Here is a 288,358-nt window from a genome sequence, read left to right on the forward strand (position 1 = left end):
TATTCTACGTGTGTTTTTCTCCTTAGAATACGAGGTCGAGTTGGTGATGTTTGCTTGTTAGTGAAACATGTGACTGTCTTGAGCATGAAATGTTACGTAACGTTAGCGACAGCCCCGGACGGTGCACAAGTCCCGCCCAATCACCCCCCTCCACACCAATCCATATCCTAAGCTCCGCCCACGGTCTGCCGCATGTTCCAACATCAAAGTTGTTCGTATCACAGATATGCCAGTCATAACAAGGGAGAAAATCAGTAGTTGGTACGAAATACAGTTTTTCCGGTACCATTGTGAAAAGAATTAGAAATATGTTCATTGAATATGCAAATTGAAAAATCATCAATAAGAAAGAAAAATGAAAACGGTATCACACTGTCTTTTTTATTTCATGAGCTTTAATCTGCACTATATCAAAAAAATCAGATATTTGTTAACTGCAATGTGCGCAAATTTCCGTCACATCGCGTAGTGTAAGAAATTCTGTTGGGAAATATTAATTGGTAGTATCGCCAAGGATGCTGTCCTTTATCTCGATTGTCTAAAGTCAATGTTGTGCATAAACAAGGCATAGTCGATGTCTTGGTTTGTTTCTGATTACCTCATTAAGACTAAAGAATATAAGAGTGGGATAATGTAGAATGTCTGTTAGGTATCAGTTTTGACAGCAGTTGTCCACAACAGTCAAGATTAGGTACCTTGTGTATGATAACTTTATTGAGAGTGCATACCTATGTTTCATTTTGACAGTATTACACAAACTGCTAAGAAGTAGTAACAGCACAACACTGCTAGTAAAACAAAAAACGACGAACAAAAACACGACAGCGATGAGGACTACCAAAGATCATATTGATGCGCTCTGGGTTGGTGTGGCAGGGGGTAGGTGTAGAGGGGTGTAAATGGGCGGGGCTTGTGCAAATGTCCAGGGCTGTCGCTAACGTTTCCTGAAATGTTTGTATTACATTTTTCACCCTCTGGTCACAGAAATAATATGACAACAGAATCCCCCTATATTATCCCTTCCTTTCTGTGGTTATTAATTATAATTATTATTAACTGAAACACAAGAAAGGAATATATATATATATTTATTTATTTTGATTTGTAGGTAGCCAAAGATAAATATTAAATTATGTTTCAAATGAGCGCCAGACTCCCTACAAATTATTTCAAATGCTTTCGGCGAAATGTAATGCAAGCTACGTTCACTGACCTAGAATAAATCGTATCTTTGAAAGTACGCATTTTTTGACGAAATAAAATTAGTGAAGCTTTGCACTTTAGTTAATTGAATAACTTGAAATGATTCTTTCTGCTCCGGCTGTGGTGATATGTTACACAGAAAAATAAATTTAAATGCGCCGCGTAATGGCGGCCAATTGTTGCCAGTCAAAGATCACCGCTGCTCGCTTCGCAGAAACTGAAAAAAATGCTACATAACTTCTTGCAATTATTAATTCAGGAAGAATTGTTTGCATGGGTTCTTTAAGTAACACAATGCACTCACTTTTTGTAAATATATTTCCACAGAGCACAGAATACGCACTTGAATTATTCGCTACGTACGAGAACAAATAGAACAAAAGCTACCGCTTTACAATAGCAATCGTACCTTACATACAGCAGAAGAAATGATCTGACTCGAAGTGATTTTAAATATCTTTTTTCTCTTATATGTAATGACAACGATAATAATGTTACTTTGGAGAACGTTATGCACAACGATCTCATCTAATATAAATAATGTCTTTTTATAACACTGCAATCGATATACTCTTTCTTTGAAGCTAATTTAATACATATTCATAATTAATTTGTCGTTTATGTCCATATAATATTATTCAGAGTCCTTTTGTTATTTACTTCAAACATATCGGCTTGAATATTTCAAAAGCGACTCCATACCCCCTCCGCAGTCTAGGTCTCCACGACACGTCCGTCTGGTGGCGCTCGACTCGAAGGTATGCCGGTTCGATACCTGATGGCGGATGAAATTTTCGCTGTCAGTATTTGGCCTGCATGGGGAGGAGATGTGGTGACGTAAGGCTTCTGATCCTCAGACTTTGCGCCAGTGTCCTGGATGAAATTCCAAGCCTCTCCGAAGCGGGTCATGAAGTCGAACGGGGGACCCTAAGCTCGGCGACAAAAAATGGTTCAAATGGCTCTGAGCACTATGGGACTTAACATCTGTGCTCATCAGTCCCCTAGAACTTAGAACTACTTAAACCTAACTAACCTAAGGACATCACACACATCCATGTCCGAGTCAGGATTCGAACCTGCGACCGTAGCGGTCGCGCGGTTGCAGATTGTAGCGCCTAGAACCGCTCGGCCTCCCCGGCCGGCCCTGGCGACCACCATGGTGCTACTCGAGAGGATTGAACTAAGTGCTGGCACCGGGTTCATTATCATCATCATCATCATCATCATGTAACACAAACATTACACTACAATGAGGTGACAAAAGTCATGGGATACCTCCTAATATTGTGTCGGACATTCTTTTGCGCAGCATAGTGCAGGAAACTCGACGTGGCATGGACTCTCAATAGGTCGTTGGAAGTCCCCTGCGCATATTTTAAGCCATGCTGCCGCTATAGCCGCCCATAAATGCGAAAGTATTGCCGGTGCATGATTTTTCCCCAGAAATGTTCGACTGAACACACATCAGGCGATCTTAGTGGCCAAACCATTCGTCCGGATTGTCCAGAATGTTCTTCAAGCCAATCGCAAACAACTGTGGCTCATGGACATGCCGCATTATCTTCTATAAAAAGTCCGTCATCGTTTGGGAACATGATGTCCGCGAATGGCTGCAAATGATCTCGAAGTAGCCGAACATAACTGTGGTGTCACCGCCAGACACCACACTTGCTGGGTGGTAGCCTTTAAATCGGCCGCGGTCCGTTAGTATACGTCGGACCCGCGTGTCGCCACTGTCAGTGATTGCAGACCGAGCGCCGCCACACGGCAGGTCTAGAGACACTTCCTAGCACTCGCCCCAGTTGTACAACCGACTTTGCTAGCGATGGTTCACTGACAAAATACGCTCTCATTTGCCGAGACGATAGTTAGCCTAGCCTTCAGCTACGTCATTTGCTACGACCCAGCAAGGCGCCATGACCAGTTTATATTGAGATTATATAATGTATCAACAAGAGCGATGTTGACCAATTGTGGATTGAAGTTAAGTATTCTACCAGTTACTCTTGTTTGGCTAGTCTTATTTCTCTGACCTGTTCCAGACCTCACGCCAGCCTGCGTGAGCTTATAGCGTGCATTTCGGCATCCTCGCATAGTGACTTGGCTGTCTTGCCAAGTCACAACAATAACCATTTTGACTCAAGGATCGGTTCAGCTGGACCAGATTACTCAGTCCCTTCCATGTAAAAACAACCCACGCCGTTATGGCACTGCTTGCACAGCGCTTTGTTGACAGTAGGGATTCGCAGCAAACTCAAACCCTACCACAAGCTCTTACCAATTAAAATCGGGACCCGTCTGAGCAGGCCACAGTTTTCCACTCGCCTAGGGTCCAACTGATACGGTCCCGAGCCTAGGAGAGGCTCCGCAGGCGATGTTGCGCTGTTAGCAGGGTCATTTGTGTCAACTGTCTGCTGCCGTAGCCCATTAACGTCAAATTACGCCGCACTGTCCTAACGCATATAATTGTCGTACGTCCCACACTGATTTCTGTTGTTATTTCACGCTTATCTTTTAGCAGTGACAACTCTACGCAAACGCTGCTGCTCTTGGTCGATAAGAGAAGGCCGCCGGACACTGGGTTATCCATGGTGAGAGTTAATGCCTGAAATACGGTATTCTCGGCAACTCTTCTTGACACTGTGGATCTCGGGATATTAAATTCCCTAACGATTTCAGAAATACAATGTCCCATGCTTCTAGCTCCAACTACCACTCCGAGTTAAAAGTCTGTTCATTACCCTCGTGCGGCCGTAATCACGTCGGAAACCTTGTCGCACGTATCACGTGACTACAAATTATCAGCTCCGCCAATCCACTATACTTTTATACCTTGTGTACGAGATACTACCGCCACCTGTATACAGGGTGCTACAAAAAGGTACGGCCAAACTTTCAGGAAACATTCCTCACACACAAAGAAAGAAAATATGTTATGTTAACATGTGTCCGGAAACGCTTACTTTCCATGTTAGAGCTCATTTTATTACTTCTCTTCAAATCACATTAATCATGGAATGGAAACACACAGCAACAGAACGTACCAGCGTGACTTCAAACACTTTGTTGCAGGAAATGTTCAAACTGTCCTCCGTTAGCGACGATACATGCATCCAGGCTCCGTCGCATGGAATCCCAGATGCGCTGATGCAGCCCTGGAGAATGGCGTATTGTATCACAGCCGTCCACAATACGAGCAAGAAGAGTCTTTACATTTGGTACCGGGGTTGCGTAGACAAGAGCTTTCAAATGACCCCATAAATGAAAGTCAAGAGGGTTGAGGTCAGGAGAGCGTGGAGACCATGGAATTGGTCCGCCTCTACCAATCCATCGTCACCGAATCTGTTGTTGAGAAGCGTACGAACACTTCTACTGAAATGTGCAGGAGCTCCATCGTGCATGAACCACATGTTGTGTCGTACTTGTAAAGGCACATGTTCTAGCAGCACAGGTAGAGTATCCCGTATGAAATCATGATAACGTGCTCCATTGAGCGTAGGTGGAAGAACATGGGGCCCAATCAAGACATCACCAACAATGCCTGCCCAAACGTTCACAGAAAATCTGTGTTGATGACGTGATTGCACAATTGCGTGCGGATTCTCGTCAGCCCACACATGTTGATTGTGAAAATTTACAATGTGGCGGTGAATCGAGGAAGTACGGTACATACTGACGAAACTAAAATGAGCTCTAACATGGAAAAGAAGCGTTTCCGGACACATGTCCACGTAACATCTTTCCTTTATTTGTGTGTGAGGAATGTTTCCTGAAAGTTTGGCCGTACCTTTTTGTAACACCCTGTATGTGCATATCGCTATCCCATAAGTTTTATCACCTCAGTGAATAGATGCGTCCATTTAGACTAGTTGATAAAGTTGCTGAAAAGTTCAAAGAGAACGTGAGTTTGATTTCAAACACGTACCCGACTCATACGGTAACAGTTGGTGGTGACTTTAATTTACTCTCGATATGTTGGCGAAAATACATGTTTAATTCCGAAGGTATGCATAAAATATCATCCGAAATTGTTCTTAACGCAATTATTTCGAGCAGTTAGTTCATGACCCCACGCGAATAGTAAACAGTTGTGAAAACTGTGGTGTCACCGCCAGACACCACACTTGCTACGTGGTAGCCTTTAAATCGGCCGCGGTCCGCTGGTATACCTCGGACCCGCGTGTCGCCACTGTCAGTGACTGCAGACCGAGCGCCGCCACACAGCAGGTCTAGAGAGACGTCCTAGCACTCGCCCCAGTTGTACAGCCGACTTTGCTAGCGATGGTTCACTGACAAACACGCTCTCATTTGCCGAGACGATAGTTAGCATAGCCTTCAGCTACGTCATTTGCTACGACCTAGCAAGGCGCCATTACCAGTTTATATTGAGATTGTTATTAATGTACCGTCAAGAGCGATGTACACCAATTATGGATTAAAGTTAAGTATTCCAGCAGCAACGTACCTTATTGGCTATATTAATTACATTGTCCTGTTCCAGACCTCACGCCAGTCTGCGTGAGCGTGAACGCGTGCCTTTCGGCTTCCTCCAAACTCCGTGAATTGGCTCCTGCCAATTCACAACAAAAACACACTTGAGCTCTTAGTAACAAATAATCCTGAGTTAATAACGAGCATCAAAACCGATTCAGGGATTAGTGAACACAGAGTTTTCGTAGCGAGATTGAACATTGCAATCCCCAAATCGCCGAAAAATAAGCGAAAAATATACCTATTCAAAAAAGCAGATAAAAATTCACTTGACGCCTTCCTGAGAGACAATCTCCACTCATTCCAAATTAATAATATAAGTGTAGAGCAGATGTGGCTTAAATTCAAAGAAATAGCATCGGCAGAAATTGAGAGATTTATACCAAATAACAAACGACGGATCTGATCCTCCTTGGTACACAATACGGGTCAGAACACTGTTGCAGAAACAACGAAACAAACATGCCAAATTTAAACAGATACAAAATCCCCAAGATTGGCGATCTTTTACAGAAGCTGGAAATTTAGTGCGGACTTCAATACGAGATTCCTATAATAGTTTCCACAACTAATCTTTGTCTCGAAACCTGGCAGAAAATCCAAAGGGATTCGGGTCGTATTTGAAGTATGTTAGCGGCAGAAAACAATCAATGACTTCCCTGCGCGATAGTAATGAAGATGCAATCGAAGACAGTGCTGCCAAAGCAGAGTTACTAAGCACAGCCTTACGAAATGCCTTCACAAAAGAAGACGAAGTAAATATTCCAAAATTCGAATTGAGAACAGCTGCCAACATGAGTAACGTCGAAGTAAATATCGTGCAAGTAGTGAATCAACTTAAATCACTTAATAAAATCAAGTCTTTTGGTCCAGCCTGTATACCAATTAGGTTCTTTTCGGAGTGTGCTGATGTATTAGCTCCATACTTCACAATCATATACAACCGTTCGCTCGACGGAAGATCCGTACCCAAAGACTGGAAAGTTGCACAGGTCACATCAATATGCAAGAAAGCTAGTAGGAGTAATCCACTAAATTACAGATCCATATCGTTAACGTCGATATGCAGCAGGATTTTGGAACATATATTGTGTTCGAACATTATGAATTACCTCGAAGAAAACGGTCTATTGACACACAGTCAGCATGGGTTTAGAAAACATTGTTCCTGTGAAACACAACAAGCTTTTTATTCAGATGAAGTGTTGAGTGCTATTGACAAGGGATTTCCGATCGATTCGGTATTTCTGGATTCCCGGAAGGCTTTTGACACTGTACTACACAAGTGACTGATATTGAAATTGCGTGCTTATGGAATATCGTCTCTGTTGTGTGACTGGACTTGTCAGAGAGTTCACAGTTCATAGTAACTGACGGAAAGTCATCGAGTAAAACATAAGTGATTTCTGGCGTTTCACAAGGTCGTGTTACAGGCACTTTGCTGTTCCTTATCTATATAATCGATTTTGGAGACAATCTGAGCAGGCGTCTTCGGTTGTTTGTAGATGACGCTGTCGTTTATCGACTAATAAAATCATCAGAATATCAAAACAAACTGCAAAACGATTTAGAAAAGATATTTGAATGGTGCGAAAAGTGGCAGTTGTCCGTAAATAACGAAAAGTGTGAGGTCATCGACATGAGTGCTAAAAGGAACTCGTTGAACATCAGTTCCACGATGAATCAGTCTAATCTAAAAAAAGCCGTAAATTCAACTAAATACCTAGGTATTACAATTACGAACAACTTAAGTTGGAAGGAACACACAGAAAATGTTGTGGGGAAGGCTAACCAAAGACTGCGTTTTATTGGCAGGACACTTAGAAAATGTAACAGACCTACTAAGGAGGCTGCCTACACTACGCTTGTCCGTCCTCTTTTAGAATACTGCTGCGCGGTGTGGGATCCTTACCAGATAAGACTGACAGAGTAGACCGAAAAAGTTCACAGAAAGGCAGCACGTTTTATACTATCGCGAAATATGAGAGAGAGTGTCAGAGACAAATTACAGGATTTGGGCTGGAAATCATCAAAAGAAAGGTGTTTGTCGTTGCGACGGAATCTTCTCACGAATTTCCAATCACCAACTTTCTCCTCCGAATGCAAAAATATTTTGTTGACACCGACCTACATAGGGAGGAGGGATCACCACGATAAAATGAGGGAAATCAGAGCACGTACGGAAAGATATAGGTGTTCATTCTTTCCCCGCGCTATGCGAGATTGGAATAATAGAGAATTGTGAAGGTGGTTCGATGAACCCTCTGCCAGGCACTTGAATGTGATTTGCAGAGTATCCATGTAGATGTAGATGTAGATGTAGATGTACCCTCTACAAATACACATACGGCACAACTCTCATAAAAACAAGGAAGGGACCAAAATGCGCAGAGCAGAAACACCCTCTCTTTCCCGCGGCTGGACCCACCTCGTGGCTTACGAAATTTACAACCATTTAAAAATAATGAAAGAAAGGAGAGGCTGTAAATTACTAGCGAATTAAATTACGAACTCAAAGTATCTCCTGTATACAACCACACACATGTGAATAAGGTACATAGAAGGCAGGGGAACCTCTCACTGCGTAAAAATATATGGGTTCTGATTGTTGGAACTGAAGGCTGAAATTAGTCACGTAACTTTATACTATTCCGTAGACGTCTCTGCAGCTTCATACTTTTCCAATAACCAGCGTGCAGGCATTTTTACTTTGTGAACGGTTCCCCGAGCTTGCTCAATTGACAAGTTTCTGTACAGCGTACTCGTGGTCTTAGCTTTGTACAAGAGCTACTTTGATTTCATAATACAGTTTTCTACTATTTAACTATCTTATTTTAAAAAAAATGGTTCAAATGGCTCTGAGCACTATGGGACTCAACTGCTGTGGTCATAAGTCCCCTAGAACTTAGAACTACTCAAACCTAACTAACCTAAGGACAGCACACAACACCCAGCCATCACGAGGCAGAGAAAATCCCAGACCCCGCCGGGAATCGAACGCGGGAACCCGGGCGTGGGAAGCGAGAACGCTACCGCACGACCACGAGATGCGGGCATATCTTATTTTACTTTCTTTCTTTTTAATAGATGATGTCTTGCTAAGAAGGCAAAACCGCTTATGAGTTCAGGCTGAACGATATAATAAAAAAAATTTGCTATATAAGAAGGTTACGTCTTCCACTAAAATAGTTTTCCTAGCCTGTGTAAGTTCTTCATTTGTTGTCGTCAGGTGGAAAGACAATTTGCTAGTGACTAAGGAGTGTCGCAAAAGCGGAGACGAAGCGAGTGACGAAACTGTGTGCCTGTGTGTGTGTGTGTGTGTGTTGGCGTGTTGCCGGGGTGTGGTAAAGCGGGGCGTCCCGCAGGAAAAACGTCAGATATCGCGCAACACGGCACACGTGGCTTGCGCCATGTGTCACTTCCATAATTGTCTGCGGATGGTGTTTTCTCGTGCCAGCCATACATCACACATAATACGTGTCCCGGGGATAAAATTAGGCGCGAGGTGTGCACGACTGGATGCACCGCGCATTCAGTCCACATCCAGACGCAGCAGAGGACGCGCCTCAGCAAAGATGGTACGTGTCGCAGCGGACAGCCCCCCCCGTCTTCGCGCGTTGCCGCTTCCAGAAACCACGGTCGCCGACTGCTGCACTCTGTAGGGTATTGTTCGCAACTGCCAGCTTGCATCCGTCTGGTACAGACACAAAAAGACAAGTCCATCTGCAAGGACACTTTTGGCGGAATCTTTGTGAACTGTATGTCAGTTTGTAAGGGAACAACCTCCTATGTACGCGAGGAAGCGATTGAAATGGCTACTGCAGAAAAGAAATATTACGGAGGACAACAGTTCACATACCCATCTGGCCACTCGGATTTACGTTTCCTGTGGATGCCGTATATGGTTCGAGGCAAATACCGCGATGGTTCGTACGAAAAGGACACATTCCATTTCGCTCCTCACAGTCGGAATTTGTACTACTGCGCAATGACCTCGTCATCAACGGAACTATAATTTTCCTTCCTTTTTGTACAATACAACATAGTAAAAAATTCTAACGCAGATTCTCTTTGCTTTTTTTTTCCTAAACAGGATATTCAGTGAGTATTCTGTAAGGGTACAAGACTTCTTGTTTTATGAAATCATCTATGCAAATTGAAGTCCGCCACTTCGTTTTGTGTGATAGGGTTTTCACTATTAGACAGACTGATTAATGAGGAAGGTTTGTGCGTATAATTTATAAATATTTCGTGCAAACTGACAAAACTATCGTGAATTAAAGTCTCCCTCTGCGGTTTTCTCTCTGTATGGGAAGACTAATTTCAGGAAGTACTGTACGGATTTTGATACGGTTTTCACTAACAGACAGAGTCACGTGGCAGGCTTTGTATGTGATTTAGTACCACTGCAACAAACAGTCTGGCTGTAGACCGGTCGAAGCCGGTGCATGTCGTTAGTTATTCACAATTTAAGATCTAATTTTATTTCACATATACTCACATAGCTTACATATTATGTGTTTCATATGAGCGTATATTGCTAATAAGTTTTGTGCTATCCTTTGAGAGTGTTGTCCATACTGACGGTATATTTTTGTAATTTTTGTGAGTACAGGAAAAATACTTTGAAATTACGTTACCTACCTCATATGAAACAAAATCAGTGAAAATCATCAGCAAGGTGGAAACAAAAATTAACTGCAAGTACATATTCTATTAGGTTGGTGCATAAGTTCGTAGCCTTTTTTTCCTCGTACAAAGACTTGGCGCGCATACGCTAAAGATAATGTTAGGTGCTACTTTGTCGAAAACTGATATGTTATGCAATTGCCGGCCGCGGTGGTCTCGCGGTTCTAGGCGCTCAGTCCGGAACCGCGCGACTGCTACGGTCGCAGGTTCGAATCCTGCCTCGGGCATGGATGTGTGTGATGTCCTTAGGTTCGTTCGGTTTAAGTAGTTCTAAGTTCTAGGGGACTGATGACCTAAGATGTTAAGTCCCACAGTGCTCAGAGCCATTGTTATGCAATTGGTGGAACAGGGACTGTGCAGTGTACTATGAACTGCTCCCTGGAGGTGTAACCATCACTGCCGACATTTATTGTCAATAACTGAGTCGTTTTGCAGACGCAGTCCAAGAACAACCAAGAACAACGACGAGGAAGAGTGCGTGCATTGATGTTACTCCGCAATAACGCCCGCTCGCATTCTGATAGACTGACAAAAAAGACTACATAGGAGCTGAGTTAGGAAGTAGTTCCGCAGCCCCTTATTAACCTCATCTCGAGCCCTCAGATATTCATCTTTTCCGCTCTCTATCGAAAAACCTTCAAGGAATTCCCTTTCCGGATGCAAATGTGCTACGAACATGCCACGACGAGTTCTTCGCCTAAAAAGCTCGTCATTTCTACAGTCACGCACTCGAAAAATTACCCCGATTAACAGTAGACTTTTGTAAATAGTGAAGAAGAATATATTATTGATGACTAAAGTCTCTGTTATGTGTAGCTGTTGTGTTTATTAAACTAACGGAAAAACGCTACGAACTTATGCGCTAACATAATATTTTTGCAGAAACCAAGGCGGAATATGGTTTAGAAATATAAATAACGCATTCGTAAAACAAAAAGCCGCTTAATGTTGCGGTACGCTGTTTCAATATGTTATTTAAGTAAAACAGGAACGTGTCTACCATTCTGAGTGAAGCGCGATAACAGTCGACATTTAAGGATGCTCGCGAAATAGAAATCGGAAGCGCTTATAGTTGTAGTGAGTTCCTGTTAACATCTGGCCGAGAAAACACACGTATGAACCCAAAAATAATTAACAACGTGAGCAGTCTTGGATAAAAGTTGCGACAGTCTTCAGGTCCTTACTTTCGCTGCACTTGTCAATTATTCAAATGGCTCTAAGCACTATGGGACTTAATATCTGAGGTCATCAGTCCCCTAGACTACTTAAACCTAACTAACCTAAGGACATCACACACATGCATGCCCTGGGCAGGATTCGAACCTGCGACCGTAGCAGCAGCGCGGGTCAGGACTGAAGCGCCTAGAATCGCTCGGCCACAGCGGCCGGCGCCGCGCTTCTCAACTACTCCGTGTCTGCGTACGCAACGTGTGCGCCGTCTTCAACCGATGATGACCGACCGGTCTAACCTCTCACCTATAATTTTTAAGACACGTCACTCGACCTAATCATATCTTCACTGGATACCTGATAAATTCTGAATGACTTTGGATACATCCTAATAGTCTGCCGCTTCTTTGTTGCGAGTTTTTCATAAATGTTTTATCTCTGTTTCTGTTCCAGCGTTTGTCCGAATATTAGTAACTGTATCCCAGCATCTTATTCTGCCGGCTACATAATGATGGTGAAAATTTCTTTCACTACCAGGGTTCGAAGTGCCTATCGCCGTATCTAACGCAATCCCACTAACGTGCGCTACCGACTTTCGCCCCGGAGAATAGCATTTAATTTTTGTGTGGTGTTAATCGTCGTTTCTATGTGCCACTTCAGAAAGTTCGTTATACATTATTATGGCAGGGCAAGTAACTTTTTTATTGAATGCTGCACTACACTTCAGAGTGACACAGATACAGGCTACAGTTTTTGAACATAGTCTCAAATTTCCTTAAACATCGGTTGGAACGTTTTATGGAACTTTCAGCCGCTACGGTCGCAGGTTCGAATCCTGCCTCGGGCATGGATGTGTGTGATGTCCTTAGGTTCGTTCGCTTTAAGTAGTTCTAAGTTCTAGGGGACTGATGGCCTCAGATGTTAAGTTCCATAGTGCTCAGAGCCATTTGAACCATTTTTGAACTTTCAGCTGCTCGATGATTGAAATTCGTTCCTTAGTTGTGACAAAATCATTGGAGAATCTGCGTGAACGTCCTCATCTGTGGAAAATCTCTTCCTTCCGTCCACCTGCTTAGCTGGGTGGTAACGTGGTTACCTCCCGAGCAGCGGGCCCGGTTTCGATTCCCGGTCGGGTTGGAGGTTTCCTCAAGGACTGGGTGTTGTTTTGTCCTCATGATTATTTCATCCTCATCACCTGTGCTCAAGTCGCCCAATGTGGCTTCGACTGGAATAAGACTTGCACTTGGCGGGAGAACTTCCCCGGACGGAGCCTCCCTGCCAACGATGCCATACTCTCATCTCTGTCTCTTCCTCTCTCCCACCCAGATATCTGTGGTGGATGTTGGTGTTCTTTCTTTCCGACCAGCACCTACCACGTTGCGGCCTTTGTCGAATTACATACAGGGCTATTACAAATGATTGAAGCGATTTCATAAATTCACTGTAGCTCCATTCATTGACATATGGTCACGACACACTACAGATACGTAGAAAAACTCATAAAGTTTTGTTCGGCTGAAGCCGCACTTCAGGTTTCTGCCGCCAGAGCGCTCGAGAGCGCAGTGAGACAAAATGGCGACAGGAGCCGAGAAAGCGTATGTCGTGCTTGAAATGCACTCATATCAGTCAGTCATAACAGTGCAACGATACTTCAGGACGAAGTTCAACAAAGATCCACCAACTGCTAACTCCATTCGGCGATGGTATGCGCAATTTAAAGCTTCTGGATGCCTCTGTAAGGGGAAATCAACGGGTCGGCCTGCAGTGAGCGAAGAAACGGTTGAACGCGTGCGGGCGTTTCACGCGTAGCCAGCGGGAAATTGGCTCATGCTACAACTGGAAACCGACAGCGCCGACCTCATCTTTCAACAGGATGGTGCTCCACCGCACTTCAATCATGATGTTCGGCATTTCTTAAACAGGAGATTGGAAAACCGATGGATCGGTCGTGGTGGAGATCTTGATCAGCAATTCATGTCATGGCCTCCACGGTCTCCCGACTTAACCTCATGCGATTTCTTTCTGTGGGGTTATGTGAAAGATTCAGTGTTTAAACCTCCTCTACCAAGAAACGTGCCAGAACTGCGAGCTCGCATCAACGATGCTTTCGAACTCATTGATGGGGACATGCTGCGCCGAGTGTGGGAGGAACTTGATTTGATTATCGGCTTGATGTCTGCCGAATCACTAAAGGGGCACATATCGAACATTTGTGATTGCCTAAAAAAACTTTTTGAGTTTTTGTATGTATGTGCAAAGCATTGTGAAAATATCTCAAATAATAAAGTTATTGTAGAGGTGTGAAATCGCTTCAATCATTTGTAATAACCCTGTACGTCCGAAAGAACAGACACCATCTCGAGACTGCACCAATTATGAATCAAGACACAAAGGAATTAATGACATTTAGCTGTTAGTGGGCACTGATTTACATCAGTGGGTAAAGTGGAATATTTGTGACGCATCGGGATTCGATCCCGGGTCCTCCGCTCACGAGGCAGATACACTGACCACGAAGCCATTCGGACACAGTGGACATCGCAAGTGCACGGATTATTCTAGCAAGCGTCCCGTCAGGCCTAAATGCTCAACTTATCCACACACTAGTGACGTAGTGCCCCAGCCCATTACTCACTTTACTAGTAGGGTTTCGCCGATTTCTGTCCGTGTTGTGCGTCTGCACTGAAAGGATCATTGGACTGCCTCGCCTTTATTGTATATATGGTGTCTGTTCTTTCGAAGATGACTTACGGGAATCAGCGAAACGCCACGAGTAATGAGGCTGGTGGGAAGAGCACTACGTAGCAGTGTGTGGATAAGTTGACAATTCTGATCTGACGGGAGGCGTTCTAGGGTACTTGCACTTGCGATGACCACTATGTCCGAATTGCTTAGTGGTTCCGAGTATCTCCTTCTCTCGATTGTCGCGCAGGTGACAAAATGGTAGATATCGAAATAGACGACAGAGGGAAAGAGAAACAATTAAAATCGCTCAAAAGAGGAAAGGCCGCTGGACCTGATGGGATACCAGTTCCATTTTACACAGAGTACGCGAAGGAACTTGCCCCCTTCTTGCAGTGGTGTACCGTAGGTCTCTAGAAGAGCGTAGCGTTCCAAAGGATTGGAAAAGGGCACAGGTCATCCCCGTTTTCCAGAAGGGACGTCGAACAGATGTGCAGAACTATAGACCTATATATCTAACGTCGATCAGTTGTAGAATTTTGGAACACGTATTATGTTCGAGTATAATGACTTTTCTGGAGACTAGAAATCTACTCTGTAGGAATTAATGAACAAAGTAAGAGCACGTGGACTATCAGACCAATTGTGTGATTGGATTGAAGAGTTCCTAGGGACAAGAACGCAGCATGTCTTCCTCTATAGAGAGAAGTCTTCCGAAGTAAGAGCGATTTCAGGTGTGCCGCAGGGGAGTGTCGTAGGACCGTTGCTATTCACAATATACATAAATGACGTTGTGGATGACATCGGAAGTTCACTGAGGCTTTTTGCGGATGATGCTGTAGTATATCGAGAGGTTGTAACAATGGAATATTGTACTGAAATTGTAGCTACAATGTAGCAGGTCAGCGACTGGAAGCTGTTAATTCCCTAAATTATCTGGGAGTAGGCATTAGGAGTGACTTAAAATGGAATGACCATATAAAGTTGATCGTCGGTAAAGCAGATGCCAGACTGAGAGTCATTGGAAGAATCCTAAGGAAATGGAATCCGAAAACAAAGGAAGTAGGTTACAGTACACTTGTTCGTTCACTGCTTGAATATTGCTCACCAGTGTGGGATCCGTAGATGAGATAGATAATATCCAACACGGAGCAGCGCACTTCGTTACAGGATGATTTAGTAATCGCGAAAGCGTTACGGAGATGATAGGATAAATTGCAGTGGCAGACTCTGCAGGAGAGACGCTCAGTAGCTCGGTACGGGCTTTTGTTAAAGTTTCGAGAGCATACCTTCACCGAGGAGTCAAGCAGTATATTGCTCCCTCCTACGTATATCTCGCGAAGAGACCATGAGGATAAAATCAGAGATTAGAGCCCACACAGAGGCATACCGAGAATCTTTCTTTCCACGAACAATAGGAGACTGGAATAGAAAACCATTGATGTAAATTAATGCCCAATAGCAGCTAAATGTCATTCCTCTTTGTCTCAATTCTTATTATAATACTATTTAATAAGTTTATAGGATTATTCCTATACAATTTTACCGGAACAAGATATCTAGCATTAATACCTTCGTGTTTTGGTCAAATTGTTGACACTGTTTCACTACCACTGGACGAGGCATCGCATCTGGCCCACAAAGCACCAGAATTTCGCCGTGAATCTGTAACTCATACTCTCTTCTGACGATGTGCCACGTTTGTTGCACAATGGTCTTAGAATGGAGCGAACTGTCTAATTTACATGGTACTTTCTTAAGTCCATACGTAGCACTCATCTTTATAATTGTCATCTGTTTTTAACAAAGCAACTGTCTCGTTTTAAGAGCGATATTATGGGCTGTGCGCGGGAGCTCACCGTAACAACTGTCAATGAGATGGAAGTTTTACTATGGTTCACTTGTGCTTTCATCTGTCTGTATGAAACGCATGTGCAAAGTGCACGTGATGTACTACGCCTTACATTACTTAGAAGCAGTTTTTGACAGCTGTGAGGTGCTCACTGACCAGACAAATGCAGTAAACATCATATTCTCTGATATTGCTAATTTCAATATCCAGATACTCTCCACGCGGTCACGTAATACAGTGCACCTAACGTAGAAAATAACGTCTATTGGGTAATATGTGTCTCTATTTTCCCACTGACTTCGTATGGCCGACTCTTGTGTTACATTGCCCTGAGCCTGTAATAACGCTACTGTATTACGACGGGGCAAACGTGTATAGCGCGAGCCTTCGTTTTTGCAACGAAGATCTCTAATTTTAAGTCTTGTGGCGTCGGTAACCAAAACGTGAACAGTTCAGACGCCTGCATGCTTTAGTGAAATGTGAACGTCATTATTATTTAAGGTCACTTGGAGTCTATCACTCAACTTGCGAGTACACTACTATGAAATAGCTCTAAGCACTATGGGACTTAACATCTGAGGTTATCAGTCCCCTAGACTTATAACTACTTAAGCTAACTAACCAAAGGACATCACACACATCCTGCCCGAAGCAGGATTCGAGCCTGCGACCGTAGCAGCAGCGCGGTTCCAGACTGAAGTGCCTAGAACCGCTCGGCCACAGTGGCCGGCACACTACTATAAGATCAGTTTATTAAACAAGACATACCAACATCCCCCTTCCGACAGACTGAAATGACCTGTTAGCATAGCTTGCTGATACAACATTGTGAAGATATTTACGGCTTATGCCTAATTTGGCCAGAGGATATCTCACAGCTGGGAGAATCTGCTACTAACAAGGGAATGGTCAGACTTGTCATGTCGAAACCTGTGTTGCTTTTTTTACCACTGTGAGTTAACATTGTAAAAAGTCTGTATGCAGAATTGTAGCTGCTGACACGAACTGGAAGTCTGTAAACAATTTGATGAAGTAAGACATTATTGTCGCATGGTTTCCGCGCTTATAACTGCCTCTTGTACAACCCTGACCTCTCTCGCTACGTTATACCAACGAAATCTAGGGACAATGTGGTGTTAGCTAATCGCCGCTCTCTTGCCACAGCAGTGAGAGAGCTGATTCCCCCAGTGAAAGGGATCGTATGATAATTAAACATTCGTTGACAAATATGGCTGATATGTTATTTACAACATTCTTTCCAAATAGCTATGAAATAGACACAAATAAATATACGGTTTAGAACACGTCCAAATTTTATTTCTAGTAATTACCTCAAAAATGCGAAATATTGATACAATGTTCAAAACATAGGTTTTTTGTGCACCAAGAACATACAAGCAAAGATGACATATGACAGCCCTGCGAAACACAGACGTTGTTAGATGTCCGTAGACAAAACTGGGCTGGCGTTAGGAATGAATCAGGCCTAGTATCAGTATATTTCGAGGAGTGCCACGCATATTTAATCAAATTCTGAAACCGTGGGGAGGAAAATTGATAATGTACTACTGATTGCAGCTTGAGAATATTGTCATGGTGATACACAGGAAATTGCAGTGTTCTGCACACAATAATTTCCTCTGTTAGTTTTCTGTAAAATGCCTTCCACTGACGGAAAAATTCGGTGTCCAAAGGTTGAATTACGTTCGTCGTGTCTGGTGGAATCTGAAGTACCTCTTCTTCTTTGTCAGGGTGGGCTCGAACTACAGCTTTTAATGAATCAGACCTTTTGTGACCTGAATCTAGAAGGAGAAGAGATTTGTTCCCACAGAACGGAAGAAAAGCATGACGCATGAAAAGTGTAACGTTTTCATTTCCCATTTTTCCAGACTTCGATGCGTCTACCACAAGATTGTTTGCGTAGAACATTGTTCTTTTGACACGTGGTCCAAAACGTCCAGTTGGTTCTTGAAGACACACATAAAGGCTAGTTTAGGCAGCAATGAACCATCCAGACTAATTATGGGCATTATAATGTATGAATGGGTGAATGCAGTCGTGGACTGCGCAATCGCCTCAATATGTTTTTCCCCTTTGAATGTCAGTGTTCTTTTCGCACGCATTTCTTTTTGAAAACCTGACTGATCTGCATTGTACACGTACGATTCACTAAAACTAGCGATCTTATTTTTTGAATTCGTAAGAAAAGCTTCTATTATTTCGATTTGTGTCACTTCATTTTCCGACCTGTTTCTCGATACAAATTTTATTATTTTTACTGCCACAATTTTATGTGATCTTTTGAAGCGACTAATCGAACTTTGAGAAGCTGTAAATTCTTTAGCGCCTATCGCGTTGGCAATCTCTAACGCCGAATCACGCAAAGTTGTATCGCTGACATTAAATGACTGTTGTCTGGCATCGGTAAATAGCTCAAAAAGTCGCGCATTTATCTCCGTCGCAATTTCCAGTCGACTCTTACGTCGTCCACCGACTTCCTTTTCCCATCTAAACAATTCACGTTCAGAACGGCCAAACCGATACTTATTTTGAACAGTACTTACACATAGGCGTTTCTTACCACTTTCGCTCAACCAATACGTCACCGCTTTTTCTTTGTCTGATAAGGTAATTGTAGTTGCTGGTGTTACTTTCGGATGGTACGTGGCACTATCACTCGAAGAGTCTTCACCAGTGCTACTTTCGTCGGTGTCTTCGTCGTCTGTAGATTCACAGTCTGCAATATCGAGTGTTTCAGTTGTTTCTAGCCACATGTCTGCGCCATTTACATGCTCGTCTAGAAGTTTAACAACCATGTCGCACAACACATAGTCTTCACGCGTGTTTTCTGTTGATTGCTTCATTTGGCGTCTGTGGCATATCTCCATGGCAAGCAGCAAAACATTTACAGGGTTCACCATCGCCTGGGAGGGGAGATTGAATGTTCACCGTAAAGTGGCTTGCGGAGTATAGATGAACATGTACAGAACATTTTTCACATCTCTAACCAGTTTCAGGACGGTATGTTTCGAAATACGTACCAGAAATTAAAAGGACGCGCATGCCACAGAAACGAATATTCGTTTCCCCTTTCCACCAAAACCGTGAAGCGATATTCCTCTTTCGTGAACGCCGCGATAAGACGGCCGCACTTGCCGACCATGCGCACAACGCTCGCGACTCGCCATTTCCAGGGGTGACCAGCCGTCACTGCAAGCGCCAAGCAGGAAACACAGCCATGTTCGTGATTTTTTTTAGGTGACTTCCAGTTCATGTCAGCAGCTACAATTCTGCATACGGACCTTTTGCACAGTGAAATAATAGTGCTAAAAAAAGCAATACATGTTTCGGCATGACAAGTTTGACCATTCCCTTGTAAGTGATACACAAGGATTGTGCAAAAATATGGCAACACAACGAGAAGTGGATGCGTGAACATAAACGCTGATGCTAGCAAAGCCTGCAGGTTACGCTATTGTATTTGACCACAAACGACACCTATGCAATGGCCTCAATACATTGTAAGTGTCATTCATGATCAGAATAGTGTCCTGTGTTGTTGTGAGTGCCGGAGCTAAGTGATTTGCAAAGTTGGCCGACTTTTGGTGCTCGTACGGCTGGTACTTCCGTAAACAAGGGAGCCGATGTGTTCGTTGTTTCAAGAGGCACCGTATCGAAGATTTATACCGCATACAAGGAAAGCGGATAAAAGCATCATCCGCTAAGATACAACGCGAAAGAAAGTATGTGTTGAGTGATCGTGATGGACAGTCGTTGATGAGAATCGTGGTGGAAAATAAGACGACGATAGCTGCAAAAGTCGCTGCAGTGATGAATGTCGCACTCGCGAGCAGTGTTTGCACTAAAACTACACGAATGGAGCTCCATAAGCAGGAAATTGCAGGGCAAGCTGGATTCGACAACCAATCGGTGATGCAAATGTCCGTACCAGGGAAACGTGGTGTCGAAGCCATGAAATCTGGACTAGGGAACCATTAAAGAAAGTACTTTTAGACAGATGAGTGTCGTTTCACACTGTTTACAACTTCTGGCAGAGTTTACGCCACAAAAGTGAAACATGGCGGGGGTTCGGTGATGATTTAGGCAGCCATATCATTGTATTCCGTGGGTCCCATGGTTACTTTGCAAGACTGCATTATTGCCAAGTGTAACCTCCCCCTCACTTATCGACCTTAATGACAGTGAAAAATTAAACCGCGTGTACCTAATGGAAATTTGGGAAAAGCAATCGTCACCGAAGTCAATTTGTCGGTAAAGAGGGAGGAAAGGGTTACATCTAAATGAAAGGAAAAATGCAAATGAAACTGGTGGAAATTAATTTTGAAAAGGGGTAAAGTTAATAAAGAAAGTAAATGTGCGGCCGTTACGTTAACAATTAACTAGCGGTAATTAGATATTTGAGATTTGGGGGAGATTACGGTCGCCAGTCCTAAGGACAATTACTATAGTAACTGAAAAAGAAAGGTTATTACACATATAATTAGCACTAGAAGCGTGGCAACTGAAGGTTGACACGTGTAGTGTGAAAACTGAAAGTTTGTCAGAAGTAATGAATTTCGCTACACTCTGACTTAATTTAGCAAAAGAATTAATAAAACCTGAAAATCGAAAGTTAATTTAGTGAGTGAAGTTAATAGTGAGCTTTCTTTCTGAAGCACATCGAAATTCAGTAAGATACGGTTAGTCTTGGACTACCTCAACAATCATTTCAAAAGCTACTTGAATCTTCGCAATTTAGAAATAAGAGATTTAACTTTGAACTTGAATTAAATGATTCTGAACAATTAACAATAGTAAAATTTAGTACGTACCAAGCTGAGCTGCAGTCACAGGTAAGCTAAAACACGGTAACAAAACTCGCACTCTTAATTTGTGCTTGTGTAATCTAAATATTGTAGCCAGCTATGAATACCTTAACTGAACTTTGAAATTAAAGCAGTGAAATCGAATGATGCTGGCGTTTGAATTTCAACGACACTCGGGTTCATTCCGGAAAAGGAAGGGACCCTGCTTGGCAATGCAATTGGGACAATGAGCAACAAAGGATCATGCTAAGTTGCTGTAATTTTGTGATGCAACAATTTTAAAAGTTTGAAAAGCTGAGGTCTGCCATACAGTTCTAAAACTTTACGTGCTTCCAGTCTTCCTAGTTGGTTGATTGAAGGTTTGAAGCCGTCGATCGAGGAGGTGGCGACAGTCACTCATTGTCGGCCGTCGCTGTTGCAGAAGCTGGATGTTGGCGCGCCTTCTTCTCGACACGGTCACCAGACGAAACGGGCTGTTGATGTGCGCCAGCTATGCTTCCCGTCCGCGACACCGTGTCAGAAACTATTATCGCAAGTCGAGCGCAATTACATGCTGCCCAACCCCGAAAGCGTGGCAACTCGCGGGAGCTTCACACAACACACCTGCTCCACTGCACCACCCCAGCCAGACCCTCTCTGCTCGCGCTCCACGCGACAGAGTTATCACTACCAAAGATCCTAAACACTTTTGTTCTCCACACGACCTATCGATGTATTCGTTCGATAGCATAGTTTTCCCTACGCCAGACCCAGCGTATAAATACAAATAATATTCACAAAACAAACCAACATAAATGCATATATATATATATATATACAGTAAAACAATTACAATATATAAAGACACAGAAATGTCATATCTTCAGGTAACAAAATAATGAAAAAAAATTTTTAGTGCAATAGATGGAAATTGAAGGATATGCATTTCCGGCGTTACACAAGGATTAGATTATCATTTTGACCGATCAGGCCCATCCCATGGTACATTGTTTGTTCCGCAATTGCGATGCTATGTTTGAAGACAGGCACTGTGTGCCCACAGCACGCATCGTGCAGGATGAATTGTCACATCTCACCTTATTTCCAAAGATACCAGATCTGAATACTGTTGAGCTTTTGTGTCTGATCGTGATCCACATCCACCATCGTCACCTGAACTTCCATCGTTTGGCAGGAGCAACGGTATGTATTCTCTTGGAAGCCACAGAGTGTTTACCCATTCAGGGACAACTGGGAACTGTTTTGAACGTCAGCGAGATTCCTGAAGCGCATTAGGCATGATAACGTGTCGTGTTTGTGGTGGTTCCCAAATTTTTGTCCACCCCCTGTAAGTCGCAGTACATCAGTTGGAGAACACAGGTGCGTTTCATACATCCTGATAAAAGCACAAGTACACGTAGCGACGTAAGAGCGTCATGCACCAGCAGCTCACCAAAGAAGACTTCCATATCACGGATGGTTGTTACGGTGACCAGTTACACTTCCAATGTTATACAGTACTAGATGCGTGTCGTGGGGCTAAGCCATAAGAGGGCACCAGTAATCTTCCCATCGCATTCTTTAAGGATTTGATTCCGAAGATGAAGGAACCGCTTCGTGGCATTCGCTTCAGAACTGTTCCAGAGATCCGACAGGCAGTAAAACAATTATCAGCATGCCGTAATATTACACGCAACTGAGGAAGACGGCCCTATAAAAATTGAATATATACGCTGAGTTATTCCAATTTATTTCATAAGGTTCACTCTATTAGTACAGTTCGGGTAATTTCTGCTCCTTTTTAAGAAAAAACTAGTTTTAGACGCATCTCATTGCTTATGACGTCGTACCTTCTGATATATGTGTCGCACAATAGTATAATTTTACAAGGTACATTCAATGGTATTGTGGATACTGCCTGCAGAACATGTTGCGAGAACAGTTAGTAGTAAAGGAGTAATAAACTGGTACGTCGTGCCTGATGCTGAAGCCCTACTGTATGAAAAGCGAAAATGAAGAATGTGAAAATTCATTTCCTTTCATTACTTTGAGGCGAGTGCCTGCGAGAAATAGTTTCGAAAAGATTTGAAATTATATGTAAAGTTTGTTGGTAGTTGCTAAGCGCCGTCATTCTCAAATACTAGATAAATATAATCTAGGTAATTAGTGTGTCGTGAGCAGCATTGTGTCAAGGCATGTACGAGTACATAGTTTCTAACTCTAATATGTGACTTACTGTATTAAACTTACAACGTAACATTATACCTCTTAATGAGTAGGCTGTGTCAGAATTTGAAGTTCATAAATTCGGCCAGCGAAATTACGAAAATTAAATTTTTGTTGCTCCTGGAAGCTGTTATATAGGCAACGTACAATTATTTTTCGATGATGTTAGTGGTTTAGTAATATAGGTGTCGGATGCTTGCAACTCGTAAGAACAAACGAACAAATTACGGACAATGCTTCTTAACGGACGCTGTTTGAAACTCTACAATAAATCTTAACTCTTTAAGTTGCCGTTTCGTCGGTCGTCCGTTTCCGTATCGGTAGAATTCACCTTCGGTGACTTGGATATGGCCACGTTGCAGTCCAGAACACTTCCTTTCCTCCCCACTATTTTCAGCCTGCTACGTTAAACCACCGCAGCGTCAATGTCCACTTTCAATACTTTTAACATGTGCTCACGCTTTCGGGCGATCTTTTAAGAGACTTTGCGTCGAGCGCTTCAAAATGTTCAATGAAGGATTTTTAGATTTATTTTATTACAAGATTTTAGTACGGAGAAAATCTTCCACGCTACCTGCCACTGAAGTCTTGCAGAAAATAAAGGCGAAACGTGTATGGCACAAAAATTAGGTTTGATTCAGTTGCAGTCAGACGATGCAGAAAGTAAAAATTATCAGTATACCGTAATACTACACAACCCTTCTGTTTTGGCTGTCATCATTTATCATGAAGAATTATTTTATTACATTGTGGTCAAGTCGCTTCGACTGGATTTAGGTCGCCGTGGTAGGGAGGCAGTTATAGACCAGAAAAAAACCGTTTTCTATTATTTCCTTGCACGATGTTCAAAGCAACTGGAATCACTCAACAGAGGAAAGTCCACTGGACCTGACGGGATACCAATTCGATTCTACACAGAGTACGCGAAAGAACTTGCCCCCCTTCTAACAGCCGTGTCCTCAAGTCTCTAGAGGAACGGAAGGTTCCAAATGATTGGAAAAGAGCACAGGTAGTCCCAGTCTTCAAGAGGAGTCGTCGAGCAGATGCGCAAAACTATAGACCTATACCTCTGACGTCGATCTGTTGTAGAATTTTAGAACATGTTTTTTGCTCGAGTATCATGTCGTTTTTGGAAACCAGAATCTACTACGTAGGAATCAACATGGATTCCGGAAACAGCGATCTTGTGAGACCCAACTCGCTTTATTTGGTAATGAGACCCAGAAAATATTAGATACAGGCTCCCAGGTAGATGCTATTTTTCTTGACTTCCGGATGGCGTTCGATACAGTTCCGCACTGTCACCTGATAAACAAAGTAAGAGCCTACGGAATATCAGACCAGCTGTGTGGCTGGATTGAAGAGTTTTTAGCAAACAGAACACAGCATGTTGTTATGAATGGAGAGACGTCTACAGACGTTAAAGTAACTTCTGGCGTGCCACAGGGGAGTGTTATGGAACCATTGCTTTTCACAATATATATAAATGACCTAGTAGATAGTGTCGGAACTTCCATGCGGCTTTTCGCGGATTATGCTGTAATATACAGAGAAGTTGCAGCATTAGAAAATTGTAGCGAAATGCAGGATGATCTGCAGAGGATAGGCACTTGGTGCAGGGAGTGGCAACTGACCCTTAACATAGACAAATGTAATGTATTGCGAATACGTAGAAAGAAGGATCCTTTATTGTATGATTATATGATAGCGGAACAAACACTGGTAGCAGTTACTTCTGTAAAATATCTGGGAGTATGCGTGCGGAACGATTTGAAGTGGAATGATCATATAAAATTAATTGTTGGTAAGGCGGGTACCAGGTTGAGATTCATTGAGAGAGTCCTTAGAAAATGTAGTCCATCAACAAAGGAGGTGGCTTACAAAACACTCGTTCGACCTATACTTGAGTATTGCTCATCAGTGTGGGATCCGTACCAGATCGGGTTGACGGAGGAGATAGAGAAGATCCAAAGAAGAGCGGCGCGTTTCGTCACAGGGTTATTTGGTAACCGTAATAGCGTTACGGAGATATTTAGCAAACTCAAGCGGCAGACTCTGCAAGAGAGGCGCACTGCATCGCGGTGTAGCTTGCTCGCCAGGTTTCGAGAGGGTGCGTTTCTGGATGAGGTATCGAATATATTGCTTCCCCCTACTTATACCTCCCGAGGAGATCACGAATGTAAAATAAGAGAGATTAGAGCGCGCACGGAGGCTTTCAGACAGTCGTTTTTCCCGCGAACCATACGCGACTGGAACAGGAGAGGGAGGTAATGACAGTGGCACGTAAAGTGCCCTCCGCCACACACCGTTGGGTGGCTTGCGGAGTATAAATGTTGATGTAGATGTAGATGTACCTATCTTAACAACTTCATACCGTTCTCTCTTGTGCCACTAAGATAAGCTACACCTACATCTATACCCGCTAGCTACCTTGCGTTGTGTGGCGGAGAGAACTTTTTGTAGCGCCGCCAGTTTCAGCCTATCCTCCTCCCATTACGAATAGTTCGCGGGCAGAAACATCGCCGGTAAGCCTGCGTGTGCATTCGAATCTCTCTAGATTTTCGTCATGGTCTTTTCGCGAGAATACTTGTGAGGAACCCTTCTAGGAACATAATGTAATAATAAACCGAACGGCGATGTAAAACGCCTCTAATCCAGCGCCTGTCACCGGAGTTGGTTTATGCTTACTAAACGAACCTGTAACGAAACGCGCTCCTCTTCTTTGGATCGTCTCTATTTCCTCCTTGAGCCCTATCTGGTACGGATCGCATACTGACGAGCAATATTGAAGTGTTGCTCGAACGAGTGTTTTGTAAGCTCCTTCCTTTGTTGATTTCATGAGGCTTCTTCTAACGAATCTCTGTTCGGCGTCTGCCTTACTTGCGTTTAATCTTACGTGAGCTTTGCTTTTCAGATCGCTCCGCACGCATATCCCTAGATGTTTTAGGGAAGTAACTGCTTCCAGTGACCGTTCTATAATTGTGTAATCAAACGATAATGGGTCTCTCTACGTATTCGTAGTACATTACATTTGTTTTGTTTCTCTTAATTTATTGACTTCGGGATGTGCCCATACAACCATCTGAACAGTGGAATGTGAGTTATGGCGATACGAATGTGAGGACAGCACAACACCCAGTCCCTGAGCGCAGAAAATCTCCAGCCTAGCTGGGAGGCGAATGCGGGCCTTTTCGGTTAGCGATCCGCCGTGCTGACAGCGCAGCTACCTTAAGCCACACGTATTCGACGTTTAAATAGCGCATTCCTAACTAAATCAAATAAATCTGAACGTGACAAGAATAATAGTTTTTACGAATGGGTGGCACCACTGCGGGAGAGTACAAAAGAAACATGTTTAGATGCAGTGACACGAAACAATTCGCGTCCACGACGTGTAAAAGGTTTCTTTAAAAGCTGACCAATGAAAACTTCTATTTCTGTGTGAGATTTGTTGAGGATCAGTTCCCTCTCCCCCGCATCAAGCATCGATCTACCTGCGTTTCGCTACAATTTTCAAGCGTTGCGGCTTCTCTGTATACAACACCATCAACCGCGAAAAGCCTGGTGAAATTCCGACGTTACTTCAACGCCTGAGGACTTCTCTCCGTTCGGAATGACATACTGTGTTCTGTTTGCTAGAAATCTTCGATTCAGTCACACAGTTCATCTGACATTCCGCATCCGCAACGCTCTTATTTTGTTCACTAGGCGGCAGTGCGGAACTGTAATCCAACGCCCTCCTGATGATAGGGAACACGGCATTTACTAGGCGCCTGTATCTACTGTTGTTCCGGTAAAATAAAGCAATCTGTACCGTTTACCTCATAAGCTCATTGTACTGGCATAGTGAGGCAACCACTAACAACGGCGTCTTTGTAGTTGTTTCCTTTCTACTTATATAATAAAGTAATGTAAGTAAGACGTTGTGGAGCGCACTCGATCTAACAGCTGCGCCACGGACTGCGTAACATCCACCCCTCTAAGGCGGCACTGCACGTGGTCCCCCCACTCCTTGTTCCCTGGCAGCTCGCGCGACCAGTTACCCGTATTGGCCGCCGGTGAAGATATTTCAGTCCTGCAATGTGCTTTTGTGTTCAGCTGAGCGTGGAGAATGTTTGCGAAGCGTAATAAATCCTTCCTCTACTGCCGGCGAAAGACTGGTGCTACAGTTACGCATATTCTCCAGTGATAGGCCATACGAGTGGGCGCAAAGGTCCGACTCGTTGTCAGCATTTGGGGGGGGGGGGGGGGGGGAATCGGTGTGCCATGGTGGCTTAGTGGCTAATGCAACTGCCTAGTAAGTAAGAAACCTGGGTTCGATTCCTGGCCTTGGTACAAATTTTCACTCGCCACTTCAGTCTATATACATAAAATACATTTTCGTAGCTCGTTAACTCATTTGTAAGGCATCAGACGTTTGACACGTGGGAGTTCGATTCTTAAAAACATTTGGAGAGGAGGGGAGTAACCGGTGTTCGACTGAATTGCAAATAAAACAATTAAGTCTGATTTGTCTCAAAACTGCGGTTATTTCGTTACTTTCATGTCGTGCTGGTACCTACCAATCAACGTACAGCCCCAGTGCTATATGAAGGAGTAGTGCTAGCAAAGAAACTTATATAATCGGTATATAAATTAGACAAAAGTTTCTGACAGGACCTAAGCTGTTAGAACGAATCTAATGTTGTACCCTTAAAACTCACATGATACAAACATTGCCTGTGAACTGGAGGTGGCTGGTTCTATCCTTTATCCAGCACATATGTTTCACAACATCATTTCACTAGCAAACGAGTTCCCCAGTCACAGTGTTTACATCTACATGATTACTCTGCAATTGACAATAAAGGGCGTGTCACAGGATTCATCGAACCACCTTCAAGCTATTTCTCTACCGGTCCACTTTCGAGCAGCACGCGGGAAAAACGAGCACTTAAATCTTTCCGTAGGATCTCTGGTTTCTCTTACTTTATTATGATGATTATTTCTCCCTATGTAGGTGGGCGCCAACAAAATGTTTCCACACTCTGAGGACCGAGTTCGTGATTGAAATTTCATCCCGTCGTAGCAAATAAGGGTTCTGTTTTGCTAACAGCCACTCCCAATTCGTGTATCATATCCGTGGCACTCTCTCACTTATTTCCGCGATAATACAAAACGTGCTGCCGTTCTTTGAACTCTTTCGCTGTCCTTCGTCCGTCCTATCTGATACAGATCCCACACTGTACAGCATTACTCCAAAAGGGAGCGGACAAGCGCAGTGTAGACCTGTTACATTTTCTAAGTGTTCTGCCAATAAATCGCGGTCTTTCGTTTGCTTTCCCCACATTATCTATGCGATCGTTCCAATTTAAATGATTCGTAACTGTCATCGCTAGGTATTTTAGTGCAGTTTACAGCCTTTAGATTTGTGTTGTTTATCGTATAACTGACATTTAAAGGATTCTTTTTAGTGCTCATGTGGATGACTTCACACTTTTCGTGAATTAGAGTCAACTGCCTCTTTTTGTACCATACAGGTATCCTGTCTAAATCATTTTGCAATTCGTTCTGATCATATGAAGAATTTACATGACAGCATAATCTGAAAATAGTCAAAGAAGGCTGCTCTCATTGTCTCCTAAATCGTTTATGTAAATCAGAAACAACGGGGCGCCTGTAACCATTTCCTTGGGGAACGTCAGACATTACTTCTGTTTTACACGATGACTTTTCCGTCAGTTACTACTGTGACCTTTATGACGGGATATCACGAATCGAGTCACACAACTGAGACGATACTTCACAGGCATGCAATTTAATTAGAAGTCGCTAGTGGGGAACGATATCAAAAGCCTTCTGGATATCTAAAAATATGGAATGAATTAGACGTCCCCTGACGATAGCACTCATTACTTCGTGAGAATAAAGAGCTTGTTGTGTTTCAAGAGAACGATATTTTTTGAATCCATGATGGGTATTTGCCAATAAATCGTTTTCTACTTTATAACGTTCAAGCTCAGTATATGTTCCAAAATCCTTCTGCACATCGACGTTAGTGATAAGGGATGTAATTCAGCGGATTACTGCTGTTTCCTTTCTTGGGTATTGATGTGGTTTGTGCAACTTTCCAGCCATTGGGTACGGATCTTTTCTACGAGCGTGCAGTTTTGTGTGATTACTCAGTATGGAGCTATTCTATCAGCATACTCTGAAAGGAACTTGTATACAATCTGGACCTGAAGCCTTAACTTCCGTAGGTTTTTTAAGCTGCGTCGTTACACCGAGGATATCTACTTGTAAGTTACTCATGTCGGCAGTTGATCTTGCTCCGAATTCAGGAATATTTACTTCGTCGTCTTTCGTGAAGGAATTTCGGTAAACAGTGTGTAGTAACTCCGCTTTAGTGGCACCGTCTTCGGAGGTAGACATTATCGTTCAACAATCAGTTGGGAAAGTAACGGTTTTGGTAGTTGTGAATGTGACAAGACGGCCAGAGAAACATTACTAAATGCGTTCTCTGTTAATTACGTAGCTCTGATTTTTCTGATGATCACTTATAATGGAAATACAGGATGATACTACAAACTTCCACGGACCATGGACAAGGGTAGATTTATTAATGTCAGGTGAGGGATCGTAGTCCAGAAATTATCGAGTCGGAAGTTATAGCTGAAAATCGTTCTGGTACCTGTGATGGTGGCATACTTGTATGCGTAGAGTTGTTGGTAAGATTGTAAGGTAGACAACTAACGAAGGTGGTAGCATGGACTAAAACAAGAGAAAAAGACTAATAAACAGGGGCTCTAAAATTCATACCTTAAGAACTATGAGCTCTTCTTCATCTTAGCTACCATGAAACCTGTTCACACATGTAAGAGTTGCTTCATATAACTTTTTGGATAAATAGTTTTGAACGTTCATATACTTTGGAGCACAGCCAAGCTGACTACAATATGACCTTTTGCTTAATTTCTTCTATAAATACTTTCGAAAATGTTACAAAAAAAGAATTCGTAGCATTCGGATACTTTTGAGCACCAATGTGACTGCACGGTGATTGGCTGTTTCATTTTAATTGTCTGTAAAATATTAGCCGACAACTGGAGGAGACAGAAAAATAGAGAGAGAGGGAGAGAGAGAGAAAAAATGGTTCAAATGGCTCTGAGCACTATGGGACTTAACATCTGTGGTCATCAGTCCCCTAGAACTTAGAACTACTTAAACCTAACTAACCTAAGGACATCACACACATCCATGCCCGAGGCAGGATTCGAACCTGCGACCGTAACAGTCCCGCGGTTCCGGACTGAGCGCCTAGAACCGCTAGACCACCGCGGCCGTCGAGAGAGAGAGAGAGAGAGAGAGAGAGAGAGAGAGAGAGAGAGCTGTTACATAGCAAAACTGGGCTAGTTACACCATCTTGAATTTTAAAAATTCTTTATCATCTTGTATTTTTAAATTTCGGACCAATGTGACGTCACTCAAAAAAAGGGCACTGTCTGTGACGTCATCATGATGATGTCACAGGTGAGGGGATGTTGTTCGTGATGTCATGAGTGGATGACTGACCTGCTCAAGTGATGTAAATATAAACAGTGTACCGGAACACACATAGTCCTCCTACTGAGAAGATTGCTTACATATCACTCGTCTGGTCTCGGGCATCTTGTCACCCCCGTCTGGGGTTCGAGTCCTCCCTCGGGTATGGGTGTGTGTGTTGTCCATAGCGTAAGTTAGTTTAACCAGTTTGTAAGCTTAGGGACCGATGACCTAAGCAGTTTGATCCCATAGAATCTTACCACAAATCTACAAATTTACTCGTGTGGCTCATCCTAAAATATTAGACAAGTATGTGGGACACATACGAAAATGAAATGAGTATCACAGTAGAAACTGAACTGGCACACACTTGAAGCTGGACACTGTCCCGAGACGGCCTACTTGCAAAGTTTCGAGAACCAGCTTTTCCGTAGTGATCGTGACTTTAGATTGATTCCAGCGAGTAGGGAGCTATTAAACAATCATTCTTCCCGCCCTGTATACCGAAATGGAATGAGAAGAATATCTAACAACTGGTGCAGTGGGAAGAACCCTTTGCCATGAAACTCACAGTGTTTCAAAGAGTATGGACGCTAGGTGTGGAACCTCTTGGCGCTGCTATGATTTCACAAACTCCATGCTGACTATGCGACAGAATCACACGGACCTCCATTCCGACTTTGGCTTGGACAACGCGCAGCTAGGCACATCGTTTCATCGTGCTTCAGACTCAGCACTGCTTGTGTGAGCAGAAACATGACTGCAGTGGGGGTAACCATTTCTACAGAACGACCATTTCAAATAACGATACATTACTACCACTAAATAAAACGGGAGTCAGATGTAAAACCACATCAGAAATTCCATCAACTTGGTGCACTAATTATGAGTGACTGCATGAACTGATCTTCATATTAAATGCATGGAGTTTGGCAGGAGTTTACACAGTTTATCGACGTGAGCATTATTTAGTCATTTCATCACTAGTAGCTCTGAAGGAAGTTATCACCAACCCTCTCTTACGTCGACAGTTTACTAAACAAACTATCGTATGCGACGAATTTTTCTTTTATTTATTCTGGCAAGATAGGGCCTTTAGAGTCCTTCTTACATTCTGCATAGGTCACGCTGTGTTCATAACGAGACATGTGTAGTGAAAGGATTTACATACAACATGGAATGCAACCCTTAGAAATAACTGCAACTTAAGTATTGGAAAACAGTACTAAAATATTAGAAAAAAGCACAGTTTATATTAATTCATGGAAAATAGAACGACACGGAATTATTACCGCCAGAGAGATTTAAATTGAGGGTACTGGCAGAGACGGAGGAACGAGAACGAATACGATTATTGACGGGGCATTTGGGGAGGAAGGAGGAGAAGGGGAGAGTAATTTACGAAAGAAAAGTACAACTGGGAGAAGACAGAACCAGTCGTTTTAGTTTTTGACAGAGGGAAATTAGACACACGTGTTAATTTTTCAGAGAAATATTATAAGATTCACAAAAGAAGGTGTTTTAGCTATTTCCTGAATGCAACAGTACACTGAATTGTGCAGAAAGTACAGAGTAGCTCGTAACAAGAGGCAGACAGCACCAACGGAGAATGTATTTCTTTAAGGCTGAACACAGCTAGGGTACCAGATATCTGAGACATTGACTTGATCTCTCATCTTAAGAACTGGGGTTAATGCACAATGAGAGGACCATTTAGTTACGTAACCTGTCTGGCGGCAGATGTCTTAATGCCGTGTGAAGCACAAGCATGGTCAAAGAGACGGATACTGCAGATGTAATGCACACAAGCGCTCGTGGGTAATTTTAAGCGTCTGGAGAATTCACTACTCGTTCCGTGTTTGATTACATTGCAATAATGGAGGTTGAGCGGAATAAGTGATTGCGTAAGTGTGTGCTTTACATTATTTCAATATATATTACGAAAATTTTCAAGAGCATAGACGCAAGCAGAATTGTTCCCGGACGTGGCGACAGGACATTCTGGCTAGCTGAGATGCTCATTCGAAGTTGCGCCGAAGTTCTTTTCTGATGCGGTACTGGAATACGTTTGAGAAAAATGGGAGATAGTTGTCTGCGGAATTCACAAATAAATAATTTTCACTATTATTTACATACAGGGAGAACAGTAGTGGGTCAAAGACTGAGCGCTGTGGCACTCCTGAGAGAACACGATTCCAAGACGAGTTTTTATTCCCACAGACAGAAAGCGGCTGTCTGTTTTTCAAGTACTTCCGAAATGAAACGGTTCAAATGGCTCTGAGCACTATGAGGTCATCAGTCCCCTAGAAATTAGAACTACTTAAACCTTCAAGTTATTTCAAATCGCTTCAGCATACTATGGAAAAATTTTAAGTGCCGTATTCGTTTTTTTGAGCAGATTGTAAAAATTGGCGGTATCAAAGTTTCTGTGAAGTGTCAATGTTATCGCTTTAGGCTGAGCTATGGTGTATTTCACGTTGTCAGTTACGTGAATTCGTGCCGTTTTCGTTATATCGCGTTCACAAAAGCCAGTCTGGTATTTGGTTGGTTGATTGATTTGGGGGAAGGGGGGGAGGGGGGGACCAAACAGCAAAATCATCCGTCCCACCGGATGAGGGAAGGATGGGGAAGGAAGTGAGCCGTGCTCTTTCAAAGGAACCATCCCGGCATTTGCCCGAAGCGATTTAGGGAAATCACGGAAAATATAAATCAGAATGGCCGGCCGCGGGTTTGAAGCGTCGTCCTCCCGAATGCGAATCTAGAGTGCTAACCACGGCGCCACATCACTCGGAGTCTAGTATTTGTTAAATAAGTTAAATTTGCCTAAGTAGTCAGTGATTTTGTTGTGAACCCGTTCCAAGGTGTAGGTACGGAATAAAGTGTCTTCAACGGCACGACACTTCGATTCTGAAATATGAAGCAATCGGTTTCTTCACGCCAGTGCTTTTCTTGGCACTGTGCTACAGCAGGGGGCATCCCAGTGCCGTCATCCGACCTTGTGACACATTTATCCAGAGAGTTTATGGGGGCGCTTACAGTTTGACGTGGACTGCAAACCACAGTGCAATTCGGCATTTTATGCACTAACACATCATTTCCAGGCGGGAAAGAAGTGGAAAGTGGCAGAAATAGTCCGAGCTGAGGATTGAAACCCCAATTCTTTGTATTTGTGCAAGGACTGTAAATCTGATACATTCCCACTTCACCACCAAGATTAAGTTACAGAAGGTATTCCATTCGTGCTGTGTTAATGATTTCGCTCACTCCACCGGAGATGATATAACTAATGAGATAAGCTTTATTTCGTTGCATTCAAATGCCTCTTAATATAATATTCGTATATGTTAGTGTGTGTGTTCTTACCAGTATTTTTTTGGTTCTGTTTCAGGAAGAGTTACCTCCAGAACAAATCGCAGGTAAGTGCTCCACTGTTATTTATAGAAATTAATTAACTGTTCTGTGCGAGAGGTAACGCTGAGGAAAGTAATGAAAAACTTTTTATAATCTTGTCTCTCGAACTGCAAATTGAGTGTTAAACCACTACTCAAACGTCTTGTGGTTCATGTCTACACCAAGTAAGCTATTTGCGCTCCGAGCATCACAGGGAGTAACAGCTACCGCGTAGCACAGGTTCGAGGTTGTGGCAGCGGGGCAGACTGGAAACCGACACTATAACAACACCAAAAAGTAGCAGCACTGTCGTAAAAGAAGTCATTAAGCGAAATCGAGAGGTTGAGGACAAACGCGTACTCTTCGTTTTTATACAGGGCTATTACAAATGATTGAAGCGATTTCATAAATTCAATGTAGCTCCATTCATTGACATATGGTCACGACACACTACAGATACGTAGAAAAACTCATAAAGTTTTGTTCGGCTGAAGCCGCACTTCAGGTTTCTGCCGCCAGAGTGCTCGAGAGCGCAGTGAGACAAAATGGCGACACGAGCCGAGAAAGCGTAAGTCGTGCTTGAAATGCACTCACATCAGTCAGTCATAACAGTGCAACGACACTTCAGGACGAAGTTCAACAAAGATCCACCAACTGCTAACTCCATTCGGCGATGGTATGCGCAGTTTAAAGCTTCTGGATGCCTCTGTAAGGGGAAATCAACGGGTCGGCCTGCAGTGAGCGAAGAAACGGTTGAACGCGTGCGGGCAAGTTTCACACGTAGCCCGCGGAAGTCACGGAATGAAAGCAAGCAGGGAGCTAAACGTACCACAGCTGACGGTTTGGAAAATCTTACGGAAAAGGCTAAAGCAGAGGCCTTACCATTTACAGTTGCTAGAAGCACTGACACCCGATGACAAAGTCAAACGCTTTGAATTTTCGGAGCGGTTGCAACAGCTCATGGAAGAGGATGCGTTCAGTGCGAAACTTGTTTTCAGTGATGAAGCAACATTTTTTCTTAATGGTGAAGTGAACAGACACAATGTGCGAATCTGGGTGGTAGAGAATCCTCATGCATTCGTGCAGCAAATTCGCAATTCACCAAAAGTTAATGTGTTTTATGCAATATCACGGTTTAAAGTTTACGGCCCCTTTTTCTTCTGCGAAAAAAACGTTACAGGACACGTGTATCTGGACATGCTGGAAAATTGGCTCATGCCACAACTGGAGACCGACAGCGCCGACTTCATCTTTCAACAGGATGGTGCTCCACCGTACTTCCATCATGATGTTCGGCATTTCTTAAACAGGAGATTGGACAACCGATGGATCGCTCGTGGTGGAGATCATGATCAGCAATTCATGTCATGGCCTCCACGCTCTCCCAACTTAACCCCATGTGACTTCTTTCTGTGGGGTTATGTGAAAGATTCAGTGTTTAAACCTCCTCTACCAAGAAACGTGCCAGAACTGCGAGCTCGCATCAACGATGCTTTTGAACTCATTGATGGGGACATGCTGCGCCGAGTGTGGGAGGAACTTGATTATCGGCTTGATGTCTGCCGAATCACTAAAGGGGCACATATCGAACATTTGTGAATGCCTAAAAAAACTTTTTGAGTTTTTGAATTTTTGTATGTGTGTGCAAAGCATTGTGAAAATATCTCAAATAATAAAGTTACTGTAGAGCTGTGAAATCGCTTCACTCATTTGTAATAACGCTGTATATACTGTAAGCGACATTCAAATGCCTCCCACTTGGAGATGAGACAATCAATTCCTGTTTCGTCGGCTGCTGACGGATCTACAACCATCCCTAGTCTTGCACTTCCTCACCAGACCACAACCGACGTCCATGCGTGTCTTTCTTCAGGTCGCCAAAGGTGTGAAAGTCACACAGTGATTCGGACTGTACGGTGGGTACTGCAGTGTTTACCAACCAAATCACAGAAGCGCAGCCTTTGTCCGATCGACAATGCAGGGGCGCATGTTATCGCGCAACAGGATAATTCCGTCTGACATCTTTCCTCGGCGTTTTGATTTCCTGGTGGGTCTCAGTCTCTGCGAAGTGTCTTCACATCGCTCAGCTCGACGAGTAGAGAGCCCATGCAGTGCAAGAAGAATTTCATCATGGCGGCCCTACCGGGATTTGTGCGAAAGGCTTTGGGTTTCTTTGGCAGGGAAGGAGTGGGAAGTTTCCACTGTTGGTTTTTCCATTTTTCCTCGGACTATCATATTGCTGTTCTACGGAATCATCCTGTTGGACAATAACGCCCACCCCCACACTGCTTATTGGACAAATGCTTCACTTCAGCGATTTGGTTGAGAAAGACTGCGGTACCTTCCATACAGCCGGTATCTTTCACCGTGTGATTTTTACATTTCTGGCGATCTGAAGAAAAGCAAGTGTGGGCATCGGTTCTGGTTGGACGAGGAAGTGCACGATTGGTTGCGGTTGTGGATCCATTAGCAGCAGACCTCGTTCTACGGAACGGGAATTGATCATCTCGCCTCCCAGTCGGATCAACGCATGTGGTGATTACTTTTCACTGAAACCATTCTATGGTGCTGTTGTGGAGGGTGCTCGGTTTGCATTTGACCGCCCCCTTACATTAAATATAAAAACGAAGACTATGCGTTTGTCCTCAGCCTCTCGGTTTGAATTTGGAAGTGCAAGTGATTTCAAAGACGTTTGCTTTATTTTTGCAGAAAAAATTACGTTGCAACGTTTCTCTCAAAATCAGAAATGGCCAAAAGTGCCACAAAAGTTGTATGCCATTTCCATCAAATTTCAATCTCACAAGCAAAAGGCCGTACAATGAAGTTATTAGGGAGATTGTTAGGAATACAGTGCTGCCAACAGGACGTTACTGGAACTGTTCATTTGCACGTTAAAACTTTTAGACAATAATTATACAATAAATCCAAAGAATATGGAAGGAAGTGTTAGTGAAAACAGAAACACAATGATACCCTCGTGGCATTTAGACACACAGAGAAGACAATGATGAGTCAAAACATTATGACCACCTGCTTAACATACTGGTTCATCTTTGCAACACAATGCAGCTGCAGTTCTGCGCGAAGTTGATCCGAAAAATTCTACGTAGGTTTCCAGAGGAATGTGGCACCAGATGTCTGTGCAGTTGCGCGGTAGTTTGTGGGCGTGGAGTTGGCACTCAACAGCGTCCCAGATGTGTTCCATTGGGTTCCAATCAGTCGAATTTGGTGGTCAAGACATCAACGTGAGTTTACTTTCAAACCGCTACAGCACGATTCTGGCCTCATGACAAGGAAAGTTATCCTGCTAGAAGATGTCGTCACTGTCGGGGAAGATATCAGACACGAATGGATGCAGGTGGTTCGCAATAATGTTTACATAGTCATGGCGTCTCTGGCTGCTACTACAGGTCTCGTGGAAGTCAAGACGAATGTGCCCCGTAGCAGGTACCGCACGCACCAGATGTGCCCGTGGTGCAGTGCTTGTTTCGAGAAGCTGTTCACCTGGGTAGTGGCGTATGTCGACACGACCGTCGACCAGGTGTATTAAGAAATGTGAATCATCTGACCAGGTGAAACATTTCCATGGTCCAGGCTCAGTGATTATGTGCCCACTGTAAATGTGATTGGCGATGTCTTTGGGTTCAAATGGCTCTAAGCACTATGGGCCTTAACATCTGAGGTCATCATCCAAAAAAATGTTCAAATGTGTGTGAAATCTTATGGGACTTAACTGCTAAGGTCATCAGTCCCTAAGCTTACACACTACTTAACCTAAATTATCCTGAGGACAAACACACACACCCATGCCCGAGGGAGGACTCGAACCTCCGCCGGAACCAACCGCACAGTCCACGACTGCAGCGCCCTAGACCGCTTGGCTAATCCCGTGCGGCGGTCATCAGTCCCCTAGACTTAGAACTACTTAAACCTAACTAATCTAAGGACATCACACACGTCCATGCCCGAAGCAGGATTCGAACCTGCGACTGTAGCAGCAGCTCGGTTCCGGGCTGAAGCGCCTAGAACCGCTCGGCCACAGAGGCCGGCTGTTTTTGGGTCAACATGGGATATTTACTGCAGCATCCCACCTGCAACAGTGTGTGTGAACAGTATGCTCCAAAACAATTGAGCCTGCACTAGCTTTTCACTTTGTCGTCACATCTCCCAAAGATCGTCATCTACTCTGCTTTACAGATTGGGAAAACCTCCAATTTGTACTTTCTTTGATAAGGAGTGGAGGTCAACGCCTGACACCTAGTCGTGCTTTCGTCGTCCTTCAGTGACTTTCCGTGGATGCTCATGACCGTAGCACGAGAAAAACCTACCAGTTTCACCATTTCCGAGGCACGAGCCACAAAAATGTGCCGTTTATCAGAGTAGCTTATGTCAGTGGATTTCCCCATTTGCGGCAAGTATCGTCGCTACAATAATTCCCTGTCCATGTCTGCTCCGCTTATATAGGATGCCCGAAAAAAAAAGTCAAGCTTTAGGGACACATTCCTTCCATCAAAATAAAAAAAAAGTCTAGTAAAAATGGGTCCTAAAATGCATACCTTAAGAGCTAAGAATACTTGTTCATTTTCGATACTATGAAACAGATCTCTTCCACTACAAGGACTTCGCCTTACATATTTTGGGAGGAGAAAGTAGGGATTAACCCAAGAAAAAACCGTCTAGTAAGCAAGGGATCTGAAATTCATACTTTAAGAGCTGTGAGCACTTGTTTATCTTCGCTAATGTAAAGCACATCTCTTCTACCGGACAAGTACTCATAGCTATTGTAGAGCCCATGGTTACCAGACATTTTTTCTTGTTTTGGTTCATATTACTCCCCCCCCCCCCCCCACCACCACCACCACCAAAAAAAAGATATGTAGAGGAAAGAGCTTGAAGCAGAACAACTTTTGACACCGTACTCACAATGGCTTGTAATCAAATTGCTTGCTTATCGAATATTATCTCAGTTATGAGATTGGATGCGTGATTTCCTCTCAGAAAGGTCACAGTATGTAGAATTCGACGGAAAGTCGTCGAGTAAAACAGAAGTGATTTCTGACGTTCCCAAAGGAAGAGTTACAATCTCTCTGCCCTCTTTTATCTATATAAATGACTTAGGAGACAATCTGAACAGCCGTCTTACGTTGTTTGCAGATGATGCTGTCGTTTATCGTCTAGTAAAGTCATCAGAAGATCAAATTCCAGAAAGATTTAGAAAAGATATCTGTATGGTTCCGAAATTGGCAGTTGCTCCAAATAATGAAAACTGCGAGGTCATCCACGTGAGTGCTAGATGCAACAGATCTACTAAAGAGGCTGCTTACACTACGATTGTCCGTTCTCCTTTGGATACTGCTGCGCGGTGTGGAATCCTTACCAGATAGGAATAACGGAGTGCATCGACAAAGTTCAAAGAAGGGCAGCAAGTATTATATTATCGAAAAATAATGGAGAAGGTACGACGGACGTGATAAGGGGTTCGGGATGGACAAAGGGATCTTTTCACGAAATTTCAATCACCAATTTCCTCCTCCGAATACGAAAGTATTTTACTGACGCCAACTTACATAGGGAGGCGCGATCATGACAATAAAACAAGGGAAATCAGAGCTCACACGTAAATATAAAGGTGTTCGATTTTTCCGCGCGGTGTTCGTTAGTGGAATAATAGAGAATTATTCAGAAGATTGTTGGATGAACCCTCTGCCAGGCACTTCGGTGTGATTTGAGGAATATCCATGTAAATGTAGATATAGCTGTGTTTCATAGTATCGAACATGAACAAGTGCTCATAGTTCTTAAGGTAGAGTTCTTGTAAGTAAGTTCTTGTACAGACCTCGTTTACTGGACATTTTCTTCGTGTTTTGGTAGGAACCTGTCCCTAAAGCTTGTCAGTTATTTTTAAATACCCTGCATCCTTCACTTACCGCTTCGCGTATGTACCTCCAGGCAGCGGCCTTCACTCTCGCTGTGGGCAGTGGACATAACGTTTCGGTTCCTCAGTGCTTGTTTGGAAAAGATGCTGGAAATCATGAGAATAATGGAGGTCAGCTACTGAGATAGAGAAGCATGATTCGCTCTGTTGCCAGCTGCAAAAGGGAGTTGAACTGAACGCTTGAACAACAAAACGGCGGGTTCTCAGAGAACATAGTTAAGTTAGTGATAACTTCTTGTTGAAACCTTTATCGCTATAACAGTACCAAGTGAAAATGAGTGAGTCCATAAATAATAATCACAGCCATAGTAATAATAATATACTAATTGTTTATTATTTGTAACTACATAGATTTGCAGTCAAACCGCTGTTCTTCTTGGGAGAAGCAGAGTTTCTGTCCCTGTCCACATATCACTGCGTTGACGACACCTGCTCCCTGGTTCACCCCACAAAAATCCCGTGACCGTCTTTCTAAGGGCGCTAGGTGCGAATCATGTTTCCTCCTATCTTTTATTTAAATAAACGTTCCATCACAAATGGACACAAGATTAACAGCTAATTTAGGAATGCACTACTGGCCATCAAAATTGCTACACCACGCAAATGACGTGCTACAGACGCGAAATTTAACCGACAGGAAGAAGATGTTGTTGTTGTGGTCTTCAGTCCTGAGACTGGTTTGATGCAGCTCTCCATGCTACTCTATCCTGTGCAAGCTTCTTCATCTCCCAGTACCTACTGCAACCTACGTCCTTCTGAATCTGCTTAGTATATTCATCTCTTGGTCTCCCCCTACGATTTTTACCCTCCACGCTGCCCTCCAATACTAAATTGGTGATCCCTTGATGCCTCAGAACATGTCCTACAAACCGATCCCTTCTTCTGGTCAAGTTGTGCCACAAACTTCTCTTCTCCCCAACCCTATTCAATACTTCCTCATTAGTTATGTGATCTACCCATCTAATCTTCAGCATTCTTCTGTAGCACCACATTTCGAAAGCTTCTATTCTCTTCTTGTCCAAACTATTTACCGTCCATGTTTCACTTCCATACATGGCTACACTCCATACAAATACTTCCAGAAATGACTTCCTGACACTTAAATCTATACTCGATGTTAACAAATTCCTCTTCTTCAGAAACGCTTTCCTTGCCATTGCCAGTCTACATTTTATATCCTCTCTACTTCGACCATCATCAGTTATTTTGCTCCCCAAATAGCAAAACTCCTTTACTACTTTAAGTGTCTCATTTCCTAATCTAATACCCTCAACATCACCCGACTTAATTCGACTACGTTCCATTATCCTCGTTTTGCTTTTGTTGATATTCATCTTATATCCTCCCTTCAAGACACCATCCATTCCGTTCAACTGCTCTTCCAAGTCCTTTGCTGTCTCTGACAGAATTACAATGTCATCGGCGAACCTCAAAGATTTTATTTCTTCTGCATTGATTTTAATACCTACTCCGAATTTTTCTTCTGTTTCCTTTACTGCTTGCACAATATACAGATTGAATAACGTCGGGGAGAGGCTACAACCCTGTCTCACTCCCTTCCCAACCACTGCTTCCCTTTCATGTCCCACGACTCTTATAACTGCCATCTGGTTTCTCTGTATTTTACCCCTGCCACCTTTAGAATTTGAAAGAGAGTCTTCCAGTCAACATTGTCAAAAGCTATCTCTAAGTCTACAAATGCTAGAAACGTAGGTTTGCCTTTCCTTAATCTTTCTTCTAAGATAAGTCGTAAGGTCAGTATTGCCTCACGTGTTCCAGTATTTCTACGGAATCCAAACTGATCATCCCCGAGGTCGGCTTCTACTAGTTTCTCCATTCGTCTGTAAAGAATTCGTGTTAGTATTTTGCAGCTGTGGCTTATTAAAATGATTGTTCGGTAATTTTCACATCTGTCAACACCTGCTTCTTTGGGATTGGAATTATTATATTCTTCTTGAAGTCTGAGGGTATTTCGCCTGTTTCATACATCTTGCTTCCCAGATGGTAGAGTTTTGTCAGGACTGGCTCTCCCAAGGCCGTCAGTAGTTCTAATGGAATGTTGTCTACTCCCGAGGCCTTGTTTCGAGTCAGGTCTTTCAGTGCTCTGTCAAACTCTTCACGCAGTATCGTATCTCTTATTTCATCTTCATCTACATCCTCTTCCATTTCCATAACATTGTCCTCAAGTACATCGTCCTTGTATAGACCCTCTATATACTCCTTCCACCTTTCTGCTTTCCCTTCTTTGCTTAGAACTGGATTTCCATCTGAGCTCTTGATGTTCATACAAGTGGTTCTCTTATCTCCAAAGGTCTCTTTAATATTCCTGTAGGCAGTATCTATCTTACCCCTAGTCAGAGAAGCCTCTACATCCTTACATTTGTCCTCTGGCCATCCCTGCTTAGCCATTTTGCACTTCCTGTCCATCTCATTTTTGAGACGTTTGTATTCCTTTTTGCCTGCTTCATTTACTGCATTTTTATATTTTCTCCTTTCATCAATTAAATTCAATATTTCTTCTGTTACCCAAGGATTTCTACTAGCCTTCGTCTTTTTACCTACTTGATCCTCTGCTGCCTTCACTACTTCATCCCTCAAAGCTACCCATTCTTCTTCTACTGTATTTCTTTCCCCCATTCCAGTCAATTGTTCCCATATGCTCTCCCTGAAACTCTGTTCAACCTCTGGTTCTTTCAGTTTATCCAGGTCCCATCTCCTTAAATTCCCACCTTTTTGCAGTTTTTCAGTTTTAATCTACAGGTCATAACCAATAGATTGTGGTCTGAGTCCACATCTGCCCCTGGGAATGTCTTACAATTTAAAACCTGGTTCCTAAATCTCTGTCTTACCATTATATAATCTATCTGAAATCTTTTAGTATCTCCAGGGTTCCTCTTTCATTTCTTAGCCCCAATCCATACTCACCTACTACGTTTTCTTCTCTCCCTTTTCCTACACTCGAATTCCAGTCACCAATGACTATTAAATTTTCGTCTCCTTTCACTGTCTGAATAATTTCTTTTATTTCATCATACATTTCTTCAATTTCTTCGTCATCTGCAGAGCTAGTTGGCATATAAACTTGTACTACTGTAGTAGGTGTGGGCTTCGTATCTATCTTGGCCACAATAATGCGTTCACTATGCTGTTTGTAGTAGCTTACCTGCATTCCTATTTTTCTATTCATTATTAAACCTACTCCTGCATTACCCCTATTTGATTTTGTGTTTATAACCCTGTAGTCACCTGACCAGAAGTCTTGTTCCTCCTGCCACCGAACTTCACTAATTCCCACAATATCTAACTTTAACCTATCCATTTCCTTTTTTAAATTTTCTAACCTACCTTCCCGATTAAGGGATCTGACATTCCACGCTCCGAACCGTAGAACGCCAGTTTTCTTTCTGCTGATAACGACATCCTCTTGAGTAGTCCCCGCCCAGAGATTCGAATGGGGGACTATTTTACCTCCGGAATATTTTATGCAAGAGGACGCCATCATCATTTAATCATACAGTAAAGTTGCATGCCCTCGGGAAAAATTACGGCTGTAGTTTCCCCTTGCTTTCAGCCGTTCGCAGTACCAGCACAGCAAGGCCGTTTTGGTTATTGTTACAAGGCCAGATCAGTCAATCATCCGGACTGTTGCCCTTGCAACTACTGAAAAGGCTGCTGCCCCTCTTCAGGAACCACACGTTAGTCTGGCCTCTCAACAGATACCCCTCCGTTGTTGTTGCACCTACGGTACGGCTATCTGTATCGCTGAGGCACGCAAGCCTCCCCACCAACGGCAAGGTCCATGGTTCATGGGGGGGAGGGGGGGGGGAAGAAGATGCTGTGATATGCAAATGATTAGCTTTTCAGAGCATTCACACAAGGTGCTGACTTGAGGAACGTTTCCAACCGATTTCTCATACACAAACAGCAGTTGACCGGCGTTGCCTGGTGAAACGTTGTTGTTATGCCTCGTGTAAGGAGGAGGAATGCGTACCATCACGTTTCCGACTTTGATGAAGGGCGGATTGTTGCCTATCGCGATTGCGGTTTATCGTATCGCGACATTGCTGCTCGCGTTGGTCAAGATCCACTGACTGTTAGCAGAATATGGAATCGGTGGGTTCAGGAGGGTAATACGGAACGCCGTGCTGGATCCCAACGGCCTCGTATCATAAGCAGTCGAGATGACAGGCATCTTACGGGCATGGGTGTAACGGATCGTGCAGCCACGTCTCGATCCCTGAGTCAACAGATGGAAACGTTTGCAAGACAACAACCATCTGCACCAACAGTTCGACGACGTTTGCAGCAGCACGGACTATTAGCTCGGAGACCATGGCTGCGGTTACCCTTCACGCTTCATCACAGACAGGAGCGCCTGCGATGGTGTACTCGACGACGAACCTGGGTGCACGAATGGAAAAAAGTCATTTTTTCGGATGAATCTAGGTTCTGTTTACACCATCGTGATGGTCGCATCCGTGTTTGGCGACATCGCGGTGAACGGACATTGGAAGCGTGCATTCGTCATCGCCATACTGGCGTATCACCCGGTGAGATGGTATGGGGTGCCATTAGTTACACGTCTCGGTCACCTCTTGTTCGCATTGACGGCACTTTGACCAGTGGACCTTACATTTCAGACGTGTTACGACCCGTGGCTCTACCCTTCATTCGATCCCTACGTTTCAGGATGATAATACATGACCGCATGTTGCAGGTCCTGTACGGGCCTTTTTGGATACAGAAAATGTTCGACTGCTGCCCTGGCCAGCACATTCTCCAGATCTCTCACCAATTGAAAACGTCTGGTGAATGATGGCCGAGCAACTGGCTCGCCACAATACGCCAGTCACTGCTCTTGATGAACTGTGGTATCGTGTTGAAGCTGCATGGGCAGCTGTACCTCCACATGCCATCCAAGCTCTGTTTGACGCAGTGCCCAGGCGTATCAAGGCCGTTATTATGGCCAGAGGTGGTTGTTCTGGATATTGATTTCTCAGGATCTATGCGCCCAAATTGCGTGAAAATGTAATCACATTTCAGTTCTAGTATAATATATTTGTCCAATGAATACCAGTGTATCATCTGCATATCTTCTTGGTGTAGCAATTTTAATCGCCAGTAGTGTAATTTAGGAATAGAAACATTAAACAAAATAAATCTTTGTCATTTTATGCGCTCTAGCAATTCCGTCTCAAGTGTGTGCTCCTGGTGGTTTGCAGTGCTGAAGAAGGCGTTCGACGTGTTCGACCACCAGAAGACGGGCTCCATCGGCACGGACATGGTGCGCACCATCCTGGAGATGCTGGGGCTGCGCCTCAACGAGAAGCAGCTGCAGGAGATCATCGAGGAGGTGGACGCTGACGGTAGGAGCGCAGCTCGTGGCCAGACGGCCGCGTTGAGGGCTGGGGCGGGCACTCCTGTCACTTCATGCGCAGAGCTGACATGATCCGAAAGTACAGGATAGCCTGTGTCTGGAGATACGACCTGATCTTTTGACTTGGCACGCCTCACCAACGTCAAGGTCGTTGTCGGGATTAGGGCACTCTGCAGGCTGCTGAGAGCTCCGTACGTGGTTCCATTACTCTCTCATCGGTTCGTCGGTGTCCTGGAATCCAATTCCTGGATATTTCCCCCCCACACAGTGCGTTGGTGTTTGAATTGTTGCCAAGTACGCAATTAGTCTGGAGTTCCAGGTAACAGCTGATGGTTACATCGCGAATGCAGTGTTCGGGGTTTCGTGTAAGCTGTACGCTCTCCAGAACTGACATTACATTACAGAACGGCATTGTACAGGCATTTTTGTCCTCTGCGACTGACCGCTCCATGAGGCATCAGTAACTGTGCTCATACAGACATTTCTTAATTCCAGCTCCAGACTTCCGTAGCGCCACCTGAACTAAACGATACATTCCGCGATGAGACCACCTTACCCTATATTTACTAACTATACACAGTCACACTGAAACACCGAGTTCCAAGACTTGGCCAAATGCGATTAAAATTAGTCTTAAATTTTGTCATGTATAGCGTTGAGTATTTTAAGAGTCAGTGCTTTATTCATTCATTAAATGAGTCAAGATAGGTCCGACTTCTTAAACTTTAGCAGTGTACATGGCGTGGCTTCTTGTGTTTTGAGGTGACAGCGCAATCAGATTTCACTAACTTTTTTTTTTTAGTTATCTACAATGCCAGTTTATGTTTAATTATTTTAGCTTTTTCTGTTAGTGTACTTGCAGCAGTTACAAACTAACTTTGATGTGAATGTGTGTTACTATGGGTAGGAAATGGGGAAATTTTAATCAACAGCTCTTCCTTATAATGTGGCATACGCGTATATTCTCACAGTATCCCAGGAATTGAATTCTCTTCTCACCAACTCATCGTCATTGATGGCGAAACGGAACGGTGACATTAGCTGTCCCAACCGCTACGCGACTGAGAAAAACCACAGGTGCAGTAAGCTGATCTTCCTACATCACACAGTGTTTCAAATTTTACTTGCTCTAAAAAAGCCGTGAAGTTTCTGCTTGTTACGTTTCAGTCTGTCACGTCCACTTCTTTCCTAATGCTTTACATTCACAACGCAAGAAACTACGCTGGATTACATGAAAGAGAATTTCATCCCATTCCTCCTGGGCTGTTATTATTTAGTAAAGTACTGCACAGTGACACTATAAACATTCTCGTAATACATCAGACATTCATAACTTGCTTCAGGACTTCTGACGGAAATGTCCCGAAAGGAAATAAAGCGATGTGGCGTTTCTTTCCCGCTTCTACGTATATAAAAACGCAGGATCTGGCGACATGGATACAAGTGGGTACACAAACGTATTTCTGCTCGAAATATCAAAAGCAAATGTCTCTGGTACATAATGGATTCCTGGAAACTTTCCTTGCTGTTTCTGCGGTACATATCTCCAATGTTACTTCCTTTCAGAATCGGGAGACAACCACAAAACTCCAGGCAAATTTTTATCGGGGTCGGCACTGAAGTAGGAAGCGTCTGTTTTTTGCGATACCACAACTTGTAAGAGTTCGAATCGTGCCACTATATCTGAGATACGAGTAGGCTTCATGCAGCCTGTTAGTCCTTTCCTCTATTACATAGATTTCCGGTGATTCACGTTACTATCTTTCTTTCCATGTTTTTTGTCTCCAATTCCGTATCAGCTTACACTCATCTCGGCCAATCATTCAAAGCTCATCAAATTCTCCTCTCACGTCGTTCAGATGGAACGCCGATGTACATAATATGTATGTAACCCGGAAAGTACGTTGTATCAACTTCGTTATTTCTTTCTAAGCTCCAATCTTGATTCTTTGCTACACCTATATCTTCATATTCTGCAAATCTTGTGATCTGGTGGCTAACGTTGCTGCTTCTGGATCACGGGGTCCCGGGTTCGATTCCCGGCCGGGTTGGGGATTTTCTCTGCCCGGGGACTGGGTGTTTGTGTTCTCCTCGTCATCTCACCATCCTCATCATCATTCGTTACAATGGGTAGATTGTGACTTTGCAAAAAAATTGGACTGTATAAAAATTGTGACTTTGTGTGGGCGCTGATGACCGCGCAGTTGAGCGCCCCACAAACCGAACATCATCATCATCATCATCAGAGTGAGATTTTCATTCTGCAGCGGAGTGTGCGCTGATATGAAACTTCCTGGCAGATTAAAACTGAGTGCCCGACCGAGACTCGAACATGGGAAAGGTCCCATGTTCGAGTCTCGGTCCGGCACACAGTTTTAATCTGCCAGGAAGTTTTATCATCATCATCATCTGTCGGTGAATCAACAGACTCACAATTACAGTCGACAGCCGATGGAATCGGCTTCACATCTGCCATCCCTACCACCTTTAGGCTTCCCATCACCCCGTTTTTCCATGTCAGTCCTAGGTCTTTACACCCATCCCCGCGTTCCTACCGTCTTGATTCCTAACTGCTGGACACATGATGCCTCTTCAGACCGACTCACTCATTTTAACAGCCCCCAACTTCGTTTTAAAAGCGGAAAAGACACTCCGTGTAATTTCAAAGACCATCGAGGCAAATAATCTTTTCAATTATTTTAAGCTAAAGTTTTTTTCAGTTATGGTAGTATTTTACCATAAGTTGCTTGAAGGACGAAATATTGGCAAGCTACCCTCGCACGTCACAGGCGAGAGAACGAAGTAACAAAAACAAAATAACAAACGTCGAATAGAGCCAGTTGTGTAGCATTTGGCTTCGACATGTTCTTTTCGTTTAGTTTTCGAGACATTACCTTGTGTTCAACAGGGGAACGGATTTCGTCAACAGAAGTAACTCTGTACACAGCTTAACTGAAGACATTCCTCAGATCACACTTTAGACATCAAGCTGCAAACGATTTAACCTTCAAGTCATATTTCATTAAGTGCATAGGTTGTTGTGACCTGTCAACGACCAAATTCCATGAAATATCCTACGGGAGCACTTGCGCTGGTAACCCCGCACGGGCCCCTTAGGCAGGACGAACTTTTGGAACAGTCTGAGTTGTGTTGGACTGACCGCGATATCTTGAAAAGCAGCACGTCTCAAAATTTAAGTATCCTTACGACCCTGTTTAATTACACGATTGTATTCGCGTGTAATGTTAAAAGCGCTATAATGTACCACAGTTGCTCTTTCAACCCCATTCCACTATCGAGAACGCGACGGTCCGGTAAGTAAAGGCTGACAGACGAGGCTGTTACAGATTCCAGTTTCAGGTTCCCGACGCAATCGCGCAGGCGGCAACAAGGTGGCTAAATGACTCTGATATAGACCGCCTGGCCTTTTGTAAAAGTCTGTAATATCGTAAACTACTAGCAATTCAACAGATCTACGGTACTGCTTAGCAGAATAACCATCTGCAGCCCGACATTAAGCGATATGTCGCAGTGCTTCCACATCGGTAACACAGGTATGAAAGCGTCCTTTCGTCGAGTACAAAATGCCCACCATTGCTTTTTCTGTATGTCCACTTTACCAGCCTCTTGCAGTCGCAACTTGCGGGAGAACTCGACAATAAAACAGCAACACGTAAAAAATATTTTCAAATAAAATTAGAATGTCGTGTAATCTCTTCCGTTCCTTGCACCCTGATCCCTTCGTTAAGCAGGCTTGGTGGCTAGCAACCGCTACATGAGATGTGACAATTACGTTTCTATTTATTATCATTGAGACTTACAGGAATTTTTTGCCAAATTGACTGGCTTCTATATCAAGATTATTAATGAATTGCAGGGACGATAACGCAACTGGGATGGGACATCATGGTTATCAGCGCCCGTACAATTTCCCAACCTTTGCTCAGTCCAATTTCGCCACTTTCCTGGATGATGATGAAATGATGAGGACAACACAAACACCCACTCATCTCGAGGCAGGTGAAAATCCCTGACCCCGCCGGGAATCGAACCCGGGACCCCGTGCTCGGGAAGCGAGAACGCTACCGCGAGACCACGAGCGGCGGACATATAGGAAAAGAGAACCACTGTGTACAACTACACTATTCATGACAACTAGTGGAAACAGTGGGCAGTAAAACATCTAGGAGTAACCATCCAGCACGACCTTAAGTGGAATGACCTGATAAAACAAGCAGTAGGAAAAGTAGATGCCAGACTGAGATTCATAGGAAGAATCTGAAGGAAATGTAACTCATCCACGAAAGAAGTGGCTTACACGACGCTTGTTTAGACGATTCTTGAGTATTTTTCATCAATCTCAGATTCTTACCAAATAGGACTGACAGAGGAGATAGAGAAAATTCAGGGAAGAGCGACGCGTTTAGTTACGGGATCGCTTAGTCGGCACGGGAGCGTTGGGGAGATACTCAACAAACTCTCGAAGAAAACGATTTATTGATACATAGTATGCACGGATTCAGAAAATATCGTTCTTGCGAAACACAACTAGCTCATTATCCTCACGAAGTAATGAGTGCTATCGACACGGGATGTCAAATTGATTCCGTATTTTTAGATTTCCAGAAGATTCCTATTCTGGAGTACTGCTGTGCGGTGTGGGATCCGCATCAGGTGGGACTGACGGATGACATCGAAAAATTACAAAGAAGGTCTGCTCGTTTTGTATTATCGCGAAGCAGGAGAGATAGTGCCACAGACATGATACGCGAATTGGAGTGGTAATCATTAAAACAAAGGCGTTTTTCGTTGCGACGGGATCTTCTCATGAAATTTCAATCACCAGTTTTCTCCTCGGATTGCGAAAACATTCTGTTGGCACCCACCTACATAGAGATAAATGATCATCACGATAAAATAAGAGAAATCAGGGCTCGCACCGAAAAATTTAAGTGCTCATTTTCCCGCACGCCGTTCGAGATTGGAACGGTAGAGAGACAGATGAAGGCGGTTCATTGAACCTCTGCCGGACACTATTGTGAATAGCCGAGTAATCATGTAGATGTAGACTCCAGTTTTTTTGTAGATTTTCAACAATGCAGTCATTACAGAAACTTAATCTTATTCTGTTGCATAAAGAGCCAAGAACAGTGACTCTGTAAGCAGTCCAAGCATTTATGAGTTTAGCGTCGAAAGTGCCATCCATCGCCAATTGTCAGGTGTGTGGTCCAACAAAGAAAGTGTCTTTCATCTTGGCATCATTGATTTCGGGAAGAGCGTCTTTCAGCTGGTTGAAAGCCTCACCTGTTTAACGAGCTCCTTTGCAAAATTCTTCGTCTGGCATAACGTAATGTGAAGAGGAGGCAGTATGACTTTACGTAGCGCAACTAATAGTCTTTTCTTAAAATTTAATCAGAGGCTATTTCTTGACATGGTAATAGTTTTCGATAACAATTTGTCCATTATATTTGGACTGTTGAGCTCCGTGGCCGTGGATAATGATATTTCATTGTAAAAATACAGCAACCAGCCACTTTTTAATGCGTTTTATTTATGCCAATATGCATTTCGGGTTTGCACCCATCTTCAGCTGGCAAATTACATGGATCTTCAGTTACTACAGTGGTACAATCTCGACAGCAGTTTGGATGCTGCAGCAGGCCTGTCCAAAAGCAACGATTCCAATCATTTACTTCAATTTCGCGAGTTTAAAGTTACGCACTATCAGTTGTTCATTTTACTTACATTCTCCTCTCCTTGTTTTTTCTTGGCTTTTCTTCTTTCTTGCAACAACACAAACACTTTTTATCACATATTTTACACAGGCGCACTGCGTTATCTGCCATGTTGTCGACTGACAGTTTTTGTTTACATACAAATGGTTTATCTATGGACAGAGTTATATTTTTTTTTTCTCGAAAGTTTTGAGGTTATAAGATAAGCTACTGTTTTCTAAACATTGACTTGGGTGACAGACGTATTCTAAGTACAATGTATACAATTTTATTTATTTTTTTATTTTTAGTATTGAAGACAATAAAGTAACACAAGCTATCCATAACATTAAGCTATCCATAACATTAAAAATAATACCAAACCGTACAATCAATCAGGAATATGCAAACTTAACTGCAACTCTTGTCCAAAAACATACATAGGCCAAACAGGGAGAAACTTCAGCATACGGTTTCGAGAACACATGGATGCTCTTCGTTTAAAAAACTTAAATAAATCCACATTCGCCCAACATGTAGCAGAAGAAGAACATCAAGTAACAGACATATCCCATAACCTACAAGTTCTCCACCTAGCCAACAAAGGAAAAAGAATGAACCTCCTAGAAGAAATCGAAATTTATTCACATAAACATGCATCCCCTTCTGACATACTTAACGACCAAACAGAGCTACCAAACCGAATATTTCTGAAAAACTACCACACTCTACTTATCAAACCACTCACTAAGCACAATCAAGTAATAACATAATGTAATATAAACCTAACAAATGCATGTAATAGTATAAAACATAAAAATCTTAATTCTGTTATATTGTAAATGTATGAATTACTGAGTTGTATAAATGTGTTATGTTACTTTATTATCTTCAATACTAAAAAAAAAAAGAAAAAAAAAGAAAAATTGTATACATTGTACTTAGAATACGTCTGTCACCCAAGTCAATGTTTAGAAAACAGTACCTTATCTTATAACCTCAAAACTTTCGAGAAAAAAAAAATATAACTCTGTCCATAGGTAAACCATTTGTATGTAAACAAAAACTGTCAGTCGACAACATGGCGGATAACACAGTGCGCCTGTGTAAAATATGTGATAAAAAGTGTTTGTGTTGTTGCAAGAAAGAAGAAAAGCCAAGAAAAAACAAGGAGAGCAGAATGTAAGTAAAATGAACAACTGATAGTGCGTAACTTTAAACTCGCGAAATTGAAGTAAATGATTGGAATCGTTGCTTTTGGACAGGCCTGCTGCAGCATCCAAACTGCTGTCGAGATTGTACTACTGTAGTAACTGAAGATCCATGTAATTTGCCAGCTGAATATGGGTGCAAACCCGAAATGCATATTGGCATAAATAAAACGCATTAAAAAGTGGCTGGTTGCTGTATTTTTACAATGAAATATTATAGTTTTCGATGTCTCGGCTGCCTCGCAAACACATAAAACATTATTTTACTAAGGCAACCTCGATGTATATCCCTGAAACTAAAGATAGGCAGATATCAACTTCTACCAGGAGTTCAGAACTATAAAATTAACCATACCGAATACTGATTAATATGAGTAGTATTGCATTGCAAATAGCTAGGATCAAAGGCGTAGGCCCTGTCTCGTACTTCAGGATTCTCTAAGTTTTTTATCATGTCTATTCTTGTTCGTCATTTTGAAGTTAGAAAGCAACACAGGGTTTTTCATTAGTATTCAGGCCTTACGAAAGATGACTAAACGAAAACTACAAGATTGTTAAGGCTTTCGTGGCCACTTGTTGACAAACTGCCTATTGGCTTCTGTCTCGGGTTCTTCGGCCGACGGTCATCTAATGATTTTTTTCTGACGATTCGCCAGCACGAGTGGCTGGCATTGTCAAAGCTTCACCCTCCATTGCCGGTGGTGAACTGGAGGCGAGCTCGCGGCCGCAGACTATATGTACCTGGCGCGCCAACGTCCGAGGGCTTCTCCGCGGTCATTTCCGGTGCGGTTCTCCTCTTGCTACCTGCGACGGTCGTTCGCTGCAGTACGGGAAGCCAGGATCCGTTTACTTTAAGGCTTTCCTCTTGTTGAAACTGTTCGCGTGTTTTTGTATTTCTACAGCTTCTCTGAACAAGCGCGTGTGATAGTGCTTCTCTACAGCCAGAACTTCCGTGTCGGCGAATTTTATTACGTGGTCGGTCTCATTCAGTGCGTGCTCTGCCACGGCCGATTTCTCCACCTGCCCCAACCTAAACTGTCGCTTAAGCTCTTTGATCCTGGTGTTAATTGATCGTCCAGTCATTCCGACATAAACTTTTCCACATGTGCACGGTATATTCCCGACAAGACACTCTTTGATCTTCCTTGTCGGTTTGAAAATCGTCTTTGTGCCATGTTTGCGCAATATACGGCCGATTCTGTCCGTCACTCTGGGAATGTATGGCAGAAAGGCCGTACCCGACATTTCTTTTTCTGGTTCCTTACTTCGCCGAGTGTTTGGCTCTGTTACACTTCTAATGTAATTTGTGGAGTACCCATTGCTCCTCAGAACAGTTTCCAGGTGTTGCATTTCTCGTTTGAGGTGTTGCGGCTCACATATTCGTCCTGCTCTCGTTACGAGCGTACTAATCATGCCTCTTTTCTGGCTCGGGTGGTGGTTTGACAGTTTGTGCAGGTATCGGTCCGTGTGTGTCGGTTTTCGATACACGCTGTGTCCCAGGTTTTCGCCGTCCCTTGTGACCAGCACATCTAGAAATGGCAGTTTCTTGTCCTTTTCTACTTCCATGGTAAATGTTATGTTGGCATGGAGGCTGTTCAAGTGTCTTAGGAAGTCACAGTTCTGGCTGTAGAGGAGCACTATCACACGCGCTTGTTTAGAGAAGCTGTAGAAATACAAAAACACGCGAACAGTTTCAACAAGAAAGAGGAAAGCCTTAAGGTAAACGGATCCTGGCTTCCCGTACTGCAGCGAACGGCCGTCGCAGGTAGCAAGAGGAGAACCGCACCGGAAATGACCGCGGAGAAGCCCTCGGACGTTGGCGCGCCAGGTACATATAGGCTGCGGCCGCGAGCTCGCCTCCAGCCACTTCGAAGGCGATTCAAGGAAATTGCCAAGAAGTTCTATGAAAATACCGAGCTAGCAAGTAATCCACTGATTCGCGAGCTCGGACATAGGCCACACTGGTCACACACCACCAGGTTGCCCGACCTGTTGCGGCTTGACTAATCAAGCCCATCCACCAATCATCTCAAGGCTCCAGTGCTGAGCAACTTAGCCAATCACAAGACTTTTTCTAACAAGGACAAACCACATATTAGAAGGAACAATAGTAATAAACTATTATAGACTTCTCCAAACAAAGGTGTTGCGCGGAAGGAAACCCGCTGCAACTCCAAACTGAAGCACAAGCTCGGCTCCAGTTCACCACCGGCAATGCAGGGTGAAGCTTTGACAATGCCAGCCACTCGTGCTGGCAAAACGTCAGAAAAGTCATTAGATGAACGTCGGCCGAAGAACCCGAGACAGAAGCCAATAGGCAGTTTGAAAACTACAAGACTTACCGAAAATACATACGTGACAGTGGATAGACCATCTTTCCAAGTCTTTAATAGACAAATACTGTATACGAGCAACGTTTGTCACTCGGCAGCTGCCAATACTTCCGCGTACGCGCGATATTCGGAAACTAACGTCCGATCTGTCGCGAAATGGAAACCACTGCGAAAATCAAAAGTGTAGAATGAAACGCATGACAGTTACATCATGTGGGCTACATGACATCAGGCGAACTCTCACACCAGGCCTGCACCCTTGGTGGCAGACCCTATTTTGTAGGCATTTTTACGTGCTCACTGCGCTCTCGAAACTGAAAAAAGACACGTGCCGCGATCGACAGGCATACTAAAAGCACCGCCCGACAAATCTGTGCAATGCCTCATCTGTGGTTTCCACCTCACGCCCGATCGGACCTTACTTTCCGAACAGTTCTCGTATTTCATTGAAGCCTGGGATGGCGCGATGGCAGCCTCCTTTGTTAATGTGTTGACTGGGTTGCCTATCTGTAGGCGCGTCGATGCGACAGTGTGGGGTGGGTTATTTCTCTACGTATTCTGACACTCCTGTCCCTGGAGCAACTACTCAACGGCGCGTATTTCGATTACAACCTTGCAGGGATGCTCTATCCACTGGTAGGCCTCATTTTCCTTTGTATCTTCTAGTTTTCACGTAGTCATCTATTGAAACACCAGTTACAGGTAAGAATGACGCTGTAGATAACAAAAATGATGCGCATTGTGACAGCGTAAACAAAATTACAGTAGAGAAAGTGGTACAAATATGGAATACCACTTCGTTTTTCGTTTATGAATTTCTCAGTTTTTCGCATTAAGCAAACAAAATATCTTCAGCACATGCTTTGAGATATATTTTAATGTTTCCTATATTTTCGAATACATACTATATCAGCAGCATTTCTAAATTAGGCTTAGCACAAAGTTCGACGTTTTTGGCACTTCAGATTATGGGGTACAAATATGGATAGTCAATTGGTTTCAAATTTGTTAAAGGTAAAACAGATAATGGAAAATATAATAATTCATTGTAAAAACACAATAGAAAAACACGCGAAATATACCATACTCAGTTACTAAACTCCTTACTCTAAGTAATTTCACTTGCAAAAGCCACACACATATCGTCCTTAACCGTAACGTGCACATTCAGTGTGCGCCCACACTTCGCACATCAGACACATTACCCATTCTTGCCCTGCTTTGTCCCGCGAATATTTATCTGAGCAAAAGAGACAATTGCCATCTTCGTTAGTGGGTACACCGTCGTCCAGATCGCTACTGATGTCGGACGAATCATCTCTCACACTAGAAACATTATCTTCATGATCTGATGATTATTGGTTCGTAGGCTTTGCTGGACTCTGCTTCATTGTCACCGGTTTATTTGTTGCTGTTGTCGAAACTTCGAGAGTTCTCTTGTACGGAGATAAGACTGCTGAAGGATCCGCTTTTCTTTCTCTCATACCTGGCCGCTTTTTTATTTATGCAACGGGTAAGATTTTTCAAGGTGTAATTTCAGATGTGGCAGTAGATGTTCTTCCCACGACTTCAACATCAGCCTTTCCAGTTTTAGAGGCCGCACCTCCTGCATATGTTTCATTGACTGGACCATTGAGTAAATCTGTTATAATACCTTTATTGCTGGCAATGAAATCTGCATCCGTGAAGATATGAGGGTTTAACGAGTGTATTCTTGTTACCCTAAATCCATTCACTCCTATCTCTTCTATTTGGCACGTGAGGCCCGAATCAGTCTGGCGATGTACACGTTTGTTGCTGGACGTGCAGTTTTCCTCATCCACATGCGCACCTGCTCAGAATTACAGGATTCAAAAGGGCTCATGAAAGTTAAATCCAGCGGTTGCATCTTATACTACGCATGAGGAGTCACACACAAGGTGCTTGACGTGGTTTCATGTGCGGGGTTTATAACATATAGATTCTGGAGTGGCCCATTTTCTTTTTTCTAACATTTTTAACTGCTACTTGCACAGCAGTAACATTCCACTGCTTTCGAGCTCGTGAAGCGATTCCTAGATGTAAAACAGGTTGTGAAAGTACGGTACAAATATGGAATACTAGGGTAAGCTACTAATATTCCATATTAGTGACAGAACCGCCTTGAAATTCAGAAATGCAAATAAAATCGAAAATTAAGTTTAAATACGCAACAAATACACCATTCTACAGCTCCGTGTATTAGCTAAACGTCTCTTTACAAAATATATTAATATTTCATGTATTACGATAAGAATGAAAGTGAAAACCACCAAGCTGTAACAATTATTCCTCCTAGCGAATTCGTAGAAACAGCTTCACACTCTCACAAAGCCTGCCATCTATAACCCAAAACAGTCTACAGTTGCTAAACGTAGTTTTCAAGCAGCTAACCAAACTACAGCACTTAGAAGGCGAGAAATTTTCATATCCCATATTACTGCCCCAATTCCACATTTGCAATTCTTCCTCTAACCATATTCTCCAGCTCTATACATTTTTCAGCTTACAGCACCTAGTTATTGGTACTGGACCAAAATGGTGAATGAGTTTACGAAAGGCGGACAACATGTTAGTAGATTCCATCACTCCTAGCAGAATAAGATAATATCGCACAGCAGCAGCAGTAGTTAAAATTTAAATGGAAGGATTATATTAAATAATGTAGAGAGAGAGTGAGAGAGAGAGAGAGAGAGAGAACGCCGCTATATTTGTAATCAGCAATTTGTTTTTATCTAGAGCAGATATTCGGCTTTCGAATGTTTATAGAGTGCACAGATAAAAACCTAAAAATAACGATAGAATTTCATTTATTCGTGCGTAAATGCCCTTAGAATCATGAAATAGTAACGTATGAGCTTGTTGTGGCAACTGAGGAATGCGTCCTGAGTAATCACTGCTCAGCAAAGTACGAGGATCGTCCAATAAGTAATGCCCCACTTTTTTTTTTCTCTCTCAGAACATATTTACTGTTAAGAGTCAGAATTTTGTGACATACATCAACACGTCTTGTCCATGTCCTATTTTTTCTAGGTAGTCTCCATCACGTGCTATGGTCGTGCGCCAACGTTGTGGAAGAGAATGTATTCCCTGCTGGTGAGAGCTCTTGTCCTGTAGGCGTAGCTATGTTTTCACTGCATGACTCACACTCTCGTTATCTTCAAAGTGTGTGCCCCGTAGAGAATCTTCAAGCGACCCAAAGAGATGTACGTCCGTGGGTGCCAGGTCTGGACGATATGTTCCCGGGTTCTCAGACTTGTGTGTGGGCGTGCATTGTCGTGTTGGAGCAAGATTTCTGCTGGATTGTTGTCCGATCGGACACGTCGGAAACGGTTCTTTGTTTATTAAGAGTCTTCACGTTTGCCTCTGAATTGATGGTTGATCCTCCAGCATAAAATCCACGAAAATGACGACATCAAAATTCCTAAAGACTGTCACCATGACTTTTCCGGCAGAAGGGGTTGTGTTGAATTTGTGATTTTGTGGTGAATGAGGATGATGCCACTCCATGGACTTCCTTTTTGTTTCCGGTGCAAAGTGGTGCACCCAGCTTTCTTCCCCCGTAGCGGCCCGTGACAGAAAGGCCTCTCCGTCGGTCTCAAAAACCTTTAACGATTCAGACGAAATGGCCTTTCTTTGAATCTTGTGGTCCGCTGTGAGCATTCGTGGAATCCCTCGTGAGCACCTCTTTGAATATCCTAGAATTTCGATCACTGCTTCAATGCTGACTGACAACTGTAGAACCAATTGTCGAGTTGTGATGCGCCGGTCGGCACGAATAACGGCATCCGCACGATTCAGCATGTCTGGAGCAGTGGCTGTGGCAGGACGTTCCAAGAGTGGCTGATCACGAAGCTCCGTTTCTTCATTTACTTTACCCATTGCCCAACTGTACTCCTATCAACTGCAGCATCGCCATACACTGCGCACAAACGTTTACGGATGTTCAGCACGGTTTCTTTTTCTGCAAACAAGAATTGAATAACAGTACGATGCTTGTAACGTGAATCGTATGTGGACGCCATTTTGACGCTGCACTACGGCTCTGCCATCTGCCAGAACGGTTGAGAACTTCAAATGTGAAGCACTAACAAGGACTTTTGTCTATGTACCGGGTGATCAAAAAGCCAGTATAAATTTGAAAACTTAATAAGCCACGGAATAATGTAGATAGAGAGCTAAAAATTGAGACACATGCTTGGAATGACACAGCGTTTTATTAGAACAAGAAAAAGTATTGCTAGACGCGTGAAAGATCTCTTGCGCGCGTCGTTTGGTGGTGATCGTGTGCTCAGCCGCCACTTTCGTCTTGCTTGGCCTCCCAGGTCCCCAGACCTCAGTCCGTGCGATTATTGGCTTTGGGGTTACCTGAAGTCGCAAGTGTATCGTGATCGACCGACATCTCTAGGGATGCTGAAAGACAACATCCGACGCCAATGCCTCACCGTAACTCCGGACATGCTTTACACTGCTGTTCACAACATTATTCCTCCACTACAGCTATTGTTGAGGAATGATGGTGCACATATTGAACATTTCCTGTAAAGAACATCATCTTTGCTTCGTCTTACTTTGTCATGCTAATTATTGCTATTCTGATCAGATGAAGCGCCATCTGCCGCACTTTTTTTGACCTTTTGTATTTTTTTTTTATTCTAATAAAACCGCATGTCATTCCAAGCATGTGTATCAATTTGTAGCTCTATCTACATTATTCCGTGATTTATTCAGTTTTCAGATTTATACTGACTTTTTGATCAGCCGGTATATTAATGGTTTCTTTAAAAAAAATGTGGAGCATTACTTATTGAACGACCCTCATGCCATGAGTAAACTTTGCGTACTAGTTTGTTGTGTCTGGGTAAATTTTCATGATGAACGGAACAATCAATAGGAGCGACAGATCGGTCAGAGATAGTTTATAGCCAAAGGAAAGCCTCAGGTGCAAATTTTCTGCCTCGTACCAGTCAGTCACGATGTACATGATGTCAGCTGCCATATTCACGTGTGTTCCAGGTTCTGGGCAGCTGGAGTTCGACGAGTTCGTGCAGCTGGCGGCCAGGTTCCTGGTGGAGGAGGACGCAGAGGCGATGCAGCAGGAGCTCCGGGAGGCGTTCAGACTCTACGACAAGGAGGGTGAGCGTGCCGGATCTGTGCTCAGCAATACATTGCTCACTTTTTGTTTCCTACCCTGGCAAAGGAGGGCCGGCTGCAGTGCCACTGTTGTTTTCAGTTACAAGTAGAGCTGCGCTACACTACATAAATGACGTAGTAAATGGTAGGAGTACCGATAGTACTGGTAGCACTGGAAGGGAAAATGAATGTGTGGGAGATAAACTGATAACCGATGACTTCACTTTATTCTTTTGTTTGTTTCTTTATTTTGCAACATAACTAGAACTATATGTCGTTCAGTGTTAGTCCATTGCGTATGTTATATTCTTACAAAATATAAATTGCTTTTTGAAAGTAATGAGAATTAGTTGATAGCGTAACCTCTGTGCTTTTATGTAACCAAAGCAATTACTTGTGATGCAAGTGCAGTTTACATGCATACGAGTAAAAAAGCTACACAATTATTGTTGCTATTTTCTAATCGACGGAATATTCTTCATCATAATCAATGGCAAGTGGTTCCTATTCCTACTGACAGGTGTTGATGAGTAACACATACATGTTTTATATATGCTTGACGAAGTATTGAAGCAGTGATTGATATGTTTTATTTTTCCGCGTTTTTCTTTTAATTTCAACTTTTTGCAGAAAATTGCGTTTTGTAGTGCTGTGTGACAAATATGTATCTTTTTAAAAGTCTTTCTACAACAGCCCTCTGTTCCAAATTTCAAATCAACACTTTTCGAATAAACTCTAAATCAAACTGCACACAGGAAGCGGCTACTAGGGTAGCGGAGTACGTGTGGCGCGCACATAGGATGTTTTTAAGTTAGAGGACCCCTCCCTTGGGATGAAACACGATTTGCCTGTAAAATCGGCCACAGCGACCTCAGAGAATCTTGGTCCTCGCAGATCAGAGATAGAAAAGATTAATATGATTTTAGTGAACTGCAGGAGCATCCAAGGAAAGATCCCAGAATTTCTTTCGCTTATTGAAGGTTATAATGCACAGTTAGTATTGGGAACAGAAAGCTCTGTGCAGCCAGACGTCAATGACAATGAAATCCTAAGTTCAGACTGGAATGTTTATCGTAAGAATAGGTTAGTCGCCAATGGTGGCGTGTGTTTATTGCAGTAAAAAATTCGATAAAATCTAGCGAGGTTATCACGGTTTCCGAATGTGAATTAATCTGAGTGAAACTGAGTATCGAAGAACGGTAAAAAATGGTGATCGGATGCTTTTATAGACCACCTGGGACAGGATCTGTAGTTTTAGAGCGCTTCAGACAGAGCTTGAAGAACATCGTTAGCAATTTTCCTGATCTTGCCGTTGTAATAGGGGGTGACTTCGAATAGCCAGGTAGAGTGTTAGGCCATCAAAACTGTTGGCAGAGACAGGGAATCGTATGGCGTTGTTCTGGATGTCTTGTCCGAAAATTACCTTCAGCAGATAGTTGGAGAACCAACTCGTGAGGGTAACGTCTTAGACCTCCTGGCAACAAACAGACCTGAACTTATCGAATCAGTTAACGTAGAGGAGGGTATCAGTGATCATAAGGCTGCGACACCATCTATGACTACTGGTCCTACAAGGAATGTTAAGAAAGGTAGGAAGATATATTTGCTCAGAAATTGTCACAGGATAAAAATTTCAGAATATCTCAGCAGTCAGCATCAAATATTCGGTGGTGAGGACGAAGATGTGGAGAACAAATGGAAGAAATTCAAAGACATCGTTCAGTATGCCCTAGACAAGTATGTTCCGAGTAAGGTTTTAAGAGATGGGAAAGATCCTCCATGGTCTAATAGCCGTGTCAGAAAAGTGCTACGTAAACAAAGAGAAGTCCAGCTCAGATTCAAGAGAAGTAAAAACTAGCTAACAAAGAAAAGCTGAACGAAGCGAAAATGGGCGTAAGACGAGCAATGAGAGAAGCGCTCAATGATTTCGAAATCACGACGTTGTCAACCGACCTGTGCAAAAACCGTAAGAAATTCTGGTTCAAATGGCTCTGAGCACTATGGAACTTAACATCTATGGTCATCAGTCCCCTAGAACTTAGAACTACTCAAACCTAATTAACCTAAGGACATCAAACAGAGGGGTCTATCCTGTCATTGTGTCTACTCTACAGACACGAACGCAATAGGCACGATTCCTAATACTGCACTACTGGCCACTAAAATGCTACACAACAAAGATGACGTGCTACAGATTAGAAATATAACCGACAGGAAGGAGAAAGATGCTGTGATATGCAAATGATTAGCTTTTCAGAGCCTTCACACAAGGTTGGCGACGGTGGCGACACCTACAACGTGCTGACATGAGGAAAGTTTCCAACCGATTTCTCACACACAAACAGCAGTTGACCGGCGTTGCCTGGTGAAACGTTGTTATAATGCCTCGTGTAAGGAGGAGAAATGAGTACCATCACGTTTCCGACTTTGATAAAGGTCGCATTGTAGCCTATCGTATCGCAACATCGCTCCTCGCGTTGGTCGAGATCCAATGACTGTTAGCAGATTATGGAATCGGTGGGTTCAGGAGGGTAATACGGAACGCCGTGCTGGATCCCAATGGCCTCGTATCACTAACAGTCGAGATGACAGGCATCTTATCCGCATGGCTGTAACGGATCGTGCAGCCACGTCTCGATTCCCGAGTCAACAGATGGGGACGTTTGCAAGACAACAACTATCTGCACCAACAGTTCGACGACGTTTGCAGCAGCATGGACTATCCGCTCGGAGACCATGGCTGCGGTTACCCTTGACGCTGCATCACAGACAGGAGCGCCGGCGATGGTGTACTCGACGACGAACCTGGGTGCACGAATGGCAAAACGTCATTTTTTCGGATGAATCCAGGTTCTGTTTATAGCATCACGATGGTCGCATCCGTGTTTGACGACATCGCGGTGAACGCACATTGGATGCGTGTATTCGTCATCGCCATACTGGCGTATCACGCGGCGTGATGGTATGGGATGCCATTGGTTACATGTCTCGGTCACCTCTTGTTCGCATTGACGGCACTTTGAACAGTGGTCGCTACATTTCAGATGTGTTACGACCCGTGGCTCTACCCTTCATTCGATCCCTGCGAAACCCTAGATTTCAGCAGGATAATGCACGACCGGATGTTGCAGGTCCTGTACGGGCCTTTCTGGATACAGAAAATGTTCGACTGCTGCCCTGGCCACCACATTCTCCAGATCTCTCATCAATTGAAAACTACTGGTCAATGGTGGCCGAGCAACCGACTCGTCACAATACGCCAGTCACTACTCTTGATGAACTGTGGTATCGTGTTGAAGCTGCATGGGCAGCTGAACGTGTACACGCCATCCTAGCTCTGTTTGACTCAATGCCCAGGCGCATCAAAGCCGTAATTACGGCCAGAGGTGGTTGTTCTGGGTACTGATTTCTCAGGATCTATGCACCCAAGCTGCGTGAAAATGTAATCACATGTGAGTTCTAGTATAATATATTGTACAATGAATACCCGTTTCCCATGTGCATTTCTTCTTGGTGTAGAAATGTTAATGGCCAGTAGTGTAGATACAAAATTTCTGGAATTAAAATCGTTTAAGGGTAAAGATTCATAACTATTATAACAACAAAAAAGAAACATTGATACTAGTCCAGTGAGCAAACAATACATGCAGAAAACAGATGACAGAATTTCAGAGTATGAGATGTAAGAGCTGCTGAGAAAAAATTACGTGAAGTTAGCAATTTGACGATGGCGAGGTAGGTAGTTCCGACTCGCCATAAATCGGGGGATCGTGCGGGCCAGTCCACTCGCCGAATATCGTCTCGTTTTCAAAGTTCCCCACGTGTGCTGTTCGGAGCAGTCATGCATTGTCATCCATAAAAATGAAGTCAGATGCGGATGCACCCCTGAAACGACGCACATGTGGAGGACTAGTGGCTCTGAGCACTATGGGACTTAACAGCTATGGTCATCAGTCCCCTAGAACTTAGAACTACTTAAACCTAACTAACCTAAGGACAGCACACAACACCTAGTCATCACGAGGCAGAGAAAATCCCTGACCCCGCCGGGAATCGAACCCGGGAACCCGGGCGTGGGAAGCGAGAACGCTACCGCACGACCACGAGCTGCGGACTGGAGGACTAGTGTGTCCCAATAACCTCGACCACGCAGTGAGAGCAGACGTTCAAATATTTCGAGGTCAGGACGACGATGCACAATTATGCCGTTCCACGTCATGACACCCGAAGCAGCAAAACGATCTTGTTTGACAATGCTGCACTTACCCTCATACGTCGGGTGGTGGGAACACGTAATCCAGACAGGAATACAGTCAAACGTAAGTAACACACCCAGGAAAGTAGTATCACACGAAAGTTGTGAACAAATCAGTGGGGATTTACGGAAAATAAACGCGTGGTGTAATGGCCCGCAGTTATCTCTCAATATTAGTAAGTTCACCTAATGCGTATAACAAAGCGAAAATCTTCATTAGTGTACGAGTACAGAATAAATGCCCAGTCTTTGGAAGCGGTAACGTACGTCAAGTATCTGGGCGTGACTGTTCGAAATGATCTCAAATGGAATGATCAGATTACACAAGTAACGGGTAAGACGAACTCTAGATTGCGGTGTATTGGTAGAATTCTCAAGCGATGCTGTCCGTCAACAAAGGAAATTGCTTACAATACTTTAGTTCGTCCAGACTTGAGAGTATTGTTCCTCAGTATGGGACCCTTACCAGTTCGGTCTAATTCAAGAGATTGAGAAGGTCCAAAGAAGAGCGGCAAGATTCGTTACTGGTACGGTTTGGCCATCGCGAGAGCGTTACAAATCTCACAGAAAGTTTGAAGTGGGACACACTTGCAGATACACGACAAGCTAAACGGAAGGGGCTACTCACTAGATTCCAAAATCCTATCTTCGCCGAGGATTTAGAGCCATCAACTTTCATATCGCGCCATGACCACGATTCAAAGATTATTCAAAGGGAAATAAGAGCTCGCACTGAGGCGTTCAGGCAGTCGTTTCTCCCTCCCGCTTTCCGCGAGTGAAACAGAGGGGGAAATATGACTTTGGAGCGAATAGTGCCCTCCACACGGCTTGGTGGCTAGCGGAGGATATTTGATGTTGACCGGGCTTCTGTAATGTCCAGGGGACCATCGTGAATCGCCGTGACTTCAGTGTAATTGTTGTTTATGAATAAAAGTGTCATTTCTGCCCGTTTCATAGTCCATTTCTTTCAGTTACTCTCTGTACTATACTGTAGCAGTTCTTTTTGTGCATGGTCCAAGCTTCATCGAGCTATGTTACTTGGCAGTGACGCCTAATGCGAAAGTTACTTTCGTCGTCAAGTTATGAGCACCAGTCTAAATCTGATAAATATTAAGTACATAGGAGCTGATCGTAGAGGGAGAAAACGTGAGGGCGCCAATCGTTTCGACATTTTGCCCTAAAATCGAGTGAAACCGGTCAGACAACTTGATCCGATCCAGGAGACTAGAACTGTTCTCGATTTGTTGCTGTGACAATATGTTCCACACAAGAGGTATGTCATGCTAGTGTAGGAAAGTATCTGCACGCACGCTAGCATAGTTGATGACTGGTCATGTTCGAGGTATTACTCGATATGTGTGATGACATGGGATCACGCAGGAAAATGCAACATACAGTGAAGCCCCAAAAAAACTGGTATAGGCATGCGTATTCAAATACATACATATGTAAACAGGCAGAAAACGGTGCTGCGGTCGGCAACGTTTCTATAGGACAACAGGTTGTAAGTAGGCTGTTTATGTTTTCTTATTGGCAACGTTACGTAGCGCTCTGTATGAAAATCACTGGCTGTGCTGTGTGCAGTCTGTGGCTAGTTTGCATTGTTGTCTGCCATTGTAGTGTTGGGCAGTGGCAGCTGGATGTGAACAGCGCGTAGCGTTGCGCAGTTGGAGGTGAGCCGCCAGCAGTGGTGGATGTGGCAAATGAGATGGCGGAGTTTTGAAATTTCTAAGACTGGATGTAATGAACTGCTATATATATTATGACTATTGAGGTAAATACACTGTTTGTTCTCTATTAAAATCTTTCATTTGCTAACTATGCCTATCAGTAGTTAGTGCCTTCCGTAGTTTGAATCTTTTATTTAGCTGGCAGTAGTGGCGCTCGCTGTATTGCAGTAGTTCGAGTAACGAAGATTTTTGTGAGGTAAGTGTTTTGTGAAACGTATAGGTTAATGTTAGTCAGGGCCATTCTTTTGTAGGGATTTTTGAAAGTCAGATTGAGTTGCGCTAAAAATATTGTGTGTCACTTTAGTGAATGTTTGAGTACGTTCAGCTTGGCTCAGCTGTTTGAAAAGCAAATAATGTAAGAGGTTTATCAGCACAGTAATTCATAAATTGTTCTAAGGGGACGTTTCAAGGTGTCTAACGCAGTTGTTAGATCTGTTTTTGCTACTACAATGGCAGCTTATCAAGATTTAAGTCAGTTTGTACGTGGTGTTATAGTCGGCGCACGAGCGATGGGAGACAGCATGTACTATGCAGCGATGAAGTGGTGATTTTATCGTACGACCATTTCACGAGTGTACCGTGAATATCAGGAACCCGGTAAACCATCAAATTTCCGACATCGTTGCGGCCGGGGAAAGATCCTGCAAGAACGAGACCAACGACGACTGAAGAGAATCGTTCAACGTGATAGAAGTGTAACCCTTCCGCAAATAGTTGCAGATTTCAATGCTGGGCCATCGGCAAGTGTTGGCGTGCGAACCATTCAACGAAACATCATCGATGTTGGGTTTCGGAGCCGAAGGCCTAGTCATGTAACCTTGATGACGGCACAACACAAAGCTTTGTGCCTCGCCTGAGCCCGTCAACACCGACACTGGACTTCTGATGACTGGAAACATGTTACCTGGTCGGACGTACGGGATTCGACCGTCGATCAATGGAAACGTGTCGGCTCTTCAGGTGAATCACACTGTTGCTACTCTAGGTCGAGAGTCGTCTTTACAAACGCCGTCATCGAGGTTAACTGCGGCTCGAAACGTGCAGTGCGCCACGGACGCAGGTGGGTGGGAACAGATCATACTATGGCAGACATTCTCCTGCGCTTGCATGAGACATGTGGTAGTAATCGAATACACGCTGAAAGCTGCGAGTGACCTGCATTCCTTCGTGCTTGACGTCTTCCCCAACGCCGATGTCATCTTTCAGCAGGATAATTACCCGTGTCTCGGAGCCAGAATCGTGATACAATGGTTTGAGGATCGTTATAGTCAACTTACTTTGATGTCATGGCGAGGAAATTCGCCTGATGTAAAACGTATAGAACGCATCTAGTTTGCTATTGGGCTCCATTATTGCGTACACGAACCGGCGGCACGTTATTTACGCGAATTTCATGACCTGTGCGTAGACATCTAATGTCAAATACCTCCAAAAACCTACTAAAAACTGTCCGATCTCTAATACGCAGAATTAGTGACGTATTTCGTTCCAAAGACGGGCAAAAATGCTATTAAGCAGATGGTCATACTGTTTTGGCTCATCAGTGTATAAGTAGCGAGGAAATGTCTAAACACATGTTAAATTGGTCGCACTTAAAGTGGTACGGAGATAGAACACTGGCAATTAGTCGGAAAGTAAGTTTTAATAAAAATTTGCGCTCAAGATTGATTGTTATTTGAAACTGTCTAATCAAAAGTTGCTTGTTCCAAAAATTATTGTCATTTTAAGTGTACTGTTAAAAAAACTGTATTTCCCTAACCATTGGTTGAAATGCGATTATTTTCGCACGTTACACCTAGAACATAATGTGTAATTTCGTGTACAAGTTTCATGTTCATTAGCACAGTGTTTGCTGAATTACAGGAAACGGAATTAAAAAAGTTTAACGTTGTCGATGTAGGGCGTTCCAAGTCCCCTTCAGTCGCGTACTGGGCAGTGGTGCACTGATGACCTACCAGGCAATATACGTACATAGTAAGCCCTGCCTTCTGCTGATAATGCAGTTATCTATAATGAAGTATTATCAGATGAGGGCTGGACAAATATTTAGCAAGATCTTGATAAGATTTCAAAACACTGTAAACTTTGGAAATTCGCTTTAACTGCTCAAAACTGTAAATTTTTGCACATTACAAAAGGCAGGAAAGAGGTATCCTATGACTACAATATAAAGGAGTCACAACTGCAATCAGTCACCTCAAACACACTCCTGGGTGTAGTAATTTCTGGCGGTATAAAATGGAACCATTACATTGTCTCATTTACAGATAATGCAAGTGTCAGACTTCAGTATGTTGCTAACATATGGGAGAACTGTAGTAAGTATACAAAAAACACTGCTTATGCAATATTACATTATGTGTGGCTCATACCATACGGGACTAGCTGGGGCACTGAATCTATACGAAGAAGAGAATAGTGGCAGGTTTGTTTGATCCAGGGAAGAGCAGAAGCTTTGTTTGACCCACAGAAGAGTGGCAGGTTTGTTTGACCCAGTGAAGAGGTTGAGGTTTAAGGGACCAAACAGCAAGGTCATCAGTACCCAGTGAAGAGCAGAAGCTTTGTTTGACCCACAGAAGAGTGGCAGGTTTGTTTGACCCAGGGAAGAATAAAAGCTTGGTTTGACCCACGGAAGAGTGGCAGGTTTGTTTGACCCACGGAAGAGCAGAAGCTTTGTTTGACCCATAGAAGAGTGGCAGGTCTGTTTGACCCAGAGAAGATTAGAAGCTTTGTTTGACCCACAGAAGTGTCAGGTTTGGTTGACCCAGAGAGGAGTAGAAACTTCGTATGACCCACAGAAGAGTGGCAGGTTTGTTTGACCCATGGAAGAGTAGAAGCTTTGTTTGACCCATAGAAGAGTGGCAGGTTTGTTTGACCCACGGAAGAGCAGAAGCTTTGTTTGACCCATAGAAGAGTGGCAGGTTTGTTTGACCCACAGAAGAGCAGAAGCTTTGTTTGACCCATAGAAGAGTGGCGCCCGCATCTCGTGGTCGTGCGGTAGCATTCTCGCTTCCCATGCCTGGGTTCCCGGGTCGATTCCCGGCGGGGTCAGGGATTTTCTCTGCCTCGTGATGGCTGGGTGTTGTGTGCTGTCCTTAGGTTAGTTAGCTTTAAGTAGTTCTAAGTTCTAGGGGACTGATGACCATAGATGTTAAGTCCCATAGTGCTCAGAGCCTAGAAGAGTGGCAGGTCTGTTTGACACAGGGAAGATTAGAAGTTTTGTTTGACCCACAGAAGAGTCAGGTTTGTTTGACCCAGAGAAGAGTAGAATTTTTGTTTGACCCACAGAAGAGTGGCAGGTTTGTTTGACCCAGGGAAGAGTAGAAGCTTTGTTTTACCCATAGAAGAGTGGCAGGTTTGTTTGACCCACAGAAGAGCAGAAGCTTTGTTTGACCCATAGAAGAGTGGCAGGTTTGTTTGACCCATGGAAGAGTAGAAGCTTTGTTTGACCCACAAAAGAATGGTAGGTTTGTCTGATCCACAGAAGAGTGGTAGGTTTGTTGGACTCACAGAAGAGCATCACTGAAATTCTGAGAGCCCTGACCTGGTAAAACCTTCAAGATAGACGCCACCTCTCCTGTGAGAGCCTACCCACAGAGTTTCAAGAATCAGAATTAACTGGGAAATTTAGTAACACATTAAGGTGACAAAAGTCATGAGGTGCCTATTATTATCATATCGACCCTCCTTTCACTCAGGGTAGTGCAACTAGTCGGTGTGGCGTGGACTCAACAAGTGGTTGGAAGTCCCCTGCAGAAATACTGAGCGATGCTACAACTGTCCATAATTGCAAAAGTTTTGCTGGTGCAGGATTTTGTGTACGGACTGACTTCTCAATTAAGTCTCACAAATGTTCGATGGAACTCATTTCGGGCGATGTGGGTGGCCAAATCATTCGCTCGGATTGCCCAGAATGTTCCTCAATCCAATCGTGAACAATTGCGGCCCGGTGACATGATGCATTGTCGTCCGTAAAAATTGCATCGCTGTTTGGGAACATGACGTCAGTGAATGGCTGCAAACGGTCTTAAAGTAGCTTGAACATAGCCATTTGTAGTCAATGATAGGTTCAGTTGGACCGAAGAACCTAGTCCATTCCACATAAACAGAGCCCACACCATTATGAAGAAACCAGCTGCTTGCACAGTGCCTTGTTGACAACTAGGATCCATGGCTCCGTGGGGTGTGTGCCACGCCCGAACCCGGCCATTAGCTCTTACCAGATGAAATCGGGGCTCATCTTACCAGACGACGGTTTTTCAGTCGTGTAGGGTCCAACTGAAATACGGTTTTCCAGTCGTCTAGGGTCCAACTGATATAGTCACGAGCCCAGGAGAGCTTTGTTTGACCCATAGAAGAGTGGCAGGTCTGTTTGACCCAGGGAAGATTAGAAGCTTTGTTTGACCCACAGAAGTGTCAGGTTTGTTTGACCCAGGGAAGATTAGAAGCTTTGTTTGACCCACAGAAGAGTGTCAGGTTTGTTTGACCCACAGAGGGTGATGTCCCGATAGCAAAGGCACTCACGTCGGTCGACTGCAGCCACAGCCCACGGCTCCCTAACAAGAAATTTCGCCACATTGTCGCAGTGGATACGTTCGTCGTACGTCCCACATTCATTTCTACGGTTATTTCACGTAGTGTTGCTTGTCTGTTAGCACTGACAACTCGACGCAAACGCCACTGCTCTCGGTTGTTAAGTGAAGGTGGTCAGCCACTGTGTTGTCCCTGGTGAGAGGTAATGACAGAAATTTGGTATTCTCGTACACGCCCTTGACACCGTGGATCTCGGAATACCGAAATCCCTTACGATTTCCAAACTGGAATGTCCCACACGTCTAGCTCCAACTACCATTCTGCTTTCAAAGCATTGTAATTCCCGTCGGGCGGCCATAATCACGTCCGAAACCTTTTTACATGAATCACCTGAGTACAAATAGCAGCTCCTCCAATGCAGTGCCCTTTGATTCCTCGTGTACGCTATACCACGGCCATCTGTATGCGTGCATTCCATGACACTCGTCGCCTCAGTGTGTACCACAGTCCCCTACTTATCGCTTCCGTACGCGCCACACAAACAGACAATATCAGACTAATTACAGCGCGCACAGAGGGGTCTCCCCTGTCATTGTTTCTACACTACAGACACGAACGCAATAGGCGCGAATCCTAATACTAGTTACAATGGGAATTACCATGTGCCATGCACTTCCCTACAGTTTGCAGAGTGTGTTTGTAGGTGTACGTAAGTCTCTTTGAAAAGTTTCCGGGGGTGGTCATCTGACTGAATGCAAGCGTGCAGTTCATGGACCGTTTAACGGAGACGTGTTGCTGTGATCTTGTTGCACGCTCTTGCTGACATGTGTGTGCCGCAGCTATCACCGGCAGTGTGGAACAACTGCACCTGCCAACGCTCACCAGTAAATTACGTCCGTAAATGCAATGCAGTCAGCTGCAACAGTCCGGCATTCGCACGTCTCTCGCCGAGAATGTAAACTGCTCCACAGCATTAGAACCACAAAACATTCCTCCAAATAGGATATAAACCTTACGTTGCAAATGGAACAACGATATCCTTGGGTAACTGAATGTCTCTTCCCTCGTAAAAGATTTGTTTATTTGCTAGACATACATATTTCAGTGCAACATTTAAAATGATACCATTATTTAGAGCTTCACCATTTCCTACTCATAATATTTTACCAAATGGCTCCATTTACATTTGCATGATTATTACACATTTCAAAATTAAGTGGCTCGCAGAAGGTTCATCCAGCTGTCTTCAACTCTTTTCTCTACCGTTTCACTCTCGACTGGCGCGTGGCGAAAAAGAGCACCTAAATCTTTCCGTGCGAGATCTGATTTCTCTTATTTTATCATGATGATCATTTCTTCCTATGTAGGCGGGCGCCAGTAGAAAATTTCCGCAATCGGAGGACGACGTTGGTGACTAAAATTTCACGAGATCCTGCTGAAACGAAAAACGCATTTGTTTTAATGATTGCCACCGCAATTCACGAATCATGTCCATGGTACTCTCTCCTTATTCGCGACAGCACAAAGCGTGCTGCCCTGAGGATTCCACGTCGCACAGCAGTACTCCAGGAGACGGCGGACAAATGTAGAGTAAGCAGTCTCTTTACTAGACCTGTTGCACTTTCTAAGTCTTTTGCAAATAAATTTCAGTCTTTGATTTGCTTCACCCACAACATTATTTATCTCATGTTCCAAAAGTGGTTCAAAGGTTCAAATGGGTCTGAGCACTATGGGACTTAACAGCTGAGGTCATCAGTCCCCTAGAACTTAGAACTACTTAAACCTAACTAACCTAAGGACATCACACACATCCATGCCCGAGGCAGGATTCGAACCTGCGACCGTAGCGGTCACGCGATTCCAGCAGGAAGCGTCTAGATTCAGTCGGCCACACCGGCCGGCTGTAATGTTCCACTTTAAGTTATTCGTAATTGTAATCGCTAAGTATTTAGTCGAATTTACAGTATTTAGATTTGTGTGATTTATCGTGTAACCGAAATTTAGCGGATTTCTTTCTGTACCTATGTAGAGGGCTTCACACTTTTCATTACTTAGAGTCAATTGCCACATTTCGCACCATACAGATTGTGGTGTCACCGCCAGACACCACACTTGCTAGGTGGTAGCTTTTAAATCGGCCGCGGTCCGCTAGTATACGACGGACCCGCGTGTCGCCACTGTCAGTGATGGAAGACCGAGCGCCGCCACACGGCAGGTCTAGTGAGACGTACTAGCACTCGCCCCAGTTGTGCAGCCGACTTTGCTAGCGAAGCTACACTGACAAATACGCTCTCATTTGCCGAGACGATAGTTAGCATAGCCTTCAGCTACATTTGCTACGACCTACCAAGGCGCCGTATTCAATTGATATTGAGATTCTATTAATGTATCATCCAGAGCGATGTTCTACAAATGTGGATTAAAGTTAAGTATGCAAGAAGCTACGTACTTTTGTTTATAGCATTCATTACGTATCCTGTTTCAGACCTCACGCCAGCCTGCGTGAGTTTAAGCGCGTGCCTTTCGGCTTCGTCTCATTGTGTCTAGGCTGTCTTGTCTAGACACAACACAGATATCAAGTGTAAATCATTTAACAATTGGTTTTTATCACTTGATGACTTTACAAGGCGGTGAATGAAAGAATCATATGAAAAGAAGGCTGCTCTGTTTGACTCCAATGCCGTTTATGTATATCAGGAACAGCAGAAGGCCTATAACACTTCCTTGGGGAACGCCAGATATTATTTGTTTTACTATCCGCCAGTTACTACGAATTCTGACCTTTCCAACAGGAAGTCACGAATCCAGTCACACAACTGGGGCGATACTGCATAAGCTCGATTAGAAGACATTTGTGAGAAACAGTGTCGAAAGCATTCTGGAAATCTAAAAATATCGAATCAATGTGACATCGCCCATCGATAGCAGTCATTACTTCGCTAGGACAAAAACCTAGTTGTTTTTCTCGGAAACGATATTTTTCAAATCCGTGTTGGATATTTGACAATAAATGGTCTTCTTTGAGTTGATTCATAACGTTCGAGTAAATTATGTTCCAAAATCCTTCGGACCAACGTTAGTGATATGGGTCTGTAAGTCAGCGGATTACTCCTATTTTCTTTCTTGCGTATTAGTGTGACTCGTGCAACTTTCCAGTCTTCAGATAAGGATTCTTAGGGCGAGCGGTTGCATATGACCGCCACTGAGTATGGAGCTACTGTACGGGTAAGTATACTCTGAAAGGAACTGACTGGTATTCAATCTGGGCTGGACGCCTTGCTTTTGTTATGCGATTTAAGCAGCTTCGCTGCATCGAGGATATCTACTTCTAAGTTAGTCGTTGTTGGCAGTTGTTCTAGATTCTAATTCTGGAATATTTACTCTGTCTTCCTCTGTGAAGGAGTTTCGGAAGACCGTGTTAAGTAACTCTGCTTTAGTGGCACTGTCATCAATGACATCACCATTGTTATCGAGCAGTGTAGCTGTTGACTGCTTCTTGCTGCTAGTGTACTTTACATGTGACCAGGATCTCTTTGGGTTTTCTGCCAGATTTCGAGACAGAGTTTCGTTGCGGAAACTATTAAAAGCATCTCGCATTGAAATCCGCTCTACCAGGAAGTTTCGAGCTCCAATAAAGGATCACTAATATTGGAGATTTTGCTTTCTTTTAAATTTGGCTAAACGCTCACAAGATCCCAGTTCAACGTTACTTACCTAACGTCGTCCAGGGGTAACAAAGCTGATTCTCGGTATTTCTTATAACAACTGCTGTCATAACTACTCATCAAGAAATACAATCTTACGAAAAAGACTCAACACAATAAGACAAATATTAAATTTAGAAACAGTGTATACATCCTGAGGTGGCGTAACACATGGAGTCCCAAATACTGACACTATTCATTTGGTATATGGAAAAGAGAGGACGTAGCGACTCCCAACACACTTTACACACAGTTTGAAACCTTTTGTAACTTCTCCTCATTGTCAGCCCCCACAAAGTGATGAGAGGAAGGAAGTTTATCTCTCACTGCATTTTCGCTGTTCTTGCAGTAAAATTTTAGCGTTATGTATGAGGTTTTAATTTATTACTTCTTTACTATTAACTCTATCCGCAACAAAGTTTGCACTGCATCTACGTGTAAAATTATGTAATTGAACATTACGTAACACTGAATACGGGGAAAACTGACTTTTCTTGAAATATAGCAGTTTTATACGTCAGATCGATTCTCTAAACAATAAGATGGGGGGGAGAGAGATTATTAATAACTGGAAACTAATGTTTCATGTGAACATATTATTATTATTATTATCATCATACATTTGATGCATTTCATGATTATCAGTTTAGCGTTGTGACATTTGCCATGATCTTGTGGCTACGTTATAATGGCCCTAGATAATGCAAAAGAAAGGAAGCTGGCGTGGAAATGTCGACAGTAGGACGTAGCCCTTAATACTTAGAAAACTATTTTAGCAAAAGTAATAAAAGGAGCACTGAGTCCAACGAAGACTTATTGCAGAAGACTTGTTCTTGTAGTGTACACAAAATAATTTTACGCATAATTAGTTACGGAATACCGATCCACCTCCCTATTTGCGGTCACTAGAGCGTACTCCTGTGGTCGTGCCACAGTTCAGTGTTTCTAATGTAGTGGTGAAAGAAATGCTTGTCAGCAAAAAGTGAGAGGCAAGTGAAGAAAAAAATGTTGTATGGTACGCAGTTCTCCACCACGGGACTGTGCAGTAGGGACCGATGACCCTAGCAGTCTGGTCCCTTCATCCCACAAACCAACCAACTGTGCAGTAACATCTCTCCGCGAATTCCCGTTTCTTCCTAGTATGTCAAAGAGCAAGGAGTATTAAGCTCTGTGATCCCTTAGTCTTATTCGATAGATGATTTAAGCACAGCCTTTTTGTCCCTATGGCCATCAACAACTCTTAAACCACATTAGCACTCATTGCAGTCATGTACCACGAAGAATTCCTGTGGATACAAAATACTCACACTTGCTTAAGGAAAGGTATCGCTGCCAATAAAGATGGAAACTGTGAAAGTGTGATGGCAAACCCAAATCTCTCACTTACTAATGGCAGTAGCCTCAGCCATTAGGCTAGGTGAGTACTGCTCGAGGCCTCACTCAAACTTTCGCTGCCACTGATATCGCCACCTATGGTTTACGGTTTGAAAGCCGATATTCTCTCACTGTGTACGCACAAACAGCATCACAGGGTGAACGGAGTCGGTGCGGGCTGTTCACTATCCCGACACAAGGTATCGATATGAAATAAATTAGACGCAAAGAAATGAAATGAATGGCTCTATGGAGATGGAATCAGTGAAGACGAAGTGACACGAAGCGATCTCAGTAGAAATGGTTCAGGTATACTGAACCCCAGAACCTGCAGGGTAACGAACGTGTAGTGGTAACTGAAAATCCAGTTTCGAATTCCGGTCCTGCAAAAATATTCAACTGACACTATACACTATCTGATCAAAAGTATCCGGACACCACGATGTAATGCGGAATTGGCCACTAGATGTTACGAGAGCCTCGCCAGTACAAAGGGCGGCGGAGAATGCTGCAACTGCAGAACGGGTCGGTCACGAGGGCTCAGTGACTCCGAAAGCGTATTACTCATTAAAAGTCACCTGGGTAACAGATACATGTGACACCTGAACCCTTCTGAAGCGGCCCAGCTCGGCTGTTGGTGACGTGACTGTTAAGTGGAGACGTGAAAGAACAGCCAGAGGTAAAACAATACCAGTTTCAAATGGTTCAAATGGCTCTGAGCACTATGGGATTCAACTGCTGTGGTCATCAGTCCCCTAGAACTTACAACTACTTAACTACTTAAACCTAACTAACCTAAGGACATCACACACAGCCATGCCCGAGGCAGGATTCGAACCTGCGACCGTAACAGTCGCACGGTTCCGGACTGCGCGCCTAGAACCGCGAGACCACCGCGGCCGGCAACAATACCAGGCAGCCAGCCTGTACGGACAGGGACGGCCGAGCACTGCGGAGCATGGTTGTAAGAACCACGCGTGGAATACAGTGGAAGGAATCACTCATACTTCCAAATCGGTGTTACAATGGTTGAGCACGTCCCCCCAAGTCAACTTCTATGTAGGCAATGCAGAGCAATGCTTGAGGTGGCGTAAAGAGTGACGAGACTGGGCAGTGAGTGAATGGCTGGAAACGAACGATTTGGAGTGATGAATCACTCTATACCCTGTGGCAATCCCACGGAAGTTTTGGATTTGCCAAATGCCTGGAGAACGTTGCCTGCCATCTTGTGTGGTGCCTACAGTGCAATACTGTGGAAGTGGTATGCGGGTGGGTGTGTTCATCGTGCTTACGGTGTGGTCCCCTTACTATGTTCCAGAAAACGCTAAATGCAGAGAAATACCAACAAATTTTTCAGTATTGTTTACTGCATACAATAGGTGAACAGTTCTGGCAGGATGACTGTGTATACCAGCATGACAAAGCACTCTCTCTCAAAGCCACACTTAAGAGGCAATGATTTCTGTACAATAACGTTCCTAAAATGGTTTGTCCAGAGTCGCTACGGAAACCAATGAAACAGTTTTGGGATGAGCTGCAACGTCGAATTCGGTCAAGAATCCACCGTCCAATACAATTATCTTCTCCGGATTCGGCTTTTGAGGAGGGCTGTTATTCCATCACAGACATTCAGACACCTCATTGGAAGAGTGCAGAGTTCAGAACGTGATAAAGGAGAAATGTGAGGACACACCTACAAATGTCCACTGAGCTCTTTTGATTAGCTCAAACTACAGTATTTCGGAACATATGTACAAATTCCTTTTGTTCCTCTCGTCTGTGCCATTACGATGCTTCCCAGCCACAGTGGCTGAGTCTTCTTCATGAAAGTAACTAAGCGTTTAATTCTACTACATTTAATTAAATTCACAAACTATCTGTTAATCGCACTTCCAATGCGAACTGACTGTTTGCCATTCACCCCTATGATATTACCCATGGTTAACTTGCAGAGGAAACTAAATCTACTGTGGAGTCAACCAAGTGGTCATTTTCCCCAAAATGTTTTCTAAGAAGAGAAATTATATTCTGATAGGAAATCTAAACAATTCGGTTTCATTTCTTTGTTTACAGTTTACATTAAACCAATAATGAGTCTTCTGTTGGACCCTACTGAGATATGAAAACACATCAGCGTTGAATGAAATGTCACTGTGGCGCAGAAGACCTCTCAAAAAGAATAAAGTCGGTCTTAAATCTCACATATCAGTGGCACCCACTACATACAAAAATCGCTTTAGGATTAGACGACTCTGCGACAGTTATCACTTCAGTTATATGAATGCATGGTTTTACGACGATATGCACTGACAAAATTCTCTCGCGCTTCCAGCCGCGTCAAGTGGTGTAAAATCCACGACCTTTCGGCCGAATACATCTCGGCCTTTGTACAGTGGTGACTGTCTTTCAGTCGCTGCTACCGTCCTTATACAGCCGCACTGCCTTCTGTGACGTCATTGGTGGCCGCTCCAACGCTAGACCAAGGTTACTAAATAATAAGGTTGGGCAGTAAGCGCTCTGCTCTGTCATTGGCTGGCCTAGTGACGTCAGCGTGGAAGCAAGCGCTCACAAGCAGACGACACGGCATGCGCGTTTACGTCAAGTTTTTGGCGGAAGATTTTGTTTATACCAGAAATGAGATGTCTAAACTGCTTTTCTGCTGCTAAAATATTACAGTTAAAACTGATGGGTTATATTCTTTCGCAGCTTATGCCTCACACATCGGTAAAATGTCAGATCACAACCACACTGACACACACTTGAAATTCGAAACCTCGGCTCAAATAAATCAGAAACTATTCATTTAATCGCATTGAAATAAATTTACTTAACAGCTCGAAGTTGCACACACTTGTTTGTAAGAACTGCATTCCTTCTTTCTGAAGCCGCTATAGTATTCATCAAAGTAACTTTATCTGTGTCTGAAAAAAAAAACTGTCATCTGTACATATGCTCTTATTATGATGTTTCTTATTTGGTGACAGATTTTCCAGAGATTTCTTATGTAGTTCTCGTTTCTTATACCGTTTGGTTCTATCTTCTGTTGCGGGTGACACATTGACAGTCGCACTACTGCACGGCAAATTGCGCGAAGGAACTGCATCTGGCTTGAGCATTCTTTTTTGGGGCAAATTAAGGAATTCAGACTGTAAATCCCTTAAGTAATTTGTTCCTGCGAAATGGCGAGAACATATTCTTGCATGCGCAACATTTACACTGTCTTTCCTACAACATTTCGACAACCATAGTTTTTGTAATGTTTCATTACGCGGGAAACTGTGATACATTACGTCAGTTCCCTTTGTGCTCCAGTTGTAGGAAAAACAGCCCGTTACAGCACAGCCTGGCATTGTAAAAATTAATTTTCTCACTCACTTGTAGATTCTCCAATAAGAATTTCACAGGACGAACCATAAACTATAGAGCTGGCGAACACAATGTTGATTCCACTGTCCACTATCGCTAACTATTTCAGTTCCGAATCAAATATCAATTACAGCAAAAACCGTTAACACTATCGAATTCCGAATGTTTCCGCTGTTGACTGAGTACCTGAGAAGAAAGAACTCAATCAAAATACTCCTTCAAACACAAAACAACACAAGAAAAACAATCACACGCAATTCGAACTGTGTACTGTTTGGCACAGCTGCTTCCACCGTGACATCATGCGGACAACTGAGAAAACACGTTGCTTTCTGCGCATAGCTTTCTGCGCCCCCCTGCGCTAGACAAGGTGACGTTTCCGTCGCGCGCCCACAATAAAGACGGTCGCCTACAGCTCAGCACACGGCTTAGGATCCGGCCGTCGTTCGGTTGGAACGGGCGCTGAGGGCGCGCAACGAAAACATCACCTTGTATCACGTTGGAGCAGACACCTGTGGTGTCACAGAAGGCAGCGCGGTGATGTGAGGGCGGTAGCAGCAACCAAACAACAGTCACCACTTGACGATGGCCGAGGAGTACTCGGCCGAAAGCTCGTGGATTTTACACCACTTGACTCACCTGGAAGCCCGAGAATTTTATCAGCGTTTCAATTGTCTGATAGTTAATATTAAAATGATATTCATAAGATATGACGTGCTAGACATACGCTCACACAGCGAGAGGCGGAAAAGCGTAAAACACCCAGGAGTATTGTCGAATGTAATTGTTTTGGTGGTCCAGGTGCTATAGTGTGGGGGAGAGAAAATGTTGCATGGGAGTAGTTGAACACGATACACTGACCGGTCAACTTTTTAGTGACACTATACTCCTTCCTCATGTGCTTCTTTTAGGGTGTGGATACGGCCCTGATTACATTTTCATGGATGACAATCCGTGATCGCATCGAACTGCGCAGGTGGACGAGTTCTTAGAACGAGAAGGTATTCGGCGAATGGACTGGCCTGTCAATTCCCCCGACTTAAATCCCATCGAGCACGTGTGGGATGCGTTGGGGAGACATACTGCAGCGCGTCCGCATGCACGAATGATCATTCACCATAATGATCGAAGCAGACGAAACGCATTAAAATTTCTGCTGCGGCTGGGACTGGAACGCGGGTCTGCTTGCCTGGTAGGCAGAAACGCTAACCATTACACTACCACAGCACGACGGTCAACACTGCTGCCCGACGTATCTAAGCTGAGTGCCCTCCACAACACAAACTTCATTTTCCCTTATATATTGTCTCTACTGCCAGAGCTCTCTGATATTGGCAAACACCCCAGCATTGGACGTAATGGGTCGTCCTTGTAGCATTGGTGATCTTATAGATCTTATAATTACGTCCAATGCTGGGGTGCCTGCCAATATCAGAGAGCCCTGGCAGTAGTGACAATATATAAGGGAAAATGAATTGAAGTTTGTATTGTGGAGGGCACTCAAGTAGTTCGTGTAGCAACATTGACAGTTTTGCTGTGGTAGTGTAATGGTTAGCATTTCTGCCTAGCAAGCAAGACGACCCGCGTTCGAGTCCCAGCCGCAGCACAAATTTTAATTCATTTCGTCTCCTTCGCTCATTATCGTAGATAATACAAAGAGACTGAAATGTGTCAGGGAAACATTTAAATATAAGATCGTCCTTCAGTTGTCAACCGCGTTGGTGCAGGAATCGAACGCCCTACCGCAAGATATCTTCACCAACTTTGTGGTCAGCATGGGAACACGTCCGTGGTGATCACACACCCTACTGAAGACCATGTCCAACGGACGATCAAAAATCGCCCTGACTTCACTGTAATTATTGTCTTTGCATAAAAAACTGTCGTTGCTGTGGCCTAGCGGTTCTAGGCGCTTCAGTCCGGAACCGCGCTGCTGCTATCGTCGCATGTTCGAACCCTGCCTCGGGCATGGATGTGTGTGATGTCCTTACGTTAGACAGGTTTAAATAGTTCTAAGTCTAGGGGACTGGTGACCTCAGATATGAAGTGACATAGTGCATAGTGCCATTTGAACCATTTTAAAACTGTCGTTTCTGTTCGTCTCACTGCGTATTTCTTTCAGTTACATTCTGTATTATAGTGTAGCAATTCTTTCCATGTATGATCCAAGTTTTACTCAGCTCTGTAACTTGGCAGTGACAAACTATGCGAAACTTGCATTCGTCCTTAAGTTTTGCGCGGCAGTGTATTAGCAGCTGGGCACTTTACGTGTTTCCGGACAATCAAAGATGGTCACAGAACCTCAAGGTAGTGAGACGTATGTTACCGGCAAAGGGAAATTCCCAGCTATCGCCCTCCTGATGATAGACAAGAAGTCGAAAGACAGACTGTAATGTGAGATACCTCAACATGGATCTACGGTTATATCCAGGACACATCAATATTGCTGAAAGATTAGTTTGCTTATTACACGATATCTTAATCAATACGGGAGGAATACTTACCGATTCATTAGTAGATGGTAACGGTAGTCAACACAACGAGATGATTACGTTAATTTCTGAAAAGCAAGAACACGACAATTCAATTGACTATATATTGGCTATATATTACATACGCGGAACATTGAAAAAAGAAAACTTCCTCACCTATATCTATTACATCTTACTTTGAAGTATTCTCTCAAAATTAATTATTCCTGAATTAAGATACATCAAATGTTTGTGAATCTGTTTATGCTACAAGATGTAAGTATTTTTTGATTTGTGGTTTCCAGGAAATGAGTGATCCAACTAAAACTTTCCAGGCATTTTCCTTAAATTACACAGAATTCCTGTAGCTTTTTCGAAATCCATCACACGGCGTAGAGGCAGCCTCCCTCCGCCCATCAAACTGGTCGCGGAAAACAGATAAGTTCGAACTCCGTCTATCACCGCCCGGCGATGTCACGTTCCGCTAACACGACAGGTTTCACTGAGAAGGCATACGTGCTACCCGTAGGCGGTTTAAGTGTATTGCATAGCATGTGGAGCACGAGTTACGGGCCCCGCGCTTTCAATTTTTTCTGCGAAAATTAACCATTAGAACGCCTGAAATTAAAATATGAAACTGATTAGGATTGCGTGTGCTAGAGTGAACAGTATTTTTAAAGCACTGGATACAATAGATAACTGTCATAAAACTGATAATATTTTCGTGCGACTGAAGCACACATTCGACATATACAGGTTCGAATCCCGGTTCCGCACACATTGTTCTAGAATTTTAGCACATGTTTTTTGCTCGAGTATCATGTCGTTTTTGGAAACCCAGAATCTACTCTGTAGGAATCAACATGGATTCCGGAAACAGCGATCGTGTGAGACCCAACTCGCTTTATTTGTTCATGAGACCCAGAACATATTAGATACAGGCTCCCAGGTAGATGCTATTTTCCTTGATTTCCGGAGGGCTTTCGATACAGTTCCGCACTGTCGCCTGATAAACAAAGTAAGAGCCTACGGAATATCAGACCAGCTGTGTGGCTGGATTGAAGAGTTTTTAGCAGGCAGAACACAGCATGTTGTTATCAATGGGGAGACGTCTACAGACGTTAAGGTAACCTCTGGCGTGCCACAGGGGAGGGTTATGGGACCATTGCTTTTCACAATATATATGAATGACCTATTAGATAGTGTCGGAAGTTCCATGCGGCTTATCGCGGATGATGTTGTAGTATACAGAGAAGTTGCAGCACTAGAAAATTGCAGCGAAATGCAGGAAGATCTGCAGCGGATAGGCACTTGGTGCAGGGAGTGGCAACTGATCCTTAACATAGACAAATGTAATGTATTGCGAATACATAGAAAGAAGGATCCTTTATTGTATGATTATATGATAGCGGAACAAACACTGGTAGCACTTACTTCTGTAAAATATCTGGGAGTATGCGTGTGGAACGATTTGAAGTGGAATGATCATATAAAATTAATTGTTGAGATTCATTGAGAGAGTCCTTAGAAAATGTAGTGCATCAACAAAGGAGGTGGCTTACAAAACACTCGTTCGACCTATACTTGAGTATTGCTCATCAGTGTGGGATCCGTACCAGATCGGGTTGACGGAGGAGATAGAGAAGATCCAAAGAAGAGCGGCGCGTTTCGTCACAGGGTTATTTGGTAACCGTGATAGCGTTACGGCGATGTTTAGCAAACTCAAGTGGCAGACTCTGCAAGAGAGGCGCTCTGCATCGCGGTGTAGTTTGCTCGCCAGGTTTCGAGAGGGTGCGTTTGTGGATGAGGTATCGAATATATTGCTTCCCCCTACTTATACCTCCAGAGGAGATCACGAATGTAAAATTAGAGAGATTCGAGCGCGCACGGAGGCTTTAAGACAGTCGTTCTTCCCGTAATTCGGAATAACACAGGCACTGTAATATCGTATTGTGAATTATTAGTCACAACATTGTAATTTAGTTTAATTATAGCGGTATCTGTGTACTGACATTGTTGCGTCTGTCGTTCAACAGTGTACCAAGTATTTATAATCTTAATATTTGCGTAATTAATTTCTGACAGGACGAGCGTATTTCTGAATAATTTACTGACTTTCCTTAAAATATCACAGCATTTTTTTGTAGAATGTAAGTAACTTCTGACCTTGGCTTGTTCTGGCCTTTATATAAATTTCCCTTCTGCTATTACATGAAATTTTAATCCCTTTCGTTATCCATAGGCGTACTTGTCGTTTAATAGTCTTTCTGAATAACATTTTGAGAAAGCTACTTTCAAATAGTTACACAAATTTACCATGGAATATGCTGAAATTCACATCAGCACCTCTTTCTATATATACCTCCCCTTTAACTCATTCTTAAAATAATAAATGAAAAGCACCAGTTTGCTTTTGTTCTACAATATTATTTTTATTGCTAACCGGTTTTCGGCTTACAAGGCCATCTTCAGACATTTACTGAGTATTATCACCAAAGCAGGTAAATGTTAGCAGACAACATTGGAAGAGAAGTAACACATCTACAGTGAAGTATAAACATACAGTAAGTAACATCTTTGCAATAAAATAGTAAAAACTGAACAGTACATAAAACATTGTGTAAGTCCAACAACAAGTATACTCCCAGAACGTGACAGCCATTTGTTTCAATTAACCTTAACGATAATCTAGCTCACTTAGTTTTGGTTTGCGATACTGATTTACGTTTCGTTCACTGATTTTGAGTTCAGCCACGAAGGCCTTTACAATGTGTTGTCCCACTATGTTTAAACGCATTTGTGTAACGTTTCCACGGATGATTTAATGTTTAACACATTCAGATGCATGAGTGACCTCGTTTACTCCTACGTAAGGTCGCATTGTTACGTCTTCAGCGTCCATCACTGAGCGCACCGTATATTTTACTTTCCTACCTGGTGTGTCGTTACATTCTAGTGTACAGCATAGTCCTATGCAGCGTGTCGCGATATATTTTGTTGCATCCAGAAGCCTAAAATTTACAACTGTATAAAACGACGCGTTTTTCTTTTTAGTGAGCCATAGCAATTCATAATCAATTCGGCGATAGTCTACACCCACAACGGCAAGCAACTCTCAGTCATGTTGCCCTTAATTCGAGCGACAGTAAAAATGTGTAACGGTGCTTACCTGACTCTTCTACTTAATGAAAACAGATTATGGCACATGTTAGTGTGTGCTCAGCCTAAACAGATACTGGCTCAACAATTTATTTCAGTTTTACGATGGAAAGGCTTATGATTCACAAACAGCGATTGTTTCCTGCTATGTGAGCGGAGGTAAAAAAAAAAAAATCGACTATTACAGGTGGTTTTAGTGTCGTAAGTAGTGTTATTCAATTTGTTGCTCGCATAACAAAGATTCGAAAATGAGGTTAGTACTTAAATTAGCGAAATAGTATTTTATTAGACGTCACCTTCAAATGTTATATGGAAATAAAGTAATACGTTTAAGGGGCTCCGGAAAGGCTCAAAATCATGAAAAGTTTAATTTTTACTTTTTTGCGTTTTCTGAATCTGCAGATTATTACCTTTTAATAGATATATAATTTATTCAATTCCGAAGACTACAACTATTTTTAAATTTTTTTTTAAATGTGTTCTACATGGGCGTGACCCACTGCGGCGCTGTTAAACTGCTGTCAAATGGTGTTATTATTAACGTCCGTGTTCATCAGGTACATTTTAGTGATGTGAGATAAAGTATGTGTTGTGGCTAACCTGTGATGGTTCAATATATATCGCTGGTGTGATTGTCGATTGTTTCATCTTTATTTACTCTGTCGTTATCTCGAAAATATTCGTAATTAATTCTGTTTCTTGAGTCTCTGTTTTGTTGAAGTATAATGAGTAAAAGTAAAGTTATTAGAAATCCTCTGAAGGCTTTTAAGAAAAGAAGAAATGTTGGAAAGCCAAAGGTATGTGTTATTACTGTAAATAATAACATTCTAACATGGTACGAGCGATGCTTGCTTTAGACAAGGAACGCCTTCGGGCTGCAGACAGGGCTGTAAAGAGTCTAGAAATACAAGCAAGAGTCAACAGGAGGAGGAACAAGAGGAAGCTGGAGGAGGAGTTTGCAGAGGATGAAGATAATCCATCCTACGGACCTGGAATGCACTAAAAAGTTAATCCAGTCTTTGTCCCTCGATTCCCAAAACTTTTATTTTCTCATGCTAATTACATGTTTTCTAAGGATCTTCCAAACATATTTGTTTCAAACTTTCAGTAAATGTTACACAGTACCTTCTGCATAATTTAACACAGCCTTTTTCCAAAAAACTGTATATTTTTGAATATATAAATAAAAAATTGCAAACAAATTTTGTGAATTTTCATTACAATTGAAAAAAATCATCTTTAATAACTGAACTAAAATTTTGTAAAATCCCTGTGTTATGTTATAGCCCCTATTCCAATAAATAATCTGTAAAAATTTCAACTTCCTACCTCAAATACTTTGTGAGGAAAGATCTAATTTATAAGCGTTATTTTAACATTTCAAGTATAGGGCGTTCCGGAGACCCTTAAAAAGTAAATGCGCACATACAGGTGGACAGAGTCCCAGAAGTCGATGAGTGGCGGAGGACCCACTGTAGACGTTTTCGGTGCCGCCTGCACCTGCTGCCGTACATGTCTGCAGCCAATGTGACCACAGCCTCAAGACGTCTTTCTGCCGTTAGAATACTTTGACTTTGAGGACAGTAGCAGTCTAGGATTTTCACATTTAACGGCCGTATATAGTGCTATGTCCAATAAAAGTTCGCAGCAGGAACCTCTAATCAGATATGAATAGTTTCATGCGAACAAATGAGTGAGCATGCACGAGTTAACCTGTCTTTGTGATAAGAAATTAAGAGACGCTAAAAGCGACTGCTGTGCCTCCTTCGCTGAAATTAGTCTGTGCCCATGTAGTAGAGTGAAAAGAATCTAAATTTCTGCGTGTGTATGCTTGCCGTTCAGTCTCTTTCGGTTCGAAAGGGAATTCGATGTTCCAGCTGTACTCAGAAGCTTTAGGTGCCACTGTGATGGGGATACGCTATTCTTAGTTTGCCAATTATCAGACTTTAAAACTGTACGTGAGGTTCCTCAACAAAATGCATGAAACAATATGCAGAACCACAATCGGCAAATTTGGCGAAAACGATCTTCAGAATCACATTCTTGAGCTGCAAAATCGAATGACAACTGAATCACATTCTTGATTTCAGCAACATGTCCGGCAGTATTGTATCCAGCCACTTGCCAGGAACTTTAGAACATAGGCTGATACAATGGAGCAGATATTTTGTATTGCCAGAAGAAATATACACCTATAGGCTGTACGTATTTTGTTGCTTTTGGCGGAATGATGATGCATTTAACGTCTTTATCCGTAAATGAATCATTTAGTATTGTTGTGTCCTTGTGAGCACTCCAGTAATCACAAAGTATTATACACTTGTGATTATTTGTGACATTGTCAATAACAACATCGCCGAAAAAGGATTTTAAGTGGTCTTTTGACATTTTTCCACTTTTACTAGCCTCCAAATGTATGTTTGGTGTTTTCAGTAGCTACTGTTTTCAGTAGCCTTTTTAACTTTCGAACCCAAAGTTTTTTCCTGGAGACAGATATACAGTTTTTTTGCTAGGTGCCCACTCACGGAAAACCGAACATCTATTGTATAACTGTTAGTTGTATTGTGTTGGGATTGGACCAAGGCAACCGTTGATTTTTCCCCTTTTTCAGATAGTGTCGCACCTGAAATTAGTTTATAATTAAATCCAATTTGATCAACGTTCTAAATGCAGTGTGGCTGTACCTGGAAACCTGCAGTTTCCTGGTTTACTTCTTCGACAAAACGGGTCCTAGACTGGTGAATATCTTGCCCATCCTGTACATCTATGTGTTTCATGGAAGCTGTGATGTGCCTACGCCACAGTCTGTATTCTTTTTTGAGAAGTGTTATGAAAGTTTCAAAGTATTTAACGCCGTGTGCTGAATATCTCTTGCTTTTTGGATTGCCCAAAATTTCAGGTGCCAGTAATGGACATATTTTCCTTAATTTCTTGTCAGATTGGAGTAGAATATGTTCTTTAACTCCAGTTCTTTGATTCCCTTGTTTCTTCGAAACGAATGTTCATTACATTTTTTCTTTTCTCCATATCAACAAATATTACTTTGATGTTCACTGTGATTTTTATAGAAGAAAGTGTCTTCAATAGCGAGTTGTAGGTCGCAGCTTTACGTGGTGGTGTGTGACAATCATCACAAATACGTCCGCAACTCGTGGTCTTGCGGTAGCGTTCTCGCTTCCCGTGCACGGGGTCCCGGGTTCGATTCCCGGCCGGGTCAGGGGTTTTCTGTGCCTCGTGGTGACTCGGTGTTGTGTGTTCTTCATCATCATTGACGCGCAAAGTCGCCGAAGTGGCGTCAACTAAAAAGGACTTGCAATACGGTGGCCGAACTTCCCTGCACGGGGCCTCCCGGCCAACAATGCCATACGATCATCATCATCATAAATACGTTTAAGACGTTCTTCCTAAAATTTCTTTAAAATACTAACAGTCCTTGACTTCTTTTCTGGGGAAGGTTAACAGTCACCAGAACTGTTAGCTTCTCTTTGATGAGTACTGTTTCGGCCACTACCACTACAACCTTGAACACTATTGATCGCGTTATCGTCCGTAAAGCCATTTTCTTCATCCACTAACTTATCCTTTCCAACGCAATTTCAACTGAGTAGTCAAATTAATATTCATGTTTCTGAACAATTAGTTCCACCAAAAGCATTGTCAAAGTGTCAACAATATGATGGAAATCTTTTGTCCTACACCTACCGTTGGATAACAGCTTCTTAACTTGTATGCTACAAAATTTAAAATGTTCGAAACGCTAATGGTTTCGTTCATTTTTGCTGTATACGTATGACAATACTGACACTCGTATACTAAACATGTCAAGAACTTGCTGAGGTAAAAAAAAAAAAAAAAAAAAAAAAAAAAAAAAAAAAAAAAAAAAAAAAAAAAAAAAAAAAAAAAACAGTCAGCCCTCCTCCTCGAAGACTGCAAGTGCTTTTGTGTACAAACCAAGAGCAACACAATCAGACGCCGCCTAAGATGTGGTTAGGGGTGAGAGGTGCAGCTGTGTACAAATGTTTAAATACAAATTCCTACTCGAGTCGAGAAACGTACCCTGTTAGTAACGGCATGGCTACTATATTTCGCCGTTTAGTATTTCATAGTCCAGGTACATTTCCGTGAAACTGGTACACTGTAACGTGTCGGGATACCGCCTGCTCGGATATTCATCCGCCTTAGTCGCTTCCAACAGCGGGCTCTGAATATAATCGCACGCGCAGAGGAGGGGACACGGGTTTCCGTGCCAGGAACAAGACAACAGCTATATGCTGGCAGCAGCCGCACAGACCTGCGCTCTCATATTTATTTTAGGGGAATGTTTAAATAGACGAACAAAGAGCTCGTTCAGACTCACATTCTTGAGGGAGTCTACTTTCCGGGATGTTTTCGTCCCGCTTGTAGCAACGTTCCGAAGGTCGACACCGAAGCGACTGCCGTTACCCGAGATACGGCACAAGAACGGAAATGCGCATTTTGGTTGTTCTGATAGACGTTCTGCGACATGCCACTATCTCAGAATTATTTAGATCTTAGGGGAGACAGCCATGACAAAAGTATTCCATCTGGTGTGCAAGATGTAAGAGACAGGCGAAATAGCCCTGACTTTAAGAAGAATACAATAAGTCCAACATTCTCCTGTTATTCAGAAGCTATTCAGAGTGATCAACTTTGGCTGAAATGAATTGCAAATCAGAGAAATATTTTCAGTTTTACACTGATTTTTTATTTTGAGGGTCGTGGATGAAATATAAAGATGGATAGTCAAGGGATTTATCTTACTTACTTTCAGTACAGAGATTCGCAGAGCTGCTGCATAACTATTTATTTGATTTCATTTATTCATTTATTTATTTATTTGTCCTGATAACTTTAATGCCATCAGACCCTGTGTTACATCTAACCAGTCATTCTACATATTTTACTTTACAATCATTTTACTTTACAATCATTATAGCTAACACTTGGTTTAAGAATCATGATAGAAGGTTGTATACATGGAAGAACCCTGGAGATATTAAAAGGTATCAGATAGATTATATAATGGTAAGACAGAGATTTAGGAACCAGGTTTTAAATTGTAAGACATTTCCAGGGGCAGATGTGGACTCTGACCACAATCTATTGCTTATGACCTGTAGATTAAAACTGAAGAAACTGCAAAAAGGTGGGAATTTAAGGAGATGGGACCTGGATAAACTGAAAGAACCAGAGGTTGTACAGAGTTTTAGGGAGAGCATAAGGGAACAATTGACAGGAATGGGGGAAAGAAATACAGTAGAAGAAGAATGGGTAGCTTTAAGGAATGAAATAGTGAAGGCAGCAGAGGATCAAGTAGGTAAAAAGACCAGGGCTAATAGAAATCCTTGGGTAACAGAAGAAATATTGAATTTAATTTATGAAAGGAGAAAATATAAAAATGCAGTAAATGAAGCAGGCAAAAAGGAATACAAACGTCTGAAAAATGAGATCGACAGGAAGTGCAAAATGGCTAAGCAGGAATGGCTAGAGGACAAATGTAAGGATGTAGAGGCTTATCTCACTAGGGGTAAGATAGATACTGCCTACAGGAAAATTAAAGAGACCTTTGGAGATAAGAGAGCCACTTGTATGAACATCAAGAGCTCAGATGGAAACCCAGTTCTAAGCAAAGAAGGGAAAGCAGAAAGGTGGAACGAGTATATAGAGGGTCTATACAAGGGCGATGTACTTGAGGACAATATTTTGGAAATGGAAGAGGATGTAGATGAAGATGAAATGTGAGATACGATACTGCGTGAAGAGTTTGACAGAGCACTGAAAGACCTGAGTCGAAACAAGGCCCCCGGAATAGACAACATTCCATTGGAACTACTGACGGCCTTGGGAGAGCCAGTCCTGACAAAACTCTACCATCTGGTGAGCAAGATGTATGAAACAGGCGAAATACCCTCAGACTTCAAGAAGAATATAATAATTCCAATCCCAAAGAAAGCAGGTGTTGACAGATGTGAAAATTACCGAACAATCAGTTTAATAAGCCACAGCTGCAAAATACTAACACGAATCCTTTACAGACGAATGGAAAAACTAGTAGAAGCCGAACTCGGGGAAGATCAGTTTGGATTCCGTAGAAATACTGGAACACGTGAGGCAATACTGACCTTACGACTTATCTTAGAAGAAAGATTAAGGAAAGGCAAACCTACGTTTCTAGCATTTGTAGACTTAGAGAAAGCTTTTGACAATGTTGACTGGAATACTCTCTTTCAAATTCTAAAGGTGGCAGGGGTAAAATACAGGGAGCGAAAGGCTATTTACAATTTGTACAGAAACCAGATGGCAGTTATAAGAGTCGAGGGGCATGAAAGGGAAGCAGTGGTTGGGAAAGGAGTAAGACAGGGTTGTAGCCTCTCCCCGATGTTATTCAATCTGTATATTGAGCAAGCAGTAAAGGAAACAAAAGAAAAATTCGGAGTAGGTATTAAAATACATGGAGAAGAAGTAAAAACTTTGAGGTTTGCCGATGACATTGTAATTCTGTCAGAGACAGCAAAGGACTTGGAAGAGCAGTTGAACGGAATGGACAGTGTCTTGAAAGGAGGATATAAGATGAACATCAACAAAAGCAAAACGAGGATAATGGAATGTAGTCAAATTAAGTCGGGTGATGCTGAGGGAATTAGATTAGGAAATGAGACACTTAAAGTAGTAAAGGAGTTTTGCTATTTAGGGAGTAAAATAACTGATGATGGTCGAAGTAGAGAGGATATAAAATGTAGACTGGCAATGGCAAGGAAAGCGTTTCTCAAGAAGAGGAATTTCTTAACATCGAGTATAGATTTAAGTGTCAGGAAGTCGTTTCTGAAAGTATTTGTATGGAGTGTAGCCATGTATGGAAGTGAAACATGGACGATAACTAGTTTGGACAAGAAGAGAATAGAAGCTTTCGAAATGTGGTGCTACAGAAGAACGCTGAAGATAAGGTGGGTAGATCACGTAACTAATGAGGAGGTATTGAATAGGATTGGGGAGAAGAGAAGTTTGTGGCACAACTTGACTAGAAGAAGGGATCGGTTGGTAGGACATGTTTTGAGGCATCAAGGGATCACAAATTTAGCATTGGAGGGCAGTGTGGAGGGTAAAAATCGTAGAGGGAGACCAAGAGATGAATACACTAAGCAGATTCAGAAGGATGTAGGTTGCAGTAGATACTGGGAGATGAAGAAGCTTGCACAGGATAGAGTAGCATGGAGAGCTGCATCAAACCAGTCTCAGGACTGAAGACCACAACAACAACAACAATGAATGAAAAAGAATTGTTTTGGACAATTTCATTTTTCAAATGACGGAAGATAAACGATACTTAGTTTCTGTAGGTGTTTTATTAAGGCATGAAGTAATGAGTTAATGAGACAATTGATGCTGCTTATTTCTAGGATAACGAAGCAATTCTCAGAGTATCACGAGTGCTAACTACAGCTCCTTCTCTGAAAATACACGTTCACAGTGAACATTTGTTGTAAAATATTCTTCTCCTGCACCACTTCTCTCCCTAGTGATACTCGCTTTCGCTCAACCAAATTACAATGTGTGCACTGTAGGTAGATCTACTACTTCAAAATCACTTGACTACTGGGCTCCTTGCTTCTCAATTCATGGTGACAACCCTTTGTGTCTGATCACAGCAACGAATTATTAATTAATAATTAAAGAAAGGAGTTAAAGGTGCAGCAACTTCCCAAAAATAAGGCTATTTTCACAAAGACACGTCAATAAATGCATTTGGGGACATGAAAAAAAGCAAAATAGTATAGTTTGTTGCACGTTTTTGTGAGATTACTACATTTTGCACCTTTTCCCTTCTATTCCAAGCTTAAGCACCTCCACACAGCCCACCGTTTTTATCTTCGGTTTTAATACACAACATAGATTTTTTTCCCCTTTTTGAACAGGATTTTTATATTTCTTAATCATAACTCAATAGCCGAAAATAAATATTAATTAATTCATGGAAAACACCAGTAATTATTCATACTCGCCAACCTCAGAAACAACAGTCGACCTCAGTAACAATGGTCAACCTGCAACTGTGATAGCAAATAGAATTTAAGGAATGATGCTGCAACAGTTGAAACCTAAATTCAGTTGTGCTGGTATGAATTTAATGATTCCTATCTAACGGCTGTGTAATGTCTTTCTGGCCGTGTTAGTGTTTTACCGGAATGGACTTTTCACAACAAAATCATGGCGAAAGTTAAGAAGGAGAAGTTGTGTGCACTTTCAGAAGAATTGCCGACTCAGATTGTCGAAACCGATGGCATCGTTCTGGGATGTGCCTCCGCGAAGTAAACATTGCAATCGACGACAAGGATCAAAGATACAAAATAAACCAGCACATCCAGAGCAATAAACATTTAAAGAGCATCGAACTTCACAAGTTGAAAACTAAGGAAAATACTCTGACACACACCTTCGTTTCAGGATCTGAAAAGCAGAGGTCGTTGAATGAGTTTAGTGTGGATCTTACGATGGCATTAATCCAGTCAGGAATTTCAATCCACAGTGTAAATCATGCAAATCATTTCTTGAGATTTACTCACAAGTCAATATCAGATGAGAGCACTCTGAGATAAAGTTACATCAGCAACTTTATGAAAACGTTTTGGAGAAAATAAGAGAGGGTTCGGCAGACATGAAGTGCGGTTCGTTTTAGATGAAACTACTGATAAGATGAAAAGATACATTTTGAATTTGTTGATTTTGCCATTATCTGGTGAACTGGTAAAACGTAAGCTTTTTAAAATGTAGCAACTCGAGAAGACAAATGCCTGTACGATGTTCACATCAATAAACGACTCATCTATGACCCTATCGCCTGGGCGCATACAGTATGAAAAAATCAGTCTTGTGGTGGCTGATCAAGCACGCTAAATGTTTTCGGCTTTCCAACAACTGAAGGGCATGTAGCCCGACCTGAACCATGTGACATGTACTGCACATGCTCAGCACCGCGTTTGCGAAAGTATCAGGGAGAATTACTGCAGGGTAAGTGCATTCTGGGGTGTGCCTCCGCGAAATAAACGTTGCAATAGACGAAAAGCATCAAAGATGCAGAATCGGAATAAACCAGTACATCCAGAACATTTAAAGAACATTGAACTTCAAAAGTGCAAAACTATCTGAAGAAGTTTCTGGCAAAGGTCAAAGTCGTCAAGTTTTGTATCAAGCAGTGGCAGGAATCCACCTTCCACAGTTTGCTGTCATCGCAAGCTGGGTTACTTGGATAAGATGTGGAGTTTTCAAAAAAAATGGTTCAAATGGCTCTGAGCGCTATGGGACTTAACATCTATGGTCATCAGTTCCCTAGAACTTAGAACTACTTAAACCTAGCTAACCTAAGGACATCACACAACACCCAGTCATCACGAGGCAGAGAAAATCCCTGACCCCGCCGGGAATCGAACCCGGGAACCCGTGTGGAGTTTTCTCGTGCGAGAAGTTTGATAAAATCAAACACTTCACATGTCCCTTAGATTAAATGAACGCAGCAGCCATCAAGTCGGCGCAAGAATTAGTCAACAATAAAGACATAGGGATGGAACGTTTTGCAGTGTATGGCTACAAGTATTTGCCTGATGTGATTCAGAGTTTGGAAGAAGGAGGTATGGAGGAGGAAGAACAGTAGAAGAAGATGATGAATGTCAGGGACTTCCTTGACAGATTAGCAAAAGACAAATTCGTATTAAATTTGAATAATAATTCAGATGTGGAAACGTTCTCACCTTTGACTGAACTTCCTTTACCGATGCTCACAAGATATATTCCATTCGTTTCCGTAAATGCAGAAAGGAGTTTCTCCGCACATAGGCAGATATTGAGCTCAAAGCGCCAGCGACTCAAGTGTCAAAAACTTGGAAATGATGTGTGTAATGCATTATTACAGAACACTGTAAATCTGACAAAGAAAATTAATGTAGCTGGTTTAAACCCAGATAAAATAATTGCATAAGCACCCTGATGTATGTTCTTTCAGAACCTTTATACCCCCTTTTCTGCCCATAATTTGTACCTTAAAATCCTTTCACTATTAATAATATTACAGTGTAGGCCCTACAATGGTACTGTAATCATTACGTAGTAACTGCCGTGTTGCGCTGTCAATTGGTTCGTTTACTGTTACGAAGTGAATAATGAAGCAACTACTTTAATCTCTGAGAAAACATTTTCATGAGATATTTAAGCATATGTGATATATATGTTCAGTTTACTGTTATTGATGCATGGTACAAAGAAGAAAGCGTGTGTTGTGATGTAATAAAATAAAAGTGATGTTGTTATTCAATGGAAAAGTTGAAATTTCAGATTTCATTTACTGTTTTATCAATCACAATTGGTGTAAGAATCATAGATTGACCATTGTCATAAGATATTGCATTATGAAATGTGAATAGTCTTTACTTGCAGTTTCGCGTACCTTGAGGCAGTCACAGATTGATTACGAAATTGCATTATCGTCTTTCTAATTACTTCTTGATCGTAGATACGATCATACCCGGTTGTGAAGTTATTGTCATGACAAAACAATTTCCTAAGGGACCAGAAAGTTCATAAGGGGGCAAAAACAACTGTAACATCACTCAAAAGGGGAATTCAATATTAAAGATGATGCAAGAAGAGCGATAAAACAGTTTTTTTTTTCAATGTGACACGCGCATTGGACTGCTGATCTTGGTTTCTGTAATCTTAGCAAAACGCATAATTAAAATGAAAATAATACTGAGGAGATGATAGGAATGAGCACTGCTAAATGATCCAATATTTCCAGAACAAATATTTATTAAAACTAAAACATATATCGTACCTTATGCTTAGTAGAATAATGACGGTAGATTTTTATGTCCGTTTCATGTCCATTGAGCGCTTTTTTATATAGCCTTTGTCCTCTTGAGTCGCCTGTGCGTCGTCACGATAAATTATATCGGCTCTTCTTTTCACACTTCACTCAAACTTAGAGGGAACACGTTTTTATACATTTAGTAAAAATTAGATCAAACCGTCACAGATCTGCGTCCGTCTTACTTAAGAAATACAGTACAAGTGTTTAGCGCCTAAGGCTTCATTTGTTCTCCAGCGAACAAAGTAGAGAAGGATCGCATATCGATCCCTATTCTTCTCAGTTTATATTGCCGCTCAAAGAAAAATTACATTATTTAGGAAATTCCACCGTCACTATGCGACGCCTTATTATACATTAATCATTCTTTATAAACACGTATTCGGCTTCTGGCTGAAAGTGTTAACTATTTGCTGTTTTAATGAAGCCAAAAACAGCGAATATCACAGAGTCTAGTGGGTGGACTACATGAGGAAGATGTTTATACATTCGTTCCACAAGCCACAACCTCCAGCTCGTTGCGTTACATGCTAAATTAATTGTTGGTAAGTTATTTAATCAGTATTACGGTCTCTCGAAATAGTGATAATAGTAATGATCTTCTAAAAATAATATAATTTAGTGACCAAAACACAGTTCAGCGCTCGTGTTTTATCCCTCACAAAATTACATTTACCGACAGGGGCGTAATTATCCCTAGGGTGAGAACCACTGCTTTAGAAGGTAAAAACTATAGGAAGCCAAGTTTAGGATATATTCAACAAATACTCGAGAAAGCTGGATGTAAGTACTGCTCTGAGTTGAAGGGGTTCGCACAGGACAGGAAGTCGTGGCGTACAGTTTCAAACCAATCCGAAGACGGTTGACACTCCCCGTCCCAGAAAGAGACCTCTAGCTTGACAAGGAAATACACAAAGTTCCTGTAAACTATGATCGATCACGTCACGTTTCTGTACTTTGCGATGGATCATGCCACGAACGAAGTGTCTGGAACGAATGAAGACAGGTCATTAATGAGGACAAACTTACTTAGGGATAGCAGGTGTTAGTAATGAAGGAAATTTAGTTCGTGAGTCTCCTCTTGTCGTTTCCCAATCTCTCCACTTTTTTCCCCGCGGGCCATACTAGCCGGCTTCGCCGTCCCCGCCTGAGTGCGTTCGCTCCTTTGGTGCGGCCCCATTAGCATGACCTGTTGGCGGGCTGTTTTCGGACTGGTTGGCCACGACTTCCTGACGGTCCGGTGGTCAGGTTCCATTTATCGACGTCACCCACACGCTGCCCAAACAAGCGACTCAGTTCGGCCACCCCGGCCCCGAACTGCCTTCCTGCTTTCACACACACACACACACACACACACACACACACACACACACACACACACACTAGTCCACACGTCGTCACTCGACGCCGATCGATTCCTGAGACTTATGTCTATAAACTGCATTACTTTAGTCGCAGAACTGCAGTATTCATGTAAAGAGAGGATTTTGAGTGTTGTGATATAGGTCGTCATGTGGACGTGGAAGAAATGTATTACTACACTTGTTATCCTCCACACCCTGGCAGAAAAAGCAGACGGAGGCCTTGATTAACTGTATGAATCTACGAGAATCATAGTTAAATAAACGATGAGGTGTGGGAATCTCCTTTCTATGGATCCCAGCTCATGCAATATTGTCTATGCCAGTGATATGGTTGGTCAGCGGTCGAAGGTGGCTTGTGTTTCTGGCCCTGCAATGAACATCCGTCTACCGTCCTCCGATTTGAAGTTACTGAGGCAACAACTGGACAAGAAGGAATGTGCAGAAGATTGTCGCCTTCCAGTCTGTCATAGAGGTCAATATGCTGCGATCCAACCATTTTCGAAAATTTAAGGCGAGCTGGAAGCTGGTAACTACACTGAAATGAATTCGTACCAACCACGTTCCGACTGCTTCCCACCTACATCGCATAGGCATCAAGGATAATCCTTTCAGCGAGTTTCAGAAGAAAAAATAAAGATGTGGATGGAAGGAAAGAAGGAAGGAAGGGAGGTTAGGACTTAGGTCCCGTTGACATCGAGGTAATTAGAGACGGAGCACAAGCTCAGATTGTCTCAGAGATGGGGAAGGGAATCGTCCATGACCTTTCAATGCAACTGTCAACAACTTGCCGTTTTTCTGCAGTTTCTTTGATCCACAGCAGTAGCAAGTACTGCGAATCCTTGTGAAATTGAAAGTGTCCCTTCCACCAGGTGCTTCTACATTTTTGTGCCATGCAGATCCTCAAATATACTAATCTCTTTCTTTGTTTTCTATCAGATTGCAACGTGTGTATACATAAATTCTCCAATCTCCAGGTACATGCTTCCCAATATCGGTTGAGTTCTCTTTTTTATGTTCTATTTTCTTCAAGACTGATATGTCAAGACTCCATACCTACGAGTCTTGAACCAGTGTGGAAATTACAAGACAGTTGAAAATCATGATTCACATTATTTCTACTGTGATATACATATTTTTTTTTATTTTTACCGAGCTGTTGGAAGTACACACACACACACACACACACACACACACACACACACACGCACACACACACACACACAATGTGTGTGTGTGTCACATCTCTTCCTAAAACACTGCAGCGATTTCTACCAAATTTGGTACACATTTCCTTTATTGTCTGTCAATCCGTATCATAGTTCAGGAGATATGGCGTCATAAACGATAACTTACGTGAAAAACTGCCACATTATGTATTACATTTAAATTTATTTGCGTGAAATGAATGTTCACATGTGTGTAAAATCTTATGGGAATTAACTGCTAAGGTCATCAGTCCTTAAGCTTACATACTGCTTAACCTAAATTATCCTAAGGACAAACACACACATCCATGCCCGAAGGAGGACTCGAACCTCCGCCGGGACCAGCCGCACAGTCCATGACTGCAGCGCCTGAGGCCGCTCGGCTAATCGCGCGCGGCAATTATTTGCGTACTACTAACTCTATTCGCAATAAATTTCGCAGGCAGCATCCACATATGCAAGCTAAATGCACCTACAAAATCATATCACAGTATTCCAAAGTAGTTATGGAAATATGACACCATAAACAGTGACATACCTGAAAAACTTCCTGAATGTGAATGACACTTAAATTTATTACTTCCTTGGTACTAGAGCTATTCGTAACACGTTTTGCAGACAGTATACAAATATGTAACTTCCTGTCAGATTAAAACTGTGTGCTCGACCGAGACTCGAACTTAGGTCCTTTGCCTTTCGCGAGAAAGTGCTCTACCATCTCGGCTACCCAAGTCGTGCTTGGGTAGCTCAGATGGTAGAGCAATTGCCCGCGAAAGGCAAAGGTCGCGAGTTCGAGTCTCGGTCCGGCACACAGTTTTAATCTGCCAGGAAGTTTCATATCAGCGCACACTCCGCTGGAGAGCGAAAATCTCATTCTGGAGTATACAAATATGTCGCTGAATGTACGTAGACAAATATACTACTATGTAAATTGAAGATGGAGGGGAGAAAAGGAAAGAACAGGAACTATTGATGTCAAGCGCATCAGGACTTCATGTGCAATCAGCGCTGACGAGTGAAAATGTGCGCCACACCAGGATTCGAAGCCGGGGTCTTCTGGTTACGCAGTTGCGTTATCCGCTGTGCCCTCCTGACACAGTGTTTACCGTCGTTGCGCAGACCATCTCAGTGCGCCTTCCGGACGACCCACACACCCACTTAGCACCACACATCCGCAGTCGTCGTCAGTGTCCTACATTCTCGCTACTTTGAGATTCCCGCACGAGGGCGAACGTTACTGTGCATCCGCAATGAAAGTGGTGAAGTCACTGTCCATCGAGGCGATTCAGTTATATGAATACAATGGGTTCTGTTCTTTCGGACACGTACAGAAAAACAGTCCTCACGCATTCATATAGATATACACTCCTGGAAATTGAAATAAGAACACCGTGAATTCATTGTCCCAGGAAGGGGAAACTTTATTGACACATTCCTGGGGTCAGATACATCACATGATCACACTGACAGAACCACAGGCACATAGACGCAGGCAACAGAGCATGCACAATGTCGGCACTAGTACAGTGTATATCCACCTTTCGCAGCAATGCAGGCTGCTATTCTCCCATGGAGACGATCGTAGAGATGCTGGATGTAGTCCTGTGGAACGGCTTGCCATGCCATTTCCACCTGGCGCCTCAGTTGGACCAGCGTTCGTGCTGGACGTGCAGACCGCGTGAGACGACGCTTCATCCAGTCCCAAACATGCTCAATGGGGGACAGCCGGAGATCTTGCTGGCCAGGGTAGTTGACTTACACCTTCTAGAGCACGTTGGGTGGCACGGGATACATGCGGACGTGCATTGTCCTGTTGGAACAGCAAGTTCCCTTGCCGGTCTAGGAATGGTAGAATGATGGGTTCGATGACGGTTTGGATGTACCGTGCACTATTCAGTGTCCCCTCGACGATCACCAGTGGTGTACGGCCAGTGTAGGAGATCGCTCCCCACACCATGATGCCGGGTGTTGGCCCTGTGTGCCTCGGTCGTATGCAGTCCTGATTGTGGCGCTCACCTGCACGGCGCCAAACACGCATACGACCATCATTGGCACCAAGGCAGAAGCGACTCTCATCGCTAAAGACGACACGTCTCCATTCGTCCCTCCACTCACGCCTGTCGCGACACCACTGGAGGCGGGCTGCACGATGTTGGGGCGTGAGCGGAAGACGGCCTAACGGTGTGCGGGACCGTAGCCCAGCTTCATGGAGACGGTTGCGAATGGTCCTCGCCGATACCCCAGGAGCAACAGTGTCCCTAATTTGCTGGGAAGTGGCGGTGCGGTCCCCTACGGTACTGCGTAGGATCCTACGGTCTTGGCGTGCATCCGTGCGTCGCTGCGGTCCGGTCCCAGGTCGACGGGCACGTGCATCTTCCGCCGACCACTGGCGACAACATCGATGTACTGTGGAGACCTCACGCCCCAAGTGTTGAGCAATTCGGCGGTACGTCCACCCGGCCTCCCGCATGCCCACTATACGCCCTCGCTCAAAGTCCGTCAACTGCACATACGGTTCACGTCCACGCTGTCGTGGCATGCTACCAGTGTTAAAGACTGCGATGGAGCTCCGTATGCCACGGCAAACTGGCTGACACTGACGGTGGCGGTGCACAAATGCTGGGCAGTTAGCGCCATTCGACGGCCAACACCGCGGTTCCTGGTGTGTCCGCTGTGCCGTGCGTGTGATCATTGCTTGCACAGCCCTCTCGCAGTGTCCGGAGCAAGTATGGTGGGTCTGACACACCGGTGTCAATGTGTTCTTTTTTCCATTTCCAGGAGTGTAGATATATAATTCTACGACACATAGTTTAAGAGACATGACGTCATAAGCAATGAGATCCGTGAAAAATGTCGCATCACGCGTGAAGTTTAGCACTGAGACATTCCTACAGTCGAGTCAACTGAAGGAAATCCCTGGCAATTGGCAGCCCTTTTTACGGCTTTCAACTGCGAAGAGCAAACGACTGTAGGCGAAAGCAACTGGCGTATATAGAGCTATGAAGTGTGTAGACATGAGGCGATGCTGCGCATAGCGTACAGAAACTGTTCTGGATGTTACACTACAGAAACAATCCATTTTTAGTTTTCGATTGTAATAGAAAATTGGCAAAATAAGTACCCGGGCCATGCCAGGTTTGTCAACTAGTGGTTCAATGAACCCAAGCAAGCAAATTAAGTGTTCGTAGTAAAGCGGCCTAAAATGTAGCAGATATCTCGCCGAAAACTCAGCAAAACCAATATTTTACGTACTTACGTGTAGAATCTGTTAGGTGTAGAACACACTTTGTAGACTACAGTAAAGAAAGAAACAATCGTACGGCATTGTTCGCTGGATGACACCGAGGGCAGGTTCAGCAAATTAACCGAAAAAGGTTTTCCTCCCTCGCGTGCTGAGGTCCTTTTCTTCGCGGTGTGTGAGATCTGCGACGTAAGAGGGTCTGGTACAGGTGATTGTAACAAATGTGTGTATAGTGTGGTGTCAAACTTCTGTTGTATGATGAGGGGAGAGGCGAGAGTGTGAAATCTTCTTTAGGCACACAGCCTACTTCTCTCGAATGGCACCAAAGAGATTAGATTAGTTTAGATTTAGTTTTCGTTTCATGGACCCAAAAAATGAGATGATTCTCGTGAGTATGGAACATGTCAACAAGTATAGCATAAAACATTTGAATATAATACTTACTACCCTGATCATTTATCAGGAGATTGTCGAAATAGGTGAATACAATGCGGTAAACTGGAACTGCTCATATTTACAGAATTAACACACTGTCAGAATGAAACATTGTTATGAACTATTAATAAATTTATCATACACAAAATAGCTAATATTGGATGTTGTGACCAAGTGCTGTCAAAACTGAAATCTAACAGACATTTTTACTTAAGCTGGTTTAACAGTCTCTGTTAAGATATTCATCTATAGAGTAGAAGGAGTTTCCTAACAAAAAGTCTTTCAAACTCTGTTCAAACTCTCCTTTATCTGAAATCAAGTTTTTAATGGTTGCTGATAATTTATTGAAAATGTATGTTCCTGGATATTGGACCCCTTTCTTGGACCAAAGTAAGTGATTTTAGATCTTTATATAGATTGTTCTTGGCACTAAGCATTGAGCTATTGGTTGGAAATAGATATATATTACTTGCAACAAATTTCGTTAAGGAATAAATGTACTCAGAAGCAGTGGTTAGAATACAAAGTTCCTTGAACAGGTTTCTACAAGATGTTCTTGAATTTACACCACAAATCGTGCTTTTGCTTTTGCACCGTAAAAACTTTTGCTCAGTTTGATGAGTTACCCCAGAACATGATCCCTTACGACATATAACTGGATGAAAGTAAGCAATGTATTCAAGTTTTTTATATTTATGTCTCCTACATCTGACATCATTCTCACTGCAAATACAGACTTGTTTAGCCGCTTTACAATTCTAACATTAAAGTTGTTCCTAGATAAAAGATACGGTCTTCTTTTTGTCCCACATGACATGATATCTTTATTCCTTGTATAATCCACGGTTCACTTTTTGACTATTTGAGTTCCCTTTAGGGGAAAACAATTTTCAAAAGAGGAGGTAACTTTATTACTGAATGCTTTGTATTTTCCATTTGAATCAAAAGTATTGTAAACATCTATCCAGTTCACATCTTTGAACAATATCCTGAATTTCTCAATTTTTTACTTATTTATTAACTTCCTGTACTCATATTTAATAGATTTTTTATCGTGACATGTTTCAACATTTAACACAAGATGCTAAATGTCATAATCAGATAGCGCATTTACTGTTGGTTTTTTGATATGACTTTTTTCCCTAGATTTGTCTACAAAGATATTATCAATAGCAGTCTCACAGCATTTACATATCCTAGTTGCAAAGTCCACAGTAGGAACTAAATTAAATGATAGTGTTACTGACTGCAGTAATTGTTCACTGACAGAGCTTTTCAATAAATCCACATTAAAATCACCATCAACCACTATTTCCTTGTCTTTTTTTGAATATTCTTGAAATCACGACAGTTTCTTAGAAATGTGATAACTCTTCTTTTCTCCATATTTCTCTACAGAAGTAAGAAGCTAACTTGAATCCTGTAACTTTTAATGTATCTATGCCAGTGGTCACATGATGTTCAGAGAGGCAGATTGTAGCTGGTTTGCTAAACTCACAAACAAGCAACTCATTATGTTAACTCTTAGTCCTCGATATTCTAATGTAATAAGGATAACTCATTTGTCCACTGGCTGAATTACAACTGGATGAACGTAATTTTCCTGTAAATTTTTGAGTATCTCTGGTTTCAATCAGAGGCTGTCTGCATGAATTGTGCACATTGAAATTTACTTTCTGGCTGCTTGTTTTATCAATCTGAATATCATTTTCAGCCTGTCTCTGAACATCTTTTGTTTCTTCCAACCATACCCTAATAAAACCGCTGATCTGTCACTTGTAATCACTGGTACTTTACCACTTGTGGCAGTGCCCACCCTTAATTTATTTGCCGTTAGCCCACACAATTTTCCCTTCCCTTTCCTGTTGAGGTGAAGGCCATGCCTAGTACAGTACCACCTGCTGATAGAGTCAACAGGAACCACACTGTTACGAGACGCCGTACCTGATCCAAGCAGCCGTTCCATCTCTAAATTAACTCTCCTAACAGAAGAGTTTAAATATGGCCGGTACAGACAAGGCCAACACCAGTACGTCTCGTTGCTGAAGCTATCTTTACCAGGTCACTTTCAACTGAATAATTAGGATTCCTATCTACGCTGTTGCCCGCCCCACCCACCGTTGGGCTTAAACGTCTCCATACGACGGTTGGATCACTACCAAGTATCACCTGCTCACATTTCATGACGCTCTGCTGAAAGGTTTGGAAATTAATCCAGGATATTGCCCCATGGTTTGCGATAAAGAACTTCACACCACTATCTCTTCGCCCCTCGCCGGCCAAATTTTGGCGGAGAAAATGTCGTCCACCAGCCTGATTCGAACTGGCTACATCTGCGGTTAAGAGGCAACCTGCGTTAGCAATTTCTTCACTGCGGACGTGAGTAGAGAGTTGAATCGTCCACCATTTCTGAGCAGTCGAAGAGATTTATGAAATAATAACAGTGCCTCATTTCGCACATGAAGTCTGTCTAGCAAGTGACTTCACATACTTTAGCTGACCGGTATGTTATACCCTTTATAAATACACTGAAGAGTCAAAGAAACTGGTACACCGGCCTAATGTCGTGTAGGGCCGCCGCGAACAACTAGAAGTGCTTCAGTACTACGTGGCATGGACTGAACTAAAGTTTCAAGTAGTGCTGGAGGGAATTGACACTATGAATCCTGCAGGGCTGTCCATACATTTCGTAAGAGTACTAGGGGGTGGACATCTTTTCTGAATAGCACGTTGCAAGGCAACCCAGATACGCTCAATAATGTTCATTTCTGGGGAGGTTGGTGGCCAGCGGAAGTGTTTAAACTCAGAAGAGTGTTCCTGGGGCCACTCTGTTGCAATTCTGGACGTGTGGGGGTGTCGCATTGTCCTGCTGGAATCGCCCAAGTTCATCAGAATGGACAATGGACATTAATGGATACAGTTGATCAGAAAGGATGCTGACATACGACGTATCTAGACTTGCCAGGGGTCCCATATCATTCCAACTGCACACACCCCACACAGTCTCCATCAGCCTGAACGGTCCCCTGCTAACATGCAGGATCCATGGATTATGAGGTTGTCTCCACACCCCTACACGTCCATCCGCTCGATGCAATTTGACACGTGACTCGTCCAACTAGGCAACATGTTTCCAGTTATCAACAGTGCAATGTTGGTGTTGATGGGCCCAGACAAGGTGTAAAGCTTTGTGTCATACAGTCATCAAGAGTACACGAGTGGGCCTTCGGCTCCGTAAGCCCATATAGATGATGTTTCGTTGAACGGTTCGCACGCTGAAACTTGTTGATGGTCCAGCATTGAAACCTGCAGCAATTTGTGGAGGGGTTGTATTTTTGTCACGTTGACCGATTCTCTTCAGTCGTTGTTGGTTCCGTTCTTGCAGGATCTTTTTCCGGTAGCAGCAATATCGGTGGTTTGATGTTTTACCGAATTCCTTACCTTCTCTAGTGAAATGGTCGTACGGGAAAATCCCCACTTCATCGCTACCTCGGAGATGCTGTTCCGATCGCTCGAGCGCCGACTATAACATCACGTGCAGACTCACTTAAATCTTGATAACCTGCCATTGTAACAGCAGTAACCGATCTAACAACTGCGGCAGACATTTGTTGTCTTACACAGGCGTTCCCGACCGTAACGCAGTATTCTGCCTGTTTAAATACGTCTGTATGTCTATATTTGACTACGCATGCCTATGCCAGTTTCTGTGGCCCTTCAGTGTAACTGTAGTTGCGGTACGCACACGTACAGAGAGCACAATCGTCTTTTGACCTCCATAATGCTACTTTCTTCTACTTACACTGTCGATATACAATAAAATTAAGATTCACTAAGAACGTTATCCTAGGCCTAGAATCACAACTTCTGTGACTGTAATTCTTAAAAAGGAAATAAAATTATGTCTTCCAAAGTGCTGTGACAGATTTAATTTATGATCATCATGATTTTAGAACAGAACTGGGGAGCTCAGTTACGAAATAATACAATCGTGACCACTGGCACGTACGCCGAGTGCCATATCGCTGACAGTAACCACTTCTTCATCTGATTCTCAGAAACCAGTTTTTTTAACTGTTTTATTGATCTTCTTGATAGGTCTGCCAATGACCACAAATGGTTCAGTCGTGTGATCACCACGGGTTTTTGAGTGGACGCGAGACAAAGTGGCGAAGTGAGGATTGGCACACTGAGACATCTCCTCAACCGAAAAAAGTTAGAATGAGCACAGCAAAGACCAGAGCAATGCTGATTTTTTTGTTTGACAGTACGGCTATTGCGCATACAGAATTTGTCCGTCCAGGACACACTATCAACGAAGTGTTTTACAAAGACGTCCATGAAAGGGTCAGGAAAAGGGTGAATCGAGTGCAACAGGACATTGCAGACAAGTGGATGCTGCATAATGACAGCGCCCAAGGTCACACGGCCAACTCCATAACTGAACTTTTGACCTCAAAAAGCATTCCTATTTTTCCACTGTCCACCTATTCACCTGATCGAAGTTCTTGTGACTTCTTTGTTTTCCCGAAATTGTAAAATTCGTGATAGGACGTCACTTAGGGACTCTGGAGAACATTCAAAAGAATGTGACTGACCGGTTAAAGGACTATCATCAGAATCCTTTCAGCGCTGCTACCAAGACTGGTAACAACGACTCCGCCGGTGTATACAGGGTGTATCAGAGAGGATGGCGCAAACTTACACGGCTGAAAGTACACGATAATAGAAGCACAAATGTCCCAGTAACCATGGACTCTAAAACGCTTACCTTAACAGCTATGACATACTCTTGATTTTCAGTATTGTGAAACAATACTGCAAGCTCTTTGCTTTCCATATTTTGGGAAGTGGTAGTATGGACCAAAACAAGAAAAAAAAGTCGAGTAAACATTTTCTGTAAAACGCATACCTTAAGAGCTAAGAGCACATGTTCATCTTCGGCACTTTGGGATACAACTGGTCTGATGAAAAAGTGCTCAGAACTTTTAAGGTATGCATTTTAGATCACATGTTTAGTGGACATTTTTTTCTTGTTTTGGTCCATACTACCACTTCCCAAAGTATGGAAAGCAAAGAGCCTGCAGTAGAAAAGATTTGTTTCACAATATTGAAAATCGACAATATGTAATAGCCCTTAAGGTATGCGTTTTAGAGCCCATGGTTACAGGGAAATTTGTGCTTCTATTATCGTGTACTTTCAGCCGTGTAAGTTAGCGCCATCCTCTCTGATACACCCTGTAGATGGCAAAAGAAACTGCTTTGAAGGGAAGAATACTGTAGTTTCAAAAAAAAAAAAAAAAGATAGATAAACAATTAGTCTCATTACTTTTCTCACACATCGCTCACTATCAAGTTCGCTATCAAGTGGTTTGAGTGTGCATTCCTCACGTTTTATGCAAGCTGATTGCAGTTGGACAGAATGATGACGTTCTTATATATTAATTCAGGGCCGAACGTTGAAGTTTCCTACAAGGCCCAATGGCACCGACCGAGCGCCATGTCATCCTCAGACCACAGCCGTCACTGGATGCGGATATGGAGGGGCATGTGGTCAGCACACCGCTCTCCCGGCCGTTTGTCAGTTTCCGTGACCGGAGCCGCTACTGCCCAGTCAAGTAGCTCCTCAGTTTGCCTCACGAGGACTGAGTGCACCCCACTTTCCAACGGCGCTCGGCAGACCGGACGGTCACCCATCCAAGTGCTGGCCAAGCCCGACAGCGCAAACTCTGGTGATGTGATGGGAACCGGTGTCACCACCGTGGCAACGCCGTCGGTGCAAAATTTAAGGGCGAAAGTAATTTTTGTATGATGCGTCGCTGCCAAGTAACAAAGCTCAATGAAACTTGAGCGATAGACAGAAGCTAACTGAAAGAAATACGCAATGAGACGAACAGAAATTACACTTTGATTTAAAGATAATAATGACATTGAAGTCACCGCGATTCAAGGTGGTCCCATAACGCGGGACATGGTTCATAATAAGATGTGTGATCAACGCTTCCTCTGCAACGTTCTCCCATGCTGCTGGCCACAATGTTGGTAAGGAGATCTTGTGGTAGTGCATCTATTCGCCGACCATCATGGTTGGCAACTGCTGGATAGCTGGCGGTACATGCACACATGCTGCAATATGTATCCCACTGTACAGGATTTAAGGCGGGAGAACGAGCAGGCCAGTCAATGCGCCCAATATCCTCCAGTTCTGAGAGTTCCTCCACGTGCCGAGGTCGCCCATTGTCATTCACAGGAAATGAAGTCAGTTAAGAATGCACTCCTGAAGAGCCACATATGGAAATGGTGTAGCGCCACAATAACTTTGACCAATGTGATCAAAGATTTGAAGGTGAGTACGCCCCTGCAACACTATACCCTCCTGCCCCCCCCCCCACCCCCACCCCGTGCACACCACAAACCGCAACACTTGGACCAGTAAAACGATGATGCTCGAGACTATTCCTGGGTGTATTACATGTTCCAATCTCTCACCTGCCCATCATAACATCAAAAATGGATGATCGTACTGACCTCCAGACCTCTGAAGACGATACACTCACCTGTCAACAATATTCTGACACCGTACCTCTTCCCCACCTGGCTCTGACTTCATGTTTCTGGATGACAATGCAGACAGCATCACAATGCGCAGGCAGAGCACATTCGGTGAATGGACTGGCCTGCCCGTTCCCTCGACTTAAATCCCATCCAGCACGTGTGGGGGACGTACGTCCATATGGATCAACGACCATCCAGCCCTTGTCAATCGCCCTGGTCGAGGAATGCAACGGCCTACCACAGGAACTCTTAATCAACCCTGTGCCCAGCACGAAGAGCACAAGGCGGAGCATGCATTGTCGTCCGTGGCGACCAAACTCAGTGGCCCACCTTTTGTAATATCCAGGCCCCATATACATCCGTCCAAATAAACGAAAATGTCATGTAGAGTCATAAATGTCTGGATGGCGTGAATTCAAGCGTTACACTATTACTTCATTCAAAGACTTGTGGGTTGGTATGAAGTCTTAGAATGGTTCAAATGGCTCTGAGCACTATGGGACTTAACATCTGAGGTTATCAGTCCTCTAGACTTGAAACAACTTAAACCTAACTAACCTAAGGACATCACACACATCCATGCCCGAGGCAGAATTCTAACCTGCGACCATAGCAGCAGCGCGGTTCCGGACTGAAGCGCGTAGAACCGCTCGGCCACTCCTGCAGCCAAGTCTTCGAATGCAGCACCAATGTACTGATTGAATTCACGACATCCAGAGATTTATGGCTCTACACGACATTTTCCTTTATGTGGAGAGATGCATATGGAGCCTGACGATGGCATGGTGAAATGCTGAAACTGGTAGCCTTGAAAATAAAATAAAATAACATATTAACATACACGGCAGTGTGTCTGTTTTATTGACAATGACAGTTACTTAACCAGCCGGTGTCTCATGTCCATGATGGAACAGAGACTGATTTGAACAAGGTGGAACACATTTGAGACGCTCTCGGGAGGCAGCTGCGTGCCCACTAGACACCGACCCACAGTTTGTGAGGACTTGTGACCTTTGCGTGAGCATCTGGTGCCACATATATCAGGAAATCTTGCAAGAAAGTGTCCAGTCCATGCCAAGCAGAATCGCTGCTGTATTGCGTTCCAAAAGTGATCCAACTAGCTTTTATCGAAGGTGGCTGTAACGTTCTGTATCATCAGTGTAAATTACTAACCCAGCAGACGCAACTGCTAAGAAATTCGCGATTTAATGGATGAAAACAGGATGACGATTACGTGTTTGTTTATAAGCCTCAGAAAAACATTAAATATTTGTTATTTGTCGAGAAGATCTAACTAAGGGGGGGGGGGGTATTTTCACCATAGCTTGCACCAAGGTGAGCTCTGAAACGTCCCCTTTGAACAATTATACAAGACTGTGCTTAAACTGACACACGATATTTTTAGCGCAACGCAATCTGACTATCAAAGATCCCTGCAAAAGAATGGCCCTGAGTAACATTAAACTATACCTTTCAGAAATCACTTACCTCACAAAAATCTTCATTACTCGAACTACTGCAAAACAGCGAGCGCCACTACTGCCAGCTAAATAAAAGATTCAAACTACAGAAGGCACTAACTACTGATAGGCATAGTTAGCAAATGAAAGATTTTAGTAGAGAACAAACAATGTATTTACCTTAATAATCGTAATATATATAGCAGTTCATGCCATTCAGTATTACAAATCTCAAAACTCCGCCATCTCTCTCCCCACATCCACCACTGCTGGCGGCTCACCTCCAACTGCGCAACGCTACGCGCTGTTCACATCCAGCTGCCGCTGCCCAACACTACAATGGCAGACAACAATGCAAACTAGCCACAGACTGCACACAGCACAGCCAGTGATTTTCATATAGAGCGCTACGTAACGTTGCCAATAAGAAAACATAAACAGCCTACTTACAGCTCGTATGATTGAGGCGCACTGGAGCAGCAAGTAGCCCCGTCAGCTGCGTGGTCGTTTGACACGCTGCATCGCAAATGCCTACTTGCCCGCTTTTTCTGGCGGCTGTGGACAGCACGGAGGCACTTGTTTGTGACAGCAGCTTCCCCGACCCTCGTTAAAGCGCCAGGCAGGAAACGCTAAATGACTTGCGACGTCGCTGCCGACGGCCAGCAAGTAAGCGGCGCGGCACTTCCAGCTGTCAGCAGGAGACGTGTTGCGACCGCCGCGACTTGCGGCTCCCCTGGGGCAACAGGATGACGAACCGTGCTCCCACTTCTGTTTTACGTCTCGTATTTTGACAGGAAATAATTCGTCTTGTCATTTTATGACTAAAACGTCTATAAACGTCTTCTTGTACAAACAAAGAGTTATTTTAATCTTTTCAACGTCTTCTTCGCAGCAACAGGTATCTTGGCACCATTCGATATTTTATGAGGTCTCGCTGACATTTGCCCGTTTTCAACCTCACACGATTTTGATTTTCTTATACTGGGTGACCCAGCTGCCCCTGCCTATGGGTTTTATGCAACCCACAATGCCTTCAAATACCACATGCGAGATCTTCTTATTCTCTCAATTGCTAAGCCCAAACTGTTAGTCCTAGACAAAAATGAACAGGACCCTTTTCGAAGGAATTGTACCAGTAATGCCGTTAAAATTTTGAGCTGGCATACGTTTTCGCAGAAGACCACAGATTTCCAGTTATTAAAAAAAAATAACGCATTTGAAGGCCACTTTTGTACATTTTTTAATAATTCGAAAAAGTACAAAATTTAACTTCATTAAATTTTCTATAGAAAGTCCTGTTCATTTTTCTGTAGGACTACCTATTTACACAAGCTGGCAAGTGAATATGAAAATCTCTCTTGTGTTTTCAGAAGGCGTTGCAGTTTGCATAACACCCACCGGATAGGTGCAGCTGAATCATTGTGTATAATAACAACTTGTGGAAGAGCATACATGAAAGTCAGAAATCTCTACAATAGAAAATTAAGGAATTATAATAGAATTCTAAAATTAGAAGTCGTTTATGGGTCGGAAACCCTACTTTTATTTGGAAGCAAAATGGTATTAAAAGATTTGGAAAAGAAGGGAAGCAGAATTTTGCGAAAAATATTGTCTACTCAAGAACAAAGATTGCAATTGGGTTTTTGAGACAAAGTAAGGAAATACACTTATTCTGCCTTAAAATAACAACTGAGGCCAGGACAAGTCGTGCTACACTCTATGGACATCCAAAGAGAAGCAGGAAGACACTTTAACAAAGAAGGTTCGCGTATTATTCCAAAACAGGAAAACAGATAAAGAAAATGGAGTGAGGAGGCACAAGACAAAAAAGAACATAGAAGAAATGCGGACTGACCAGGAGACTACTCAACAGAAACAAATTCGAAGTAGAAGTCAAGAAATTCCAAGTTTTCCAGGAAGATAAAACAAGCAGAAAAACTACTGGAGTCAAATAACAGATGAGAGAAAAAGAGTTCACTCTGAGAAAATGGAAAAATTTTGGAAAAAGATGAAGGAAAGGAGACATAAGTTATCTTGACGTTGTCCATCGTTGGTTTGAAATGAAAAAGAATTCCCACTGCAGCTACAGTATGTTACAGTTTCACTTTAAGAAACACTAGAGCATTGTAGGTGTCTTTGTTTCAGTAAAGTGCAGATTACGGGTAGTTTGTGACCTTCAGTCATAGGCAACTGATATGCAACCCTTTGAGGCGTTACAAAGTTCAACCACATCTTCACATTACATATTTTATTGAACATCTTGTAAAACTTCGTTTTTAATCCGGAGTGACTACTGATATACCTAATTATATATTATTATAGAAAGAAAATCTCATTGTTCTTAATTAAATTTAATTTTAATCACAAAGGAGCGAAGAATATTGAAACAAAATCTACCCTACCGTCCTCTGTTAATACAGGGCTAATTGATGCAATAATCAGTTAATAACAACATGTAGTCGTATTCCCCCTATCTTCCACTAAGCCCCTGTGTTAACAGCATCCTGGCAATATATACCTTGATTCTCTCGGTTTAGTATGTTAGTTGCCTATTTGTTAGATAACTAGAACGATTCTTTTAGCGAGTTAGTTGCATGTTCCTTAGACAATTGGAACGAATCTTTTAGCGAAGTGTCACTTTACATTTGGCCGCGAAAGGCAAAGGTCCCGAGTTCGAGTCTCGGACGGGCACACAGTTTTAATCTGCCAGGAAGTTTCAAATCAGCGCACACTCCGCTGCAGAGTGAAAATCTCATTCTGGAAACATCCCCCAGGCTGTGGCTAAGCCATATCTCCGCAATATCCTTTCTTTCAGGAGTGCTAGTTCTGCAAGGTTCGCATGAGAGCTTCTGTAAAGTTTGGAAGGTAGGAGACGAGATACTGCCAGAAGTAAAGCTGTGAGGACCGGGCGTGAGTCGTGCTTCGGTAGCTCAGATGGTAGAGCACTTGCCCGCGAAAGGCAAAGGTCCCGAGTTCGAGTCTCGGTCGGGCACACAGTTTTAATCTGCCAGGAAGTTTCATATCAGCGCACACTCCGCTGCAGAGTGAAAATCTCATTCTGGAAACATCCCCCAGGCTGTGGCTAAGCCATATGTCCGCAATATCCTTTCTTTCAGGAGTGCTAGTTCTGCAAGGTTCGCATGAGAGCTTCTGTAAAGTTTGGAAGGTAGGAGACGAGATACTGGCAGAAGTAAAGCTGTGAGGACCGGGCGTGGGTCGTGCTTAGGTAGCTCAGATGGTAGAGCACTTGCCCGCGAAAGGCAAAGGTCCCGAGTTCGAGTCTCGGTCGGGCACACAGTTTTAATCTGCCAGGAAGTTTCATATCAGCGCACACTCCGCTGCAGAGTGAAAATCTCATTCTGGAAACATCCCCCAGGCTGTGGCTAAGCCATATCTCCGCAATATCCTTTCTTTCAGGAGTGCTAGTTCTGCAAGGTTCGCAGGAGAGCTTCTGTAAAGTTTGGAAGGAAGGAGAGGAGATACTGGCAGAAGTAAAGCTGTGAGGAGCGAGCGTGAGTCGTGCTTCGGTAGCTCAGTTGGTAGAGCACTTGCCCGCGAAAGGAAAAGATCCCGAGTTCGAGTCTCGGACGGGCACACAGTTTTAATCTGCCAGGAATTTTCAATTTTAGATTAGATAATAAACTTGCTTTGCTGCCAGTCCAACATTTTACGTTTTTGGGCCAAGACGAAAAATTTTTGGTCCTGCATTTAAACTTCTTTGTCAGCCACTAGCAGCTTTAATTATGAATAATAAACGTCATCTTCCTCTATTGTTGTAGGTGTGGACACCACTAATCTTCTGAAATACTGCTGAATTATTTATGACGAATTTCGTAGGGGAATGTATGTATTGTGATGGTGCGATTAAAACGCCTAACTCCTTAAAAACTTGATGACTGCGAGTGAACACAACAAATTATTCTTACTACTGTCTTTTGTGCAATCAATAATTTCTTTCTGCGGGAAGTGTTATCCCAGAAAATTATTTCTTAAGGTATTATTGAGCGGAAGTATGCAAAATATGTCAAGGGGTTGCTTCGTTTGTTTTTAAGACTAGCAATCATGCAAATAGCAAAGCTAGAAAACTATTTGTTTGAGCAGCTCAGCAACATGCTTCTTCCAGCTTACGTTTTCATCAAGACGTACACCCAACAATTTGGGGCATTCTATCTGGCGTACTGACTCCTGTTCATGTGGTACATCAGCATGGTATGACACTTTTCTTTACGAACTGAAAATAGTGTGTTTTCTGAAAATTTAGGAAGAGCCCATTATCAGAGAACCACTTCATTATTAAAGTGGTATTGGCAGCAAGAAAGTACCAATTCTTCTTGTTGAATGTTAAGTAGAAAGTCATTCGCATATGGAAGGAATAAGACTGCACCTAATATTTAAACTCTCTGTGGGTTTCTCTTCGTGATTTCTAACCCAGTCACAAAAATTTTCTCTCCTTCCAACATTGTCTGAATTGAAACTTTCTGGCAGATCAAAACTGTGTGCCGGACCAGTAATGGAACCCGGGACTGTTACCTTTCATGGGCAAGTGCTCTTGCCACTGAGGTTGACTCAGGATTCTTCCTTCACAGCTTTACTTCCGCCTGTAGCTCATCTCCTGTCTTACAGTTTTGTATAAATTATTCAGCACAACTTTTTGCATTCTATTTCTTAAGTATGATTTTTCCCCCCCATGAACCATGGACCTTGCCGTTGGTGGGGAGGCTTGCGTGTCTCAGCGATACAGATGGCCGTACCGTAGGTGCAACCACAACGGAGGGGTATCTGTTGAGAGGCCAGACAAACATGTGGTTCCTGAAGAGGGGCAGCAGCCTTTTCAGTAGTTGCAGGGGCAACAGTCTGGATGATTGACTGATCTGGCCTTGTAACATTAACCAAAACGGCCTTGCTGTGCTGGTACTGCGAACGGCTGAAAGCAAGGGGAAACTACAGCCGTAATTTTTCCCGAGGACATGCAGCTCTACTGTGTGATTAAATGATGATGGCGTCCTCTTGGGTAAAATATTCCGGAGGTAAAATAGTCCCCCATTCGGATCTCCGGGCGGGGACTACTCAGGAGGACGTCGTTATCAGGAGAAAGAAAACTGGCGTTCTACGGATCGGAGCGTGGAATGTCAGATCCCTTAATCGGGCAGGTAGGTTAGAAAATTTAAAAAGGGAAATGGATAGGTTAAAGTTAAATATAGTGGGAATTAGTGAAGTTCGGTGGCAGGAGGAACAAGACTTCTGGTCAGGTGAATACAGGGTTATAAATACAAAATCAAATAGGGGTAATGCAGGAGTAGGTTTAATAATGAATAAAAAAATAGGAGTGCGGGTTAGCTACTACAAACAGCATAGTGAACGCATTATTGTGGCCAAGATAGACACAAAGCCCATGCCCACTACAGTAGTACAAGTTTATATGCCAACTACCTCTGCAGATGATGAAGAAATAGGTGAAATGTATGACGAGATAAAAGAAATTATTCAGGTAGTGAAGGGAGACGACAATTTAATAGTCATGGGTGACTGGAATTCGTCAGTAGGAAAAGGGAGAGAAGGAAACATAGTAGGTGAATATGGATTGGGGGGAAGGAATGAAAGAGGAAGCCGCCTCGTAGAATTTTGCACAGAGCATAACTTAATCATAGCCAACACTTGGTTCAAGAATCATAAAAGAAGGTTGTATAGCTGGAAGAATCCTGGAGATACTAAAAGGTATCAGATAGATTACATAATGGTAAGACAGAGATTTAGGAACCAGGTTTTAAATTGTAAGACATTTCCTGGGGCAGATGTGGATTCTGACCACAATCTATTGGTTATGAACTGCAGATTGAAACTGAAGAAACTGCAAAAAGGTGGGATTTTAAGGAGATGGGACCTGGATAAACTGAAAGAACCAGAGGTTGTAGAGAGTTTCAGGGAGAGCATAAGGGAACAACTGACAGGAATGGGGGAAAGAAATACGGTAGAAGAAGAATGGGTAGCTCTGAGGGATGAAGTAGTGAAGGCAGCAGAGGATCAAGTAGGTAAAAAGACGAGGGCTAATAGAAATCCTTGGGTAACAGAAGAAATATTGAATTTAATTGATGAAAGGAGAAAATATAAAAATGCAGTAAATGAAGCAGGCAAAAAGGAATACAAACGTCTCAAAAATGGTATCGACAGGAAGTGCAAAATGGCTAAGCAGGGATGGCTAGAGGACAAATGTAAGGATGTAGAGGCTTGTCCCACTAGGGGTAAGATAGATACTGCCTACAGGAAAATTAAAGAGACCTTTGGAGAGAAGAGAACCACTTGTATGAATATCAAGAGCTCAGATGGCAACCCAGTTCTAAGCAAAGAAGGGAAAGCAGAAAGGTGGAAGGAGTATATAGTGGCTCTATACAAGGGCGACGTACTTGAGTACAATATTATGGAAATGGAAGAGGATGTAGATGAAGACGAAATGGGAGATAAGATACTGCGTGAAGAGTTTGACAGAGCACTGAAAGACCTGAGTCGAAACAAGGCCCCGGGAGTAGACAACATTCCATTTGAACTACTGATGGCCTCGGGAGAGCCAGTCATGACAAAACTCTACCATCTGGTGAGCACGATGTATGAGATAGGCGAAATACCCTCAGACTTCAAGAATAATGTAATAATTCCAATCCCAAAGAAAGCAGGTGTTGACAGATGTGAAATTTACCGAACTATCAGTTTAATAAGTCACAGCTGCAAAATACTAACGCGAATTCTTTACAGACGAATAGAAAAACTGGTAGAAGCCGACCTCGGGGAAGATCAGTTTGAATTCCGTAGAAATGTTGGAACATACTGACCTTACGACTTATCTTAGAAGAAAGATTAAGAAAAGGCAAACCTACGTTTCTAGCATTTGTAGACTTAGAGAAAGCTTTTGACAATGTTAACTGGAATACTCTCTTTCAAATTCTGAAGGTGGCAGGGGTAAAATACATGGAGCGCAAGGCTATTTACAGTTTGTACAGAAACCAGATGGCAGTTATAAGAGTCGAGGGGCATGAAAGGGAAGCTGTGGTTGGGAAAGGAGAAAGACAGGGTTGTAGCCTCTCCGCGATGTTATTCAATCTGTATATTGAGCAAGCAGTAAAGGAAACAAAAGAAAAATTCGGAGTAGGTATTAAAATTCATGGAGAAGAAGTAAAAATTTTGAGGTTCGCCGATGACATTGTAATTCTGTCAGAGACAGCAAAGGACTTGGAAGAGCAGTTGAACGGAATGGACAGTGTCTTGAAAGGAGGATATAAGATGAACATCAACAAAAGCAAAACGAGGATAATGGAATGTAGTCGAATTAAGTCGGGTGATGCTGAGGGAATTAGATTAGGAAATGAGACACTTAAAGTAGTAAAGGAGTTTTGCTATTTAGGGAGTAAAATAACCGATGATGGTCGAAGTAGAGAGGATATAAAATGTGGACTGGCAATGGCAAGGAAAGCGTTTCTCAAGAAGAGGAATTTGTTAACATCGAGTATAGATTTAAGTGTCAGGAAGTCGTTTCTGAAAGTATTTGTATGGAGTGTAGCCATGTATGGAAGTGAAACATGGACGATAACTAGTTTGGACAAGAAGAGAATAGAAGCTTTCGAAATGTGGTGCTACAGAAGAATGCTGAAGATAAGGTGGGTAGATCACGTAACTAATGAGGTGGTATTGAATAGGATTGGGGAGAAGAGAAGTTTGTGGCACAACTTGACTAGAAGAAGGGATCGGTTGGTAGGACATGTTTTGAGGCATCAAGGGATCACAAATTTAGCATTGGAGGGCAGTGTGGAGGGTAAAAATCGTAGAGGGAGACCAAGAGATGAATACTCTAAGCAGATTCAGAAGGATGTAGGTTGCAGTATATACTGGGAGATGAAGAAGCTTGCACAGAATAGAGTAGCATGGAGAGCTGCATCGAACCAGTCTCAGGACTGAAGACCACAACAACAACAAGTATGATTTAAACCAGTTGCATGGAGAGCCATCAATTCCAAAAAAATTAAATTTTTCTACGAGCATCATATGATATATGCAATGAAACATCTTGTAACGATCAAAAAAATTACCAACTGGCAATGCCTTAATATTGGTGTTATCCTTTCAAAGAGAAGAAGGTATCCCATCTACTTCTTGTCTTGAGCCAAACTCTTCATCTCAGAGCAGCAGTTATACCCCAGCCCTCAGTATTTGCTAGGTATGTTGCAGTCTGTATCTTCCCCCAGTTCTTTTGATCTCAGGAGCTGCTCTGGTACTACAGAAGTTATTTTCTGAGGTCTTAACACATACCACATCATCGTGTGCCTCTTCCAGCCAATCTTTTCCACATATTCCATTCCTAACCGATGCTGCAGAGATGTTACTATCACATCCAACTTTCTGCATTCTTCGTTTTCATTTCGTACTTCCCACTCCAATTTTAGCAATATACGCACCTTAGCGTGTGTTCCGAAGCAGCTCAGTGGTTAAATGGTACCCTACATCGTCGGTGAGTCCTAGGATTCTTATCTGTAACTTATCAATTCTTTCACCTCTGGCATACTTTAATAATATGATAAATGATTCAAAAATGGTTAAAATGGCTCTGAGCACTATGGGACTTAACAGCTGTGGTCATCAGTCCCCTAGAACTTAGAACTACTTAAACCTAACTAACCTAAGGACATCACACACATCCATGCACGAGGCAGGATTCGAACCTGCGACCGTAGGAGTACCGCGAATATGATAAATGTCGGCTCCACGCTTACTGTGGGTTGCCCTAAAGTGTATGATCAGTTTAATTGAGGGAGAAAGGATAAGGAATATCACATCTATGAGAAACACGTCGGGAAATTAGTGAAATGTTTATGGTGAAGACAAACATAAACTAAGTCGTGTAAATGAACCTATGAACCCCAGATACCATTTCGTGCCCCTGTAATATAGAATTAGGTTACACATATATACTGGATGTAACAAAGAGGTCTCGCCAAACTTTCAAGAAACATTCCTCGCACCTAGAGGAAGAAATATATGTGATTGTACATGAGTCCAGAAACGCTTTATTTCTATGATAGGGCTTAGTTTCCAGAATTCTTCAACACACTAATCATGGGAAACACACAGGAACTAAAGTATCAGCACGATATGTAACGCTTTCCTAAATTAAGTGTTCAAAATGCTCTCCGTTGGCAAGGATACATGTATCAGTCCGCCGTCGCATTGAATAACCGAAGTATTTATTTATCCTTGGAAAACTGCGTATTGCCGGCCGGAGTGGCCGAGCGGTTCTAGGCGCTACAGTCTGGAACCGCGTGACTGCTACGGTCGCAGGTTCAAATCCAGCCTCGAGCATGGATGTGTGTCATGTCCTTAGGTTAGTTAGGTTTAAGTAGTTCTAAGTTCTAGAAGACTGATGACCTAAGAAGGTAAGTCCCACAGTACAAAATTGTTGAGGCTTTCGTGGCCATTTGTTGACAAACTGCCTATTGGCTTCTGTCTCGGGTTCTTCTGCCGACGTTCATCTAATGATTTTTCTGACGTTTCGCCAGCACGAGTGGCTGGCATTGTCAAAGCTTCACCCTCCATTGCCGGTGGTGAACTGGAGGCGAGCTCGCGGCCGAAGACTATATGTACCTGGCGCGCCAACGTCCGAGGGCTTCTCCGCGGTCATTTCCGGTGCGGTTCTCCTCTTGCTACCTGCGACGGTCGTTCGCTGCAGTACGGGAAGCCAGGATCCGTTTACCTTAAGGCTTTCCTCCTTCTTGTTGAAACTGTTCGCGTGTTTTTTGATTTCCACAGCTTCTCTGAACAAGCGCGTGTGATAGTGCTTCTCTACAGCCAGAACTTCCGTGTCGGCGAATTTTATTACGTGGTCGGTCTCATTCAGTGCGTGCTCTGCCACGGCCGATTTCTCCACCTGCCCCAACCTGCAATGTCGCTTATGCTCTTTGATCCTGGTATTAATGGATCGTCCAGTCATTCCGACATACACTTTTCCGCATGTGCATGGTATGCGGTATATTCCCGACATTGCAAGTGGGTCTCTTTATCTCCTTCGCCGATCTAAGACACTCTCTGATCTTCCTTGTCGGTTTGAAAATCGTCTTTACGCCGTGTTTGCGCAGTATACGGCCGATTCTGTCCGTCACTCTGGGAATGTATGGCAGAAAGGCCGTACCCGACATTTCTTTTTCTGGTTCCTTACTTCGCCGAGTGTTTGGCTCTGTTACACTTCTAATGTAATTTGTGGAGTACCCATTGCTCCTCAGAACAGTTTCCAGTTGTTGCATTTCTCGTTTGAGGTGTTGAGGCTCACATATTCGTCCTGCTCTCTTTACGAGCGTACTAATCATGCCTCTTTTCTGGCTCGGGTGGTGGTTTGACAGTTTGTGCAGGTATCGGTCCGTGTGCGTCGGTTTTCGATACACGCTGTGTCCCAGGTTTTCGCCGTCCCTCGTGACCAGCACATCTAGAAACGGCACTTTATTGTGCTTTTCTACTTCCATGGTAAATGTTATGTTGGCATGGAGGCTGTTCAAGTGTCTCAGGAATTCACCGAGCTGTTCTTCACCATGGCACATCTAGAAACTGCCCATTGAGCCTGGGTGCAAGAAGAGGATCATAAAAGTCATCAACAATGCCGGCGCAAACAATGACAGGCAGTCTGTGTTGATAATGTGATTGCACAATTTCGTGAGTATTCTCTACAACACATACGCGCTGGTTGTGAAAATTTACAATATAATCAGTTGAAATGAAAGCTCATCCGTGAACAGCACACTTTCTCTAAAGTGAGGGTTGACGCACGGTCGACGTGTGCCCGTGCAGCAAAATCAGCTGCTGATACTGCCTCAACACGTTGTACATGGCATGGATACAACAGGTGCCCATTTAAAACTCTCCAGAGAGTCGTGTGGTCGACGTTACGTGTTGAGGCTAACTGTCTTACGCCGACAGTAGAGCTGTCGCAAACTGTGCAAAGAAGTTCCCCCTCCAGCTGAGTTGTAGCATCGCGTTTTAGTACCTGAATAGTGTAAATTCGCGTAGTCTCCTTCCGCCTCCGAGCAGTGTGTCAGCAGTGCACAAGTGGCAGCATTACTGCATTTACTAGGCAATTTCGTATTTTAATAACTGTTTAAATTTTGTGTCGATTTGTTTGCGCTCTCTGTAGATTACTTCAGACGTTCTTTGCACAACAGTTTTTAGCATGGATAGGGACTGCAACTGCTGTGTTCGGATGCAGGCTGAGTTGGCATCCCTTCGCTCCCAGCTTCAGGCAATGTTGGCTTCGGTCACACAGCTTGAGGCTGTTGCCAATGGGCATCACTGTGGGGGTCCGGATGGGGGTTTGTCGGGGACGGCCAGCTCGTCCCACGCATCCCCCGATCGGGCTACAGCTGTGGTTGCCCGGGATACTGCCCGCATTGAGGCTGATCCCTCATCTGTGGTAGAGTGGGAGGTCGTCCCAAGGTGTGGCAGGGGGCGAAAGACATTCCGGAGGGCTGAACGGAAGGCCTCTCCAGTTTGTCGGACTAACCGGTTTCAGCCTCTGTCTCAGGCTGATACTGATCTTCGGCCTGACATGGCTGCTTGTCCTGTTCCAGAGGTTGCCCCTCAGTCTGCAAGATCCGGGCAGTCGCAGAGGGTGGGCTTACTGGTAGTTGGGAGCTCCAACGTCAGGCGCGTAATGGGGCCCCTTAGGGATATGGTAGCAAGGGAGGGGAAGAAAACCAAAGTGCAGTCCGTGTGCATACCGGGGGGAGTCATTCCAGATGTGGAAAGGGTCCTTCCGGATGCCATGAAGGGTACAGGGTGCACCCATCTGCAGGTGGTCGCTCATGTCGGCACCAATGATGTGTGTCGCTATGGATCGAAGGAAATCCTCTCTCGCTTCCGGCGGCTATCTGATTTGGTGAAGACTGCCAGTCTCGCTAGCGGGATGAAAGCAGAGCTCACCATCTGCAGCATCGTCGACAGGACTGACTGCGGACCTTTGGTACAGAGCCGAGTGGAGGGTCTGAATCAGAGGCTGAGACGGTTCTGCGACCGTGTGGGCTGCAGATTCCTCGACTTGCGCCATAGGGTGGTGGGGTTTCGGGTTCCGCTGGATAGGTCAGGAGTCCACTACACGCAACAAGCGGCTACACGGGTAGCAGGGGTTGTGTGGCGTGGGCTGGGCGGTTTTTTAGGTTAGATGGCCTCGGGCAAGTACAGAAAGGGCAACAGCCTCAACGGGTGCGGGGCAAAGTCAGGACATGCGGGGACCAAGCAGCAATCGGTATTGTAATTGTAAACTGTCGAAGCTGCGTTGGTAAAGTACCGGAACTTCAAGCGCTGATAGAAAGCACTGAAGCTGAAATCGTTATAGGTACAGAAAGCTGGCTGAAGCCAGAGATAAATTCTGCCGAAATTTTTACAAAGGTACAGACGGTGTTTAGAAAGGATAGATTGCATGCAACCGGTGGTGGAGTGTTCGTCGCTGTTAGTAGTAGTTTATCCTGTAGTGAAGTAGAAGTGGATAGTTCCTGTGAATTATTATGGGTGGAGGTTACACTCAACAACCGAGCTAGGTTAATAATTGGCTCCTTTTACCGACCCCCCGACTCAGCAGCATTAGTGGCAGAACAACTGAGAGAAAATTTGGAATACATTTCACATAAATTTTCTCAGCATGTTATAGTCTTAGGTGGAGATTTTAATTTACCAGATATAGACTGGGACACTCAGATGTTTAGGACGGGTGGTAGGGACAGAGCATCGAGTGACATTATACTGAGTGCACTATCCGAAAATTACCTCGAGCAAATAAACAGAGAACCGACTCGTGGAGATAACATCTTGGACCTACTGATAACAAACAGACCCGAACTTTTCGACTCTGTAAGTGCAGAACAGGGAATCAGTGATCATAAGGCCGTTGCAGCATCCTTGAATATGGAAGTTAATAGGAATATAAAAAAGGGAGGAAGGTTTATCTGTTTAGCAAGAGTAATAGAAGGCAGATTTCAGACTACCTAACAGATCAAAACGAAAATTTCTGTTCCGACACTGACAATGTTGAGTGTTTATGGAAAAAGTTCAAGGCAATCGTAAAATGCGTTTTAGACAGGTACGTGCCGAGTGAAACTGTGAGGGACGGGAAAAACCCACCGTGGTACAACAACAAAGTTAGGAAACTACTGCGAAAGCAAAGAGAGCTTCACTCCAAGTTTAAACGCAGCCAAAACCTCTCAGACAAACAGAAGCTAAACGATGTCAAAGTTAGCGTAAGGAGGGCTATGCGTGAAGCGTTCAGTGAATTCGAAAGTATAATTCTATGTACCGCATATTCAGACACTCCGGAATGATGAAGGCATTGAAACAGAGGATGACACGCGTAAAGCTGAAATACTAAACATCTTTTTCCAAAGCTGTTTCACAGAGGAAGACCGCACTGCAGTTCCTTCTCTAAATCCTCGCACAAACGAAAAAATGGCTGACATCGAAATAAGTGTCCAAGGAATAGAAAAGCAACTGGAGTCACTCAACAGAGGAAAGTCCACTGGACCTGACGGGATACCAATTCGATTCTACACAGAGTACGCGAAAGAACTTGCCCCCCTTCTAACAGCCGTGTACCGCAAGTACCTAGAGGAACGGAAGGTTCCAAATGATTGGAAAAGAGCACAGGTAGTCCCAGTCTTCAAGAAGGGTCGTCGAGCAGATGCGCAAAACTATAGACCTATATCTCTGACGTCGATCTGTTGTAGAATTTTAGAACATGTTTTTTGCTCGAATATCATGTCGTTTTTGTAAACTCAGAATCTACTATGTAGAAATCAACATGGATTCCGGAAACAGCGATCGTGTGAGACCCAACTCGCTTTATTTGTTCATGAGACCCAGAAAATATTAGATACAGGCTACCAGGTAGATGCTATTTTCCTTGACTTCCGGAAGGCGTTCGATACAGTTCCGCACTGTCGCCTGATAAACAAAGTAAGAGCCTACGAAATATCACACCAGCTGTGTGGCTGGATTGAAGAGTTTTTAGCAAACAGAACACAGCATGTTGTTATCAACGGAGAGACGTCTACAGACGTTAAAATAACCTCTGGCGTGCCACAGGGGAGTGTTATGGGACCATTGCTTTTCACAATATATATAAATGACCTAGTAGATAGTGTCGGAAGTTCCATGCGGCTTTTCGCGGATGATGCTCTAGTATACAGAGAAGTTGCAGCATTAGAAAATTGTAGCGAAATGCAGGAAGATCTGCAGCGGATAGGCACTTGGTGCAGGGAGTGGCAACTGACCCTTAACATAGACAAATGTAATGTATTGCGAATACATAGAAAGAAGGATCCTTTATTGTATGATTATATGATAGCGGAACAAACACTGGTAGCAGTTACTTCTGTAAAATATCTGGGAGTATGTGTGCGGAACGATTTGAAGTAGAATGATCATATAAAATTAATTGTTGGTAAGGCGGGTACCAGGTTGAGATTCATTGGGAGAGTCCTTAGAAAATGTAGTCCATCAACAAAGGAGGTGGCTTACAAAACACTCGTTCGACCTATACTTGAGTATTGCTCATCAGTGTGGGATCCGTACCAGATCGGGTTGACGGAGGAGATAGATAAGATTCAAAGAAGAGCGGCGCGTTTCGTCACAGGGTTATTTGGTAACCGTGATAGCGTTACGGAGATGTTTAACAAAGTCAAGTGGCAGACTCTGCAAGAGAGGCGCTCTGCATCGCGGTGTAGCTTGCTCGCCAGGTTTCGAGAGGGTGCGTTTCTGGATGAGGTATCGAATATATTGCTTCCCCCTACTTATACCTCCCGAGGAGATCACGAATGTAAAATTAGAGAGATTAGAGCGCGCACAGAGGCTTTCAGACAGTCGTTCTTCCCGCGAACCATACGCGACTGGAACAGGAAAGGGAGGTAATGACAGTGGCACGTAAAGTGCCCTCCGCCACACACCGTTGGGTGGCTTGCGGAGTATAAATGTAGATGTAGATGTAGATCCTCGTTCACCTAGGCGCCCCCAGTCCCGATAAGTAGGCTTAAATGCCACTTGTTCCGTAAGACGACAATCAATTGCTTTAAGGGGCTCCGGAACGCCCTATACTTGCAATGTTAAAATAACGCTTATAAATTACATCTTTCCTCACAAAATATTTGAGGTAGGAAGTTGAACTTTTTACAGATTATTTATTGGAATATGGGCTACAACTTAACACAGGGATTTTACAGAATTTTAGTTCAGTTATTAAAGATGATTTTTTTTCAATTGTAATGAAAATTCACATTTTTTTGCAATTTTTATTTATATATTCAAAAATATAAAGTTTTTTGGAAAAAGGCTGTGTTAAATTATGCAGAAGGTACTGTGTAACATTTACTGAAAGTTTGAAACAAATATGTTTGGAAGATCCTTAGAAAACATGTAATTAGTATGAGAAAATAAAAGTTTTGGGAATCGAGCGACAAAGATTGGATTAACTTTTTAGTGCATTCCAGGTCCATAGGATGGATTATCTTCATCCTCTGCAAACTCCTCCTCCAGCTTCCTCTTGTTCCTCCTCCTGTTTACGCTTGCTTGTATTTCTAGACTATTTACAGCCCTGTCTGCAGCCCGAAGGCGTTCCTTGTCTAAAGCAAGCATCGCTCGTACCATGTTAGAACCTATCTTCATTCCCATATTTCTAAATACCTTGCACCTTACAATGTTGCCGTCATTGAAAGTCGCAACAGCATCATACACACCAAAGTGAAGTGTTTCTATTCCAACAAATACACTCTTGGGGATTCTCGACCATATAACACTATTTACACTTCCATTGGGTTTTTGAGTTTTTCCGTGAATACACTTTTTCAACAGTTCAGGTGCTGCTAAGTCTCTGAAAATAGGTTTTATCACCTCCATTATTGCATGAGGCAGACTATGCTTATGAGTGTACACTTCACCAGTTAGCAATCCTTTGTTATATTTACACCAACTGTCTTCTTCTTTGGGACACAAACTATGTTGGGGATTTTCATCGGTTGAAGAAGTATGAAAAAAAAAAGAGCCCAAACAGCCTCCTTCATTTCGTCGACACTTTGTGTATTTCTAATAACTTTACTTTTACTCATTATTATACTTCAACAAAACAGAGACTCAGGAAACAGAATTAATTACGAATATTTTCGAGATAACCACAGAGTAAATAAACATGAAACAATCGACAATCACACCAGCGATATATATTGAACCATCACAGGTTAGCCACAATACATACTTTATCTCACATCACTAAAATGTACCTGATGAACATGGACGTTAATAATAACACCATTTGACAGCAGTTTAACAGCGCCACAGTGGGTCACGCCCACGTAGAACACATTTCAAAATAAATTTAAAAATAGTTGTAGTCTTCGGAATTGAATAAATTATATATCTATTAAAAGGTAATAGTCTGCAGATTCAGAAAACGCAAAGAAGTAAAAATCGAACTTTACATGATTTTGAGCCTTTCCGGAGCCCCTTAAACGTTCTCTCGCCGGGGCACCGTCGCTCGAGAAATCTCTAGAAATTCAAACGCTGAGCGCCACGGCCATTACCATCTAGTAATCCGTAAACCAAATGCAACAGAGAACTCTTCCATTGCACTGTCCCGAAAACCAAGTCCGTGATGGACATCAAACAGTTGATGCTACATGCTTGCGTAGTCCGTGATAAACACTAAACACCTGATGCTATGTGTTTGATGCTAGTAGAGCAATGAAGTTAGGCCCACGTCACACAAGCAATGAAATGAGCCACGTGTCAACATTAACTTCGTTCGATTGTAAAAACAATGGCCGTGAAGCTAAGAATTGCAACTCACTGTACATTCAGACCAAACGTAATCAAGAGGGTATTTTGAAAATTTAATGTATGGAAACGTTTCTTGTAATGCTGATACGTTATGTTTCTGTGTTTCCCATAATTAGTGTTATTAAGAAGAGAACTAGGAAATAAGTTCTAACACAGAAATAAAGCGGTTGCTGATCCACATTCATATAACACATTTATTCTCATATGCCTGAGGAATGTTTTCTGAAAGTTTAGACAAAACTTTCTGTTACGCCCTACATACATTCGCGCCAGTTCTGCAGAGGAGTCCCTCACTCACCACTACCCCTCATTTCTTGTCTTATCACTACACATTTTGTGCTTCATGAACTGAAACGCAGACGATGTCTTATGTGGAACGGGAGAGATTCAAACTTGCATGTGCACTAATTATACTTTCCAAACAGAAGCACCACTAACTGACATATTCAAAAGTACATCACAAAATTTCCACTTCTGCACTGTGTGTAGGACCGAGACTCGAACTCGGGACCTTTGCCTTTCGCGGGCAAGTGCTCTACTAACTGAGCTACCCAAGCGCTACTCACGGCCCGTCCCCACAGCTTCAGTTCTGCCAGTACCTCGTCTCCTACATTCCAAACTTTACAGAAGCTCTCCTGCGAACCTTGTTTGACTAGCACTCCTGAAAGAAAGGACATTGCAGAGACATGGCTTAGCCACAGCCTGGGGGATGTTTCCAGAATGAGATTTTCACTCTGCAGCGGAGTGTGCGCTGATATGAATCTTCCTGGCATATTAAAACTATGTGCCGGACCGAGACTTGCCCGCGAAAGGCAAGGCCCCGAGTTCGACTCTCGGTCCGACACACAGTTTTAATCTGCCAGGAAGTTTCATATTAGCGCACACTCCGTTGCAGAGTGAAAATATTATTTTATTTCCACTTCTGTATCAAATTCACCGATGAAATACGCGAAATTATTTCTTGCTTCGGAGGCTGAACTTTAGCGATCGCATACCGTCGACCATACAGGGTTATTACAAATGATTGAAGCGATTTCACAGCTCTACAATAACTTGCAGCTTGCAGTTCTGGCACGTTTCTTGGTAGAGGAGGTTTAAATACTGAATCTTTCACATAACCCCACAGAAAGAAATCGCGTGGGGTTAAGTCGGGAGAGCGCGGAGGCCATGACATGAATTGCTGATCATGATCTCCACCACGACCGCTCCATCGGTTTTCCAATCTCCTGTTTAAGAAATGCCGAACATCATGATGGAAGTGCGGTGGAGCACCATCCTGTTAAAAGATGAAGTCGGCGCTGTCGGTCTCCAGTTGTGGCATGAGCCAATTTTCCGCAGGCTACGCGTGAAACTTGCCCGCACGCGTTCAACCTTTTTTTCGCTCACTGCAGACCGACCCGTTGATTTCCCCTTACAGAGGCATCCAGAAGCTTTAAACTGCGCATACCATCGCCGAATGGAGTTAGCAGTTGGTGGATCTTTGTTGAACTTCGTCCTGAAGTGTCGTTGCACTGTTATGACTGACTGATGTGAGTGCATTTCAAGCACGACATACTCTTTCTCGGCTCCTGTCGCTATTTTGTCTCACTGCGCTCTCGAGCGCTCTGACGGCAGAAACCTGACGTGCGGCTTCAGCCGGAGTTTTTCTACGTATCTGTAGTGTGTCGTGACCATATGAAGCATTCTAAACCGAACTTTTTTTCTTTTCTGCGCAGGCAACGGGTACATCACGACAGGTGTTCTGAGGGAGATCCTGCGGGAGCTGGACGACAAGATCACCGAGGAGGAGCTCGACATGATGATCGAGGAGATAGACTCGGACGGCTCCGGGACCGTAGACTTCGACGGTACGCTCAAACACCTCTCTGGCTCAAAAATAGCGGAGTACAACTCTGCGTAGCAAATAACTGTTACAGGTCTACCACGAATCAATAATCAGAGTTGTTACCGGCTGGTAATCTAATACCTCTCAATATCGGGGAAAAATGAAAAATCTGGAGTCAGGTCTTCTGGCTATTCTACGGACGTTTTTACGATGTATATATCTGATAACACCGAGATGTACGGGGTATTTCAAAAGGATCATCCGATTTCACAAGACACTATCGAAAGGCGGCAGTCCGTCCAATTTTCAAATTTTTCGCGGTTTTATAAATCCGTCTTTCTAATCAGATCGCTAGAGTATCTTTTCTCTGCCTGCGTTTTCTCATATTCTACATGCTACGGAGGAATACCACAAGGGGAACAGACAATGAATCTACATCTACATTTATATCCATACTCCACAAGCCACCTGACGGTGTGTGGCGGAGGGTACCTTGAGTACCACTATATGTTCTCCCTTCTATTCCAGCCTCGTATTGTTCAAGGAAAGAAAGATTGTCGGTATGTTGATTTTATCCTCATGGTCTCTTCGCGAGATATACGTAGGAGGGAGCAATATACTGCTTGACTCCTCGGTGAAGGTACGTTCTCGGAACTTCAACAAAAGCCCGTACCCAGCTACTGAGCGTCTCTCCTGCAGAGTCTTAGCGTCTCTCCTGCAGAGTCTTTCACTGGAGTTTATCTATCATCTCCGTAACGCTTTCGCGATTACTAAATGATCCTGCAACGAAGCGCACTGCTCTCCGTTGGATCTTCTCTATCTCTTCTATCAACCCTATCTGGTATGGATCCTACACCGCTGAGCAGTATTCAAGCAGTGGGTGAACAAGCGTACTGTAACCTACTTCCTTTGTTTTCGGATTGCATTTCCTTAGGATTCTTCCAATGAATCTCAGTCTGGCATCCACTTTACAGACGATGTACTTTATATGATCATCCTATTTTTTTCTATTTTAAATCATTCCTAATGCCTACTCCCAGATAATTTATGGAATCAACTGCTTCCAGTTGCTGACCTGCTATATTGTAGCTAAATGATAAAGGATCTTTCTTTCTATGTATTCGCAGCACATTACACTTGTCTACATTGAGATTCAATTATCATTCCCTGCACCATGCGTCAATTCGTTGCAGATCCTCCTGCATTTCAGTACAATTTTCCATTGTTACAACATCTCGATATACCACAGTACCATCCCCAAAGAGCCTCACTGAACTTCCGATGTTATCCACAAGGTCATTTATGTATATTGTGAATAGCAACGGTCCTACGACACTCCCCTGCGGCACACCTGAAATCAGTCTTACTTCGGAAGACTTCTCTCCATTGAGAATGACATGCTGCGTTCTGTTATCTAGGAACTCTTCAGTCCAATCACACAATTGGTCTGATAGTCCATATGCTCTTACTTTGTTCATTAAACGATTGTGGGGAACTGTATCGAACGCCTTGCGGAAGTAAAGAAACACGGCATCTACCTGCGAACCCGTGGCTACGATCCTCTGAGTCTCGTGGACGAATAGCGCGAGCTGGGTTTCACACAACCGCCTTTTTTGAAACCCATGCTGATTCCTACAGAGAAGATTTCTAGCTTCCAGAAAAGTCATTATAGTCGAACATAATACGTGTTCCAAAATTCTACAAGTGATCGACGTTAGAGATATAGGTCTATAGTTCTGCACATCTGTTCGACGTCCCTTCTTGGAAACGGGGATGACCCGTGCCCTTTTCCAACCCTTTGGATTGACTTCTAGAGAATTACGGCACATCGCAGAAAGAAGGGGGGCAAGTTCCTTCGCGTACTCTGTGTAAAATCGAACTGGTATCCCATCAGGTCCAGCGGCCTTTCCTCTTTTGAGCGATTTTAATTGTTTCTCTATCCCTCTGTTGTCTATTTCCATATCTACCATTTTGTCATCTGTGCGACAATCTAGAGAAGGAACTATAGTGCAGTCTTCCCCTGTGAAACAGCGTTTGAAAAAGACATTTAGTATTTCGTCCTTTAGTCTGTCATCCTCTGTTTCAGTACCATTTTGGTCACAGAGTGTCTGGACATTTTGTTTTGACGTAAGACCAAAATTTCTTAGGATTTTCTGCCAAATCAGTACATAGAACTTTACTTTCGAATTCATTGAACGCCTCTCGCATAGCCCTCCTCACACTACATTTCGCTTCAGGTAATTTTTGTTTGTCTGCAAGGCTTTGGCTACGTTTATGTTTGCTGTGAAGCAGTTTTCTAACTCGGTTGTTGTACCACAGTCGCTCTTTTCCATTTCTTACGATCTGGCTTGGCACATAATCATCTAATGCATACTGTCCGATGGTTTTGAACTTTGTCCACTGATCCTCAACACTATCTGTACTTGAGACAAAACTTTTGTGTTGAGCCGTCAAGTACTCTGTAATCTGCTTTTTGTCACTTTTGCTAAACAGAAAAATCTTCCTACCTTTTTTAATATTTCTACTTACGGCTGAAATCATCGATGCAGTAACCGCTTTATGATCGCTGATTCCCTGTTCTGCGAACTTTTTCAAATAGTTCGGGTCTGTTTGTCACCAGAAGGTCTAATATGTTATCGCCACGGGTCGGTTCTCTGTTTAACTGCTCAAGGTAGTTTTCAGATAAAGCACTTAAAAAAATTTCACTGGATTCTTTGTCACTGCCACCCGTCATAAACGTTTGGGTCTCCCAGACTATATCCGGCAAATTAAAATCTCCACCCAGAACTATAAAATGGTCGAGAAATCTACTGGAAATATTTTCCAAATTTTCCTTCAGGTGCTCTGCCACAACAGCTGCTGAGTCAGGGGGCTACAGAGACATCCAATTACCATGTCTGAGCCTGCTTTAACCGTGACCTTCACCCAAATTATTTCACATTTCGGATCTCCGTCAATTTCCTTCGATACTATTGCACTTCTTATCGCTATAAACACCCCTTCACTGTCCAGCCTGTCTCTGCGGTATAAATTCCAATCTGAGTTTAGGATTTCATTACTGTTTACATATGGTTTCAGCCAACTTTCTGTCCCTAGTACTATGTGGGCATTGTGACCTTTTATTAATGAGAGCAATTCTGAAACCTTTCTATAGAAGCTCCTGCAGTTTACTATTAGCACATTAATATTGTTATTCCCTGTTGCGTTTTGCCTACTAGTACCTCGTCGCGTGTCAGGAGGCGTCTTGTCGGGCCTAGGGAGGGATTTCTCTAACCTAAAAAACCCACATGTGCACTCCACACGTACTCCGCTACCCTTGTAGCCGCTTCCGGCGTGTAGTGCACGCCTGACCTATTCAGGGGGACCCTACATTTCTCCACCCGAGAAATTTGCACACCAGATTTCCGCAGAATCGTCTGAGCCTCTGGTTTAAGCCTTCCACTCGGCTCCAAACCAGAGGACCACGATCGGTTCTGGGAACGATACTACAAATTGTTAGCTCAGATTCCACCCCGCGAGCGAGGCTTTCCGCCTTCACTAACTCCGCCAACCGCCTGTACGAACTGAGGATGACCTCTGAACCCCGACGGCAGGAGTCATTGGTGCCATGAATGTGTTTCATTCTCAGTTTTACAGCAAACTATGCACCTGTAGTCACTTACACTAAACATGAACAATCGCTGGATCGAACGAATGTTGGCTTAATTAAAAACGCCTGCCACTGGATGAATTCAGGTGGTAATTCTTGACTGAACTTTGCAGTGGGAGCTCGAGGAACACGGTTGGATGTACTTTCGAAGGCGGCTCGGATAGCGCCGCTCAGTCGTGATGGGGTCTGGAGGATACGAGCGTTTTTAAACGTGTGGCGACGTGCTCGTATTATCCAGACCCCATCGCCGAAGATGCCGTGTTCGAATTTTGGACGGTAAATCGAGCGTAAAGTTTTGAGGTGAAAAAACTAAATATTGTCTCTCCTATCTTCTGAGATCGACAGGAAGTGCAAAATGGCTAAGCAGGGATGGATAGAGGACAAATGTAAGGATGTAGACGCTTATCTCACTAGGGGTAAGATAGATACAACCCACAGGAAAATTAAAGAGACCTTTGGAGATAAGAGAACCACTTGTATGAACATCAAGAGTTCAGATGGAAACCCAGTTCTAAGCACAGAAGGGAAAGCAGAAAGGTGGAAGGAGTATATAGAGGGTCTATACAAGGGCGATGTACTTGAGGACAATATTTTGGAAATGGAAGAGGATGTAGATGAAGATGAAATGGGAGATACGATACTGCGTGAAGAGTTTGACAGGGCACTGAAAGACCTGAGTCGAAACAAGGCCCCCGGAGTAGACAACATTCCATTGGAACTACTGACGGCCTTGGGAGAGCCAGTCCTGACAAAACTCTACCATCTGGTGAGCAAGATGTATCAAACAGGCGAAATACCCTCAGACTTCAAGAAGAATATAATAATTCCAATCCCAAAGAAAGCAGGTGTGGACAGATGTGAAAATTACCGAACAATCAGTTTAATAAGCCACATCTGCAAAATACTAACACGAATTCTTTACAGACGAATGGAAAAACTAGTAGAAGCCGACTTCGGGGAAGATCAGTTTGGATTCCGTAGAAATACTGGAACACGTGAGGCAATACTGACCCTACGACTTATCTTAGAAGAAAGATTAAGGAAAGGCAAACCTACGTTTATAGCATATGTAGACTTAGAGAAAGCTTTTGGCAATGTTGACTGGAATACTCTCTTTCAAATTCTAAAGGTGGCAGGGGTAAAATACTGACAGCGAAAGGCTATTTACAATTTGTACAGAAACCAGATGGCAGTTATAAGAGTCGAGGGACATGAAAGGGAAGCAGTGGTTGGGAAGGGAGTGAGACAGGGTTGTAGGTATTAAAGTAGGTATTAAAATCCATGGAGAAGAAATAAAAACTTTGAGGTTTTGGAAAAGCACTTGAACGGAATGGATGGTGTCTTGAAGGGAGGATATAAGATGAACATCAACAAAAGCAAAACGAGGATAATGGAATGTAGTCGAATTAAGTCGGGTGCTGTTGAGGGTATTATTTTACGAAATGAGACACTTAAAGTAGTAAAGGAGTTTTGCTATTTGGGGAGCAAAATAAATGATGATGGTCGAAGTAGAGAGGATATAAAATGTAGACTGGCAATGGCAAGGAAAGCGTTTCTGAAGAAGAGAAATTTGTTAACATCGAGTATAGATTTAAGTGTCAGGAAGTCATTTCTGAAATTATTTGTATGGAGTGTAGCCATGTATGGAAGTGAAACATGGACGGTAAATAGTTTGGACAAGAAGAGAATAGAAGCTTTCGAAATGTGGTGCTACAGAAGAATGCTGAAGATAACATGGGTGGACCACATAACTAATGAGGAAGTATTGAATAGGATTGGGGAGAAGAGAAGTTTGTGGCACAACTTGACTAGAAGAAGGGATCGGTTGGTAGGACATGTTCTGAGGCATCAAGAGATCACCAGTTTAGTATTGGAGGGCAGCGTGTAGGGTAAAAATCGTAGGGGGAGACCAAGAGATGAATACACTAAGCAGATTCAAAAGGATGTAGGTTGCAGTAGGTACTGGGAGATGAAGAAGCTTGCACAGGATAGAGTAGCATGGAGAGCTGCATCAAACCAGTCTCAGGACTGAAGACCACAACAACAACAACATCTTCTGACTGGAGGACGAACCTGCTACAACCGGCTAATTTATCTTGGTGAGCGATTAGTTTAGCCTCCCTCCAAGTTTCTTCGATCTATGTGTGTGGAGCAAGGCAGTTTGGATTTTGGACAGAAGTTACAGGAACGCTGACGAGTCAGGTCGCAGCAGAATGTCGGTGCTGCGTGGCCACGAGGGCTGCTTCTGGGCGCGGCTGAACGGCGGTTTTGGACGGGACTTAGTTCAGGTTTGAATCAGGATTCTCGAAAGCGATTAACCTCAGTTATATTTTCTGTTGTCTTTTTTTTAAGATTCAGTTGGAACCGAGCTTGTTCTTTCAACAGCCACGGTCAAATTCATGCCCCGTGCGCCTAGATGACTTTCGTGGTTCTTTTTGGAGCCACACGATCCCATCTTTACAGGAAAATGCTGAATCTTACTTTCAAGAATTCTGTGAGTTTGAATCTTTGTGTGTGAGCAACTATGCGTTCCCTTTTCGTTCCTTAGTAAACGCAATCCTTGCTGAATAATTATGATCAACAAGTTATTACAGATTGCCTGTAATGAACCATAGAGTTAGGATTTTATATGTGTTCTACTTTAAAAACAGTTCAGGAATACTTTTCACCTTTGTCAATAAATCTTTTCATGCAGTTATTTGGTTCGTAAAATTTCATTGCAATGTGCATGCAAACAACCTTGGATGCTCCTGTGATAACTAACCTCAGGTGCCACGTAACAGAGAGTTACTAAGAAATACTCAGGAAAGTGTAAAGCCAGACCGATCGGCCTCAAGTTCATTTGTTAGATTTCCATGGCGCGTCTTTGTTTTCTTGGGACAGTAACAAGGGCTACAATTTCACTTAATATTTATGGCACTTGTAACGATTTGGTACTCAGGGGTAGGTAGACAACGTTAAACACTGTATTTGTTTTATAAGAAGCTCGAGACTATGAAAAGTCCCTGTCATAGGACGGAAGTTCGACCCACCAAGGAATTCACTGCCCGTTTTTACTTATGCAGTAAACAACAGGGGCGGCTTTTAATAACTTCTACATCAGTAAGTACAGAAACTTAAGGTGCAACTTTACTTATGCGTAGAAACAAAAAAAATAACCTTAGCTCAAGTTGTAAGTTTGTGGTTCAGGTTGTTTCAGACAGAAGTCTCCCTGGGACAGCTAGCTCGTTCCCTCAATCATTACCCCATGTGCGCGGAGTGCGAGGCGGTGTTGTGGAGCAAAAACCCCATAAAGTTATCCGTTTCAGCAGGTTCCTATGTCTCCCCTTTCATCAACTTTGGTGCATATGGCACACCATACAGAAGCAGTAGTGAATGCAGTAACTGCAGACATCTACGCAAAAGTATGGGACGAGTTTGACTACCGTCTGGATGTTTGTCGTTCGCCCAGTAGAAGAAACGTTTGTCTAACGTAAATAAAACTTTCATCCTAAACGTAAATGAAAAAAAGTTCCACAAGCTTGTATGTGCATGCATGTGAAATATCTACCGTTGTAAAATCGGATGGTTCTCTTGGAAATGAAAACTTCGTAGTCCTATGGCCCAAGTTAAAAACATTTACAACTTACTATCTTTCTTCATGCGGATGATACAGTCTTGTGAAATTGCATGAATATTTTTTTTAAACACCGTGTGCTATTTAACCCATGTACTTCCCCCACGTCTATCCTTCTGCGCTTAACTGAGATTTCCTGCCCATACATAACTGTCAGCCACGTAAAGAACTGAGTAGATTGCTTTTGTCTGAAACAAAGTGTCATATCTAAGCTGCATCTATTACTGGACTCGGCAGATGGTGATGTACAAACCATGCTATGCACCAGAATAGGAGGGAGAAGGACAGATTTGCTGAGCATGTAGCAGAAGGTATAAGGGAAGACCACGAGGATACAAACCAAAATCCCTGTGATTACCAGAGTGGCAGGGGGACAGCTTCAGGGTTAGAGCCAAGTCTTGAGAGTCAATAGAACAGAAATGGACCATAACACATGTAGCAGTTTCCAGAAAAGCAAAATTAGTTTTTCATCACAACGTTAAGTAGCTGTAAAACAAGGTGTATGTGCTTCTTGTATGCCTTGTGGAACATTCTGAAGTGATGTTCTCTGCCTCTCTGAGCATCATTCAACTACAGGGATAGAAAAGTGATATAGAGTAGCATCATTTTCGTGTAGAGTGAACGTGGGAAAGGAGGAATTGCAAATATGCGAAAGTGGGACACGAAGTAAAAAATATTGATGTAAGCTGTTTTTGTGTCTATCTGAACCTAGAACCTGTGTATGTGAGCTGTTATTGAAGAATACTCATCTTTTGATTGGAGCAGACTACAGGTCCTCTCCAGGAAACTTTCAGCCATTTATGAGAAATCATTACTGATCTACCTGTCAGACAAGAGGAAACAGTGCGTAATTTACGGACATACAGACGACAGAAACTCAAATTATCTGCTGATACCAGTAAATTCAAAGGTACCGGTATTCAGATATTAACGTGTGGACTTTTGAAAGTGTCGTGTGCCGTTAGTTGCGAATCTGAACGTAGAGCGCGTGCATATCGACATTCGCGGACTATTTAGATTCCTCCAGGCTAGGAACCTTTTAAATAGACCATCATCCACCACCATCTTAATCCTTGAATATAGAGTGAAAGTAAAATATAAGAGTGTTGTACTTATTTCATTTAGCTAATACTAATCAGTGAAGGTTTTACGGAACCAAAGCTATTCAGCAGTAAGTCAGCACCATCTAGCGGAAAGCGTAGGCATTAACTAACACGCTAACAGAAGTGAACGTTTACGTGTTTTACGGACTGCTTAATATGAACTTTTGTGACTCTTTGACGTTCCCACTCCCTCCGAAAGGTGGCGCAGCCTGTCTTAATCATAAAAGGGAAAATTATTAAATAAAAGCGATATTTACAAGACTCGCAGTAATAGCAAAACACAAGGCCCACACCTCATCGGAGAGTCGTCGCTGTCACGTCGGGAAGTAAAGCCGGAAAACCTACCGACGATACGTATCTACAGGGTGTTTCAAAAATGACCGGTATATTTGAAACGGCAATAAAAACTAAACGAGCAGCGATAGAAATACACCGTTTGTTGCAATATGCTTGGGACAACAGTACATTTTCAGGCGGACAAACTTTCGAAATTACAGTAGTTACAATTTTCAACAACAGATGGCGCTGCAAGTGATGTGAAAGATATAGAAGACAACGCAGTCTGTGGGTGCGCCATTCTGTACGTCGTCTTTCTGCTGTAAGCGTGTGCTGTTCACAACGTGCAAGTGTGCTGTAGACAACATGGTTTATTCCTTAGAACAGAGGATTTTTCTGGTGTTGCAATTCCACCGCCTAGAACACAGTGTTGTTGCAACAAGACGAAGTTTTCAACGGAGGTTTAATGTAACCAAAGGACCGAAAAGCGATACAATAAAGGCTCTGTTTGAAAAATTTCAACGGACTGGGAATGTGACGGATGAACGTGCTGGAAAGGTAGGGCGACCGCGTACGGCAACCACAGAGGGCAACGTGCAGCTAGTGCAGCAGGTGATCCGACAGCGGCCTCGGGTTTCCGTTCGCCGTGTTGCAGCTGCGGTCCAAATGACGCCAACGTCCACGTATCGTCTCGTGCGCCAGAGTTTACACCTCTATCCGTAGAAAATTCAAACGCGGCAACCCCTCAGTGCCGCTACTATTGCCGCACGAGAGACATTCGCTAACGATATAGTGCACAGGATTGATGACGGCGATATGCATGTGGGCAGCATTTGGTTTACTGACGAAGCTTATTTTTACCTGGACGGCTTCGTCAATAAACAGAACTGGCGCATATGGGGAACCGAAAAGCCCCATGTTGCAGTCCCATCGTCCCTGCATCCTCAAAAAGTACTGGTCTGGGCCGCCATTTCTTCCAAAGGAATCATTGGCCCATTTTTCAGATCCGAAACGATTACTGCATCACGCTATCTGGACATTCTTCGTGAATTTGTGGCGGTACAAACTGCCTTAGACGACACTGCGAACACCTCGTGGTTTATGCAAGATGGTGCCCGGCCACATCGCACGGCCGACGTCTTTAATTTCCTGAATGAATATTTCGATGATCGTGTGATTGCTTTGGGCTATCCGAAACATACAGGAGGCGGCGTGGATTGGCCTCCCTATTCGCCAGACATGAACCCCTGTGACTTCTTTCTGTGGGGACACTTGAAAGACCAGGTGTACCGCCAGAATCCAGAAACAATTGAACAGCTGAAGCAGTACATCTCATCTGCAGGTGAATCTATTCCGCCAGACACGTTGTCAAAGGTTTCGGGTAATTTCATTCAGAGACTACGCCATATTATTGCTACGCATGGTGGGTATGTGGAAAATATCGTACTATAGAGTTTCCCAGACCGCAGCGCCATCTGTTGTTGAAAATTGTAACTACTGTAATTTCGAAAGTTTGTCTGCCTGAAAATGTACTGTTGTTCCAAGCATATTGCAACAAACGGTGTATTTCTATCGCTGCTCGTTTAGTTTTTATTGCCGTTTCAAATATACCGGTCATTTTTGAAACACCCTGTATGAGCAGACGTCGACGAGGAGCACCTAAAAAGGGAACCGCAAGAGAGTTGAGGATGCTTCAAAGTCCTTTAAGAAAGTTAGTTGAGTCACTTTACAAAGCCACTTAAATAATTCACTCATGTCAGTCACTTACGTCACGTAAATAAGTCCGTTTAGTAAGTCGCCTAAGTAAGTCATTTAAGTGATTCACTTAAGCAAGTCTCTTAAGAAAGTCACTTCAGTAAGACACGTAAGTTTGTGACTTCCCTTTGTGATACTCTCTGAAATAGCATATCTATCCGAAATACCTTCTAATTTTACAAGCTGGCTCTAAGAACTTGATATCTATGAATTTGACGAGTCTTATTTTTGACAAAGTAATGTTGTGCATGCACTGTTGATACAATGTGCAGTGTGAGCTTTGGTAAGTGTGTGTTCTGAACTTGTGCCTGTCTCGTTGCAGAGTTCATGGAGGTGATGACGGGTGGCGATGACTAGAGAAGGCGGTCTCCTAGAACACAGGATCTTCGCTGCTGGCTCTTCCCCAGAGGACAACATCAACCACTGCAAGTCCTCTGTTGGCCTGTCTGTGTACATCAACAACAAAAAAAAATCGTTAATAAATGTTTACAGGAACAAGCATTTATCGAATTCTTATTTACTGAATATGCAAACACTATTTCGAATTTAACTAACCATATTTCACAAATTAGGCTACTATAGAACCCACATCTCAAATTACAAATGTTAACGTGAAGAGTTACGTCTCAATAATAATAGAGCTTCTTGTGATATTCTTCTTCTTTGCGCTGGTGCAGGTGGTTTGTCGTTGGTGTTCTCCGACTTTACACTTTAGCTATGAAATACAGCACAGTTAAATGGAATAACAGCTACAAACGTCTATAACTATTTAATGCATGTCAGTACAGCAATAATAATTACAGAGAATTTAAAAGAAAGTTAAAAAATAACTTTACCAAGTTATAAGGGCTCTGATGACTCCCTTTGGTCATACACACAACATTAACTGATAATCTACTTCACGTCACGCGTTCTGAAGCAAGCATGTAGTTACCGAGCGGAACGCTTAAGAAATGCGTAAACTGAGTCCTGGAACGGTTTCTGGAAAAGGAGGCTTACACGCAAGGTCTCAGACGACTCCATAGAACGCTATCAGTGTCAGGTACGTAGGTATAGATGACGAAGATCAAAACACTGTATCGTCATGACCAATACGAGCCATCCTATGGTTTGGAAGACGTTAACTAAAAAAAAAAAAAAAATATGCGAACCTCCATACCATAACGTGGGATTGGTCAGTCTTACTGAAAATCTTCTAGACTTGTGATGACAGAACAACAGTTCTAAATTTTTAACAGGCAGAATGGCTTCCGTACGGAGCCCGCCATTTTCGCTTAAGGCACGGAACTTCCACTTGAGCGTGGCCCTTCAATGGTGTTGCGCAGTGTATACACGGCTGGCGGCCCGCCATCATAGTGTCAGCCCTGCTTCTTCCTCTGTCCTACTTTCCAAACTTCGCAGAAGCTGTTCTGCATATTTTGCTGGACAAACACTCCTGAAAAAAATATATTCGCAGGCTGCAAACTCCTGGCAGATTAAAACTGTTTGCGGGGGCGGAACTTCAACTTGCACGGGTACCACTACAGCAAATTATGCAAGACAGCTTCTGTAAAATTCGGAAAACAGGAGGAAGGCAGCGGCAGAATTGAAATTGTGAAGACTTTTCTTGAGTCGTGCTTGGATAGCGCCAAAATATGAAAAAGAAGAATTTGTGTATGTCACTGTTATACACTGAAGAGTCAAAGAAACTGGTAGACCTGCCTAATGTCGTGTAGGGCCCCCGCGTTGCACGCAGAAGAGCTGCAACACGACGTGGCATGGACTCGACTAGTGTCTGAAGTAGTGCTGGAGGAAACTGTCACAACGAATCCCACAGGGCTATCCATAAATGTGTAAGAGTATGAGGGGATGATCTCTTCTGAACTGCGCGTTGCAAGGCATCCCAGATATGCTCAATAGTGTTCATGTCTGGGTAGTTTGGTGGCCAGCGGAAGTGTTTAAACTCGAAGAGTGTTGTCATGGAGCCACTCTGTAGTAATTCTCTTCGTGTCGCGTGTTGCATTGTCCTGCTGGAATTGTCCAAGTCCGTCTGAATGCACAATGGACAAGAATGGATGCAGGTCATCACGCAGGATGCCTACGTTCTTGCCACCTGTCAGGGTCGTATCTAGACGTATCAGGGGTCCCATATCACTCCAACTGCATACGCTCCACACCATTACAGAGCCTCCACAAGTTTGAACAGCCCCTGTTGACATGCAGGGTCCATGGATTCATAAGGTTGTCTCTATACCCGTACACGTCCGTCTGCTCTATACAATTTGAAACGAGACTCGTCCGACCAGGCAACGTCTTTCCAGTCATGAACAGTCCAATGTCGGTGTTGACGGGCCCAGGCGAGGCGTAAAGCTTTGTGTCATCCAGTTATCAAGGATACAAGAGTGGCCCTTCGGTTCCGAAAGCCCATATCGACGGTGTTTCGTTTAATGGCTCGCACGCTGGCACTTGTTGATGGCCTAGCATTCACAAATCTACAGCAGTTTGCGGAAGGGTTGCACTTCTGCCGAGTTGAACGATTCTCTTCAGTCGTCTTTGGTCCCGTTCTTGCAGGATCTTTTTCCAACCGCAGAGATCAGAGATTTGATGTTTTACCGGATTCCTTATATTCCCACTTCATCGCTCCCTCGTAGATGCTGTGCCCCATCGTTCGCGCGCCGACTATTAACACGACGTTCAAACTCATTTAAATCTTGATAACCGGCCATTGTAGCGCAGTAACCGATCTAACAACTGCCCCAGACAATAGTTGGTTGGTTTAAGGATTAAAGGGACCAAACTGCAGAGGTCATCGGTCCCTTTTTCCAAAATACTAAAAACACCCACAGAGAATAAAAAATGTTCAACAGAATAGGAGACAGACGACACAGAACAAAAGAAACACAGACAAGGACCAGACAAAACGAAACAAAATCACACAGAGAGTGACGGTGGTTGGCCGACCATAGAGAAAAAAAAAAAAAAAGAGGAAAAGCCAACCACCAAGAACACATTAAGCACTCAGGTCAAAATCAGAGGCCAAAAGCCAGAATCAACACTAAAAAAAAAAACTCAGATTAAACGATAAAAACCCCCTGCCCGGATAAAACGCAAAACTAAGTCCACCATGGCAGAGTCATCTAGTAAAAGGGCATGGAGCGTATCCGGCAGAGCAAATGTCTGCCTGAGCACAGTTAAAAGCGGAGAAGTTAATAAAATGTGCACCACCGTCAAAACCGCCCCACAGCGACAGAGAGGCGGGTTCTCACGACGCAATAAATAACTGTGAGACAGTCGCGTGTGGCCAATGCGGAGCCGACAAAGAACAACTGAATCTCTGCGAGTGGCTCGCATGGATGACTGTCACACACGCGTCGTCGCCTTGAGAGACCGGAGTTTGTTTGGCGTGGGCAGATTGCGCCATTCAGTGTCCCAAAGCGAGAGAACTTCGCGGCGGAAGACTGCCCGCAAATCAGTCTCCGGGAGGCCAATGTCCAGGGTGGGTTCACTGGTGGCCTGTTTGGCCAGGCGGTCAACACGTTCATTGCCCGGGATACCGACGTGACCGGGGGTCCACACAAAGACCACAGAGCGGCCGCAACGGGCAAGAGTATACAGGGACTCAAGGATAGCCATCACCAGACGAGAACGAGGGAAACACTGGTCGAGAGCTCGTAAACCGCTCAGGGAATCGCTACAGATAACGAAGGACTCACCTGAGCAGGAGCGGATATACTCTAGGGCTCGAAAGATGGCGACCAGCTCAGCAGTGTAAACGCTGCAGCCAGCCGCCAAGGAACGTTGTTCGGAATGGTCCGCTAGAGTTAGCGCATACCCGACACGACCAGCAACCATCGAACCGTCGGTGTAAACAATTCCAGAGCCCTGGTACGTGGCCAGGATGGAATAAGGCGACTTATGTAGACGTTGCCGACAGTAGCGCCGTTTTGTGCGTGTTTACATATCTCTGTATTTGAATACGCTTGCCCATACAAATTTCTTTGGCGCTTCAGTAAAACCACAGTGAAAATCAGATTAAGATTTGCGCAGATGTCTTTAGTATACCCGTCGATCGCGTCATGTCACACTTAACAGTTCGCGTATAACACTGAGCACCTAAAGAAGTCTAGAACAACAGACTCTCCCGCCAAGGGTGAAGTGCGTGTTGTCGTTAGCGTTCTGTACGCTGAGGGAAACCAGCTGACAGCAGGCAGCTTACGTAACGTAACTGTCGTGTTTGACAGTAAAGTGCGGCAACGGTGCAGGAATTCTGAAGCAGGACGTAGGGACGCTGATCATGTAGGTGGTCAGAAAAGGAAGCGACTGTTAACTGAGAATCTTTGAAGTTAAAATCTTCTGGGTTACTAGGCGGCGTCATATTTCCACTAAAATGATCGACGTTTCGACCCCTATGCTGGGATCTTCCTCAGGATCTTGTGGTGTCCACTACTGCTAGAACACTGTCAAAGACGAGTGTCTCGTCCTCTTATAAAGGGGATTTTTCTCGCGTTCGTGCTGGAGAAGTGACGCGACACTCGTCTTTGACAGTGTTCTAGTAGTAGTCGACACCGTAAGATCCTGAGGAAGATCCCAATAAAAGGGTCGAAACGTCGATCATTTTAGTAGAAATATGACGCGGCGTAATAATCCAGAAGATTTTAACTCCAATAACAACGGCCATGAAAGCCTGCAGAATTACATAATTGAGGATCTTGTTTAGGGAGTAGCTCTAGTCTTGTGAGAAAATCGTCTGCGAAGGCCAATTCAGTACAAATGAAGAAGAATCCAGTCGTAAGGCATTACACTTCCTCACGACAATGCTCAGCCACAAGCTGCAGCTGCTACAAAGACGCTCCTGCACCGTTTTTAATGAGAAATATTTGGCCACCCACCACATAGCTCTGGCTCGACTCCCTGTGATTTTCAGCTCTTTACTCAAATGATCCGCTGGCTATGAGGACAGAATTTTGGCAGAGACAACGCGCTGCAGACAAGCGTAGAGAATTGGAGGTAAGCACTAGTGGCTCCTATGACGAGGGTATTGGAAAGTTCGTACACCGCTATGATAACTGTCAATGTCGGGGCGGCGACTATGTACACAAGTTGCTGGAAGGTGTAGCCAAATGTTGCAAATAAAACATTTTTTATTCCCACTATCGTTTCCATTTCGCGGTCGATCGGATATTGAAAAAAAGTAGCTCTCATATTATTAGGCAGCTAGCCGCTACGAATATACAGGGTGTTTCAAAAAATGACCGGTATATTTGAAACGGCAATAAAAACTAAACCAGCAGCGATAGAAATACACCGTTTGTTGCAATATGCTTGGGACAACAGTACATTTTCAGGTAAACAAACTTTCGAAATTACAGTAGTTACAATCTTCAACAACAGATGGCGCTGCGGTCTGGGAAACTCTATAGTACGATATTTTCCACATATCCACCATGCGTAGCAATAATATGGCGTAGTCTCTGAATGAAATTACCCGAAACCTTTGACAACGTGTCTGGCGGAATGGCTTCACATGCAGATGAGATGTACTGCTTCAGCTGTTCAATTGTTTCTGGATTCTGGCGGTACACCTGGTCTTTCAAGTGTCCCCACAGAAAGAAGTCACAGGGGTTCATGTCTGGCGAATAGGGAGGCCAATCCACGCCGCATCCTGTATGTTTCGGATAGCCCAAAGCAATCACACGATCATCGAAATATTCATTCAGGAAATTAAAGACGTCGGCCGTGCGATGTGGCCGGGCACCATCTTGTATAAACCACGAGGTGTTCGCAGTGTCGTCTAAGGCAGTTTGTACCGCCACAAATTCACGAAGAATGTCCAGATAGCGTGATGCAGTAATCGTTTCAGATCTGAAAAATGGGCCAATGATTGCTTTGGAAGAAATGGCGGCCCAGACAAGTACTTTTTGAGGGTGCAGGAACGATGGGACTGCAACATGGGGCTTTTCGGTTCCCCATATGCGCCAGTTCTGTTTATTGACGAAGCCGTCCAGGTAAAAATAAGCTTCGTCAGTAAACCAAATGCTGCCCACATGCATATCGCCGTCATTAATCCTGTGCACTATATCGTTAGCGAATGTCCCTCGTGTAGCAATGGTAGCGGCGCTGAGGGGTTGCCGCGTTTGAATTTTGTACGGATAGAGGTGTAAACTCTGGCGCATGAGACGATACGTGGACGTTGGCGTCATTTGGACCGTAGCTGCAATACGGCGAACGCAAACCCGAGGCCGCTGTCGGATCACCTGCTGTACTAGCTGCGCGTTGCCCTCTGTGGTTGTCGTACGCGGTCGCCCTACCTTTCCAGCACGTTCATCCGTCACGTTCCCAGTCCGTTGAAATTTTGCAAACAGATCCTTTATTGTATCGCTTTTCGGTCCTTTGGTTACATTAAACCTCCGTTGAAAACTTCGTCTTGTTGCAACAACACTGTGTTCTAGGCGGTGGAATTCCAACACCAGAAAAATCCTCTGTTCTAAGGAATAAATCATGTTGTCTACAGCACACTTGCACGTTGTGAACAGCACACGCTTACAGCAGAAAGACGACGTACAGAATGGCGCACCCACAGACTGCGTTGTCTTCTATATCACTTGCAGCGCCATCTGTTGTTGAAAATTGTAACTACTGTAATTTCGAAAGTTTGTCCGCCTGAAAATGTACTGTTGTCCCAAGCATATTGCAACAAACGGTGTATTTCTATCGCTGCTCGTTTAGTTTTTATTGCCGTTTCAAATATACCGGTCATTTTTGAAACACCCTGTACCAGCAGGCACGCCTGGGGCGCCTGGCTGTTGGTCTCAAATTCCGTACACTACTTCTACAATACTTTGCGTCTCTTACATTAACAATATTGGTGTGTCCACACAAACAATACCTATGCCTAGCTCCCTTCCGTCATATTTCAGAAACAATTTTCCTACAAAGACTCATGGATAATTCATAAGAAATTTGCTAAAAACCTTTACAGTGCAATGTAAAACAGCCTTTATGATCTGTTATGATTAACTATACTACTGTTTTAATGAAGTTGTCCATTGAATTTGTAACCTTCCCGTATAAATAAAAAATATAAAATAATGATATGTAACCAACCCAAACAGAAAATAAAAATAATTAAATTTGGATATTTAACTTCTGACATATGAAAACTGATAAATCTTAACCCACGAAAAACTGATAAATTTTCACGTAAGCAGCGCTACGCCATGGCGCTGGATCTGTCCGTGAGAAATAAACTGAAAAATTGCTCCCTCGTGATGGTGTCGCCGGATAACGCTGTCTATATACCTGCTCGTAAATGGCACAGCTTACTGCAATGCTGGCCTATCTACTACTACTGAACAACATTTGTCTGAGATTTGCATTATTAGAAAAACTGACTTTACTTAGTGACACAGCTGCACAGCTGGTCGTTTGATTACTAAAGAATACATGACGGATCTGACAAAAATTCTGGAATATTTTAATTTAGATAAATGACTGGATCGGGACTGGTAATGTCTTAAGGGGAAATTATACTTTTATAGCTGACTGGCAAAAAGAATTATATTCCGAAAATTGTTGACGTTATTGATAAAGATCTACAATCCGTTACACGGGAAAACTGAGTATATTACAAATCTGGGTCAACTGGTGCTGACGAATCACAAAAGAAAAGATTGAAACAAATTCATATTAACATCTCAGACGAGTGACTTAACTACGCGCATGCCAATAAAAATTATAAAATTTATCTTACATGTTTGACTTCATTACACTGTTGATTTTTCATTATATTAACAATTATTCATTTGTTCATCATCTTCAGCTCATTTCATGGTATCATTTAGCTCTGCGGCTGATCACAATTATTATTCAGTTCCATAGAATAAAATTTTACAATTTGTTCTGTACTGTGACTCTAACAACTACAGCAGTTCAGACTCTCTCGCAGATTGTTGAAAGCTCTGAAAAATATCTGACTGGGATGTTCATATGAAAAGAACGAAGTTTGTTTAACAACCGTCTGTCAAACTCTCGGGGGTAGGTAACGAGAGATGTCGGGAAAAAATGACGGTACCATAATCACAGCCGTTACAGAACTTTTTATTCCGTATCGGCATTAATGAAGACCATTGTCCTTTTAGCGGCTTCTTGTACAAAGAGAGATTTGCTGATAGCTTACTCTGCAGTACGATCAACCATTCGCTCCCGCACTACACAGTTTCTTTAACAACTCGTACAAACAGTCTGATGGGACATGAAACTGATTGTGTGGCTGAGTATAACTGCACATACTCAGAACAAGCTCTTTTCCTCTAACAGCAAGCACTTCACACATCCAACTTTCCTACTATTCATAATTTTTACTTCTCCGTTCTTTGCAAATAATCCTTGAAAGGCGCGATCTTCCGCATTATCCAATAGTCTCGTAAGAGTATAGTTGTCACCTACAAGTTAGCGCTTTGCAGCCTTCTGTTTGCAAATAAAAATAGGAAGATTGAAGAATGACAACATAGACGTCATAGTGCTCGCTAATGATGATGTGGGCTCCTGGCAACTGTATAGTATTTGGAATAGGGAGACGTCGGAGCAGTGATGTCAGATGAAAATGGATGTGTGATCGATGTGGAGGAAGAAACTGATAGTTAAAACGTAGAAATTAGGACATGGGTGTGATTTCAGTTACAAGGGACGTGTCTGTGGGTTGGGCCCTCGCGTCGGAGACGTAATGTAAGCGTTATAGTTGATAGGATGGTTAGATTTCTTGTTTATTTCACGGTCTGGGGCCGGAACAGGGTTAAAAATGGGCCAATAAAATTCTGTAGAGTGTTTGGAGATAGGCAGTGTATCAGATCCCTACAAGAGAATGGCCCTGACTAACAATAACATGTACCTTTCATGAATCACTTACCTCACAAAAATCTTCATTACTCGAACTACTGCAATACAGCGAGCGCCAATACAGCCAGCTAAATAAAAAATTCAAACTACTGAAGTCACTAACTGCTGATAGGCATAGTTAGCAAATGAAAGATTTTGATAAAGAACAAACAATGTTTCCAGAATGAGATTTTCACTCTGCAGCGGAGTGTGCGCTGATATGAAACTTACTGGCAGATTAAAACTGTGTGCCCGACCGAGACTCGAACTCGGGACCTTCGCCTTTCGCGGGCAAGAGCTCTACCACCTGAGCTACCGAAGCACGACTCACGTCCGGTACTCACAGCTTTACTTCCGCCAGTACCTCGTCTCCTACCTTCCAAACTTTACAGAAGCTCTCCTGCGAACCTTGCAGAACTAGCACTCCTGAAAGAAAGGATAGTTCTGCAAGGTTCGCAGGAGAGCTTCTGTAAAGTTTGGAAGGTAGGAGACGAGGTACTGGCAGAAGTAAAGCTGTGAGTACAGGACGTGAGTCGTGCTTCGGTAGCTCAGATGGTAGAGCTCTTGCCCGCGAAAGGCAAAGGTCCCGAGTCCGAGTCTCGGTCGGGCACACAGTTTTAATCTGCCAGGAAGTTTCAACAAACAATGTATTTACCTGAATAATGTTCAAAAGTCATTTTATATATATATATATATATATATCAGTTCATGAAAACCAGTCTTACAAATTTACTGTCTCTGATGGACACACGTCCATATCATCCGCTCTCAAAACTCCGCCATCTCTCTCCCCACATCCATCACTGCCGGCGGCTCACCTCCTACTGCGCAACGTTACGCGCTGTTAACAGCCAACTGCTCAACACCACAATAGCGAACATTACAACAATGCCAACCAGCCACAGACTGCACACAGCACAGCCAGTGATTCTGATACAGAGCGCTACGTGGCATTACCAACATAAAAACCTAAACAGCCTACTTACATAGTTTTTTTATAACACTTAGTCAATAGGTACTGGAAGTTTCAGGCATCTACGTAAGACAGTTAGTCAGTGAATAGATTCCAAGGAAGGAGCAGTCTGTCAAAATGTAATTTACTGATCTTCACAAAGAACTGTAGGAAGAACTGTAGTAAAATCTACATGACAACTAATGTTATTAATTGTATATCAAAATGTTCAGGGAGAAACAGTTCCTATAGTTCGATGATTTTCATCCGACTAAGACATCACGTCGTTTAGTGAGAGGCGAGTAAAAGTTATGAAAATTGTACGTATTTTTCCAGGGGGTCTCGGACAAATGGCATTAATCCAGTCGAACTTAATGTTGGACCACCTCGTCCATCACATATTCTGTGTGAGTCTTTCGTGACATCGCCGGCCGAGGTGGCCGAGCGGTTCTATGTGCTACAGTCTGGAACCGCGCTGTTGGTACGGTAGCAGGTTCGAATCCTGCCTCGGGGATGGATGTGTGTGATGTCCTTAGGTTAGTTAGGTTTAAGTAGTTCTAAGTTCTAGGGGACTGATGACCTCAGATGTTAAGTTCAAAAAATGTTGAAATGTGTCTGAAATCTTACGGGACTTAACTGCTAACGTCATCAGTCCCTTAGGTTACACACTACTTCACTACTCAACTTAAATTATCGTAAGGACAAACACACACACACATGCCCGAGGGAGGACTCGAACCGCCGCCGGGACTAGCCGCGCAGTCCATGACTGCAGCGTCTTAGACCGCTCGGCAGAAGTTAAGTCCCATAGTGCTCAGAGCCATTTGAACCTTTTTTTCTCGTGACATCCCACTCAGCATGTATAGCAAGCACTGCAGGTGGCCCTATCTCCTCTACCAGTAGCAGCACCGAACTGACTGACTTGTAAAGAGTTGTCTTCTGTGTGTACTACAAACGACTACAATTCCGGCTACTAGCAGGTGGTCATAATAACGCTACTGGACAGAGTAGCACTCCTAGCGAAGCACAACGGGATATTTCTGCGGCGACAGAAGCCATCGAATTAGCATAGCCACCGGGACGTCTGTCAAGTTATGCTAATAAGCGGCGCCGCAGCCGCAGAGGACTTAGCGGCGTCCCGGCCTGCCGGGGCACGCGCCTCGCCTGGCCGCGGCATTATAAATAAACCCGCGGCCGCGGGTCGCCAGAGACAGTGGAAACGCGCTGTAAAGGCCCGCCGCCAGCTATATTTTGATACGCGGGGCATTTTCCCGCCACGGAGAATAGCGGGTGCCGCCGCTATAGCCCATTTCACGGCGTCGTTGCGCGGGTAAATATAGCGGAGCGCCGGCCGTCTGGGAGTCCGCGGAGAGCAGTCCGTACCCGGCCGGCAGCGCAGCACCTCAGCTCAGCTCAGCTCAGCACACCTCAGCAGCCATGGTAGGCGGGCTGCGCTCCTCCGCTCCACTGCTGCTGCGCGCCGCCCTACCACCGCCCACTCACACCCGTCAGCTCGCCGCCTCGCTACCCACAGCACGCCGCGCACGTTCCGGGCCCGTCTGTCAGCTGTCTGCTCACACTACCGCCCTACGCTGCACCCGTCTGTCAACTGTCTGCTCACACGAGCGCCCTACGCTGCACCCGTCTGTCAACTGTCTGCTCACACGAGCGCCCTACGCTGCACCCGTCTGTCAACTGTCTGCTCACACGAGCGCCCTACGCTGCACCCGTCTGTCAACTGTCTGCTCACACTAGCGCCCTATGCTGCACCCGTCTGTCAACTGTCTGCTCACACGAGCGCCCTACGCTGCACCCGTCTGTCAACTGTCTGCTCACACTAGCACCCTACGCTGCCGCGGTCTGTCAGCGAGCTCTCTCTCGATACAAGTCAGCGTACTCCGTCACTACTGCTGAACCTCGCTCGTCGGCATGTCACCCTCTCTGCCCTAAGTAGGCTACCCGTTTGTTCTGGGAATACAGAATGTAAACGTTAACTGTTTACCATATGCACAGTGGTGTAGGGGAAGTCGAGGCAAACAATTTGATATAGGACACTTGTAGTTCACCACAGATGTAGAAAATCCCAAACTGGTCTACAAAGCCCATCTAAGCTACAAAAATTCAAATGGCTCTGAGCACTATGGGACTTAACGTCTATGGTCATCAGTCCCCTAGAACTTAGAACTACTTAAACCTTACTAACCTAAGGACATCACACCTAAGCTACAGATTATGAACATTCTCTCGTTATCTTACGCCACAAGCTTAACCCATTAGCGCCGGAATTAATTTTTTCGTGATTTGTTTTTAAAAATGGTTCAAATGGTTCTGAGCACTATGCGACTTAACTTCTGAGGTCATCAGTCGCCTAGAACTTAGAACTAATTAAACCTAACTAACGTAAGGACATCACAGACATCCATGCCCGAGGCAGGATTCGAACCTGCGACCGTAGCGGTCACACGGTTCCAGACTGAAGCGCCTTTAACCGCACGGCCACACCGACCGGCATTTGTTTTTAGAAAATTGCGTTATTATGTCTGTAAAAGGCATAAATTACACATCAGAGTTGTTTTGACAAAAGTCATTACCGCCAATAGTGACATATTTGACGTTGCCATATGGCAACGCTAGGCACTTTCACTACCTAAATTTATACGGATTACAACTTCAACTAAAATAAGTTGGTTATTGAAATTTCTTATTACATATACAAGTTTTGTGCAAATTTGTTATTCAGTCTTCATCATACATCTGATACTTTATAACGCAGTACAATTCATAATCAAAAGTCAAATCTTGAACTCGGCATTATTTTACGTGAAATGGAATAAAACAGTCAATACACAATCCCACATTACACTTTGAACACATTGTTCTCACAATAGATTTACAGTCCTTGTGTGCGCACCTTTTCTTCTTCTTTCCTTCTGTGTGCTGGACGAGGTGGTCAGTCTTACCAAACCTAACTGAATCTGATATGCGCCTGTCGGAACATGCCCTTGATGTAGATGGTCTCCCGGTTCCTTTTGGTAAAGCTTGGTGTCTCTGCAAGTACATTGTTGCTACTTCTCTCTTGAAATCAAGCTGATAAATAGTTTGGTTTCTTGCTTTTTTATACAAAATCCAACTGTTTTGTATGGCGACATCTAAAATCCATGTAAAGAGACACCAGTACCATTTCTTGCTTCTTATTGCAATGCAACAGTATGCTAGATTCTGATCCATCTGATCAATACCTCCCATATATGTATTATATTTGGCTACAAGTTTTGGTCTGGGAATCGTTACATTTCGCTTTTTTAGTTCCGAGAATCTCTTGACTTGGCCAACTTCTTGTGCACCACATGAAGAAGAGATCATTGTGACAAGTAAGTTGTGCAGCCACCGCACATACAATAATCCATCACGCTTCTGTATTCGGATCTGGGGGCTCAACCAACACATCACCTTCAATACCGTCATTATAAAAAATCTCCAGCGCCTCAGCCAGCGAGAAACCTCTTCTAAAACAAGAAAGAGAAAATTCGTCCTTTTACTGAGCACAAGCGCCTAGCGTTGCCATATGGCAACACCGAGGTTCAAACGGCCTAAAGGAACGTAATTTATTTCACAGCAAGCACTAACCTCCGAAGAATATATATTTGAGTATTTGAAGCACAACTGTACTAAAAAACCAAATTATATATCATAAGTTACTGTGTAAAACATACTTACTCGAACTTATACTCCATTTTTCTTCGTCATTCAGCAAACGACGACTTCCAACACTGCTTACGCCGCAGAATTTAAATGTATTGTTAAAAACGTTGCATTGTAGTGATCGTTACAGTCTTGCGGAACGGAATCCAGTGCTGCCAACACTCTCGCTTCGTTGATGTCGTGGAATCAACGATTTTAAAAAAGTCTTACAAACATTGCCATATGGCAACGCACGGCGCTAATGGGTTAATCAGTCAGAATAGGGAAGACGGTTATTGCTGGAACAACCGGTTTCCGCTCATACCGGTTTTTTTCGTCTCAAATGTAACCTGTTAAACCTGGTCAAAGGTATAACTGATTTTTGTTTTCGTTTTCACTGCTGTTACTTGCGGTGATTGGCGCAGATTTCTAACAAAGATTGAAAAATTCTGATGACAGTTTAGGAGAAGCAGATCTGGATCGACATGTGGCAGAAATTGACGTTAATGCCTCCAGCAAACACGGCACAGGTCAAGTAGAGAGCGCCAGAGGTCACAAGTTGATGGCTTTCTTGCATCATTGCTTTTGGCCGGTGCTTGCCTGAAGCAAGCACGGACATTTTCTTCCTGTGTGATATCGCAAGTTTGTTGTGCCTCCTCCCATTTTTAATCTTTTTAAGCAAATGGAGCATTTCACTTCATTGTTACCGCACTTCGTAAAATACTTTCGAATCAGGGACGGTGCCATTCTGCAATACAACCTGTGTGCGAGTACGACAGCGAGAAACTACCGTACAGACTGCACGTGCATGAACGCCGTCTAATATGTCACCACACACGCCAACAGGAACTCTGTTTGCAGTGCTGACCGATTCTTGTGTCTTTTATGTTTGTTTCATGTTTCTGTGGGAATTGTTATTAAAATAACACTGATCGCTTTTCCTGTTTTCTATAATACCGCAACACTTCAAAGCAATGCAAATTTTACCGATAAACATTTCTTGTTAGCAAAAACCAAACATTTTAGCATTGCTGCAATAGCAAATTAATATGCCGGTTTCGTTACCCAGTTATTAGCAAAAAATGAGAAAAACCTCTTATAACCGTGAGTAAAAAATACCGGTTAGTCGGAACTGAAAGCCTGGTATAGGTTTTAACCATCAGATTTTTCCCTTCTCTAGGTCACATTAGCGTTAGTAATTTAAACTTTCCCATGATGGCAACGAAGAAAAAAGATTCGTTTGTGAAAATTATGCAAAAACTAATCACGTTTGCAATTCGATCTGAATTTGCAACATTGTAGCGAGAAGGCCAGAGAAACAAAATGATTTAACTGTTAACTTGACTGTGTTAAAATTTTGTCAAGGAAAAGAAATAAACTTCAAACGGTTATGACTGATTAAACCGAAGCCGTAAGAGGGCGAGCGCAAGTGTCTTGTACCAATTTGCTCGTCTCGACTTCTCCAACACCACTGTGGTTCATTGTAAACAGTTATCTTTTACACTCTGTAGAAGTTCCACAGCTATAACTTCATCATCATCATTATGACTGTCATCATCTACAGGTTCCAGCCTGGGTACAACTTAACCCTCTCCATCTTTTCCTGCCCTCCAGTCACGTATCCATCTCAACATTGTCCCAGTCTTCTTTCTTTATCACACATTCCTTCACTCCAAGGATCCATCTGTCCGTCAGCCTTTCGACCTTCCCCTGGGTCTCTTGCCTTCAATTCTCGTCTTGTGAGCTTGTCTCCTACCAGCTCACATTCTTTTATCATGCTCATACCATCTTAACGTTGTCTTTTCTATGATCTCTTACATCTGTTTCTCTTTCATCATTTCTGTCATCGCCTCATTCCTTACTCCATCCATTCTACCATCTTATACTGCATTTTTGAAATTTCATCTCGCAATCCTGTATTCTCCTCACCTTTCGTTTCCTCAAATGGTTCAAATGGCTCTGAGCACTATGGGACTCAACATCTTAGGTCATAAGTCCCCTAGAACATAGAACTACTTAAACCTAACTAACCTAAGGACATCACACACACCGATGCCCGAGGCAGGATTCGAACCTGCGACCGTGGCAGTCCCGCGGTTCCGGACTGCAGCGCCATTCGTTTCTTCCATTACCCACGTTTCTGACGCGTACTTGAGTATTGCAACAGAATATGCTACAAGCTGATTCTTGGAAAGAAGAAAACAGCGATAAGCCACTGCAAATAATCGTATTCATTTACACAAATAGCGCCGTTACTCGATTCGAACTGACAAGTTCATCTTAAAACGGCTCTTCAGGCTCATATTGCATCTGTGGTTGTTTACAATAGTTTTTGGCTGTTTTATCCTCCGTGCGGAGAAAGGATGAAAAGAACAGGCAGTAACTGCTGTAAACAACCACAGGGATGACAGTGTCCTACACAAAAAACCATATGAGAAATTTAACTGTAATTGTACCTAATAACAAGCCCTTTCTCATATCGTTTTTTTTTTTTTGGAGTAGGGCACCATCACTCCAAGGATCTCCCGCTTCAAGGGGTAAAAAGCAGACAACAAGTAATGTAAACGGACACAACTGTAATATAACCCTGAAGAGCCGTCTGGTGATGAATCTGTGTTTCAAAGCCGGTGATGAGGCCATTTGTGTAAATAAATAACGTTATTAGCAGTGGCTGGTGTCTGTTTCCTTCTTTTGAAGAGTCATACTTTGCACACACTAACGGTCTCAAAATGTCAGTTTTCGGGACAACTACACCACTCTCTTTTAGTGCGAAAAGTGGAGAAGTTTTGGTACGTTGACGTTTTTCACTGTTATACAATCATTTAGTTTCAATAGACAATTAAGCAGCAAGTTCTGAACAGAATTGTCCACACTCTATTGAAGTGTGGTGGAATTTCCTCCGATTGCAATTACATCGTTGCTTTGGACTCGAAAGTGCACCATTGACTTTCACAAACCATTAGTCTTACTATCTGAGGTCTCCGAACACGTCCGATGGCCTGACGCAAACCTTCATTATGACAGCACCTCCATTGTACTTTACAAGCTCTAGAGATGGTATCAAAAATGGTTCAAATGGCTCTGAGCACTATGGGACTCAACTGCTGTGGTCATAAGTCCCCTAGAACTTAGAACTACTTAAACCTAACTAACCTAAGGACAGCACACAACACCCAGCCATCACGAGGCAGAGAAAATCCCTGACCCCGCCGGGAATCGAACCCGGGAACCCGGGCGTGGGAAGCGAGAACGCTACCGCACGACCACGAGATGCGGGCCAGAGATGGTATCCCACACGTTTTCTGGTGCTTAGAGATGATGGCATACTGAGGCTTTATGTCTGCATTTTAGAATGTTTAGATATCTCAGCTGATAAGAATACGGTCTACCCCAGATAAGGACATGTATTCGAATTTCAAGGAAGCAAACAAGTCTCCACGCTACGCCATGCTGTGCTGCGATTCTAAAGGCAGTAAGACTACATTGCAAAAACAGACATAATGTCTTTTGGGATAACAGCAATCAGTGATTTTATAATGTTAATCCGTCTTGATCGCAAAAAATTTTTTTTTTTTATTATTCATATGACCGGTTTCGGTTCATTCAGAACCATCTTCAGATCTGATATTTCAGTTACAGGAGTAACCCGTCCAAATCCAGCAACTTTCACATGCTACGTCACATGTTGCTGGATTTGGACGGGTTACTCCTCTAACTGAAATATCAGATCTGAAGATGGTTCTGAATGAACCGAAACCGGTCATATGAATAATTAAAAAAAAATTTGCAATCAAGACGGATTTTAAGTAACAGTAAGACTACAGCTGAATGTCCTCTGGACGTCACATCATTAGGGGTTAGGCACAAGCTCAGACTGATTGACGAGAGTTTCGAGGTTAAACTTGTTTTAGGAACCATAATGATACTCGCTTCTAGTGGCTTTAGAGGAACTATATAAAACCTGTATCAAACCGGAATGTAAACCCTGTTGCTAACGAATCCAGTCTTTTAGCCGCAGTATCGCTTGGCTCCGTTGTTACTTTACCTGGTCCAACACAACCTCTTATTCACAACGAATTTTCACTCTGCAGCCGAGTTGGTGATATGGGCCGGGCAAGTGTCCAGAGGCACATTTACAAATGAGCATTTGCCCGGGAATTTCCCCAGAGCAATTTTAAGTGCCCGAAATCTGAGGATTTATAAAATAAGTACTTTTTAAACTTTTTACTAAAAGAATACAAAATTTACCAGTTAAAATACGGAATGGGACGATACTCCCGGTATTAGAAGTTACTAATTGTTTCCATTTAAACATATGTATGTCATTTATTGCCTTTATTACTAAAAACGAAAGGAAAGAAGAGAGAAGCACGTATTGTTTTTTTTTAAATTTTTTACTAACATTCCATCTTGTACCAAGAAAGGGCGCGTGTTATTGATAGCTGCTTGTCATTTACCAGTCCTACTCTTCAACTCTCTCTCTCTTTCTCTCTCTTTCGCACGTGCGCTCACACACACACACACACACACACACGCGCGCGCACACACACACACACACACACATACACACCGCGTTGAACAGCCATGTAGTCATAAGCTGGTATAAATAAAAATTGTCCTTAGGTCATCGCTTTGTGGCTGGTCCCGGCGGAGGTTCGAGTCCTCCCTCGGGCATGGATGTGTGTGTTTGTCCTTAGGATAATTTAGGTTAAGTAGTGTGTAAGCTTAGGGACTGATGACCTTAGCAGTTAAGTCCCATAAGATTTCACACACATTTTCATCGCTTTGTAATGTTGCACACTTCATAACCCGTATCAAATCTCTGAATGTTGCTGAAGAACGATTATTGATAACAAAATTATTACGGAATATATTAAACTGCTGGCATTTCTTTGTTGATAATAAATGTATTCTTAAGCGTTAAACTGTTTTCATTGGAGAAAAAAAGGCTTCACTGTTAGATGGAGTGACATATGAGCAGACTATAGTTTTCTATTCTGCTCCTTTCTTTATCTATTTTCGTATGACTGCGCTGCTGTGAAGATAAAATGAGAGCACTAACATAAAAGAGATTTCATAACAAAGAATCGATGCCGAAAGACACTGGAATCGTTTGATTCCGATACTAGTCGACTCCTAGAGAATCGCCGATTCTTGGACTCGTGTAATCGGAATCAGCGCATGACTCATCCCTCATTATAATCATTATGGTTAAACTTTTGCCGGCCGAAGTGGCCGAGCGGTTAAAGGCGCTACAGTCTGGAACCGCACGACGGCTACGGTCGCAGGTTCGAATCCTCGAATCCTGCCTCGGGCATGGATGTGTGTGATGTCCTTAGGTTAGTTAGGTTTAAGTAGTTCCAAGTTCTAGGGGACTTATGACCACAGCAGTTGAGTCCCATAGTGCTCAGAGCCATTTGAACCATTTTTTGATAGACTTTTTTTTATTCTAATATTTTTGCAGTAGCATAGTATAAGTAAAAATACTACCTACTGGCTACTTACTTAATATGAACTATACTTTATTTCAAGAATTACTTTTAAACCTGAGATTCGTTTTCTTTTTTTAAAATAGCCCTACTACTTCAAAAACTGACCTGACTAAAAATGTATAATTACGTTTACAGCCGTGTTTATTTCCCCCTCTTCTTTAACTCTCAAGCATCTTTTCCATTCTGGTTGCCCAACCACTACAGAAGCAGTGTTGAAAAACACCTTTTCCAATGCAAAATATCAGATTAAAAGTTTTTGTAAGTGCAGCTTATCAATTAATCTTTAAAAATGCATAAATTCTCAGGTATTTATGAATTATGGGCACTTGACCAGGCATTTATCCTGGGCATTTGCTCTAACTTATAAATGCCCAGGTATTTGCATCACTAAGCGGAGAGTGTGCTGATTTCAATCTTCATGCCAGCTTAAAACTGTATGGCAGAGTGGGACTCGAACTTGGGAGACGTGTCGTATGCAGAAGAACTTCTGTGAAGTTTGTAAGGTGGGAGAAGTGGTACCGGCCCAGGTGAAGCATGAGGGCGGGTCGTGAATCGTGATTGAGAAGCTCAGTTGGTTGACTACATCCTCACGAAAGTAAAAAATCCCAGTTTCGAATACCGGTTCTGCACACACTGTCAGGAAGTTCATAACAATATTATGGCAAGCGTAGAGTACTATTCACCTACAATGTACGAGGCCTAAACTAATAGTTTACATGTCAAAGAAATTACGAAAATGAAAGACGAGGAAGTTTACTCACAACTGTAACATATCGCATTCAAACTAGAAAATAAAATGGGAAACTTACAGAACAATTAGTAATTTATGTAGTGTGGGATATATCTCACATCTTTGTTTCCAAATTTTGCATACGTTTGAGAATATTGTATTCAATTAAAACATGGTGATTTGACCCGCCGCGATCTCATATACGTAAGGTCCGGTTAATGCTGTACATTTCGTATCGTTATTTCTGCAAGTAAAATTACACTCTGACCAACAACAACAAAAAAAAAAAAGTCTGTTACGCTTGAAACTGATTTGACTCGAAACCATCTATGAAGTCATAGCGACTTATAGTTCTAGGTTTCGTAGGAAAAAAGGTTAAATTCGTTGATTTTTCTACACTGTGAACCGCTGTGAAATCATATTGAGAACTGGCCCAGTGCATATCCGTATGGTGACGTTGAGTGGAAAAAAGTATAACGCACACATTAAACGAATAAAGTTTAGTAGCATTTAACAACACTAGCTTCGAGCTTTATATGATGTTGGTACGACGAGCGATGTTACTTCAAGAAAATAAAGGATTCTCACAATCAGCCTGACTTCATTCATTCTATAAGACTTGTCTCTTACGTATCTCGACACCACACAGATATTCGTCAAGTTTTATTCGTCAGATGTTGTGAAACAACGACAGTAATCTTCTCTCGCGTTCCGTTATGTTAGTTGACAAGCTGTACCACTTAATGCGACAGGTTTCACAACACTCTCATACCACGCCTTGAAAATGACAGCCCAGCTTCCGAAAAGAGTTGTATAGTCCGTCAGACATCCCTACAGTCTCCCAGATTTGCATAGGATCTACATTTAGAATAGTTTAATTTGCATCTAATGAATGCATGTATTCTGCCTCCAGAAAAAAATCGCTGTTCAGAATACTTAGGTAAAATAGCGACTAACATTTTGTGTCAGTTTGTAATTAGATTGTTTACGTGAAACATTTTCACAGGGCTCCTTGCTTAATCGCTCCTGGGTAGTCTTTAGTGCAGCATCTTTCGTCAGCGATCCTTGATCAGTACCTACATTTGATTACAGTGCTACTTGAACTCAGGTATTGCACGATGTTCTTAAGGCCAAGGCCAACTTGACGCGGGATTGGTTTTGCCGATCAGGGTTTCTTTTGATTACTAACTCAAAAAAATGATTCAAATAGCTCTGAGCACTATGGGACTTAACATCTCAGGTCATCAGTCCCCTAGAACTTAGAACTACTTAAACCTAAATAACCTAAGGACATCACACACATCCATGCCCGAGGCAGGATTCGAACCTGCGACCGTAGCGGTCACGCGGTTCCAGACTGAAGCGCCTAGAACCGCTCGGCCACCAGCGGCCAGCATTACTAACTCACCTCACCAGGTACCTCCTTGTGATTTCTAGTGAGGCCACCTTCCAATACACGATACGGCATCTCTCTCCCCTCCCTCCCTCCCTCCCCTCTCTCTCTCTCTCTCTCTCTCTCTCTCTCTCTCTCTCTCTCTCTCTCTCTCTCTGTGTGTGTGTGTGTGTGTGTGTGTGTGTGTGTGTGTGTGTGTGTGTTTATATGTGTGTGTGTGTGTGTGTGTGCGTGTGTGTGTGTGTTAAGTTACTTTCTGGTATACAGAAAATGAAATTTTGCATATATTACAATGTTTTAAAGCATCGTATTTACGTTTAACGTGTTTCATAACTTTTCAGTTTCAACACTGTACTGACATGCAACCAGCAACTTGATTACATTCTTTAAGTCGTTTATTAACGATTCTTTCAACAATTGCAGTATTTATATTAGGCGACTTGTTTCAAGCCTTACAGGTTTATTTTCAAGCCTGTCCTACTGAGATTGCAGTAAGAATGCCTGATCTTCACAATAAACATGAAAGTGGCAACACACGCTTTATAAATTGTTTGCAGAATGAATGAGACGATCCACGCGTGCCTCTTACCAAGTAAAAATCAAGTTAATTCTGTAAATAATGTATAAAGCACCTGTTGACATTTTTATGTTTATTATTATGGTGAGGCACTGTGAGTGCACCCACAGCAGGTCAGGCTTGAAAATGAACCTCTAAGGTTCGAAACTAGTCGCCTAATATAAATACTGCAACTGGTGACAGAATCGTTAACAAGCACTTTATGGTGTTACAAAATCTTTACCATACACTAAAGAATATTCGAGGGGCAAATTACGTTTGAATCGACTTTCCAGTAAGATGGTTCTTCTGTCTGTACAAGAGAGCGATCAATTACACTGACTACATTATTCAGGCCTGTCTCATAATTTTACCTAGGTTTATTACTGTTAAGAAGCAGTGTGTGGTCATTATAAATGCAAGGACTACTAGGATGCAAGTTGACCTTGAGACGGCCGTTTTATTGGGCTGAAATCGGTCTTCTTCTTCTTGTTTCTCCAGGCCTTTATCCCGTTTCTTAATGTGGCCGGCATGTTAATTGTTGGATTTGCCAATGTTAGTGGTACAAAGATCTGGATGTCCCTCCTGCCTCCAGCGCTATTCCCCCCCCCCCCCCCCCGGGACAGATTTTGTCTACATGTTCGCGGATCGTCTAACTGAGGCAGTATGTGGGCATCAGCCCAGTGTTCACCTACTCGGACGTGTGAAACCGCCTAAAATCCACATCCAGACTGGCCGGCACACCGGCCCTCGACGTTACTTCGTGTGGATTCGACACGGGCCTTGCGTGCATCCCCGGACCCCGGAATCGTCGTGCTACCACGCACGGTTATCCGGGTTGGTCAGGGTTGAAATCGATCACGCAGAAAAATAAATGTGATCATATGGTGAAATCCATAAATAAAAACTAACGATTGTAGCACTCACAGCAGGCTCCATACAATTACAAAGTCGTACTTCGTAAATTGCTAAAAACCATTCAACAGCAAAGATCGCATGAAACATTTTTTTTTTAGCACTCACAGCAGGCTCCATACAATTACAAAGTCGTACTTCGTAAATTGCTAAAAACCATTCAACAGCAAAGATCGCATGAAACATTTTTTTTTATTTAAGACTACCGGTTTCAACAGGCTAAGCTGCCATCTTCAAGTCTTAAAATAGTTTTGATGTAAAATACCTTCATTTTACGCTAACCTCATGCACAAGATGTCAAGTGAATAAAAATAGCACATTATAAAATGTTTGTCAACGCCAAAATATTTAAAAACTTAAAGCACCTTGTGCAACAGGCTATGTCCATATACATATTGCTCACAGTTGCTTGCTGCATCATACAAACACCGTACACAATAGCACATCTATTTACATATGCTGGACATATACTAAATAGTGCGAATCCGCTTTAAAATCTGTTGTGTAACTTGTCTGAAAAAATATTTTATGTGATGTTGGCTGTTGAAGGGTTTTTAACAATTAAACAGATCGCCTTTAGTGCTTTCAAAATGAGAAAATTCGAAGTACTTCCTAAAAATGTTACTGTATTTTGTATCGCAATTGTCTTACAACATCTATTGAGCAAATCTATCAGATATATAGTCCTGTCTTGGTACAAGAGACTCCATACTGTTTTCTAATGCACAGCAATATTAATGTATAGATCTGAAAAAAGTAACTGAAATTGGCATATTTTCGGTGATAAATGCAAAGAATCATAAAAGAAGACGTTTGATACTATGATTCGAAAGCGCCTACTGAATCCCACGAATAGTAAGACGTGAAGGGAACAGTTGGTATGTTGAGTGGGTCGTGACAGATACGTAGTAGCAGTTCCTGCAACTCTATTTTATAACGACATTTCGCCGGCGACTGCGTGTCTGAGATTACTCTTCTGTCCATGTGCCACAGAACTCGCGACGGAGATTAAGAATTACAGCTGTTTATGTGGTGTGAAACGCTTGTCTTCTTCTACAGCTGACGGTTGAATACGCCAGTATCTTTAAACAAATACGTTAATTGTCTGCCGGTTTTATACAGGAAATCGTAATGTGTTTCTCAGTTTATGAACATGTTATTCCCAACTACAGTGTTGCACATACCTAAATCCTCGCTACTAGTGGTAGTTTAGGAAAGTTCTGTAACACAGTACGGAACTGACCTAGCAGTGTACTTTTTTCGTGCTTCCACTTCACGTTAGAGTTTCATGACACATATGTAGCTTTCTGAAACTGTCTGTTGACGACGCAATAGTGTACAAGGAAGTGACATCCCTTAGAAGATTGTTATTAAATGCTCAGCATTTGGTGCTTCACAGTAATGCTCATAAATATACAAATAGACCCGATAACTTTTGACTAGGCGATCGGTGGCAATCTTTAAGTTTCTAGGAATTTCTATACGATATAATGCAACAGCAATGGTAAACCTACATTTAAATAACGTAAATGATCACGTAATCAAGTGGCGAGTTAGTTTCGTTACGTTACACTGAATAAATGAGTTAGTAAACTGCGGTTAATTCCACTTGTGGAATTATGAGGAGAAAGTAATGAAATTAAATCTACTGTCGAACCCAAAAGTAATAAAACTATACCCATGTACTCGCCGTGTAGCTTCACTCAGACATGCAAGAACCAGGATAAATAAAATTAAATAAACATCATTCTCTGGCATTAGAGTTGCGACAAGAACATACTGTTAATGTAGTTTCATAATATGTATGCATGCAACGAAAAATATACTGTTACTCGAAACTCACTGACGCACAGAACCCATTAAATTCGCTTAACATTGTAAAAAAAAAAACACCAAACACATGCACACGAGCTGTCAAATTCGAATACTGCGCTAGCTGCTGTTCTCAGCCAATCAGAATAAAGCTCAGTTACGATAGGTTCTCGCGCAGGCGCTATAACGGCGGGTTACAAATAGTTCATTTGTTACAATTACTGATTTTTTTTACGTGAGAAAGCAGAACCTGCGAAACTTGGCACATACAATGAATGAATGGGAGCAAGCGTGATTACTATTCGATGAAATAGTAGCAAAAATTGTAGGGCGGGATGTGCAGCATACACTACATTTAAATGTTGGTATTGTTATAATGGTGCGTAGACTAATTACAAAATTACGACTGGAACAACATTTTGTTTTAAAGAGAAAACAATACATTCCTTTTGTAGCTAACAGGCTGATTGCATTTAAAGTCTTTTTAAAAAGTACGCGTTGGCTGCACCTTACCTTGTTGCAGGATTCCGACATTGAGTGGTGACGATGACACGCGATTTCACCATTCTACGGTGAAAACAAGGTCTCCAGGTCCGTTTTGCATCTGCTTCAGATAATGTTAAACTTCTGCACTGCAACAGCCATCGATATTGGCTTGATGTCGTGTTATTTCAGTTCCCGAGAGTGCACAATTTCAAATACAAGACACTGACATATTCGTCTATACAATGTCTCCTGCGTGGCAACTGCGAAACGGTTACAGTTCTATGATTTATATGACATTATTCAACTGTAATTCGTATCAAAGGACAGTCCTCGAAATGTCCAAACCTGATATCGTAGTCACAAGCTGTTTCACCAGTGACCACCGATTTTCGTCCATAGCACACGCGAAACCTGTCTTAGTTCATTTACGCATAAAGCAGAGTGCAATTCATAGTTGGTATTAATCACTGCCCCTCTGCAGTTCACACGATACGCTGCGCATATTGATTCAAATGTTTTATCCGTGTATATATCCATGGAAACCACCACACCAACCATGTCGTACTTCAACAATCAGTGTTGCTCTTCGTCGCCGTTCTACTACTCGATTGTTCAGTTTCGATAATCGATAACGGGCTCTCTTACAGCAGAGATATATTCACCCCGTTTACATCGGGCTCCCAAAATCGGATTTCGTAAGCCGATTTCCCAATACCGGTTTTAGTTGAGCATGTAAACACCAAGAATCGATTTTGGAAATCCGCTTCTAGTCGCCGGTTTCCCAATTCGGCAATGGATTTTCGCCTCCATGAAAACGCAACCGGTTTTGAAACGTGATTGGTTTGTCAAGTTACGTGTTGTTTTCAGAATGTTCGGTAAGTAAGGACTTATTGTATAGTGAAAGACAAGCAGAAATATTAGACTGAGCATGAAGCTGTGCAGCTGTAACATTTAAGTGAAGAGAAATAACGATTGTGTTGACTGAATCAGAAAATGGATCATTTGTTTTCCAGACGCCATATTTAACTGTGCTAGCAAACGTTCTTATAATTTTTTAATGTACTGACGTTAATTACTTAACATATTGAATAAAACAAAATGATAAAAGGAAAAAAAAATATTTACACCGTTTAGGCTCCCTCGAGCTATAACTTTTTAACAAATAAGGAAAGGAAAAAAGATATTTTTATTGATCCAGTGATAGGGAAAGCAGATGATTATGTCAGATACTTCACGCATGTAATCTGCCCACGAAAGATATTGTTTAGAAGACCCTTGTTCGATTAATTCATGAGTATTATTTGTCAGTTTGGACCCTGGCCAAGTTGGATTTGCACAAAGAAGAGCTGTTCTCTTCTTCAATTTTGTTTAGTCAGCATGACAGAATCACAGAAATGCCAGTTAATCTGCAGACGTTACAAGGAATACGCTATGTATCGCCAAGGCCCCACACTCACAATAACCCGAGTGCCCACGTTACAAAATCAGTCACCAAACGTACCACTTCCTGCAATATGCTTTTCACGTATTGACCACGACGATGTAATTAGAGAAATTCTGGGCACAAAGATTGGTTAGATGATTTCCGAAACATCCTCTCGCAATTACGTGTAGTTCTAATCAACTTTGTCCCTGACGGCAACGGCAATGTAAAAGAATCGCCGCCGCCCTAGTTGTTGCTCTATGTATGCGATCACGACGCCCATGTACGTATTGTATGTGGCTGTTAAGTAAATCGGGCCTGCCAGTGTGGCCGAGCGGTTCTAGGCGCTTCAGTCTGGAACCGCTCGACCGCTACGGTCGCAGGTTCGAATCATGCCTCGGGCAAGGATGCGTGTGATGTCCTTAGGTTAGTTAGGTTTAAGTAGTTCTAAGTTCTAGGGGACTGATGACCTCACATGTTAAGTCCGATAGTGCTCAGAGCCATTTGAACCATTTGTAAGTAAATCGTACTTACGATTATTTGTCGGACCCATTGTTCAGATCACTTGGTAGAGGGCAATCGTATCAAATATTTAAGTTTGCTTGGCACGTTGATTAATATATAGATGTCTATTAATAATTAAGATTAAATATCACTGAATTTTTATTCTCTATTTGAAATAGTTTTTCAATGATTAATTGCTTATTAAACAAACCTAGAACAGAAATTTGGCACATTCTTGCAAAGCCACTTCTTTCTCTTCAAATCAACATACCCATATCTTTTTATATAAGGCTTTGAGCCTTGCATCGCTATGTGAAAGTATTAACAATTTTCTTTTACTTTTTTAAAATGTCCTCTTTCGACATTAGCTGTCTCTGCATCCCCTGCTCCTCTCTGATGGCTGTTTTTATAACCGTCGCCTTCGCCCTGGTTCATAGCATCATACTCTATACTCACCCCATCAAAAATGAAAAAAACAAAAAAGCATTAGAATCTTATTTATAATATTATCATATACATTCGTACTCATTCCCAATACATTAACAATACAGAAAAGAGAAAAATGCAAATAAAAAATTACGACGTGACCGCTACGTCTGTCAAGACAAAGAGTTACTGACCATCGGCGGGGAGGAGGGGGGAGGGGAGATAGGATGTACACTGGTAGGCTAAGCACCCGCCGCCACATACCTCCCTGCGCCATCTGAAATACACAGATTTAGATGTAGACATGTGGAATAATGCGTTAATGTGTTGCCATTATACACGGGCCAAAAATGTTATGAAGCTTCGACTACGTTATCGATAGGCCATATTTGCTTATTTCAGTGCGTAGCACGTGACTTGAACGCGATTGGCGGAGCCTATGACAAATCAAAGACCGTGGCACAAAATTACCTGGAAGTTCGTGCACACAACACACAGCACTTCGGTGTCTTATTAACTTACGTAAGTTCTCTAGATGACGGAGGCAGAAGTCTCATAAATATCTAGCAGGAAGTACAATATAATAAATGTGTCTCTTTACAGCTATTTTATTTTCATTTGATATTAATAATAGTCACTGTCACGCTTAACCGAAAATGTTCGCATTTGAAGCCGTGAGCCTGTTTCAACTAACATGGATCATATATCTGTGGATATCCAGGGTACTTTCCCCAGAACAGGCTTCTGACGGCCCAACAGAACCGACCGACCGCCGTGTCATCCTCAGATGATGAGCGTCACTTCATGTGGATATGGGGGGGTGCATGTGGTCAGCACGTCGCTTTGCCGGCCGTTGTCAGTTTTCGTGACCGGAGCCGCTACTTCTGAGTCGTGTAGCTTCTCAGCTGGGCTGAATGCACCTCGCTTGCCAACAGCGCTCGGTAGCTCCAGACGTTCACCTATCCAGGTGCTAGCCGAACCTGACAGCGTTTAACTTCTGTGACCTGGCGGGAAGTCGTTACCACTGCGCGAAGGGCGTTGGCTAGGTATCTTGGAAAAGCACATATTGAATCAATGCCACTGTTAGGGAGATTGGAAACATTTACTTAGACAAGAGGCTCATACCTCATTCCCACTTGTTCTCAGTCTAAATTCTACAACGCCTGACAAAAAAGTGAAGCACACAGAAGGGGAGGAAAATCGAAACGGAACTTCACAGGTTGAGAGGTGGTGTCATGATATTTCAGTGATTAGAAATTCGAGACAAATTTACAAAAAAGTTGGGAGTTTGAACCCACTTATCAGCATGACGTTGCATTCTTTCTAACCTGAATACTTGCATTGATTCAATTGCTAAGAGTGTCATAAAGCCGTTGTACTCTCTCCTGAGGCGCGCCGGCCAACAGTTATTCTAACTGCTCCTTGATATCCCAGATCCTGCACTAGGACGCAGTTGATGTTCAAGCCAGTCCCACTGATGTTCCATCTGGGAGATATCTTGGGATCTTCCTGCACAGCATCACGCGGACAGCTTATGGCAGGGGCGGGCAAACGTTGCACGCGGCTCATGAGCACACAGCGCTGCACGTGTGCTGCTCGCGTGCAGGCGTCGGCCGGGGCTGTGGCGACAGCCTGCAGGTTGCGGCAGTGTAGTGCCAGGCTTAAGCTGCGGACATTGAAGCGAAGCGACCACTACGTAGTGAACGTTGTATTTCAATAACCGGAAAATGCAGAGTGAATCAAGGAAACGGAGAATTGGAGATTTGATATCTTTTAAAAAGGAATGGGAGAATCATTGAAAATTGGAAATGTATAATATGTGACAGTATTCTCGCTGGTGAGCGGAAGTTTAATATTGAACGCCATTATAATAAATTTCAGTATGTTGCCGCTCTTAGTGCAATAAAAGAGGAATTTCTCAAGCGATTTGGGGATATATCTTACTTACCCCAAGGTTTTGAATAGTTCTCGAGAGAATCTGGTTTCTGTAGATGATATTCATCTCAGTTTGCAAATGGAATTAATAGATCTACAGTGTAATTCTCGTCTGAGAGACAAGTTCCTTTTGGCAAGACGTGTAATAGATTTTTATCACGACTTTCCACAGAAAGAGTTTCCTCGTCTCCATTGTGAAGCCATGAAGATAGTCAATGTTGGGCTCGACATACTTTTGTGAGAGATTTTTTTCCTGTTATGAAAATTAATAAGTCTCGGTTAAGAGCAAACATCAGTAATGAAAATTTACGTAACTGTTTGCGTTTGTCTGTATGTAGAAATTTTGGGCCAGACATTAAACGTATTGTAAACTCCACCTGTGATAATTAAATAAAACGTATCGTAGGTAATAGGTACTCTTTCAAACCACGATTACTTTCAAGCACTCCTACTAACCTTATTCCTTCATTTAATAAAGCAGGCCAGGAAACAAAACGCATTACAGGGGAAGAAGCGGAGAGAAGGTATGGTGGGGAGGGCTGAGAAGCAGGTGGCCAGCTTGCCCCTGTGTGCGCGCAGAACACCTGTTAACTGCACACGTGCATGTGCACCGCACACGTGCAGAATTCCTGCCCGCCCCTGGCTTATGGAGACACGTGCCATGTGAGGACGATATTGTTTTGTTGAATAATGGCACCATGAGAGTGTCGCGTGAGAAGTAACTCGTGAGAACTCCGGGAGTCGCTGACGTAACGTTGGTTCCCTCACTCACCACCGGCCTCGACCTGAGCTCACATCCGATGGCTCCCCACACCACAACGCCAGGGGTACCACCACTGTGCATCTCCAAAAGTTGGAAGAATGGGGCCTCTCCCGAGGTCGCCGACATACTAGCCAACGATGGCCACCCGGGGTACTGCAGACATTCGTCGCAGTCTATGCTTCATGGTCACAGCACCACTCCAAACGCAGTCATATAAAAGTTTTGCATCACCTCGGTCCCGAGAAGTCCGGAACCTGCACAGAAAATTAGAACAGAGATCAACATAAACCTCATTTCCGCCCTTTTTATTGCTCATGAAAACCACGCATGTTGTACCACCATCCTGGTGCTGGTCCAGACTGCTGTACACACCGGTACCTCTAATACCCAGCAGCACGTCATCTTGCATTGATGCATGCTTGTATTCGTCGTGGCATACTACCCACAAGTTCGTCAAGACCCTGTTGGTCCAGATTGTCCCACTCCTCAACGGCGATTCGGCGTAGATCCCTCTGAGTGGTTGGCGGGTCACGTCGTACATAAACAACCATTTTCAATCTATCCCAGGCATGTTCGATAGGGTTCATGTCTGGAGAAGATGCTGGCCACTCTAGTCGAGCGATGTCGTGATCCTGAAGGAAGTCATTCATAAGATGTGCACGATGGTGCCGCGAATTGTCGTCCATGAAGACGAATGCCATGCCAGTATGCTGCCGATATGGTTGCACAATAGGCCGGAGGATGGCATTCACGTATCGCACAGCCGTTACGGCGCCTTCCATAACCACGAGCGGCGTACGTCGGCGCCACATAATGGCACCCCAAAACAGCAGGGAACCTGCACCCGCCGGCCGGGGTGACCGAGCGGTTCTAGGCGTTTCAGTCTGGAACCGCGCGTCCGCTGCGGTCCCAGGTTCGAATCCTGCCTCGGGCATGGGTGTGTGTGATGTCCTTAGGTTACTTAGGCTTAAGTAGTTCTAAGTTCTAGGGGACTGATGACCTCAGAAGTTAAGTCCCATAGTACTCAGAGCCATTTGAACCATTTTAACCTCCACCTTGCTGCACTCACTGGACAGTTGTCTAAGGCGTCAGCCTGACCGCGTTGCCTCCAAACACGTTTCCGACAATTGTCTGGTTGAAGGCATGCGTCACAGTCATTGGAGAAGAGAACGTGATGCCAATCCTTAGTGGTCCATTCGGCATGGTGTTGGGCCCATCTGTACCGCGCGGCATGGTGTCGTGGTTGCAAAGATGGACCTCGCCATGGACGTCGGGAGTGAAGTTGGGCATCATGCAGCCAATTGCGCACAGTTTGAGTCGTAACACGACGTCCTGTGGCTGCACGAAAAGCATTATTCAACGTGGTGGCGTTGCTGTCAGGGTTCCTCCGAGCCATAATGCGTACGTAGCGGTCATCCACTGCAGTAGCCCTTGGGCGGCCTGAGCGAGGCACGTCATCGACAGTTCCTGTCTCTCTGTCTCTCCTCCATGTGTTGACAACATTGTTGCAGATTTCTCGAAAGCACAACAGCAAACAGCAGGCAGGCAACGGCTCTGCTAGGTTTCTATTTGGAAATAAAATTTCCAAACTGTAATAAAACTGTTGCATACCACATGGTGAAATGTGGTAATGCTTAATGATAAACTGTGGAATGGAGAGAGTAACTATTCCTATGAAATTATATTTCAGGACAACTATTTTAGAGTGAAGCATGTTTTCAAAAAACCATAACAAAACTTGGCATGAAATTCACACATAACATGGCTCTAAACAATACTACGCTTAAAAAAGGGAACAATGACTTAAAAAGTATGAAATGTTAACAGAGAATTCCTATAAAAACCATAATCAGTTAATATGTTAACCCATGACTGAGGAAAGTGGGGTGATCTTTCTCTCAACCCTGAGCCCAGAGCAAGTGAAGAAAGTTAACTAGTTGCCAACAGTCGTTTCTACCTTTCTTCAAATTGAGTGCACAGTGCTGCAGTCGTACCTCAAACTTCTTCTCTTCAAAAGAGAAAAAAATAATGCATTGCTTTCGCTTTCCGATGTATACATCTTTTTCATCCTTGTTGTGCTTCACAGTAAATCTTTGTTCATCTAACAGATACAATCCCGTCAACACGGCACTACAGAATACGTCCATCACCTGCCACACTAAGAATGTATCAAACTGCGCAAAGACTATTGTGGCACAACGAGATCAAAGATATATATATATATATATATATATATATAAGGCTCACCGGCCATTTGACGATCTTCTTCTGTGCGGATGGACAAACAGTGTCCGAACTCTTCCGGGAATCGGCAAAAAGCCGCGAGTAATGAGTGTATTGGGCAGGGACACTATGAATATAATGCGGGACAGTCAGTTGAGAATGTGGGTCTGACGGAAGCCGTGCCAGAGATAAGTCCTTCCAGTCACACAATCCTCTGTGTCCTCGGTGGCTCAGATGGATAGAGCGTCTGCCCTGTAAGCAGGAGATCCCGGATTCGAGTCCCGGTCGGGGCACACATTTTCAAATGTCCCCGTTGACATATATCAACGCCTGTATGCAGCTAGGGGTATTCATTTCATTGTAATTTCAGATCAAAGATTGTTTAAGAGTAACATAACTTGCTCTCTCTCTCTCTCTCTGACATGCACATCGGTAACATATAAAGTGCAATATGACATGTCCACCTTATTAATAGTTGCTTTCAGAATCTGACGCGTCGTTCCCGTAGAAAACATGCAACCTAAATTTAAACGATAACAACTCGCTGAGAAGGATTCAAGTGGTACGTTATCCATCCCTCTAACAATGAATGGAACGAAACGGAAGCTGTGATAGATGTCACAGTAAAAAGATGCACTGGCCCACTCCCTTTCGAGTTGTTCACACAAGTAAATAGGGCCGTTTTTGTCAGAAGCACTGACAATATGTTGCAGAATCTGTGAACAAACGTCGCTGCTTACGTATTTGAAGGAAATCAGAATCTACAGTACTGGCCATTGAAATTGCTACACCAAGAAGAAATGCAGATGATAAACGGGTATTCATTGGACAAATATAATATACTAGAACTGACATGTGATTACATTTTCACACAATTTGGATGCACAGATCCCGAGAAATCAGTACCCAGAACAACCACCTCTGGCCGTAATAACGGTCTTCATACGCCTGGGCATTGATTCAGAGCTTGGATGGCGTGTACAAGTACAGCTGCCCATGCAGTTTCAACACGATACCACAGTTCACCAAGAGTAGTGACTGGCGTATTTTGTCGAGCCAGTTGCTCGGCCACCATTGACCAGACGTCTTCAGTTGGTGAGAGATCTAGAGAATGTGCTGGCCAGGGCAGCAGTCGAAAATTTTCTGTATCCAGAAAGGCCCGTACAGGACCTGCAACACGCGGTCGTGCATTATCCTGCTGAAATGTAGGGTTTCGCAGGGATCGAATGAAGGGTAGAGCCACGGGTCGTAACACATCTGAAATGTAACGTCCACTGTTCACAGTGCTGTCAATGCGAACAAGAAGTGACCGAGACGTGTAACTAATGGCACCCCGTACCATCACGCCGGATGATAGGCCAGTATGGTGATGACGAATACACGCTTCCAATGTGCGTTCACCGCGATGTCGCCAAATGCGGATGGGACCATCATGATTCTGTAGACAGAACCTGGATTCATCCGAAAAAATGACGTTTTGCCATTCGTGCACCCAGGTTCGTCGTTGAGTACACTGTCGCAGGCGCTCCTGTCTGTGATGCAGCGTCAAGGGTAACCGCAGCCATGGTCTACATCTACTACATCTACATCCATACTCCGCAAGCCACTTGACGGTGTGTGGCGGAGGGTACCTTGAGTACCTCTATCGGTTCTCCCTTCTATTCCAGTCTCGTATTGTTCGTGGGAAGAAGGATTGTGGGTATGCCTCTGTGTGGGCTCTAATCTCTCTGATTTTATCCTCATGGTCTCTTCGCGAGATATACGTAGGAGGGAGCAATATACTGCTTGACTCTTCGGTGAAGGTATGTTGTCGAAACTTTGACAAAAGCCCGTACCGAGCTACTGAGCGTCTCTCCTGCAGAGTCTTCCACTGGAGTTTATCTATCATCTCCGTAACGCTTTCGCGATTACTAAATGATCCTGTAACGAAGCGCGCTGCTCTCCGTTGGATCTTCTCTATCTCATCTATCAACCCTATCTGGTACGGATCCCACACTGCTGAGCAATATTCAAGCAGTGGGCGAACAAGCGTACTGTAACCTACTTCCTTTGTTTTCGGATTGCATTTCCTTAGGATTCTTCCAATGAATCTCAGTCTGGCATCTGCTTTACCGACGATCAACATTATATGATCATTCCATTTTAAATCACTCCTAATGCGTACTGCCAGATAATTTATGGTATTAACTGCTTCCAGTTGCTGACCTGCTATTTTGTAGCTAAATGATGAAGGATCTATCTTTCTGTGTATTCGCAGCACATTACACTTGTCTACATTGAGATTCAATTGCCATTCCCTGCACCATGCGTCAATTCGCTGTAGATCCTCCGAGCTGATAGTCCGTGCTGCTGCAAACCTCGTCGAACTGTTCGTACAGATGGTTGTTGTGTTGCAAAAGTCCCCATCTGTTGACTCAGGGATCGACACGTGGCTGCACGATCCGTTACAGCCATGCGGATAAGATACCTGGCATCTCGACTGCTAGTGATACGAGGCCGTTGGGATCCAGTACGGCGTTCCGTATTACCCTCCTGAACCCACCGATTCGATATTCTGCTATCAGTCATTGGATCTCGACCAACGCGAGAAGCAATGTCGCGATGCGATAAAGCGCAATCGCGCGATAGGCTACAATCGGACTTTTATCAAAGTCGGAAACATGATGGTACGCATTTCTCCTCCTTACACGAGGCATCACAACAACGTTTCATCAGGCAAGGCCGGTCAACTGCTGTTTGTGTATGAGAAATCGCTTGGAAACTTTTGTCATGTCAGCACGTTGTAGGTGTCACCACCGGCGCCAATGTTGTGTGAAAGCTCTGAAAAGCTAATCATTTGCATATGACACCATCTTCTTCCTGTCGGTTAAATTTCGCGGCTGTAGCACGTCATCTTCGTGGTGTAGCAATTTTAATGGCCAGTAGTGTACATATTTCTTGGCTCCGTCAGTCTAACTCGTAGCAGGCAGGTGGAGTTGTCTGGAAAAGATTTTTCCGAGGGTACTTCCACTTCCTCCTAGTAATTCGAGGATTCAGTTTGTGGTGTCACCGGCAGACACCACACTTGCTAGGTGGTAGCTTTAAATCGGCCGCGGTCCATTAGTACATGTCGGACCCGCGTGTCGCCACTGTCAGTAATTGCAGACCGAGCGCCACCACACGGCAGGTCTAGAGAGACGTACTAGGACTCGTCCCAGTTGTACGGACGACTTTGCTAGCGACTACACTGACGAAGCCTTTCTCTCATTTGCCGAGAGATAGTTAGACTAGCCTTCAGCTAAATCCATGGCTACGACCTAGCAAGGCGCCATTAACCATTTCTAGAGAGAGTCTCACTTGTATCATCAAGAATGCTGTATACAAATGATGGATTAAAGTTAAGTATTCCAGCAGCTACGTACTTTTCTTTATAGCATTCATTAGGTATCCTGTTTCAGACTTAACGCCAGCCGGTGTGTGTAAACGCGTGCCTTTCGGTTACCCGTCACTGTGGACTGGCTGTCTTGTCAGTCCACTACACAGTCTCTTCAGCTTCCTTCATAATGGTTACAACAGTGGCTGCCGTGGCTTCTGACAGTGGTGTGTGAGGCGCCGTCTGCTACCCTGCGCGGTGCTAATAGTTAACACGAGGCCACACACCCAGGGATCGGTGTCTCTCCACATCGGACGCCAGACGTGCCTCTCGGCAGTGCCAGCCAGTGGGCCGACCTTTCTGTCGGGACAGCACCTGTCGCGTCGCTCGGAGGGTGCCCGCCGCGCCAACTGTGCTGGCACACACTGCGCCCCTTCAATCTGTGTCTGCTCGTGCCGTCGGGCAGAGCTGAAATAGGAACGGTTCGTCGAAAGAGCTCTTAAAGATCAGATGACAATGCGTACGAGCTACGACGGCAACTACACGAGTAGCCGAGCAAGGTGTTACAGACATCAAGCGCTGGTGTGTAACAGAAACTACGAGGGATCAAATACTGTTATTGTAGTCACGATGTAGGTGTCCCTAAAATGTCTACTTACCAACGTCAGAATAACACCTCTGTGCACTAACTGAACTGTAAGATGTTTACCATGAAGCACCAGTCCGATATTGAAATGATAACACTTTCATTCCATTCGGTACTAACTCTCCCCGATGTTATTCAGTCTGTATATTGAGCAAGCACTAAAAAAAAATCGGAGTAGGTATTAAAATCCATGGAGAAGAAATAAAAACATTGAGGTTCGCCGATGACATTGTAATTCTGTCAGAGACAGCAAAGGACCTGGAAGAGCAGTTGAACGCAATGGACAGTGTCTTGAAAGCAGGATATAAGATGAACATCAACAACAGCAAAACAAGGATAATGGAATGTAGTCGAATTAAGTCTGGTGATGCTGAGGGAATTAGAAATGAGACACTTAAGATAGTAAAGGAGTTTTGCTATTAGGGGAGAAAAATAACTGGTGATGGTCGAAGTAGAGAGGATATAAAATGTAGACTGTCAATGGCAAGGAAAGCGTTTCTGAAGAAGAGGAATTTCTTAACCTCGAGTATAGATTTAAGTATCACGAAGTCGTTTCTGAAAGTATTTGTATGGAGTGTAGCCATGTATGGAAGTGAAACATGGACGATAAATAGTTTGGACAAGAAGAGAATAGAAGCTTTCGAAATGTGGTGCTACAGAAGAATGCTGAAGATTAGATGGGTAGATCACGTAACTAATGAGGAGGTATTGAACAGAATAGGGGAGAAGAGGACTTTGTGGCACAACTTGACAAGAAGAAGGGATCGGTTGGTAGGGCATGTTCTGAGGCACCAAAGGATCACAAATTTAGCATTGGAGGGCAGCGTGGAGGGTAAAAATCATAGAGGGAGACCAAGACAAGAATACCCTAAGCAGTTTCAGATGGATGTAGGTTGCAGTAAGTACTGGGAGATGAAGAAGCTTGCACAGGATAGAGTAGCATGGAGAGCTGCATGAAACCAGTCTTAGGACTGAAGACCACAACAACAACTAATGTCCACTACAAGACGAAGTAAACGTTCCAGAATTCGAATCGAGAACAGCTGCCAGCATGAGTAACGTAGAAGTAAATATCTTCGGAGTAGTGAAGCAACGTAAATCACTTAATAAATGCAAGTCTTCTGGTCCAGACTGCATACCAATTAGGTTCCTTTCGGAGTATGCTGATGCATCAGCTCCGTACTTAACAATCATATACAACCGTTCGCTCGACGAATTATCCGTACCCAAAGACTGGAAAGTTGCACAGGTCACAACAATATTCAAGAAAGGTAGTAGGAGTAATCCACTAAACTACAGGCCCATATCGTTAACGTCGATATGCAGCAGTATTTTAAAACATATATTGTGTTCAAACATTATGAATTACCTCGAAGAAAACGGTCTATCGACACGCAGTCAACGAGGGTTTAGAAAACATCGTTCCTGTGAAACACAACTAGCTCTTTATTCACATTAAGTGTTGAGTGCTATTGACAAGGGATTTCAGATCGATTCCGTATTTCCGGATTTCCGGAAGGCTTTTGACTCTGTACCACACAAGCTGCTCGTAGTGAAATTGCGTGCTTATGGAATATCGTCTCACTTATGTGACTGCATTTGTCATTTCCTGTCAGAGAGGTCACAGTTCGCAGTAATTGACGGAAAGTCATCGAGTAAAACAGAAGTGATTTCTGGTGTTCCCCGAGGTAGTGGTATAGGCCCTTTGCTGTTCCTTATCTATATTAAGGATTTTGGAGACAATCTGAGCAGTCGACTTCGGTTGTTTGAAGATGAACCTGTCGTTTATCGACTAATAAAGTCATCAGAAGACCAAAACAAACTGCAAAACGACTTAGAAGGAATATCGGAATGGTGCGAAAAGTGGCAGTTGACCCTAAATAACGAAAAGTGTGAGGTCATTCACATGAGTGCTAAAAGGAACGCGTTAAAATTCGGTTACACGATAAATCAGTCTAATCTACAAACCGTAAATTGAACTAAATACCTAGGTATTACAATTACGAACAACTTAAGTTGGAAGGAACACACAGAAAATGTTGTGGGGAAGGCTAACCAAAGACTGCGTTTTATTGGCAGGACACTTGGAAAATGTAACAGACCTACTACTAAGGGGACTACCTACACTACGCTTGTCCGTCCTCTTTTAGAATATTGTTGCGCGTTGTGGGATCCTTACCAGATAGGACTGACGGAGTACATCGAAAAAGTTCAAAGAAAGACAGCACGTTTTGTATTATCGCGAAATACGGGAGAGAGTGTCACAGAAATGATACAGGATTTGGGCTGGAAATCGTTGAAAGAAAGGCGATTCTCATTGCGACGGAATCTTTTCACGAAATTCCAATCACCAACTTTCTCCTCCGAATGCGAAAATATTTTGTTGACACCGGCCTACATAGGGAGGAACGATCACTACAATAAAATAAGGGAAATCAGATCTCGTACGGAAAGATTTAGGTGTTCATTCTTTCCGCGCGCTATACGAGATTGGAATAATAGAGAATTGTGAAAGTGGTTCGATGGACCCACTGCCAGGCACTTAAATGTCGTTCGCAGAGTATCCATGGAGATGTAGATGTAGTAAAATCAGTAAGAGGTTTCACCCCCAAGGACACAAATACACTCTTTTCTTCGTTGTGACATGGAAGCGAACAGTCACCGAATATCATCTACAGGATTTTTCTAGGGACGGTCTGAAGCAGACGCTGTATCTGTTCACGCAGGTTGCTGGTTTTACCATTCTTGCCGCTTAGTCTGAATTCATTCTTCCTGTTCTTTCCGTGAAATTGCACAGGAGACAGGAGTTTTACTCTCTTGTTTTCCAAAGAGCGCAACCGTACAACTATCATTAACTAACGATTAATCAACTGTCACTGAATTGATCAAGTCTGATGAAACCATACAAATGATAAGTACACAACTCGTAGTGGATAAATAATGGACACTCATGCGCCGTGGAAAATGGATCATTAGTAGTTCGAGCAGTCGAGGCAGTTTTGTACTGCAATACAGATTCGTCAGAAGTGAAAGTTAGTAACCCTGGAAGGAGAAAACATGTCTCTTTCTTTAGTAATAACATAAATCATTTCAATAACAATGGTAATCAAACTGCTGGTTTTTTTACAGATTATGCCTGAGAAAGACTCAAAAGCAAGTTTACGGTCCTCATGTTTTGAAATGTACCTCATACTATCAAGTTTGAAACCAAGCAGATCTTGTAGCAAGTGAAACATTTCAGTCGTACGCTTTTGGGCTTCCTCTTCCCCATTCATGAATACATTAGTAAATAAATAGTCGTACATACAGTGGGTTGTACGGGAAATATGTTTTCCTGATGAGTTCTAACTTTCAGGAAACATTCCTCACACACAAAGAAAGAAAATATGTTATGTGGACATGTGTCCGGAAACGCTTAATTTCCATGTTAGAGCTCATTTTATTACTTCTCTTCAAATCACATTAATCATGGAATGGAAACACACAGCAACAGAACGTACCAGCGTGACTTCAAACACTTTGTTACAGAAAATGTTCAAAATGTCCTCCGTTAGCGAGGATGCATGCATCCACCCTCCGTCGCACGGAACCCCTGATGCGCTGATGCAGCCCTCGAGAATGGCGTATTGTATCACAGCCGTCCACAATACGAGCACGAAGAGTCTCTACATTTGGTACCGGGGTTGCGTAGACAAGAGCTTTCAAATGCCCCCATAAATGAAAGTCTAGAGGGTTGAGGTCAGGAGAGCGTGGAGGCCACGGAATTGGTCCGCCTCTACCAATCCATCGGTCACCGAATCTGTTGTTGAGAAGCGTACGAACACTTCGACTGAAATGTGCAGGAGCTCCATCGTGCATGAACCACATGTTGGGTCGTACTTGTAAAAGCACATGTTCTAGCAGCACAGGTAGAGTATTCCGTATGAAATCATGATAACGTGCTCCATTGAGCGTAGGTGGAAGAACATGGGGCCCAATCAAGACATCACCACCAATGCCTGCCCAAACTGTAGAGTAAAGAGTCGCATGTCAACACAAGCACCGAAGTCAACATTACCTTCCTTCAATTGGGCCAACTGGCGGTGAATCGAGGAAGTACAGTACATACTGACGAAACTAAAATGAGCTCTAACATGGAAATTAAGCGTTTCCGGACACATGTCCACATAACATCTTTTCTTTATTTGTGTGTGAGGAATGTTTCCTGAAAGTTTGGCCGTACCTTTTTGTAACACTCTGTATACATTCTGTACTAATTATAAACATTTGGAAGACGAAATAATAGTAATCCTGAAGTATCTATTTGGCTATATTCGAAAACATGATAGCAAAGACAGCCCTTAATCAATTCCAAAGTAGTTAATGGTTTGGTCAGAAATATTGTTTGCGCAACTATATATGTTAATTTCATGATTTAAAAAAATAATTCAGCCTAGCTCTTGCAGTAGAAAAAAAAATGTTCAAATGTGTGTGAAATCTTATGGGACTTAACTGCTAAGGTCATCAGACCCTAAGCTTACACATTACTTAACCTAAAGTATCCTAAGGACAAACACACACACTCATGCCCGAGGGAGGACTCGAACCTCCGCCGGGACCAGCCGCACAGTCCATGACTGCAGCGCCTAAGACCGCTCGGCTAATCCCGCGTGGCCTTGCAGTAGAAGAAACTGTTAAAGAGAACCAATTATTGGTGTATTGAGTTAATTTAATGAGTTACGTTTTAATTGTAATTTCTGTAAATTTAACTTCGAACTATGTGTAAGTTCAGTAACTATTATTGTGAGGATATATAAGGTCCCAGTTTTTGGTCACGAGACAGTCAGTCCACTACTGAATTTCATACGAGGAACCTGTGTTGTAGACTTGGCCACTGTTTCTATGTTTCGATACAGTGTATCGATACGTGGAACTGTTTCAGTGTTTCGGAACGGCTGTGGTTCACTGTTTCGAAACAGTGGTGTTTCATTTCGCCCCTGTCTCGGATAACCGGACCAGATTCGATCTCGAGCCAGACACAGAAACTGTATCGTTGTTTCAAAATAAGGCTGTTTCAGTCCACCTGTGCTTGGAACGGACTAATTGTATCGAAACAGTGATGTTTCATTCCACTCTGTGTCGGACGAGATTCGGGCTCGGCACAGGTACTGAAACACAACATACCACTTCGTGAAACACTTTCAAGAGTGTCGAAATCTTTTCGACAGGCAATAGCATGAAGCTTAAGATATCCGAAAATAAAGCTTCGTTTCTAGCTGACTGTCCTATTGCGAAATGGCGTAACATCTGCTTTATAAACACTAACCAAACAATAAAACAACGCATACTATTCACATTCAAAATAATAAATATGTGAAAATCATCAGTTAAATTACACTTTTTTTAACATACCCTTCTCTGTTCATGTACAGTAATCATATTAAGAAACACAAGTAAACCTACAACATTTTGAATAAAGAAGGCGTAGAGTGATAGTTATTAGACACATACATAAATTTGATGTAGGTATCATTGCAAGCAATCTGTTTGACATATAACTTATAGTGTAATGGTGAACGGGAAGGGCTGGGGAGCATGGTGAATTTATAGTAACGGTTCGAAACAACTTGAAAGATAAAATTTTTTTCTGTTATATTTTGTTATTTATTCGAATTATCTGTGAGTCTATAGTCAATGTGCCTATTATACACAATGATTCCCTTCGTGTGCATGGAAATTAGCAGGATGGGTGTATTACCCGTACTAACGGAATGTGGGAATCCCAGTAGCACGTCCGTAGTTTCTGCAGTTATGCTCCCACCTCCAGTTCCGTTCGTGGTGGTTCTTCTGTCTTCAGCTATGGCTGTCCCCTCAGCCAATTGAAAAGTATGAAAGTCACAAGACACGAAAGCAGCCCATTTGCTTCAGGAAATACGAAACTGCCAAGACGCCTAAGTGATAGTTTCATACTTTCTGCAATATGATTAGCGCTCTCGCTCCTCATTTGTGTTTATATGGACATACTTATACAGTAGACATTCAAGATGATAAAATGTGTAGGTTTATTAGATTACTAAACACAAACTGTTTCACTGTTTCGAAACAGCGTATCGAAACATTACATTGTACTGTTTCATTTGTTTCGAAACAGTTACGTGTTTCAGTTTGCCCATCTCTACTGTGTTGGTTAGAACGACAACAATACATCGACTTAACAGTGAAATAAGAGTTACACCAGTAGGCCGTGTGTAAAAACAATGACATTGTCTGTTTCCATACGTGCCTGATTATTCTTCAAGAACTGTGATGTTTTTACTGCTCAGTGATGTTCAGCAGGAAACTATTGTAGCAGTATGTGGATGTTCGGCTGCTAACTATTGATCAGGCATATGGGAAGTTAGAACAATAGTGTTCTGGCCATATATAACTGTGTATTATTGGGGAATTGTGAAAAGTGAAAGTAAAAGACTGTGAAACGCAGCTATGCATCTGTCGGATACATCATTTACAGTAGACAGTAGACAGTAGTTAAGAAAGACAAGTCTTCCGGTCCAGATGGTATACCAATCAGGTTCCTTTCAGAGTATGCAGACAAAACAGCCCCCTTCTTAGCAACCATATACAACCGCTCACTTGACGAAAGGTCTGTTTCTAAAGACTGGAAAGTAGCACAGGTCACACCAATACTCAAGAAAGGAAATAGGAGTAACCCGTTGAATTACAGACCCATATCACTGAGCTCAATTTGCAGTAGGATTTTGGAGCATATACTGTACTCGAACATTATGGATCACCTTGAAGAACATGACTTATTGCTACATAAGCAACACGGGTTCAGAAAATATCGTTCTTGAGCAACACAGCTAGTTCTTTATTCCCATCAAGTAATGAACGCTGTCGACAAGGGATCTCAGATGGATATCCCTAGATTTCCAGAAGGCTTTTCCTACCGTTCCTCACAAGCGACTATTAATCAAATTGTGTGCATATGGAGCATCGTCTCAGTTGTGTGACTGGATTCCTGATTTCCTATCAGAGAGGTCAAAGTTCGTAGTGATAGACGGTTAATCATCGAGCAGAACAGAAGTGATATCTGGAGTTCCGCAAGGTGGTGTCATAGGCCCTCTGCTGCTCCTGATTTATATAAATGATCTAGGTGATACTCTGAGCAGGCCCCTTACATTGTTTGCAGATGACGCTATAATTTACCGTCTAGTAAAATCATCAATTCCAATTACAAAATTATCTAGAGAAAATTTCTGTATGGTGCGAAAAGTGGCAATTGGCACTAAACAAAAAAAAGTGCGAGGTCATCCACATGGGTACTAAAAGAAATCCGACAAATTTTGGGTATACGATAAATCGCACAAATCTAAGAGCTGTTAATTCGACTAAATACCCAGGAATTACAATTACGAGCAACCTATATTGGAAGGACCACATAGATAATATTGTGTGGAAGGCGAAACAAAGACTGCGCTTTTTTGGCAGAACACTTAGTAGATGCGACAAACCCACTAAAGCTTTCTCTTCCGAATACAAAAATATTTTGTTGACACCCACCTACGTAGGGAGAAATGATCATCATAATAAAATAAGAGAAATGAGAGCTGGAACGGGAAGATTTAGTTGTTCCTTTTTCCCACGCGCCATTCGAAAGTGGAATGGTAGAGATGGTTCAAATGGCTCTAAGCACTATGGGACTTAGCATCTGAGCTCATCAGTCCCTTAGACTTACAACTACTTAAACCTAACTAAGGACATCACACACATCCATGCTCGAGGCAGGATTCGAACCTGCGACCGTAGCAGCAGCGCGGTGCCGGACTGAAGCGCCTAGAACCGCTCGGCCACAGCGGCCAGCGGATGGTAAAGAAGTAGAATGAAAATGGTTCGATGAACCCTCTGCCAGGCATTTAAGTGTGAATTACAGAGTAACTATGTAGCTGTAGATGTACTGCACGTCCACCGCCCCCCCCCCCTGACACCGAGGACAGTCAACGAAGAAACAAAGTAGGCGAACTGCTACAACACATTCTGCGAGATGACGCAACGTCTGTGGTGGAATGGCAGTCTGTTCTTCCTCAAGAACCGAAACCATTGAAGGTGGTGACAATGTGCTCTGGGATCTGGAGTGAAGTCCACGTTCTCAACTGAAAGGTGTTCCACAGGTTTCAGATCGTGACCCAGGGCAGGCCAGTCTATTTCAGGAATGTTATTGTCGACAATCCTTTGCCTCACAAAGGCTACCTTCTGACACATTTTTTTCTCATACTGATACAGTCATCATCTCTGGCCTGTTCTCCTAGTGTACAAAGTACAGAATGCTGTAAAATGTGTTCACCACGAAACACACCCCCTTATAGCGAAACACCACCTCCTCCGTATTTCTCTGTTGCCACTACACATGATGGCGGACAACGTTCTCCATGCATTAGCCAAATCAAAACCCTTCCATCGTATTGCCACTGGCTATAGCGTGATTCGCCGTTCGAAACGCCCCTACAAATATATAGTCATCCTGTGTCGTCGCTCTTTACACGACCTAAAGCAAAGTCGGCCACGGCGTGCAAAACTTCACACGTGCACACCGAGGCTCAGTCTTACTCGGCACTACACAGTGTGTTTCGGCTTTGGTCGGCCTTTCTCGGTGTAGCGCTACATTTCTCTTAGCAGTGCGATGCGACACTTTCTTCCAGCATTTGGCGAGGCCTATTTTGCTCGTCACGGTTTTCTTCACTTTCGCAGAATCGTAGTGTAAGTCTTGTTTATCTTTTGCCATTTGCTCGTGGCTGAAGTAAGTTCACAGGTCCAGCAACTGTTAGCGAAAAAGGAGGCAGTCTAGTGGTCTAACATCGCAGTCCTTTCAAAATGTATGGGAATCACAGCGGAGAAGAATGAGGACTTCTAGTGTTTATTACGGGTACGTAGTCGCATAATCGTCGGTGTAATGACACATTCCGAGGCAGAGACATACAATACCTTAAAGGCTGCGCCAAAGATTAAATTGAGAGGCATGTAGGTTATAATCTTTGTAATGTTCACATTGGATTCTCTTTTGTTTCATACTCCAAGAAGGAGCTAAGGGACACTTTTCGTTTGTTGCCTCGTGGAGGATGGACGTAATTTTTGGTGTCTGCGGAAAGGCAGCCATATTGTTAGTAATTATGGTTTGTGCGACGAGCAGAGCAAGTCTTATTGTCTTGTGAATAAAAAATAGTGAGAAGTATCGAAGTGTGACGAAAATTATTTAAAGCAACGTAGCATTGTATTCCTTGGTTTCCACCGTCTTCGTGAAGTGAACCGATGCCGACATAGGAAGATACACACGGTCAACAAAGAGAAGAACTTCGATGGCGACTGATGAATTAATATTGTGGCAGAAGGACTAATTCTACGTCTAAGGTGAGAACTCTGATTAAATCAACAATGACGTAGAATTCACAATGTAATTAATCGGAATGGTAAATTATATTACAGGCATATTTCACGCAGGACTGTATTTGTCCGCATTCAAGCCGGTCAATACAATCCGTAAAAAAGCCCTTCAAAGATTCTTAAGTTACAGTTCCATGTCCGTTATTTTTCCTCTTTTCAAAAAACCAATAAATTTAATTTTTTTTATTTATTTCGCCACAACGGCTGCCGGAAACTTGCTGTGAAACGGTATTACAACAACGTGTAGAAAGAATTTAAAGATTTAGTTCGCGATGAAACAGATAAAAATTGTAACAATCGACCAACGGTTTGTACTGGATTCATTGTTTCTTACATCAAGAGGAACTTTTTGTTAAATATGAAAGCATGGAACACGTGATGGAATTGTTGGTGCGAATAGTAAATTTTGCGAAGTCGAAAACGTTATTACTACGTCATTTGCCGCAGTTTTTGAAGGAACTAAGACGAAGACTATGGAGGTATTCTATATTACTGCAATGTACATTGGTTAAGTCGGACGATATGCCTGGAGTGAGTTTTCGATTTTTACTGTGGGGTATTAATACTGCGTGTTTCAGTTTTTATATGTCTATGTTTCTCCAAGTATGGACGGGATATTCCACACTGTTCTCAAATCTGTGCGTAATTAGTTGGGTTAGCAGATGCCGCGAAATAAAGTTACGTTTCTCGCTTATGTGACGAGGTCTACTACTGTTTTTTAATCGAAGCAACGCCCTACCGTTCTACCCTATCTTTTAGTAGAGGACTGCCCATGTAGCTTAAAAACTATATGAGCTACACTTTGATTACATCTACATCTGTAACTACATTAACAGTTTTAAGACTGTTATCATCTCTGATTTACTTGAAACGAATACACGTACGGACCTATTAGTGTCAGTATGGTGTCCAAGCCACAGCGTGATATATCCTGCCTACATCCAGGTTGATGATGATGATGACAGTGATGTTGATGCTGCTGTTGGTGATTGCAGCAGCGAAGCGCTGTGGTCGACGATGATGTCCTTGGACATTATGCTGTACATATGTGCACTTACAACACTACGTCATCACATTCCACTAACAATGGTCTAGGGCAGATGGCTGAGTGGCTAGGGACAGATCGTAAGGTTATAAAACGATTTACGTAAGTCTCCCGGAGAGACTGATATCCTTTAATATCTACAATGAACCGCTTCTCTATCTTGCAGATGCACGAGAGCAAACTGGTAAGGTTGTTGTATACGCATATGACCTTTTCGATGGCATGAAACAGATCTGAAATCACTTCTCAAGTATAATAACATTTTTGATACACAATTTCATTTTGTATAAGAACTTTCTTCAACGGTGCACGGATACACAACGGCAACCGTCAAATGAGACTCGTGAAGTGGCGAGCACATGACAAATTGGAAGAGATTCCATCCATTTGATCTGCATTAAAATCATTAACGCTGCTCTTTGTTAAACATTATAGCATAGCGAAGCGGAAACGTCGCGGAATACTTCCCTAAGAACAAATAGCGGCTGCTTCCAAGATTCAGATAACAGCGATTCCACATGACATGTTTACTAGTCATAGAAGTATAAACTCAAATGTCATTAATAATTTTGTAGTTCCAGCTGGTAGAGGATGTGTTCCATAATATCACAATCACATTGTATTGACGCTTTCCTATCGAGATAGATCAACCATTTAGTGAATTGCACAGAGTTCTCTTCAAAATGGTTGCTACATTCTCATCAGCGCTGCCCCATCTTTTACCTATTACACACCTTTACATGGCGCAACTCCACTATACATTCTCCAACTTCCATTTTTCAGATGTTAATGACGCACTTTGATGTCCTGGAGAATCACCTAACAGATTGAGAGAGCTCGGTGAGGGCTGCCATTTTCTTGAGGGCCATCTGGGAAAATCCCCCAATCACTATTGTTTACTGCCGGCCGTTGTGGCCGAGTGGTTCTAGGCGCTTCAGTCTGGAACCGCGCGACCGCCACGGTTGCAGGTTCGAATCCTGTCTCGGGCATGGATGTGTGTGATGTCCTTAGGTTAGTTAGGTTTAAGTAGTTCTAAGTTCTAGGGGACTGATGACCTCAGATGTTAAGTCCCATAGTGCTCAGAGCCATTTGAACCAAGCCACTAGTGTTTACTGACAAAGAGGAGTATCATACAATCCGAAATGGATGGAAACATGGCTGCAGTCTAGTAGAAAAGAAACCGTTAAAGCTTACAGAAGAATCATGTGAAATTACTTTAACAATTGAAATTTGTATTGGAACAGTCATTGGTATTTACAGTTGTTGCCACAAGACTCGGGAATGATACATTACTTTTGTTGACACATACGTCAGTTAGAGTACATAGACTTGCAACACTTCCAGCACTAACGTTAAATATATCAGTAGGAGAAACAATAAGGAGCGTGACAGAATCGCAGCGTTTAAGCAATTGCGGGGCTGGAAAATGTGGTAGCGGTTCCTATCATAGAAAAATGAAGGAAATACTGATGAAAAGCTCTCGTGTTTCCAGCCGGATACAGTGTTAAGATACAGCGACGTTTCGATGAGTGTCGTGTTCATCATCGGTATCATACTCATCACTTTGATTCACGATAAGTAGGACACTCGTCGAAACGTCGCGGAATCTCAACACTGCCACCTGGTTGAAAATTCGTAAGCTTTTTACCAGTAGTATACTTGGGAAAAGTCTACATCACACAGCGGCCATATTATAAACTTTATAGCACGAGCTAATTTACGACTGAAAGAACTTTCAAAGTAAAACATTAACGTGGAATAAGAGGCGGCCACAGTTTTTGTCACATCTATGACGATGTTCACTCTTTATAAAAATATTAGAGATCTTGACTAAACATTATTACAAAAGTGAAAGAAATGAATCACTCTGAGTATTTACTAGCGTTCATGGATATTAGCGTTACTGTAATGTTCGTTTCACGACTTTATGTGAGTGGTAGCGGTTACATGTGTTTCTAAAAGTACTTTTTCACTTTTGTTTCAGGAGGATCTCCCACCAGAACAGATCCAACGTAAGTACCAACACTTGATGTTAAGCAGAAAATTATAAGCTTTATAAATGTGATTCCCTATCTGCATTGCTGGAACACTCTTTCACAGAATGATAAATATCAGAAGTAATGATTCAAAAATCACCTTTGTAATAATTATTTTAAATGGCAATTTAATACTGTCTGCTTCCCAGGCAGAGAATCAAATCTGATTTATTTTTAACTTACCTCATCCAGTTTTGGTTCTAACATGTCAATGTTCCACTCTTATCGAAGAAGCCGTCCGAGAACCCAACACGGCTCTTATTTATAGCTTCAGTCTGCTAGTGCCTATGTCTCAGTTTTACAAACTTTTTAGTGAAAGTAATTCATCGTAGTTACACGTGATATTTATCTGACTCTTCTTGTCTTCCTTTCGAGCACTGATGAAGTTTTAAATAATTGTATGTAACAAATGATCCTTAAGAAATGTGGTCACAAGCAGTGAAATGTTACTTAGTAATTGCCCGAGAGAAACAGGGAATTAAAAAGTGTGTAGCTGACAGTTACTGCCTTTCTTGAGTATATTTCTGCATTGTCTGAGTGTTGAAAATACTGCTACACTTAAGAACAAATGAGAAACGTAGTTTACTGTACCACAGACCTTGCCGCTCCTGTCAGCGGTTTTTGAGTCTCCCAGTAGACGCAAGTACGAAAAATTATCTCTGATACCTGTTTGTCATACTCCAATCTCTCTGTGACAGTATAAATTTGCTCTTCTACTGCTTCATTCAGCGACAAGGTGTCGTAGTAGATGTTTCATTAACTTGTCTCCTCGTGTGGTAGTGGTTTCCGATCAGCTTCTTTCTTCTCTTGTTGTTTCTGGTACTCCACCTCGTAGCATTTATTTTTCTCCTTAGTTTTTAACATGTCTCGTTGTCATAATATTTTAGGTGTTTCTATTTCTTTTTATCTTTTAACTTGGTCCACGTTTCACTTCCATGTAATACCTTTTTACAGATGACTACTTCTTGGCTTTTTTTTCACAACTTCGAGACAATATTTCATACCAGCTAATCTCTTTTGCCGAAGAACGCTTTCGTTCTCTCTATGTCCACCTAACTCACATAGCTTTCTTGAGTTGATCGTCCTATATAATCTTGCTTCTTAGCTAGAAGTCTATTTTTCAGTTCTACGACTGTATCTTTCCACACTTTGATTCGTGACAAGTCACTTACAGTTTTTAATTACCTTCTTCTTAGCCTTCTTTATCCTTGGCGCACCTCCTCTGCCGTTTGTTTCATGCAGCAGACCTTCTTAGTTACTCCACTTGTTCGTCTTGTGAGCTGCAGTGTCCGCGAACCTGCCCATTGGTATCTGTTACTTTTAATTTCTCTTCTGAAATATGCTTTCAGTTTCTTTGTTGTCTTTTCGACTTTCACAAAAAATCAATACTAATAAGCAACAACTCTGCGTGACATTTGTATTAACACTATCTTGGCTCTCTTGATCTTCGCCTGTTCTCATTACCACTTGGTTTCTGTGCGTACTGTGGAATGTCACCTATTACTACACTTCATTCTCATTGAACTTGAGGTTCCGAAAATGTTATCCCAACCCACGTTACAGAAAGGCGTCTGTAGGCCCACAAATATAGTAAAAGTGCTCCCAGGTTTCTTTATTTTTCCTTCCGTTAGCGCAAAGTCAGAATATCCGATCTCGTAGGTATTCGTTTTCTGAAACCAAAGTAATCTAGTCTCTGTATGCTGATCTTTTCATAGATGGTTGAGGGACCTCGGTTGTTCAGTACAGAACGTCAAATCAAACGCCTTTCAGCCGTCCAATTTCCAAACTGTTACTTTATTGGGCTACGAATTTCGGCGATTTATTACGCCATCTTCAGACCCCCTGACCGACGAGTAGGAAGATTCCCACCTCGGTTCCGGTAAAAATAGGGGTCAGCATTCAAAGCTGGTCTCTGTAGATTTTTGATACAGTGATCACTTCAGACACCAGTCTTTGAATGCTGGGTCCTATTCTCACTGGGACCGAGGATGGATTCATCATACACGTCGGTCAGGGGGCCTGAAGATGGCGTAATATATCGCCGAAACTGGTAGCCCAATAAAGTAACAGTATGGAAATTTGACGGCTGAAATGTGTTTGATTTGACATTCTTATAAATAGATATCAAGTGAGTCTTAATTTTTTTCCCCATGATCTTCTGCATATTACGCTGGTCAGCACCCTACAAGATTTAGTCGACCGAGATTTCGTCTTTAGTTTGGTGACGATGCGTGCATCGTAATCTGATGGTAAATCACGTGTTTTGCAGACTTCCGACGGCAGACCAAACAGCTTGGTCCTGTACCTCTCATTGCATTAGAGTATAGACTCGAGAATGGTTCAGTTTCACAATATGGTATCCTGTGTTTTGCAGTGCTGAAGAAGGCCTTCGATGCCTTCGACCAGCAGAAGAAGGGCTCCATCGGCACGGACATGGTGCGGACCATCCTGGAGATGTTGGGCCTCAAGCTGGACGAGAAGCAGCTCCAGGACATCATCGACGAGGTGGACGCAGACGGTGCGCGCCCGCAACTCTTCCTCCTCTTGTTGCGTAGTCTATAGGCACAAAAGAAATACATATTTAGAAACTTCATTTCCATATCGTATTATACACTAGTAGTAGTAGATGTAACATGTTTCGGAACGATAAGGTAAACAAACTTTTTTTAATGTGATCATTTGCATAGTCTTAGTTTTCAGTATTCACAGCAGAATTTATACGTATTCAATGCAGTTTAACTGAAAATGTTTGCCGAAGTGGTGCAGAAGAAATTAAATACAGAAATGTAGTTAGGTCTGGCTATTGCAAGGCGTGGAAACGTACACCTGTCAACAACAAGTTTTACTGTGACGTTTGTTCTGTCTGTTGGCAGTATTAAGTTAGTGTCATGTTTCATTTGAGTTAGACTGAAAACGAACAGCGCAGTACACAGCTTTTAAACATATTGTAGGGACAAGATCAGTTTGGGAACAAGAGATGCGATTCTGGCACTGAGACTCGTTATCGAAAAGCAAATTCCAGAAAAATAAACCAACTTTCATTGCCTTTGTAGACATGGAAAAAGCATCTGATAACGTTATCTGGCAAGAGATGTTCAGAGTGCCGAGGAAAAGTGGAATAAAAACAGCCGTGTGATACTCAGTTTCTATAAGAATGAGATAGCAGTGATTAGGAACTGTCACCAGGAACAAGAAGCAAATATTCGATAAATAGTACAATTCTCAAGGCTGTCAATTCAACTAAGTACCTGCGTGTTAAAATCACGAACAACTTCAGTTGGAAAGACCACATAGGTAATATTGTGGGGAAGGCGAGCCAAAGGTTGCGTTTCATTGGGAGAACACTTAGAAGATGCAAAAAGTCCACTAAAGAGACAGCTTACACTACACTCGTTCGTCCCCTGTTAGAATATTGCTGCGCGGTGTGGGATCCTTACCAGGTGGGATTGACGGAGGACATCGGAAGGGTGCAAAAAAGGGCAGCTCGTTTTGTAATAGGGGAGAGAGTGTGGCAGATATGATACGCGAGTTGGGATGGAAGTCATTAAAGCAAAGACGTTTTTCGTCGCGGCGAGATCTATTTACGAAATTTCAGTCACCAACTTTCTCTTCCGAATGCGAAAATATAATGTTGAGCCCAACCTACATAGGTAGGAATGATCATCAAAATAAAATAAGAGGAATCAGAGCTGGAACAGAAAGGTTTAGGTGTTCGTTTTTACCGCGCGCTGTTCGGGAGTGGAATGGTAGAGAGATAGTATGATTGTGATTCGATGAACCCTCTGCCAAGCACTTAAATGTGAATTGCAGAGTATTCATGTAGATGTAGATGTAGATGAGTACAGCGCCGTACCCCTGCAAAGAAGGGGATCTCGTCCCGGATCGCAGGCATACTCACTAACTGTGCTCGTCGGGGGCACTGCATGACCGCCATCCATCAGTGAACGAAAGATTCCATTCATCAAGAGTCCATGTTTCCCACTCACAGCACCATTCCAAACGCAGTCGTTTGCACTGTGTTGGCGGCGGGCTACGCATGTGACGATAATTCCCTAGTTTGGCTGCTGAAGTCTCTGGTCAGTGGTGCCAGATGACACAGAATGTTTCAGGGAGCCCATTACTTGTTCTGGGATAGAAAGCACAGATGTGAAGCGGTTAAGATATTTGGTGCACAATGTGTGGTGGTCAGACGTCGACCTGAACCTTGACGACAAGTACACCTGCCCTCTCGCCGCCACCCAGTCCAACATCGGCCCACTGCCACATCCCAATGTCCCACAAATCTGGATATTCCACGATTCGATCATCAGGCCAACTGGAGACCCGTAACGAAGCTCCTTTCAACGTCTATCAGGTGCCGCTAACTCTGTCTCAAACGAGTCACACGCCACATATGTGTCTTTCACTGTGATCACTCAACATTTGAAGTTGTTAACGCCCCTTGTATTTGTTACTCTACCAGGCATGGAAGCAACACTAAACACAAACAACACTAATGCACTGTGGCATCGTCCTACCTGTCACTGATGACTACAATTCTAATCACAATCTCTGATGCGAATGACATCCGACCACGTCGTCTGGGTACTTAATTTGTCTTATTGTCAGGCAGCAGTGAATATGTCAATGAGTTCTTGCAGCTAGAAACATAAAAACTGAAATTAAATTCATAATATTCTTATTTCCTCTATCTCTAGGTGGTTTACCACCATTTCTTGCATTCCTACCAAAATGAATTGTAATACAATCATTAATAGAAAACAACATAACAACTATTATAACTATTATTATTACACTTTATTATTACATACGTATTAGATTCTCAGCCTTAGTTACGTCATATACCGAAAATTCATGATCTATAAAGATAAAGTCTCAAAAATCAAGAATTATTCTTCCTATAACCGTAATAATTCCAACAATAGGATTGATTTCAACATCAACGTTAATCTCATTGTACTAAGGACTTAAGTTAATTAAACTAACAACCTTCAAAGTTATAACTGAAAGCATAATCTTTTAGCCCTTAGTAAAAATTTACACCTCTAGAATTGCAGTCTAGAATCATAATTGAATATAAGACCAGAATATGGTAAGAAAAAAAATATCTCATAAATAGATTTACAGTCTACCACCTAAAATTCAGCCATCTTACCGCAAAAATGATTATTCTCAACAAACCATAAGGACATTGGTGCTTTATATTTTCTACTTGGAGCATGAGCAGGAATAGTAGGAACATCAATAAGAATACTTATTCGTGCTCAACTTGGTCAACCAGGATCTCTAATTGAAGATGACCAGATTTATAATGTTACTATTACAGCCCACGCACTTGTAATAATTTTCTTCGTAGTAATACCTATTATAATTGGTGGATTTGGTAATTGACTTGTACAATTAATAATTGGTGCACCAGATATAGCATTCCCACGAATAAGTAATATATGTTTTTGATTACTGCCACCTTCATTAACCCTTCTTCTTACATCTTCTACAGGGTGTTAGAAGAAGGTACGGCCAAACTTTCAGGAAACATTTCTCACACACAAAGAAACAAAATATGTTATGTGGACATGTGTCTGGAAACGCTTACTTTCCATGTTAGAGCTCATTTTATTACTTCTCTAGCAAATCACATTAATCATAGAATGGAAACACACAGCAACAGAACGTACCAGCGTGACTTCAAACACTTTGTTACAGAAAATGTTCACAATGTTCTCCGTTAGCGAGGATACATGCATCCACCCTCCGTCGCACGGAATCCCTGATGCGCTGATGCAGCCCTCGAGAATGGCGTATTGTATCACAGCCGTCCACCATACGAGCACGAAGAGTCTCTACATTTGGTACCGGGGTTGCGTAGACAAGAGCTTTCAAATGCCCCCATAAATGAAAGTCAAGAGGGTTGAGGTCAGGAGAGCGTGGTGGCCATGGAATTGGTCCGCGTCTACCAATCCATCGGTCACCGAATCTGTTGTTGAGAAGCGTACGAACACTTCGACTGAAATGTGCAGGAGCTCCATCGCGCATGAACCACATGTTGTGTCGTACTTGTAAAGGCACATGTTGTAGCAGCACAGGTAGAGTATTCCGTATGAAATCGTGATAACGTGCTCCATTGAGCGTAGGTGGAAGAACATGGCGCCCAATCAAGACATCACCAACAATGCCTGCCCAAACGTTCACACAAAATCTGTGTTGATGACGTGATTGCACAATTGCGTGAGGATTGTCGTCAGCCCACACATGTTGATTGTGAAAATTTACAATTTGATCACGTTGGAATGAAGCCTCATCCGTAAAGAGAACATTTGCACTGAAATGAGGATTGATACATTGTCGGATGAACCATTCGCAGAAGTGTACCCGTGGAGGCCAATCAGCTGCTGATAGTGGCTGCACACGCTGTACGTGGTACGGAAACAACTGGTTCTCCCGTAGCACTCTCCATACAGTGACGTGGTCACCGTTACCTTGTACAGCAGCAACTTCTCTGACGCTGACATTAAGGGTTAACGTCAACTGCACGAAGAATTGCCTCGTCCATTGCAGGTGTCCTCGTCATTCTAGGTCTTCCCCAGTCGCGAGTCATAGGCTGGAATGTTCCGTGCTGCCTAAGACGCCGGTCAATTGCTTCGAACGTCTTCCTGTCGGGACACCTTCGTTCTGGAAATCTGTCTCGATACAAACGTACCGCGCCACGGCTATTTCCCCGTGCTAATCCATACATCAAATGGGCATCTGCCAACTCCGCATTTGTAAACATTGCACTGACTGCAAAACCACGTTCGTGATGAACACTAACCTGTTGATGCTACGTACTGATGTGCTTGATGCTAGTACTGTAGAGCAATGACTCGCATGTCACCACAAGCACCGAAGTCAACATTACCTTCCTTCAATTGGGCCAACTGGCGGTGAATCGAGGAAGTACAGTGCATACTGACGAAACTAAAATGAGCTCTAACATGGAACTTAAGCGTTTCCGGACACATGTCCACATAACATCTTTTCTTTATTTGTGTGTGAGGAATGTTTCCTGAAAGTTTTTCCGTACCTTTTTGTAACACCCTGTATAGTAGATCTAGCCATTAGGTTCAAGTTTGCTGAAATCTTAATACGTTGGACGGTAATTCGGTTTTGAAGATTCATAATTTGCGCTTTTCCTTCTCCGTTACCTGAACACTTACACTTATTCGACTTGCAGGCTCTGGGCAGCTGGAGTTCGACGAGTTCGTGCAGCTGGCGGCCAGATTCCTGGTGGAGGAGGACGCCGAGGCGATGCAGCAGGAGCTCCGGGAGGCGTTCAGGCTCTACGACAAGGAGGGTGAGGCGACGCAACCTCTGGTTACCCACTGCGAATACAGCATCCGAAAACCAACTTCTTCACCTCCGTTGTCGACACACACACACTTACTTTTTATACATTCACAAGGAACACTCTTATTACGGGATCTGCAACGCCACTTAGCAAACTATGTGCAGCTTGCTGTTCAAATATTTCATTGTGCCAACTCTGCTGACGTCCGTTTTTGGGTGTTTGTCATAAATAACACAGACTCATTCTTGGGATTTGTCGTTAATAATATGAATTTGAAACCGAAAAAGAAGACAATCGAAGCTTTTGAAGTGTAGTGAAACAGAAGGGTACTGAAAATTAAAGGCACTGGTGAGATAAGAAATGAAGATGTTTTCCGTAAAATACACAAGGAAAGGACTTGTGGAAAACACTGACTCTACGGAGGGACATAATGACAGAACATGTGCTAATACATAAGAGAATAACTTTCATACTCCTGGAATTGTACCACGAAATAATTGAGAACATTCGATGTAAGTGCTACTCTGAAATGAGAGGAGGTTGGCACAGCAATCCCACTCCCCTCCAAATTCTCTCTCCCCTCCCCCTTCTCTCTCCCCTCCCCCCCCCCCCCAATCTTCCCGTTCTCTCCAAAAGGACTCCTCTAAAGGAGCTGCAACATTCACGCAGCGAACATTAGATAGTAGAATCACTTTCACTTCGATGATACTTTCTAAACTTAATATATTTTGCACAGGTGATACCTGGTGCCCCACAGCTCGTATGTATTTGAGGAAAGTTCTTTTTTAAGAAATAACAAGAGCTACTCATGAAATAAACCTTTATTTACTGCCACTTAGACCAGCCGACGTGCATCGTGTATCATAAAATTATCTGTTTGACCCTCAATGCTATCGTTCTTACTCTGGTGTCAGAGAAAAGAAATTAAGAAACATGCTGAATCACTGATACTGTCGTCAACAATGCAATTCTGGTCCTGCGGTAGCGTTCTCGCTTTCGGCGCACGGGGTCGGGGGTCGATTCCCGGCGGGGTCAGGGATTTTTTCTGCCACGTGATGACTGGGTGTTGCGTGTTCTCCATCATTATTTCATCATCACTGACTCGCAAGTCGCCGAAGTGGCGTCAACTAAAAACAAGTTGCAATACAGCGGCCGCACTTCCCCGCCTGGGGCATCCCGGCCAAAAATGCCATACGATCATTTCATTTCATTAATAAACTAAAATGAATTAATATTGTTAAATAACTTCCGTACAGTGTCCACACTTAGGTTCTGTCCTCTTGGTAGGGACACTTCATTTGGTCAAGAGTACATCCCGCAAAGAAGGATGGTACCTGTATATAAACGGTCTTCTTCTTCTTCCTAGCGCCTTCCAGTTGAAACGGGGTCGGTTTTTTGGATCACATCATGCCATTTCTTACGATCTAAATTTTCCCGTGGATTTAGGGTTCTTGATCGTAGAGCTGAGTTTATAGTGTCTAGCCACCTAAATTCATGTCTCTTACTGTTGTATGACAGGTTGAGCTGATGACTGAACTGAACACGACCCGTACGATGTGTCCATACTAACGAAGTATCCATTCTTGCATCTTCCCATTGATTCGAGACACTCAAACTAGTTGTCGAATCGTTGTGTTGTTGATATGGTCGACCAGAGAAATGTCTAAGATCTTCTCAGTATCAGCCGGCCAGAGTGGCCGAGCGGTTCTAGGCTCTACAGTCTGAACCACGCAACCGCTACGGCGGGTTCGAATCCTGCCTCGAGCATGGATGGGTGTGATGTCCTTAGGTTGGTTAGGTTTAAGTAGTTCTAAGTTCTAGGGGACTGATGACCTCAGAAGTGAAGTCCCATAGTGGTCAGCGCCATTTGAACCATTTGTTTCTCAGTATCAGCATTTTCATAACACAGAGTGAGTCTCAGGACTCCCAGGGGCGGGCCAACATTTGATACCATATAATGCAACTGCTCTCAACATTCTTTCATTTTCTTATCTTTGGTTTTAGGCCTACTGGGATCTTATTATCACAAAGAACATCAGTAAGTCTCTGAATCGCATTCTATTAGCTGTGATTCCGCACTCACATAGTCGTTACTCAGTGATCGAGATCGTCGGTACTGGAATGTATTCACCTTGGTGAGAGAATTGCCATTAATTTGCGTAATTCGAGGAGAATTTAAACGGATGTCAAATCGATGCATCTTTCGACTTGAGTTTGAAGATCCTTCCAGGTATTCGCCTCAAGCATCATACCTTCAGCGTATAGCATTGTCACGATACATACTTCTGTAGGCTGCTCGTTAAGATATCCACTGCGGTAACATGAGCGGTGGAGACATAGTTGAGCCGTGATGATCGCTAATAGTAACAGGGCAGCTGTCAGTCAGCTCTGTTAGTGAATTTGAATAGCAATTTAAGCCAGTGTATGTAAGTTTCAGGAACTTAATGATCGCGAAAAGCATACCATATCATCTGAAGTGATAGGCGATCGAATGCCTTCCCAAGGTCAAGAAAGGCAAACTGTAGTGACCTCCTTTTCTCAAGAAATTTCTCCATCAGCTGACAAAAATTACTTGTATCGTGCTACATCCCTGCTCAAACCCACATTGATTTATTGAGAACTGGTCCATATTTCGCAGTCTGTTGACAAGGATATGTTCAAATATCATAATAGTGTGGGAGAGGAGCAGAAATGGACGGTAGTTGGTTCATACAGCAGGGCCACCTTTGCCTTTAAAAGTAGGTACTCTGATACTGAATGACAAATCGGTGGGTATGTGTTACACAATAAGAAAAGTATTCAAATTAGGAATTGTGTACATATGTCTTGAGGCTATATTCATCCAGTATTTTAGAACGAGAGCATATAGCGGCTTGAAAAATACTTTTACACATAATCTGTAACATTTCCGAAATTTTTATTTTGCTGGCACTCCCCCGTCCCCCACCCCCCACACGTACACATACATACAAAATAATGGAAAAGAAAAGAAATTTATCAATTACTGGACTTTCGCTTTTCATGTACTAGAACTTCAGTACCAAGCGTGACATCTTAATCTGTTAATTCTTCATTACTATTTCAGTTCATAATAGTTTTGTAGACAGTATCTACATATACCACTGAATTTTCCTGCACTGTTATATCATTGTGCGACACATACTTCAGGGGGTAGGACGTCATATACGTTGATATGGGTGGAAAACTAGCTTTTGTTAAAATGGAACGCAAATCGCTCGGACGTTACTCGTCCAGTGTGTGACAATGAACAAACTTCAAACGTAACTGAAACCTTTTCTAAACTTTCCTGTTAATTTATGGGCGGATAACCCGAAGCTAATTAAAGCCAACATAATTACGGTTCTGTGTCTTTAAACGTAAGGGCTTTACATACCTAACCTCAAATACTTAACACATTACGTCATTTGTAAAGCAATCAGGCGCTAGAAATTGTTTTGTACATGGGTGTTAGATTCTTTCGATTCTTTAAATAATCGATTCTCTTTATTCTTCATACTTTAAAGATTCTTTAAAGAATTTGATTCTTTAAAGAATCGAGGGTTGGCTGCATATATCTGGGTACAATACCGTTGATCTGTTAATAGTGAATTAACGAAGTAAACTTTTCGAGTAACGGATTAACTTTAAATTAACTTTTAAAAACGTTAACGGACCGTGTAACTTCTTTTAAGTTTCTTTGAGACCGTTATTCGACAATTAGGTACCTGCTATTTATGGCATGACGCCGCACCGCCCGTGGAAACCATGCTCTGACAAGTGCGGTTCATGTAGGTGTGTGGCTAGCCAGGTTGCGCGAGACAGATGTAAGCAATCGAGTGCAAGCGAGAATGACTAGGTAAAGGCTGTTTGTTGTTGTTTCTTTTCCGAGTTCGCCTTAAGTATGGTCCGCGCAGGGTACGCTAGTCAATGTGCAGTGACCAATTTTCGTCCAAAACGCTAGACAAGATCATTCGTTTCTTCGGAAACCTTTTCTTGTCTGAAACCTTTCGGCCAGTCAGCGATGAAAGAATCGAAGTGTTTACCCTGCTGTCTTTCTCAAACGATTTTGCAGAAACTATTCGATAAAAAAATTAACTTTTGCTTTACTTATAGCTTTACACGTCTGGTTCATGATCATGTGTCCATCATTTTGTTAATGGTCATTGTTATTGTGATATTTATGTAAAAGTAATAGAGTGTGCGAAATTCGAACAAGTTAGCAAAAAATATAGGTCGCTAAGATTTTTCCTTTGGTGCATTTACATAATATGTTGCAGCGTATGAAATTCAGCTAACATATTGAATTTTTCTTTAGACTTGGGTTGAGGTCTCTATCCGTCACCAATCTCGAGAAAACTGATCTGACATAGCACATTCATTTGGGATCGCGCCGCGCCAGTGATAAAGCCAGAGTGAATTATCCACAACATTCCTTACATTTCATACACGGTTTGAGATATCGAAATGAGATTTTGGTAAATGATAGCACGCAAAAAGAAGAGTACTTCGCCATTTCGTTATCACGCAAAACTTCATTATCTACCGTGTTATTCCACTAACTACAGACTTTTTCGATTAAAGAATGCAATTTTTTTAGGGTCAGCGATAGATGGTGAAATAAGAAATGCTATAGGTTTTGGAATAACATAAGAGAAGACATAACACGTTTATTTTGTACCGAGAATGTGCTTTTTTATAAGCTATTGACTTTATTTTTCCTCAGTTCCTCACTTAACAAACTTAAAATAAATCTCTTTTTCAGAATTCTTTTGCAATTTTGTTTACAAGTTGGGAGAACAAGTACTTTTCGATTATAAACTTGTGCTTGCCTAAAAAATCAGCAGTCAGAGCTCACATTTCGAGCTTCAACAATTTGAAACAATACATACAAAAAGCAGATGAACAGCGGTATGTCCAGTTTGAAGAAACAGTGAGGGTAGGCTCCAGCCGAGGAAAGCCAAAACAGAAAATCAATCTTGGGGATTCAGATATCGACTGCAGATCCAGTAGAAGCAGTTACAAAAATAAGACAGTCTGCAGAATCTTTTGGCATTGCAGAAATTGGCACTGCTGTGTCTCAAGACAGTATCGACCAATGCAAAGTAAACTTTTTGTTGCGAACAAGTCATCAAATCAAAGTCGTCTGAGAATCTGACAAAAACTTAAAACCTCAGTGAAAGTTCAAGGTCGAGGAGAACTTTGGGAGGACACACTGTTGATGGGCAAATTTGATAAGAGCAACATCTTATTAAGTAGACACCTTTTCACTGAAATTCAAATTAAGCTACCTGCGGTATTTCTTGTGGAACAGGTTTCAGCAAATTTGTTTATTAAATATAATAGCACAACACCATCGGATGTTGCAGTGGAACGACTGTTTTTTCGTGGGCAAAGACATTCTTGTCTCCTAAACGAGCCTCGCTCTCGGATGCAAAGTTTAACATGTTGATATTCATGAATGGAAATATGCACCTTATGTCAGATATTATCTGATGCTCCTGTACAGTAATTTGTGTCTCCCATGATTTGACATTGGCAACTAAATAATTATAAAACTAAATGATTAAATCGTTCAACTGTTCTTTTTTAGTTATGTCGATATTCTACCTAAACTTCCACTACCAAGATATTTTTATTTAAGTAACAGTATTGCATTTGGTTCACTTGCTCATCTCACTACATTCACAACATAAAGTTTACTATTACAAGTTAACGACTGACGTTAACTTCTGATAAATCTCTTGTAAAGTCGGCTCCCATCGTCGGAGGTTCGAGTCCTCCCTCGGGCTTGGGTTTGTGTGTTGTCCTTAGCGTACGTTAGTTTAAGTTCTATTAAGTAGTGTTTAAGCTTAGGGATCGATAAGACCTTACCACAAATTTCCAAAGTTTTTTTCTTCTAAAGCAACGCTTTAACGTTTACCAAAGTTAACTTTTTTAGTGACGGACTACTGATTAACGAAGATCACTTTTTGAATAACGTTACCCAGCTGTGGTTGGGGGTTGCTGGCACCTTTAAGAACAGACTTACTAACACCTACATTTATGTTCGATAGTAACAAATTTATTTTTCCCAGAAATTTTTTGTTGCTAATACCCATCTGTCTTTTATATCCTTTCTATTCTCGTCACTTATTCCGCTGACTCCTGTAATATTCATTATACTAATAAGGGTATGAAACACGCTGACATTTATCTCAAATGTAATGATAATCAAAACGTTACCTGTAACTTGTTAGATGTGCCACTTTTACTTCGCTCTATGTTATCTCGAGATGATTGTGTGTAGCGAAGAGTACTTCCGATTGCAGTATCACTTACCCCTTCCAAGTTCCATCGATGACTTTTGCGAGTTAAGTATACCTGGAAGTAAGCTCCCGTGTGAACACGGAATCCTCTCGTTCCACCATAATGGTCATTTCGAGAGGTATCTGTGTCAGGGAACAGTGTAACTTTTGATACTTCTAGGGACTATTGTAACAGAAAAATCTCTCGCAGTGCACAACGTCTTTCTTGCAAACTTAACACTGGCGTTTGACGCTTTCGTCGTTACTAAACGAACCTTTCACTTAACTCGTCGTCCGCCCCCGGTAGCCGAATGGTCAGCGTGACGGATTGCCAATCCTCTCGGCCCGGGTTCGATTCCCGGCTGGGTCGGGGAATTTTCTCCGCCCAGGGACCGGGTGTCGTGCTGTCCTCATCATCATCATCTCATCCTCATCGACTGCGGGTCGCCGAAGTGGCGTCAAATTGAAAGACTGGCATCCGGCGAACGGTCTGCGCGACGGGGGGGCCCTAGCCATACGATTAAATAAATAAACTTAATTCGTCTCTCTTCGTTAGGTCTTATCTATCTCCTGCCCTAATTCTAACTAGGAAGGCTACCGGACCATCGGGATTCCCCTTGATAATATTCTCTGAGGGGCATAAAGTAGTGTGACAAATACGTCGAGATATAAGTAGCTGTTCTCAGAAAATGTACTAGACTTCTACGAATGTGAACATGCGGAAAATATTTTGTTCCAGGTAACGGGTACATCACGACTGGCGTCCTGAGGGAGATCCTGCGAGAGCTGGACGACAAGATCACGGAGGAAGAGCTAGACATGATGATCGAGGAAATCGACTCAGACGGCTCCGGGACCGTCGACTTTGATGGTAGGCGAGATGCACCGTATATCGACCCGTAGAAAGTATCGATGTTATGTTGAAATATTGTAGATATCAAAAACAGATAATATATTGTCGTTATATAGACAATATCTATGCATTTTCCCAAGATATTTGGTTTTCATAACTCTGTTTTCTGTATAGTTACACTAGGTGTTGGAAATGAGTAATCATTGTTCTCACACATTCTGTCAAACGTCGTTGTCGTACTCTTCAGTTCGACGACTGGTCCGATGTAATTCTTCACGTTAGTCTTGCCTATTCAAGTCTACATATCTTAGCATAGCTAATCCATTTCAATCTATTTACTGTAGTTTACAATCCTTACCGCCCCCCTCCCTTTCCTCACAACCCTCCATTACCAAAGCAACAGGTTTTAGTTGCCAACCTATCCGTTCTTTTAGACAAGTTCTGCGAATTGTCGTCTCTCTGATATCTGTTGATACAGGTTAATCGTATTGTAATTACTTCTTCCTTCCCTTCTCCCTGCACGCACTAGGCATTTGCCTGTTACGCCCTCTTGACTTAAATTATTGATGTTTCTATCTTTTCCTCGATTTTCGTAATAGCCTTCTATCCAGTGGGTAATAATTCATCATTGACTTTGATATTCTGTCTTCTTCGATTCTTGTGAGACGGTTCTTCCAGTTATTCCTGTACTCCTTACTCTGCTCGTCTAAGCTTTTCGCTCACAGTGCAGACTTGATGTCTGTTTTTCTTTTCCTACCCACTACTGTGCAATGAGCTACTCTTCTTAGGAATCGCATCTCCAGTGCTTGTATTCTTTGTTCATTTCTTTTTGTTACGCTCCATGACTCACTACCATATGTCTCGGTTGATACTGACATCGTTTTGTAGAACCTGAGTAGAGTTTCCTTTCTCACTTTTGTTCTGAGTGTTCTGCAGATTATTAGGTTAATGTGATTAAATACGGTTTCCTTATGACCTTTAAACAAATTTCTTGGCGCACCTGTCATAGACCAAATTTAGATAATAACTATTTCCTGTTTCGAACTTAACTACTTTTTTTTTTAAAAGTAGGATTCAGTCATTTTGATACAGCAGTAAGCCAATACATCGAAAGTATCGATAGTTTATATGCTATATAGCATCATCATGGAAATCTTACACCCGATTTACTGAACAGACGACACATCGATGTCTCCGTCACTAGGTGCACGTTATGTTCTAGCTCTCCTACCTATCGCCGGCCCCTGTTACCGAGCGGTTCTAGGCGCTTCAGTCTGGAACCGCGCGACCGCTACGATCGCAGTATCGAATCCCGCCTTGGGCATGGATGTGTGTGATGTCCTTAGGTTAGTTAGGTTTACGTAGTCCTAAGTTCTAGAGGACTGATGACCTCAGAAGTTAAGTCCAATAATGCTCAGAGCCATTTTTTTCTCCTATGTATCCAGTCTTCCGCTAGTCTGCTGGAGTGCTTCTGCTGACCCCAGATTTTTCGCAATCTTCGCCTGGGATCTGTTCAGCTCCTTTTATACCATACACAAATACAACTAGCGACAATACTTGTGATATGTTGGGACCAGATTTATCAGTGCCACTGCTCGCCTGGCAGAATCGCGCGTGACTGAATTTTTCTTCTTGCAATTCTGACTGAAGTTATTCTGTGTCGCAAGGCTCTCAGAATTTTGCAGTTCGATGAAACAACAAAGTATAGGGAATGACTTGGAAAGTAGAGGCAAAAGCTGCCAGGAGGTGAAGCAATCCCGACTCTAAACGTTTTTGACGTGTCCAGGGACAAATCCATGGTGGAAATTACTATGAAGTGCCTCCAATTTTAAAAACAGTGTAACTGTGACCTTAGGAATCTTTTAAGACCGTACGTTTAAACAAACTGATCGCTGCCACAGGTACTGAAATGTGATGTGTGCGTCGTTGTGTTACATTTGCATACAATGCAAGACGTCCAGAGCTAAGTGCAGGTGTGGGACAAGTACTTAGCTGTAGAAACATCGATCACCGTGCAGGTGCGTGCCGTTTCTCCCTCATTATTGCCTAACGTATTGTTTAACAATATCAACTGATAAATTTGCTAGTTGGATAAATTGTGCTCAAGAACCATGTGACCTGACATCTTCTCTTTCTTCAGTATAAGCCGAATTGTCTGAAATCACCTGTGACGTCTCACAACAGTTACTGGCATCCTTTCGAAGAAATATTAACACCTCATTGCACCAGCTGGCACGTAAAATCATGAGAATACAAGTGACTGTAATAGAGGTGGGATTGTTGGATGAGTACAGCACATGCTTCCGTAGTCTTATGTTACGAATTTCAACTAATCCCAATAACATTACTTCATGTTGTATAAAGTTCTACACATTCTTACCAAAAGTATCAGGACACCTGTTAGTGAACATTAATATGAGCTGCATCCAGGCTTTGCCTTCATGTCGGCTTCAACTCTTTTGGGATACCTTCAGCGAGGTGTGTGAATATCTGTGGAGGAATTCCAGCCCATTCTTCCGCAAGAGGCGAAACCAGAGATGACAGTGATATTGGATGCTGGTGTCTGTATCGAAGTCAACTTTCTGATCCCAAAGGTGTTCCACTGGACTCAAGTAGGGACTCTGGACAGAGCAGTCCAATTCAGGAATTTTATTGCAATGAAAACCCTGCTTCACAGATGCTGCTTTACCAAAGAATGTATTGTCTAGCTGGCCATCGTCTCTGAACTGTTCCTCAACTGTACCCGGTGCACAATGCTGTAAAATGTTTTCACATCCTGCCGCATTTAGCTTTTCATTAAGCGGAATAAGCGGACCTCACCCTAACCACGAAAACCGTCCGCACTCCGTAACACCACCTCCTCTATAGTTCGCTGTTGGCACCACACATGATGGCAGGTGACGTTCTCCAGCCACTCGTCAAATTCGTACTCTTCCGTAGGACTGACAGAAGGTACAGCGTGATCCACCACTCCAAATCGCTCGTTGTGTGTCATCCACCCTCCAGTGGACTCTCTCTTTACTCCACCTCAAGCGCCGTTTTCCATTCTCTGCGGAAGTATGTGGCTCGTGAGAAGCGTTGTACAAAATTCGTTTTAACTCCCTACATACTGCCACTGTGCTAGCTGCTTTACTGGTAGCACTTTGGAACTCATGAGTAATTTCTTTTGCTGATTCATGCGATTTTTTTCCTACCACCATCCACAATCGCCGACGGTCTCTGTCCCCCAGCACTGGATGTCCCCCTGGTCTTGGTATACCTGTGGTTGCTGTCTTGAGTTTCCACTTCACAGTCACAGGCGACATGGGCCGCTTTCGAAGGGTTGAAATGTCCGTGATGAATTTCTTACCCAGCTTACATCCAATGACTAGTCCAGGTTCTAAGTCGCTGAGCTCTGCTGATTGACCCTCTCCTATGTTATTTCTTCTCTACTGACAACACAATACTCTCTGCCTTCTTTGATACTAACGGGTCCTCTTCTCGTGACATATGGTGGTCAATTCCGCATTACGTGGAGACGTCCAGATACACTACTGGCCGTTAAAATTGCTTCACCAAAAAGAAATGCAGATGATAAACGGGTATTCATTGGACAAATATATTATACTAGAACTGAGGTGTGATCACATTTTCACGCAATTTGGGTGCATAGATCCTGAGAAATCAGTACCCAGAACAACCACCTCTGGCCGTAATAACGGCCTTGATACGCCTGGGCATTGAGTCAAACAGAGCTTGGATGGCGTGTACCAGTACAGCTGCCCATGCAGCTTCAACACGATACCACAGTTCATCAAGAGTGGTGACTGGCGTATTGTGACGAGCCAGTTGCTCGGCCACCATTGACCAGATGTTTTCAGTTGGTGTGAGGTCTGGAGAATGTGCTGGCCAGAGCAGCAGTAGAACATTTTCTGTATCCAGAAAGGCCCGTACAGGACCTGCAACATGCGGTCGTGCATTATCCTGCTGAAATGTAGAGTTTCGCAGGGATCTAATGAAGAGTAGAGGCACGGGTCGTAACACATCTGAAATGTAACGTCCATTGTTCAATGCGAACAAGAGGTGACCGAGACGTGTAACCAATGGCACCCCATACCTTCACGCCGGGTGATACGCCAGTATGGCGATGACGAATACACGCTTCCAATGTGCGTTCACCGCGATGTCGCCAAACACGGGTGCTACCATCATGATGCTGTAAACGGATCCTGGATTCATCCGAAAAAAATGACGTTCTGCCATTCGTGCACCCAGGTTCGTCGTTGAGTACACCATCGCAGGCGCTCCTGTCTGTGATGCAGCGTCAAGGGTAACCGCAGCCATGGTCTCCGAGCCGATAGCCCATGCTGCTGCAAACGTCGTCGAACTGTTCGTGCAGATGGTTGTTGTCTTGCAAACGTCCCCATCTGTTGACTCAGGGATCGAGACGTGGCTGCACGATCCGTTACAGCCATGCGGATAAGATGCCTGTCATCTCGACTGCTAGTGATACGAGGCCGTTGGGATCCAGCACGGCGTTCCGTATTACCCTCCTGAACCCACCGATTCCATATTCCTCATGTCAGCACGTTATAGGTGTCGCCACCGGCGCCAACCTTGTGTGAATGTTCTGAAAAGCTAATCATTTGCATATCGCAGAATCTTCTTCCTGTCAGTTAAATTTCGCGTCTGTAGCACTTCATCTTCGTGGTGTAGCAATTTTAATGGGCAGTAGTGTACTTTTCACCACGTTAGTGTATAAGCATCGATTCACAATAGTTATGAATGAAACACAAGGAGACACGCTATGCTTTGCAGTTATGGGTGCATAATGAGGACGAGTCTGATTTTTTTCTTGCGTCATCAGTGGTCTGATCCTTTTGTCCATATTGAGCTAATTATATTACGCGCCCACGATAGTATGGCACTCAGCGCCGCATGGTCGCAGGCGGAAACAAGCAGTGGCGTTACAGTAAACAAGCAGACCTGTGTCTGAGGATAAAGCATCGCACTGTGAGAGATTTCACGACAGTTGTGCAGATGCTACCAAGTGTTTCAGCGTTTCACGTGAAATATCACGATAAAAACTCACGGTAAGCAGACCGAAGGGTCCTTAATCTCAGTTGCAATCATATTGTGTCGACTAATATGTCTATGGCGGTATTGGGAGTTGTTACAGTCAAGGGAACAATCCAGTCATCAACAACACTTTGCAATGCCTTCACAGGGACATCGATGGTGTGAGTTCTTGCAATGCCCTGCACAGAATATCTAGTATTTTTTGTTACTTATTAGTTTTCTGAAAAAATGTTGCAGTATATTACCACTCTCTGACAGAAATAATGATTTGCTGGTAAATGACTGGTTCAATAACGCGTGTTGGCCTAGATGCACACCATATTCTTTTTTGCACACTATGCAGATATGGACTGAATTTAGTGAATACTGCAATTAAAACTCCTTAAAAATTCGCCTTCATGCAGTATGGTATGTCGTACATGTACTTCCAGCCTGCTCTTTCGAGAGTGCCTTACTGTTGATATTTTGTCGAGAATTTTTATTCAGTTATTTTAATGGCTCAAATGGCTCTGAGCACTATGGGACTTAACATCTATGGTCATCAGTCCCCTAGAACGTAGAACTACTTAAACCTAACTAACCTAAGGACATAACACACATCCATGCCCGAGGCAGGATTCGAACCTGCGACCGGAGCGGCCACGCGGTTCCAGACTGAAGCGCCCAGACCGCACGGCCAAAGCGGCCGGCAGTTATTTTAATGGTTTTCAAAAGGATCCACTAAGCAGAAATGGTATACATTCTTGCATTCATTGTGACATGACAAGTAACAGCCTCTGGATTTCATTTTGAGGAATTTCTTCTTACTCCTGAAACACATGCAGTATCAGTTCATGTAGGTTCCTGTTGCAGTTAAAAATCTACCTCTTCCCATCACATCCCACACATGCTTCACGGTTGATAAATCAGTACACCTGGTAGGCCAGTCAAGAGTCCATATACTCTAGGATTTTGTGGTGCGATGTGCTTAGTGCGGTCTTGCATTGCTGTTGTTGTTGTTGTTGTGATCTTCAGTCCTGAGACTGGTTTGATGCAGCTCTCCATGCTACTCTATCCTGTGCAAGCTTCTTCGTCTCCCAGTACCTACTGCAGCCTACATCCTTCTGAATTTGCTTAGTGTATTTATCTCTTGGTCTCCCTCTACGATTTTTACCCTCCACGCTGCCCTCCAGTACCAAATCGGTGATCCCTTGATGCGTCACAACATGTCCTACCAACCGCTCCCTTCTTCTAGTCAAGTTGTGCCACAAACTCCTCTTCTCCCCAATTCTATTCAATACCTCCTCCTTGGGTAACAGAAGAAATATTGAATTTAATTGATGAAAGGAGAAAATATAAAAATGCAGTAAATGAAGCAGGCAAAAAGGAATACAAACGTCTCAAAAATGAGCTGGACAGGAAGTGCAGAATGGCTAAGCAGGGATGGTTAGAGGACAAATGTAAGGATGTAGAGGCTTATCTCACTATGGGTAAGATAGATACTGCCTACAGGAAAATTAAAGAGACCTTTGGAGATAAGAGAACCACTTGTATGAACATCAAGAGCTCAGATGGAAACCCAGTTCTAAGCAAAGAAGGGCAAGCAGAAAGGTGGAAGGAGTATGTGGAAGGTCTATACAAGGGCGATGTACTTGAGGACAATATTATGGAAATGGAAGAGGATGTAGATGAAGATGAAATGGGAGATACGATACTGCGTGAAGAGTTTGACAGAGCACTGAAAGACCTGAGTCGAAACAAGGCCCCCGGAGTAAACAACATTCCAGTAGAACTACTGACGGCCTTGGGAGAGCCAGTCGTGACGAAACTCTACCATCTGGTGAGCAAGATGTATGAAACAGGCGAAATACCCTCAGACTTCAAGAAGAATATAATCATTCCAATCCCAAAGAAAGCAGGTGTTGACAGATGTGAAAATTACCGAACAATCAGTTTAATATGCCACAGCTGCAAAATACTAACACGAATTCTTTACAGACGAATGGAAAAACTAGTAGAAGCCGATCTCGGGGAAGATCAGTTTGGATTCCGTAGAAATACTGGAACACGTGAGGCAATACTGACCTTACGACTTATCTTAGAAGAAAGATTAAGGAAAGGCAAAACTACGTTTCTAGCTTTTGTAGACTTAGAGAAAGCTTTTGACAATGTTGACTGGAATACTCTCTTTCAAATTCTAAAGGTGGTAGGGGTAAAATACAGGGAGCGAAAGGCTATTTACAATTTGTACAGAAGCCAGATGGCAGTTATAAGAGTCGAGGGGCATGAGAGGGAAGCAGCGGTTGGGAAGGGAGTGAGACAGGGTTGTAGCCTCTCCCCAATGTTATTCAATCTGTATATTGAGCAAGCAGTAAAGGAAACAAAAGAAAAATTTGGAGTAGGTATTAAAATCCATGGAGAAGAAATAAAAACTTTGAGGTTCGCCGATGACATTGTAATTCTGTCAGAGACAGCAAAGGACTTGGAAGAGCAGTTGAACGGAATGGATGGTGTCTTGAAGGGAGGATATAAGATGAACATCAACAAAAGCAAAACGAGGATAATGGAATGTAGTCGAATTAAGTCGGGTGATGCTGAGGGAATTAGATTAGGAAATGAGACACTTAAAGTAGTAAAGGAGTTTTGCTATTTGGGGAGCAAAATAACTGATGATGATAGAAGTAGAGAGCATATAAAATGTAGACTGGCAATGGCAAGGAAAGCGTTTCTGAAGAAGAGGAATTTGTTAACATCGAGTATAGATTTAAGTGTCAGGAAGTCATTTCTGAAAGTATTTGTATGGAGTGTAGCCATGTATGGAAGTGAAACATGGACGGTAAATAGTTTGGACAAGAAGAGAATAGAAGCTTTTGAAATGTGGTGCTACAGAAGAATGCTGAAGATCAGATGGGTAGATCACATAACTAATGAGGAAGTATTGAATAGGATTGGGGAGAAGAGAAGTTTGTGGCACAACTTGACCAGAAGAAGGGATCGGTTGGTAGGACATGTTCTGAGGCATCAAGGGATCACCAATTTAGTATTGGAGGGCAGCGTGGAGGGTAAAAATCGTAGGGGGAGACCAAGAGATGAATACACTAAGCAGATTCAGAAGGATGTAGGTTGCAGTAGGTACTGGGAGATGAAGAAGCTTGCACAGGATGGAGTAGCATGGAGAGCTGCATCAAACCAGTCTCAGGACTGAAGCCAACAACAACAACAACAACAACCTCCTCATTAGTTATGTGATCTACCCATCTAATCTTCAGCATTCTTCTGTAGCACCACATTTCGAAAGCTTCTATTCTCTTCTTGATTAAACTATTTATCGTCTTTCAGAAACGACTTCCTGACAATTAAATCAATACTCGATGTTAACAAATTTCTCTCCTTCAGAAACGCTTTCCTTGCCATTCCTAGTCTACATTTTATATCCTCTCTACTTCGACCATCATCAGTTATTTTGCTCCCCAAATAGCAAAACTCCCCTACTACTTTAGGTGTCTCATTTCCTAATCTAATTCCCTCAGCATCACCCGATTTTATTCCACTACATTCCATTGTCCTCGTTTTGTTTTTGTTGATGTTCATCTTATACCCTCCTTTCAAGACACTGTCCATACCGTTCAACTGCTCTTCCAAGTCCCTTGCTGTCTCCGACAGAATTACAATGTCATCGGCAAACCTCAAAGTTTTTATTCCTTCTCCATGGATTTTAATACCTACTCCGAACTTTTCTTTTGTTTCCTTTACTACTTGCTCAATATACAGATTGAATAGCATCGGGGAGAGGCTACAACCCTGTCTCACTCCCTTCCCAACCACTGCTTCCCTTTCATGTCCCTCGACTCTTGTAACTGCCATCTGGTTTCTGTACAAATTGTAAATAGCCTTTCGCTCCCTGTATTTCACCCCTGCCACCTTTAGAATTTGAAAGATAGTATTCCAGTCAACATTGTCAAAAGCTTTCTCTAAGTCTACAAATGCTAGAAACGTAGGTTTGCCTTTCCTTAATCTAGCTTCTAAGATAAGTCGTAGGGTCAGTATTGCCTAACGTGTTCCAACATTTCTACGGAATCCAAACTGATCTTCCACGAGGACAGCTTCTACCAGTTTTCCCATTCGTCTGTAAAGAATTCGCGTTAGTATTTTGCAGCTGTGACTTATCCTGGTGAAAATATGACATTGTCTACCCTGGTAATGAACTATACTATAGCAGGACTTACCATTCTTGCCACGTAGCGGTGAGTATTCAGGCTTCCTTCTATAGTTACCAAATCAGCCCTTCTGTCATATCAAACAGCTCCCCACACACATGATTCCAAGAGTTAAGGCCATCTACGTATACGCTGGCGTCGATCTGACTGCCACAAACAGAATCGAGGCTCTTCCCTGAACACCACGGAATGTCACTCAATGTCCCAGTTGACACTGAATCTACACCATTTGCATGTGGTATGGGAGTCAATAAAGAAGCCACACGGCAATTCTAGATCTCAATCTAGCATCCATTAATCTCTTCCAGAGGGTACGTGATGAAACTTAGTGTGCAACCTCCGCTCGCATTTCAGCTGTTGTCATCCGTCTATTCGTCTAAGCAGTCGAAAATCCTATGATCTATTGTGGCGCAGTCCTCCTCGAAAGACCCTCCCTTCTCTCATTGCCGAACGCTGGCCTGATTCCATGTCGTTGCTGGTCGTTCTGAAGTCATAGCACTACAGTCAACGATCTACGTGATCTGTCAGTGTGATACTCCTATGTCCCGTATGTCAATGGTCTGAATTTTCCGAAGGTATGAAAGATGATAAGGCTTCTTGTGGTCGTGTGTGTTGTTATCTTCACCTGAAAAGTTCCAGCAACGTTAGATACACCTAATAGCCAGCATGAACTCACTTAATTCTTCATGAGCAAAATGGCTTACTTTTCTGAACCGAAAATTTTCAAAGAGAGCACACATAAGGATGGCGTTTTAATTAGTATATCCCACAGGCATGGAAATACCGGAGTATCAGTTTGGCATCATGTGGTCTAGGAACTCATGGTGTAACAGAGTCCATTTCCATCAGAGTAATAATTAAGAATTCCCGTCAGCAACTGGGCCCATGTTATCATATGTCTTGTTTATAATGCTCGAGTGATAAATAAAAGTACGTTTCCTTGCTGGTAGTGAAACGTCTCCTTTGAACAATTTATACAAGACTGTGCTTAAACTGACACACAATATTTTTAGCGCAACGCAATCTGACTTTCAAAAATCCCTACAAAAGAATGGCCCTGACTAACTTTAACCTATACCTTTCACAAATCACTTACCTCACAAAAATCTTCATTACTCGAACTACTGCAATACAGCGAGCGCCACTACTGCCAGCTAAATAAAAGATTCAAACTACGGAAGGCACTAACTACTGATAGGCATAGTTAGCAAATGAAAGATTTTAATAGAGAACAAACAATGTATTTACCTTAATAGTCATCAAAAGTCATAATATACATAGCAGTTCATGACATCCAGTCTTATAAATTTCAAAACTCCGCCATCTCTCTCCCCACATCCACCACTGCTGGCGGCTCACCTCCAACTGCGCAACGCTACGCGCTGTTCACATCCAGCTGCCGCTGCCCAACACTACAATGGCAGACAACAATGCAAACCAGCCACAGACTGCACACCAACTGCGCAACGCTACGCGTTGTTCACATCCAGCTGCCGCTGCCCAACACTACAATGGCAGACAACAATGCAAACCAGCCACAGACTGCACACAGCACAGCCAGTGATTTTCGTACAGAGCGCCACGTAACGTTGCCAATAAGAAAACATAAACAGCCTACTTACAGTAGTAACATCCAACAGTGTTCGACCTAGCCCCTACACACTGTGTAGCTGTTTGCCACTTGCTCCACTGTGCAGAACAGGTGTTTTATTTATTTATTTATTTTATTATTGTTCCGTGGGACCAAATTAAGGAGAAGTCTCCATGGTCATGGAACGAGTCAATACATGAAATTATAACACGATAGTAGAAACAGATAAAATGAAATACAAGAAACGTATTCAGGCGACAATTCGTAAGTTTAAATAAAGAAAATCGACAATGTAACACTGTAATTTGCTTAATTTTTCAGCTCTTCCAGGAGCTTCTCGGCAGAATAGAAGGAGTGAGCCATGAGGAAACCCTTCAGTTTAGACTTAAAAGCGTTTGGGCTACTGCTAAGATTTTTGAGTTCTTGTGGTAGCTTATTGAAAATGTATGCAGCAGAATAGTGCACTCCTTTCTGAACAAGAGTCAAGGAAGTGCATTCCACATGCAGATTTGATTCCAGGAGTTGACCTGTGTGTGCCGCGTGTCTGTGTTACAGCTGTCTATGCAGTCACTGTACCCACTTTTCATGTGGCTGTGTTGCAGAACGTATGTAGGTGCTGTACCTACCTAGATGTGTGGTTGTGTTTCAGAGGTAATGTAGCTGTTACACTTATCTTGACATGTGACTGTGTTGCAGGGTTTATGTAGGTGCTGTACTCATCTTATCGTGTGTCTGTATAGTAGTGTGTGTACCTGGTGCCACATGTGTATGATGCAGAGTTTTCATGCACGTGTTGTACAGAACCTGCCAAGCGCGAATGTTGCAAAGTTTACGTCGGTGCTATACCTTCCTTGCGTGTACCTGCGTTGCAGAGGGCATGCAGGTTCTGTACTTACCTTGAAATGCAACCATGTTGCATAGTTCATGTAGGGTTATATTCTCTGTGCCACTTTTCCGGGTTCCGTGTGTATATCGGTGCTGCACTTTACGTTACTTTGCGCTTGTATTGCGTAAATTTGTGTCAGACCTTACATACTTTGCCGTGTAGCTGTGTCGCAGAATTTATTTAGGGCTGTACTCCTCGATACACTCTGCAACACAGGCACACACAAGGCAAGTACAGTGCCGACGTGTGTACCTGTGTTGCAGAGTTTATGTCACCGCTGTACTTACCTCCCCATGCATCTTCGTTGCAGAGTTTTATCTCACTGCTTTACTCTGAGTTGCAGAGCTAACGCCAGTGCTGTGTTTACTTTCGCTGTGTTGCAGAGTTCATGGAGGTGATGACGGGCGAGTAGGCGCCGCGTCGCCCCCGCGCCGCGCTGCCTCCGCGCCGCGCCGCCCCCGCGCCGCGCCGCCGCCCCCGCCGCCCGCCTCCCCCCGCCCCCGCTCAGCTCCCACGGCTGTCTCTACATTCCCGGATGGGCTTCGCCTCTCCGCTTTCTCATCTCGTCGGCGAGCACGTCGGAACCGAGTGCGCAACGGCACTCCACAACAAGCGTTCTAGTTTTGGTAATAACGGTAAAAAACCACACTCGTTGCCACACGAAAATTTTGTCCATCTTTGTTTACGCATAGCAGTAAGTGTACCCTGTGAGTGTGCAACAACAACATAAATGTATCGAGCTGTATCTATGAAATATCTGTGTGGCAACACATTCTGAGAAAGCAGTGCTGTGACCACCAGCTTTGTAATACAAAGAAATTGTCAATAAAATATTTTATCGTCACACAATTCACGACTACATATTTGGTTTCTTACTAAAAATTGGACGTAACTATAAATATTAAAAGCGATATAGTAGTCATGCCACGAAATCCCAACATGTAAAAGTAACATACACCGCCTATTCAAAAAGAGGGGACATATTTGAAATATTTACTGCTTCCAAACTACAGAATTTCTCTAAGCACATCCGATGATACCTGAATGACACCTGTAAGGTATTACTATCTTTACGACGTTTCTCAACGAGTCATATACGTTATCTCGCATTTCTAGCTGCTTCTCTCACACAAATAATGGTGAAAATTGAGAAACTGAGGGTTACCACCAGCCCAAGCCCTTCCTAACCATTTAGAAAAAACGGAGCTGAAAAATTATTACTTTAATTACTTAAATAATTTAATTACAAGTATGCAAATTTCTTTAAGTAGCCAGATAAATAGCACTCTATGTCGTGCATGAAGCAACTTGATTAATTCAGGATTGGAAATCAGAGTAAGTGGGTAAGATCAAAACCACAGAATTTGTCTTTCACGTAGATTATTTATTGTATCTAAGTATTTGGTTGCACATCCTAATACGCATAACTGGTGCCTGACTAGTAATATTTAAGCAAGAATTACGTGAGAATGTATCAGAGCACAATTTAACTACAGCAAGAAGAAACACAGAAAACGGGGGTGGGAGACAATGATACTATCATCTCCTTTGCATTCATACCATAAAAATATCTCTGTGGGATTCGCATTACGGTTCTACTCATGCACTGTTCTGGACAGAGGGTTAACCAATGCACGAGGTTATGCGATAATTATTCAACATACTAACTGCGTCTGCTGCTTGCAAACGGCCGAACTAGAGCACGTGGTGCATTCCGAATCAAACTGTTGTGCTGCTTTGTAGAAAGCACACGAAAGAACAGATATTCTTGCAGAAATTATAGCTCATTAAAAAAGCAAACTGTTAAAATAAAGCCTATTGCGGTGCCATGGTGGACCAGAAGGGTCATTGATTACCAAACACGTGGCACAAAATCGACACACAAAGACAAAAGCAACTTCCACAAAATATAAGATTAAAAATCATACTCGCTTCGACACAGTACTACAATCACGTACGGTTAAAGTGATCCTAACCAGCTTTTACTAATCAGATTCACCGTTTGAAATTCTACTTCATCGTTGTTCAAAATGAACAAAGTAACTTCCACACTTTTAACTCAAACACCCAAAAATCGCCTATTTGAAGCAATATAATTATGGTACATTCGGAAAAATAATTCGCTTCACACGCTTCAGTTAAGCTGAAGTTCTTAAGTATTTCAGCAGTTGAACATAACGAAGTCCTAACTCAACCTGCCTCGTATCACCTGAAACCCCCCTTAAGAGCTACGATCCGTACTCACCAAGCGTTCACCGAAGAGTGCCCCTTTCTCTTTCCAGATTACCTAGCTCCCCGTGCAGCGGAAGCTACCAGAGGAGTAGCCCTCCGTCACCAACCTCACACACAAAAACAGCCTTCGACTAAGATGGGTAGACCTCTGTGTTCAGGTACTGGAAACCTAAGTTGGCCATCCTGTGCTCTCCTTCGAACGAGAAGCAACATCGTCTGCTCCCAGCAGACGATGACCAACTCAGCGTTTCCCACAAAACAAAACCGAAACCCCACATTAAAACATACATACAATATTAAATAGGCCTTATTTGAGTGCTCAGTCTTTCCGGAAGAGTTCATGCATTGAGCTAAAATCAGGTAGTCGTATGAAACGACTTCACAGAGACGTTTCACACCATTCCAGGACGATGGATTGGAAGGAGGAGGATCAGAAGATGAACTTATCGGCGGTGTCCTCCCAGGTCTCCAGACCTGACACACTGTGACTTTTATCTGTGGGGATTTGTAAAAGACTGCCTTTGTATCTCCCCCCCCCCCCCCCCCAATACCTGACACTCTTGAGAGTCAGCGACGTCGCATTGTTGACGCCGTGCACTCCATAGCGAGAGACTAGCTGCTTCGTATGTGGCAGGAAATGATCCACCATTTTGATTTGTCGTCTAATACTCGGTGCTTACATTGAATACCATCTCACTAGAGGTAAGATAGATACTGCCTACAGAAACATTAAAGAGACCTTTGGAGAAAAGAGAACCACTTGTATGAGTATTAAGAGCTCAGATGGAAACCCAGTTCTAAGCAAAGAAGGGAAAGCAGAAAGGTGGAAGGAGTATATAGAGGGTCTATACAAGGGCGATGTACTTGAGGACAATATTATGGAAATGGACGAGGATGCAGATGAAGATGAAATGGGAGATATGATACTGCGTGAAGAGTTTGACAGAGCACAGAAAGACCTGAGTCGAAACAAGGCCTCGGGAGTAGACAACATTCCATTAGAACTACTGACGGCCATGGGAGAGCCAGTCCTGACAAAACTCTACAATCTGGGGAGCAAGATGTATGAGACAGGCGAAATACCCTCAGACTTCAAGAAGAATATAGTAATTCCAATTCCAAAGAAAGCAAGTGTTGACAGATGTGAAAATTACCGAACTATCAGTTTAATAAGTCACGGCTGCAAAATATTAACGCGAATTCTTTACAGACGAATGGAAAAACTAGAAGAAGCCGACCTAGGGGAGGATCAGTTTGGATTCCGTAGAAATATTGGAACACGTGAGGCAACACTGACCCTACGACTTATCTTAGAAGCTAGATTAAGGAAAGGCCAACCTACGTTTGTAGGATTTGTAGACTTAGAGAAAGCTTTTGACAATGTTGATTGGAATACTCTCTTTCAAATTCTGAAGTTGGCAGGGGTGAAATACAGGGGGCCAAAGGCCATTTACAATTTGTACAGAAACCAGATGGCAGTTATAAGAGTCGAGGGGCATGAAAGGGAAGTAGTGGTTGGGAAGGGAGAGAGACAGGGTTGTAGCCTCAAGCCAATGTTATTCAATCTGTATACTGAGCAAGCAGTGAAGGAAAGAAAAGAAAAATTCGGAGTAGGTATTAAAATCCATGGAGAAGAAATAAAAACTTTAAGATTCGCCGATGACATTGTAAGTCTGTCAGAGACAGCAAATGACTTAGAAGATCACTTGAACGGAACGGATAGTGTCTTGAAAGGAGGGTATAAGATGAACATCAACAAAAGCAAAACGAGGACAACGGAATGTAGTCGAATTAAGTCGGGTGATGCTGAGGGAATTAGATTAGGAAATGAGACACTTAAAGTAGTAAATTAGTTTTGCTATTTGGGGAGCAAAATAACTGATGATGGTCGGAGTAGAGAGGATATAAAATGTAGACTGGCAATGGCAAGGAAAGCGTTTCTGTAGAAGAGAAATTTGTTAACTTCGTTTGTAGATTTAAGTGTCAGGAAGTCGTTTCTGAAAGTATTTGTATGGAGTGTAGCCATGTATGGAAGTGAAACATGGACGATAAATAGTTTAGGCAAGAGAGTAGAAGCTTTCGAAATGAGGTGCTAAAGAAAAATGCTGAAGGTTAGATGGTTAGATCAAATAACTAATGAGGAGGTATTGAATAGAATTGGGGAGAAGAGAAGTGTGTGGCACAACTTGACAAGAAGAAGGGATCGGTTGGTAGGATATGTTCTGAGGCATCAAGGGATCACCAATTTAGTATTGGAGGGCAGCATGGAGGGTAAAAATCGTAGAGGGAGACCAAGAGACGAATACACCAAGCAGATTCAGAAGGATGTAGGTTGCAGTAGGTACTGGGAGATGAAGAAGCTTGCACAGGATAGAGTAGCATGGAGAGCTGCATCAAACCAGTCTCAGGACTGAAGACCACAACAACTAACAACATTGAATACATAAAAGTTTGGAAATTTCTTTTTCCAGGAACGTTGGAATTGTGTTTCTGTCTTTTATAGTCTGGAAGCAATGTTTGAAATCTGTTCCTTCTTTTTGAATAGTCTTGTATTAGCAGTGAATCATAGAATCCGCTACAGTCACAAAAATTATTTATGTCTATAAAGGAAAGCACTGCCCGGTGTTGGAAAAACCGCCATGATGCGGATCCATGTGTTGCGCGTCCATGGCGTTGGATCATTGTCCACCACAGCGTGAAGCTTTCTGGAAGACTTAAGATTGAAGAGGATATTCTATTGCGTGTCATGCCCCAGGGATGCACTACTTTAACATATTTTAACTTTAGTTGTGTATCCTTTGTGGACTCACATTTAAATGTGCACCTGAAGAAGGGATATATGTCCTAAAATGGAATAGTGCTTTCCTTTCCAGAAATAGATAATTTTTGTACATGTACCGGAATTTGTCAGTGACAATGAACAACAGTTGTGGATGTCCCGTGAAGAGAAACGTGTGGAAGAATCAGCTGGAAGATCAGTCTCGACAAACAAGGGTACAAAGATATTGTTGTAGAACTTAAAACTGAATCTTCTTCGGTCCTATTAAATACAGCAAATTTTCGTGACCGAAAGAATGTTCTATTTCTGTTGATTCAGACGGTCACGTGTGGGTAAGACGACGAGTGACTGGGGTTGGAGGTTAACAAACAAGTGGGAACTTTCCATTCACAAATTACTTAAGTCTAAGGCGAAACTGCCGTGAATGTTGTCACGTTTGTAGTGTAGAAATCACAGTGGACCTCTTTTTAACAGGGTGCATTTTATTTATCGATTGCATAGCTTCGGTTGAAAAAATTCGCCATTTGTTGTGGAACATCGTGGAATGTTGCCGCTTCAGCCCCTTTAGTTTCGTGAAGTTTCGATAGTGGCCGTGCTATACATAGCCATAGCCATGTGCAACGGAGTTGCGTTCCGAGTGGAGAGCTGTCACCGATTTTCTTTTAGCAGAAAACCAGAGCATCGCAGATATTCATAGGCGCTTGTGGAATCTCTACGGAGACCTGGTGGTGAACAAAAGCACGGTGAGCCGTTGGGCGAGGCGTCTGTAATCTTCGCAAGACATTCGCGCAAACCTGCTCGAGCTCCGCGTGTCGACCGGCAGGACACAGCCGTCACTCATTAAATGCTGGTACGAGTGGACGCTCTCATTCGAGGAAATCGATGGGTCACACTCCAGTCAAGCACCTCGCTGTGCAACTGGTCCTCCCTGTTGGTAGTGGCGACACACTCGTCCACAAGTTGGGGTATTCAAAGGTGTGTGCCCGCTGCCTCCCTCGCCGCCTAACAGAAGATCACAAAGAGCAACGAAGGACCATCGGCGCGGAGTTACTTGCGCGTTGCGAGGCTGATAGTGGACAATTTCTTGTCGAAAAACGTCACAGGCGATGAAACATCACTTCGAACCGGAAATAAAATGGCAGTCCATGGAGTGTGTAACGTCACCTCTCGTCCAACGATAAAGTCCAAAGTCGTACTGTAACCTCCCCCCCCCCCCCCCCCAGTCATCGACCTTAATGACAGTGAAAAATTAAACCGCGTGTACCTAATGGAAATTTGGGAAAAGCAATCGTCACCGAAGTTAATCTGTCGGTAAAGAGGGAGGAAAGGGTTACATCTAAATGAAAGGAAAAATGCTAATGAAACAGGTGGAAATTAATTTTGAAAAGGGGTAAAGTTAATAAAGAAAGTAAATGTGCGGCCGTTACGTTAACGATTAACTAGCGGTAATTAGATATTTGAGATTTGGGGGCAATTACAGTCGCCAGTCCTAAGGACAATTACTATAGTAACTGAAAAAGAAAGGTTATTACACATATAATTAGCACTAGAAGCGTGGCAACTGAAGGTTGACACGTGTAGTGTGAAAACTGAAAGTTTGTCAGAAGTAATAAATTTCGCTACACCCTGACTTAATGTAGTAAAAAAATTAATAAAACCGGAAAATCGAAAGTTAATTTAGTGACTGAAGTTAATAGTGAGCTTTCTTTCTGAAGCACATCGAAATTCAGTAAAATACGGTTAGTCTTGGACTACCTCAACAATCATTTCAAAAGCTACTTGAATCTACGCAATTTAGAAATAAGGGATTTAACTTTGAACTTGAATTAAATGATTCTGAACAATTAACAGTAGTAAAATTTAGTACGTACCAAGCTCAGCTGCAGTCACAGGTATGCTAAAATACGGTAACAAAACTCGCACTCTTAATTCGTGCTTGTGTAATCTAAATATTGTGGCCAGCTATGAATGCCTTAACTGAACTTTGAAATTAAAGCAGTGAAATCGAATGATGCTGGCGTTTGAATTTCAGCGACACTCGGGTTCATTCCGGAAAAGGAAGGGACCCTGCTTGGTAATGCAATTGGGACAATGAGCAACAAACGTTCATGCTAAGTTGCTGTAATTCTGTGATGCAACAATTTTAAAAGTTTGAAAAGCTGAGGTCTGCCATACATTTCTAAAAAACTTTACGTGCTTCCAGTCTTCCTTGTTGGTTGATTGAAGGTTTGAAGCCGTCGATCGAGGAGGTGGCGACAGTCACTCATTGTCGGGCGTCGCTGTTGCAGAAGCTGGATGTTGGCGCGCCTTCTTCTCGACACGGTCACCAGGCCAAACGGGCTCTTGATGTGCGCCAGCTAAAGCTTCCCGTCCGCGACACCGTGTCAGAAACTATCATCGCAAGTCGAGCGGAATTACATGCTGCCAAACCCCGAAAACGCGGCAACTCGCGGGAGCGTCACACAACACACCTGCTCCACCGCACTACTCCAGCCAGACTCTCTCTGCCCGCGCTCCATGCGGCAGAGTTAACACTGCCAAAGATCCTACACACTTTGATTCTTCACACGACCTATCGATGTATTCGTTCGATAGCATAGTTTTCCCTACGCCAGACCCAGCGTGTAAATACAAATAATATTCACAAAACAAACCAACATAAATGCATATATATATATATATATGTATATATATATATATATATATATATAAACAGTAAAACAATTACAATATATTAAGAGACAGAAATGTCATATCTTCAGGTGAGAAAATAAGGAAAAAAAATTATAGTACAATAGATGGAAATAGGAGGATATGCATTTCCGGCGTTACAGTACCCTCAGCGGGTAAAGTCGTGACGAAAGTCTTCTGGGTCGATCAAGGGGTTAATCCGTTTGATGTCCTCCCTCACGGTGCAACGGTCAACTGAGGGGTGTACCGATCTACCGTCAGGAAACTGAAGGAACGGCTTCGGCGTGCTCATCGCCACAAAAATGCAAATGAACTTCTTTTCCATGGCAACGTAAGTCCCTCGCACAAGTCTGCACACCCGAGATGAGCTCTTAAAACTTCGTTGCACTGCTCGTCCTTATGCACCCTACAGTCCGCATCTCGCGCATCCCGACTTCCATCTGTCTGTCCCAAAGAAGAGTGCTCTCCGCAGGGGGTCAGTACGTGGATGTTGGGGAGGTTATTGATGCAGCAAGACGTAGAATGGTGCCGTGGTGGTTGAGTCGTGCCATACAGGCCTCACCAGTTAGTTGGCGTAAGGCTGTCGCAATGAACGGAGATTATGTCGAAAAATAGACTTTTGCAGCCGAAAGCGTGGGGAGTAACATGGTCTATTGCAGTACTGAATAAAACCAAACTGCTTTCAGAAAAAAAAAAATGTGTCGTGTTACTTACTGAACGCCCCTCATAGCTTAAAATTTTGGGTTTCAGTCTATGGTCCAGCGTATCCTTCAAATGTTGAGTGATCATCTTAGCTCAAATGTTTTTTGGTATTTTATCCACTCTTAAATGTTGTGTCATATAATTCATGTGTGAACGCTAAATTCATCATTGCCGGCCTCTCAAACAAACATATTTATTATCAATACACCATCACCAAATAGTCTCACTAAGCGTCGATGCACCAGTGGGAACTATTAATTACGTTCTGCCTCATTCAGTTCACAATCCGTGAAGTAATTCTAGCTGTGTAACGAAGATTCGCAATTTTTGTCAGCAGACACTTGCCGTTATATCTCACGACCAAACCTACTTCGGGCGAAAATTCAACAGATAATTAAGTGTAATCACAAGAACATAACGAACTAAACAAGTAGAATCTTGCTTGCAATCTTTTTTCTGGGTCGTTCTTTAACGATCTGAGAGTACAGGACACAAAGTAACCTGCCGTTTGCTACTTCGCATTCACGACGATTACTATCTTGAGAAATATTGCAGGAACCGTAAGAAATTGTCGCTAGAAAATTATCGAACGCACTACACAGTTGTTGAAAAGTGTGCAGCAGGATCACGTGGTACTGGGTCTTCTTGTAGTGAGACGAGACCGTTGTTCGTCACGGTCTGTTTCTAGAGAGCAAGCAAGCAAGAGAGTATGCAAGTAAGTCGCTATAACAGTCTTCTGTCAGTCGGCAGTGAACATATCTATCGGTAGTCATGCCTGGAGGTCTCCGCCAGCGGTCACCTCCTCGGAAACCAACACTGCAGTATCACACTGGTCGAACCTACCCACTGCCGAGCCTAACTTATCCGGAGTTATCAAACAGGCCACACTGTACCGATACTAGAGTAGCCATTTGGAGAAATGATTCTCACCGTGTTGAACGAATCGCAGTAGAAGATACTCCCGCCTCACCTTTACCGCCACTACGTACATTTTACCCTCGTACATGGGTAGTCTATAGAAAATCTAACGGGTGAACGCTTCCGGTCTGTCCAGGGACGTCTCCATGGCCCAGATGCCAACGTCCCAAACAACTGCCCTAGCATTTAAACTTTTATTAGGACAATAAATCTAATTTTGAATCAGTAGAAAGTAACTCGAAAATGATTGTCGAAGAGTCGCACGATATTAATGAGTCTTTGTGCAAAAATTATAAAACCAGCCGTGCCGGATGGATATGAACCCATGCAACATAATTCCCATAATAAAGAGAAATTACTGGACGGTATCTGATTGCTAGGTTGGCAGTGGACATTGGGGGCGATGTCTTCTGTATGTATTTAAGTGTAAGACTAAAAAGTGGTATGAAATGGGACAAACACGTCAAATCAGTGTTTAGGAAGTCGAACTGAGGACTTTAATTTGGCCCGCATCTCGTGGTCGTGTGGTAGCGTTATCGCTTCCCACGCCCGGGTTCCCGGGTTCGAATCCCGGCGGGGTCAGGGATTTTCTCTGCCTCGTGATGGCTGGGTGTTGTGTGCTGTCCTTAGGTTAGTTAGGTTTAATTAGTTCTAAGTTCTAGGCGACTGATGACCTCAGCAGTTGAGTCGCATAGTGCTCAGAGCCATTTGAACTTTAATTTGCCACGCGCGGCTTTCCCCGTCGGAGGTTCGAGGAGTCTTCCCTCGGGCATGGGCGTGTGTGCTGCCCTTAGCGTAAGTTAGTTTAAGTTAGACTAAGTAGTGCGTAAACCTAGGGACCCACGACCTCAGCAGTTTGGTCCCACAGGAACTTACCACAAATTTCGAAAATTACTTAAATTTTTTGGGAGAGTTCTCGAAAAGTGCGGTGCATCTGTGAAATAACTCTCTTGCAAAATGCTAGTGCGATAAATTCTAGAGGACTGATCCAGCGTTTGGAAATAGGTGTCGATGGAACGTAGAGACGCACTGAGAGGATCGTAATGGGTAGTACTGGCTACACGAAAGTGTAACAGAGGTGGTGGCTGGATTTCAATGGGAATCTTTGGAAAGAGCAAAATGTATGAATGGTTCTCACAGAATCATGTTAGGTAAATTTAGAGATCCTGTTTACGAGAAAGACTGTGTGACCATTCTGCTGTCACCGTCGTACAACCCACATAGGCATCGTAAGAGTAAGGGAGAACATTAGGGCGTGTACAGAGGCATACAGACAGTCCTTTTCCATCGATCGATATGCGAAGGTAATGTAACGTAAAATCGCTGACGCTGGTACGAAGTACTCACCGCCACGCACTGTAGGGGAAGTATATGTAGGTCTACATGCAGCTTTAATCTAAATCCAAAAGGTTTACAGCGCTGCACTGACATTTACTGTCCACATACACTGCCGGAAAAAAATGCAGTACCCTCATGGACTATATTCAGTGACACCATGGTACGATACTTTTATGTGCATACTGAAGGATTTCAGTGTTAGCGACGCGTTTGTCACAGTCCTCGGTGGCTGTCAAATAACGCTCAGGTCTGTCTGTACACCCTTTGTTTTGGCTCTGCAAGCAGTAACTGTGCTGAGTTCAGAAGTGAACAGTGTTTGCCACATTCCTGTTAAACAGCTCTAGCCATTTGGTAGGGGTCACATTGTGGGCCTGCAGGAAGCTGGATGGACACACTAATGGATTACAGTAGATGTTGTGCTGTGTAGACCATGTTCTGGACGTCCGTGTAGTGCAGACACACGTCACGTTCGACGCATTGTACAGGGCTATTACAAATGATTGAAGCGATTTCATAAATTCACTGTACCTCCATTCATTGACATATGGTCACGACACACTACAGATACGTAGAAAAACTCATAAAGTTTTGTTCGGCTGAAGCCGCACTTCAGGTTTCTGCCGCCAGAGCGCTCGAGAGCGCAGTGAGACAAAATGGCGAGAGGAGCCGAGAAAGCGTAGGTCGTGCTTGAAATGCACTCACATCAGTCAGTCATAACACTGCAACGACACTTCAGGACGAAGTTCAACAAAGATCCACCAACTGCTAACTCCATTCGGCGATGGTATGCGCAGTTTAAAGCTTCTGGATGCCTCTGTAAGGGGAAATCAACGGGTCGGCCTGCAGTGAGCGAAGAAACGATTGAACGCGTGCGGGCAAGTTTCACGCGTAGCCCGCGGAAGTCGACGAATAAAGCAAGCAGGGAGCTAAACGTGCCACAGCCGACGGTTTGGAAAATCTTACGGAAAAGGCTAAAGGAGAAGCCTTACCGTTTACAATTGCTACAAGCCCTGACACCCGATGACAAAGTCAAACGCTTTGAATTTTCGGCTCATGGAAGAGGATCCGTTCAGTGCGAAACTTGTTTTCAGTGCTGAAGCAACATTTTTTCTTAATGGTGAAGTGAACAGACACAATGTGCGAATCTGGGCGGTAGAGAATCCTCACGCATTCGTGCAGCAAATTCGCAATTCACCAAAAGTTAACGTGTTTTGTGCAATCTCACGGTTTAAAGTTTACGGCCCCTTTTTCTTCTTGGAAAAAAACGTTACAGGACACGTGTATCTGGACATGCTGGAAAATTGGCTCATGCCACAACTGGAGACCGACAGCGCCGACTTCATCTTTCAACAGGATGGTGGTCCACCGCACTTCCATCACGATATTCGGCATTTCTTAAACAGGAGATTGGAAAACCGATGGATCGGTCGTGGTGGAGATCATGATCAGCAATTCATGTCATGGCCTCCACGCTCTCCCGACTTAACCCCATGCGATTTCTTTCTGTGGGGTTATGTGAAAGATTCAGTGTTTAAACCTCCTCTACCAAGAAACGTGCCAGAACTGCGAGCTCGCATCAACGATGCTTTCGAACTCATTCATGGGGACATGCTGCGCCGAGTGTGGGAGGAACTTGATTATCGGCTTGATGTCTGCTGAATCACTAAAGGGGCACATATCGAACATTTGTGAATGCCTAAAAAAACTTTTTGAGTTTTTGTATGTGTGTGTGTGCAAAGCATTGTGAAAATATCTCAAATAATAAAGTTATTGTAGAGCTGTGAAATCGCTTCAATCATTTGTAATAACCCTGTATAAGCAACGGTGGCCGAAGAAGTATCATTCAGGGCTGCCTCTTGACACAATGGCGCCACTAAGCATGGACGCCTCAGTGTCGTGAGGAAGTTCGCTGGAGAGTGGAACGGCGCTCTGTTGTGTTCGGTGACAGGAGTGGCTTCTGTCCATTTGTGAGTGATGGGTGTGCGCGTGTGCGGCGAGTTAACCTATTCAAGCCCACTGCTAGAATACTGCTCAACAGTGTGGGATCCGTACCAGATAGGGTTGATAGAAGATATAGAGAAGATCCAACGGAGAGCAGCGCGCTTCGTTACAGGATCATTTTGTAATCGCGAAAGCGTTACGGAGATGATAGGTAAACTCCAGTGGAAGACTCTGCAGGAGAGACCCTCAGTAGCTCGGTACGGGCTTTTGTTAAAGTTTCGAGAACATACCTTCACCGAAGAGTCAAGCAGTATATTGCTCCCTCCTACGTATATATCGCGAAGAGACCATGAAGATAAAATCAGAGAGATTAGAGCCCACACTGAGGCATACCGACAATCCTTCTTTCCACGAACAATACGAGACTGGAATAGAAGGGAGAACCGACAGAGGTACTCAAGGTACCCTCCGCCACACACCGTCAGGTGGCTTGCGGAGTATGGATGTAGATGTAGATGTAGATTCCTGAGTGCATTCACCCACAACGCGCGAACTCCGCTCCTGCTTCAGGGGGTGGGGCGGGGAGGGAAGGGGGGTTTCAGTTGCAATCCACAGTCCCGCCTGATGTTTCAGCGAGGTAAAGTGTCTGCTACATTACACAGACTGATACCCCTGTGGTACTGCCATTCCTTCGGCAGGAAGGAGATGTGCTTTTTCAGCAGGAGAAAGCAACGTGCTCTTCGTGGTGCGCAACTGCCTGGCCAACTAGATGATCAGAGCTGTCACCAATTGAACACGTATGGGACACGAAGAAGAGGGAACTCACTTTGTAACACTACCGCCCTGTCGGACGTGCGTTAGCTCAATAAAGCCTGTACTGTAATAAGTTCACGGGCTTAACCTTGTAAACAAGGATTTAGTACATAAGTTGACCGCGTGTACCTAATGGAAGCAATTCGGACTTATTCAGTCAGTAACTACAGTGATGCGTCAAGCAAATGTAAAGTACAATTATGCGTTCGCATGGACAAGAAGTACACACAGTAGATATTGCCAATGATTAATAATACGGTCGCCAGCCTAATTAGGCATTGAGTGAGTTTCTCCTTGTATAAGTGTGTGCATGTACAAGCATAACAACACGTAGAACTGCTGCGTTATATGGCAGAGTTTGGCATAGGAAAAATCTACTGAGCTAAAGTTTTCTTCTTTTGTACTAATTTGGATGAGTTAAACTTACACAACACCACACAGCAATGATTACTACGAGCTGCTCTTTGTATATTGATCAGAATGAAATCGGGCATAGATTACCCTAGAATCAGCAATTTTGAAAACACACATACAATGTCACTATTAAAATTGGAAAAAACACTAATATACTTAGGTTTAATATAGAAATTAATTTTACTGTTCAATTCTGATCAGTACACTTCAAAATGTGCAAGAATAGGGAAGAGAATGGGGGGGGGGGGGCTGAAACTGTTACGGTCGTTATGCTGAAACTAGTAAGTCCTGAAGGTACATTAACACTCAAAATTATCAACCTATGGACTACTATTCTTTTGTCACGCTTCTGGAGTAATTGACTAACATTCTTTCAGTCTCAAATGAATTAAATAACATTGCTAGCTCAATTCAAAATTTATCTTTCAATTTGATCCCACTGATATTCTTTACTAACATTTACATTTGCACTCCTAACTTTCAAACTGCTTTATAGCATAGATCGATCTGCAAATAATTTAATACTAACTGTAAACTTTCAGTTCGGGATACTCGGGTTGCACAATATGCGGTAAGGACCCTGTCTAGGTCAATGATAAGGATAAATGATGGCTAAGGCAATTCTGGTAAAAGTCACGTTATTATTGAACAGTTAGAACAGTTTCAACACCGGTCCACACAGATACACTTCTAAAGATGAAATAAATGTTTGACCTGTGCACGTAGTTGCGGCGGATGGCGGGCAGCGAGATAGCGGGCAGCACAGCACACATACAAGCACGGCTAAGGCTCTCACAGTATCGGCACTTTCATTCTTCTTAGCGTCGTAATCTTTCCAGTTTTGTGCCTGAGAATATAGCCATACCAAGTAGTCGTCGGTATCGGACCATCCGAGGCTCAATGGAATCCACTTTTCCTAGATAGCCTCCTCGGTACAGTACTTGTTCCTCTGACCGATGCCCAACTCCGACTGTAAGACTGAGCCCGTTGTGCCGAACCGCGCCAGTGTGCGTTTTCCCGCGCTCGCCTGCATCCACCTTTTCCCGCTCCCCTACAGGTAGGGTATTCACCACAGGTTTTCTACTACACATATTCTAATGCATTACCTACGTATGGACCAAGTGTTTAAATTACAATTTACACATTATACAATAGTTTTAACATTAAATACACTTTCCTTTGGTTATCAAAGTGCTTAAACTCTAACATAAGTAATGACATTCATTTCAAAAGTTGTGTACAGTTTCTTTAACATGACACGAAAAGAAAAAAATTCTAAAATAATATTTACATTATTTCACATAAATTCAGAAAGAAACATTTATCTAAATGCATAAAGAAAAAAATTATTATAGGTACATTATTGTTACAACTTGTTCTCTACGACCTGCAAGAACCATTGCCACATTGCAACAAAACGGACAAGATGCTCATGACAGTCTATCGCAGACTGCCATTCGGTACCTTTATGTTCGTTTACTTGCGAGAACTCACGCCTCCTTTGCCACCACCACCAGTGACGGTTGAAGGGGGGGGGGGGCGATACACGGCATAATATATTGATGAACTGTTCGGGTAACCTTTACTGTGATAACTGTGTTTCACTTCCTTTGAATTTGTTACCATATTCTCCTGCAATGATGAACTACCTCTCATATCACTTGTTAATGAAATGGTCTTGTCCCTGAGGATGTTGCGTTTTTTCCCGGCAATGTTTATACAGGAGACGAGTGTGATAGTGACTCTGTGAATTCATTTCTATCCATATAAAAGGCGTTTCTGTAAGAGTGTGCAAATATGTAACACGACACAGAGGACACTCCACTGAAAAATTTGAAAAAGGGTCGGAGAAGCCAGCTTAAGGAGATAATAGGAATAAAATCACATTACAGTGTACTTTTTTATTTTCATTAGTTACAGTTAACTGCAAATACCATCACTGATAAAATGATCGTGCTATTTGTATTGTATTTTACAAAATGTGCTGAAACCGACGCCAGCAACCTCAGTGCAAGCATGGCAATGTCGAACAAGATTCTGACTCACCCTGACAAATACGCCTGGTATCTTTCGAATGACATCATAGGCAGCTACAATTCTGGCAACTAATTCCACCTCTGTATCCACTGCGGTCTCATATAGCCAAGTGATTTTAGATGTTGTTGTTGTTGTAGTCTTCAGTCCTGAGACTGGTTTGATGCAGCTCTCCATGCTACTCTATTCTGTGCAAGCTGCTTCATCTCCCAGTACCTACTGCAACCTACATCCTTCTGAATCTGATTAGTGTATTCATCTCTTGCTCTCCCTATACGATTTTTACCCTCCACGCTGCCCTCCAATAGTAAATTGGTGATCCCTTGATGCCTCAGAACATGTCCTACCAACCGATCCCTTCTTCTGGTCAAGTTGTGCCACAAACTTCTCTTCTCCCCAATCCTATTCAATGCTTCCTCATTAGTATGTGATCTACCCATCTAATCTTCAGCATTCTTCTGTAGCACCACATTTCGAAAGCTTCTATTCTCTTCTTGTCCAAACTATTTACTGTCCATGTTTCACTTCCATACAGGGCTACACTCCATACAAATACTTTCAGAAATGACTTCCTGACACTTAAATCTATACTCGATGTTAACAAATTTCTCTTCTTCAGAAACGCTTTCCTTGTCATTGACAGTCTACATTTTATATCCTCTCTACTTCGACCATCATCAGTTATTTTGCTCCCCAAATAGCAAAACTCCTTTACTACTTTAAGTGTCTCATTTCCTAATCTAATTCCCTCAGCAACACCTGACTTAATTCGACTACATTCCATTATCCTCGTTTTGTTTTTGTTGATGTTCATCTTATATCCTCCCTTCAAGACACCATCCATTCCGTTCAACTGCTCTTCCAAGTCCTTTGCTGTCTCTGACAGAATTACAATGTCATCGGCGAACCTCAAAGTTTTTATTTTTTCTCCATGGATTTTAATACCTACTCCGAATTTTTCTTTTGTTTCCTTTACTGCTTGCTCAATATACAGATTGAATAGCATCGGGGAGAGGCTACAACCCTGTCTTACTCCTTTCCCAACCACTGCTTCCCTTTCATGGCCCTCGACTCTTACAACTGCCATCTGGTTTCTGTACAAATTGTAAATAGCCTTTTGCTCCCTGTATTTTACCCCTGCCACCTTTAGAATTTCAAAGAGAGTGTTCCAGTCAACATTGTCAAAAGCTTTCTCTAAGTCTACAAATGCTTGAAACGTAGGTTTGCCTTTCCTTAATCTTTCTTCTAAGATAAGTCGTAAGGTCAGTATTGCCTCACGTGTTCCAGTATTTCTACGGAATCCAAACTGATCTTCCCCGAGGCCGGCTTCTACTAGTTTTTTCCATTCGTCTGTAAAGAATTCGTGTTAGTATTTTGCAGCTGTGGCTTATTATACTGATTGTTCGGTAATTTTCACATCTGTCAACACCTGCTTTCTTTGGGATTGGAATTATTATATTCTTCTTGAAGTCTGAGGGTATTTCGCCTGTTTCATACATCTTGCTCACCAGATGGTAGAGTTTTGTCACGACTGGCTCTCCCAAGGCCGTCAGTAGTTCCAATGGAATGGTGTCTACTCCGGGGGCCTTGTTTCGGCTCAGGTCCTTCAGTGCTCTGTCAAACTCTTCACGCAGTATCGTAACTCCCAATTCATCTTTATCTACATCCTCTTACATTTCCATAATATTGTCCTCAAGTACATCGCCCTTGTATAGACCGTCTATATACTCCTTCCACCTTTTTGCTTTCCCTTCTTTGCTTAGAACTGGGTTTCCATCTGAGCTCTTGATGTTCATACAAGTGGTCCTCTTATCTCCAAAGGTCTCTTTAATTTTTCTGTAGGCAGTATCTATCTTACCCCTAGTGAGACAAGCCTCTACATCCTTACATTTGTCCTCTAGCCATTCCTGCTTAGCCATTTTGCACTTCCTGTCGATCTCATTTTTGAGACGTTTGTATTCCTTTTTGCCTGCTTCGTTTACTGCATTTTTATATTTTCTCCTTTCATCAATTAAATTCAATATTTCTTCTGTTACCCAAGGATTTCTACTAGCCCTCGTCTTTTTACGTACTTGATCCTCTGCTGCCTTCACTACTTCATCCCTCAAAGCTACCCATTCTTCTTCTACTGTATTTCTTTCCCCCATTCCTGTCAATTGTTCCCTTATGCTCTCGCTGAAACTCTGTACAACCTCTGGTTTAGTCAGTTTATCCAGGTCCCATCTCTTTAAATTCCCACCTTTTTGCAGTTTCTTCAGTTTTAATCTATAGGTCATAACCAATAGATTGTGGTCAGAGTCCACATCTGCACCTGGAAACGTCTTACAATTTAAAACCTGGTTCCTAAATCTCTGTCTTACCATTATATAATCTATCTGATACTTTTTAGTATCTCCAGGGTTCTTCCACGTATACAACCTTCTTTTATGATTCTTAAACCAAGTGTTAGCTATGATTAAGTTGTGCTCTGTGCAAAATTCTACCAGGCGGCTTCCTCTTTCATTTCTTAGCCCCAATCCATATTCACCTACTACGTTTCCTTCTCTCCCTTCTCCTACACTCTAATTTCAGTCACCCATGACTATTAAATTTTCGTCTCCCTTCACTATCTGAATAATTACTTTTATATCATCATACATTTCTTCAATTTCTTCGTCATCTGCAGAGCTAGTTGGCATATAAACTTGTACTACTGTAGTAGGCGTGGGCTTCGTATCTATCTTGGCCACAATAATGCGTTCACTATGCTGATAGTAGTAGCTTACCCGCATTCCTATTTTCCTATTCATTATTAAACCTACTGCTGCATTACCCCTATTTGACTTTGTGACTACCTCTCATATCACTTGTTAATGAAATGGTCTTGTCCCTGAGGATGTTGCGTTTTTTCCCGGCAATGTTTTTACAAGAGACGAGTGTGATAGTGACTCTGTGAATTCATTTCTATCCATATAAAAGGCGTTTCTGTAAGAGAATGTAACAAGACATAGAGGACACTCGACTGAAAATTTGAAAAAGGGTCGGAGAAGCCAGCTTAAGGAGATAATAGGAATAAAATCACATTACAGTGTACATTTTTATTTTCATTAGTTACAGTTAACTGCAAATACCATCACTGATACAATGATCGTGCCATTTGTATTGTATTTTACTAAATGTGCTGAAACCGACGCCACCAACCTCAGTGCAAGCATGGCAATGTCGAACAAGATTATGACTCACCCTGACAAATACGCCTGGTCTCTTTCGAATCACATCACAGGCAGCTACAATTCTGGCAACTAATTCCACCTCTGTATCCACTGCGGTCTCATGTAGCCAACTGATTTTAGAAGTTCCTGTAGGAAATAATCAAGAGTCTTCATGTCAGGTGACCTCACAGACCATGGAATAGGACGTCCTCTTCGCATCAAGCGACGAGGAAATACAGCACTGAGATCGTTGCGGACATCCACATTGAAGGGAGGCGGTGCACAGTCGTGTTGTAGCCACACCCTCTTGCGAACAGCCAAGGGTACATCGTCCAACATCTCAGGTAGAACTCCTTGCATGGATCTCAAGTGCAGGCGGCTACTGAGGCGTCCAGGTAGATGATATGGCCCAATGTTGTCACCTACAGTCCTGGCCCAGATGTTCACACCAAAACCTACTTGATGGTGTGACCCTACTGCAGCATGAGGGTCTTCCTCATCCCACACGTGGCTGTTCCTGGCGTTAGAGATACAATCACGATCAAATAAGACCTCGTCGGTAAACAGCACGATTTGCAGAAAATGTGTTTGATCGATCCATTGTTGGAGCAACCACAAACCCTTGATGCAAAGTCAGTCACAAGCATTGCGAGGACTCGTTGTGGGTGATACAGGTTTAATTGTTGTTCGTGGAGTACTCGACACACGCTAGTATGTGCAGCGCCCATTTCACGTGCAATTCGACCAGTACTGGCAGTGGGGTCCGCTGCAACACGCTCCAGAGCCTCCTCTTCAAAGTCGGGTGGCCCTCATGTTGCCAGCCCCTCTGTTTCTTCTTGCAATGAACCAGTCTGCCCCATTCATCGATCGAGAGAAATCGTGACGGCAGGAAATCGTTTCCTGTACGGCCTTTCAGCAGCGAGAGCGTTGCAACGTACTTCCCCATACACGAGGTGCATGTCAGTGAGTATTGCGAAGCTGTACCGGTACTGCTGCATCGTATTGTGCTGTACGTCTCTGAACAGCACTGACTATCGAATGAGTCTGTCGTTGATTTGTAGCACGTTCTGTCATCGGAAAATGTAAACACGATGCAACAGATCCACTTTATGGACAAGTAAAGAAAAGACAACGTGCACCGTCACTTCCCAGTAATCAGGCTCGTCTTCCTTGTTTTCTTGTAGGAAATTAAGAATGAATATGTAAATAAACAGCACCGCATGTTGCGGGCTTTCAAATAGATGAAATGAGGGTGTGGTGGCCCTCAACTACGTACCCTCTCACTCAGAGTTGAAATATTAAAAGTTTTGGCTGGTTTTGTTGTCTAGGGGTTGGGATACGTACTTTCCGCACTACAAGCAAAATATTACAGAGTGTACAGTATACAATATTAATATACACATGAATCTAATGGTCGAAGGTTCTTATCGCTTGGCAATTGCGAATTTTGAATGTATGTAACGCCGGAAATGCATATCCTCCTATTTCCATGTGCAGCACTATAAATTTTGAAAGTTCCTAGCAGATTAAAACTGTGAGCCCGACCGAGACTCGAACTCGGGACCTTTGCAAAGGTCTCGGTCGGGCACACAGTTTTAATCTGCCAGGAAGTTTCATATCAGCGCACACTTCGCTGCGGAGTGAAAATCTCATTCTGGAGACTATAAATTTTTTTTCCTTATTTTGTTACCTGAAGATATCACATTTCTGTGTCTTTATATATTGTAATTGTTTTACTGTATATATATATATATATATATATATATATATATATATATATATATATATATATATGCATTTATGTTGGTTTGTTTTCTGAATATTATTTCTATTTATACGCTGGGTCTGGCTGGGGTGGTGCAGTGGAGCAGGTGTGTTGTGTGACGATCCCGCGGGTTGCCGCGCTTTCGGGGTGGGGCAGCATGTAATTGCGCTCGACTTGCTATGATAGTTTCTGACACGGTGTCGCGGACAGGAAGCATTAGCTGGCGCGCATCAAGAGCCCGTTTCGCCTGGTGACCGTGTCGAGAAGAAGCCGCGCCAACATCCAACTTCTGCAACAGCGACGGCCGAAAATTGACTGTCGCCATCTCCTCGATCGACGGCTTCAAACCTTCAATCAACCGACAAGGAAGACTGGAAGCACGTAAAGTTTTAGAGCTGTATGGCAGACCTCAGCTTTTCAAACTGTTCCATTTTCATAACTAAACCAACAGCAACGTAGCATGAACCTTTGTTGCTCATTGTCCCAATTGCATTACCAAGCAGGGTCCCTTCCTTTTCCGGAATGAACCCGAGGGTCATTGAAATTCAAACGCCAGCATCATTCGATTTCACTGCTTTAATTTCAAAGTTCAGTTAAGGTATTCATAGCTGGCTACAATATTTAGATTACACAGTCACAAATTAAGAGTGCGAGTTTTGTTACCGTGTTTTAGCTTACCTGTGACTGCAGCTCAGCTTGGTACGTACTAAATTTTACTATTGTTAATTGTTCAGAATCATTTAATTCAAGATCAAAGTTAAATCTCTTATTTATAAATTGCGTAGATTCAAGTAGCTTTTGAAATGATTGTTGAGGTAGTCCAAGACTAACCATATTTTACTGAATTTCGATGTGCTTCAGAAAGAAAGCTCACTATTAACTTCAGTCACTAAATTAACTTTCAATTATCCGGTTTTATTAATTCTTTTGCTAAATTAAGTCAGAGTGTAGCGAAATTTATTACTTCTGACAAACTTTCAGTTTTCACACTACACGTGTCAACCTTCAGTTGCCACGCTTCTAGTACTAATTATATGTGTAATAACCTTTCCTTTTCAGTTACTATAGTAATTGTCCATAGGACTGGCCACCGTAATTTCCCCCAAATCTCAAATATCTAATTACCGCTAGTTAATTGTTAACGTAACGGCCGCACATTTACTTTCTTTATTAACTTTACCCCTTTTCAAAATTAATTTCCACCAGTTTCATTTCCATTTTTCCTTTCATTTAGATGTAACCCTTTCCTCCCTCTTTACCGACAGATTAACTTCGGTGAAGATTGCTTTTCCCAAATTTCCATTAGGTACACGCGGTTTAATTTTTCACTGTCATTAAGGTCGGTAAGTGAGGGGGAGGTTACATGTACAGTAGAAATTTATAAATGAAAGATTGCAATTAAATAAAATCTGCAGGTACTATTTTCAACGAGTTTAAATGATGAGTACGATAGCAGAAGTACCTTTAAGAATACCGTTTATTACCGCAAACACTTATTGGTTTCGATGGTCCAGCAATTAAACAAAATATAAGTCGAATAGCAGGGAAACAATAGATTCCTACTTCACGTAACTAGTTATGAACAACAACATAGCTCACGAGATATTCACTTCTAAACGCATACTACGTCTTCACTGCAGAACCATGGAAATCTCACAGATGCACAAGTCGGCACTATGAACAATTTCTGTCTCCTGCGACCATCTACAGACTGTTCCACTCTCCAAGTCCTTCCCACGACCGTACGTCCATCTCGCCGTACTGTCCAGGACCCTTTTCTGTCCGCTCCTGTACTGTCTCACTTCGGTAGTCGCCTGCTGTAGTAACGAGCGCTGTGATTGGCTAGAACGATCCCGCCATTTCTTCAGGCCAACGCACACTCTCAAACATATTGAAACACATAGGAAATACTGGATTTACATTTAAATAACTTGTCCGCAGCTCGTGGTCGTGCGGTAGCGTTCTCGCTTCCCACGCCCGGGTTCCCGGGTTCGATTCCCGGCGGGGTCAGGGATTTTCTCTGCCTCGTGATGACTGGGTGTTGTGTGCTGTCCTTAGGTTAGTTAGGTTTAAGTAGTTCTAAGTTCTAGGGGACTGATGACCATAGCTGTTAAGTCCCATAGTGCTCAGAGCCATTTAAATAACTTGAAATTAAATAAATACCCCTACAGCTGGGCCATAAACACGCTCTAACACACATTATTAAATACATAAACACATAAAATAAAAATATATCAAAGGAATAGAAACAAAAGGTAGGCCAGTAGCCTAATGCCTCTGTGCTTTCTAAAACACAGTAAGTAACGCAACAATTTCTTCATGAATAGTAAATATCGAATATAAGCGAAGATAGATGAATAAACATATTTACAAGCATGCGGCTACCGTTTTTTCGTGTAATTGTGGAGTACTTATGCGCTGACGCGATCGATAGTTATTGGTCACTTTGACCTCCAGTAACTCATGTACTATTAAAGTTACATGCCTGTAATTTATACCAATTTAGATTTACATTAACAGCTGTCTAAAGACAGGTCGATCGACAAAATCGGATGAAGCCTTAAGATTTTAGAAATTCGTTGCAGGGTATTTCTTGTATGATTTATCACCAGATACTAAACTTCAAGCTAATAAAGTAATTGAAAATCTGATTACACCATCAGAATCGTCATGCAAATAATGGTAATGTTCATGTTTCTTTTTGAGGTATCATGATTCATCTGTTGTTGTTGTTGTGGTCTTCAGTCCTGAGACTGGTTTGATGCAGAGTGTGCAAAAATGTAACAAGACATAGAGGACGCTCCACTGAAAAATTTGAAAAAGGGTCGGAGAAGCCAGTTTAAGCAGATAATGGGAATAAAATCACATTACAGTGTACTTTTTTATTTTCATTAGTTACAGTTAACTGCAAATACCATCACTGATACAATGATCGTACCATTTGTATTGTATTTTACAAAATGTGCTCAGACTGACGCCACCAACCTCAGTGGAAGCATGGCAATGTCGAACAAGATTCTGACTCACCCTGACAAATACGCCTGGTCTCTTTCGAATCACATCACAGGCAGCTACAATTCTGGCAACTAATTCCACCTCTGTATCCACTGCGGTCTCATATAGCCAAGTGATTTTAGATGTTGTTGTTGTTGTGCTCTTCAGTCCTGAGACTGGTTTGATGCAGCTCTCCATGCTACTCTATCCTGTGCAAGCTTCTTCATCTCCCAGTACCTACTGCAACCTACATCCTTCTGAATCTGCTTAGTGTATTCATCTCTTGGTCTCCCCCTACGATTTTTACCCTCCACGCTGCCCTCCAATACTAAATTGGTGATGCCTTGATGCCTCAGAACATGTCCTACCAACCGATCCCTTCTTCTGGTCAAGTTGTGCCACAAACTTCTCTTCTCCCCAATCCTATTCAATACTTCCTCATTACTTCTGTGATCTACCCATCTAATCTTCAGCATTCTTCTGTAGCACCACATTTCGAAAGCTTCTATTCTCTTGTTGTCCAAACTATTTACCGTCCATGTTTCACTTCCATACATGGCTACACTCCATACAAATACTTTCAGAAACGACTTCCTGACACTTAAATCTATACTCGATATTAACAAATTTCTCTTCTTCAGAAACGCTTTCCTCGCTTTGCCAGTCTACATTTTATATCCTCTCTACTTCGACCATCATCAGTTATTTTGCTCCCCAAATAGCAAAACTCCTTTACTACTTTAAGTGTCTCATTTCCTAATCTAATTCCCTCAGCAACACCTGACTTAATTCGACTACATTCCATTATCCTCGTTTTGTTTTTGTTGATGTTCATCTTATATCCTCCCTTCAAGACACCATCCATTCCGTTCAACTGCTCTTCCAAGTCCTTTGCTGTCTCTGACAGAATTACAATGTCATTGGCGAACCTCAAAGTTTTTATTTTTTCTTCATGGATTTTAATACCTACTCCGAATTTTTCTTTTGTTTCCTTTACTGCTTGCTCAATATACAGATTGAATAGCATCGGGGAGAGGCTATAACCCTGTCTTACTCCCTTCCCAACCACTGCTTCCCTTTCATGGCCCTCGACTCTTACAACTGCCATCTGGTTTCTGTACAAATTGTAAATAGCCTTTCGCTCCCTGTATTTTACCCCTGCCACCTTTAGAATTTGAAAGAGAGTATTCCAGTCAACATTGTCAAAAGCTTTCTCTAAGTCTACAAATGCTTGAAACGTAGGTTTGCCTTTCCTTAATCTTTCTTCTAAGATAAGTCGTAAGGTCAGTATTGCCTCACGTGTTCCAGTATTTCTACGGAATCCAAACTGATCTTCCCCGAGGCCGGCTTCTACTAGTTTTTCCATTCGTCTGTAAAGAATTCGTGTTAGTATTTTGCAGCTGTGGCTTATTATACTGATTGTTCGGTAATTTTCACATCTGTCAACACCAGCTTTCTTTGGGATTGGAATTATTATATTCTTCTTGAAGTCTGAGGGTATTTCGCCTGTTTCATACATCTTGCTCACCAGATGGTAGAGTTTTGTCACGACTGGCTCTCCCAAGGCCGTCAGTAGTTCCAATGGAATGGTGTCTACTCCGGGGGCCTTGTTTCGGCTCAGGTCCTTCAGTGCTCTGTCAAACTCTTCACGCAGTATCGTAACTCCCAATTCATCTTTATCTACATCCTCTTACATTTCCATAATATTGTCCTCAAGTACATCGCCCTTGTATAGACCGTCTATATACTCCTTCCACCTTTTTGCTTTCCCTTCTTTGCTTAGAACTGGGTTTCCATCTGAGCTCTTGATGTTCATACAAGTGGTCCTCTTATCTCCAAAGGTCTCTTTAATTTTTCTGTAGGCAGTATCTATCTTACCCCTAGTGAGACAAGCCTCTACATCCTTACATTTGTCCTCTAGCCATCCCTGCTTAGCCATTTTGCACTTCCTGTCGATATCATTTTTGAGACGTTTGTATTCCTTTTTGTCTGCTTCATTTACTGCATTTTTATATTTTCTCCTTTCATCAATTAAATTCAATATTTCTTCTGTTACCCAAGGATTTCTACTAGCCCTCGTCTTTTTACGTACTTGATCCTCTGCTGCCTTCACTACTTCATCCCTCAAAGCTACCCATTCTTCTTCTACTGTATTTCTTTCCCCCATTCCTGTCAATTGTTCCCTTATGCTCTCGCTGAAACTCTGTACAACCTCTGGTTTAGTCAGTTTATCCAGGTCCCATCTCTTTAAATTCCCACCTTTTTGCAGTTTCTTCAGTTTTAATCTACAGGTCATAACCAATAGATTGTGGTCAGAGTCCACATCTGCACCTGGAAACGACTTACAATTTAAAACCTGGTTCCTAAATCTCTGTCTTACCATTATATAATCTATCTGATACTTTTTAGTATCTCCAGGGTTCTTCCACGTATACAACCTTCTATCATGATTCTTAAACCAAGTGTTAGCTATGGTTAAGTTGTGCTCTGTGCAAAATTCTACCAGGCGGCTTCCTCTTTCATTTCTTAGCCCCAATCCATATTCACCTACTACGTTTCCTTCTCTCCCTTCTCCTACACTCTAATTTCAGTCACCCATGACTATTAAATTTTCGTCTCCCTTCACTATCTGAATAATTACTTTTATATCATCATACATTTCTTCAATTTCTTCGTCATCTGCAGAGCTAGTTGGCATATAAACTTGTACTACTGTAGTAGGCGTGGGCTTCGTATCTATCTTGGCCACAATAATGCGTTCACTATGCTGATAGTAGTAGCTTACCCGCATTCCTATTTTCCTATTCATTATTAAACCTACTGCTGCATTACCCCTATTTGACTTTGTGACTACCTCTCATATCACTTGTTAATGAAATGGTCTTGTCCCTGAGGATGTTGCGTTTTTTCCCGGCAATGTTTTTACAAGAGACGAGTGTGATAGTGACTCTGTGAATTCATTTCTATCCATATAAAAGGCGTTTCTGTAAGAGAATGTAACAAGACATAGAGGACACTCGACTGAAAATTTGAAAAAGGGTCGGAGAAGCCAGCTTAAGGAGATAATAGGAATAAAATCACATTACAGTGTACATTTTTATTTTCATTAGTTACAGTTAACTGCAAATACCATCACTGATACAATGATCGTGCCATTTGTATTGTATTTTACTAAATGTGCTGAAACCGACGCCACCAACCTCAGTGCAAGCATGGCAATGTCGAACAAGATTATGACTCACCCTGACAAATACGCCTGGTCTCTTTCGAATCACATCACAGGCAGCTACAATTCTGGCAACTAATTCCACCTCTGTATCCACTGCGGTCTCATGTAGCCAACTGATTTTAGAAGTTCCTGTAGGAAATAATCAAGAGTCTTCATGTCAGGTGACCTCACAGACCATGGAATAGGACGTCCCTTTCGCATCAAGCGACGAGGAAATACAGCACTGAGATCGTTGCGGACATCCACATTGAAGGGAGGCGGTGCACAGTCGTGTTGTAGCCACACCCTCTTGCGAACAGCCAAGGGTACATCGTCCAACATCTCAGGTAGAACTCCTTGCATGGATCTCAAGTGCAGGCGGCTACTGAGGCGTCCAGGTAGAAGATACGGCCCAATGTTGTCACCTACAATCCTGGCCCAGATGTTCACAGCAAAACCTACTTGATGGTGTGACCCTATTGCAGCATGGGGGTCTTCCTCATCCCACACGTGGCTGTTCCTGGCGTTAGAGATACAATCACGATCAAATAAGACCTCGTCGGTAAACAGCACGATTTGCAGAAAATGTGGTTGATCGATCCATTGTTGGAGCAACCACAAACCCTTGATGCAAAGGCAGTCACAAGCATTGCGAGGACTCGTTGTGGGTGCTACAGGTTTAATTGTTGTTCGTGGAGTACTCGACACACGCTAGTATGTGCAGCGCCCACATCACATGCAATTCGACCTGTACTGGCAGTGGGGTCCGCTGCAACACGCTCCAGAGCCTCCTCTTCAAAGTCGGGTGGCCCTCATGTTGCCAGCCCCTCTGTTTCTTCTTGCAATGAACCAGTCTGCCCCATTCATCGATCGAGAGAAATCGTGACGGCAGGAAATCGTTTCCTGTACGGCCTTTCAGCAGCGAGAGCTTTGCAACGTACTTCCCCATACACGAGGTGCATGTCAGTGAGTATTGCGAAGCTGTACCGGTACTGCTGCATCGTATTGTGCTGTACGTCTCTGAACAGCACTGACTATCGAATGAGTCTGTCGTCGATTCGTAGCACGTTCTGTCATCGGAAAATGTAAACACGATGCAACAGATCCACTTTATGGACAACTAAAGAAAAGAAAACGTGCACCGTCACTTCCCAGTAATCAGGCTCGTCTTCCGTGTTTCATTGTAGGAAATTAAGAATGAATATGTAAATAAACAGCACCGCACGTTGCGGGCTTTCAAATAGATGAAATGACGGTGTGGTGGCCCTCAACTACGTCCCCTCTCACTCAGAGTTGAAATATTAAAAGTTTTGGCTGGTTTTGTTGTCTAGGGGTTGGGATACGTACTTTCCGCACTACAAGCCAAATATTACAGAGTGTACAGTATACAATATGAATATACACATGAATCTAATGGTCGAAGGTTCCTATCCCTCGGCAATTGCGAATTTTGAATTGTTGTAACGCCGGAAATGCATATCCTCCTATTTCCATCTGCAGCACTATAAATTTTGAAACTTCCTGGCGGATTAAAAGTGTGTGCCCGACCGAGACTCGAACTCGGGACCTTTGCCTTCCGCGGGCAAGTGCTCTACCATCTGAGCAACCGAAGCACGACTCACGGCCGGTACTCACAGCTTTACTTCTGCCAGTACCTCGTCTCCTACCTTCCAAACTTTACAGAAGCTCTCCTGCGAACCTTGCAGAACTAGCACTCCTGAAAGAAAGGATACTGCGGAGACATGGCTTAGCCACAGCCTGGGGTGATATGAAACTTCCTGGCAGATTAAAACTGTGTGCCCGACCGAGACTCGAACTCGGGACCTTTGAAAAGGTCCCGAGTTCGAGTCTCGGTCGAGCACACAGTTTTAATCTGCCAGGAAATTTCATATCAGCGCACACTCCGCTGCAGAGTGAAAATCTCATTCTGGAGACTATAATTTTTTTTTCCTTATTTTGTTACCTGAAGATATCACATTTCTGTGTCTTTATATATTGTAATTGTTTTACTGTTTGTATATATATATGTTGGTTTGTTTTCTGAATATTATTTCTATTTATACGCTGGGTCTGGCTGGGGTGGTGCAGTGGAGCAGGTGTGTTGTGTGACGATCCCGCGGGTTGCCGCGCTTTCGGGGTTTGGCAGCATGTAATTGCGCTCGACTTGCGATGATAGTTTCTGATACGGTGTCGCGGACGGGAAGCATTAGCTGGCGCGCATCAAGAGCCCGTTTCGCCTGGTGACCGTGTCGAGAAGAAGGCGCGCCAACATTCAGCTTCTGCAACAGCGACGGCCGACAATGAGTGACTGTCGTCATCTCCTCGATCGGCGGCTTCAAACCTTCAATCAACCGACAAGGAAGACTGGAAGCACGTAAAGTTTTAGAACTGTATGGCAGACCTCAGCTTTTCGAACTTTTCCATTTTCATAACTAAACCAACAGCAAAGTAGCATGAACCTTTGTTGCTCATTGTCCCAATTGCATTACCAAGCAGGGTCCCTTCCTTTTCCGGAATGAACCCGAGTGTCGTTGAAATTCAAACGCCAGCATCATTCGATTTCACTGCTTTAATTTCAAAGTTCAGTTAAGGTATTCATAGCTGGCTACAATATTTAGATTACACAGTCACAAATTAAGAGTGCGAGTTTTGTTACCGTGTTTTAGCTTACCTGTGACTGCAGCTCAGCTTGGTACGTATTAAATTTTACTATTGTTAATTGTTCAGAATCATTTAATTCAAGATCAAAGTTAAATCTCTTATTTCTAAATTGCGTAGATTCAACTAGCTTTTGAAATGATTGTTGAGGTAGTCCAAGACTAACCGTATTTTGCTTCAGAAAGAAAGCTCACTCTTAACTTCAGTCACTAAATTAACTTTCAATTTTCCGGTTTTATTAATTCTTTTGCTAAATTAAGTCAGAGTGTAGCGAAATTTATTACTTCTGACAAACTTTCAGTTTTCACACTACACGTGTCAACCTTCAGTTGCCACGCTTCTATTACTAATTATATGTGTAATAACCTTTCCTTTTCAGTTACTATAGTAATTGTCCATAGGACTGGCCACCGTAATTTCCCCCAAATCTCAAATATCTAATTACCGCTAGTTGATTGTTAACGTAACGGCCGCACATTTACTTTCTTTATTAACTTGACCCCTTTTTCAAAATTAATTTCCACCAGTTTCATTTCCATTTTCCCTTTCATTTAGATGTAATCCTTTCCTCCCTCTTTACCGACAGATTAACTTCGGTGAAGATTGCTATTCCCAAATTTCCATTAGCTACACGCGGTTTAATTTTTCACTGTCATTAAGGTCGGTAAGTGAGGCGGAGGTTACATGTAGAGTAGAAATTAATAAATGAAAGATTGTAATTAAATAAAATCTGCAGGTACTATTTTCAACGAGTTTAAATGATGAGTACGATAGCAGAAGTGCCTTTAAGAATACCGTTTATTAGCGCAAACACTTATTGGTTTCGATGGTCCAGCAATTAAATAAAATATAAGTCGAATAGCAGAGAAACAACAGATTCCTACTTCACGTAATTAGTAATGAACAACAACATAGCTCACGAGATATTCACTTCTAAACGCATACTACGTCTTCACTGCAGAACCATGGAAATCTCACAGATGCACAAGTCGGCACTATGAACAATTTCTGTCTCCTGCGACCATCTACAGACTGTTCCACTCTCCAAGTCTTTCCCGCGACCGTACGTCCATCTCGCCGCACTGTCCAGGACCCTTTTCTGTCCTCTCCTGTACTGTCTGACTTCGGTAGTCGCCTGCTGCAGTAACGAGCGCTGTGATTGGCTAGAACGCTCCCGCCATTTCTTCAGGCCAACGCACACTCACAAACATATTGAAACACATAGGAAATACTGGATTTACATTTAAATAACTTGAAATGAAATAAATACCCCTACACCTGGGCCATAAACACGCTCTAACACACATTACTAAATACATAAACACATATCAAAGGAATAGAAACAAAAGGTAGGCCAGTAGCCTAATGCCTCTGTGCTTTCTAAAACACAGTAAGTAACGCTACAATTTCTTCATGAATAGTATATATCGAATATAAGCGAAGATAGATGAATAAACATATTTACAAGCATGCGGCTACCGTTTTTCCGTGTAACTGGAGTACTTATGTCCTGACGCGATCGATAGTTATTGGTCACTTTGACCTCCAGTAACTCATGTACTATTCAAGTTACATGCCTGTAATTTATACCAATTTAGATTTACATTAACAGCTGTCTATAGACAGGTCGATCGACAAAATCGGATGAAGCCTTTAGATTTTGGAAATTCGTTGCAGCGTGTTACTTTTATGATTTATCACCAGATACTAAACTTCAAGCTAATAAAGTAATTGAAAATCTGATTACACCATCAGAATCGTCATGCAAATAATGGTAATGTTCACGTTTCTTTTTGAGGTATCATGATTCATCTGTTGTTGTTGTTATGGTCTTCAGTCCTGAGACTGGTTTGATGCAGCTCTCCATGCTACTCTATCCTGTGCAAGCTTCTTCATCTCCCAGTACCTACTGCAACCTACATCCTTCTGAATCTGCTTAGTGTATTCATCTCTTGGTCTCCCTCTACGATTTTTACCCTCCACGCTGCCCTCCAATACTAAATTGGTGATCCCTTGATGCCTCAGAACATATTCTACCAACCGATCCCTTCTTCTGGTCAAGTTGTGCCACAAACTTCTCTTCTCCTCAATCCTATTCAATACTTCCTCATTAGTTATGTGATCTACCCATCTAATCTTCAGCATTCTTCTGTAGCACCACATTTCGAAAGCTTCTATTCTCTTCTTGTCCAAACTATTTACCGTCCATGTTTCATTTCCATACATACAAATACTTTCAGAAATGACTTCCTGACACTTAAATCTATACTCGATGTTAACAAATTTCTCTTCTTCAGAAACGCTTTCCTTGCAATTGCCAGTCTACATTTTATATCCTCTCTACTTCGACCATCATCAGTTATTTTGCTCTCCAAATAGCAAAACTCCTTTACTGCTTTAAGTGTCTCATTTCCTAATCTAATACCCTCAACATCACCCAACTTAATTCGAATATATTCCATTATCCTCGTTTTGTTTTTGTTGATGTTCATCTTATATCCTCCCTTCAAGACACCATCCATTCCGTTCAACTGCTCTGCCAAGTCCTTTGCTGTCTCTGACAGAATTACAATGTCATCGGCGAACCTCAAATTTTTTATTTCTTCTCCATGGATTTTAATACCTACCCCGAATTTTTCTTTTGTTTCCTTTACTGGTTGCTCAATATACAGATTGAATAACATCGGGGAGAGGCTAAAACCCTGTCTTACTCCCTTCCCAACCACTGCTTCCCTTTCATGTCCCTCGACTCTTATAACTGCCATCTGGTTTCTGTACAAATTGTAAATAGCCTTTCGCTCTCTGTATTTTACCCCTGCCACCTTCAGAATTTGAAAGAGAGTATTCCAGTCAACATTGTCAAAAGCTTTCTCTAAGTCTACAAAGTCTACATAAGTCGTAAGGTCAGTAGTGCCTCACGTGTTCCAGTATTTCTACGGAATCCAAACTGATCTTCCCCGAGGTCGGCTTCTACTAGTTTTTCCATTCGTCTGTAAAGAATTCGTGTTAGTATTTTGCAGCTGTGGCTTATTAAACTGATTCATCTGGCTACTATTAATTTCTATGCGAACTGTGAAATGTCTGCTATTAACGTTTCATGAAGTTCGCAAACTTTCGCACTGCCGGCATGTCTCCCTCATCGACACGACGTCACAGCGGAATTTCCAGCCACACGGTCGGCTGGACCACGTGGTCCAGGGCGCCACAACTCGCCCGTTACCTCACAACATGTAAACGTGTACGCATGTTAGTTGTAAATAAGCTGGAAAGCGGTAATGCTAGACAAAGCAGCAGGCAAGTTTACTGTCATATCTCCTTGAGCTGGCTTCTCTGACCCATGTTTCCTACCTCAAATTGTTCAGTGAAGCACTCTCTCTGTCCTGTTACATTTTCTCACGCTCTTGCAGGAACACCCCGCATGATTGCTTTACCCGTAAAAGCACCGTCGTTAGACCAATAACTGTCTACGAAAGAGGGGAGTGTGTAGCAATAGGAAGACTGCTTACCCTTTTAAGACGGCAACGCTAGAGGTAAAGTCTGTAGCACACAACCGTAAACTTTCTTGAGTGTTAGAGGTTCGCGAAGAACTGACACAGAACCTTGACACAGAAGGCCACCACACATGCGTCTGCAAAGTAGTCGCTTTTTAGCTGCTCAGGCTAGCTGTCAAGTTCTGCTTCTCATGTGTCACTTCTTCATACACCAGACTATTTTATCTACGCAAGGGCAAAGAATACACGGTTGAAATCTAACAGCTTCGCGTCGCCCCCGGAAAAGCCTTGGCAATACAAGAGAACTGAATGCTGAATCTGATCTAGTCGGTTGATTGGACTGGGTACACGATTTCTTCTTACCCGCTAGGGCCATTCACTTGTTAATAAGGAAATACCTGAACGTTTCACAGCCGCACACTCCATTACTGGAAGATTTGATTGACTCGTTATTCAATACGAGAACACAGATTGCGTTCTATCTCGTCGTAGTTCAAGAATAACCAGGTCGAAGTACAAGTCACGTTATACGCAAAGAGTGATTGGAGATAGACTTTAAACTTTCTACTTCCGCCTCCCTTGAATATGATATCAAATTGTTGCTCTCTTGCTTCTTCATACTCTGTCCAAGTAAGTAATAACGTAATAATAGCTCATGATTCTTTTCCACGTTGAAACAGTGTAACTGACTCGCGCGTTCATAAATATCAATTAACATAGCAGTCGGAAATGATACATTCTGCACACAAAGGCGTTTCCATTACGACAAGTGTGAGATCTAGGTTTATGATGTGCAAATAACTGACTGACCAGGTTACAAAGATATAATCGTTACGACAATGTTCCGAAGCAAAACGGAAGAAAATATTTGCATATTTTCCAGACGTAATTTTTTTTTTTGTAATGTTGAAATATTGATGTGATTGGAATAGATTCATCCTTCAGTTGGCGATCCGACAGTTGTGTGTGAGTGAAATATTTCTTAGTAGCCGGCCGGTATGACCGAGGGGTTCTAGGCGCTTCAGTCCGGAACCGCGCTGCTGCTACGGTCGTAGGTTCAAATTCTGCCTAGGGCATGGATGTGTGTGAAGATGTCCTTAGGTTAGTTAGGTTTAAGTAGTTCTAAGTCAAGGGGACTGATGACCTCAGATAAATCCCATAGTGCTTAGAGCCATTTGAACCATTTCTTAGTAAACAGCACTCAGCTAACAAGGATTGAAATAGGCCAGTCCTAACTGCAGTGCCAAATATTTCGGCAAAAGCTTTTTTTTCTGCTAGAGTGGATTCAGTAGACAGAAGTGGGAGTAAATAAATTTTTAACCCTTTCATTAACCTCCAGTTTTGCCGTTAAAAGAAGTTAGGCGGCCGTCTGGACGATGATGAGGTACTATCGCCGACGACGAAGAAAGGAGCTGATTCAAAGGATGTACTATATTTTGCTTATAAAAGCGACCTGAAGCTAGTGTTATGAAAATAAAGCTTCGATTAGTCTCAAATCTGGGTCGAGTAATCCACAATGTTGTATCGTTCTTGCTGCTGTTACGCAGATCGTACGGGATGGATGTTCGCTATGTATCTGTACGCTATTTCTGTAGCCCAATGGCCTTCCTGTCATTTACTCATAATCCTAGGGTAAAAGGAAAAAAGGTTAGTACTCTACGTTCGCACGTATAATGATTGTGGCACACTTGAGCACGCTCGACTGTGGAATTTTAGTTCCCATACTACTTTCCATAGGAAACACACACACACACACACACACACACACACACATACGCCCGCGCGCACACGCACGCGAACACACAAGCTCAGGTGCACCTCACGCACACACGTATACTCATATGCACCTGCATGTACTGAATTATTGAGAAGAGTGTGTGTTACTTCGTACCATACACGAAAGGAAATTGGTTAAGAGAAGAAACTAAAATACTAATGATAACTAAAATACTGGTGGCGGCTAAAATACTGATCGCCAGACGTCAAAATGTTATTTCTAGTGTACTAAAACTACCATTGGTGTGTTGGCAAATGTGCCAACACCTTGTAGATAGAGGAGGCCGAAATGCACGCTATCTAACGCAGACGGGCGTGAATTCTGGAACAGGATAAGTAATGAATGCTAATAAGAAAAGGACGTATATAAATTAATACTCAGCTTTTACTTTATCCTTGTGGTACATCACTATTGGTTATACAAGCCCTGTAAGGCTAATGGCGCCATGCTAGGTCGTAGTCATGGACTTAGCTGAAGGCTATTCTAACTGTCTCTCGGCAAATGAGAGAAAGGCTTCGTCAGTTTAGTCGCTAGCAAAGTCGTCGTACAACTGGGGCGAGTGCTAGTACGTCTTTCTAGACCTGCCATGTGGTGGCGCTAGGTCTGCAATTACTGACAGTGGAGACACGCGGGTCCGACATGTACTAATGGACCGCGGCCGATTTAAAGCTACCACCTAGCAAGTGTGGTGTCTGGCGGTGGCACCACAACCATCTTCCAGTTTAGGTCTCAAGTTGATATAGGATACAGTACCTTGGATAAATTAGCAGCTACTCTATGCCGAGGAACGCTTAAAGTAACTGGACCAATGTTTACTTGCAAATATTCAGCTGTCAGTTTTCTTCAAGTCAAATAGTTCACATGGCTCTGAGCACTATGGTACTTAACATCTATGGGCATCAGTCCCCTAGAACTTAGAGCTACTTAAACCTAACTAACCTAAGGACAGCACACAACACCCAGCCATCACGAGGCAGAGAAAATCCCTGACCCCGCCGGGAATCGAACCCGGGAACCCGGGCGTGGGAAGCGAGAACGCTACCGCACGACCACGAGATGCGGGCTTTCTTCAAGTCCTTAAATGCTTCTTCTTCATATATTGTTCTATTGAACAAATAAATGCAAGACTGATGCAGAAAATAGCTGTTCGTTTAGCTCTCTGAGCTGCAGGTGGCATGTTGTTTACATCAATTTTAATATAATTAGGAGTGATGTTGTTGGCTGAGTAGATTTTGTTGTACATGAGGTTTAAGTTTGTTTGATGTCGTTTCACAGAATGTCAGCTTATAGAAATTACCGCTCTGAGAGAACTGGCCAAGGACACAGAACAGAAAGCACACACAAGCAAGAGAACCACTTCCCCATCACACAAAGAGATGTAAGTAATGAACAGAGGTCGTCGTAACTCGCGTCACAGTTTTTCGTAGCCTTTCTCGCCACGTCCGATACATCTCTCGCGACACACGCGAACAGCAATATAGCGTAATATCATGGATTAGAAACAAAGTGCGAAAGTTTTGTTTTTCTGTGTATAAAAGCAGCTACGTACCATCCGACGAATAGCTAAGTAACAGACCTGTACACACCAAATAATAGTACAGGGTGATTCAAAAAGAATACCACAACTTTAGGAATTTAAAACTCTGCAACCGCAAAAGGCAGAGCTAAGCACTATCTGTCGGCGAATTAAGGGAGCTATAAAGTTTCATTTAGTTGTACATTTGTTCGCTTGAGGCGCTGTTCACTAGGCGTCAGCATCAGTTGATGCTAAGATGGCGACCGCTCAACAGAAAGCTTTTTGTGTTATTGAGTACGGCAGATGTGAATCGACGACAGTTGTTCAGCGTGCATTTCGAACGAAGTATGGTGTTAAACCTCCTGATAGGTGGTGTATTAAACGTTGGTATAAACAGTTTACAGAGAATGGGTGTTTGTGCAAAGGGAAAAGTTCTGGACGGCCGAGAACGAGTGATGAAAATGTAGCACGCATCCAGCAAGCATTTGATCTTACCCCCTGCGATTTTTTCTTATGGGGGTATGTTAAGGATATGGTGTTTCGGCCACCTCTCCCAGCCATCATTGATGATTTGAAACGAGAAATAACAGCAGCTATCCAAACTGTTACGCCTGATATGCTACAGAGAGTGTGGAACGAGTTGGAGTATCGGGTTGATATTGCTCGAGTGTCTGGAGGGGGCCATATTAAACATCTCTGAACTTGTTTTTGAGTGAAAAAAAACCTTTTTAAATACTCTTTGTAATGATGTATAACAGAAGGTTATATTATGTTTCTTTCATTAAATACACATTTTTAAAGTTGTGATATTCTTTTTGAATCACCCTGTATTTTGTTTACTAACAGCCACTCACACCGTTGCAGATGACATGAAGTTCGCTGAGGGAAAAACGGCAACAGAAACAAGGCGCACAGGAAATATGTCGCAAACAGCGACAATAATTCTTAAAACATGCTGTAACATACAATAAATAAGGTAGTCATGAAAGTATCCATAGAAAACTATATTTCAAAGAACGAATAGCAAAAATGTAATAATGTGCTACTGTGTTTGTATAAACATGCTACTGCATGTTTTAGAGTTAAAAAACCCCACTGATGATGGTGATATTTGTCGCCGAAAGTAGTTTGGGAGAATAAAGAAATAAATGAATAACAAGGTGTTTGGCATCAAGGCGGACTCAATTTCTGATATTACTGTCTTTCTATGCAAACACGGACCATATGGAAGAGTTCCAAGTTAAATTATTGGTTCACATTATTCTCTTGTCGTTGGTTTGCCAACTTTTTCAAGAGGTACACGCTTCATGACAAGGATTCATATGCACATAAATCACTAAAATTTTTCTGTTTCCCAAAATATCTGAGATTAATTGGTTAGGAAACTCGATGAAGCTGTTGGCGGATGATGTTGTTATATATAGAGACGTCGCAACGCGAAAAAATTGCAGCGAAACACAGGAAGAATTGAAGAGGATCGACGTTTGTTTCAGGATTGAAAGTTGAATCTCAACATGAACAAATGTAACTTATTGAGCATAAATAGGAAGAAAGCCGCGTTACTGTATGACTACACAGTTGTCGGACAATCACTGGAAGCAATCACATCCATTAAATACCCAGGAGAGTGTGTGCGGAGTGATTACGAAGCATAACGACCACATACACTGAAGCACATGTCTCGCATCGTGACTCGTAATTTGACGTTTTATATGTTTGGCAATAGTGTCTGGCTTACATACAGACTGTAAATTTAACTTTTACAGCATTCCACTGTTTGAAAGCTATGAAACACTTAATTATATCCATCCTTAAGTCGAACAATATACACTCCTGGAAATTGAAATAAGAACACCGTGAATTCATTGTCCCAGGAAGAGGAAACTTTATTGACACATTCCTGGGGTCAGATACATCACATGATCACACTGACAGAACCACAGGCACATAGACACAGGCAACAGAGCATGCACAATGTCGGCACTAGTACAGTGTATATCCACCTTTCGCAGCAATGCAGGCTGCTATTCTCCCATGGAGACGATCGTAGAGATGCTGGATGTAGTCCTGTGGAACGGCTTGCCATGCCAATTCCACCTGGCGCCTCAGTTGGACCAGCGTTCCTGCTGGACGTGCAGACCGCGTGAGACGACGCTTCATCCAGTCCCAAACATGCTCAATGGGGGACAGATCCGGAGATCTTGCTGGCCAGGGTAGTTGACTTACACCTTCTAGAGCACGTTGGGTGGCACGGGATACATGCGGACGTGCATTGTCCTGTTGGAACAGCAAGTTCCCTTGCCGGTCTAGGAATGATAGAACGATGGGTTCGATGACGGTTTGGATGTACCGTGCACTATTCAGTGTCCCCTCGACGATCACCAGTGGTGTACGGCCAGTGTAGGAGATCGCTCCCCACACCATGATGCCGGGTGTTGGCTCTGTGTGCCTCGGTCGTATGCAGTCCTGATTGTGGCGCTCACCTGCACGGCGCCAAACACGCATACGACCATCATTGGCACCAAGGCAGAAGCGACTCTCATCGCTGAAGACGACACGTCTCCATTCGTCCCTCCATCCACGCCTGTCGCGACACCACTGGAGGCGGGCTGCACGATGTTGGGGCGTGAGCGGAAGACGGCCTAACGGTGTGCGGGACCGTAGCCCAGCTTCATGGAGACGGTTGCGAATGGTCCTCGCCGATACCCCAGGAGCAACAGTGTCCCTAATTTGCTGGGAAGTGGCGGTGCGGTCCCCTACGGCACTGCGTAGGATCCTACGGTCTTGGCGTGCATCCGTGCGTCGCTGCGGTCCGGTTCCAGGTCGACGGGCACGTGCACCTTCCGCCGACCACTGGCGACAACATCGATGTACTGTGGAGACTTCACGCCCCACGTGTTGAGCAATTCGGCGGTACGTCCACCCGGCCTCCCGCATGCCCACTATACGCCCTCGCTCAAAGTCCGTCAACTGCACATACGATTCACGTCCACGCTGTCGCGGCATGCTACCAGTGTTAAAGACTGCGATGGAGCTCCGTATGCCACGGCAAACTGGCTGACACTGACGGCGGCGGTGCACAAATGCTGCGCAGCTAGCGCCATTCGACGGCCAACACCGCGGTTCCTGGTGTGTCCGCTGTGCCGTGCGTGTGATCATTGCTTGTACAGCCCTCTCGCAGTGTCCGGAGCAAGTATGGTGGGTCTGACACACCGGTGTCAATGTGTTCTTTTTTCCATTTCCAGGAGTGTATAAACTATATCTATACATGTTTTTAGTGATATTTGATTCATCGAGCCCCTAACTAGATGCCACAACATTATACAACTAGCTGGTTTATATCGCTGGCGCCATGAAAGATGAAGAAACGTGAATACATATTTTAGTTAACAGCGTGTAAATAAGCTATACTGGGTTTCAAACCTATCCAACCGTGACTAATTAAAGAAACAATTATACAAGTAAAAATTACAGGAGAAGCGAAACAGATTCAGCAATCTTCTAGCTCGAAAGTAACATCTAGTGAAATAACAGAATCAGTTAAGATATGAAAAATGCACTGTCATTAAACTAGACGAAAGAGTGGTAACTTAAAAAAAGTTACTGACATTGACAATTTTCAACGGTACAATACGTTTTATGTTGATATCTTGCAATGATGTATCATGCGTCATAAACCTGGTACAGACACCGATTCGAGGTGTTACAATGAGCTATCCTCAACATTGTGATATTTCTTCATTGCGCTTCTTTCATCTATGACTGTGTAACAGGTTTTATGGCCTTTTCCGCTACGGGTATACTGTGTGGGAAACCGGTAAGATTCTTCTCATTTCGGGATAGTTTTGTTTCCCTTCTCACGCTGTTGCGAGTTTTTATTGGTCTACTGGCTTGCTGGCAGCGGGCATTAATCCATCTTTGAAGCAGCGATAAATTGAAGCTACCTGCAATGTTTCGACCTGATTTATAAATGAAGCCGTATCAAGACAAACGAGCTATCCGAAACCGGTAATAACTTTAATTATTTAAAGAAAAAAAGAGAAGTGAATACTTAATCACAAGCAATAAGTAGCGGTTGATTGCGCATTTTTCTTTAATATTTCGTGTAATATGACCAAAAAGCGCAACACGTAGCTGCAGTATATTTCCAGAAACAAGTCTGAAGACGCGCTGCTGAAATTTTAGCGGTACCCCTGCGTATAAACACGGGGATCAAGTTTCGGAAGTGAGTCATTTTGAAACATTCAGAATATGAAAAAACGTCTAAGATAACATTATCAAACAGCACAGAAATATCAAATTCTCTTTCTGTCCGCGTTTGAGGAGAGTAATAATTTTATTATTCACTATCCTTTGGAAAGTAACTCGAAAAATAGCTGCAAAATCTTAGCCCAATATTTGACTTCCCTTCTCAACTGTGAACCACCCCAAGAAAAACTTATCTTCTCCTTTTCAGTATTCATACACCCAGACTCACATGCCACTAGAAGAAATTATGGAGATAGTCAAACAGCTGAAAAATAACAAAGCACCAGGAGAAGGTGGGATCATTTCTGAATTCTGGAAACTAAACGATCCTATACTTATGCAGAAACTACATCATATAATGTCAGACATATGGATGACGGAGAAAATACCAGAGTACTGGAAATGTGCTCTAATTCACCCGCTACACGAAAAGGGCGACAAGACAGACGTCAACAATTACAGAGGAATTTCTCTGCTCCCAGTCACTTACAAAATCCTTTGCAAAGTACTTTTAAGCAGGACACAATCCCAAGCAGATCCACTAATTGGTGAATACCAGGCCGGCTCCAGAAAAGGACTATCATGTACGGAACAGATCTGGTGCTTAAAGATGATATTACAAATGAGGAAACGCAGAAACACAATAATTACATTTGTCGACTTCAGGAAAGCATACGATTCAGTGAGCCGTGAAACCCTGTTCAAAATCATGGAAGAATTTGGGATCGACCGAAAGACACGAAAAATCGCAGAACAGACACTTCAGGAACAACATCGAAATTGAAATTCATGGGTGGAATATCAGAACCTTTCGAAATCAAAACTGGAGTCCGACAGGGGGACGGACTATCCGAAATCCTTTTCAATACCGTTCTAGAAAAGATTATCAGGGAATGGGAATCTCTTGTGACTGGCATCCAAATTGGTGTCAAAAATGAGAACCGAATTAGAGTCAAGTGCCTTGATTTCGCTGACGATTTTGCAATTATCACCAATAACAGAACAGAAGCGATTCAAGCAGTGGAAAAATTACATGAAATTTCACGAAAAACCGGACTAAAGATATCTTATGAAAAAACCAAATATATGGAAAGACAGCCAGAAAATAAATCCCCTTTTATCACAAAACATGGTAAAATTGCACAAGTCTGCCATTTTAAATACTTCGGAGAAACTATACAGCCCTCAGGATTAAACCGAATCGCCAGTGAACAAAGAATTACCAAGCTCCAGAAGGCCTACAAGCTAACATTGACGCATTACAGCAAGAAGTACATTTCGACAGATAAAAAATTAAGGCACTATAGAACAATTATTCTTTCAGAAGAAATCTACGCAGCTGAAACGATGGTGATTGATGGTCATTCAAAAATTAGCGAAATAGAAAAGCAAGAAAGAAAAATTCTCAGGGAGATTTACGGGGCAATCAACAAAGACGGCATTTGGACGAGGAGACCAGGGAACGAGCTCTTTATAAAGACGAACAAATTAACAGACGAAATTGGAAAACGCCGAGTCAAATTTTATACACATATCTACAGGACGGAAGACTCCAGAACAGGAAGGAATCTTTTCAGTATTATGACAAAGAGTAAGTCCAGAGGGATCTGCTGCAGATCAACATAAAAAAATCTCGAAGACCGCACTGAATGTCGGTTGAAAAAAATAAGTGCGGAAGTTTGAGGAAAGAACGTCGCGCCAGCCTCGCAAGAAATAGACAGGAGAACGGAAGGAGCATTCTGAGAGGATGAAGAATTTTTGAGAAGCAAAGAAGAAAAACGTCCGGAGATGAAATTATGAATTCAAGTTCAATCGCTCACCTAAACGGGAACAATCGTTATAAAAATAATATTCGCTATGTGATTAGTGAATCGCCCACAGGACTTTGCGAACAAAAAAGGCGTATTACCGAAAAGAAAAACAGTACGAAATAAGGTTCAAATGGCTCTGAGCACTATGGGACTTAACATCTGAGGTCATCAGTACCCTAGAACTTAGAACTACTTAAACCTAAATAACCTAAGGACATCACACAAATCCTTGCGCGAGACAGGATTCGAACCTGCGACCGTAGCCGTCACGCTGTTCCAGACTGAAGCCCTAGAACCGCTCGTCCATGATGAAGTACAACACCAAAAATGCAACAGGAGCTTAATATGTAAGAAATTGTCCACGCAACCTGTAAGTACGGTTCAAAACATTACCACTTAATAGGAAATACCAACCACCAGAACTGTTTATAACCTATAGGTACAGTGACAAAAATGTAAATTAAATAGCAAACATATGTACACATTCGAGGCCGCTGATGATGCCTCGCAAAAAATAAAGGCGAAACGCGTATGGCACAAAAATTGTGCTTTATTCAGTTGCTGTCAGACGATCCATAAGTAAAAATTATCAATACAGCGTAATGTTAGACGCAACTGAGGAAGACAAGACTACAAAAGTTGAAGATGTCATAACAGTTAAGTCAAGCATTCCATGTCAACATGTACAACAGGTTCAAGAAAATACATCTGAGACACCATAAGACGATACAGCACATAAAATTCAACAAAACATGCAAAAAGAACGATTTAATCCCAAGTTACTTACCGCAACCTACGTCCTTCTGAATCTGCTTAGTGTATTCATCTCTTGGTCTCCCTATTTCGATTTTTACCCTCCACGCTGCCCTCCAATGCTAAATTTGTGATCCCTTGATGCCTCAGAACATGTCCTACCAACCGGTCCCTTCTTCTTGTGAAGTTGTGCCACAAACTCCTCTTCTCCCCAATTCTATTCAATACGTCCTCATTAGTTATGTGATCTACCCATCTAATCTTCAGCATTCTTCTGTAGCACCACATTTCGAAAGCTTCTATTCTCTTCTTGTCCAAACTATTTATCGTCCACGTTACACTTCCATACATGGCTACACTCAATACAAATACTTTCAGAAACGACTTCGTGATACTTAAATCTATACTCGATGTTAAGAAATTCCTCTTCTTCAGAAACGCTTTCCTTGCCATTGCCAGTCTACATTTTATATCCTCTCTACTTCGACCACCATCAGTTATTTTGCTCCCCAAATAGCAAAACTCCTTTACTACTTTAAGTGTCTCATTTTCTAATCTAATTCCCTCAGCATCACCCGACTTAATTCGACTACATTCCATTATCCTCGTTTTGCTTTTGTTGATGTTCATCTTATATCCTCCTTTCAAGACACTGTCCATTCCGTTCAACAGTTCTTCCAAGTCCTTTGCTGTCTCTGACAGTATTACAATGTCATCGGCGAACCTCAAAGTTTTTATTTCTTCTCCATGGATTATAATATCTACTCCGAATTTTTCTTTTGTTTCTCTTACTGCTTGTTCAATATACAGATTGAATAACATTGGGGAGAGGCTACAACCCTGTCTCACTCCCTTCCCAACCACTGCTTCCCTTTCATGTCCCTCGACTCTTATAACTGCCATCTGGTTTCTGTACAAATTGTAAATAGCCTTTCACTCCCTGTATTTTACCCCTGCCACCTTTAGAATTTGAAAGAGAGTATCCCAGTCAACATTGTCAAAAGCTTTCTCTAAGTCTACAAATGCTAGAAACGTAGGTTTGCCTTTCCTTAAACTTTCTTCTAAGATAAGTCGAAGGTCAGTTTTGCCTCACGTGTTCCAATATTTCTACGGAATCCAAACTGATCTTCCCCAAGGTTGGCTTCTACTAGTTTTACCATTCGTCTGTAAAGAATTCGCGTTAGTATTTTGCAACTGTGGCTTATTAAACTGATTGTTCGGTAATTTTCACATCTGCCAACACCTGCTTTCTTTGAGATTGGAATTATTATTGTAGCGTTGCTAGAGGAGGCCGAAATGCACGCTATAAGCTCACGCAGACTGGCGTGAGGTCTGGAACAGTAAAGTAGTTGAGTCTAGTAAGAAAAGAACGTAGTTGCTGGAATACTTAACTTTAATCCATCAGTGCTCTGTCAAACTCTTCACGCAGTATTGTATCTCCCATTTCGTCTTCATGTACGTCCTCATTTCCATAATATTGTCCTCAAGTACGTCACCCTTGTATAGACCCTCTATATACTTCTTACATCTTTCTACTTTCCATTCTTTGCTTAGAACTGGGTTTCCATCTGAGCTCTTGATGTTCATACAATTGGTTCTCTTATCTCCAAAGATCTCTTTAATTTTCCTGTAGGCAGTATCTATCTTACCCCTAGTGAGATAAGCGTCTACATCCTTACACTTGTCATCTAGTGATCCGTGCTTAGCCATTTTGCACTTCCTGTCGATCTCATTTTTGAGACGATTGTATTCCTTTTTGCCTGCTGCATTTACTGCATTTTTATATTTTCTCGCTTTCATCAATTAAATTCGATATTTCTTCTGTTACCCAAGGATTTCTAATAGCCCTCGTCTTTTTACCTACTTGATCCTCCCACATAGAAAATCTGATAGTAGAACAACAAAATAATTGTGTAATAAACATAGCACCGACAAGAGAACTAGTAAAAGAAGAAATAAAAGGCATAATAAAACAAACACAGCAGGCACACAATAAGAACAACCAAACAGAAGCAGCCACTATGAAAAGGTTAAAACAAAAGTTAACAAACAATAACATATTAATAACAAGAGCAGACAAGGGAAAATGTAACAGTACTCATGGATAAAGAGCAATACATCACAAAAACCAAGCAATACATGAACACCAATGCCATACAAAAACTGACGTCAGATCCAACTACACGATTCCAGACCAACGTGAAACGGAACACTGAAAAACATTAAACACACTTACAGACAAACTGAAATACTACATAACACAAAAAAACCCACAAGCACCAACACTCCGCAGTCAACCGAAAGTAAGAGGTGCATTCAAGTTCTAAGGCCTCCGATTTTTTTTTTCTAATTAACTACTCACCCGAAATCGATGAAACTGGCGTTACTTCTCGACGTAATCGCCCTGCAGACGTAGACATTTTTCACAACGCTCACGCCATGATTCCAAGGCAGCGGCGAAGGCTCTGTAGGAGTCTATTTTGACCACTGGAAAATCGCTGAGGCAATAGCAGCACGGCTGGTGAATGTGCGGCCACGGAGAGTGTTTTTCATTGTTGGAAAAAGCCAAAAGTAACTAGGAGCCAGGTCAGGTGAGTAGGGAGCATGAGGAATCACTTCAAAGTTGTTATCACGAAGAAACTGTTGCGTAACGTTAGCTCGATGTGCGGGTGCGTTGTCTCGGTGAAACAGCACACGCGCAGCCCTTCCCGGACGTTTTTGTTGCAGTGCAGGAAGGAATTTGTTCTTCAAAACATTTTCGTAGGATGCACCTGTTGGCGTAGTGCCCTTTGGAACGCAATGGGTAAGGATTACGCCCTCGCTGTCCCAGAACATGGACACCATCATTTTTTCAGCACTGGCGGTTACTCGAAATTTTTTTGGTGTCGGTGAATCTGTGTGCTTCCATTGAGCTGACTGGTGCTTTGCTTCTGGATTGAAAAATGGCGTCCACGTCTCATCCATTGTCACAACCGACGAAAAGAAAGTCCCATTCAAGCTGTCGTTGCGCGTCAACATTGCTCGGCAACATGCGACACGGGCAGCCGTGTGGTCGTCCGTCAGCGTTCGTGGCACCCACCTGGATGACACTTTTCGCATTTTCAGGTCGTCATGCAGGATTGTGTGCACAGAACCCACAGAAATGCCAAGTCTGGAGGCGATCTGTTCAACAGTCATTCGGCGATCCCCCAAAACAATTCTCTCCAATTTCTCGATCGTGGCGTCAGACCGGCTTGTGCGAGCCCAAGGTTGTTTCGGTTTGTTGTCACACGATGTTCTGCCTTCATTAAACTGTCGGACCCACGAACGCACTTTCGACACATCCATAACTCCATCACCACACGTCTCCTTCAACTGTCAATGAATTTCAATTGGTTTCACACCACGCAAATTCAGAAAACGAATGATTGCACGCTGTTGAAGTAAGGAAAACGTTGCCATTTTAAGTATTTAAAACAGTTCTCATTCTCGCCGCTGGCGGTAAAATTCCATCTGCCGTATGGTGCTGCCATCTCTGGGACGTATTGACAATGAACGCGGCCTCATTTTAAAACAATGGGCATGTTTCTATCTGTTTCCAGTCCGGAGAAAAAAAATCGGAGGCCTTAGAACTTGAATGCACCTCGTACATAAAGACGGAATGCCAATGAGAGCTGTTATCAACTTCAAGAAAGCCCCAACATACCACATAGCCATAGAGAGTAGAAGAGCGCAAAGAGTGCACGAAGAAGTGCAGTAGTGGGCAGACGTGAGGAACGTTGTGTTGGCTACTATCGGAGTCAGCACCGATACAAACAAGGAAGGAAGAAGTTGCGATTGCCGGTAGCAGAGATTCAAAATGATCTGTACATATCACTTTCAAATTAAAAGAACACGTTACTTCTAAAAAAAGGAAAGAAACATAACTGAACTTGTCGTTAGGAGGTGGCTTGATGTGGTTCCTGTGCCTCCTGCATGCAACGACACTTACCCTCTACTACTACTACTCGCAGAACGCAGGCTGATGCTCTCGAAGTCTGCAACGGGACCGGGCTCTTCCAGTGACGGGCTGCTTGCCAAGTCAGCGTTGACTGGCTGTGCTCAACTCTTTTGTCCTCCTGGAGGTGAACCGCCATTCTTGATGCCTCTCCGCCGCTCTACACTGGTCGGTGTGCAGCCGATGCTGTAGGACAGCACAAGAAGAAGCCAGGCGTGGCTGTAGCGGCACCTTTGATGAATTCATCAGCGAATAGCTGGAGGCTGTGCGTGTCGTAGCGTGCGCGCGAGAGTAGTTAATATCGATAGTTTCATTTCGAAGCACACCGAACAGTTTTACCCATTCACCGTCTCAGTACTACGACCTAACTTTTTCGTGGATTCAATTCCTTACGGGCATCACACTTGTCCGTCCTCTGCTGGAATATTACTGTGCGGTGTGGTATCCTTACTAGGTAGGATTGACGGAGGACATCGGAAAAGTGCAAAGAAGGGCGGCTCGTTTCGTGTTATCGCGCAATAGGGTGAGAGTGTCACTGGTATGATATTCGAGTTGGGGTGGCAGTCACCGAAACAAACGCGACCTTCTTTGAGACTGGATCTATTTACGAAATTTCAATCACCAATTTTCTGTTCCGAATGCGAAAATTTTTTGTTGACACCCACCTACGTAGGGAGACATGATCATCATAATAAAATAAGAGAAATCAGATCTCCAACGGAAAGATTTAGGTGTTCCTTTTTCCCTCGCGCCATTCTAGAGTGCAATGGTAGAAAAGTAGAATCAAAATGGATCGATGAACCCTCTGCCAGGCACTTAAGTGTGAATTGCAGAGTAACCATGTAGATGTAGATGCTGGTATCTTATTGATGCAGCAAGATGTTGGCTCCGATGCTTACGAGTAGTGTGGTGTCACGCGAGCATACACGCCCACCCAGTAAGGCCGTCACATTGAACGGAAACTACGTTGAAAAATACGGCTTACTAGACAAAAGAGTGGGGAATAATCTGGTGTATTGGAATCCTGAATAATAGGAACCTGCTTTCAGAAAAAAATGTGTGATGCATTACTTATTAAATGCTCCTCGCAGAAGTTTTAAAGCATTTCTAGTTGAGCATATTTCAGTTACGTCGAATATCCGCTGTTTGTAATAAGGGATAATCTGTTTAAGACTCTGTTCCACATAGGCCAACTGGCTGTTTCCCTTCCTACGAACCGTACCGCCTAATCCCATATAGTACTGACGTTTGAGACGCGACAAAAGGACCCATCGCAGGGGAGTACGCTGTGACCACGCTCTAAATGCCAATGTGTTATTCTCTCGAATCTTCCAAGATTTTCACGAGAGTGTAGAAAAAATGGAATGGCCGAGAGCCATAGACGTCGTCGAAGGCAATACTTCAAATGACGCAGAATGCTACATGAGCAGTCAGATGATTTTTTTTTCCTTCGTGGTGGCTTATAGAAAAAATAAATTGATCAAAAAAGTCCACCTATCAAGTCCTCGCGGCATTGTCTTCTCTTTCGAGCGTAGTTTTCGTTGGCGGGTGCCATTGTGAGGAATAATGCAGGTGGTGAGTTTCGGAACAAGTACACTCAGGAAGCCAACTGCCGCCATTTACTATTATCGCGGCTCACCCAGCAACAGTTTGGAGCGGATGAAGCTGTTGGTTGGTCACGAAGCGTCCGGATAGTTTACATCTGTCTTCGAGAGTCTTCCAGTTCATTTCTTTCAACATCTGCGTGACAGTCTCCCGCGCGCCAGACAAATCTGTTAACCACACGAAATTTATTTGTAGTTGCGAATGCGAACGACCATCAGCTGTATAAGAGACTGACGACAATGAAAAAAATTTTCACTGTCTTCATTCCTTTATACATTTGATGGTTCTTCGCATTCGCAACTGCGAATAAATTTCGTGTATTTCATAACGGCTGTAGCCGCAGTGCCTATTCCTTTAGACATGCACGCACTGCAGTGTCGTAAACCTGCGACCATTCGTGCTGCCCTTCTCTGTATACGTTGAATATTCCCTGTTAGTCCAATTTGAAATGAGAACCAGAGACTGGAGCAAAATTCTAGGATGGGTCACACGAGTAATTTGTAAGCAATCTCCTTTGTAGACTAACTTCATTTCTCTAGTTTTGTACCAATATAGCCAATGCTGCTACCTGCTTTACCCGCAAATCAGCCTATGCGTTCGTTCTGTTTCATGTCCCTACTAAGTGTTACGCCCAGATATTCCATCTGTCACTCTCTGATATTACAGTCATTAGATACTACGATTTTTCGTTTTGTCAAGAACGCAATCTTTAATCTTCCGAATATTTAAGGCAAGCTGCCAATCTTTGCAACATTTTGAGATCTTATCGAGATCTGACTGAATATTTTGAAACATCTCCTTTGAACATTTATACAAGGCTGTGCTTAAACTGACACACAATATTTTTAGCGCAACGCAATCTGACTTTCAATAATCCCTACAAAAGAATGGCCCTGACTAACATTAACCTATACCTTTCACAAATCACTTACCTCACAAAAATCTTCGTTACTCGAACTACAGCAATACAGCGAGCGCCACTACTGCCAGCTAAATAAAAGATTCAAACTACTGAAGGCACTAACTACTGATAGGCATAGTTAGCAAATGAAAGATTTTAATAGAGAACAAACAATGTATTTACCTTAATATTCATAATATATATAGCAGTTCATGCCATCCAGTATTACAAATTTCAAAACTCCGCCATCTCTCTCCCCACATCCACCACCGCTGGCGGCTCACCTCCAACTGCGCAACGCTACGAGCTGTGCGCATCCAGCTGCCCAACACTATAATGACAGACAACAATGCAAACTAGCCACAGACTGCACACAGCACAGTAGAGATGGGTCGAGCTCGTTCATTCCCGTGAACTACTTCATTCATTTCAGTCTTTGCCGTGAAGCGTTCAAATGAAGTAGTTCATTCATGAAGTACGGAAGGCTGGCGAAGTTGCCCAGTTCGCCGCTCAGCCGCGGCTACGCTCGCTTCGCCTCGCTCGTACAATAAAGCTTCGTAATACTTCATAATTTTACCAACAGACGGCCGAACTATGCAGTAACGTGGACGCAACGTTTTACGCTCTTACAGAGTCTGAGAGTTAAATAGAGCATGGTCGAAGGGGACAAAGGAAAGATAAACAGAGAAACCTGTCACATATAAAGAAGGTATTACATTTAATCTTGCTCGACATTTTCTCATGAAGCGCCCAAAAAAGTCTTTATCTGCCAAGTGAGACCTTATTTGTTGTATTCATGGACTGAAAACTAGGGCTACCAACGAAATGCAGTCCAATTTTGTTCCTTTTAAAATTTAATCCAAAATAGAATGAGTATGTTCACCACTGTTACAAAGTCTATATACGTACGTTAAGTAATTATTCAGAAGTTTTCCTGTAGATTTGATTTTTGTTGAGAATAATAACCCTCCAAATTCGAAACGTAAACTGTCACCTGTAGTCATTGGTACGATTTCAGGTAAAATCCCTCTTTATTTTCTTTGGAAAGCAGTTTTTGCGTCTGTTCAGTCTTATACAATGGCTAGCAACTCGCGATCGCGTAGAAGTAGTGAGATTTGGGGTTTCTTCGCCGATTTAGGTGATGGTAAAGCAAAGTGCAATTGTTGTTCTAAGTGTATTTCATATAAAGGAGGAAATACATCTAATCTGGCGCGTCGTGTTCGAGTGCTGCATCCAACAGTGTCATTGTCAGTCAGGCGCTTAGCGCCCCCTGCTCCTGCATCTTCCGATATTTGTTGGATAAAAAACCCGGACAATCCGGAACCAACATCAGTAAATGCCAGAAGCGAACAGCAGCTGGTGCCAGAAAATAACAGTATCACTTCAGTATCAGAAAGCAGACCTCAATATCACGGAACATTACCCATGTATTTTCCGAAACCTCTTTCTAACAAAAGAAATCAGGAGATTGATTTCGCACTTCTGCAGACTGTTGTAAAGGATTATTTGCCCTTCAACATAGTGGAAAGCAAATATTTCCAAAGTTTTGTAGGCAAACTGAATGGTGCTTACAGAATGCCATCTCGGAAGACCATTTCCAATACGCTGCTACAACAACAGTACGCCATGATGAAAGAAATTGTGAGAGCCAAAATTAATTCTGCGGAAGCGGTTGTGCTGACAATGGATGGGAGGACCTCAACTACAAATGAGAGTTATTTGTCGGTGACAGCACACTACGTTAAAGACCTGGAGCTGGCGTCTTCCCTCCTGGAGTGCTTTAAATACGACGAAAGGCACACGTCAGAAAAACTCTCGGAAGAACTGCTACGTGTCTCAAGGGAATGGGGCATTCAAGAAAAAGTCGTGTGTGTCGTCAGCGACAATGCTGCTAATATTGTGGCAGCTATAAGACTCACAGCCTGGAAACACATCCCCTGCTTTGCGCACACACTCAATTTAATTGTTCAGAATGGGCTTCCGCACATTCAACCCATTCTGAATAAAGTAAAAAAAATTGTTGAATTTTTTAAAAGAAGTTCGCAGGCCTGCACGAAACTGAGAAATATGCAGGAACAGTTAAAAGAGCCAGTTCTGAGACTAAAACAGGACACTGTTACAAGATGGAATTCAACCTATGATATGCTGCAAAGAATAATCGAGGTTAAGAATTCTCTAATGACAGTTATCACTCTGAATTATCCGGATCTTCCAAATCTGACTGCAGAGGACATTGCAAGTGTAACACAAGCCTGTGACCTGTTGAAAGTTTTCAAAGACTGCACTGAGGAAATGTCAAGTGAAAATGTTGTGACTGCTTCTAAAGTTATACTCCTTAGTCGCTCGTTGAAAAAATGGTGTTGCAGGTTTATTAATAACAGTGAAATTCATGTAGACGTGCAACAGATGGCCGAAAAGTTAGCTGAAGACCTAAAACGACGATTTAGAAATATAGAGGAAAATTCCATTTTCGCGGAAGCAAGTGCATTGGATCCCCGGTTCAAATTACATGGTTTTTCTGATAAAAATTCTGCTGAGAAGGTGAAATTAAACCTGATCAGGCACTGTGAGAAATTTGTGACGAACACATCCACCGCTACTGCAACAATCTCAGTTCCAACCACTGAATCTACTTCCAGTCTCTGGCTCGAATTTGACGAAGTGTTTTCCAGGCTGCAGAGTAATCCACACCCGAGAGCTGCTGCAATAGTGGAAGTGGACAAATACTTACAAGAGCGCCTGCTACAGAGACAAGGCAATCCACTTCAGTGGTGGTCTGAACGGCTGTCACTATACCCCTCGCTCTTTGAACTTGCAAAAATACGACTCTGTATTGTCGCAACCTCCACGCCGTGTGAAAGAGTGTTCTCGAAGGCAGGATACCTTATAACTGACAGAAGAAATCGTCTGACAGGGAAAAAAGTGGAACAAATCATGTTTTTAAACGGAAATCTCTGAAGATTCACCAAATCCGTTGATGCTTATCATAAATACATATGTGTATTTTTTTAAAATTTAATTAGGACAATCCTCAAATTGACATTTAGTGTAATTATTTCAATGATGTGTACGAGATAAACATTCCTACATGAACGATTATCTTTCAAGAGTGGATTCCACGCATGCTTCAGTTCCAGACCCACAAGGTAAGTAAGCATTTTATTTTCATGTTGGCTGTGCGTACTCACACAGCCAGCCTCTTCGTTTGTATTTTAATATTCATTTGTCTGCAAGCGCTGCCAACGGTAGCTTACCCGTAGACGCGAAGTATAACTGCACAAATAGTCGCTGGTAATGATGTCAGCACTGCAGGGAGCAGCTGACGCAACCTTCCCCTCGCCCCCCATCACCACTACCCCTCCTACCCCTCCTACCCCATCGTTCCCCACAAACACCGCGCGATTCGTCGACAAGCAGTGGAGGGAGGACTGAAGTGAAGGGAGAATGAGTGACGTAGCGCCGATGTACTGGGGAGGGAGAGGGGAAGAGAGTGAGTGAACTAGAAAAAAGTGTGGAGTGTGCTATCTGTGAAGAGTTTGAAGTACCAGTTCTTTGAAATTGAGTGGTTAGTTCACACTTCACTGGAGTGAAGCGTTCATTTGAACGACTCATTCACGAGCTCCCCATCACTACAGCACAGGCAGTCATTTTCGTACAGAGAGCGCTACGTGGCGGCGGCGTTACCAATATAAGAACCTAAACAACCTACTTACAATTTGAGCAGCTTCTTTCGGACTGTACTTCATTTTAAATAACTGAATCATTTGCGAAAATTCTGCGGTTGCTTTTAATATTTTCCCCAAGGTAATTAATAGCAAGGGTCCCTACACACTTGCCAGGGTACACCCCAAAGTTATTTCTACGTTTGTGGATGACTCTCCATCCAAGATAAACTTGTTACAACCTCCCTACGAAAAAATCATCATAGTCCCATATTTCGTTTGCTACACCATATGATCACACTTTCAGTAATAAACGTAGGGTTGAAACTGAGTCAAATACTTTCCGTAAATCGAGAAATACTGCATCTACCTGACTGCTTTGATCCATGGGTTTCAGGATGGTGTGTGAAAAGTGGAAGTTGGGTTTTATATAATCGATGTTTTCGATATCCTAGTTCGCATGGAGATCACTGTTCGACATATGTCATTATGTTTGAGTTCAAAATATGTTCTAAGACTCTACAACCAATGGATGTCAAGCATACTGAACGGTAATTTTGAGGATCATTTCTGCCACCTTTCTAGTTGACCGTTGTGACCCGTGCTTTCTTCCAAGTACTGGCCAAAATTTTTCGTATGTGTGTTGCTGTAGGACAATTAGGTGCGACAAAACAGCTACAAAAAACGCAACCTATGCTGTCGTATCTGTTAATCTTGACTCTTCACGCTTTCATACTCATTGTCGTCTTCGCTCATTAGTTTTAAGTACGTATGCATATGAATTAGAGAAACCACAAAAAATATTAATTTTTACTATGTCGCATTAGCCTTTTGCAGAAGCTTCTGATCTTGATAATAAAAGAAAGTTCGAGAAACGAGACCACAAGAGTTGTAACAATTTTACTGCTAATGATGTCTAGACTTTTTTTTGCTAATTGAAATTCGAGAGGTTAACGAAAGCGAAGCACACCTTCGTTAATTACTGGATAAACGCTCATCCACTAATTGATCCTTCTGCGGCAAAGGACAACCCACATCTCAGACGAGACCACAGAGTACTTCAAGTTCGCAGCGGAATGCAACTCGAATGTTTTCTTATCTACGGTATTCATTCATGCGCATATCTTTACAATTGCTACCAACTGAGTCGAGAGACGATTTATGCGCATCTTGATATAATTCATCTGACCGCTGACTTAATGAGTTTCGCGGGTGGCATTAGCATTTAATGCGCTGCGCCCGGTAACGAGAGGCCAGCTGCCAGCTTAATTAATCACTCTGTACTGATAAAATTACTACAAAAAGAGTCGGACGGTCCTGCTCCCAAAACGGGTGACATTCTTGACATTAATAGATGATAATCATACAGAGTGAAACGAAGGGCGAACACCGACGTGCACATTAACATGCTGTTACATACCTCCTGATGGAAACGAGACTAAGATTTACGTGTATGGACCCGGTCTCCAAAAATGGCCAGCACACATCGTAAATAGCCCTCGCGCCTGCTAAAATTTCGCCCACCGCCGTTCAGAAAAGACTCGGCACTTGGTGGTGTATCTTTCAGGACGTTATTTCGTGTCCTCGACCAACACCTACAATAATTCTATTAATTGAACTGAACGAAAAAATTCCACGAAACTGTAGTAAGCATCCTCATTTTACGACGATATTCGTATTTTAAAAACTCCATTGTCAGTCTACACTTAAGTGTGAATTTACGATGCCTCCGTGTGGTCTATTGCCAACTGAATGTCGCATTCTGTTTCGGGAGGTACGAACAATATTCTTTCACAGGATACAGGGTATAAATGGTTTGTTGACGGAGCATCATCTAGTGTTGTGTGCCAGTGCTAATCACTACTTTTATTCACAGCCAGTACACTGTCTTCTTACAGCGTAATAAAGAACTGCGCAATGTCTACGCAGTGTTCCATCAAAACTCTTTTCACTTTCAAATCTTTTAAGTGGTTAATTTACTCATGCATGTTTTAGACCTGCTTCCCTAAAGGTTATTCATCAGTGGAAGATCAAAGAGTCACATTCTATTTTATTATAACAACTGTGGTAGGGTCTCGACACTTGTATCAAAATGTCGATGAAAAAAATGGGGGAAGATTACTGTGTCAAATACTGAAACAGCAGGAAGCGGGTTTTGAGATGAACGTACTGAAAATTACACAAAAATCGTAACGATTATTCAGAAATTCTTTACATACAGTGTGTAACAGTGACACAATTAGAAAATATACAACTGAAAAGAGAAAGACTCACAAACTTTAGTAAATGCAATTTTCACTCAGTTAAAAAGATAAGATCATTACATCTGTAATAAACTAGATCCAGAAACATTCACAATTAAATATATATTAACTTTGAAGTTACACTAAATGACTAATACACTCTTGGAAATTGAAATAAGAACACCGTGAATTCATTGTCCCAGGAAGGGGAAACTTTATTGACACATTCCTGGGGTCAGATACATCACATGATCACACTGACAGAACCACAGGCACATAGACACAGGCAACAGAGCATGCACAATGTCGGCACTAGTACAGTGTATATCCACCTTTCGCAGCAATGCAGGCTGCTATTCTCCCATGGAGACGATCGTAGAGATGCTGGATGTAGTCCTGTGGAACGGCTTGCCATGCCATTTCCACCTGGCGCCTCAGTTGGACCAGCGTTCGTGCTGGACGTGCAGACCGCGTGAGACGACGCTTCAGCCAGTCCCAAACATGCTCAATGGGGGACAGATCCGGAGATCTTGCTGGCCAGGGTAGTTGACTTACACCTTCTAGAGCACGTTGAGTGGCACGGGATACATGCGGACGTGCATTGTCCTGTTGGAACAGCAAGTTCCCTTGCCGGTCTAGGAATGGTAGAACGATGGGTTCGATGACGGTTTGGATGTACCGTGCACTATTCAGTGTCCCCTCGACGATCACCAGTGGTGTACGGCCAGTGTAGGAGATCGCTCCCCACACCATGATGCCGGGTGTTGGCCCTGTGTGCCTCGGTCGTATGCAGTCCTGATCGTGGCGCTCACCTGCACGGCGCCAAACACGCATACGACCATCATTGGCACCAAGGCAGAAGCGACTCTCATCGCTGAAGACGACACGTCTCCATTCGTTCCTCCATTCGCGCCTGTCGCGACACCACTGGAGGCGGGCTGCACGATGTTGGGGCGTGAGCGGAAGACGGCCTAACGGTGTGCGGGACCGTAGCCCAGCTTCATGGAGACGGTTGCGAATGGTCCTCGCCGATACCCCAGGAGCAACAGTGTCCCTAATTTGCTGGGAAGTGGCGGTGCGGTCCCCTACGGCACTGCGTAGGATCCTACGGTCTTGGCGTGCATCCATGCGTCGCTGCAGTCCGGTCCCAGGTCGACGGGCACGTGCACCTTCCACCGACCACTGGCGACAACATCGATGTACTGTGGAGACCTCACGCCCCACGTGTTGAGCAGTTCGGCGGTACGTCCACCCGGCCTCCCGCATGCCCACTATACGCCCTCGCTCAAAGTCCGTCAACTGCACATACGGTTCACGTCCACGCTGTCGCGGCATGCTACCAGTGTTAAAGACTGCGATGGAGCTCCGTATGCCACGGCAAACTGGCTGACACTGACGGCGGCGGTGCACAAATGCTGCGCAGCTAGCGCCATTCGACGGCCAACACCGCGGTTCCTGGTGTGTCCGCTGTGCCGTGCGTGTGATCATTGCTTGTACAGCCCTCTCGCAGTGTCCAGAGCAAGTATGGTGGGTCTGACACACCGGTGTCAATGTGTTCTTTTTTCCATTTCCAGGAGTGTATTTGTATGCATGAGGCGGGTGCTAGAATACCTTCGAATCTGTGTTACTCGTATTGTTCAAAGGTATTCTGCAAAAGTTTACTAACGGTAGACAGCCTCGAAACTTCTTAATAACAAAGACTCTTTATATTTTGAATGAAGTCCCTGTGCATATATATCAAATAAACAGTACAGAAAATATTTACCAAGAGCATAAACGTAGAATGTATCTATCAGAACGTTAAGAATAGAGAAAAGAGCAGGTCATGTAAAGAAAACAAATCTTGAAACATTATTCGAGTAATTGAAATTAATATATAATTACAAACTTTCATTGAAAGAAAGCAAGCAACAGTTTTGGTTTGACTGTAAACTGCAATGCGTAAATTATTAGTTTAACAACTGTTTAAATATTCACTATCTTTCGTTTAACCGTCTTTTGGTGGACAGAATAATTTCCAATAACGGCCCACCGGCCAAGTTAGTAAACAACCACACGTGACATTAAATACAGTGAATACTGATGTTTACGAAAGATGCAGTCTTGTTTTCTAAGGCAGACTTACTGACACACCTGATAATGTAATTACGTGATCATTTGGCCAAGGCGAGACTTAAAGCAGTTCCGAAAATATTTAACGAATGGAACTTGAAATTTATAACCTGGTCAGAATTTTTAATACAGCAAACGGTTCAAGTGACATGACAGTTTAATTAGCAGGCCACAAACATTATTCCCTTTTTTTCTTATACACTAATGTAAGCTCATTAGATTTGCTTAAGTCTGACATACGACAGCAGTGCCAAGAGATACGAACAATCATGTAGCAGTTTTAGCATACCTTCTGAAGACGGACGAATTACATGCTGGTACGAGTCGTATTTGCTGAGCTCAGTACAATAGGCTAATTTACCAGCAACGACTCAGTAGGTTACACTAAACATCATACAACGCAATTACAAAACAACTTGGTCTGAAACACAGGATCTTACAGTAACTTTAATCGCACATGAAAATATCATTCCTTCAAAAAATAACAGAGAGGCGAAAGAAAATTTAAATAAGCTAATCTCTCTCGCAAAGCTGCAGCTGAATACTCGCGAGACGGATTATTCTACCCCAACAACAATAATAATAATAAAAGTAATAACAATAACAATAAACAATACAGTATGACCGCTCATTGACGTGGGCAGAATGAGACAGAAAGAGCGTGCAGCACTAATCACTTGACGGACAACTTCTAGTCCACACAAGCAGAATTACGAAGTTGAACCAAGGAATTGTTGGCCAGGTGGAGCTGACTATTCTTGCAGTGAGGTCGTTCCAGTATCGGCCTACTTATGAAGCGACCAGAACGACGGTGTGGAATAGAGACCACAGGGCAGGTCTGGCGGCTGACAACACATAACGCCCGTTCCGACACGGACTCAGTCAAAAAATGGTTCAAATGGCTCTGAGCACTATGGGACTTAACATCTGAGGTCATCACTCCCCTAGAACTTAGAACTACTTAAACCTAACTAACCTAAGGACAGCACACAACACCCAGTCATCACGAGGCAGAGAAAATCCCTGACCCCGCCGGGAATCGAACCCGGACTCACTCCCTCAGCATGTCGTGGAGCCAAGGTCACCACAGCGCACTCGCGCTTCCTCGTCTAGGGGACGCTGCGCTCTGCTGCCTATGCCTTAAATACGCTTTCCTCAGCGGGCATCGCTGCCCAGAAAACGGGAATTTCGATTCGACAGAAGACCTCAAGCTAAGGAGGATTGTTTCTAATATGTATTGGATATACGCCCTAATCTCCTTCTCTTGCTTATCTCTGGTCATCTCCTCCTCCCCTCTCTCTGCCCATCTTCACTTCCGCCATCTCTCTCCATCCCCCCTGCCCCCTCTCTGTCCAGCCCCACACACAGGGGTCACGTTGTTAGCAAAAATTTCATGTTCGCTTGTTCAAAAGCTTAGATCTTCCAAAGCTCTTCAACTTCAACGATTCCTCTGAAATTTTGACACAACGTTGCATTCTTATTCGCACATGTTTTTACATGGCTACTGCAGCCTCATGTGATATATATTTATTGTCGCAGAAAAAGCCGACTAGCACAGTCATTGTAGCGTGGTGGTTATGACAGTAAACTGTTGCATGGAGGCTCATGAATTTAAAACACACCTAAACCGTAAAATTTTAATTTCTATATTCGGTTCGAGTACATTCTATAAGTATCCAAAAGTTTCAAGAATCATTGTACTGGAATGTTCTGTAGCTGCATATATACTGTATGTGTTCTGTCCGGAGACAGTTCGCTCCGCGCTCTTGTATATATGTGCAAGTGCTGAATAAACCTTCGTCAAGTGAAGTTAGTGTTCGTCATTCATCTAATTACACCGCCTTCTACGTGACTATATATACAATCATACACTCCTGGAAATGGAAAAAAGAACACATTGACACCAGTGTGTCAGACCCGCCCATACTTGCTCTGGACACTGCGAGAGGGCTGTACAAGCAATGATCACACGCACGGCACAGCGGACACACCAGGAACCGCGGTGTTGGCCGTCGAATGGCGCTAGCTGCCCAGCATTTGTGCACCGCCGCCGTCAGTGTCAGCCAGTTTGCCGTGGCATACGGAGCTCCATCGCAGTCTTTAACACTGGTAGCATGCCGCGACAGCGTGGACGTGAACCGTATGTGCAGTTGACGGACTTTGAGCGAGGGCGTATAGTGGGCATGCGGGAGGCCGGGTGGACGTACCGCCGAATTGCTCAACACGTGGGGCGTGAGGTCTCCACAGTACATCGATGTTGTCGCCAGTGGTCGGCGGAAGGTGCACGTGCCCGTCGACCTGGGACCGGACCGCAGCGACGCACGGATGCACGCCAAGACCGTAGGATCCTACGCAGTGCCGTAGGGGACCGCACCGCCACTTCCCAGCAAATTAGGGACACTATTGCTCCTGGGGTATCGGCGAGGACCATTCGCAACCGTCTCCATGAAGCTGGGCTACGGTCCCGCACACCGTTAGGCCGTCTTCCGCTCACGCCCCAACATCGTGCAGCCCGCCTCCAGTGGTGTCGCGACAGGCGTGAATGGAGGGACGAATGGAGACGTGTCGTCTTCAGCGATGAGAGTCGCTTCTGCCTTGGTGCCAATGATGGTCGTATGCGTGTTTGGCGCCGTGCAGGTGAGCGCCACGATCAGGACTGCATACGACCGAGGCACACAGGGCCAACACCCGGCATCATGGTGTGGGGAGCGATCTCCTACACTGGCCGTACACCACTGGTGATCGTCGAGGGGACACTGAATAGTGCACGGTACATCCAAACCGTCATCGAACCCATCGTTCTACCATTCCTAGACCGGCAAGGGAACTTGCTGTTCCAACAGGACAATGCACGTCCGCATGTATCCCGTGCCACCCGACGTGCTCTAGAAGGTGTAAGTCAACTACCCTGGCCAGCAAGATCTCCGGATCTGTCCCCCATTGAGCATGTTTGGGACTGGCTGAAGCGTCGTCTCACGCGGTCTGCACGTCCAGCACGAACGCTGGTCCAACTGAGGCGCCAGGTGAAAATGGCATGGCAAGCCGTTCCACAGGACTACATCCAGCATCTCTACGATCGTCTCCATGAGAGAATAGCAGCCTGCATTGCTGCGAAAGGTGGATATACACTGTACTAGTGCCGACATTGTGCATGCTCTGTTGCCTGTGTCTATGTGCCTGTGGTTCTGTCAGTGTGATCATGTGATGTATCTGACCCCAGGAATGTGTCAATAAAGTTTCCCCTTCCTGGGACAATGAATTCACGGTGTTCTTATTTCAATTTCCAGGAGTGTATGTCGCTGCAGTAGGCATACAAATCTATACGGATATTCGAATGCAACGTTGTGTTAAAAAATCCAAAAAAACGGTGAAGAACTTTTGGAGGTTTAAGATTTTGGAAAAACGAACGTGAGGTACGCATGCGACAACATGGTTTCCAATATGTTCGAAAACGCTGCGCATAAAAAAGGGGATTTTCCGGTGCTCAACCACGGTTTATATGAGTGACAAAAATAAGAGTCTAGTGCTTCTGATAGCCCTTGGGCTAGGCAGCATTTGTATACCCAACAGAAGGATCGTTTTAGCGTCACAGTCCTTCAGTCCAGCGTCAAAACATGAATATTACAGAAGCCCTCCTCCTTAGGTAAATGAAGCAGGCCGGCAGTGGTGGCCGAGCGGTTCTAGGCGATCCAGTCTGGAACCGCGCGACTGCTACTGTCGCAGGTTCGAATCCTGCCTCGGGCATGCGTGTGTGTGACGTCCTTAGGTTAGTTAGGTTTAAGTAGTTCTAAGTTCTAGGGGACTGATGACCATACATGTTAAGTCCCATAGTGCTCAGAGCCATTTTTTTAAATGGAGCAAATCGGTTGATTCTTTTTGCATTTGATGGAACCTATGGAGACAACATTATCGCATATGCGGTTCCTCGGAAAACCCCAAAAAAGGTTTTTTTACTATATTTTCGGTGTCACCAGCGGACCAAAACCCAGCTGAAAATTCTAAAGTGGCTATGCATAGTAAATGGCTGAACTTTTTATAATATATTCCTAAAATCCCGATCTCGAACAAGTTTGAAATTTTTTTTCGATATCTTTATCCCTTTCCTAGCAACAGAGGTTCAAAGTTACCCTGCTCGTACACGTAAAAATTAAATAGATTGACTGATGACGGGTGTACCCGTGATAAACACAAATGAATGAATGAATGAAACATCTGCATAAATTCGTAGACGGTTCCTGCAAAAACCCAGAAAAAAGCGTTTTTCACTTTTTTTCTCCGTTAGTAGCGGGCCAAAAGCCTGCGGATTTCAATACGGCTATGCAGAGTAAATGGCTGAAAGTATTACGATGTTGTTGTGTTGTTGTGATCTTCAGTCCTGAGACTGGTTTGATGCAGCTCTCCATGCTACTCTATCCTGTGCAAGCTTCTTCATCTCCCAGTATCTACTGCAACCTACATCCTTCTGAATCTGCTTAGTGTATTCATCTCTTGGTCTCCCTCTACGATTTTTACCCTCCACACTGCCCTCCAATGCTAAATTTGTGATCCCTTGATGCCTCAAAACATGTCCTACCAACCGATCCCTTCTTCTACTCAAGTTGTGCCACAAACTTCTCTTCTCCCCAATCCTATTCAATACCTCCACATTAGTTACGTGATCTACCCACCTTATCTTCAGCATTCTTCTGTAGCACCACATTTCGAAAGCTTCTATTCTCTTCTTGTCCAAACTATTTATCGTCCATGTTTCACTTCCATACATGGCTACACTCCATACAAATACTTTCAGAAACGGCTTCCTGACACTTAAATCTATACTCGATGTTAACAAATTCCTCTTCTTGAGAAACGCTTTCCTTGCCATTGCCAGTCTACATTTTATATCCTCTCTGCTTCGACCATCATCAGTTATTTTACTCCCTAAATAGCAAAACTCCTTTACTACTTTAAGTGTCTCATTTCCTAATCTAATTCCCTCAGCATCACCCGACTTAATTTGACTACATTCCATTATCCTCGTTTTGCTTTTGTTGATGTTCATCTTATATCCTCCTTTCAAGACACTGTCCATTCCGTTCAACTGCTCTTCCAAGTCCTTTGCTGTCTCTGACAGAATTACAATGTCATCGGCAAACCTCAAAGTTTTTACTTCTTCTCCTTGAATTTTAATACCTACTCCGAATTTTTCTTTTGTTTCCTTTACTGCTTGCTCAATATACAGATTGAATAACATCGGGGAGAGGCTACAACCCTGTCTTACTCCTTTCCCAACCACTGCTTCCCTTTCATGCCCCTCGACTCTTATAACTGCCATCTGGTTTCTGTACAAATTGTAAATAGCCTTTCGCTCCCTGTATTTTACCCCTGCCACCTTCAGAATTTAAAAGAGAGTATTCCAGTTAACATTGTCAAAAGCTTGCTCTAAGTCTACAAATGCTAGAAACGTAGGTTTGCCTTTTCTTAATCCTTCTTCTAAGATAAGTCGTAAGGTCAGTATTGCCTCACGTGTTCCAACATTTCTACACCTAAAATCCCTTTACGATATATACCTAAAATCCCGATTTCGAACTACCTTGGAAATTTCCTTGATGTCTTTAAGTGTTTGCAAAATACAGAGACTTAGAGTTATACTACTTTTGTAAATAAAATACGCACGTAAAAATTATCAAATAATTTGATTGATTGCTGATGATGACATATCCATGATACCCCCTGTTTAAGTTCAAATGGTTCAAATGGCTCAGAGCACTATGGGACTTAACATCTGTGGTCATCAGTCCCCTAGAACTTAGAACTACTTAAACCTAACTAATCTAAGGACATCACACACATCCATGCCCGAGACAGGATTCGAACCTGCGACCGTAGCAGTCGCGCGGTTCCGGACTGAGCGCCTAGAACCACGAGACCACCGCGGCCGGCTGTTTTAAGTAGACAATTGTTCCTGTGATGTATGAATGAATGATACATTAGCGTAAATTCTTCGGGTACAATTCGTCAAATCAGTATTAACTGTAGACTTAAAAAATTTTTACTGATACACTAAGTTCTTTTCATACAAGTGACGTGCCCTGGCCTATCGGAGCACAAAAAAGGTGAATTTGCACCTCTTTATTAAAACACTCTGACTGAAAAGTCTCATCCTGCCTTTCTCAGCACCTTAAATTTTTTTCCCAGAAATATTAGCATGCGAACATATTCGCTGTGTTTTATGCTGACAAAGAAGAAGACAGTGGCAGAGGGAAAGGGGCGGAGAAGCAGTAAATACCGGACGATAGTGATCACTGGTTGTGTTGCAGAAAGGGCGACGGAAACAATGGCAGTATGATGAGGGAGAGAGAGAGAGACGTGGCAGCGGAACATAGTGAGAGAACAGTGCTAGGAAAAGAGTGAAGAAGAGAGTGCCAATGGGAAAAGAATGAAGAGAAGGAGGAAGTGAAAGTGGGTGAGAGCCAGTGATAATGAAGGAAATGGTTCATGACAATGACAAGGAGGAAAGTACACGGCAAAGAAACCGAAATACTGTTCGATGTACTGTATTTATTAAATCGCTGACGGAAACTAATGGCAACATCAGAAAATAATGTAGAATAATGAAATTTCGGGAATACCTTTGTCTAGGTAACATATTTAAACGATTTAAGTGCGATATAAGCCACTGCAAATGCGAAATTATAGTACATTAATAACCGGTGTAGCCGCCAGAATGATGAATTGCAAGGTGTTGGTTGACTACACTCGAAAAAGAGTACGCAAATTGGCAGTGTGTTCCTCTGGCTTACGACCTGAGTCGACAATATCGCCAAGGCAATGCGAACAGAACGGCACTTGAGCAGTCAGCTGTTCCAAGTAACGTTGAAAACTGGCGAGTGGGGAGGCACTGCCAAAGGGCAAACACAAATACTTGTTCAAATGTGTGCGAAATCTTATGGGACTTAACTGCTAAGGTCGTCAGTCCCTAAGTTTACACGCTACTTAACCTAAATTATCCTAAGGACAAACTCACACACCCATGCCCGAGGGAGGACTCGAACCTCCGCCGGAACCAGCCACAAATACTTGAACAGGCCTAAGTGTGTGCTGACAACAAACACTTTCTTCATCTACTGGTATTTGCGAATAAGCATCACGCAAATCTGCTTTAGAAAAGTAACGGCTTGCGCCAAGCCTGTCCATAAGTTCCTCAAGACGAGGCAATGGGTGAGTGTCAATTCTTGTCTGTGGATTGACTGTAGTTTTGAAGCGAATGCGACCAGAAGGCTTGGGCATCAAAACCAATGAACTTGCCCGCTGACTACCTTATACTGGAGCAATCACACCATTGTCTTACAGTTCTTTTAATTCACTGGCTACTTTTGTCTGGTAAAGCAATGGGAACGGACCGAGCCCGGAAAAGCTTACGCTCTGCATTGTCTTTCAGGGTAACGTGCGCTACAAAATTCCTAGCTTTTCCAAGTCCATCAGAAAAGAGTTCAGTAAATCTCTTTAACCCTGGAATGCTACCCAAGAATTTTTGACGATCACTGCTACCCATTCGTCGATTCGACGGACACCACCTCTTTTCATGTGTATAATCAACAATAACAGCAGTTTATGTAGATTTGGGCCTCGGAATGTATGTAATACTCGTTTATAATCAATAACATATCAAAATTTCAAAGTAAGTAGGGTTAAAACGAGGACTAGTATGGGGATATAGGTAAAGAACTATTTCAGAAGTAAGTTTGGTTCGATGTTTATTAATGTAAGAGCAAACAATTAAATTCCTTCTGTCTTTTGAGCAACAATCACTTGAAAATCTGTAAGAAAAGAACAATATTACTATGTAACAATAAGTATTACAACAGATTCCACTGTAACAATCAGAGTAATACAGCAAGAATAAAAGTAACACATTACTATATAGAGGTTTAGAAACAAGAAGAAACACCTATTCTTCAGGGGCTCCTCGCCATGCATGTTTGTGAATTGAAAACTAGTAAATAACTGCTTTTGAACGTGTACTTTACATACTACTACAGCCAATCAGTCTCGGTAAATTAGGAGCACACAAATATCACATATATATCTCAGACCTCACAAAGAAGCCAAACACTCTCCACAAAGGATGTGTTTATGATCCCCACATATATTTTTATTGCACTTTTCGCATATTGATTTTGTCATTCTTCGCTTTTTGTACGGAAAGTATGCACATATTTTTCTGTCACCATGAAGACGACTAGGTTGTTGGATAGGTTGTTGGTGGCTATTAGCAACTGGTTGCATCACAGTCAGGCATCTGCATATCATACTGTTGAGCAATCGTGGGATTGGTTGTGTGAGTCGAATCTGCATCCAAGCCAATGTCATGGCGAATGCAAACTTTGTAGGTGCTCTTTGGTTATTCGGAAGATTGGCAACATAGATGACACAGGAGTTGTGAATAGCTATGTTCACCATGTTATAGAAGAGGGAGAGGGGCCAACGTCTAGTTTTTCTGCCACAATTCATACACTGCACACTTGGTCCAAGGTATCCACTGCTCCTTTTGTAGAATTATAATTCATTACAGTTTGTGGTTTGCCAGTTTCTTCATTTATGTTGTTGTCATAATGCATCGTAGAAATAAGAATAACCATTTTATTTTTCCTGGATGGTTTGAACGAAACTGCGGTGATGTCCTCGGAAAAAAAGTAGAAGCTTGAGCCGCGGCCCCTATTCATGAACTTGGGATCTGTAAAATCCTTCGATAGTTCTCGCTTATGTTTTCTTTATTGTCCCAAGCATAGTTATTCCATGACTGGTGAGTAAGGTCTTTGCAAGAGGTATGCTACTGAACCAGTTGTCACACGTCAAGTTATGGTTAAATTGCTCAGGGGCTCCACAAGTTTAGTAGTGATGAATTCGCTAAAGGACATTTCTGTTGGCAGCGTTGTTTTGGCGGTGTATATTTCAGCATTGTACATGTAGCTTGTTGAATGATCGCATATCATGAAAATTTTAACCCTGTACTTATTGGGTTTCGATGGGAGGTGCATCTTGAAAGGACAACGGCCTCGAAATCCAACCAGCTGCTCGTCAATAGTAACATAAGGGCTTGGTCTGTAGTTGCTTTTACAATTTATAGGGAATGGGTCCCATATGGCAGACAAGAGGGCCAATCTGTCTATCTTTCGCCTTTCTGCTCTCGTTTCTTTGTCATCGAATTGCAAGGAATTTATGAGAAATTTGAATCTTGATGATGACATTGCGGCTCGATATGTTTCTCCGGACCTCGTTGTATCAAACATAACGTCAACTGACATGTGACTGTCCTTTTTAGCCGCGCTCATCACAAGCAATCCAAACAGGGAATCGACTTCAGCATTTATTACTCCTTTTGTGAAGCTAGGCGAATCTTTCTATTGAGAAAGTTGTGTTTTTATTTCATCGTTGCTGTAAGTAATCATTGCGTCCAACATATTTGAAGTAAACAATAAATGAGAGCACTGACGTGGACTTGTGCATTTTTCGCGTGACCTGCAGGGCCTGGAGTGAAGTGAATCACATTCCTCCTCGGAGTTTTTCCCGGTTGTTTGGTAGGTGTTGTCTTCCAGCTGCAGCTACCACCTTTACAGGTACTAAGAATTTCACTCTTCTCAGGTGACACAAGAGGTGATGTAATGGTTGAGCTGTTAGTTTCAGATACCCTTTTTTTATGACGTCCTGTTCGCTTGTTTTTCTGGATGGATTCAGAAGTTGAAGTTGAGGCGTGAATGATGTGGTTTGCTATTTCCTGTTCCACGTCGTCGATGAGTCGACCATTGGTCTCATCTCCATCTGACTCTGAACTCGAGGAAGGCTCCTAGTTAGGGCCGGCCTATTCTGACATCTTCAACAACTCTTCTTCAGAGTCCTCTTCCTCCGACGACAGCACGTCGCCCAAATCTTCTTCTAAAAGTGCTCTAATTTCGTCATCATCCAAGCATCTTCTACTCGAAGTCATGTTCTACAGACAAAATGAAGAGTGTTGTTGTTGCTGTTGTGGTCTTCAGTCCTGAGACTGGTTTGATGCAGCTCTCCATGCTACTCTATCCTGTGCAAGCTTCTTCATCTCCCAGTACCTACTGCAACCTACATCCTTCTGAATCTGCTTGGTGTATTCGTCTCTTGGTCTCCCTCTACGATTTTTACCCTCCACGCTGCACTCCAACGCTAAATTGGTGATCCTTTGATGCCTCAGAACATGTCCTACCAACCGATCCCTTCTTCTGGTCAAGTTGTGCCACAAACTTCTCTTCTCCCCAATCCGATTTAATACTTCCTCATTAGTTATGTGATCTACCCATCTAATCTTCAGCATTCTTCTGTAGCACCACATTTCGAAAGCTTCTATTCTCTTCTTGTCTAAACTATTTATCGTCCATGTTTTACTTCCATACATGGCTACACTCCATACAAATACTTTCAGAAACGACTTCCTGACACTTAAATCTATGCTCGATGTTAACAAATTTCCCTTCTTCACGAAGGCTTTCGTTGCCAGTTACTCCTGTAACTGAAATATCAGATCTGAAGATGGTTCTGAATGAACCAAAACCGGTCATATGAAAAAAAAAATTTGCAATCAAGACGGATTTTAAGTAACATTATAATGTTACAGTTTTGTACATAATGTTTTACTTGTGTTACTGGCAGAACCTGTAGTGGGTTTTGAAAACACTGCATTCACAGAATGTACACGAGATCTGTTGTTGCGAGAGCGGCCAGAGTTGGCTTTCTCTTGTCGTTGCAAGCAAACTGCCTGGACATGGCCTTTCTTTCCTCATGAGCAACATGTCGCAACGGGCAATGTTACCTTTATGGCGAGCAAAACAGCGAGGCCAAGACCCGACTAGCTGTACAGGCCTCTGGGTACTTGTTCTCCAGGCAGTCTGCACGTCTCTGTGCGCGCTCGTCGCGGACAGGAGGCCACTCCAACCCACAAGTCGGGGCGTCGGCGATGCCGCCGGAATCGAATTGTTCTAATACTGAAAATGAAATGAAACGAGCGTATGGCATTGTTGGCCGAGAGTCCCCATACGGGGCAGTTCGGCCGCCGTATTGCAAGTCCTTTTTTGTTGACGCCACTTCGGCGACTTGCGGGTCAATGATGTTGAAAGACACACAACACCCAGTCCCCTGCCGGGAATCGGACCCGGGCCCCCTGCGTGATAGGCGGAAACACTACCGCTACGCTACGGAGGCGGACTGTTCTAATATCTGCTATACTTGATGGAACGACGGATCTCAGTACTTGAGAATCTGTCGTCTAATTCTGCTATCAGGGACACTGCATGTGGCCACACCACGCACTGTAACGTCTACTGCTCGGGCGGACGTTAACTCTTTAAAGCCTGTACTGTGGTAAGTTGACGGGCTTCACCTTATAAGAAAGGATTTTAGTAAATATGTTGACCGCGTGTACCTGAATGGAGGCAAAATCAGACTTACACCCACTCAGTAACAACAATGATACGTCAAGCAAGTCTAAAGTGCAACTACACGTTAGGATGGGCAAGAAACATACACAGCAGATGCTACCAGTTGTTAATAATACGGTCGTCAGCCTAATTAGGCATTAACTGAGTTTCTTCCCTGTACAAGGGGAAGTACGTTCAAGCATAACAACACGTAGTAACATTGCATTATATGGTAAATTTTAGAATCAGAAAAATCTACTGAACTAATATTTTCACTTTCTGTGCTAATATGGACAAGCTATAAATACACAACATTACACTACAATGTTTACTACAAACTTCGTATTGTCTATTGACCTGACTGAAATCAGGCATAGGTTACCCTAGAAATAGCGCTTTTGAAACACACATACAAAGTCAATTTTAAGAAGGGTAAAACACTGATAACTTTAGGTTTTATATTGACTTTAACTTTACTGGTCAAATCAGTTCACTACACTTCAGAGTTCAAATGAATAGAAAAGAAGAAAGGGGGTGGGGGTGGAGACCCTGAAACTGTTAAGATCACTGTAGTGAAAGTTTGATTATTGAGAGTATTAAGTATTCAAGATTTCCAATGTATGATTTACCACTCTTTTTGTCTTATTTCCTGCACATTTAACTACTGTTATTTTTGTCTCAATTTAAATAAACTTCATTACTAACCCAATTTCAATATTATCTTCCAACTTGGTCAGACCTATATTATTCGTCCAGTATTTCATTAACAACAAAGTTCTTTAAACATCATTCTGACATAGATAAGTCTGCAGGTAATTATTATTAACATAAACTTTAAATCTTCATTTCGGGACACTCGGATTGCACAACATGTGGAAAGGACCCTGTCTAGGTGAGTTGTGAGGATAATTAATTGATAGGACATTTCTGGCAAAATTTAAGTTGTTATTGAACAGTATGTAGCAAAAGTGACACTGGTCCACACGAATACAGTACTGAAAGTTTCAACCTGTTCGTATCGATGAGGCGGTCGGCAGGCGGCGAGATGGCGAGGCACAAAGCACATGTGCAATTACAGCAATGGCTCATGAAATATCGGCACTTTACTTCTTCATGGCGTCGCAATGCTTTTCCATTTAGTGCCTATGGAATATTGTCATGCTGTATAGACGTCGGAAACAGCGCATCCGAGGCTCAACGAAACCACTTTTTCCAGGAGAGCCTCCTCGATCCAGCACGTGTTTCTCAGATCGATGCCCAACTCCGACTAACTCTGCTGAGCCCGTTATGCCGTGCAGCGCCCGTGTGCATTTTCCCGCGCTCGCCTGCCTCCACCTTTTACCGCTCCCCTACAGACAGGGTATTCACCAAAGGTTTTACATTCCATATAATCTAATACATTGCCTACGTATGGACCAGGCGTACAAATACAACTTTCACATCTTACAATAGTTTCAACATTAGGTACAGTTCCCTTCGATTACAACATTGCTTGAAATTTGACATAAATATTAAAATTTACATCGAAAATTGTTTATAACTTCTTCAACATAATGGCATGAAACAAAAAAAAAAAAAAAAAAGAAATGAAATCAGAACATCGATTATACTAACTTATTGAAATTCAGAAGAAAAAAATGTATTACATATATAGTAGGATAACGTTAGTGTTGTTACAGCATCAACATGTCAGCATAAAGCTTACCACAACTACACTTGATTTTACAGTTCCTACTGAGGCCGTTTAAATAGCTATACCACTGACGGTACGTTCAAAATGGTTCAAATGGCTCTGAGCACTATGGGACTTAACATCTGAGGTCATCACTCCCCTAGAACGTAGAACTACTTGAACCTAACTAACCTAAGGACATCACACATCGATGGCCGAGGCAGGATTCGAACCTGTGACCGTAGCGGTTGCGCGGTTCCACACTGAAGCGCCTAGAACCGCTCGGCCACAATGGCCGGCTGTACGTCAGGACATGGTCTGATGTAAGACAGAGTCTAATGTAATGAGGCTAAGTAAATAGCACAACGGAAACCAGTTGGACTGAGAAATGAAACATCGAGGGTCAGTTCCGCTTAGGCAACAGTGAGCCGCTAATAGCAGTGGGGCGGCGCTACTGCATTAGCGGAAGCGGCCCGCCTGCTGTCAGAAAAATCATTTGCAGCTGCCGAGGGGTGTTTGGACGTCGGCGGCAGCGCACGGCAGCGGCAGCGCGTCAGCGGCGCGGCCGGACGGACAGGTTTGCGCAGTGCTTTGCATACACCGCGGGCTGTGAAATATTGCGCGAGCCGCTCGGCGAACTGCCGCACCCGCTTATGGCGGCGGCGCGTAATGACGAGTGGGCCGCGGCTGCTGCCACCTGCAGGCAGTAGTTCCCAGAACAGCATTCTGGACCGTAGCGGCAGCAATAGCGCTACAGAAGCAGCAATAGCGCAATGCGTCCGGCAAGAGAATAACGGTCGCATTTGAGCAGAGTTACGTAGTCACTCACGCAGGGACGTGGGGTCAAGTCAAGAGTATTTGCGATTAATACTGAAGCGGTACCCTGATGTCGCGAAATAAATAAAGAATTAAATTTATTGTTTTTTTGAAAAGAGGAAAAATTATGGGTATGGAAATGTAACTTTAGAAATTTTGAAAGGCTTTTTTACGGACTGTATTGACCGGCTTGAATGCGGACAAATTCAGAGCGGTGTGAAATTTGCCTGTAGTATAATTTACCATTCCGATTAATTACATTTTTGAATTCTGCGTCATTGTTGATTTAATCAGAGTTCTCACCTGAGACGTAGAATTAGTCTTTCTGCCACAATATTAATTCATTAGTCGCCATCGATGTTCTTCTCTTTGTTGACCGTGTGTACATTCCTGAGTCAGCATCGGTTCACTTCACGAAGACGGGGGAAACCAAGGAATAAAATGCTACGTCGCTTTAAATAACTCTCGTAAAACTTAGATACTTCTCACTATTTTTTATTCACAACACAATAAGACTTGCTCTGTCGCACAAACCATAATTACTAACTATATGGCTGCCTTTCCGCACACTCCAAAAATTACGTCCATCCTCCACAAGGCCACAATCGAAAGTGTCCCTTAGCTCCTTCTTGGAGTATGAAACAAAAGAGAATCCAATGTGAACATTACAAAGATTATAATCTACATGCCTCTCAATTTAATCTTTAGCGCAGCCTTTAAGGTATTGTATGTCTCTGCGTCGGAATGTGTCATTACACTGGGTAAGTTTCATGAACGCAAATCGTGCCTCAGTTGAATAAATCCCAGTTGAGGGAAGTCAGAACTTGATCGGCTCATTGCAGTATTGACATATGATTCTCACATGTCAAGTCAATAACCCAATTGATCAACATGAAGAAAGGCAACTGCTTTTTGAGTGTGTCACCTTTCCAGTACGTATGAGAGCATGTTGTGTGAGCCGGCCGGTGTTACCGAGCGGTTCTAGGCGCTACAGTCCGGAACCGCGCGACCGCTACGGTCGCAGGTTCGAATCCTGCCTCGGGCATGGATGTGTGTGTGATGTCCTTAGGTTAGTTAGGTTTAAGTAGTTGTAAGTTCTAGGAGACTGATGACCACAGATGTTGAGTCCCATAGTGCACAGAGCCATGTTGTGTGAATGTGTTGGGCTTAGAAAGATGAAGGGCTATTTAAAAGGTTGTCAGCAGATGCAGTAGCCGTCTCGAAAGAGAAACTAGGGAAGCTAAATACAGGGATTGCTTGAGAGACTTGAGAAAGGTCGGTTCTAAGGAGTGTGCAGGGCGCAGGTTGGCCTTCAGCCAGTAGGAACGTCGCAGTTGGAACGACGGCCGGGGTTGCCGGTCGGTAGCGTGGTTCGTGGACAGGTAGCCGGGACGTGCTGAGGAGAGAACGCAGGTTGGTGACGCTCCGTCTGGAAGGTGGAAGGTAGGATGTGAAATGCAGTATGTCATGGTAGGTACAGTTCGCGAACCAACGACCCCTACATGGCGAGCCTCACGAGCGCAGTTGAAAATTAGGTGCTCAGGCATCCCTGCGGGTAGCTTCCCAGCTCTGAGCGACCGCGCTTTTGGATTTATTTGTACACCAGCGGCATTTGGCGTAGTGCTTTGCGGTGTGCTTCAGCGTGTCGGCGCATAGAATGCTTGTGCCCTAGCGTCTGACAACGAATTCCTTTTGGCTTTCCTATATTGTGGCAATTGATAAAAAAATGGTTCACATGGCTCTGAGCACTATGGGACTTAACAGCTATGGTCATCAGTCCCCTAGAACTCAGAACTACTTGAACCTAACCAACCTAAGGACAGCACACAACGCCCAGCCATGACGAGGCAGAGAAAATCCCTGACCCCGCCTGGAATCGAACCCGGGAACCCGGGCGTCGGAAGCGAGAACGCTACCGCACGACCACGAGATGCGGGCGGCAATTGATAGATTGATGGTACGAGACCTACTAGATATTTCAGTACTTGTCAGCATCGATAGTAGTGCACACCAGTAATTCCAGATTATTTTCAATAATGCCAGCTCAATTTGCAATAAATTTTCAGTCACATTAAATCAGTGTTGGAGTTTTCAGACAATTTGCGAGGTGCCGGGGCTAGCAGTGTATTTAACACTAAATTCTTCTCGAATTTTCATATGGAAATGATGCTCTAAGCCCCCCCTTTTCTAACTCCTACTTTTGCTGTCGCACATGGATTAAGAAGAAACGCGAACTGACTGTAATAGACCCTGCAAGTGGAGTGGAAAAGAGTTTGGCACCTGTAATAATTTAATTTGATAGACATTAATTAAATAAAGGAAAGTTTCAGTAACGTAGTGAGAAATGAAAGGGTTGCTCTACCGATTAACAGAATGAAAGTTCTGTCCAAAATAACAATTTGATTTATTATTACTAAACTCGAAATAATAAACAAAACATATGAAACATTTACAAAACATCAAATTGGCTCAAATTGGATACTCAAATAAATGCTGTGAACGTGAAGTTGTCCCTAAACTAGATTGGGACATTTATGACGAAGTGGTATGTGAAGCCAATTCCTTCCAACTTAAATCTTAAGACAAACACACAGCCAACTCAACATTAATTGCTGCTACAGTACTGAGAACTCAGACAATGAACATCCAAGACAGAATAAAGTTAGAAAAGACGAACAGGGGCGCTCTGCTGAGCTCTGATTATCGCCTAGCAAAAATGCCTGCTTTGCCGGTGCTGCGGACGTACATTACCAAGCTGTCTTCTTAGCTGCAAGGACACGATCTGGCGTACTGGAAGCGATGGCTGGTTGCTTCGACGTCCCGTCGTGGTGATGATAATGTCGCGAGTATAGCCCGAAACAGATTGTCCTGGTCTGGTTGTTCCAGACTAAAGACTTCCTATTAATACAAATGCGCCTCTGAGGGAGATGAAGAAGGCTCGCCACACAATCACTGACGGTACAGTAATTGATTTTCACAAGCCAAGTCACACAATAACTCCGATACAGTCAACTTTAGCCAAAACTGCCCAAGACAGACAACATAGGCCGCTTGTATGCAGAACGCTCAATTGCCAACTGTACTCGGAAAGTTACGTTGAAGTCGAAACTTCAGCAACTTCGGTAAACAGTTACAATCAAATAAAAGTATATTAGACAGCCAACGGAAGGCAGGCTGTCCAGAGCAGCGAGAGCTCAGTCTTGTAACCTACTCCGACCGAAAGGCGACAGACGACTCCCCACAAGAGCACCCGTACAAACCGAACACAGAACATTCCCGCCCCCACAACAGTGGCCGT

At 43.0% G+C, this 288,358-nt stretch overlaps 2 protein-coding genes and 1 non-coding gene across 3 annotated transcripts; all 3 read left to right on the forward strand.

Annotated features, from left to right (window-relative positions):
- The first annotated feature begins 9,074 nt into the window (after positions 1–9,074).
- On the forward strand, positions 9,075–139,042 carry LOC126176771 (troponin C, isoallergen Bla g 6.0101-like). Its single transcript, XM_049923940.1, has 6 exons — positions 9,075–9,272; positions 34,028–34,055; positions 45,187–45,330; positions 59,634–59,753; positions 128,033–128,164; positions 138,864–139,042. Exons 1-6 carry the CDS (start codon positions 9,105–9,107, stop codon positions 138,896–138,898), a joined length of 627 nt encoding a protein of 208 aa, XP_049779897.1. The 5' UTR covers positions 9,075–9,104; the 3' UTR covers positions 138,899–139,042.
- A 10,578-nt stretch (positions 139,043–149,620) lies between these two features.
- LOC126176772 (troponin C, isoallergen Bla g 6.0101) lies at positions 149,621–214,225 on the forward strand. Its single transcript, XM_049923941.1, has 6 exons — positions 149,621–149,786; positions 187,130–187,157; positions 189,556–189,699; positions 194,395–194,514; positions 201,532–201,663; positions 213,760–214,225. The coding sequence occupies exons 1-6, from the start codon at positions 149,784–149,786 to the stop codon at positions 213,786–213,788; spliced, it is 456 nt and encodes a 151-aa protein (XP_049779898.1). The 5' UTR covers positions 149,621–149,783; the 3' UTR covers positions 213,789–214,225.
- Trnat-ugu (transfer RNA threonine (anticodon UGU)) lies at positions 170,905–170,978 on the forward strand. Its single transcript has one exon. It is a non-coding gene; the product is annotated as a tRNA-Thr (tRNA).
- Positions 214,226–288,358: the final 74,133 nt, after the last annotated feature.

This window comes from Schistocerca cancellata, chromosome 3 (assembly GCF_023864275.1).
Source record: "Schistocerca cancellata isolate TAMUIC-IGC-003103 chromosome 3, iqSchCanc2.1, whole genome shotgun sequence".
In the NCBI taxonomy this organism is placed as follows: domain Eukaryota; kingdom Metazoa; phylum Arthropoda; class Insecta; order Orthoptera; family Acrididae; genus Schistocerca; species Schistocerca cancellata.

Excerpts from the sequence above, each read along its gene's own strand:
- LOC126176771 (XM_049923940.1), top strand. The coding sequence starts at position 9,105 with ATGTGTCACTTCCATAATTGTCTGCGGATGGTGTTTTCTCGTGCCAGC. Across the intron at positions 9,273-34,027 it reads GACGCGCCTCAGCAAAGATG|GAAGAGTTACCTCCAGAACA; the intron begins GTACGTGTCGCA and ends GTTCTGTTTCAG. Across the intron at positions 128,165-138,863 it reads CGGGACCGTAGACTTCGACG|AGTTCATGGAGGTGATGACG; the intron begins GTACGCTCAAAC and ends GTCTCGTTGCAG.
- LOC126176772 (XM_049923941.1), top strand. Across the intron at positions 194,515-201,531 it reads CAGGCTCTACGACAAGGAGG|GTAACGGGTACATCACGACT; the intron begins GTGAGGCGACGC and ends ATTTTGTTCCAG. Across the intron at positions 201,664-213,759 it reads CGGGACCGTCGACTTTGATG|AGTTCATGGAGGTGATGACG; the intron begins GTAGGCGAGATG and ends GCTGTGTTGCAG.